The sequence below is a fragment of the Carassius gibelio genome, chromosome B11 (assembly GCF_023724105.1).
Source record: "Carassius gibelio isolate Cgi1373 ecotype wild population from Czech Republic chromosome B11, carGib1.2-hapl.c, whole genome shotgun sequence".
Lineage (NCBI taxonomy): Eukaryota > Metazoa > Chordata > Actinopteri > Cypriniformes > Cyprinidae > Carassius > Carassius gibelio.
The window spans coordinates 19,440,789-19,659,137 of record NC_068406.1 but is presented as its reverse complement, the minus strand read 5'-3'; the positions used below and the strand labels follow the sequence as shown (position 1 = coordinate 19,659,137).

Here is a 218,349-nt window from a genome sequence, read left to right as displayed (position 1 = left end):
TATTGGAATCGTTTCAATCCGCGGACATGAAAACAATCCGTGGCAAAATTGTTAAAGTAGCCGACTTGGCAACACTGAAAGAGAGGGACGTCAACGTCTGCAGAATCTTTAGTGGTGTTATACCGCCATCTAGCGGACTCAAAATACAAGTGCAAGTGATTTTGTGGTTATGTAGTACACATTTTCATGACTCCATCATATAATATCCCTCTTTATATAGTGGATATACATATTATATATTTTTAAAATATGGAAATATGTATGTTATGTTATTTCATTATATTTAAGTAACAACAATGGGATCTTAAAAATAATAAACTTTTATGTAATTTTTTTTGTGCAGCAGTGCAAAGTCATGGAAAGCCATTCTTTATTCTTTACAATTATGATAACGGCTAAATCTAGTGATCTGTAAATAAAGTTTTTGTATTTATCATTATTTGTCAATTTATGTGAGAATGATGATGCAACCACATATACAAAACTGCTTTAAATAGCTTTATTTCCGTTTACAAAACCATTCAAATACAAAACAAGAAAACTGTTTGAAGGGTCTGAGGATCTTAACACTGATCAGAAAATAGAGCGATACTGAACCAATATCTCAAGGAGTGCAACAGGACTGGAGTCATGAATCCCTTAACATAGTTTATTATGTACAAAATGACTATTTTCACTGAATATCAATTAAAAAGTAACCGACACTGTAATAAATATGAACCTGCTTTAATCTTCTTTGCCTTAAATGCATTAAAAAAGCAAAATAAAAAATAAAAACTGCTGTTTAAAGATGTCTTACAGCCTTTTAAATTATCTACTGATCTGGAATTGACTCCCTATATTGAAATTCAAACCTTTGCCTTTATGGGAAAAAAAGCTGCACTTGAATCAAGTTTAAAAATGTAGTCTCTTAAAAAAAGTCAACATATACTTCAGGAGAGGTATATTAGACCACACAAAATACATCACCAATATGTTTAAGTCCTTTAACAAGGCACTCAGCATCTACACGTGCAGAATGTAACAGCTTGAAGATCAGTAACAGCGCAGATGGTTTTGTTTTTTTGTTTTTCTGAATTGACAATATTTTCTCATATATTAGCCATGCGCTTTTTATTAGCACGGCTACATTCACAGAGAGCAGAGAGTTGGTAGGAGTGTTTTCATCTATTGCCTGGCCAGAGAGCACTGTGTTTTACAGGCTACAGTTCTTCTCGGACCTTTTTTGCACGCCATGCCGGGTGCCGGGTCACATGTTCAGCCGCTAGAAGGACTAACCGCATGAACTCCTCTACATCAAAAGTGTAGTTTGTAAACTTAGGATGTTCCCCAAGAGTAGGATGATGACCCTAATACAGGACAAAATATCAGTAAACAATATATAAGAACTTTATATATACACTACAAATCAAATTCAGATTTTAAAAAATGATCTTCTGCTGACCAAGCCTACATTCATTTGGTCCAAAATACAGCAATAGCAGTAATACTGTGAAATATGTTTACTGCTTAAAAATAACTGCTTTCCATTTTAAATATATTTTATGTTTTTTGTAATTTATTCCATTGATCAAAGCTAAATTTTCAGCATCATTATTCCAGTCTTCAGGGTCACGTGATCTTTCAGAAATCATTCTAATATGCTGATTTGCTGTAAAAGGAACATTTATTATTCTTATTATAATTATTATAAATATTTAAAACAGTTGAGTACATTTTTAGGATTCTTTGATACAGTATACACATACATCATAATTAATAAAAAGTAGATATCATTTTTTTTTTCAAATATTTAGGAAGTTATGCCACTAGTTTAAAAGTACTAACATGACTTTAACTGAATGTTACTGTATATAGCAATACAGGGATTAACTATATTAAACTGGAGTGAATCCAGGCAGCGGTGTGTGTGTGTGTGTGTGCTCCCCTCACCTTATCCTGGGGGAACACTTTGTCCCTTTTCTGCCAAGTCATGTAATGGACTCCTCTCAGTCGGGCCAGATCACGGTAGCAGCTCTCATCTTGACAGTTGTACCTGTGGAATACAGAAAGAGGGATGTTTTATGTTCCAAACTTAGCAGGCGGTGGCCCACAAAGCCTCCACAGACTCCGTTTGATGGATAACTGTTTAATTAGGCTGTATTTCACTGTCACACACATACAGACACAGTCAGTTGCTTCCCTCCTCCGTAACACACATAAAAAAGTACATCGTACAGCACAGAAGCTTGCCTGCATCCGCATGAGTATTGGGTGGATGTGTAACATGACGTGAGTGTCAGACGCTCAGATGAACACTGGGGAATATGTCTTAACACGTGCAGATAGGTGTCGAGGAAAAACAGCGCTCTGAAGCCAAGCCTGATGTATTCATCTATCAGTAGAGAAACAGAAAGACACTTTTCTAAAGTGCAAGGATGCAACCAAATGTTCACAACTGATGGCTGTCGGGGCGAGGGGAGGGGTCAAATGATAAAACTGTAAGAACCAGTCATTGGAAAACCTTCATTGATCGCCCACTTTGCTGTTTCTGCTGTTCTTTGAAGTGTCATTGGGAATAAATGTTTGGCATCAGTACGTTTTTTTCTTTCTTATTATTTGGCAAGGACACATTAAATTGATCAAAAGTAATAGTAAATGTTGTAATGTTGCAAACTATTTCCATTTTAAATAAATGCTGTTCTTTTGACTCTTCTATTTACCTGAGTTTTTTTTTTTACCGTTTTCAACATTAATAATAATATTAAGAAATGTGTGTTTAACAGAAGAACAGCAAATCAGCATATCAGAATGATTTCTGAAGGATCACGTGACACTGAAGACTGAAGTTATGATGCTGATGATATTTACCAACCCAACATTTTTAACAGTAGTGTAAGTATATAGTAAAAACTGTAGCAGGTATAGTACAATAATGGAGTCCTATAAGGCTGTGCATTATTATTGTTTTCGGTTGCTTTGTCGTGATCAAAACACAATTTTCTCAATATAATAAAAGTAATAAAACTGAATGATCTTGATTGCACTTTTTTTTTCTTGGTCTAAAGTTAACAAAATATGTAATGTTTATTCATTCCACTGCCTCATGGATAAGCAACTCCATTTTTCGTCTTAGGACTGAAGTCTATCATGCTAATGCTTCTCACATTTGTCATTTATAATGCAAAATAGATGTTTAAGATTCTATAAATAGTTTCTAACCTCAAAAACACCAGTTTGGTTGTGTTAATAAAAACGTTAACAAAACGTGTGGCTTCGGAAATGATATAAAAATTATTTAAACACTGTAAACCAGGGTTGCCAGGTTTTCAAAACAAAACCCACCCAACTTCGAGAACATACTCGTTTAGCCTCTCTATAACAACCGAGAGATAGTGAAAGCAACGTTACTTCATCATTTACCTCTGACAAGTGCGTACGAGCTACAAGATTGCAGCAAAACTCAGTGAGAGAGAGAGAAGAGCTTATCTAAATTGTTAAAACTATCGAAACTATTGTCCTAAAATGTATATATAACATCCTGAATACATTTTAGCAAACATTTTATCAAAGTTGCAGTTAGCATAAATGCGCGTGTAAGTGAATAAGACCAGGGTTGCCAGGTTTTCACAAGAAAACCCATCCAATCTCTACTCAAAACTAGCCCAAAACTAGCCCAATGGCGTTTCGAGGGGGGTTGCCCTGTAAAAATCGCATTCCAGGGTCTAAGTATCACGTCAAGGGGTCACTTCAAACCATGGACTTGGCAACACTGCTGTAAACTGTAACTAATAACTGTTTATATGAAAAAAGTGAAGAAGTATTTACATTCCTCAGACTGACAGTGGACGGTGTGGCTGCCAACACAAATCATATAGAAAGCAGAGAGATACAAAAGCCACGTACAATTCAAATATGACGGCCCAGTCGGGAAGAAAGAGGAGGTGGGTCAGTCCGGCTCCATGCATCCCAATGAAGATATCAGAGTTGTGTGTGATGTGGATCTGCTCCAGAAATGGCATCTCCCTGCGAATACACATCAGCTTTCAATCACGCAAGCACCAGACTCGACCTTCACCAAAGAAATCGATACATTTAAAACCAACGTAGACGGAATCACGCACTTGTATTTGTAATCCACCAGCTTGACCTCGAATAAAGGCACAGTCTTCAGGGCATTGATAAGCTGCACACACACACACACGCATACACACACAGCAGGAATTCAGAGGGTGATTAACGAGACCTCACACTCATGTGGACAGAGGCCAAGTAAATCAAGGCTTTTTACCAAGCAGGGCTTCTCCAGCAAATAAGAGTTTAAATGGGCAGTTACGGAAGCAGAGTGATAAATCAATGATGAGCAAAGCGAGAGAGAGCGCTCACCTCCTGCTGGTTTATTATCCTACGGTACTCAGTGCTTCTTGCCAACAGTGTGACACGGACTTGGCCCTCCTGACAGAGCAGAAGGACATCACAGATTTCATACATATTTCAACACACATTTGTATCTTACTATGAATATATAGGCTGTACATATATTATACCACCTATAATCCAGTTTCAGATACAGGAATGTATTATTTAAACCTTTAATTAGGAGGGAAAAGAGAAAGTAAATGTGGGGAAAGGAAGAACCGGGCCTTATTGACAAGCACAGACAATAAAATAATAAGTTGTCCAGCACCGCCATCTAGTGGCAGATAGTTTAATCATATCAAGAACTTAAAGTACATCATATAACTAAGCTATAATATATATGACATAAATCTAAACATTACTGCAAATCCACCTACTCAAAGGTCGGTGGCAAAGACTTTTAAAAGCATTCCTAAAATAATTAAAATATAATTTAATAATTATTTAAGTTATAACAATTTAAATGCACATTTAAAATGGAATAAAAACAATATATCATGTAATAATTAAATAAATTTATAAGAAGTACAGTTAATCTAATATAACGTACAAGTATAACTTTATTATTTATTTAAAAGAATAAGAGTTCAAATCTATTTAATATTTAAATGATAACAAATCATATAAACATGAAATTATAATTTAATAATTTATTTAAATTGACTAAATTAATTTAATATAAGATTAATGTATAAATAACAATACTAATAATAAAAATACATTTTAATTTAATAATTCTTTATTTAAAATGGTCAGAAATATAAAATACAACTATAATGCTTTTTTGTGAAGGTGAAATCAATATGTTTATGTCAGGAGGATGAGATGGTTGAGTTTATGAGTATAACAATTTAAAAATTAATACATCAAAGCAGTTCATATAAAGTATAAATTGTGTTTATATATTTTATTATTTCATTCAGAGAGTATGACCGTTTCTCAATGCTACTATGAGAATACAGGGATTAAATCATGATCTGTATTTGTGTGTGTGTGTGTGTGTGTGTGTGGATTCATGCATGTTTACCTTTGGTCCATCTTGTGAGACACCAAGTCGATAAAGTACATGCTGGGAAAATGCCTTGAACAGTCCTTCGCTGTGGCAGTCAGAGATCTATCAGATTACACACACACACACACATACACACACACACACACCTGTCAGTTAAATCTTCTCTATATGTCATTTGCACGCAGTGGGCAGACGCACACAATCATTAATATGAGGATGATTTGAGCGATAGCACCAGAAGAGTTCAGTCTCACACAAGGCAAATGTTCTATATCACACACACACACAGCATCCACCGATGTCACACAGAGATGCATTAACAGAGACAAATGACAGCAGGTGAACATGATGAGATGAAGAAATGCTAAATGGGGAAATAGTTAAGAAACTAACGAGAATCGTCTAAGATACATACAAGAGGAGTGTTGTAGAAAAGGCCATATCGCATTCTTGGAAGGAGTGAGAAAAACACGTCTCTGAAACACACCTGTGAACAACGCACTTTTAAATAAACACAAAAACACTCATATGCTGAGAAAAATGTCAAGTGATCAAATGAGCAAATGGCATTTACCCTTTTGGAGTCAAAGTTTTTGAGGTGAATGATGTCATAATCTGTAAAAGCCTGCCACGTTTCGCTGAACAGGTCGCCATATCCATAAAAACTCTGATAGACGAAACAACAAAATAAATGAGAGTTCAAACAGCTGATAAATATGCAGTGATCACAATAATCCCCAGGTGATCAACATGACTCAAGTCCATCTGTTAACATCTTGTGAAGTGAAAAGCTGTGCGTCTGTAAGAAAACAAATGTATCATTAAGGAGCCCATAATCAATAAAAACATTTCCTCCAGTATAAAAGTCCACCTCTTATGCCCTCTCACATCAAAATCTGCCAACAAATTTGCTTAAAATCATTTTGGACTGTTTCACTTGTGAACGCTGCTTGTGCATATTTCTCTCTTAAGTCAGACGAGGAACAGTTTGAAGTAAAAAAAAATTCTGAACGATGGATTTGTTTATTAAAAACCCACTATTTTTCACTTCACAAGATGATGGACTGGAGTCGTGTGGATTACTTGTTGATGTTTTTATTTTAGCTGTTTGGACTCTCATTCTGACGGCACCCATCTGCTGCAGAGGATCCATTGGTGAGCAAGTGACGCAATGCTACATTTCTCCAAATCTGTTCTGATGAACAAACAAACTAAAACTGTTGGCCTGTGGATGAGTGCATTTTCAGCATATTTTACTTTTTGGTTTAATTATTCCTATTTTTGGAATATATTTTTTATTAATTCTAATTCAAAATGTTAAATTCATTAGAAATTTATTTCAACAATCTTTTCTAAATAGAAAGTTTAAAAGAACAACTTTTATTTGAAATATAAATTGTATAAGTGTCTTTACCGTAACTTTTAAACAATTAAATTTCTCTTTATGGAAGGAATCTGTTTTTTTTTTCTTAAAAAACAAAATAGTAGTAGTAGAATATTTTTATTTAACGCCATGTTAGCATCTTAGGCTATTTTCACGCCAAAAAACAAGTAAAACAAATATAATAAAACCAGAAAACAAACAAAACAAAAGTTTTGAAAAACTAAATCTAACCACCCCCAAACTTCTGAACAGTACTTTATGATAGTTTTATGAAATCAAATCTCATCTCATTTTTGGGGGGCAATCTCATTTACATTTACATACAAAGTCTCCTTCTTTCTCCACACCCCTCCATTCTTCCTTCTCTTCCTCACCCTTGAAATAACAGCATGTGAACAATAGGCAGGATAAGGTTTTCTCATAAGTCACTTTATTTTCAGCCTACTGTTTCCTTTTTTATCTTTCTCTTTTAGGATCTGCACACCTACTGAAACTGTGGCAGTCGGTTTAAACAACAAACATTCTGTTACACAGTTTTCTAATCCTGACAAGTAAGAAACATCTGTTTGTAAGAAATGTTCTCTGGTTGATTTACTGGAGGACATATTGGAAGCAAACAAAGTTTGCGTGTTTAAGAGAAATGAACACTTACTGTGTCCCACATTACAAGGTTTATGTCACGGCTGAAGGAATTGTTGAGGTGCTGAGAGATGTAGAGGTTGACAAAGTCACAGAAATGATGGTACATGTTCACTCCTGTAAAAGACAAGCAAAACATGCCTTAGCTTTTGTGAAGATGAAACAAAAAACAAAAATGTAATAAAAAAATTCCACAAAAATATCACCTGCATCCAGCTTCATGAAGACGGTTGGTCTGTCGATTATAACATCACAATGGCCATCATCCAGAGGATGGAAGTCAAGCTCGGAGTATGTCTGCAGTTCAGCAAACCTGAGAGAGAGAAACAACACATATCCTACTTGAAATCTGTTTACTCACAAGTTTTATAGGCCACTTTCAAGGCACTTTTTTAGAAGTGGTAGCCAATGATTATGATCTGTTATAGAGTTGCATGAACATTCTTCAAAATATATTTTTTGGTAAACAACAAATGATTTTGGCTGAGCAAACCAAATATTAAAATTCCTGGGTTAAATATCAGGAATTATTAGCACATATACTCTACATTATTAAAATGTTTGCGGATGGTAATTTTTTATGTTTTTGAAAGAAGCCTGCTTTGCTCACCAAGACTGCATTTATTTAACCAGGAATACAGCAAAATTGTGAAATATTTTTATAATTTAAAAATAACTGTAAACTTAAATTTGAACATATCTTAAAATGTCATTTATTCTGGTGATGCAAAGCTGCATTTTCAGCATCATTACTCCAGTCTTCAATGTCACATGATCCTTCAGAAATCATTCTAAAATGCAGATTTGCTAATCAAGAAAAATGTCTTTTCATCATCAATGTTGAAAACATTTGTGCTGCTTAATATTTCTGTGGAAAACCATGGTTCATATTTTCAGGATACTTTGATAATAGGTAACTGAATGCTGAATAAAATTGTTAACGTATTTAAAAAATCTTACTGACCCCATTTTTCAAAGTTTGTATTAAAATATTATTAATCTACCTCAACAATTAATTCGATATATATAGTTTATTAATCTTAGTTCGTAAAAGTCTTGTGTAATACAGGTAATGTAAATATTAACAAAAACAACCATTAACCTTTTTATTTTTAATTATGCATATTTTTTGGACATAAGTTATCAAGTTACCAAGACTGAAGAGGACTCTTGTGTGTCCCTTCTGCGGCTAGTGCTTTACTATTAAGGCTGCAGTGACCGCCGATCTCGCCCTGTTCCAGGAAATCCTCTTTATACCTGCAGTGACAGAGGAAGAGAGATGGAGAGAGAGAGAGAGAAAGAAGACAGCTCATTTAGACAGGAAATTCTCACAGTTCTACAAAACAAAAAATAACATCAGAGTTTTGCATTTTCCTTGAACTCCAACAACCCTAGAGGGGGTCCACTTACCTCTCATGACCTCTGCGGGGACTCCTCAAGTCCAGGTATAGGTTTATGGCCCTGCAAAACCGCATATGACTGGTGCACTTCAGAGAGGAATCACCCTTAAAAAATATTTGTAACTTGTATTTGCATGTTTGTTTCCAGCACTGTTTAGACATGCTGAAGCAGTGATATTTAAAACAGTCCCTGGTCTTAAGCTTGCTCCTCATTGGCTCAGAAGTCTGGAGGTGGGCCAAGAACTTCAGCTTTGACATTTTAAAGACCGAGCAAATGAGATGAAAAAGAACACGGAGGGAGATGATGTAGGAGAAGGAAACTCACAGGACTCAACGGCTTGCACAATGTCTTCATCTCACTGAGACGCTCCCTCACATAACCAAAATCTGCCTGCTTCCAGAAGACTTCCTGTGCTGCCTGAATAGAGTTTGCCCTAAAGAAAGAAGACAAACACTAGCACTTTTTGTAGTAGCAAAAGACTCTCTGTATTGAAAGGAAAGTCCTAAGATCAAGTTTGTTATCAGTCCTTGAAGTGCTTGAGTGACAGTGGATCAATGTTCAAACGTGTTAGCTTGTATTAGTGTTAGATTAGATGGAACACAACAGAGTTTACAGAGCAAAATAAGGAAGTAAGTGTGTAAGACACAGGAGTAAAGAAAGTGAACTTCAACAACAGTTGAGAGAACTACAGCTCAAATGAGGCTTCAAACAGGGAAAGCAGCAATATACCTCCTCTGAAAAAATACAAAATATTCAACATGTTCTCTCGTTGGCGATTTTCCATTTCAATGAAGGTATGAGACAAGTTTTTGAAGATTTATTTTCTTGCGAGAAAACGGTCTACAGTCATTCATGTTGTCCTGACTCAGCATTTATTGTCTTATCACATCAGGATGCTTCTATCTCATCCAATCATAATGCATATTAAACATGTGTGTCCATTTAAGGTATCTAATTATATCCCCTTGATGAGTTTCTAAATATTTAATGCAAATCATCTTCTTAGAAGTGAGCATATATAGTCTCTAAAAATAATAGCTCTACACACACACATTCTGTTGTTCTTTTAGCACATCAGAATAACTCAAGCATTCTGGTGAAGCATTCAGAGAGTCTAAAGAGCTCTTTAGGAGAGCAAAGCAAATAATAATAAGAAACGTTGAGCATTAAATCAGCATATTAAATTTATTTCTGAAGGATAATGTGACATTGAAGACTAAAATTAAGCTTTGCCATCACAGAAATAAATTAATTTTTTTTATATATATTCGAATAGAAAACAGTTCTTTTAAATCATAAAAATGTTTCACACTATAACGGTTTTTGCTGTATATTTTTAGCAAATAAATGCAAGCATAATAAGAATAAGAGACATCATCATCTGAGGAATAGTGGATGCTATATCTGCAAATACTGCTTGGTATTCACACCAAAATATCATTTCTGTCATCCTTTAGTAACCTCAAGTGATTTCAACCATTTGTCTTCCACAAAAGAAGATATTTTGTCAAATGTTAATGCTCGACTTTTCAATTACAATAAAAATCAACAGTGATCATTGGCTACAATCTCCAAAAAGTGGCCCATATAAATTCTAATCACTTAAGGCTATTCAATAGCTCTGAGGTTGAGTGAACAGTAAGTCAATAGTGAGAAAATATAAAAGTGTTTAAAAAATAGACTTGAGTAGGTCAGCAAAGAAAAGCATACCATCCCAAATCAAGATTGGTGCACACAGGATAGCTGAACCTGTGCTCAGGGGAGCAGCCCTTTTCATAACCCCAGCAGGCCTTCTTGAGCAGCAGAGCATCCTGTCAGCCAACAGAGACACACAAAGCCATATATAAACATCTACGACGTATGCACAACACTAAATGTTAGTGAGAAAGTCACAAGCAACAGAGGCCAGAACGAACAGCCTCCATTGCCCCGTTTGAAAACTATTATAGTTGATGCAAGACAATGTCCTTGGAAAATATCCCACTGATTTTAAAACCAACTTCACCAGACATTCTATCAGAAACAAGAGAAAATAGCTTACTTTAAAAGGGCAAAGTGGGTCCTCCTTGCAGACTTTGGCCAGTCGTTTGTGGTTGTGCAGAAAGAAAGGAATATGTTGCTGAGGCAGCGCCAGGCTGCTGTAGTCCAGCTGTGGCGTGTGGCTGCTGTCCTGCTCGCTGTCTGCGGCCGAGACGGTGCAGACCAGGCACAGAGCGACCAGCAGCAGCATAGTCCCTCAAGCCACATGGAAGGAACCACACTGGCTCTCAGCACCTACAATCATTTATGAGAGAGGCAGAGAGCGAGAGAGAGACAGAGAGATAGAGAGAGTCAGAGCACAAGAGTGTTTAGAGAAAGAAAACGAACACCAAAGCTCTAGTGTGGGAACCTGCAAATGAACGGATCTTTCTCCATGTGGAACTCCTACCACAGAAATATTAGTGACCTTTTTCCTTCAATTGTTTAAGCAATAAGTCCAGGATCGAGTGAAAATAAGAGGGAAAAAAGTACACATGCTGCTCATAGCTGATGCACAAAGATGCTGGGAATTACAGACATATATAAGTTATGACAGAAATGATGTGCATGTAATATGTTCACTGAACTGGGGTAATTCTGAACCACAGCAGTGAGGATTTCTATATAAAATCATTATGAAATTCTAGTTTCTGACATATTTGATATATAAAAATGTTTTGCAAGGTCAATAACTTTTTTACGTATCCATAATGCCCAAACATTTTCTATTCAGTGTATCTGAACAGAATCATCCAAATTATATTGACTGCTCAGAATTGATTACAAATTTTAAAAAAAACATTATTAACTAACTTGTTATTTGTTGTATGTGGTTTTGTAACTTTCCAGCAATTAACATTAAATAAATATCAAATTAAATTAATTTAAATAAATAAATAAAAATAAAATTGAGCTGTAATTATCACTCATTATAGTTTGTAGTTATTGATAAACTTCTTTTTCTTTTATTTACAATCCAAAATGTGAAATGTGCCATTTACATATTTGTCAAACATTATAAATTAATATAGCCTACTGTTAGTAAATTAATAAAAACAAATACTTTATCTTTATAACTGATATTAAGTTTGAAGCTATGGTGATTTATTTTTTTATATTTGCAAGATAAAATTTACTACATTCTTTGTGTTGCCTTGTTTTTATGACAAAGTAATTACAAATTACAAAATAGTTAAAAGTTTTTTTTTTGGGGGGGGGGGTACAAATGCTACCAGAGAACTCCAAATGAACCAAATGAGCACTCTTTGCACGAATCACTATAGCAATCAAAGTTTACAATAAAACTTCTGTTATATAATTAACACTTTGACAGAAAGATTCTGACAAGCTTTTGGCAATCATTAAAAGAGATGCCTTGTTAATTATTTATGTTGTACAGTAGTAACAATAGCTGGGCTGTATGATTAGCACGCGATGTTGAGCTATTAGATTCGTCACTTGTAAATTCTGTCTAGACAGGGCAGATCAGTCAGATTAACAAAGACGCACTGTTTTCAGATCCCATATGGAGCAGCTCAATTAGAAATCCTGCAGAAGTGTAAATATACTGGATTTATGACCTCTGAATTTCTGTAAGTTACATACTACATTGTAAAAGTTGGTGATACCATAAGTTTTTTTCTTGGTCAAAAGAAGCAATCAAACTACAGAGCTGCTATAAGTTAGCCAATTGCACCGATACACAACGATGCCTAAATAACACATAACAAAAATAAAATTGTAAATTAAGTCGGGAACCGCAGTTACCACCAAATACTTGGCACGTTGCCAGGGTCAGGGGCTATCACAGCTGTCCCAGCATCAATAATACAAGCTGCCTTTTCTGTCGCAAAACACACATGCACTAATATTAATAATGGTCATCATCTGGCTGACTACGACTTGTATACATTTTTCTACAAATCCTGTCGTACGTGCACAAACTGACAGTCACCATTTATAAGCTATTTCTAAATATTGTAGAAATATAATTTTCTCTAAAGTTGCTTTGTAACGATTTGTCTTGTAAAAAGCGCTATACAAATAAACTTGAATTGAATTGAATTGACACATGCCCAAAATAATAAATTAATTTGTTCTGACTTTTAGTAATTCTGAAAAAAATCAGCGAAAAAAAAGTGCTATCAAAAAAAGTAATTACATGCTTACCTACTTGGAGAAGCTAAGATGTGGCGGGGCGTGCATTTAGGGATGCAGTCGCCATACTACCGGAAACTATCAACCGGCATGTGTTAGGAATCACAAGAGGGCGCAAGAGTAGATCCTAAATTTACACTGCGAGTGGGGAAAAATTACATTCTCGGCGATTGTTGTGTAGACGCGCAGTAAGTTCGAAAAAAGTGCAGTAAATTATTATAATAATAATAATAGTTACAACTAAAAAAAAAAAAAAAAAAAAAAAAAACTATGAAACTGGAACACACAGAAGAGCTTTAGAAAAATCATAATATATTTGTTACTATAAAAGAAAAAAATCTAGAATTTTTTAAGCAGGTTCGTTATACTATATTCATTGATATATAACAACTGTAATAATAAATTAATAATAGTAACAATAACATTCATTACAATATAAATGTAAAAAGAAATCTTTGCAAATATTATACATTAAAAACATAAAGCTAAAAAAAGATTAAAATAATATATTCCTTACCATGTAATAAAAAAATAACATTATTGTTAAACACTAAAAATAATAAAGCTGGAAAATTTAGAGACTAATAATAATAACAATAATTCATTTTAAATATCTTAGTAATTAATAAACATTAAACCATTAATAAAGCAGGAAAACAAATGGAGTCTGCCCAATACATATCTCTTACTTTATTTACATGTGTGCATAAAACTGACATCAGACAGTCTTGACTGTAATTTTTGATTTACAGAGATCATCTCTCAGAGAATATGACAGTTAACGATTTTCCTGGATCCCCACATCCCTCCTCGCTAAAACTCAATCAGCGTGAGATGAGATAAAAACAAGTGCAAAACTCGACTGGACTACTAAGGGTTTGTGGTACTCCACAGTTAACTGGAAAGCATATTTATTTGTCTACAATGAAAAGAGACAGCCAACAGCAAATCAAATGCTTACCAGTAAGATGCACAGTCCAGAGAATGAAGATCAGAAGAAAATATAGCCAGTCATTAATTCCGATTATAATTCAATTGTGTAAAGTCTGAACTAATAAAGTCTCACTTCATTGTGCAAATTCAAGAGTTATGAAACCAACATACCTGAACAGCCATACACAAATAGATAATAATAAAGTTTCTTAAACCAAACATGTTTATTAATTTTATATATATATATATATATATATATATATATATATATATATATATATATATAATTTCAAATAAAACTGAACAAACCATGAAAGGAATAACTAAATAACTTAACTATATCACTGATCCTTGAAATATGTTGAACAAACTCTTCTCTCAGAATTAAATACATTTAAATTAATTGGTCTTTTATTACCAACACTCTTGAAATGTGTAGTTCTGTTTACAGTCGGTGTGTGCCAGTCCATTTGCAGAGTCTATTATTTTTGATTTTTTAATAGTTCATCTATTTGAGTTTTGTACATGTTCTTCACATCCTGTAGATCCAGACGCAGCTCTTCTGCCTCCTCTGCCTTCTCTCCATACATCTGCAGAATTGTGTTGTGCCTCTGTTCTAGATCCTGTGATGGAGACAAACTTCTGATTAGTGTTTAACGTACAGAATTAAAAGTCCAATACCTAATAATGTGCTCATGAGCAAACTGCTCATCTAGCAGGCTCAATGAAGGAATGGTGAAATTGTTTAAACAGGATGGAAAAATCAATACATTTTGTCTATACTTGCAGAGGGTACACCATTTTAATAAACTATATTTCTAGAATCTAGACACTTAATAAGCATTAAAAAAAGCATTTAGCAATGACATATTAAATTGATTTAAAAGGTGACATTTTTAATGTTAAAAAAAAAACTTTCTTTTGAACTTTCTGTTTCTTTGTTAACTTTCTGAAGGATCATGTGACACTGAGGACTGGAGTAATGACTGCTGAAAATTCTATATTTTACAATATTTCTGTTTTTACTGTACTTTTTATCAAATAAATGGAGCCTGGATAAGTATTAAAAAAACATCAAGAATTATTTATATATTTTTTTATTATTAAACACAAACACAACCTTCATTTGCACTTTCATTCTAGGGATTTCCTTCACTTTACTCTCCATTTCTTCATTCTGATTGGTCAGTCGCACAAGTTCTTCTGCCATGACAGTGCGGCTTCTCTCTAGACTAGCAATCTCCATCTGGAGGATGACCACAAGAATTGAATACAAATTAGAACATAAATTCCACAACCAGTTATAAACCACAATCTGGTTATAAACATGGAAGATGCATGTTTACCTGCAGCTGGGCAATCTCGCCCTCTCTGAGTTTGAGCTGAGACTGCAGGCTCTCAATGACACTGGATCCGCCACCCAGTCGAGCCGCCTCATATAGGTTAGTCCCACTGATAGACATGGTCATACTGCTGAAAGAATGGTCGAGAGAATCCTCCTGCTAAAAAAACAACAACCACAGAAGCCAAGTGAGGCGATGACACAATCTGAGATATCTAAGAGGAGAAAAGATTCACCGCATTCAAGTAAGTGTGGACAGGCATGGGATGAATATACCTGTGAGAAAAGGGAGGAAGGTAAGCCGGCATGCTCAGCCCCACTGACAGAACTGGAACGGGACAGTGAAGGAGTGGAGGATGCTGGAGCATCAGTCACAGACAGACTTAGAGACTTCCTCTCCTAATGAAACAAACACAGAGACTAGCTGAATTTACTCTACTCAAAACATTTATCTTGTACTCTGTTTAAAATTGTTAAGTAACTTTAAGTAATTTCTGAGCAAAACACTATTAAGCAGATTCAGAATAGGTATTTTCGTGCAAAACCTTTTCTTTGAGGGCCTCTTGTGCAAGGTAACATTTCTTCTTCTCCTGCTCCACCTTCATTTTCTCCATTTCAAGTTGGTTGGTGAGAAGCAACTGAAGAGGACCAAACAATATAGACATTAAGAATAAATGTATGTATATTTTCTTATAGTGGTCAAGGTACAAACAATACCTTCTCCTTCTTGGCCTCCTCCGATACTCGAGCATGTTCTCCTTTAAGATTCTCCAGCTCTACACGCTCCCTACAGACACAGAAATCAGTACTGGTACCTAGAAAAGCAACTTCTTTTTCAATTTTATACACATCTCCTACCTGCTTAAGTCATCCTCAAATTTTTCCCGTCTCGTCCTCTCTGCATCCAGCTGCCCCTGCAGACGTCCCTTCTCTTGCCTCAACAGAGAAGCCTGAGACTCTAAAGATGATATCTGTGCTCGGATGGCTAGCAGCTCCTCTGTAGCCGAACGCTCTTTCTCTACGGAAACAGCCAGCTGGGCTTGGGCATCAGCTGAGAGGAGACATTTGGACAATGTCACATGTGATTTATTGGTTAAAATCATCAGATTTATGCAAATGACAGAAGCCTTTGATAATCAATCAAAATTAGCAAGTCTCACCTAAGCGGTCAGAGATGTTCTTCTCTAGTTTTTCCCATGATGCTGTCTGGGCCCCAAGCGTTGCCTGGAGGTTCTCTATCTGTCGAAGGAGAGGCCGTGTTGCAGATGTGACACTTTGACTTAGTTCCTGGTTTCTGGTCTCCGCTTCTTGTAACCTCTGTTGACATACAAAAATACAGCATAACCTTCACTGACACTATCATTCTGAAGGTTTGGGTCAGTAAGATTTTTTTAAATGTTTTTTTAAATAAGTATTTTTTTGCCCAGCAATCAGTACTACTATGAAATACTACAATTCAAAATAAAAAAATTTTTTATTGTAACAGCAGCCATTACTCCAGTCCACTGTGTCTTTCCGATCATCTTTCAGATCAGATGAACATGCATGATTTAATGCGCATAAAAAAAAAAAAACTAATAATGAACACCTTACACATCTGTCACTTTTGATTAGTTTAATGTGTCATAGCTAAATAAAAATCTTAATTTCTTTAAAAATAATTGAACAGTAATTTAATTTAATTATTTACATTTTATTTGTTTTTTAGAGAAGAGATAATAGAGAATTTAGAAACTAATTTAGAGAAATGTTCTCTCTAAAACAGAGGAACCATTCATTCAACAAACAAGCAATAGATATCAGCATAGTAGTTTGCCTTGAAAAGTCTAGGTTTCTACACAACAGCTGATATGAAATGAATAGTGCTATAATTCCTGTAAGCAGGAAGTAATGTGCTCTAGTTACCTGCTGTAACTCACTGATCTCCTCCCTCAGGTAATCTTCCTTCTTGGCCTGCTGCTGCTCAGCTCTCTGTAAAGCCAGCCTCAGATCTGCCACCTCAACATAAAAACAAACAAAGTAAAGATAGGCCCAAAAGCTAGCATTTGGAGATGAATTAGCCACTAAAAATAAATAAATGTGCAACTACAGCCAGATGAGTAATTCTAGAAAACAGTACACAACATTCCTCAAAACATGTAAACAAACGTTTAAATACAGTTAAAGCACAGGAAAATAAGTTATAATAATAAAAAAGTAAAATGATACGATAACATACGGTAAAAGTAAAATAAAAATAAAAATAAATGGGCTTACCTGATGAGCCAGTGCCTCTTGTTGCAAGCGGGACTCTTCTTGGGCTTTCTCCAAAGCCAGGCTCAGCTCTTCCTTCGCCTGTACCTCTCTGCTCAGAGCTAGCTCCTGGGCTTCACTATCCTTGGTGGCGTTGACCTTATGCAGCTCCGCAAGCTCTCTAGATTACAGAAAATGAACCAAAAATGAAAAAGCTGAAAAAGATCACCACCCAAATGGCAGTGATAATAGAACAGTGAATGAGTGTGTATTAGCATGAAGTAGAGTGTGTGGTGTTTATTTACTTGTAGGAGCTGTCGAGGGCTGCTTGCAAACTGCGGTTGTTTTCCTGAAGCTCCTCGCTGCAGGTCTGCAGTTTACTCAATTCTTTCTCCTGACGCTCTACCACAGCATTCAGCTTCTTGATGTTCTCTCTGTGTTGCTTTTCTACTTCCTCCTTACCATCCAAAACCTACAATCAACATTGAACAAACCCCAGCATTCATAAAAAAATGGAATAGTGCATCTAAAATTAGAAATTTGATTCACATTCAGGCCATCCAAGATATAGAGGAGTTTGTTTGTTCATAGGAACAGATTTGGAGAAATTTAACATTACATCTCTAACGCACCAATGGATTCTCTGCAGTGAATGGGTGCCGTCAGAATCTAAATGATTCCAGTCCAGTTAAAGTCAATTAACATCTTGAAGCAAAAAGCTTTGTGTTTGTAAAAAAACTAATCCATCATTGAGGTGTTTTCACTTTTAACCGGTGTTCCTGTTGTTTGAACTCTCATTCTGACAGTCAGTACCCATTCACTGCAGAGTATCCACTGACAGGCAAGTGATGTAATGGTACATTTCTCTAAAATGTTCCAATGAAGAAACAAAAATCTATATCTTAGATGACAGGAGGATGAGTACATTTTATTTTTTTGTGTAAACTAATCCTTGAACTCAACACTGAATGCACTTTACTACACTTAACACAGCTCTGAAGGCTGTGACGCTGACCTGCTGCAAGTGTTTCAGCTCTTCTTCCTGTTCCTTCAGTTTTTTGGTCTGTTTGGTGATCTGTGCATCACTCTCTCTCTCTTTCACACGCAATTTCTTTATGATGTTGGAGTGCTGCAACTGCTGCTTGGACAGTTTCTCACCTAATCAAAAGAAACAAGTAAACAAACCCACTCTTAACAATGACCCAGATTCTGCAAGGATGAAGCAATAAATGCTTTTATCTAATCAATGTGAATATTTTCCCACTTAAAACGTTAAACCGCCTCAAAGACTCACCTTCTTCAAGCAGCTCTCGGATCTGTTCCTCCTTCTCTCTTATCAGTTCCAAAGTCTCATTTGAATTCAATCTGCTCGCCAGCTCTTCTCTAAGGCCCTTAATTTCCTGTGACCAAGACAAATCATGCATTTCAAAACAAAATATGACTGGGGTTTTAAGAATAATATAAATTCTTAACAATAAAACATTTATACCTTTTTGGCGATGTCTCTTTCCTTGCAGGCAAATTGAGCTTTCCTCTCAGCTTCAGCTATACGCTGAGTGAACTCATCTTTTAAAGAGTGTACAGTAAAACTTTCTTCCTTCAAGCTGATCATCTCACTGTGAAACACAAGTACAGTTGACTAATTTAATAAGCATATAAGAAAGAAGAATCTAAAAGCACTATGGCATGAATATTCAGTGCAGTGAAACTTCTTTAATAGAAAGAAATTAACACCATAAACTTGCCAGACTACACAGAATCTGTACAATACCAAGTTATTTACATGCTGAAGGTCTGGAAGGTTTTTATTAGCTAATCTTTTTATCTGCAAACAGTATGTGAACATAGCATCCAGTTTTCCTCAAGCTGTGTAAATATTGTTGCCGTCTCCACCTGTTTGTATGGCCTAGTTAGTTATTACAGCCATTTGTCATTCAGGAAAACACAGCAGCAGATGGTTTTCTGGAACACAGGATCCTTAACTCACTCTTTGAGATTGTCACACTCCTCCTCTAGTCTGGCCTTGTCTTTACTGACCACAAGCAACTGTGATTCTCTCTTCTCCAGTCGACTAGAGAGCTCCTCGATAATCTGGTGAGATAAGAAAAATAATACTTTTATTAAGTGACAAAATTCAACTGATAAGATATCTATATATATATATATCATTTTACTAAAGCTCTAAATAAATGTTGTTCTTTAAAAGAATACTGAAAAATATTTTATCAAAATGTTTACAGATTTTCCACAAAGATATTAAGGAGCTGTGAACTGTTTTCAACATTGATAATAGAAGATGACGGAATGTTTCTTGAGCACCATGTGAGTATATGAAAAAAAAAAGCCTGGTGCACTGAAGCCTAGAGAGATATGGAATTATTTTTCTCAGTATTGCTGCTTTTTGCTCAAATAAATACAGTGAGCACTGGAAGAGACTTATTACCAACCTCCATTTTTGAACAGTAGGGCATATCTAGTAATTATATTATATTTCTTTTATACAAATATTTACGAAAAAGGCCAACCTTTTGGAGCTCAGAAATCTGACAGGGTGAATCTCCTTGTTTCTCCTCAGTACTCGGTGATATTACAGTTTCATTCATATCAGATTTTTGGCTAGTCAATGTGAGGTCAGTTTCGGGTCCCTGGTCCTGCAGCTCATCTGTCTGCTCACAGTTCACTGGCGTTGCACTGCGGCCACTTTCCTCCATCTCATTATCATCCAGAAACTGGTCATTTACTGACTCTGTCATAACCTCCTCTTCATTCTGACTGGTCTGTGGTGCTGTCTGAGCAGGAGGGGGCAAATCTCCAGCCGTGATGGAAGCTAAGGTGTGGTTGCCCGGGATCTCATCATCAGAATTCACTTCGCTGACACTACGGCTGTCCAACGACTGCATGCTAAACGAGTCTATCCGCTCAAAGGCATCAGACGATGAGCCGCTGCTTTCAGTGAGTTTTGGGTATTCATCCAAACGAGGGAAGTCGGCGCACGTTGAAGCAGAGAGCAGTTGGAAAGAGCCCTGCATTAGGTGGAGTCCAGCTTTAGCCTCTGCAGTCTCCTGTCTGGAGCTGGCCGAGCTCTCGCTTAGCACGCTCTCATGGTCCAAAACCTCTATGTCGCTGGTAGTGGAAGTACCAGAAGAGAAGGCACTAACAGGGGGAGACGGGGTGTTACTTTGTCTGTCCTCTGATTTAGCGTCTTTGGATTCTAAGATGATTTCTTTAGGAGGGACAGGCAAGGTTTTCACTGAATTTTTGGTCTCGGTGGTCAAAACTGCTTCAAACACTCCAGCAGATTCAACCTCAGAAGATGATAGAGGTACATTTGTGAGTGTGACATCTGAAGGTAAAACTAATCCATCGGTCTCAGTCTGGTCTTTGCCGATCTCGTGTTCAGCAGCTTGCTCTGGTGCAACAGACACAACAGGAACAACCAGTTCTGGTTGTGACTGCTCATCTGCCGAGAATGAATTTTGCTCCAGAAGCTCTGTCTCATTTGGCTTTATCTCAATAGTTTCCAGGCTGCTGCATTTACTGAGTTCTGTCTGACCCTGCGCATCACTGACTTCCAGCTCTTTCTCCTTGTCTGCTTTTTCCCGTAGTCTGCGGTTCGACTTGGCCGGTGGCACAGACACCACTTTAGTGTTGCTTACAGATTGTATTTCTCCATGGGGCAGAAAGGCACTGAAGAAATCCTCAGATTCGTCAACCACTGTCCGTGTGACAGGCTTAGTAATGGCCTCGGATGATGGAGGGACAGATTTGGTATGTTCCTCAGAGGGCGAGTTCCACTGGTTCATACCCCATCCTGTTGACACTGGCTTGCCTGGTGGATCTGGAAAAAAAAAGTCACTCAAAAGTTACTCTTTTGTATTCTTAAGTGGCTGTTTGTGGCATCCGGTTTCATCTTGGAAGCTTATTTGTACAGTGCTTGTTTCTAAGTAGCTTCACTTTACTATAAAGAAATATTATGTAATTGATGACCATAAGGAATTTAAATATAAGATATATAACTATAACCACAAATTATGGGGTTAGTCATGTATTTAGTTATGCTGAGCAGACACAATTATCGTGTTAAGCAATGATTATAGCCGCGGATGTAATGATTACAATAAAACTTTAACGATCATACTTGAAAGTTTTTTACATTGCAAAGAGATTTGCAAAAGAAAGACTTTCTTTGAAGAAGTTTCATGTTTACTTTGGTCTCTGATTCTGTGATTTTAAAGTTATGTGAGCTATCTGACGGGATATGAATCACGAAAAATGTATGTAGTCAACTGAAAATATATATGTGTACATTTGGGGACACATACATCATCATTATATCACAAATATTATACCGAAGCCCAGTAATCGTCACTGATGATGTCACCCTGCACTGTCAGTAACTAGTCTGTCTTCTTTCCACGTCAAGTTAAACCATTTAAAACTAAACTTACCAGTACAGGTCTGTACGGTCGAGTCCCCCCACTGGTCCTCTTCTTTGATGTCCAGAACTCTGTCGATGGATTTCTGAGCAGTTGTCAGCGCTTGTTTAGCAAAACTCGACAGATGTGACGCGTTGAACCAACTCATATTGCTTGACTTCCAGCTGGTTGCGTGACAGCTCAGTGAACGTCTACATAAAACCCAACAATACCAAAAGCATCCCAAATAAGAGCAGGTTTATTCCACACTAAGAGCCGAAGCAAGTGGGTTGTGTTTGTATGTTAGGCCGTTGTCCACATTAGCTTGGTGGCTAATTCTGCTCGCAAAACAACTGACAATTTGCTGGCAGTTGTCATAATCCAAGGCTAAAATGAAATTCGATGATATAAATAAATAGACGACGTACTGGGCGACATTTTATTTGCCTTCGCGTTACTCGGTTTCTAAACTGGACTTCTACGCATTGTTTGTTTAGGTTTCCTCCGGCACAGCGCGAGAACTACTTCCCATCCACGTAGCATCAACAAAGCTGTATCAACCTTTCCTGTACGTGACGTCAAGGGCTGCGTCACAAGTGTCTGCAGTACAATTTATTTTTTAAATTATATATTACACTAAAAGCCATAAAGTTATATACTACTGATACCTGTGAATTATTTTTATTTTAAAAAAAAATAAACGACCAAAGTGTCACTTTTCATTTGAAAATTCTGGAACATCGTAATTTTACTAAAATATGAAATGACCAAATAAAAGCAAACTCGAACGCAAATCCATTTCCTTTTTTCTCTTTTTTTTTTGTAAGTGCATGCAGCCACGACTTCTGTGTAAACCTCTGGTCAGACCTGAACAGGCGTTTATTTCTTTTGAAAGGGGGACACCATGCGCTCTCAAGGTCCAATCCACAAATGTTAGATTGTACTAAAAACGTTTAACAAATAAACATTTTCAATTAACGGAGTTAAAAATGGTTAACTAAAATGAAGTGAATATGTATAAAAATGTTTGCATTAATAGGATATTTCCCTACAATGAATATGAATCTAAATTAATATTTTACTTAAATATGAACTGAAGTTATTGCACTGTCTTATGATAGTTAAAAAAATATAATAGGATACTAAATATACCAACCAACAAACTCATAATTTCTCTATATCTTAATTAATTTCAATTTGTAGCTTGTCAACATTTGCAGTTTGATAAACTGTAGTAGGTGGTGCTGTGGATGAAAAAACAACACTTAAGTCACTAAGGTCAGTCTGACCCTGGGAATAAGTGCCTCCATTGTATTTCTACAAACATGTATTACATAACAATGCCACGTAAAACAAATCAAACAGTACAGTATACCTTATATCTCCTTCTTAGCATTACATTAACAATGCAAAATTCTTTATTTGCCTATATAATGTAAATTTTAATTCTAGAGAATTTATAATATTTTAATACCTTCAGTCTCTTTGAATATTTAATCAAATATATTTATTCACAAATTGAGTAAAAGTCAATTTATAGGAAAGCATTACCGAACTAGGACTTCAATACTTGTTTAAAATATGGTTTCCAAATTTAATTCAAAACATGAACCTTTTTTTCTACGGGACATTGAACAAGATACTGTGAATGCACAACAACAAAATAAATAGATAAACAGTTTGCATAAAAAAAAGAAATCCACCGAAATGACTCCTACGACTATAGCAGTGCATGACAACGAAAACAAAAGTCTCCTGTAAGTGTCTTTGATGGACAGAGTTGACCGTAAAATCTAAATACAAACTGCAGCGATTCCAGCCGAGCATGTACATGTGTTGTCTCTGCTGATATGTTGAGTTTCAAACTACATTTCCAAGGCTGCTTCATTTTTATGATGACTGCAATAACCACTTGAAACGGTCTATAAGAATTAAGCATTTTCCTTGGAGATGAAGTTGAGTTTAAAGAGCACAGTCTGAGGAGTGGTGACATCAGCCACTGCCAGTTCCTGTCCATCCACTAGTCCAAGCTCTGCAAGCATTTAAGACATTAAACAACATCAATATACTTTTGAAATACACTTATTAAATAGTTGCATGATATCACAATAGACTTTCAGTCACCTTTCAGTGTTTTATTAAGATTTGGTCGCGTTCTCTCTTCAATAGATGCTACGGTCTGAAAATAAAACCAAAGTTTTAAATGTATTAAAAATAAACAACTAAAGCATAAAAAGCATGTTCAGAAAATCCTAAACTAAATATGAAATGTCTGGAACATGTTGGAAATGTTCTAACCTGTAAATACAGAGTTTTGTTTTTTCCATCCAAAGTTGTCGTGATGGCAGGAGACTTCATTTGGCTAGTAGACAAAGGATTCAGTGTTTTCACAAACAGAAGTATATGACTATACAGTATGTGTGTATGGGTATGCATGTATATATCTTGTTTATGTATATTTTTTGTTGAGTTTTGTTATAGTAAAATTTATGGTAAATTAAATAAATAACAAACAAATATGATAAAAGATAACCATAGATGAACATGAAGGAACACTGTGACTCACAGAGAGGCATTCTCAGTCAAGAAGTCCAGAATCTCCTGTAGTTTAGCTGAAGGTGGGAACTGCAGGTCCTGTGGCACCTGACTGCAGGCAGAACAATTCTCCTACACAGAGGCATTTAGCATTAGGGGTGCACGATATAATCGGACGGATATCGGAATCTGATAATGGATTTAAATGTAAATATTGGATATTGGCCAAAATGGGTTGAAAATTATTGGCATATCAGACATCGGCAAAATCCAATATCGTGCATCCCTAATTAATGTCTTTTTTTAGTTATGTCCTTTCAAATCATTAACCTTTCTCTCAGCCTCAAAGGTGTACGTGTACAGCCCATCCACATCATTGAACACCAGGTAGTTGTTCAAGGGAACATAGGCGCTGTTCAGCAGAAGTAAAAGAATAAATCAGACATGTGAATGAACAATGAATTCAATGCTCTCTCCTGGAAAAATAATTTGTTATAACTTACCTCGTGGCAATTTTAAAAACCTCGGTGGAGCAAGCAGCTGAAATGTGAAAGAAAGGAAGAAGCTCTATTTCCATTTACAGCAAAAATCAAGCGTCATTAAATCAGAGAACACTTGCAATGTCAGCATACCAGCAATAACAGCATTTGTAGAAGCCACAGCAGGAATTATTCTCTTCACGACCCCTGAAACACAGGTGAGGTACAACATCAACAATACGAGCTTCTGAACAATAACTTATAATCGTACACATTGCAGTTTGTAAGAATTAACTTGATTTTGACATTTTCTAAATTAAATTACAATAGTGCTTGCATATGCATATGTATGCACCATGATGCTAGTGCGTTGTGGGTGGTTGCCAGGGCATTGGTATAGTATGCTGTTGCATACCGAGGGTTTTTATTTTGTTGTAATCAAATTGTTGTGGGTGGATGCTAACTGTCCTGAGTCAAAAGACCCCTGGAATGGAGCACCTAGAGGTTCCTCTAATATTCAGGGCTCTCAATATGGTTTGGGTTCCGGATCATTGAACCTATTGAAACTTGAAAAAAAAGTCTCACCAAGGCTGCATTTATTTGCTCAAAATAAAGTAAAAACTGTAATAGTGTGACATATTACTACAATTTAAAATAACTTTTTTCTATTTTTATATATTTTTAAAAGTGTAATACACCCCTGATGATGGCAAAGCTGAATTTTCAGCAGCCATCACTCCAGTCTTCATTGTCACAGAATCCTTCAGAAGGGGTTAATAAAGTCCCATTGTCAGGGCCTTCTCACTCACCCTGGGTGAGTCTGTAAGTCACCCCAGTGATGCTGAACTCGGCTGCTCTTTCCAGAGATTTTTGGTGCACCCACTGGATGTGCGTTGGGTCATCTCCATCTAGAGCTACACCGTCTGAGGAAAACACATTCAAATTAAATAATTGCAGACTACCTAGCAGCAACATAACCAAATATCCAAAGGTTGTTTAATGCTCTATGCAGATCCTGATAATTCAAGTACCTCCAAAAGGCTTTTCTTTGGGCCAAAGCAGTATGCGGACATATTCAACACAATGTTCTGGTAACCTTGGCATAGAGGCTATAGTGCACATCGGGAAGTTTATCTGCGTAGGGGACAAAAATGAGTATGACAAAAGGCTTTTGGAATTCAACTTAACACAAAATCCCACTGTGCACCTGTGGAGGGTAGAGCTCAAGGGTGCAATCGATGCAAGCTGTCATGCCTGGAAGAATGACTCGGGCATTGCCCTTGAAGCCCTCTGTGCCTCCATCTATTAATGGAATTATGGAACTGGGATCTAGGACACCATCTTCATAAATCAGCAGAGATAACTAAAAAAAGACAAAACAAGGTAATACTTTAATCATTAGGGAAAATTATATAATGTTTAACAAATGGTGAGTTAATATATATTCACATAGAAAAGTTTCAAGAAGTGCATGATCATATGAATTGAAAGTTTAATGACATTTGAAAGTATTTCAATTTACATTAAATAATGATCTGGTAATCATTTATAATGGTAATATATTACAATAGTAATGTTTAATAAGTACATTAGTAACCATTACAAGCACAATATCTCATATTTATAGCTATTTGAATATATATAGCTATAAGAATATATAGCTATGTGAATATATAAAACAAAATGCATAAACTATAACATAAGCACTTCTTACAGAATAAAAACACTTTATTTAAATGACATTGAGAGGAATTTAGGTCTATGCATTTAAACGGACAGATTGTTAGATGTTCAGGACAATAAACACATACCAGCATCCCATTCATCCATCTTCTGGCCACAACAGAGTCCAGGCCACAGACTACTATGTGAAATTCTAGACAGTTTAAACAAAAAATAATAATAAAACAGTTATATTACTCAGATTTCCAAGCAAAAGTGTCATAATATATAAAAAGTCTCACAATACAGAACAAAACTGTCACATATAATATTGGGTTAAGGAAACCCATTACATTTCAGACAAAAGAAAAACATCTATAAGGTATTTACGCCTGTAAAATGTCTCATCCAAGTCCTGGATTTTCTTAAAATGTCTGCATTGTTTATTAAGGTAAATACAAATATTTTGACATCCACTCCTCTTAGCAAAATATAGCAAAAAAAATGTAATATTTTGGAATATTATTAAAGTCGTTTTACATTTGCCTATATTAAAATGTGATTTATTCCTTTGATGGCAGAGCTGGTTTTCAGCTGCCATTCCTCAAGACTTCAGTATCACATGATCCTTAAGAAATCATTCTAATATGCTGATTTCTGTGCTCAAGAATTCTTATTATGATAAATGCTGAAAACTGCTGTGCTACTTAATAGTTTTGTGGAAATCTTACTGACCCCAAACTTTTGAACGCTACTGTATCAAATAGAAACATACAGCAGCATTTCAACATGCCCAAAAATGAAAATGTCCTGAGGGAATGTAGCTTCAGGCTACATTTAATACACTTTGAAGGATACGGGACAACATTGCAGCCTGGGACCCTGCCATTTACAAAGTCTGCTGCAACCTCTGCCTTTGGTCGGCCCACATCCTTTGGTCTGTAGATACAACAGTGATCAGTTTACATTAATAAAAAAAGAACAAGAAAAGGCTCAAAAAGACTAAGACTAACCTGAAGAGGAACTGTCTGTTGAGGTTAGAGACATCAATGGTGTCCATGTCCACCACATGAATGTGCCGAAAACCTGACAAGGCCTGGTTGATACAATTGTACCATGTATGAGCATGATAGGACAAAACACAGCAATTAGCCTCTTTGTAATTACAAGGTATAGAGTATTGCAGCTGTCATTAAACATCGAACAAATAAGAATCTGTCAACAACAAAAAAATATACAGCACAACAAAAACTGTACCAGATCTTTGAGCAGCTCACAACCGAGTCCACCGGCTCCAATAACAAGAATTCTGCATGTTTCCAGTAAAAACTGGAGAGACTAGAAGAAGATGTGCACATTTTATTAAAAGAGAAGAGAGTGGAGAAACATTCAGGTTTTACAACAACTCAACAGATCTCACGAAGCTTAAATAACTCAGAAATTATAGTCCTTTATGACAATGGTGGATTATTGTGATGTTTTTCTATGAGCTGTTTGAAAACTAATTCTCAAGATTAATATCTATCTATCTTTCTATCTATCTCTGTGTGTGTGTGTGTGTTTATATGTTTTGTTGTATTTTGATGCTGGATTAGTCATTTATCTTGTCATCTTATAAAAAGAGATAAACAGAAGAAAAATTGCTTCATGCACATAATCGTTTTCAGCATGAATCTTTATTTATTACAATAATGTAATAACTCCATGATAACCACTGTCTGAACACTGTCCTATGAGGCGTGGATATTTATAAGAAAAATGCCCTCGATGTAAACTTTTATTTATTTTTATGTAATTATTTAATTTGGTAAGAAGCAGAGTACAATAAATGCACAGTAAATAAATTACCCTGTCTCTTTATTTTTACCAGCCATTAAGTAATCTACGCAAAGAAAAATTAATTGAGAAAAATTAAATGAATTGTTCTGATAAAAAGTTTCCAAAGCTGAACTTTGTGAATGACAAACTTTGTGATCTCCCTTAACGTAGCCACAGATTAGCGTAAACTTTTTTAAAAGGGGTCTGGAATATTAAATTGAATTATATTATATTTTATATTTAGTAAAAGAGAGTGCATTAAGATTTATGTCATACCTCAGTGCTGGGTTCAAAATCCGGATGAGTGAAGGGTCCGGCTCTCTCTAAGAACTTTTTGAGATGGTCCCATCTTCCCTGCCAGTCTGTGTGATCCATACTCCCTCCATCCACAACCATACTGCGGAGAAATACAGATATTTACAAATACAGCACACTCACTACTCAGTTAATTTAGTAATTAAAAAACACACATTCACATATGTGACCCTGGACCACAAAAACAGTCAGAAGTCTGGTCTATAGTATATTTGTAGAAACATCCAAAAATACATTGTATGGGCCAAAATTATAGATTTTTCTTTTATGCCAAAAATCATTAGGATATTAAGTAAAAAATCATGTTCCAATAAGTTATTTTGTAAATGTCCTATCATAATATAGCAAATCTTATTTTTTTTATTAGTAATATGCATTGCCATGGACTTAGTTTTGACAACTTTACAAGCAATTTTCTCAATATTTATATATTTATTTTTTTATTTTTTGCACCATCAGATTCCAGATTTTCAAGTAGTTGTCTCTCTGCAAAATATTTTCCTATCCTAACAAACCATACACCAATGGAAATCTTATTTATTCAGCTTTCACATTAAGTATTAACGATTAATTTATGATTAAAACTGGCTTTGTGGTTCAGGGTCACATATAACATAACATTTTCATTTATGTGCAATAATAACTAAAGGCATGGCTTGAATGGTACTGAATTTAGGTAAATGTAATAATTATTCATAAGAATATGAAAGTGTTGTATATTAAATGTTATGAAAGAACATTAAGGCATGTGTGCAAACAGCAGTGTTTGGAGGTTTCGCTATCTTTCAGATAGATTACATTGTATTTTATGTAACGTACAGTGGGCCTATATGCGGAGAGCTGTTCAAAACAACGTCTGAACAATATCTGCAGTACAGATGTAGCTCATTATAAGAATTAACACCTCCCAAAGCAAACCTGCTGGCTGACACATCTAAATTGTTATCTTTAATTTCACTAACTTCTCATTCAGCTCCTCTATTCTCCTTCTTTTCTTCTCCCTAAAAAGAGAGAGTAAAAGAAGGTTCATTCATGCTCTGCTACCCGCAAGTTAACGTTCTTGCGTCCTGTTGATTGAACTACAAGCACTGTTACGAGGGATTTATGTGCAGTTTTGTATAAAATTTCACTTACGGCTCCTCTCCTTCCGCCATATCGTCATAAACACCCGAAGTGAAATGTGCAACCTTATGACAAGGCGTTCCGCCGGACGCACAATTTCCTTTTCAAAATAAAAGTCCTAAAATAGTCTGGAATTCTTCATAATAGACTTTCTGGTTTGAAACGAAACAGTCTGAGGAATCATTCACTTAACTGAATCCAACAGAGCGCAGTGATAATTAAATCAACATTTGCCTTACTGCACTGTGATACTGTACTGCACTGTAATAAGTTTAGTGATATCCGTATACCAAATGTCTGCGTTTCATTATCTTTTCGTCCCCAGAGAACTTGTATTTCAGTCGGATATGTGAACTGTTGTATTTTCATTTTTTATTAAAATTAATGTTATTTTATTAATTTAAAAAACTATTTAAAACATTTAAACTAGGGACAGGGGCAATTATAGTGTTATAATTTGTGTTATAATTATAGTGTTATATAATTTACTAGTGTGTGACACTTCATATGACTTTAACTAACGAGTAAAAAAATGTTCAGCAGCAGTTCACATAATGTTAAAACCGCCTCTCAAAATGTTCGTGAATAAAAAAAAAAAGTAGCCTACACTTCTTTCTTATAAAAAATACACAGCTATAGACATAGAAAAAATAAATCTGTGTGTTTATAAAATGGCAAGATGTCCCTCTGCTGAAGTTGATTATAATAAAATTACGTTACAAGATGCTTATCGAATGTCACTGTGTGTACTGAAATATTGTTTGGTAAACTAGGTAAAATGCTAAATATATATATAAAAAAAACATTAGCCTACGTTACTTCAAATGTAATATCTACACATTCAAAGACATTCATGTTGTTGTTTTTTGTTTTTTGCTGTAATGTTACATCTCAAATTTTATTCATTATTCATTTGGTGTGTGGAAAAAAAGCCCTTAACTTTTCCCAGAATGATGATATTGTCTGTTAAAATGTCTTATACAGTCTGATAAGCTCATGGAAACTGCCAGGGCATGACAGTTTCTGACAGATTCCTAACTGAAATCAAGCTCCTTTATAATAAAAATTAAAATTAAAAAAGATGTTATTGTTAACTACTTTCTAAAATAATCTCTATAAACAGTATTTAAAGAAATGCAAGAATTGCCGACTTTGTTTCTAAATAAATTGCTCTCTGAAGAGAAAAAAACACCTTTGGAGACATAGTATTACAGTCAGAATACAGTATTATTTATGTGTACTTCTTTTGATATTTAATTTTTTCCTTCTTCTGATCATAGTAGTATGTATGCAGAGTTTAAGCTCCATTCTTAGAGGAACAGAAAGATATAGAAACATTTTATTTTACTAAAATGAGAAGTATTTACAGATGTATATAAAAAAAACAAATGTACACAAAATAGTCCTTGCTTATTTGCACACCTACTCAGACATATATGGCTAGAATAAAAGTACCCATTATTCTGCCAGGGAGCAATATTTGCACATTTTGGCTAAATCACTTTTGACTCTGCAAAAAACGAACCCCCCCTGAAATTCACAAACATCCCCCCAAATGTCCTCACACCTGAAAGGGGTATTCTTGCAAGTACAGCATCAGTGGTCGTGGCAGTGGCAGCTGTGTATGGCAATCTGTATGTCTGTTTATAGTGAGGCGTGTGAGGTGTTGTAATGTTGGAAAGCCCTGAGGCCTGAACAGGGGCTTCCTGAGCTTCAGCAGGATGCCATTGTCCTTTGACACCATGTGATGTTCTTCTGCTATCCTCTCCTCCCCTTGACTCGTGGATATATAGTGCTGCACGAGACTAGGAAGAGTAGAAAAGGACAACAGGCTAGATCTGGCTGGAAAACTGGAATCGAGACGGAATCGGCCACTGTCGTATTCGATGCGGACATTAGTGGGACCTCTCCACGTCTGTACAGACAGGGTGAAGAGGTAGAGTGGATGGCTGCTGTCACGGACAAGGAAAGACCCTTCTGAAGCTCCAATTAGGGCATCCCTTGCCTCACTGGCTGTCATACCACCCCAGTACCATCCTAAAACATAAAGAAACTATATTAATATGACATACTGAGATCAGAACGATTTTTGTTTTTTTTAAAACAGAATATTTTATTTAACAAATATTTCACAGTATAATAGCTTTTAGTGTATTTTGAGTAAATAAGTGCAGCATTGGTGAGTTGAGACTTCTTTCAAAAACAACTAACTAACTAAACACAAACTTTTGAAAGGTATTTTAAATTATGATTATTCTAACTAATAATAATGATAATAAAAATGTTAATTTAGAAAACAAACATAATTAAATTATAAATATTAATAATTTATTTAATAATCATGAAATAATAATTAAATTGTTTGTCTTACGTATTAACAATTACATTTTTCAGCACAGAAATAAACTGTTGCTGTAGTCAATTTAGGACTCTGGTCAACATCTACTATTCATAAAACATAAAATACTTAAATATAAAAATATGACTTGAGACTTTGAATTATTTGTTTATAGAATCCAGAATTAGACATAATCTTCAGTGATTGTTCAGATGGACAGCGAGTCATTGACTTCCACTGGCTTTTTGCTTTTAATTAAACACGTTTGTACCAAATCTGATTAGGTTTTTATTGGTCAGTTATAATGGAGGGAAATTGACACTGGACAGATGCAATCATAAGCATAAGAAAGAAGTGCACATCAGTTCCTCAAATACTTAAATAATATATAGGCCACCTGAGGTATGTAGGTACTGAAAGGTGGTGGTGATGAAACGCAAGTCCTCAGCTGGGGCCCACGAGCAGGGAGCGGCTTGGGATCGCTGAATTTGTTGAACCTCTGATTCATCCCTCTCATTTTGGCCACTTGTATGGCTAGCAACCATTCCTGAAGGTGGCTCTGGCATGAGTGCCTTCTTATGAAAGAAAAAAAACACATTTATTGAGAATAATTACTGTTTTTTTTTCCTAAATCTAGAAAAGTATGTGAGTTGAGCAGAGAAGGAAAATCGCTGTGCTTTCTATATCATTGATTTGTCATTTTTAATTTCATTGAACTCAAAGAAAGAACAAACAAAGGAAGAGCAGTTTGCCGAGAACAAGAGAATGCACTCACATGGTATTTACACAATGTGGCAAGAATTTCAGTTGGAAATCAACAGGTTTAACAGATTTTACAAGACAACAAGTTACAAATATGTCATATCTAAAGCAGAATAAATAAGATCCATATTCTATTTGGAATGCTGTTTTTTTTTTTCAGTCTCAACCTCAATAAATCAGTATCTTTTTTCTCACATTATTAATCAATTATCATGATGGTTTAGACAGACTTGTTTTTGAGTCTATAAAATAAAATAAAAAAGATTGAAATGGAGCTGAACTACAATTGACATTTTCCAGTATTGAAAAAAACTCAGATGTATACAAAATAATACATTAAATTACGCCTTTACTCAACAGCTAGGCCTACATTATTTTAAAACTATCGCAACACATTAAACTTTTCATGATTGCTCAGACAGTAAGTTGGTCACAAAAGTTTGATTTGCATGTTTCGCTCCCTATTGCACAATGCAGAATAAAAAATCGCTTAAATGCGAACAAAATGTTCAATTTAAAAAAAATCCGCAACAGGAATCGGGAGTGGATTACGTTCAATCATAAAAGGACGACTCAGTCTATATGATATAACCACTGCAGTTCATTCTAAATGAGTCGAGTCAAGAGCAAACCCACCAAACAGGTAAAACCGCTTCACAGTTCCCATGAAACTAAAATGACTTTAGAAATAAAACACTTATATTTCTTACCTTTGTGGGAATAAAATCGTCACCTTCTGTACGTCACCAATGGGCAGCAGTTTGAAAAGACTGAAATTTACGCGAATCCTGCAAATTGCCAAAGCTACTGACATTGTTCCAGCAGTGCTATAATGGCGACAAAACGTCCACAAAGTGAGCGAATCTGTCAACAACTAAACATTTTACAACAGTAATATCTAATGCTGTCTAAACCGAACGAGCCTTCTCTGTCAAATACTCTCTAGGACATCGAAGGTAGCGAAATGAGGACGAAAATGACGCAAAACAGCAAAGAAACAGCTCAGTAGTATACTCAAATAAGAGTAATAGGTCGTTTGTCTCGGTGGATTGTTATTTTCCTGTAATGAGAGCAGTAAGAAACGCCTTTGCATCACGTTTGGTTGTTTTATGAGTTGACGCGCTTTCTAGGAATTTAATTCCAAGAAGAGCGATACATCTTTGCGCCCGCGACCTCATCATCGGTCCGCCTGGCGTTTCGTAGAACTGCGCTCTCGACCGTCGCTGCGTTTCTATTGGCTGCCGTGCGCCGCTGACGAAGCGCCCGTGCCGGTTTCAGAGGCGGATGACTTTCCCAGTAAAGAGCTTTCCAGGAATGCTGAAACAGTATCTGAAATTGACCTCTGCGCCAGCTGCATTAACTGAGAGATCTCTGGGCGACAAGCGAGGGCTGTGATGGGAGGTGAATGCAAGGTAAGCGTACTGCTCAGATGAGTCTAATTCCAGAAAATGTTTATTGCCAGAATGTTAGTTATATGGTTAATTACATCCCAACATCCTGGTAACTGATAGAGCTGGCCCTGGATCAGCACATGCTTTAACCCTTTAAGAGAAAACCCCAGAAAAAAACTATGGAATAACTGTTTATAATAAATCTAAAAATATATATAAAAATGCAATATTATTGTTTTTTTTTACATTTATGTTTTTAAAAACCTATCGCCAAACAACAACTAACAAGTATCCATTTAATATGAATTAAAATATAACTTCATTACTAGTAAGAAAATTATTATCCTATTGGATAATAATCAAACAATAAATTCTCTCTCTCTCTCTCTCTCTCTCTCTCTCTCTCGCTCTCTATAACACAGTACTGTGCAAAAGTCTTGGGCCATTAGTGGTTATTTTTCTTGTTTTTTTTTTGGTGAAAATTCTACTGTGTGTACTGTGTGTGTATATAAAGGCTTGTTAAAGTGTTAACTAAACATAATGTTTCTTCACGGTTAGAAAAAAAGGAGATTTAACAAGACAGATTAATGGATTTTATTTTATCTTTAACATAAAAATCATCATCTTAACAACACATTTATGTGGCCTTGAAAACCATGTGAGAATGTGTTTCAGAGTGAAAGAAGACTAGTTAAAAACTAACATAAAAAATAATAACCATAAAAAGTATAGCTAAGACAAGAAATAGGCTAGTGAAATTAAACAAGTGTATCAGATGTCATTTTACATGTTCTGATTGTATGATTCTAGCTCTCATCTCCATTCTCTCCCGCTCCTCTGATTAGATGGTTGTTCCCTCGTTTCACCTGTTGGGCCCTTTGGCTTGGTGAAGGCTTGTTTCAGAGCATGCTGCTTCGGGTAAACCCCTTCATACAGGAAATCCTCTGTCAGGCACTCTCCACTATCAATCTCCATCTACACACGACACATAAACAGATTTACTGAAATGGGAATAAATATGAGTATTTGAATGTCAAAATGTTGTGGATCATGAAGTTATTATTCAAAGATCTGAGTTTCGAAAGTTTCGATTTGTTTTTAAATGTATTGATACTTTTACCTGGCAACGATGGACTGAATTGATCAAAAGTGACAGTAAGCATATTAATAATAATGTTACAAATGATAACATGTCAAATAAATGCTGCTTTTTAAACTTTCTATTCATCAAAGAATCCTGAAAAAAAAAAAAACGTATCACAGTTTCCACAAAACAAATTAAGCGCCACCTCTGTTTTCAACACTGATAACCTAATGATAAGAAATGTTTCTTGAGCACCAAATCAGCATATTAGAATGATTTCTGAAGGAAGATGTGATGTGAAAATTCAGCTTGCCATCAAAGAAATAAATTACATTTTAAAATATAGAAACAAGTAGAAACAAAGTTATATGAAATTATAATCATATTTTTACTTTATTTTTGATCAAATAAATGCAGGAACATGTTATATTGTATATTAGTTCACTTCAAGGAACTGTGTTAAGTAAAACTATTTTACTTGTAAAACTGTTAAAACTATTAGTAAAACTATTTTACTTGTTAGTTCAATATATCACTTATTTTATGTCGTGTTTACCAGCAAAATATGCACTTTTTATTTTGGATGTCTACATGAAATTGTAAGATGTAAAATATGATTTTTTTTTTTTTTTTTCATTCGCATATCTGACATTCTTGTTCTCTTCTACTCAGGTCGAAGCTTGCTTGTTCCACAGCTATTAAAAAAACATACTGTACAGTATCAGGATCAACTGTTGCTGTTATTGTACCTTTTTGGTGATCTCTATGTGATAGTCTCTCTCTACCTCATCCAGAAGTCGATTCTTACAGCTGGAATACAGCATCCTTTCTTTGATGCTACAGCTATACCCAGGCATGGAGTAGATGAAAACTGGTCCACATATTCAAACACAAACATAACAAATATTAGCTTTGAAGAACAAATCTTATTACCAATACTGAAAAGCAAATTCCTCATTCTGTGATAGTAGCAGAATAGTTACAGTAATATTTTGGCACTAACCTACAGCTTCCAGTGCCTGTCCTTGATGGGCATGTTTGTACAGGAATAAGTGGTATCGTGGGGCATCAGTGGGGATTCTGCTCGGCAGATCTTTGGTCTCTGTAGGACTAGTGTGCACCAGCTCAATTGTCTCTCGTTTGGTGTCCAGCCGCTTAAAGATGATACAGTAAAACATGCTTTGTTATGGAGATTATGTGGAGTGCGCAGCAGGCATAATATGTGATCATGTCAAATTGTTTAACTCTTATTCAAAATGTTCAGTAGGGTCAATAAGATTTTTTTTTTAAAGAAATTAATAGGCTATTTTTATTCAGCAAGGATGCCTTTACAATGTTACCCAACAATTTTGTTTAAATAAATGTTTTTTTTTTTTTTTTTACTTTTTTGTTTACTTTTTGTCTTTTGTTTTTTACAAATACTCCTAAAAACAATATATCATGGTTTCCAGAGGAATTAAGCAGCACAACAATAAAACAAAATTCTAAAAAGAAGAAATAGTGAGCAGCAAATCAGCATATTAGAATGATTTCTGAAGAATCATGTGACACTAAAGACTGGAGTAATGGCTGCTTAATATTCATTCTTTGTTGTTACAGGAGTAAATAAAATTTTAAAATATATTCGAATAGAAACATTTTTAAAATTGCAATAATATTTGACAAGATAACTGTTTTACTGTATTTTTGCCATGGTGAGAATATTAGAACTTTTATATAACATATTGCATGTTATTGCATAATTAATATTTTAAAGTTGGGTGTTTTGTTGCTTATTCTGAAATGTAGTATTATGTAGAGAATCATGTTATAAAAAGCATGCAAAGTAAACAAGCCATACAACAGTATTATCAAAAGCATTTATTTGTATGTTTAAAGAAGGTAATTGTTATTGTATGTGCTTATTCAGTGCAGCCTGTTCTGTTAAATATGTGGCAGTCTGAACAAATCATTTTTTTGTATATGTGTATGTGGAACTTACTAGTTGAATGTAATTGATGCGTCTGAGTTTAAGCTGCTGTAAAGCATGTTTAGCCTCCTCTTGCAATGGGAACGCCAAACCCTGCAAAGTCGGATTTTTACTGTCCACGCTGATTTCTGTCTGTATCCGAAACACATAACAGAAAACAAGGATTTAATTTATATATATATATATATATATATATATATATATATATAAACCTTCAATCTGTTACATTAACATGTATTTAGTTAGCTGAGACTACCTTTGCTTGTCCACTTATGGTGGCAACTCGTCTTCTCTCGTCCTGAATATAAAAGTACAAAAGTTTTTTGGAAATCCCCTTACTTACACACTTGAAAACAAAATCAGTCATAGTACACATACCTGTGCCACTTTGTCCTGTCAGGTGCGTTATTAAGAAATACATTATTATATAGATATTTAGGTAGTCAAACTGTCAGATAATGTTTGAGATACTGTATGAAGATTTTTGACCTTCCTCACCTCTGTTATTTTAATCTGATGGAGCTGCTGCTCAGCAGTGGTGAGAGGAGCCAGACAGGAAGACGAGGTCAGGTGTCGTAGATAACCTTGGAAACAGACATCTTCCTGCAGATAAGAATAGTAAATATTGCTTAGTTGACAAATCATCACACCTTTAAACATGTGACCTAGAGAAACCTGAGCAAAGGTAAAGCAGAACAGTGCATCCTAGTGTGAAGAACACTTTAATATGAATAACTTTTTCCACCATGAAGAACCTTTTGTCCAGTGGAAAGTTTCCATGGATGTTAAAGGATGCCAATAAACCTTTTTAAGACATTCTATTCTGTTCTATTCTGAGTGGTTGACTGTGATTTCAGGCATCACATAATGTTGAATAATGAGCTCATATCTGGAATACTTGATTCTGATTGCTTAGAATATCTCAGAATATATGCAACCTGATTCACAAAAATGTATATCTTTTTATTTTTCTATTTGCTCACAAAACAAAAGAACAAAGGAAAACAGTTTGCCCCAAAACACCCATGCAGCAGGGTCATTTAAATAATAATTAAAAAATAAAATAAAACAAATGTTTTTTTTTTTTTTACATTGCTATGCATAAATGTAAATGCATATACTGTAATAATACAGTTATAAAATAATTTCAACTCCTCTGTATTTGATGTTGAAATAAACCCCTGCTACACACCTGGACTGTTCCAAACAGTTCATCTTTCAGGTGACTTCCTCCAAACTCTTTCTTCAGTGTGGCACGGGTTGCAGCGTACACCATCTTTAACCTCACCTGTGTAGTGTGGAATGAATTGGTATGGTCACATGGTCACATGGTAAATGACTTTCAGCCAAAGGGTTAAAGGGAACAGTATTTCAGTATTTATAGTGTATGAGGGTGAGAGTTTGTATTGAGCATACACATTCAACTTTATCATGTGTTTCCTACTTACTGGTGACTGGTCTGGCGACCAAGAGATAAACAGCCACTCATATCCCAGCTGGTTCTGTGAGTCGAGGCGATAAAGGATATAGCAGGGTTCCAGACCGTCCAGCATGGGCAGGACACATGCGTCATAGTCCTGATCCCAGCTCTGACACACCTCTCTGTACGCTCCCAACACCAGCTGTTCTAAAGCACACACAGACATATACACACATACACACCTCATAACACACACCCTGACTACTTGCAGTAGTCCCTGATAAATGCACTGACTATCACTCTGGGTCCAAAAACAGCACAGTGCCATGTTATCATCACTAGCACTGCATGGATAACATTCCACAGACCAATTTATCTCAACATTTACTTTACATTCTTAAGAGTCAACAAGTGACTGAAATATATTTGCTAAGGTAAACATTTGTAGCCTTACATGGCAAAACATCAAAACAAGTGTCAATTATTTTAAAAGATAGCAAAAGTACACTTTAAACAAAACATATATATGTTTGTTAGGTTTTAAATGATAAAACAACATCTAAATGAGGAACACCATGTGAACCTAAGTGGTACCCCTTTGATAAAGTACACTTAAATAAAATAACATTCTTTAATGTGAACGGAATGTACCGTTTCCGGACATTTAATTGCATGTTAATTACACTTAATGAAATTTATTATAATTTACATTTATATTACGTGCAATTAGTTGAACTTCAGAGTGCATTTTGAGTAGGACTAAGTACATAATTTTATGCAATTTCACAAATTAGATTTTTATTTTATTGTCCGCTACTTTTATTGCACTACAATTTAGTGTATGTAAAACAACACACTACATTTACATATTTAATTAAGTAGTCCTTTATGATGTTAGTCAACACTCAACACATCAAAATAAGGGTACTTACTGAAATCATTACAACTTTCAAGAGACTTTCAAGAGATACTTTTAATTTGACATTACATGCACTTTTTTAAAGAGTACTTAAGAGTATTACAAAACATGATATTAAAAGTGTACTCACTTTAAATACACTTAAGTGGCTATTTATTTAATTAATATTATGATTTTTAAAAACATCATTTTAAGATTAGAATTACACTAAAATTTACATCTAATACAATCAAGTGCAGCTCTTTTTTGACTCACAAATGTAATATTTAAGAATGACTTTTCTAAATGATCTGACCAATATGTGATCTTCTAAATAGTAGTTTAGAACTTAGTTTACTCTACAGTAGGTATTATTTTATTACAAAATAATGTGAGGCCTGATTTATTAATTGGAAAGCGTAAATAGCAGTAAACTAACCAAAAGCATAATCAAATATGTACTATGCTGTGGGTATTGAAATACTAATATTAAACTACATACACAAATGGTCTCACAAACAAATGCTTCTACTCACCGCTCCTTATAACAATCTTCACCACTCTGACAGTGCCCCTTCTCGCCTTCACGAGGAACTCTCTCAAGTCGGGAGTTGCTGGTTTCGGAAGAGAAGTATTTAACATATGAAAACAGAGACAGAGCCTAAGAATTAGTTTATGCCACAAACCTTTAGTCATCATAAGAATAACGAGAGACGACCCCATTACACAGGCCTGGTATTTCATGTTATAAATTCTAACAAGACCAAGAAAATTGACTGAAACAAAGGAAATTTTACACTGCGGCCTGTGCCTCATTCTTGGCCTCACCATGGTAACAGGGCATCAGGACTCATAAATGATGTAGGTGCAGGTGAGATGGATGAGGAACAGCGCTTCCGCCCCTAAAGCTTAAATTACCTCTCATCATCATTCACATAAAACACAGCATAATATTATCTCTCTATTTAAAGCCTATATAGACCACTATACTGTAGAACCATAATTGTGTTTGCTAAAATACAGATTTAAGCAGAGCTATCAACATTCCTTTTTTTTAATTGATAGTTCCCCTTGCCTGTAGTCGAACACATTTGCACATAGACTCCATGCGATTCTGAAAACGTTCAATGCCAGATTTGGATGCGAAAGGCTCTAATCTAGAGATTTTACAGGTTTATTCCAAAGTTCCTCTTTTTTTACTTTTTGCATATCTTCATAGTATCCATTACACTTCTGATTCAAAATGCATGGTTTCTTTCACTAAAAGGAGAGGATGAAGAATAAAATATAAAGTGATTTATTCAAAATTTTATAAATCTATATGGGCTGCAGTGTACTTACCATGAATTCCCGTCTGGTGCGACATCCCAAATCACCTCGATGGTCCAGCTCAGTCTGAATTCCTGTTGAAACTCCCAAGTTGTCCTCCTTGTCTTCAGTGGCACTGCTATCTGTGTCCAGAAGTGTGGTCCAACTCACTTCCGTACAATGACATCAACGCCCCTTAAGCATCTTACCTGGGGAATCCTGTTTGAAACTTGATCTGCGGAACTGAGGAAGATGTGTAGCCTAATATTACACCTGTCAAGGGATGGGTTCCAGCACAGCCCCTATCAAGTATTATTCGTCCGTCAACGGTGGCACTTATGGGGTATAAAGTGGATGACAACATCTGATATCTGTGATGAGCTGAATGATGAAGCTGTAGTGTAGAATAAAAGGAAGTACCAGACTGAAAATGAGAGTCTGGACATCATCTGTCTATCTCTGGTCTTCTACAAACAGTTATGCCACGCTCCATTTGTGAAAAGAAATAGCACATTATCACTCGCAAACATCGAAGACCTGATAGGAGCATATGAAGCAGTGGCCTGTGGGAGCTCAAATTCCACCGGGCTGTCATGAGATACCATGCAGGCGGCTGCTGACCCCCAACCAGCAGGACAGGCGGTTCATTTAGACAGCCTTGCCAGCTATCAAAAGACTATGTCAAACCGTAAGCTCACTCTCTTGACTACACTTGAGATCTTGCAGAAGGTTAATGAGATATGTTTCAGGGGAAATTATTGTGTTTCTAAAAAGTGTTTCAGGGCTTTTTATTTCATTAGAGCATTTAACAGACAAAAAGGTTTAAATCTGATATAATGTATCTGTATAAAGACTGGAAGAGAGAGAACATACCTGTACGTTTTCTAGTGCTGGCTTCATGTTTAATTCACTCAGCTGTGAGCACAAACCCAGCCATTATTCATTATTCACACACAGCCCTCCCTTCAAAGATGTATACACATTCTGCACACATAGATTCTCTTTCTTCTTCACACCACATATTTGTTATATGTCATACAGTACTACAGACTTGTCTGTATGCATTTCTAGACAATGTTTAGGAGGAATGTGCCCTATGTTTTCTCAGAACCCTTTAAGAAAGCATAAATTATAAACAATTTGCTGTTTTCTATATTGGCTACATTATCGCTGCATTATTTTAATGACTCGTGATGGTTTTTAGTGAATCAGAAACATATAATGTGCACATAGTCTATTTCTCTAACAAACTACTATTTTCGTGAATACTCTCATTCAAACCATTCTGGCAATGAAATAAGAGAACATATTTTTGTTTGTTTTGCATTTTTATATTGAATAGATTTATTTTATATCATTCTGCCCAATGCCTTTTATTTTAAATTGCACTCATGTCATCCATTAAAATGCATATTTTGGTGAAAAGAAATAGCTCAAAAGCTAAATTTAAAATTGTTTAATTTATTTATTTTATCTCGGTGACATTCATACATTTTCGCTCAAAGATACGTCTTAAAGTAGCTCATAGCCTATTTCTGACCAAACTCTCATATTCTGAATAATATTTTAGAATTTGGTATAATACGTTTTTTTTTTATAAAAAAAAATGATATGAGGGATGATTCATGAATTGAAAATGAATCGATTAATAAATCAAAAACGTACAGCATGAACAGTGTGAACACGCTGACCAATGACTTTTATTTTGAACTGATGTTTATTTTCACTATTAAGTATTGCTCAGCTGTTCATTTTACTTGTGTGTTTAATGTCTTCTTGTTTACTCGGCTTATCCCGTGATACTAGCTTTTCAATCGGACAGTGAGTAATGTAAGATCACAGGCTCGTATTTGAGTAAAAAGAGAGCTGACTTTGAACTATTCATCTGTGAAAATGCGACATGCACGTGGGGTGACATTCACCATGCTCGTCAGAGCGTGTTCCACCGCTTCAAAGACGGAGACCGTCGCCTCTAACGGGAAAGCAGGACTTAAAGCAGCAGATATCGCGAAAAGACTCCGGGGTGAACACGAAAAACAAACAAATGACAAAAAGGAGGTTAGCTACGTTTGTTTATGTGTGTAAATTGCGTTTTGACTAAAGTGACTTTATGTGCAACCATTTGGGTTCCGTGTTTTTTCGTTCCTCTCCAAAGGTTCCGGTGTCACCTCTTCAAAACAGAGTAAACGAACTCAAACAGTTCTCTCAGCAACTACAATCTGTTCATCCAAGTGTGCTCGTAAAAGCTCTTTACAGGGGCATGCTTTATCAAGACCAAAACATAATAGCAATAAATAAACCATATGGCGTGCCTCTCTATAGTAAGTATTTGACTTCTCTTTAATCCTCTCATATTTATTTATTTTTTGATCATTTAGGTTTATATAGTAAATACAACAAATAATTATAAGTTGCATATCATTCTGATAAAGTAAAAAAAAAAAAAAAAAAAAAATATATATATATATATATATATATATATATATATATATATATATATATATATATAATCAAAAGACCACCAAATTGGCTTAAGTCCATTTAAGTACATACCTGATAATACGAGTCTTACATGATCTCACAATAAAGGTCTTTGGATATACTAATGTACTTATCAATTTTCCTTGTTCAATTCTCATAGATGTAGATGGCATCAGAAACAGCATAGTAGAATGTCTGCCTTTGCTAGCAAAGTTAACTGATGGCATGCAGGCAGGAGCACAGCTGCACCTTTGTCATAGCCTGGAAAAAGAAAATACTGGAGTTCTGATCCTGGCTAAAACAGAAGAAGCTGCTGAACATGTCCAAACACTCATCAGATCACACAAAGTGGAAAGGAAATACTTGTAAGATTAACTTTAAAACCATTATTTGTTGCCTGTCTTCAGTTGGATGCAATTTAACTTAAACATAATCCCACTTATTTTGTTCAGGGCAGTCACTGTAGGTGTGCCCGTTCCATCCGAGGGAGTGATTGACATTCCCATTATAGAAAAGGAGGTCATGGGGCCTCAGCCACATTTTAAGGTAACATAGTATTGTTTTCATAAAAAAAAATTCTTATTTTAACCTGTTCTTAAAAACCATATGATGAGGAGATTTTAATTAAGATGCTCACCCTCAGGCCATCCAGGATGAGTTTTGTTTCTGATTTGGAGAAATGTATGCATTGCATTACTTGCTCACCAGTAGGTCCTCTTCAGTGAATGGGTGCCATCAGAATGCGAGTCCAGACAGCTGATTTAAAAAATCACAATTTTCCACAAGACTCCCATCCATCACTTAACATCTTGTAAAGGGAAAAGCTGCATGTTTGTAAGAAAGAAATCCATCATTGTGATGCTTTTAACTTCAAACAAGTGCATCACCGTATTTTATCCATTGAAAAACTTGTCTTCTCTGACTCAGGAGTGAAATATCGACAGATCAAATACTATTTTCCCGGGGAACCGTTATTATGGATCATAGACTTTTGACCAGAGGTGTCAGTTTTACATTCAAACAACGCAGCATTTCACATCACATAAGGTTGGGAAGGGAGTGATATGGATTATTGTGATGTTTTTATCAGCCGTTTGGACTCTCATTCTGACGGTGCCCGTTCACTGCAAAGGACCATTGGTGAGCATGAACTTGAAGTATAATGTATTTAAAAAACAGATTTTTAAGAATAGGATCTCCTCCAGTTTTCTTACTTTACTAGAATTGAAGTATTTATGTGTATTCTGCTCAGATGGGTCTGAGCCCGTTGTTCAAAGTGAGTGAGGAGGGAGATGGGGTGACCAGGGTAAGAGCTCATCGACAGGCACACAGCGCAGTCACACAGTATCGGGTTCTGGACAGCTACGGTGGCTGCAGCTTGGTGGAACTGCAGCCTGTCACAGGTAATGACTGACCATGACATGTTAAACCCATACCTGACTCCTAACTGTGCCCTGTATACACTAATTATCTTAAATGTTGCTAGGCTTACCCATATATAATGTAACATTGTGTTTTGATTTATGTAAAAAAGAAGACATTTAAGCATATGATGACCAGAACCAATGTGTTTTTTAGGTGTGAAAAACCAACTTCGTGTGCACATGGCTCTTGCTTTGACCTGCCCCATTCTTGGAGACCACAAATATGCTCACTGGGACAAACTAGCACCACAGGTATAATAAATACTAGTGTTGTAGCATTGGTTTCTTATATGAACCTATGCTACTATTCAAAAGATTTTTTTTTTTATGTTTTCGAAAAACAAAGAAATCTCTTATTCTCACCAAGGCTGCATTATTTGATTAAAAAAAAAAAAAATATATATATATATATATATATATATATATATATATATATATATATATATATATATATATATTATAATTGTGAAACATCATTGGAATTTAAGACTGAGGTTTTCTATTTGAATATATTTTAAAGTGTAATTTATTTTATGTACTGGCAAAGAAGAATTTTTAAGCATCATTACTAAAGTCTTCAGTGTCACATGATCCTTCAGAAATCATTCTGATATGCTGATTTGCTGTTCAGGAAACATTTCTTATTATTATCAATGTTGAAAACAGTTGTGCTGCTGAATCCATTTTTCATGATGCTTAAATGAATAGAATTTTCAGAAGAACATAATTAATTTGAAATTAATTAAATTAATTAAGATGAATAAGAAAATGTTTTTAATGTTACTTTTGATCAATTTAATATACAGTACAGACCAAAAGTTTGGACACCTTCTCATTCAAAGAGTTTTCTTTATTTTCATGACTATGAAAATTTTAGATTCACACTGAAGGCATCAAAACTATGAATTAACACATGTGGAATTATATATGGAATTATATACATAACAAAATGTGTGAAACAACTGAAATTATGTCATATTCTAGGTTCTTCAAAGTAGCCACCTTTTGCTTTGATTACTGCTTTGCACGCTCTTGATGAGCTTCAAGAGCTAGTCACCTGAAATGGTCTTCCAACAGTCTTGAAGGAGTTCCCTGAGAGATGCTTAGCACTTGTTGGCCCTTTTGCCTTCTGTCTGCGGTCCAGCTCACCCCTAAACCATCTCGATTGGGTTCAGGTCCGGAGACTGTGGAGGTCAGGTCTTCAGGCCTTCAGTGTGACTCTACAATTTTCATAGTCATGAAAATAAAGAAAACTCTTTGAATGAGAAGGTGTGTCCAAACTTTTGGTCTTTACTGTATCTCTTCCAAAGAAAAAAAATACTTGCGGATCCCAAACTTTTATACAGTATTGTATTTGATGATTAGAGGTGTTTTTAATGAGCACTTGCTTAACCCAAGATTTAGATACACAACCCATTCAAGTCTAAGTCCAGTTTTACTACAGTATTCAGTCTATTATCACAGTTAGTGTTGTGTTAATGAATAATCAAGAGGTGGTGTAGTGTTTTGAGACATGACTCATTGTCACGTTTGAAGACTGACCACACGAGGGTCTCACATTTCGATTACAGAAGCTGCCAGAGGGCGTACTGCGCCGGCTGGGCCTGGTGCAGAGTAAAACACGATACCTCCCTCTACACCTGCACTCCCGAAGGATCGTCCTGCCAGGAGTCAAAGGTCACAGTGACATCACAGTGTCCTGTCCCCTTCCTAAGTACTTCACCAACACGTTAAAGAGACTACAGATCCCACTACCAGGAAAAGAATGAGATGGATCACAGCTAGCAACCTTATTTGAAAACGTATTACATTTGTATTTAGAGAAGAAAGTGGGGTGGGTTTGATTATGACTGTAGAAAAGGTCATGTACAAAGCGGACTTTACATTGTTGTTTATTCGAAATGTTGTTGTTTTTTTGTCCAGACTTTGTAATAAAAGAACATTGAAAGTGTTTTATGAAGAAAAATTATATCTCTGCTTCACCTGTGAATTACATGATGAATGTCCATATTAGGGTTCCACAATATACATGTTATACATGTATCATGTAATTTATCAGCCAACATTAGAATTTTAAATAATCATTATTGGTTGATGTTGTTTATTTAATTGTGAATACACATTTGCCCTATTATTAAATTTATATCACTATCTTCTAAGACAAAATTTGAATGTCCTGATTTCAGACTTTTTATTATAATGTTGTGATACCTAAATTCACATGTAGCATCTAAAGCCGTGGTAATCTCAAACTTTTTGTTTCCAACAATAGAAGGCCCAGTGGCCTTTTCCAAAAGATTTAGGATAAGAATTTGAAATAATTCTTTAATTTCTAACCGATAAAAACAGGTCTAGAAATATTACTTTTAAAAAAATCTAAAATCTGGCTTCAAGGTTTTGGATAGTCAGAATTCAGCTTCTTCTAATATACTTCAGTGGTTTAATGAATGGTTTTGCCTTTTTAAATTAATGACTTGAAGGTTTGCTGGTTGAGGAACTTTATTTTATTTTTTCTTATTTAGGGGGCAAAATTAGTATAGCATTTTAATAACATGAACATTTTAACACCAGCATATCTCTTATGGAAATTCTTTACTAAATAATTGTTGCATTCACTAATGCATCTAATAATAGTTTTGTGAACTCCTTGTGCAGAAATGTATTCCGTTTCTGTCATGAGGCCCGCTTGTGCTTGTCTGACAGAACTGACCAGTGACTGCAGAAAGGGTCAAAGACGACACATACAGGTAATTCACTGTACAAAAAGGCATGTTTGAAAACACAGGCTTCAGTTCTCCAGCACCACTATCATAACAATACATATCAGGTTACCATAGATGCATGTATGTGTGTGTGTATATATATATAAAATAATAAAAACAGAACCAAAAAGTCTTCATATATATAATACACTCCTCAGGTATGTGAACTCTGCTACTGCAAGCTCCTGGGGGTGAGCGGGGTTGTGTTAAGTGTTATGGATGGATGAAGCCATGTTTTTAAATGTGTTTACACCTGACCATCACATGGTGTTCCAGTCCACTGCCAATAATCACAAACGTTTAGATTGCGGTCTTAAAAACCACCAGATCCTTACAGTTCTGCACTTAAAGAAAATAAACTGAGAGGACAGTGGGAAGAAAGATGGAGAGTAACATACATGGCAGAAAGAGAAAATGCACACATCAAGGGATCTGGGCAAATGCGTTTCAATGGTCATCAGAGGAACAAACAGAAATAGTTCCTGTATCTAAAACAAAAAAAAGGCTTGTATGCATGTCCAGTTCATTGAAAACCCCTCTTGAACCTCTTCGCTCTCCTTTTAATCATGGGTGAAATACAAGGAGACGCTGCAGAGGCTATTTGATTCAGTCTCTTGAAAAAGGAGAGGGTGGTGGCATGATGGAGCGCTGGAGAAAGCCTCTCTCTTATTCCATCTTGCTTGCTTTTGCTTGCCCTCTTATTTTCTCATTGTACGTTGGCCTGCGCAATGGAGATTATCTCCTGGATTTCCCGCACCATCATGATGCGTGTCAGCATGTGCTCCAGCTGCTCGCTCGTGATTGGCTGAGTGGAGTACCAAATAGGGCTGTTGGGTGCCACAACAGGCTCTGGTGTCAGGTAATAGGTATCATTACGACCCTTAGCAGTCTGAGGGCTGTGGACAGACAAAAAAAATTTGAGAGATACAGAAAAGGTACGTTTTATTTATAATGATAAACAATTGCACCAGCTATTGCATTAGCATATGATAAAATCAGTGGCTCACCATTTGAAGAGATAAAAGTCATAGAGCTTGATAGGACAACGCAACGGGTTCTCTGGGTCCTCCGCCTGCTCTGCGTACATGTCATCTGTCACTAGAACAATAACAGATGTGATTTATGACTTCCCACAGTTTTTGACTTTCTATAACTCTTCCATTCATTTGTTCAAGGAAATTATAAATCTCTCTCTCACACACAAAGGACTAGATTTTTATTTTTCTGTTGCAATAATATTTTGTGATTTAATTGAATATACAATGTAGTGTCTAATTTTCAAGATATATTATCAAGTTTCCAGTATTACATGCGGTTACTCTATATATAGCTTCCTAATCAGGGTATCTTCCGTCCATTCCAAATCCGTTTCAAATTAAAAAACAGAAAACGAAAAACTCAAGAGGATTCAAGTGAGAGAACATGAATTAAATAACGAGAAATCGAAAAATGGCTCGTTTATTCGTTATTCCATCTAGGTTAACAAACGGAAAATGAGTTTTTGACTTGATTTCTCATTTTGTCGTTTTGGGTTTAAAAAAGGGCTTATGGCTTCAATATTTCATTCGCACTTGTGGGCGGAGCTGAAACGCTCCTTTCATCTGATTGGTCGGATCGCTCCGCCTTCAACTCGATCTTACATTCTTTCAGAATAAGAGTCTTATAAGAGTAGTGTCTGAAACCACCGCTCACTGTTAATTAACATAATATTTGAGTCAGATGTTGCTGCGCACATAATTCGTGCTGCTGTGGCTTGCAAGTCACCCCTTTAAATTATTTCTAGGTTATAGTATTGTATGAATATTGTCCCACTGTAAATACAGTGCAAATAGTTTTGTCTCCTTGGATAAAAGTGAAGAGGAAATAAAAATCAATAATAGACTGAACATTTCCATGATAATATGTCTGTAACATTTACCACTCTCATCTTTTAAGTCAAAAGGCACTAGGTAGGTGTGTGCGACATTAATAATTAATTGGGAAAATTAATATAGTTAAATTTATTAAATAAATTAGTAATATTAGTTTTATTACATTCTAAATTTAATGATGTTTCTATTTTAGTCTTCTTTGTTGGCCTTGAGAAAGTCGACATATATTTGAACATGATTATCATTTATTATGAGAGTAATTGACAACGACTAAAATTTTAATGTTTCACCAAATTCAGCTCAGATCTTCAGCTCAGATCTTCAAATTCAGGTCAGACTTTTTCCTTCTCAAAAAATCCTAGTGAATTTCATTATCTGAGCAATGAAGGTCTAACACTTAATGTCCACTAGATTACATTTACGTAAGTTTAAATGACAAATAAATACATTAATTTCATGTGTACTACCATGAATATGCCATATCTGTGTACAAGAATAAACTTCACACTTCAAGCTGTACTTTAAAACTTCCCATTCTGGCTTTTTCAACCATACCTCCAAATTTATTTTAAGATTTATTTTTTATTCACACTGGTTTATGCATTTAACGTTTGTCCATCTGGAACTTTTAGATGTACTCGGTGTTGATAAATCACATGCAGTGAATGTAAAGAGCTAATGTCAGGACTCTCAGTCCTCATCCTAGATGGCCAGTGTCCTGCAAAGTTTAGCTACCCCAAATAAACACACCTAAGCTAAGCAAGGTCTTCAGGATCAGTAGCAATGTCCAAGCAAGTGTGTTGGAACTGTACTCTGCACAACATGGTTCTCCCGGTTCAGGACTGAGTTTTAAATCTATAAATGCATTTGTACAGTTGGGTGTCTGCATGCAGAGGTGTACTTCAGTAAGTACAATGTAAACTGTAATCTATAAAGACAAAATCTTCAGATCAGCATTTAGGCCACTGCCTTGAGGTCTCCATCCATTGGTCAAAACAGACCTCGCACCCCACCACACTCCTGCTAGCTGTCAACATTAACTGCCGCTGGTGCCAAATAAAAATTATTATGTATTCCTTGTGCATTGTTCAAATTCACTACCCTTTCGTTATGTTCGGGATGAAAACATCCACTCAATTAAACTGCTTATCAGATAAATATATTTTTTTTCAATATTTTCTTTTTTTGCATAAATCTATTAATCAACCTCAGTCCTGATCAAAACTACCAAATGTTTTTTTTAAAAATCCAATATTTTAACTCTTTAATTGCCAAGTTCATAAATGATGTCACTGATTTAGGGGGAAAATACTAACAAAATGACTTATTTTCAATATAAAAGTAATTGTGGCTGGATTTTCTTTTTATCACAGTCTTGGGCATGTCAAAGATTAGTAACAAGATTGGCTTTGATGCATTTTTAGTTTTTGTGCAGCATTAGATTTATTTATTTTTTTCCCTAATTTATTGTTGGTGGCTGTTTTTTGCTCCATTGACTTCCATTATAATGACACTTTTGACTGCAAAGCCGAGACACATAATCATGCATTCTTGATTGTTTGTGGTTTTCCCTTTTGGGAAGAGGTAAAATTTGTTATTTTTACAGTTGATCACTAGGTGGGACCATCAACCCTTTAGATAGGCCTGTGCAAAAAAAAAGCTTAGTTTCTGACTTGTATATGAAGCCTCATCCCGAAAATAACAAAAGGGTAGTGAATTTGCCCACAGTGTACTGTTGATTTTTGAAACTTTTCAAGCATTTTCCCAAAATATATGTCAAAATAAGATTTGTCACCAAAAATCATTCCATTAGCTGAAACACAGAGAAAGTTGTGGCCAAAATAAGGCTCAACTTCTAGTGGACGAAAACGTCCCCAACAACGCATATGGGGTATTATATAACAGCAAGTCATTTGTGCAAGTACATTTGACTTGCAGTTTTCCAAAACATAATCATTTTTATTTGGCACCAGCTGCAGTAGTTAATGTTGTTTTCTATTATACAGTTATCATTTGGCTAAGGTATACCCCCCTACCACACCATCTATCATTGAAGAACCTGTGTTACACAGATATGGCATATTCATGGTAATGTTTTTATTTGTCATTTAAACTTACTTAAATAGAATTCCTGTCTCCCCCTCTAGTGGACATTAAGTGTAAGACCTTCATTGCTCAGATAATGAAGGTCACTTGGATTTTTTTAGAAGGAAAAAGTCTGACCAGTTACAGCAACTAGTCAGGTGAGTCTGAAGATCTGAGCTGAATTTGGTGAAACATTAAAATTTTAGTTGATTTCAATTACTCTCATAATAGATAATAATAATTATGTTCAAATATATGTTGGCTTTCTCAAGGCCAACAAAGAAGACTAAAAGAGAAACATCGTTCAATTTAGTTTGTAATAAAATTAAAAATTCTAATTTATTTAATAAATTTAACTATATTAATTTTCCCAATTAATTATTAATGTCGCACACACCTACCTAGTGCCTTTTGACTTAAAAGATGAGAGTGGTAAATGTTACAGACATATTATCATGGAAATGTTCAGTCTATTATTGATTTTTATTTCCTCTTCACTTTTAAACCAAGGAGACAGAACTATTTGCACTGTATTTACAGTGGGACAATATTCATACAATACTATAACCTAGAAATAATTTAAAGGGGTGACTTGCAAGCCACAGCAGCACGAATTATGTGCGCAGCAACATCTGACTCAAATATTATGTTAATTAACAGTGAGCGGTGGTTTCAGACACTACTCTTTTAAGACTCTTATTCTGAAAGAATGTAAGATCGAGTTGAAGGCGGAGCGATTCGACCAATCAGATGAAAGGAGCGTTTCAGCTCCGCCCACAAGTGCGAATGAAATATTGAAGCCATAAGCCGTTTTTTAAACCCCAAACGACAAAATGAGAAATCAAATCAAAAACTCATTTTCCGTTTGTTTACCTAGATGGAATAACAAATAAACAAGCCATTTTTCCATTTCTCGTTATTGAATTAATGTTCTCTCACTTGAATCCTCTTGAGTCTTTCGTTTTCTGTTTTTTAATTTAAAACGGATTTGGAATGGACGGAAGATACCCTGATTCTTCCTCTATACATAGCTATTGCATTGGCTGAAATCCCATATTGGTTGATCACTGATAACTGTATAACTTCGGAAATGTTTCAACATCAAGCAGCTCAACATTTTTTAACACTGATAATACTTGTTACTGATTATTGAAAGATCATATTTCTATACATAAATGCGGCCCTGGAGAGCATAGTACACAAGGGTAAAATTTATATTTATCTTGTAACATTTGAAAACATCTTATTTTGTGGCTGCCTCCTAACCTTTCTGTCCAACATGGTGTGGCCCGACTCCTTTCAGGTAGCGGATGCTGGTGCTCTTGTCTTTAGGGTTGGTGGGATTCTTTTTGGTGTGTCTGAGCACTTTGGAGAAGGCCACTTTCATATGCTGCTCCACTGTGGTCAAGTGGAAGTACCTGTGCAGAGCAACAATATTATAACCCCTGAGCACTCATTGCCATCATTTCTGAAGAGAAGGAGACTGACTTGGTGTTGAAGTACATCAGTGTAGTGAGGAGAGTGGATGGAGAATGAGCTCCCAGCTGCTTACACTCCCACAGCATCTCCTCTGTCACGTGACTTGGGATAATGTAGCCTGGCAAATACAAAGGCAATTAACATGAATTTTCCAAAACACAAAGGACGTCACTTAAAAACACACACAAACATCTTACCAAGAGGGTGAATGCTGGGCCTCCACTCTTCAAGAATTGTGTGTAAACACTGACAAAACCGGCTGTAGTACTGATCAGAAAAGATATCGTCTACTCTGCCGTTCTCAAACATGTACTGTACAAAACAAAAAAAAGAGAAGGAAATCAGCTTATGCAAACTAATGATACAACATAATCATCAGAAATAAAAAATATGAAGACAACAGACATACTTTCTGTATGCATAAAAATACATAGTATAGTGAATCAGGTTCAAATGGCTCCCCCTCCAGCCCACGAGCCTCTTGGGTCATCAAAGACAGAGCCAAATTCAGCTCGCCCACTGAACTGGACACAAGATCATCCTGGAAGCGCAGCGGCTGTCGACCTGCAGACACAGACATTCATCTTGCTGCAAATAAACACCACTAGATGCTTAACAGAAACCGTTTTGACCATGCATTATATTTGGTAAAGAGATCTTTTAAGACCTACATAAAATTAAACATGTAAGCAATTTTGCAAAATAAATAAACCATATACACTACTGTTAGAAAGTTGTGTTTTTTTAAATAAGTCTCCTTTTCTCCCTAAAGGTTGCATTTATTTGATAAAAAATGTATTAAAACAGCAAAATTTTGAAATATTACAACTAAAAATAATTAGTTTTATTGTAATTTATTCTTCCTGATTATTCATTTCTTAAACTTTCTTTAAAAAACGGATCACAAAAAAAATAAAAAATAAAACAAAAATAAATAAAAAAACCTTTTGAAAGCATGTTTTCTACTACAGTTTTAGCTGAATAAATACATGAACTGCATTTTTTTTTTTACATGTGGCAAACAACACAAGTCTTCTATTTCTATACTATTCAAGATATTTAAAGAAAGAACTGTGTGACTGAACTACTGATAACAATAGTACCAACTACTGACCCAATTCTGTATCCAAGTGCTGAATGGTAGCTGCTTTAATGCTTGCATGTGTGCACACGATTACAAATGCATTACAGTTATTGCTTCATTAGTGACATGTTAAAGTGGATCTATTATAGAAAATTTACTTTTGTATTGTTTTTGAACATAAATGTGTGTCAGCAATGTGTGTACACAACCACCCCTAATGTGATGTTTGTGTGTTTTTGCAGATTTTAGAGTCTATACACCATAAGATGTGAAAGGGGACTCCCGTGACGTGCCATCTGACACTGTGCTCAGAAAACTCTATATCACAAGTTTAAACTTATATGGTTTTAAAACGTGTGCAAATAATACATTTAAATTATGTCAGAGCGTGAACATGATAAGATATGATAATCATGACCAAACAGTTGATTTGTATTGGCAGATTATGAAGGCAGTAGCTGTAAAGGCACAGCCGTGTTCTGGAAAAGTGGGCGGGGAGCAGCAGCTAATTTGCATTTAAAGATACATACACAAAAAGAGAATTTTTTTTCTTCCTGTTAAAAATGGTCTTTCTCAGCATGGAATGATAAATGATCTGTGGGCTATTTTGAGCTAAAACTTCAAAGACACATTGGACATCTTGTGAAAGGGGCATCATAATAGGTCCCTTTCAAATATTGCATTAAATCACTGCGTGTGTTCCAAAGCTGTGGTATCAAATATGGAATCAAGAATCATAAAATGACACTCATATTGCTATTGCCTACTAAAATTCAAATCTAGTAACAATTCTAAATTCAGCAGTGGTATAAAGACAGAGGTAGCGATGAAAACATTAACTCACGTCCTATAGGTGCCAGCTTATTTTGTTCATTCTTGTCAAGCTCAGCATTTTTGCGCTGAACCCACAGCCTCCACACTTCCAGCCCTTCCTCAGGCTTCAGTGTGTTGGGGAGGATCAGCTCTGGAGGAGGTTCCACCTGTGGTTCTGCCTCTGTCTGCGCCTGAAAACACAAAAAACCATCATTGCTAAATGACTTGAGACAGGCTGGGGGTTATGAATCCTTAAGCATGCCGTATTCCTCATAGAATGTGTTCACCTGCAGGTGGAGCTCTCCATCCTGTATGTGTTGCTGCTGTTGCTGCGGATCCCATATGTGCAAAGCCTGCGTCGTCCCAGAGTAAGCACCCCCTACAGTCTGCACTGCTACAGGGATGTGAATGTTTCCATTCATAAACTGCGCTGGGAACAGTGAATGTACAACCTCTTCCTGAGTGGTCACTCCTGAGCCAGACACTGGCACAGCCACCGCACCGGCAGCCTGAGATCCACCGATTACCATCTTGTCCTTGTCTTTATCAGTAGGTGAGGCCTGTACCTGTACGGTGCTGTAGGCCTCCTGAGGGATGGCGATGTGGGCCACACCTTGCTGCTGTGGGGTAGAGTACACAGGTATGGTCCAGGTCTCACCGGCTGGGCCTGTGATGGTACCAGTGGCGCTGTAGAGATGGGTGCTATCAACGGTCAGCAGGTCTGGTCGAAGTGACAAGTAGCCTTGCTGTTGGCCCTGTGGAATGGCCAATACAGTAGCCAGCTGCTGCCCTTGAGGAAGCGAGTAGGACACAACTGTTGGGACATCCACCTTGCGTTTCTTTGCAGGCTGTAGTACAGCAGGTGAGCCTCCAGGTCGCCGCTCTGCCTCCCTGGGGGAGCCTTGCTGCTGAGGAGGGGACAGAGCCTCCACAGTCTGGATCTGAATCTGCTGACCTCCAGCAACCGCTGCCACCAGTTGGGCTTGGAGCTGTGAATCAAATACACATTATGATTAGAATCTAAAATGCATAAATATAGAAGCCGATCATGTATTGGTTTGCATTACCTGTTGTTGTTGTTCCTCGGTGAGTTCTCCCTGTTGAACCAGCTGTGTAGTGGTAACTCCTTGTAGCTGCTGTTGGGTGGGAGAGGCCACCTGAAGTACCTGACCAACTGTCTGACCCTGCTCCCCCTGGATCTGCACCTGCCAATGAAGAGAAGGAGAGCTATTTAGATCAGCGCTCAATAAAAAGCACATCCTGCTAATCTGGAATAAGGCCTCAATCTTGTTTTGCCATGCATGTTTTCAGTCTCCTGGAAAAGTGTGTTTATGTATACGTAAAATTCAAAGGTTGGTATATATGGAAAACTTTGGGGCTGATTTAGTGTTCAATTAACATTTCTTAAAATCTGAAAGGATCCTCAAACGGAAACGGTGTGTATCGCTTCAAGAAAACAATCATAGATTTGCGTTTTGTTTTACTTTTATATTTACCTATTCTTCATTCATTCATCAATTCATTTATAATCGTTTAATCATTGTATTATTCCATTTAATCATATAATCAATTATACTAATTATTTTAACTGTTTACGGTATAAACTAATTTCATTAATTTATTCACTGATCAGTCTATTATTTATTCTATATTATTCTATTATTCTTCTTAGTTGATAGAAGGCTGCTAAAACAGTTTTGGGTGCCAGACAAGGCTGTTCACGGATTTTGGGTAGACAATTTGCTGATCTGGCGTCCGAGGCTAAATCTAACACATCAATGTTTGTTTGTTTTTTTCCCTAACATTTCTTTAAAAATATTAATTCTGAACTACTTAGTATTTATTTCTTCAGCAACAAAATATCTGACTTAAATTTGTTCCTTAAAGTTATACAAATACTTTAAATGTTATTTGTTTCCTATAAAAAAAAAAAAAAGACTTGGCAAGATGCTGCCAGTGAGTTCAAACTACATTCACACTGCATTTGAGATGCCTACAAATTCTACTATGATGCTTATAATGTAAGCAGCTCCAAAGCAATCATGAGGGCAACTAGCTTCACTACAAATTGATTTTGAAATATTTCCAGAGTTACTGATTTTTCTGTGGTGAACAGACATTCTATCTACAGGCTGTATAATAAACAACTGGTTGCACCAGCCATCATACCTGAAACTCATGATCTACGCTTTAACAAAATATCAAAGATGACATTTACACTCCCTTCAGCGGAAAAAAATCCCCCTGGTAGTTTGAAGCTTTTCATTATTCTCGTTAAGGACCTAGAAAACCCAATTCTTTAACCCAAATCTTGAATGTCTAAAGTGTCATATCATTCTAAACCTTACTGTTAAACACAATAGAAGATATTCTGAAAGAGTTTTTTTTCACATACTGGACATCAATAGTCACTAAAACTGCCTGGCTACCAAAATTCTTAAAAATAGCTTGTGTGTGTGTGTGTGTGTGTGTGTGTTCTTTAGAAGAAAGTTAATCATACAGCTTTGTAATTACATGAGGGTGAATAATGACAAGAATGACAATTTTCATTTTTGGCCAAACTATCCTTTTAACCCAACAACCACGGTAAATGTTGTATAACTGGCCTGCAGGTAAGACACACAAAAACAGAAACAAAAAAAATACAGATTCAAACCTGTACTTGGATCTGCTGCTCAGAAGCTTGATGCACAGCTGCAGCTAGCTGGGGGGAGATCTGTGTAGATGTCACCTGGACCTGTTCAGAGGTGAAGCAGAAACTGACTACAATTTTTTGCTTTTTAAATCACAACTAAAATGACAACTAAAAAGGGACTATTTTCGTACCGGACATGCCAGCTCCAACAAAGATCCCGCCACCTCTGTGCTGTCCGTGTAGATGCAGTTGGCCCCCTGCTGGTACACCATAGTGGTGGTGGTGCCGCTGGTCTGCTGACTGAACTCCTGCAGAACCTCCGGGCCTTTGGAGGCCAGCGACTCCAGAAACTCTTTCATGCGATGCTGAGGTATAGTGCGTGCCTTTTGCCGCACATACTCGTCGAACGAGATCGCACCGCCTTCAATGGGCTCATTCATGACAGGTCAATCCACCCTGCACAAGAGCCTGGAACACAAATGGCATGAACACAACACCAATCAAAATTTTATTTAAAAAATGAGAATATATAGAGAAAGACTGATTATGACGGTCAGAAGATAAACAGATGTCAAATTTGATTTCACTCAGTAAAACACAAGCAACAGCATTAACCAGATTTGAGGTAATGTCAAGGTAATATAACAAGAAGTATAATTTTTTTGTAGATTACATTTTTTTAATTATGTACGTGTATATGTAAGCTTGCTTTTTTTTACATAACAGTTAATACATGTGTAAACATGTAATTACAGTCTGTGAAACAAATATGGCATTATTATTCTATTAATGACAGGTAATTTATGTTTATATGAATTATTAGCATAGAATCAACCATATAGATGAACAGAACCAAAAGCTTAAAGGCACATGAGGATAGTGAGCCTGAAAAACAGTAATAAGATATTTTTCATCACTGCTATGTTTACATTGGCATATGAAGCATTCACTCTCTGCACAATGCAGCATCCCATTCAACAACAAACATATCAAATCTGCATGTATCCTTTTGCAGTTTAGATTAAATTGTATAAGCCGGGGGTTTAAGGTGTTTCGTATGATTTGGTAATGATGAAGAGCTCTGCGTTTAAAGCATTCAGACAGAAACAGCCTCTGCTCTTGCTGGACTTTGGACCCCTCGAGCAAAATAAATGAGTTGATTTGAGGTTGCTCTCAAATTACAAAGCCAACCTCATTCTGAATGATGAAATAGGTCATTTTTAATTAATACACATAAGCAATAATTATAATTGTATGTGACTGTAAGCCAGCTCTGCATATGGTCAATCACACACTGGACCACTCAATGCTTTTGCCTCGAAAACATGCTAGCATCAATGCTAACTCGCTAACCTTTGTAATATGAACCTTCATATTCCCCATAAAAAGGTGCAAGGACCTGCATTACGACACTAAATTAATGTATGACACGCCGCTATGAGATATTAGTCATTATTCCCGCATTAAATGTGGCAACGCGCGCGCAGCTGTGTAGCTAACGTGAGCTCGCGTGCTAATCGTCCCATGCTACCTTAAATAAAACCCAAAGCAATTTCCGCCAAAACACGCCGTTCAAAAAACTAAAACCCAGTAAAGCTGAACTAAAGCTGGCTGTGCACATGTAAAGTCCGTTTACATTGCTACAACTCGTTATTTTGCACTCAAATACATTTGTCATTATTTTAGTCATACGATTTATGTCGTGCCGTGTGCTTATTCTGCTACACATATAAATAAAACGGGTTAAACCCCGCCAAGGCCGGTTACAAACATGTCCTACCGTATTGAAAAATACAAAAACGCGCTGCTTGGACGGCTCGGATGGCTGAAAATGTTGTTTTTGAACAATAGTGTTTGCGATAGAGCTGACGGAAGTAGGCCTGGTGTGACAGCGCTAGACCCCGGGCTGTCCTGTAGCATGAAGCTCCCCCTTCCGGCTCCACCGCTACAGCAAGCACAGTCACAATGCCTTGGACGTGGAGCACAGGGTTGCCAGACTATGCTATATAAAATATAAAAAATGCATTATTAAAATCCAGGTTTGTAGTGTTAATGAGAGAAATACACAAGGTGTATTGATAGGGGACCCATATATGCTGGCCAATAATAAACTGAGAAATTGATAAATCAATTAATCAGTGACACAAGGGTAAAAAGAAAACAAAAAGAACAATTTAATTCAAACTGAAGAACAACGAAAATATCGTATAAAATTAAATTATAATAAACCATTAATAAATGGATAAAAAATGAAAATACAATATATAATTAAAAAATTTATAACACAGACATTACATTTACATTATATTTGACATTTAGTCATTTAGCAGATGCTTTTATCCAAAGCGACTTACTAAAGAACAACAAAAATAGTTTATAAATCACATTATAATAAACCATGAATAAATGGACAAATTGAAAATACAATATATAATTCAAAAATGTATAACACAGACATTACATTTACATTGTATTTCACATTTAGTCATTTAGCAGATGCTTTTATCCAAAGCGACTTACAAATGCAGACAACAGAAGCAATCAAAATCAACAAACAGCCTATGTAATAGCTGTGACAAGTCTCTTTAAGTCTAACACAGTATAAAGAGAGGTTTTTATTTAATAAATAAAAAGACAACAAGTCAAAGGAATAGAAAAAGAATAGAGAATGCTAGTGTTAGAGGGTCTTTTTAAAAAAAGAAAAATAATAAAACCAGTCAAAAGAATAGAAAAAGAATAGAGAATGCTAATGTTAGAGGGTATTTTTTTATAATAATAAGAAAAAAAAAAGGAGTTTAAATAGAAATAGAATAGATGTTGCAAGTGTTAGAGGGTCAGGTGTTGCTTTTTTATTTATTTATTTTTAGATATAAATAAAAAAGAAAACAAACAAATAAAATAGAATTAGGAAAGAGAGTGCTAGAGTTACTGGCATTATTAATATAAGAATATCCTTAAGAATTCTAAACTAAACTATTATATTGTTAGGTTTCAGTCTTTATTTATGGTTATCTTTAGATCATCAAATTGCTGACCATTTATTATTATTGAGTTGGTGATATTTCATAAATTCACTCAGTGGTTGGTCACTTTATCACCCTTTAGGGACAAAATGCCAACAGGCTCAAAAGTTATATGTTATTTGGAATACGTCCAAAAATACAAAAAGCTACATATGTCTAATCATTTTTTTTTAAGTCCGCTTATAATTAGCGGATATGGCAACACTGCACGGGTACGCGCACTCCTTATGTAGGCTATGTCATTTTACATTAAACGGTTTCACAGGAACAGAAAGAACATACCTGCTACGCTGTACCTTTTTTACTGCTGCTAAACTTATACATTAATATGTTGAAGCTCATTGTAAAAGACTGTTGGGTAGGCTACTTTAAAAAGAGGTCAATTAGATGCGACTTGCCCATGTATTTATTTTCCATACTCTTTGTGAAACAACTGCTTTTGATTTCAATGTAAAATAATTTATTTTTAATTAAAGTATGTTACTAAAGAAATATAGGCTATAGAAAATAATTACAGCAGAATCCTTTCGAACGTATTTTATGTATTTTAATTACGTTTCGTATCGTTATGTGCGTAACAGCGCGAGATAAAGTCATTCTGTATGTCAATTCGGCGTGCTTGTGCCTTTAAGCGGAGCTTTATTCGCTCCAGTCCGCCTTAAAGCGCTAAGCATGTGTCTGTGAGGGCCTCCCCCTGATCGCCCTGCAAAAGCCTGCCTGACTGAGCTCTTAAGGTGGACCGGGTGAGATATGCTGTATATCGCTTAATCATATGACTGTTATGAGTTCAGAAAGAGTTAATTCCCACGGTCTTTCTCTTACCCCAAGAATGACCCTGTTCCATAATTTGGATAAACATATAGGTCTTCACAAGCCGTTTAATAATTAGCAAAATAGGAGTCAAATTATGTCGGCAAATCACATTTGTAAATATCAGAAAATCTAAATATGTTATAAATATCTCATTAACGCAAATAGCAGCACATTAAGCTACTAATAACACAATCCAAGTAATAAACATTTTAAATTACGATTTAATGTTAAAGTAAAACATATTTGCACAGAACCTCTTTGGAGACATATAAAACAATAATACAACCAGAATATTTTTTTTTCAGTATATATTTTTCAATGCAATATTAAGTCAAATACTGTTCATGACATGTTTTGTACTTAACAATTTTTACTTTAAAATATAGTAACAATTATTATCATTTATTTGTTACATTTTTTTATTTATTTTTTTAAATGTCTGAAAGGTTAAACCTAATGTCTCTGGTTGGGTTTTTGTGTGTGGGAGCATATGACATACATTTAAATAAGATCTGTTTAAATCCATCAAATTGCCACTGCTGAGTAACTACCTATGTTAAGCCCCACAAGGCATGTTTGTATCAAGAATCACGCAAGCAGTAGATATTATTCCAACATGGTTTTGAAAAAGACAGAATTACTGTACTGAATCGGAAAATACATTTCTCACATTACATCTGCTGTGTGATTGGATTTTTCTTGTTCAATTATCTTTCAGTGTGTGGAACAGATGTGTTCACAGAACTAATGGTCTTAGTGAAATAATTTATAGTGAAGAGATTACCTTTACACATCTGTGATAGTAGAAAGGAACAGTTGCACAAAACTGAAAGAGTAAAGTATATATTTGCTGAAGACTACAAATTTTGTGACTCTGACTTGACATTAAATTTTACATTAACGTTTCAAAGCTCCTGGGGATTGTTAACTTTTTTTTTTTGGATTGTGGATCAAAACTCTGCTCAGGGATGCAAGTCCAGCACGACATCAACCAGATGGCAGAAAGATTACAGTTAAACGTCAGGTGGGCTGCAATCTAAGCATCAGCACAAAAATACAGTTTTCAGAAGACAGTAATTAATGACAACAGCACAAGCAGTTGTCCAAAAATTATTTATATTTGAGAAATACTCTAAGGAACTGTGATATTTAACGGCTGACCCTAGGAACTTCAGGTAAGTGTTCAAAGGGTTGACTGTGGAGTATTTGGGTTTCTGTTTAAAATCTAACAAAATCTTTGTAGTCACAAATGAGGGGTCAGCAGAGCCAGCAGAGCCTTGAGGTTATGCTGCCCTCTACTGGTCTTATGGAGATGGACATGTTAATTCCAGACAGATCAGAGAATCAAGATTTTGACATGCAAGATTTAGGCCCTCACACTGGCCCTCCAACTCCACTTAAACTAACCCAGCATATTAATGAAGATGATCAAGATATAAATTTATCTAATCATAACTCTGATCAAACTACTTTCACAATGGCTGTTCAATTGACTACACACATCCACACCCACATAAATAACAATGAGAGATTGAACAAAGACCAACCTTTGTTGACAACTATCAAACCAACTATAGAGACAAACAGTACAGGAAAGTCTATAGTCAATATGTATTTAGTGACATTTAATATAGACAAAGAGGTGAACAACAAAGACATGGAGGCTTCTCAATATATAGAGTACGTTGCATCCACACAGAATATAAATCCAACCACAAAGCCTGAAATGTTGGGAAACAATGGCACCCTTGTAACACAGTCCGGCTCCATCCAAGGGTTCCTTGATCTCACAGTGGGAGAGGAACGTTATGGCACCAACCATCCGCCTGCAGCCACTCCTCCATTACAGACTAGTAAGTATTTATCTAAGAGGTTTATTCTGTTAAACAGTGGTGATGTTTTTTGAATAACCACTGCAATGTCAGAAAAACAGAGCATGAATTCATGGCTTGTTTTTATTAATTTCAGGTAAGAAGAGACGTGAAGAGATTACATCTGATATACCTGTGTGGTCATCATCCACAACTCCATCTGTTTCACAGACAACAAATAGAGCCATAGATTATTCAAAAAAAGGTAATCAAGAAAATTGGCATTTTTTACTTGTAGACAACATTTATACTATATTAGTAGAGAGAAAACAACTAACTAAAATGTTCTTCACTTCCATTATAGATGACAAAAAGCCAAAATGGTTTGGAAGTTTTTTTGGACTACTAACAGCGCATGACCTGTGTGATGTCATAGATCCAGGCATACTAGGCCCATGTGTGGTCTCCAGTGGTGGCAATGTGACCCAGCTACAGTGGGTGGATTTAAAACGGACTCTAACCCTTGCTTGGGAGCAGGGGGTGGGACTGGGGGTAAAAACAGTACTGATTACCAGGGCCCCAAAGGAAGAGAGGGCCCTTGAAAATTCTGGAATATATATTTTCGGGGGGGGGGGGGGGGGGCAGTTACAGCAGCAGTTCTGACCATCACGCCTCTCCTCCGTGGACTAGTGGTGTGGAATGGCAAGAACACAAGTGCTTTCTTTCACTTATTGAGTTTAACCTTCACCCCCCTTCACCCATGAGCCTCCATCACAACACTTACAAGGCCCTCCATCATGCCCACTTGCTTGGTGTTAGTACCTTTTTCACCCCTTCAGCACCCTCCTGGACCCAAAATGAAGGATCAGGTGGATTACTCTTACTCAACATGTGAAAATGTTGTATCACCCTCCTCCCCAACTAACAAAGTCTATAGCTGGGCTTTAGATAATGACTTAAGTCTTAACTCCACTCAGCATCTTGGCACTGCAATACAACAGACTCAAGTGTCTGTGATTGAGCCCCTGGCTTCCTTAACTCCAGAGACTGTTAGAAAAGTGGGGGAATGATATACGGCCATGCCGTGTGGGCTTCACGAAAGAGACCAGAAGGTTGCCGCTTGACTCGCACACAGGGCTGCAATGCAAGATTTTCATAAAATAGCCTATAATAACTTGCCATTTCCGGTTGTTTTTCACCAAACCCACAGTATACCTTCAGAATGACGGGAATATATGCCACGAGATTCATAGGATTATTTTACGACAGAAAAAATATAGTCACCATTCTCTGCCATGAAATTGGCAAGTGCGAGCAGGACATTTTTGTGCGTTTTGAAAAAGTAATAGGCTAAGCCTTTAGAACAACATTAAGGTGAGAAGTTACTCTAGTTCATACAGTTCCGATAAATTTCAATTTAGTAAAATCCAATAAGAACACTACCTGACTACGATCAAGCGCAGACCATGAAATGTGCACTTCATGAAATAAGCATAAGTCATATTTAAATCCGTTTAAATTGAGCAGGCCTTTTGATTGATGTGCACTTGGAATAACTTGATACTTTGTCACTACCTGCCAACCCAGTTGCTCAGAAAAAAAGAAAGAAAAAGAGTTCTATTAAAATGAACAAACATTTACATAAAAATGTAAACATGAATGTATATATATATATATATATATATATTAATAATTATATGGTCTCATTGACTAGGACTGTTAAAATGCATTATGCAATACAAAATAAACAATTTATGTACATTACATGTTATTACAAATGCATAACGAGTGCCAAAGGCCTGATGCTGCTGTTACACTTACAGATGATCAAATATTGACAAAACATTAGGTTAATTCAAATGTCCACTTAATCTTTAATTTTTGGTCACCTTTTTAAGAAAATTATATGCTACAGCGCCTATAATTTGTTCAACTAAAACATGTGGACATCACAACCCTTACAGAAATTAAGCATGGTTTTATAATAGTAAAACGGCTTAATTTATTTTTGCCAGATTTTTGACAGAGGGGGCACAACAATACAATTCTGTTTAGGCCAACCATTTTGCCAACAGCTGCCCTGATCGTGATTTAAAAAAAAAATTATAAAGTGACTTTACAGTGTGGAAAATACGGCAGGCTACGCTATAGCAAATTATTTTGCGGACCCGCTATCACTTTATGAACCATTGGGTCTACACAGCATAAAGCCCTGTCTAGACTCTGCCCCAGTACGAGTTGTGCCGAGCTATTCATAAATCTGTTTGTTTGAAAAAAGAGGAAATGTAGTTAAGCTAAATGCATTAAGAATCCTGTTGACTGGAACTGTTGATCTTCAGCATTTAATTCCCGTTCCCGCCCACATGTAGAAATCGACCATCATGAAAGGAGTCATCAGTGCCTTTGTCTGAGAAGCCAGCCAGCTGTGGTTTTGAAGCAAGTACACTGGGATGTCTCTTGTCCCCCATCCCGGGGCTGTCATGTCAAACAACAGGTTAATGATGATAAAGGTGATAATTGCAGAGTACTGCTTCAACCATGTGATCCCTTGCATTAATTTATTTGAAGAAAATTATTTATCATCTTTCTCATCATATAACAAGGTGGAAGTTATATTGGGTCAGAGCAGATGATGCTGAAGTTCTATGCATGTCCCCTATTTTTTTTTTTGCATTCACTCAAAAGCTGAAAGGACCCTAAGCTTGACTAGTTTTCCGCTTTTAGTTGATGGATCATGTCAGCGTGTGCTTCTAATGTACACTCAATGCTCCTTCACATTGGAAATACTGATGGTTCAGTGGATGTCCATGCATCATTCACAGGAAGCTGTTGACTAAAGATGATAAAAGAAGTGCATTTGACAGGACTGTCATTCATAGTATGTCTAGTTGTACTGTGTTTACACTAACCGATATTCATGTCTTCCGCAGGACTCTTAAATGCATTCCCTTTGATGTATGGTGACCGGGAGGTCACTTTTTCCTGCCCTTTGACACGCCCAACAATGGCACCAACAATGCCTGCTGAACCCAGACATGCAACAGATGTTTGACTCTTTCCCTTTTGGAAGACCCTGGTGGTATCCTCCATATCCTGTGCAACCTACAACAATTACAACTATTCCTTTTCAATATCCTTTCCAGCAATATTGATTGAATCAGTCAATCTTTCGTTCGTTATCTGGCTCGGCTCAGCGTTCATCTTCAGTTCTCTCTTCACAGCAGTTCAGTCAGTGTTCTGTTTGAGTAAACAAATTACTCAAACCATTTCAAATGATTCAGTTTGATTTGGTGATTTGGTTCAAGAAGATCCGGTTACATCGAGTGATTCGTTTGCGAACCGGATAACACTAAACTGCAAACAATGCTGAATAAAGTCGTAGTTTTCGTTATTTTTGGACCAAAATGTATTTTCGATGCTTCAACAAATTCTAACTGACCCTCTGATGTCACATGGACTACTTTGATGTTTTTTATTACCTTTCCGGACATGGATAGTATACCGTACATACGTTTTCAATGGAGGGACAGAAAGCTCTCTGACTAAATCTAAAATATCTTAAACTGTGTTCCGTTTTTCCATTTTCCATTTTTCGGTGAACTAACCCTTCAAGGATATGAACGAGGGGAAAACCTTTTTGTAAAGTTAAGATCAACAATAGAGAAAAATCTATAAATACTTAAAAAATAAAAATACTGTTAATCTTTGTTATATAAACCCACTATGACCATTTGTCACTATGTGTTCCTGTAGTTCAAGTGGTAGAGCATTGTGTTAGCAAGCGCAAGGTTGGGGGTTCGAATCCCAGGGAACACATGTTAGGAGAAAATTGTTAGTCTGAATTCAATGTAAGTCGCTTTGGATAAAACAAAGTCAACATCTTGGGGTTAAGCAGATAAATATATAACAGAACTGCCAAATGCTAGAAATCTGAGGCAAATCGCTGCTTGTTCATGTGAGTAACAATCATGCAGTCTGAATTATTAAAGACATAATCTGAGAAAATCGCTGACCCCCGTGAGATATTCGCCACACTAAATATTTGGACCTGTCAGTGATTCAAAATCTGTGTGAAGAGTTCTGACTGAAAAATACACCAGTGATGACCTCCAGCCAATGAGAGAGCAAGAAACAGGGCAGCTGGAAGTTCAGACAGGAGTTAAATGAAACATAGTTTGTGAACCAGACAGAGTTGTCAGTGATTCTTCCTATACTGCAAAGTTATGCAGTGTGTAACCTTTTGCCGATCCATCGTATAATGTGAACACAGCAGCAATGCTACCCCAGATAGTCGTGCAGTGTGAAAACAACAGTGATCCGACGACTTTGAAAATCGTGCAGAGTGAACTCGGCATTGCTCAATAGAAAATTCAAGATAATAAGATGCAATCCCTTAAAAGGCTTGTCAGTAATCGGCCACTGTTATGATTGGCTATCATAATTACATAGGAAATAGTATCAACACCCTCGCTATTGCATGTGTGAGTTTTTTGACATGATAAAAAACATTCCTTAAGACAAAGCATAAAGAAATCCATTATCTACGGTTTGTGAGGCAGCTGCAGTCAGATCTCGTACCACTCCACCTTTCAACAAATGTTTCTTTGTGAACTCTACATGACACTGTGCCTCGTTTACAAAATGCTCTGAACAATCATGATCCAGGACGCCATTAAGGGTGCTTTCACACTTGGTTTGCTTGCCCGGTCTGAAACTGAGTTCGAAAGTGTGGCTGGCTGACCTGAATAATTTGAATCACCTGGATTAATAATAATACTAGCCTAATGATAATAATAATAAGAACAACATGAAAGAAAGAAAGAAATTATGGAGAGCTGCTCTTTACACCACTAATTAACCCTTTATTAAAATTATGAATGGATTAGTCTAAGCCAAATCTCACAAAGAGCACTCTCTTTATAAAATGCAATGATTTTCAGATCATCTCTCACAAAGTTCCTTTATGAACTATGAAACACATTTAATGTCTTATTTACGCCGTGTCTATTATTTGTTTGTAATAATGAAGTTGTGTGCGTGGATCTGCCAGTATGCTATTATTTTGCAGTTTTTACATTCCAGAAAATCTCCTGCTCCCAAATATTTCAATGCAATCAGGCTCCCACGGCAGGCCAGACGGTTAACCTTACTTTTAATGACTGATATTTTGTTTGACTCATTATTGTCTGGGTTTTGGTTTGAAGATGCTAATAAATTCATAATCCAAATGTTCCGTTAGTATAGATGGCTGTTTTATTAGTCTGTGGAGCTGCTAGTTGGAATCCGGGCAGACAGAGCCATCGCCCCCAAAAAAAATTAACCAATGTTAAACTACGGCACAACAGCAACGTCTTGTCCCTGGCCAAAAAAATAGTAGAGGTAGGATGGCACAAATCATTTAAAATTTGTAACAGAACATTTCCTAAAAATGCATTCATTTGGAACTATATTTTAAAAAATGTGTGTTGGAGGAACGTCTTTTCAACGGTAGATTGTTACATAATGCCAGTAGGTGGCGGCCAGTGACTGATAAAATTTATTTTATGTCCGAATCATTCAAGAGATTCGTTCAAAATCACTGGATGAAACAAGTCTTTATTCATTTATTTTTTAATAAATATTTTTAACTCATTTATAACATTAAAACATAGTCAAATTAGCATTTTCTTCATATTATCATACGATTCACCACAGCTTAAAAAATGCATAGGTATATATCTGGCATCTAATATTATTAGTATTCTACAGTTCGTCCCCCTTGTTTACACTGCATACGTCTCAGGCTAACATTACGGCAAACATTGTGTGTAACAGAAACTCACGTACAACAGGAGGATTTAGCCTATATTTGTTTGAACTATTCCTTTACGCGAAAGTGTGAGTGCGGCATTTTGACAACCACTAAATTCTGCTTTTGACACTGAATGTTGTCACAATGCACCGAAAGCTGGTCTGCCAACCGCAAATAAATCAAGAAGAAGACGAATGTTGACACCGTCATATCGTGCCACGCTCCCTCACGCGTTGTGAGCGCGCCGCTGACGTCACCGTGGGAGTGTTCCATCTGGAGAAATTAACGGACATCAGCAATTCTCTCTCAGCGCCAATGTAAGTTGTAACCGGTTGTAACCGCAGAACGCAAACGCTTTTGCCTTTTAGACAGATACAGCGTTAATTCGAAAACCCATATGTTGTAGTTCGAATTTTGGGGCTGGGCGCAGTCGTTCAGTATGTTGGCTGAGTTAGCGAGCTAGTCGGTTTAGCCTGTATTGCTGATGACGTTAGCAGCATAGCAGTGCACTGCTCGCCGCGAGATCAGGTGCAGCATGTCAGACGTCACCAAAACCTTACATTTATGCCAAACCATTTTATTGCTAACCGGTCCTAATCACACAGATCTAATACACGGAATGTACACTTTAAGTGTCATATGAATACAATACAAAATACAGTTCATAGTACAGATCATTGCATTGTAGCATACATTCCTATAAAAACAAACAACGGTGTTATCGGGGATTTGAAAATTCACTACTGCAGTAGCTTTATACACTTTCAGTTTATTATTGAAAAACCTAGATGAATTGAAAAATAAAATAAAAACTATCTTCTTTCGTTGTTGCTAATAATAAGTTTCATTTTGCTAATAAAATAAATTCTATTTGTTTTCGTAAGATGAAAATATCTTTCATATGCATAAAAACGTAATTTATCAAAGAGAGTTACAACCAAAAAGAGTTGTAAAGTGTTTTTCTTTGAAGTTGTAAATCTAAAAGTGTACCTGGAAGATAGTTTTGTTACCAGTTGTTATATTTAAATGAATGATTAAATTATTATTTATTGTGGAAATAGTTGATCTTCCACGTAAGGGGTGCTTGTTGGTAAAATAATAATTTAAATTTTCATTTCTTAATGGTTAAACCACAAATCAACAGGAATCTCAAGCTGCCCACATGCAGTTAAATGTGTCTTATGTATGCTGCCGATGCGTGGTGCCAGCCAAACAAGCTCATTGGCGTGATCAGATGCTGATGCTGTCTGTTTGTATGACTTTGAATTAGACAGTCTAGAAGCCGGGGTTGGTCGTCCTTCCTTCCGCTTGAGCGGTTTTAGCGCAATGTTTCCGATGTAGTTGTTTTTTATCAGTCTCTGCTGATGATCGTGTGCAGCGGTGCGTTAGATCGACCATCTAATAGTATTATCCTGGGTTGGGCGTAAACTGCCCATTTACCAGGCTAGCCGGACAGCTAACTCAGCTAGCGAACGTATCAACGGACAGTCCAGGAAAATGATCGGATTAATTCAACCTGCAGCCACAATCGCTTGTCTGATAAAGTGAAATGGGTGTGTATTGGTGTTTTAGCCTTCTGTGTTACATGTCATCGTGAAATCTGACAGTGACGGCTCGAATTATAATGGCACGACGAGAGCGTTAGCTTCATACACTTAGCCAATGTTTTTTTTTTTTTTTTTTGTAAAAATAACGTCAGTTTTTGACGTTATTTTAATCACTCTTGTTTTTGTTTTACGAGCATGTTTACCATCAGATGGACCGAATGTATCCTAAACTAACCCATCAAGTTGGTTATAATTAAGTAGTTAACAGTCATGTGTAATGTATTAACAGTCATGTTCAATATGTTGACTTGTATATGCTTGTTTTCTATATGCTTTCTGCGTGAAATTCTCACACATGGATGTTTGGCTGTAAAATGGTCTACTAGTTAAATATAAATTCCATAAAATGTTATTTATTTTTTGTCATATTTAACAAAATAGGATTTATATTCATGATATTAATGTTCTGTTGCCGGACAAGAGTTTCCTTCACATTTGTTTGGAGAAAAAGTCTACTTCTCTACATAACTGAATTATATAATTTTTTAAACTCTTTTTCAGCATGTGATAATCCTACATTTATGAGGGGCAAGTTGACTGAAGTGTCAAGAGGACAGAGTATTCATCACTGAGGGTCATTGTCTATGTGCAGTTTTGGATTTCCTCTAAGATTTATCCACAGTATCATATTTCTGTGTTGAGAAGAAGACTGAGCAGGATGATTAGAACTGAAGGTATGGAGTGCTGTTTATGCCATTCATCACACTGGTTTTTATTCAGGAAGGATTTTGCAAGAAATATTTTGCAAATTAAGTTATGCTGAATATACCAGCAGATAGACGCATGGAGAATTATAATGCCACTGTTGTTGGATGTGCCGAGTGTCCTGAATGTCTTGACTGTAGTGGAGTGTATTATTGCTTAAAGGCACACACACATACAGACAGTGATGTGACCTTGGGATGCTATGAGAATGGGACCGGGGGAGAGAGTGATGGAGAGAATAAGCTGACCCATTTCAGTCACAGAAAATACAGTGCTTTTGAAGGCGTAGGAGTGTAATAATTCATTTGTTTCCAAGATAGACTGGTTACAAATCCTGCAGATGCACTTCATCCATCTTGAAAATATGACTTTTAAATAATTAAGCCTCTATGATTCGTTCAAATGCTAGAATTTGCGATTTGTTAAAATTTCATACTGTATTTTAAAATATAGGGTGAAATACTAAGGTTGTTTATCTAGCAGGGCCTCGAGTTTAGATTTTCAGTGGCCCTGTGATAATGTTATAGCTAGTTTAGCTGTTGTTTACAACAAGCTTATATATCAGAAATGTTTTTAAAGTGAATCTACACAATATGAAACAACTCAATTTGCTCTTCTGCTGAATATCTGTTTTATAGGCACAAGGCTGCAGGCTAAATTCTTCATGTATTAGTTCATGAGTCAACTAGTTTTCTAACCAGACAAGTAATACTTGAAAGGGAATTAACCTAAAAAAAGTCATGCTATTGTAACGTTGGAACTATGGGCCGAGAGGCCATGTATTCCTGAATAAACTACTACTACTAGTAAAAAAAAATAAAAAACCTAAAAAAAGAAATGTGTCTTGAAATGTATCCTTTTTTAAAGCACTGCTTCGATAGCCATTCACATGTCTTCGGTGATGTGCCATGTTAAAATTAATCCATTTGTTAAATCCAATTACTTGTGCAATCAAACTGAATTGATAAAATTAGCTTTTGAATCAAAGCCAATGAATCCTAAATCAAATTGAGTTCCTGTAGCTCAGCTGCCTGGTAGAGCATGGCACTAGCAACAGTAAAGTCATTGATTGGAATTCAGGGAAACGCATACAAATTTATACCATGAAAGTCGAGTTGAATAAAACCATGTTAAATGGATGAATATAAAAATATTATTCTCTATCAACATAAAGAAATAAATGCATGGCCAGCTTTTGAAAGAAAGAGCTTTCACACAATGTAATATGAAAACATGCCCATGATACATATGCCACTATTGGCTTGTTGTGACCTTTTCTTTTGCAATTATATGATGAAGGAGAGTTAAATATCAACTATAAACTACTAGAACAGACTGGTGACAGGAATGTTGCTCACACACGTCTCTGAAGGTACCGGCATTACACTCATTTTTTGGTCTGCTAGAATTGGTGTGACAGCACCTCAGGGTGTTCTTGGGTGTGTGCAGGGTCTGTTAAACTGCTGTTGTGTTGAATATGATTGTGTTATAGAATAGCTGTGCCTGGCATGTGCGTCACTCTGTCACTCGTTCGTTTAATTATGCATGTAGGACACAGACACATCAACACTCTTCTCTGGGTAAAGCTTCACAGACACGACTGTTCATTCACTGCATGTGTCACCTTGCTGTCGTACCACTCCCACTTCTGGAGGATATTGTGTTTCTGAAATAATTAAGGTCTGGATTTGTTTACTGCTAAAATAGGTGTGGGTTTGTTTCCTGCTTAACTAGGTGTAGGACTTTAGGTTTGTCTGGATTGATGACATGTTTCTCATTTTCTGCTTGACCATTCATGGTTGATCTTGGTGTGGTTGGGATTTAGGTTCACAAGATAATTTTTGGCAGTGCACTGTTTTGCAAATGGTGAGAGGAATCATTTGTATATTTCCCAGAACACTCAAGATGGTGAGCTTGACATTCATGAAGTGCTGTAAACCACTGGTGCCATGTGCAGTGTAAGAATTTGGATTTGAAGTACTATTCATTTAAAATGGGAAAGTTTTTATGCATGTAATTTCATTTTGAAGTAAATTGGTTTGGAAAATATATTAGTAGTCTTTTAAAGTTCAACAGTCGGGTTCCAGAAGTAAAAATGCCATTGGTTTTCTCCATAGAGGAACTGAATCAAGTTCATGTAAGCATTTTCAAATTATAATGTGTCAGATTTCCATTAAAGCATTTCTACTAATAGTATTTTTAATTTGATTCTGTAATTTTGCCTTCACTGTGTAGATTTTACAGGCTAGTTTACTTTTAATATGGACCACAGAAAGACCGAGTATTTTGTGTATTTAGTTGGGTGTCATAATTAGGGATGCACAATGTTAGGTAACCAAAATTATTTGGCCAAAAATAGCAAAAAAAAAATATTTCGGTGTTAAACCGAATATGCGAAAAAGGCCGGATAATATGTACCAAACAATGACTAACGCGATAAAATAGAGGCACGCACTGATGCGGCAAACATGTCGGCAGTCTGTAAGTATTTAAAACTATCAGCGAAAGACGCAGAACTCATTACAAGCACAAAGCACCGACAGCGAGAGACAGTTTAGTGCTGCATCATATGTCTCCAATGAGAAGAAGAGGTGGCTGATGCTGTTGGTTAGGCTACTGTATGATAATTGAAATTGCGAAATGGGCTCAAATATTCTAATAGCACTGGACGAGATCACGGCACCAGGGTTTAAAGTCCAAAGCACAAGGAAAATCTGCGCTGAAACTGTTGCTCAGTAACATTTTCGTGATTTTTTTTTTTTAAAAGCATGTCAACCCTCTACAGACACCTTGGCAATTGAATCGTCATTGGCTAGTAAATTATTTTGTTTACTCGCCAGACATATACATATGTTTATGTTTTTAAAATAGCACAGGTTTTTAAATACCTGAAAGTACATTTTGTCATTTGTACAGATTGTTGTTTGCGCATTAGCTCCGCCCACTACTGGAAAACCCAGTAGTTTTTAAAAAGAAAAAACAATCCAAAGGACCTCCATTATTTTGACAGGAAAATACAACAAAAACATTTTTTACAAATAACACGTTAACTCTGCATGATATGTAAGACTCACTCTCTCTTTCTTACTTCACACATGTGAGAGAAAGCGACGCGAGTCGTGCTTCTTCAGACTAAAGTTTAAGGGACACCAAATACACAAACATAGGTACCGTATTTTTCGGACTATAAGTCGCACCTGAGTATAAGTCGCATCAGTCCAAAAATACGTCATGACGAGGACAAAAACTTATATAAGTCGCACCTGGACTATAAGTCACATTTATTTAGAACCAAGAATCAAGAGATAACATTAACGTCTACAGCCGCGAGAGGGTGCTCTATGCTGCTCAGTGTAGGCTACAGAAGCACTGAGCAGCATCTCTGGCAGCATAGAGCGCCCTCTCGCGGCTCTAGACGGTAATGTTTTCTCTTGGTTCATTTTCAAATTAATTTTGATAAATAAGTCGCACCTGACTATAAATCGCTGGACCAGCCAAACTATGAAAAAAAAAGTGTGACTTATAGTCCGGAAAATACGGTAAGCTGTGCAATCTATTGAGATAATAGATAATAATAATAAAAGAATAATAATAAAATAAATAAAACACGTTTATTATGTGACACGTTTATTATGTGGCATATATATATATTATTATTATTATTTTTTTTGTTTGTTATTATTTTTTTTTACTTAGTACTTTAAAACTATCAAAAAGTGCTTTCACAGATGAAAGACAAAAAAAGGAGACATTATGATCATTTATAATTGACCAATTACCTAAATCCTCAAAACAATCATATAACAATATTTGGACTCACGTCTGCTTTTAAAAACACAAATTTGCTTTCTGTTTCATGTACCAGGACTGGACTGACTTTTCCACTGTGTAGGTTTTGATATGCTTAATTGCTTTTATAATTCCCCATCGAAGACCTGTCTACTCCCAAGTGACAAAACGAAATAATAAAAGTCCTCATAAGTTATGGCAGTTCATTTCATCCTCCCACTGTGTTATACACCGCAGGTGTGGTAAATATTTACCATCACAGTGTTTAATAGTGTTCTGTGTGTGCTCCCACCACATCGCTCCTTGTGCTCCTTACCTGCCGGCAAGCAAAACAGAAGTTTAAAACATTATAATGAAGTACGTCATCATAATTACTTCCTTGTTGCAAAATAAGGTGGATAAACTTTTAAAGACAGGTGAGCTCCAAGGTTGTTAATGTTTTGTATCTTTTGTTACATTTTCAAATACTTCTGCTTCAAATCATAGTTTGTAATGCTGCAGTTCACTTTGTAGCTGGACATTTCATCAGTCATATTGCATTAACAAACATCATTAACTTTATCCCTATGGGGGAAATACATCCGGAACCAAGCATGCGGAAAAAGTACCTGGTCACTTTTCCACTCTATTGAGGAATTTATTGGAATCAAAATGGTAAATGAAACAAAGGCTGATGAAGAACTGGGCAGTAGCTGTTGAGCCTATTATGGAGCATTGTGGTAGTAAGAAAGAAGGTTCATGTGCATTATAGTAAACTGAATAAAGGGGATTACAGCTGGCTGTTATTCTCTCCATCAAGGTCCATCTTAAGCATGAACTTCACCATCACACTCAACACATCTTGATTCAACACACCTGAAGATTGGGCTTTTGTTTCATTTTAGACTTTGGAATGTTTTATGCAACACACACCATGTTTGTTTGTTTGTCCACGACAGCAAATTTGATCAAGAAAATTAAAAGGCTATTTACACCAGTTATACACTGTGTGATCTAATGATGCAATTCAAAATGTAATGTAAATGTTCCATGAAATGACAACAGCTGCCAAAATCATGCATCATAATCCAAACATGAACACACCCTGTTGTCACTGTGTGAGTCTGTACCATTGAAGTAAATGACTGTCATGTATAATTTGTTTGTCACAATAATTGAGTCCCATCTGAGAACCATTTCTCTCCACAGCCAACCCTGAACTGTGAGCCAGTGGAAGCCAGGCTGGACTAATGGTAGGAGACATCATTTATGTCATTGTTACTTTATATCATATGTGTCTTTTAAGATCAGATGTGATAATGTTCTGTATACAGTTCTATATCAGTCTAAACTAATTTGAGCATGTCCAAAACAAATAAACTGCACATTTAGATGGGTTGTGCTTGATGGACAAAAGATTACTTATTAGGCCACCTAGGTTTTGAAGTATTGCCTCGGCTGCACTGAGGTTTTGTCACCTTGCCTAAGTTCACTTTTGTGTTAAACAATGCCAAACCCATAACTCATCACCTCTACTCACCTATGTTTTATGTTAGGGCTGCACGATTAAATGAAATCACTTTTATGGCTTAGTGCGATTATCAAATAAATATAATTTAAAATAAATGCTCTGCATGTTTCAGATTGTGACACAAACTAAAAAACTGAGTTTTTTTCAATGAGAAGCACTTGGCAACAAAACAGCCATAAATATTAGTATTATAATTTTGTGTAAAGTGTAAAGGAGAAATCTATTATAATTTCTTTTTCTTAAATACAGTTTTTTATTTTATTTTACAGTGTATTATTTAAATAATAATAGCCAATTACTTATTTTGTTTTTATTTAGTGTTTCATATTTTTATGTAGTAGTAATACTAATAATAACAACAATGATAATTATTATTTTATAGCTAGCTATATTTATAAATTAATCACAAAATTTTTGCCAAGTTGTACAGTCTTACAAACAAGCACAGCTAACTAACTTTAATTTGCAACAGCAATTTGTTAATCAGAAAGATCACAATTCTTTTCACTCAAATTGTGCAGCCCTACTTAGCGTTCATGCTTCTGACCTTTTTCACAATGGAGTTTGATAATGATTTATTACGAAATTTCTGAAATGATTTCCATTAAAGGGTCTTAAATTGTATAAAATACTGCGTGATTATGTAGAAGTGCTCTAATATAATTTGACCCCGAGACCCTTCGAGCATTTCAGAAATTAGCACCCTTATGTTCTTTCTAGTTCTGTCACACCTCATTCGCTTGGCAACACCCATGGCTGTAGACTGCTAGTATTCTGTCAATAGTGATATTGCTAATGTAGTTTTAGTTGGTTGGCTCAGAACCTTCAAGGCGTGGTTTATTTAATCCATGACCTCTGCCATCACTCTCTGTAATAGATTGGTGAGACATGATTGTGAATGAACATGCAATTCATCTGCAACAGGCTTAAGCTGGAAAAAATGTCAGCTGCAACTTTTTGTCTCTGAGCCAACCAATGCAATGCTGCTGTTGTGATTTGAGTTCATTTATTTGTTGCTTGTGTTCCATCGCTCACAGCTGCATGACATAATCCATTTTATTTTCCTTTTGTGGTAGACAAGCATGACTTTGCGCCAAACCACAGGTGCATGTACGCTCTCAGAGTCCACCTGACTGCTGCCACCCTCTGCTTCCTGGCTTTTGAAACTACCTATCAGAGGGCTGGTGGAGGCGGGGCTTAGCTAGACCCCACCCCTTTGCTGACCCTCTGAGTGAGACTGGCGCCTCCTGATGGACCAGGGTGGCAGCGAGCAGCCTGGGGCGGAGGAGCCAGACTCTGGGGGTCGAGCAGAGCGGGAGGCGAGCAGGAGGGCATCCGAGCCTGATCATGGCCTGTCCAAAATTACCCAAAATGCCTTGGAGAACATGGGCGCGCTGGGCCATGGCCTGAAGCACTTCTTTCAACCTCAGCGCAGACGCTCGTCCGTCTCGCCGCACGACTACGCCTCTTCCTCCACAGGCCCCATCCCTGAGCCACCAGAAGTAGGGCCAGAGTTGGGGGAAGCGCCTGCCGTGGTGGTCGCCACCCCTAACTCTGACCCCCACGCTTCCGCCCCCCCTGCAGCTTTGAGCCGCGTGCTGCAGCAAATTCGAGGCCCCCCCATGATGAAGAGAGGGACCAGCCTACAGAGCCGCCGCAGCAAGGCAGGGGGGGGAGGGGAGGCCCCCCAGAAAGGCAGCCCCCAGATCCACAGGCGCAGTACCCAGGAGATTTTGCTGCAGGCAGGACGGCCACGCTCCTCCTCCACCACAGATACTCCCAGCAGCCCAGCTTTGGCAGACATTTTGCTGACCTCCGGGTACCACTCCACTGAGGAGGCTGATCGGGTAAGTGCAACATGAACAGCACAGGTTGGTCAAGGCGATTTCTTCCATTATTGTGCTGTGATGGTTGTTGTTGTTGGCCAAGCTACAGTTTCTGAAAGTTTCATGGACAGAAAAGTGATATTGGACAGAAAAAAATAAATAAATAAAGAACCTCTTTTAAATAACTTGTCAGTTACCTAAAATTACCTTGCTGGGTAACACTGATGAGGTTTTCTTTAAGAATGTGTTTAAAATTGCAAACCAATCAGTACTATTTTTTCCTAGAATTTGGATTCGGACATGCCTTGATGCCTTTACCGTACAAGACGGTAAAGACATCAAGGCATGTCTGAATCCAAATTCTGCTTCAAGTCCTGTCTCCGGAGGAACCTTCTGATCAAATCGATTGATTATCCCACAATCCTCCCAGTTCCATTCCATGATAGTTATGCTAAAAAAAAATAAAGTGGCGAAAGAAAGTTGCGTTTGGTTTCTTTGTAAATGTATAATTCTTTAGGATGCAACAATACCATTTTTACGATACTGATCCAATCCGATACTAGAGCTGTTTTTTTTTTTTTTTTAATCAATGTATAGAATATAGAGTATAGAATTTCTATACTTCTCTGTATTGACCTGATCATCACTCTTTTGTGTGTTAAACACAATATTCTACTTATAAAAAACTTCATTTTAATAAAAAAAATAACAAATGAAAAAATATATCATAATCTATGACAAAAAAACTATTAACTAGGTAAGTAAATAATTCAGCAGCAAAAGATACTCTAGATTATAGAACAATCACAGGTGCACAAATATGTTTTTAAAATCTAGTGAAATAAACAAAAATAAAATAAAAAAAAAGACAATAAAAGTGAATAAGTCTAAATTCTGGTAAAATTTAGACATTGCTCTTTGCATTGTTGTAAAATACATTAATGTAAAAACAAGTATATACATTTATATATTTATATAGAAATAAAAAAAGATGTTTCTTTTAAATGTATAGCACAGTAATAAAGGCAGCAACATATCATAGATAGGACAGAACAAGAAATCTTTGATTGCGCAGAAAAGTATTTTAATACTAAAGCCGCCAGAGCAGCACAGAGTGCTTATGCGCATCCCTTGCACAGAATGATGAGCATGAAACAACACGGAGGCACAGTGTGCAGGCTGCACAGCCCTCCGTGTCCACATAGAAAAGTTAGTACATCACACATGCTGCTGTGCTTGTGTTCATCTTCAGTTCTCTCCTTACAGCAGTTCAGTCAGTGTACTGCTTAGGTAAATGAATTATTCCAGGATATTGGTTAATTTCGACTCAGAGAGAGTGTCAGCCATGTTAAAAAAGTGAATAACTTAAGTCATTTGTGGATTAATGCTTATTGGAGAAGCGAACTGTTTCAAACGATTCAGTATGATTTGGTGAACTGGTTCAGCCGGTTCACTAAGAAGAACCAGTTAAATTGAACGATTCGTTTCCCACAGCCTTACACTCTATTTGTGGTGGCACTCCCCCGCCCCCATATACAGTATATGTATATGCAAATTAATTTTCTGCAAGCAGGAGGTGCTTTAATAGCAGGAGAGAGAGAGAGAGAGAGAGAGAGAGAGAGAGAGAGAGAGGCATCTCAGGTAATGGATGTAAAGCAGCACTGAGCTGAGATTGCAGATGCTGCTGTATCAGGCATTACATGCAAGATTAAATAAAAATGACATTAAACATTTTCTAAATACAGCTGGTTTCCTTCTGAAATATAGTGATATAAAAACACTCGCAACGGTTTTTGATGTTGAAACGTGCAGTTATTCAATGAAGTCAAAGCCTTTTGGGAAATCTATTTATGGCGGTCAGTTTTGATATTGTGGAGGCCCGTCACAAATAAATCAATTGCCAAGGGAAACGTGTTCAGTTTTCAATAGGCAGTGATAGTAAGTTGTTTGAAAGTGAAGGGAAATTAGATTTTAATTTTACAGCAATGTAGGCAGATGGCAATCTGTTGCCTGCTGCGTGTGTCTGAAAGAAGCCTACAGGATGGATGGACGAGTTGACAGCATTCACAGGTCAGGAAGCTTATGTGGCAGGTCACTATGTTCTTAAGCCCTACTATATTTAGCCAGGTCTTTGGATGCACTTCAGTTAAGGGCACTTCTATTGGCAGCATTGAGCATAATGTCAAAATCATAGCCTTTGTGCTTTTTTTCCAACCAGGATGTGGGATCAGGGTAACTGTTTGCTTTCCTGTATCCTCAAGGATACAGTCAAGGTCAAGTTAGCTCTTGCATGAGAGGTGCAGCAACTTTATTTAGAACTGCAGTTGCAAAACCAGTTACTCTTCTGGTTAGCCTTACCCCATTACTAGATGCTTTTTCCTGCTGCGCACTCAAAATACCATTTATTTACCCGGAGAAACGTTGTCCAAGACTACTGTATTAAGTCTCTCGAGGGAAATTATGCTTACATAGTACTATGCTTTTAAGCAAGCCTTTTTTAACAGCTAAGCATTTCTACCAGATAGACTAAAGGGTCTGGGTGACTGCCAAAGTGATTCGACTCACTTGTTGCTGGAGAACTTAGCGGCACCATCCAGAACGTTCCTCTCTCAGGGCAGGGGAATGTTCAAACATAAGCCCTCTTGTTTATTTCAGACCACTGTTTCAGACTGGCTTGCTCAGTAAATGGAGTTTACGATGATTTTAGCTGGGTATGGTGTGCTGTTTTTTTGTTTGTAAGTTGAAAAATACTGCAGTTTGTCTATCGGCTAGCCTCTATCTGTAATTTACAGTTTTGTTTTTACAGCTTAGTTTTGTTGTCAGTGAAACTTGAGTTCAACGTATTTTGTCACAGAGTTAGCTCAGCTCTGTAAGAGGCTTTAACACCTTGGTTTTGTTAATCAAACAAAATGTTCTTCTCAGATAAATGGGTAGAAAATCCTCTGATGAACAATTAAGTGTGAAAAAAGAATCAGAAGTCAGCTGTAATGTCTCTACAGGCATTGTCTGGGTCTTATTAAATTGGCTGTTGGCCACATGAGTAGTTAGTTTTCTTTGCATGCTTATCCACTGTCCACATCAACCCATATGTCTTATTGCAATAGGGGAACTTAGGATTTGCAGTAAACACCTGATCGTATTGACAGTAATCGTCAGACAGTGCTGGTGGGGCTTTTAGACAGTTTATAATGACTCTCATTGATGCTTAGATCATCCATAGCTCTTATCTACAGTCGGTGAAGTCTATATCACTGATAATCTGGTTTCGACTCGTCTGTCAGTGGGTGGAGGGACAGAGTTCATTGCATTGCAAGGTTGTGCTAAAGATTTAACAAGACCAGATCTTACTTATAAACAGTATATTAATCATGCAAAAACAAGCAGAAAGAATTTAGCAAATGTAACATTCTTTCTTTGATGTTGGTTCCCTTGTCATCTTTCTCAGTTGATGAAGTGGTGCAGTGTGACATTTTTTTTGTTATCAGTGAATGTTCTGCATTATCTTATATTTGAGGGCTATGTCATAGTACAGAGGTCCAAACTGTCAACGTCAGCGGAGACTAGTATAGTCACACAAACAGTTCAAATTTGGCATATCTTTCAAGATGGACTGCACTGAAAGTGAACCATCGTTAATGGTAATTCATTTCTATTTATTTCTATTGCTGTAGGAAAATAGTGCAAAATCAATTATTTAAATGTTCTATTATTTTATAATCCAAGTTAATAATTTATTTGCCACTAACCTTTCTAAGACTGGGTCACTGTTGCGATTGAATAAATTTCAGGCAGTAACAATAACATAATTGCATTGAATGAAACTTTGTGCCACTTTTGTCCAGTACAAGAAATGTGCTTATTTTGGTAACCTTTTTCTTTATAAGGCTGAAAATGCTGAAAACGCTAAAAACAAAACTCATTTTTAAATATATTTTTAAATATTACCTTTGCAATCATCTAGCATTCACTTTTTAAGTAAATAATGGGAGAAAAATAGGGAAATTAGTATGCAAAAATAAATTTCTAACAATGGCTGATAAATTACAAAAATCTTTAATATCGATAAAGGATATGACACTTATATATTGTGCATCCCTAGAAAAGATGTAAATCTAATCTTTTTTTCCCAAATCAAAGGTCATCACAGGCCAACTCTAGGCATATCTGTTCTAAATTCTTAATGCAGTGACATGAACTCTTACTATATGTTTTTATCTGCACAGCGCTAAATCTCACTCTTCTCTTTTCAGCAAGATCGTTTGGAGGGGTCAGGCCCTGCAGTGTCTCCCAATGCTCTGTCAACCAGCTCAGACGGCGGTCAGTACGGTGTGGATTCAGTGGATGGAACTCCAGACCCTCAGCGCACCAAGCAAGCCATCGCTCAGCTACAGCAGAAGATCCTCAAACTCACAGAGCAGATCAAAATCGAACAAACGGCAAGAGACGACAATGTAGCTGAATACCTGAAGCTGGCCAACAATGCAGACAAACAGCAGAGTGCTCGCATCAAGCAAGTGTTTGAGAAGAAGAACCAGAAGTCTGCGCAGACCATCCAGCAGCTGCAGAGGAAGCTAGAGCATTACCACCGCAAGCTCAGAGAGGTGGAACACAACGGAATACCACGCCAACCCAAAGATGTCCTGCGAGACATGCACCAGGGTTTGAAGGATGTAGGTGCCAAGGTAAAGACTGTTTACTTTCTTTACATTTTGGTACGTTGAAGGTTGTGTGTAGCTGGAGTAGTTGTGTGGTGATCTAAAATATTTTCAGTCAAATTGGAATATTAATCGTATGACAAATGCAGTGTAGACAAATCATGCACTTTGTCAACAAGGCATGTTTTGATCTTTACTGTGATTTGAATAAAATGTTGGATTTGACTTAAAATCATGATGTTTAATCACCAGCTCATACTGCCTACTGCAGACTGGAATCACTACAAGACTTTAGGCCAAATTTCTGCCCTGTTTTGCAGCCTGGGACAAGCCAACGCTAGTTGCTGAAAGCAAAAGTTAATCTGCAGATTTTGAGCAGTCAGATTTTACCGATTTCAAATAAAATTGGGTAGTTTATGATGGAACTCCAGACTCTGATTCCAGAGGAAGTCAAACATGTTTGATATTTTGAGCTGATTTTATAACATGTATTGTTTGTATTTCTCATGCGATGTGTATGCTAACAACAAGGCACATTTAATTTGAGAGTTTGTGGTGTTGGAACGATTTGAAAGTCTCGTAGTGTGTGATCCTCAGTGGTTAAGTGAATCATGCACAAAGTCACCAAGTGTATGATGCCTAGTGTTTTAAAATCTGTTCGGATTTGAAAAGTCCCGCCTCAAGGCAGTATCCTAACGTAAGTAAAACATTACTAGTTACTGATTTTAAAATGCTTTACATTAGTAGCAACTTCACATGCTAGGGCAGCCAACAAAAGTATGCATATTGTAAGGCTTCACATAAATGAATGATTTTAATTGTTCAATAACTCACAAAAGGACACTCCAGATAGCAGAGATTAGGCATGCTATTTTACTTTGGTGTGTATGCTCTCCAATGATGCATGCAAGGTTATCAACAAGCCATCTTGAAAAATAATGTAAAAAAAAAAGTAGCGACTATGTTGCTTCATTTTCGTGTGAAATTGCATTGGTCACATGTTTCTTCAGTATCTTGCATCCCTCGCATATGCCACACAAATCTCCATATAAAAACAATCAAATTATATTTAGTTTGTTATGTTAGGTTATGATATGTTAGTTTGTTGCTAATCCAACAACTTGATATTCTGATAAATATAAAACATGCCTTGCATGTACAAGTATTGGGAGAAATGTACTTTTTAAAAATTAGATTGAACTTTTTTAATTATATAAAACAGTCATTATGGATCCCTGTCTATGGCCTGAGACGCTAAGCTCCAGCATCCCTGTGAACATACATACTGCAGGGTGTGCAGTTTGGAAAAGTATGGATGGAGGATATTTTTATTGATAATTTATATTGAATGTCTATTCATGGTCCATCTTGACTGGATTTTCTCATGTCACATTACATTATGGTATTACTTTCTATGAGAAGAATTCAGTGTAGCCTTTTGTAATGTTGCTGCCTACCTTTTAGAACAGGCTGCATGTTGGAAACATGCCTAGGGTGCTTTAAAATGCTGTCTTTCTAGCTTTTGGAACAGAGCTTTAATATCACTCTTACCCTGTTAGGGATCTTTTGTTTTCAGGTAAATTTGACTGGATTTTAATCAGAAAATGGACGCAATTTTGCATATTTACTATTTATATTAACTATTTTTGTCTCTTTGTGTAACTTCGGCTGACAATGATTTTCATATCACTCTCCCACAAAACCCATCCAGATCAGAAGCTCACGACTTGGTGTCATTGCTAAATGTATTTCACTAAATAATTTGTCTCTCTCAGGTAACCGGTGGCCTCTCTAGTATCTCTCAGGCAACGCACTCTGCCGCGGGAGCAGTCGTGTCCAAACCTCGTGAGTTTGCCTCTCTCATCCGCAACAAGTTTGGAAGTGCAGACAACATCTCTGCTCTAAAAGACTCTCTGGATGAACAACAAGGGCCTGATGAGCCTGTAACAAGTACAAGGACAGCAAGCACTAGGACCTCAGGACCTGGGCAGCTGCAGTCCAGCCCAAAATATGGCAGTGAGGACGACTGCTCAAGCGCTACGTCAGGGTCAGCGGGAGCAAATAGCACCACGGGGGCTCCCGGAGGCCCCCCGAGCTCAAAGGGTAATACACTGGAGCATGGCCAGAGCTCTGGCTTTGATGCACTACTGCATGAGATACAGGAGCTGAAGGACAATCAGAGTCGACTAGAAGAATCCTTTGAAAACCTGAAGAGTCACTATCAGAGAGACTACACAGAAATCATGCAGGCCCTGCAAGAGGAGAGATACAGGTACATGTTACTATAGAAACTGATTCTGCTGGCACTGCTGTGTGGTCTGTGTAGGTTTGTATAGATATTGAAGGTTTCACAGTCAAAACCATGCATGTTGAGAAGGCGCTGGAGAGGATGATGGTATTGTTGTCTGTTCTTTTATTGTGCTGTTTTATCTCATTTTGTATGTGCATGTGTTAGGTGTGAACGTCTAGAGGAGCAGTTGAATGATTTAACAGAACTGCATCAAAATGAGATTCACAACTTGAAGCAAGAGCTGGCCAGCATGGAGGAGAAAATTGCTTACCAGTCTAATGAACGAGCCAGAGACATACAGGTGCTCATGTCCAACATTACTGTTATTTTGTTATCTTTTGGATACTATTTTCGTATATATTATATAATTTGAATTGGCTTTTTTTTTAATCATTTTAATTTGATAATTTTTAAAGAAGGACACAATTTATTTTCAGTGAGAGGGGTCAAATAATTTATGGCATAATCCCTTAAACCTGATAAGGGCCATTTATTTTATGCATTTTATTTACTGATTTTAAAAAGTCTTAAAGATTGTAATGGACCCTTTTCAAAAGACTGCAATGAACCGTTTAACGGTCATCAGAATAGTTAATCCTCTCAAGTCTTTTTTTATATATTTTGATAAAAAAAAAATGTGTACATTTATAACACTACACTTAGTATTATATCAGCAAATAACAAAAAGGCTAATGCGAGGGTGTTTCTAATGCAGTGTCTATGAGAGGGACGGTAAATTTAAAATTGTTCTCTCTTCAAACGGCCATTATCAGTCTCTTAATTTTTTTGTATTTTTTTAAAAGTCAGTATTTGTGGTACTCTCCCATTCACTGCTCTTGAAGTTAACCCAAATATGACAACTTCCGCAGCTGAGAAACCCGGAAATGTGGAAAAGGTCCATTATTCAAAGATATTTCAACATTTTTTTTAGCCAATCTTATTTTGGGTATATAAACTTTTAAGTGAAACAGGAGAATGTTAATGTTGAGTTTTCTGATGGGAAAGAACATTAGCTGTAATCATAAAGCTATTTTGTATCGATCTGATGGAAAACATTTAGTCTTCTAATTCAGTTTACATAATGTAATCCATATGCGACTCACTCAGAGTTCTCTTTGAGGGCTTATTCTTAATGATATGATGCAGCTAAAATGTACGTGTTCTACTCTGTTACCCTTTATTAGCATTCATGTCTTACATTATCTGAAATGGTAGTTTTAGTTCAGCTACATTTGCTTAATGTTGTTTTTCTCAAAGGGATAGTTTAGCTGTCAGTAGTAGCTGTCCCCCTTTGCTTAATTATTATGGTTAAATGAATAAATATAATGAATTTGTTAACACATCCACACAAAACAAATAACCACCAATACATCTAAAAAAAAAAACATTCTAGAGCTAATCGGAAACCTTCCGGAAACATTGCAAACAATTACGACACATTTATTCCATGTATAATTATTCTTAACTGCAGATTTGACAAAATTGCATTGTTTTGATTAGAATATATCTCAAAAGTTCAAGTATTTCACCACAATGATAGCTCTAATCAGATCCAAGAACTTTGCGTACTTGTATGATCGTAACTCCGTGTAGCTCCCATACTAATCTCCATTTCAAGTGTGTTTTTTCACCAGAGATTGTAAATAAAAAAGGCGGCCTTACTAGTAATATTTAATCTCTCTCTCTTCCTGTAGGAGGCGCTAGAAGCCTGTCAAACACGCATCTCTAAGATGGAGCTTCAACAGCAGCAACAGCAAGTGGTTCAGTTGGAAGGTTTGGAAAACGCCACAGCACGCACTTTACTCGGCAAACTCATCAACGTGCTGCTGGCCGTCATGGCGGTGCTCCTAGTATTCGTTTCGACGGTCGCAAACTGTGTAGTTCCGCTGATGAAAACACGTAGCCGTACGCTTTCCACATTGCTCCTTGTGGTTATGTTGGCTTTTCTGTGGCGGAATTGGGAAGCCATGTCGCAGTACCTGGACCGGTTTCTGCTGCACCCCAGATGACCTGCAGGGGTGCTGTGGTATTCGTTTCGTGAAGGGACTGCAGGGCGAGAACTTTGATTCAAAGATGGAGACTATAGCACTGCCTCAGTTGCACTTAGTATGAAGGGATGCGGCACGAGAGTGAAGGACACAGAAAAATCGTACAACCTCTTTCTCGTTTCTTTCACTGAAGGAGTGAATTTGTTTACATTTTGATCTTTTTCCGTCAACATAAGTTGTATTGCTGAGTTTCCTTTTATTTGTTGTTGGAAATGATGCAAGTCGTGTTGTTCATTGTTCTCGTAATTCTCGTTAGGATGTACATTTATGCAATTTCCTAAATGTTGCATTGCATTGAATTGACTGGAGTGGTTTTAACATGCACTTGATGGGAGATATATCTCCTCGTTTTTAATAACATAGCAACTGCTCTTTTCCTTCTTAACTTTATTTAATTTTTCTCATCTCTTCTACTGTTGTCTTACTCTTGCTCTTCCTCTAACTCGAGTCATTTCTTGTGCTCATTGCTTCACTTTACCCACTCGAAACCGTTTGCTGCTGTTTGGACTTCACTGCAGTTGTTGCTGAATGAAGGAAAAGATGGATTCGAGAGGAGGCATCTGGAGTTTGATCAGATGGGCCGAGGAACCCGAGTCGGCCCCATGCCCTCAAAGAGGCACAGTCCCCTAGTGTATGAACAGAACGAACATACTTGAAGAGCTAGAAATGCTCAAAGACTCTCAGTGCTTCCGTACTGTTTCTTATAGCAACAATAAAATAGTCCTTTTTAGTTTTATTTTTAAAAATGAAATGAATAAACACACTGGTTTAAAAATGCTAAATCGTGTGACCAAATATTTGTGCTTCAAAACCCAGAAGTCTGCAATTTTGTTGCCATCACTTAGAAGATCACAGTTTAACTTAAGTTTTATCACGCACATAATCTTATCACATAATCAGCCTGTTTTGGTTTTAGGAATATTTATTAAAAGGAGGTTCCCTTTTTGATATACAATGATGCTTTAGTTATAGAGCTGAAATGTGTATTTATTAATTTTCTTTTCAAGGCAGAAAGGTTCAGATGTCCAGTTCCAGAAAATATGAAACTACATTTTCATGTCGCACTTGCAGGGGTAGCTTCTTTAACCTTTTTTTAAAGATAGATTGAAAAGGCTTTTTGGTCTGTGATTATGCAGCAAGTAGTGTCATCTAGTTCATCTTTTTATAAATTATAGCTTAATCTTTAAATAGGAGGTCTGTTTCCATCTCTGTATTAATATGAGGCATCTGTTGAACAGGTAAAGTATGCTTTGTTTTTTGTATAAAAACTATACTGCAGATAGATATATTACAGTATTTGCAATTGAGCTCCAATAACAGTTCATATCAGTTTGATTCTTACTTAGTCAAGATTGATTTTGCAATTCGGACAGTTCAGTTTTGTTTGTTTTTTTAAGAAATTTAATTTAGGTAATTTATTGGTTGAATAATTTATAAACCTTAGATTATTATAGTTGTGTAGCATTCAGTGAATGTACAAAAGTTTGCGGGCATTCTGATATTTAAACAAATCTGTTAATCCTTGTGCAAGTAACTGCTGGGTAAATGACATAGATTACACAGCAGGAAGATTTTTATTTATCCAGGTCACAGCAAAATATCTGATAAATTAATTTACAGCTGGACTTTGTGTCTTTCATTTTGTTTTGTCACTTTATCAAATGATGGGAATCTCCCTAACAAAACACCATGCAACTTCATGCAGCTGTGGATTTGCTTTAATTGGTGATATCGAAATGGTCTTTTGGATGTAATGATTAAAAGCCATAGAATTTTAACCCAAACTTGACATGGAAATTTTGGATGACTACATCCTTCAATGAGCACCTATTTCCATTTGTACTCCACCCTCTTTTCTCAAATTTGCACAAGCAACAATTAATAATTAATATTTGTTCACATGGTTTGAAATGACAGACATTTCTATGCGGCATGACAGAGAGACCATACTTGGTGACTCATTTTTAGCAATGGAATTTTTTACAAGTGCAACATGTTTAGCAACAAAGAACAGTATAAAAAACATACACAAATACTTACAAATATGCGACATAAATACCCAAAGTAAAGTTGATTAATTCATGATGTAGATGCCAAAAGTGTACTCTATGTGCTCATGGACATACATTTAAAACCCAGAGTCCATTTGTCCATTCTGCACTCATTTGCCAAACACGCTTCCTGATGGAGGCTTGGGTTTCTCAAGCGCTGTCTCGCTTCCAGATCCTACTCCACTGAAAACAGATGGCGCCACCTTCCCCATGCGTTCTACACAACAGAAATAACACAACAGTCTGATTTTATGTTTTTTTTCTGTGGGGTGAGGTGAAAACTTTTTTCCCGTGTGAATTAGGTGTATTTTTTCTGAACACACTGGCAGAGATTTCTTCTTGTTTGAATCACAGATTGTTGAGGAAGGAACATGACTTTTTACAGCATGATCAAAAGGTAGAGTAAAATGTATTTCTATATTTTAGTTAAGCTATGTCATTACATTTACAAAACATTTACTTCTCTTTCATTTATTCCTTAATTTTCTTTACTTGGTTTTAAATTGACCTTCAAAAACCTACAGGAAGCCTGATAATCCATTATATACAACTAATGTATATAATAACTTTACTAGTATTATTGTATTCTACATTATTGAAGTATTACAACAATAAACCATAGAAGGTTTCTTAAGTCTTCTAATCTCTGTATTGCGATCAAAATATATGAAAACCTTTTAAAAGCTATTACATTCCTGTACATCATTTTCAAAAAGACAATCCCCTGTTCTTATCTAAACTATAATAGCTAATCTGTTGATTTACGGTCCAAATATGACAAACTTACCACACTCCGCCATGACCTCGTATGTTTTGCTCTTGACCTCTCCCTTCAACCCCAGTTTACTGCGGGCTCCTTTCAGGTCCTCCTCCTTTACAACTGGCCTCTTCTTCTTCTTAACCTCTTGCTAATAGAAATATAATTTTAAAAAAGAAATAGCTACAATATTTAGCACTTAAATCATTACACACACTTTAATTTCTAATCTGCTAACTGAATAGATATATGGTCATACCTGAGACATTCTGTATATTTGCGGGTCTGGTTTCTGGACAAGTTGGCGCCTCGTGTACTTTGTCTCCTTTTCATCCTGGCTCTTTTATACCCTTGTTACCAGCTCGGTGTAACCCCCATCCCCCCTCTGTCTCTTGTCATTATATATTATTAGCACTGCAGTCAGTGTCAGAAAGCCTCTTTCTGAGCATGACTACTATGAACAGCTGAACACATTACAGACAAACCACCCTCACATCCCTCACAGATCAATGACGTGTAGATATAAGAATCCATTTTGTTGCTACAGGTCAAAATTGTGACATTTTTGATACAGTATATATGATTGTCTGAAATCTATTTATTTAAACCAGATTTGTTTTACAACAATAACCAATATAATTCACTACTTGAATGCTGAATAAGTAAAATAATAAATAAACCTTGTTGGTTGTGACACGTGTGTAAAAATGGAGACGTTAACATGCCACACAGATTATATAACCAAATCACTACACACTTTTCTGTGCTGGTGAGTCAGCCTTTGTGAATGAGTTGGAACCGACATCATGCACCAATAAAAATATTCAGAAACAGTTTTAATGTTATCATTGTGGTTATACACTACAGCTCAATTGTTTGGGGCTGGTAAGATTTTCAATGTTTTTTTTTTTTTTTAAGATATCTCTCACCACAATTATTTCATCCAAAATTCAGTAAAATCAGTAATGTTTTACTAATATATATATATATGAAGAGTTCAGATGCAAAAGCCTCTAAATGCCATCTGAAATTTTCATCTAAAATTTGGATTTTTATCAGGCTCCTATATTTATGTTCAATTATTTTACTTTAATAGCCTGGAAAAGGACCTGCACATTGCCATTAAAGTAAAATGACTCAACCTAAGCATATGAGTTTGATAAAAATCCTAATTTCAGATGAAAATTTCAGATGGCACTTAGAGGCTTTTGCATCTGAACTCTTCATATATATATATATATATATATATATATATATATACACACACACACACACACACACACACACACACAGTATAGCTTTTATTCAATGCTATTTTCTTTGAAGCTGATCTGCTGTCTGCTAATGTTTATTGAACACAGAATCAAAGAGGATACAGCTCTGAGCATCAGGAGGTTAGGTCAACACAAGTTCACCTCAGATGCGTAATGTCAGCAATCTATTACTGTACAGCTTACTCAGCGTACTCTATTTAACCATAGAATGTTGAGTTGTTTTGTACAAACCATAACATTCCATTATACATATTTATTACACGCCTCTGTGGAATACTTGATTCTGATTGGTCAGTCGCGAGTCGACATCCCTAGATAACAACAAAGGCTCATCCGGGTAACCGCAGTTCCACTGCACACTTGCTTGAACAATTTTTCTTCTTGGTGGAAGCTTTGCGTTTTTTTAGCTAAAAAAAAATATTAAAACTTGATTCGAAATAGTGGACAGTTATTTAATTAAGTCATCCTGGTATCGCGAACTCGCTCTCCATTTCATTCAAATGCAGCTGCTGCCATTTTAAGCAGCTGCTGGTAAGGTTTTAACATTTTTTAGTCTTAATTATTTTGCCTTAATTATTTTGTGGTGAAATGTTGTGTAATAAACAGTGGTGTATAAAGTACTTGAAATTCATAATCAAGTAAAATACAGGTATCTTACCAGAAAAAAAAACATACACACACACACACGGAACAAAATATCGATGAATCATCCAGCACTACACAGGTTTTTATCCAATCAGATGCGCTCTGGAATGAGAATTTCCCTCCCACTAAATGATCGCTCTTCTCTACTCTAATCATGGTTCGTCGGTGTGTATTTGGTTGTTCTAACGCACGTACTTTATTTTGTTTCCCAACCACAAACTGGTTACGAAAAAAGTGGCTGGAGTTTATACATTTCGAAGAAGGGGCTATTTGCGCCAGCTCGCGGCTATGTGACAGGCACTTCTCTGACGAATCCTTCACCAATTTGGGGATGGTTACTGCTGGGATAACGTGCTACCTTACATTAGCAAACACGGCTGTTCCGACTCTTTACACTGTAGGCGCTTCCCCTCCCGCACGAGTAAGTATTGTTTTCTTCATAAGCTCCTTAGATGTTGCACTTCTTTCATCAAAATGTAATCACTAAGGTCTTCGCCTCAGAAACAACCTTTCATGTATGCTATGAGTGACGTGAGAGCGTCATTACGCAGGAATCATTTGAACCGGATCTTTAGAGCCGATTCTTTGAAATGAACAGTTAAATTTCGCTCCAGAATTCTTCACAAATTTACAGCAGTACGAAATGGGCTTCTATGACTTTCTTAGCTAGATAGATACGGCTGTTCCGACAATATACACCGGTGGTCCGGCACCGAGAGATAGAAGGTAAGTAGCGCCCATAGACAGTAAAACATTGCGATTTATTCTTTCGAAGAACTGCCCACTCTGACCGGAAGTATTCTTTGCTTACGTATAGAACAACCAGTCATGTTAGTGTTTTTGCATTTAAAGGGACAGTTCACCGTGAAATGAAAATTTCATTTTCTCACGTAACGCTACAAACGTGTATGACTTTTTGTTCTGTGGAAAACAATAGAATACAGTTTAAATAATGTTTGTACCAAACAACAACAAAACCAGTTACCACTGTATTTCATGTTATGTCTAAAAACACTGAAACATTTCTCACAATATCATTCATAGAAGAAAGAAAGTGGATAAGTCTAGAGTCTAGACTGTAGTTTCTGCAATAAGGTTTTACAGGTAACATTTTTAAATGTGTAGACTTTAAGGTCAAAATGTCTGTGGTTCATGGTTTTGTTGTTTTCTAACAACGGAACAGCTATAGAAAGAATACATTGCTTTATTTCTGTATTGCTGCATATTTCCAACAGCCAATAACACGCGAGGTGGGCTGCCAGTGTAATACTCCGCTTCTGAAGAGCGTTGCGGTCCAAGCAGTACGCACCCAAAAAAAGCCAAAACGGAGAAGTAAAGGTAACCCTTTTAGTTAAAAGTTCACTTGAGATTTAACAGTTTTGTTTTGGCTTCACTGGTTTGATTTTCATTTTTATGTGGTTTAATAACAGCCATTCAAGTGAGACCTCTTTTGAGTCATTGTGCTAGTGTGCCCTGCTCGGATGAGGATTTTTCAGTCAAATCTGAATCTTCATTAACATTAACACCAATTAAAAGGCCACGCATGGAGGATTCCCCTGAGAGGTCTACACACAGCTCAGAAGAACCAACAGATGACACCCACGTGCCTAATATAATTAAAGAAGATGACATAAAGTAAGTCTATCCATGTTTCATTTGGGAGGTTGTTCTGTAAACTCACAACCAGCTATATGTTGGTATTGAACACCCACTTTTCATGATTCAGTCAAATCCGGAATATACCTAAACTTAAGCTCACATCAAGAACAATAACAGTAACTTTATTGGGGTACATTCACACAGCGGGCAAATGTGGCCCAAATCTTATGACGCAGATCTTTTCTCATGATGGTGAACAGCACAAACCAAATGGAATCTGATATTTCAATTCTGATTTGTGCAACTTCCATGTTGGCACTAAATCCGATAAAGGTCAGATGTTTTGCAATGTGACTGCAGTCTAAACCATCATATTGTAATTCATGCGACTTTTGTCACTCCAGATGAACATTTGTCATGATTCTGCAAATTTATTTTGCTCATAAAATATGTAAAGAAAAAAAATCTGAGGAAGAGAAGTTATAGATCATGAAATAACATACAAATAGCCATTTTTATATGGTTTATTGAAAAAAGCATACATAAGTTCACAATTTGTCAGTAATTCCTAATCATCTAATATTGTTAAGTACTTAACACCCCTCTCCACATCCAATTGGTTTCATTTACCAACAGTAACCAAGATTGCTCTGTAATAATAGTCAGAATCATACCCCAAGAGGGAAAGGCGGTTATATTTCCATCTAGACGAAATCTTTATCAGTAACCTTGTTCATTCAGCAGGCCTGACCAGAGGGCCTGGTTTCAATTCATCCCTGTAAAACAAAAACACATAACGTGTGCAAAAAGTACTCCCACAAACTTGGTCCATTAAATATCAGTTGGACAATGAAAGTGATACAACAACTGGTCCTGTATTCCCAATTACATTTACTTCAACTCTATACCTACAGGCATTTTCCTCTTCACATTATATCCATCTTCAGAATAAAGATTACAAAAATGAATCCGACATAAGTGGTTTCAAGTTTAAAATATTTGCGGAGAATGCATGGTGCAAATGCATCATTCTTCAAGGATCTGTGCTTTAGTGTTGGAATAAAAATCAAATGCTCTATAGAGCAGAAATGTGTAAAGGTGGAAGAGAAAGCATTTGGAAGAAAGGCCTGCTGGTTTAGTCTTTAGAGTTTGACAGTGTCTTGAGAGTATAGAGGCAACAGGGAATGCTTAAAAACATAAAACTTGAAGGTTATACAACAAAGATACCACAACATAACACCAAACTGTGCAAAAAGTTACAGAAGCATTCGCACCACAACATCTACCCTGCAATAAGCAGCAAAACAGAAAGTTTAAAGACAGTTCACCCAAAAAAAAAACATGTACTACACTCTCATGTTGTTCAAAAACTGTGACTTTTGTTCTTCTGTGAGACACATTTAAAAAAAAAAAAAATGTATACAATGGAAGTCGGTGGGGTTCAATGTTCTTAACATTCTACAGAAGAATGAAAGACATACAGGTTTGGAATGACATGAGGTAGAGTACTTTTTTTTAATTGACATTTTTGAATGAACGGTCCTGTTATTAAGAGGCCATACAAACAACAACAAAACAACAAATAAATACAGGGAAAATTAGAACACAGCGGACACTGAATTGAGGCAGATACACTTTGAAAAGCCAAACAGTAAGACAAGCCATCCCAATCAGGGGTCTGAAACAACCATCCCTGGATTTACGTACCTTCTCAGAACGTCTGCTGCCAATTGGTTAAAAACACACATTGCAAGCAGACTGTACTAACTGTATTGTAATGCCATCTCATAACACTGCTGACCAGTGTTATTCTGTAACATTTATTAGTAGACTTTCCTCACAGTGGACACACACAAAACTTTCTGCAGCAGCTACACTCACAAACACGCTTTGGAGCCGACTTCGATTGACCTTGAATGTTCGTCCAAGTCAGTGTGATCAATCACGTGCATATGGTTAAAGGTACTTATTTCAGTGAAACAACATCAGTATGTTATTTGAATTGCTTTGTTGACTTTTAAAGGCTGGACAGATGAGAGGAGGAGATGTAGTGTGTTGTATATCCACTGGAGAATCACGTTCTTTAAGCATGACAAAGCAGCCGCAGTAAAGAATTATGAATGTGCACAAAAGACCTTGACAGACTGAAAATATTATGTTCTACCCTTTGACATAGGGTAGCAAAAATCTTTCTAGTGATGTCCGGAGGCTTCTCTCGTGTATGTCTACCAGAGTATGGGTCCTTTACCCCACAAATCATAGATCGAGTTAGTCTACATGCCCCTCACTTTCTGATCCATGTTCAGGTAAATGAGAGAGACCTCAAGTCTAAATTGATTTGAATTCAAACTGGAATACCCAGCCGGTGCTTCTTTTTCTTAACAGGCTTGAGCCCTGTGAGTCTTCGTACATCGTCGTCACCATCTGAATCCTCCATTTCGTCATCTGCAGAAAACAGAATCTGACCAGCACAGGAGGAAGAGGCCAAAGAGTAAGACTGTGTTCAACTTATCTTAAAAAAAAAAAAACTTATACTAAAAAGTGGAATACTTTGTACCTTTGCTACCTTGTAAACCTAAATTTTTAAGTAATGTTCTCCATTACATACTGACTAAGCTACTTATCTCTTTAAAAGTGAGAAAGATGTACTTCTGACATGTCTACAAATTCGTATTTGACATGGATAAAGCATGTGGATGGAAATGCCACACTCAAATGACATGCCTCGTCTCAAATCTAACACTATCACAGGAAATACATGTATTCAAGAGATGTTGTTGTGTCAAACATCATAAATAAAGAAATATTAGTAGCATGTAAGGAAACCACATACACTGTGTTCTATTTGGCCTAAAACAAAAACTGTCTTCCACTGAAAAGTCCATTAATGGATGTTTTGTTAATCGGAACATTCTGTGCAGCCTTTTCTTTAAGGCATACCTACTTTGTTAGATTGTAAACTCACTGACTTGTCATTGTTATAATCACTTCAGGTCTGGAGGGTTGGGAATGATTAAGGAGCTGTCTTGCACACAATGGGCCGGTATTTGTACAATGGAAAAAGGGAGATGTAAAAGGGGGATGTCCCATCTAGCACTTGGGTAGAGGGATGATTTTGAATTTAACATTGTAGGTCAAAGGAAAGCCCAAAATATAAATTCTGACATTTAAAAGATGTTTAAGGAGAAGCAAGAGTGTCTTGCCAAAACAAATCTGTTTCAGATCTCAAATGTTAATACATTTGTTGATTTGTTTTAATAAGTGTTTTATACATTCCATAAATAATGTTATTTATGAATTAAATGTATTATTTATGTCATCAGTCATTTTGTTTAATGGAAATACATTGTATTCTGTGGTTTAAACATGTAAATAATTTAATTTCCAATAAAAATGTTAACATTACAAGTGTTTCTTTCTCCTCCAGAGTGTGACCTGGGTCAAAGTGGTTTACTGAATCATTTAGACAAGAGCACCAGGTTTGAAATTATGTAATGATTATTACTCCCACTGAATGGGAGTCCATGGCAGCCCTATGAATGGAATGGGAAAGTGAGGAAATTTGGCACAACTGTAAAGATGGTAATGAATAGTGATTGGACCAATATTGGAGTCTGTAGAGTCAACTCTATGTCACCACCACCGGTTCAAATATAAATTAACTTTTCTAAAGCTTATAAATTTTGAGCCCTTTATTTTAGAAAAATGAAGCTTAGTTCATGTTAATAATTCCCTTATTTTGATCTTATTTAATAGCTTACATTAAGACTCCACCCATAACAGTAGTGGCTATTTAAAATAGTACAGTTTTGCTTTTTTCGTTAATACAAAATTTGCCCAATTCTTACAAAAATTGGCTCAGAGGATCTTTGGACCGGGTTACACGGAAATGACTGGGAATTTTTAAAAATATTTTGGTCAAAAGTTATGGTGTCATGAACTTAATTTCAACCCAAAATTGGTTCAAACTAAACTCCGTAGGCTGAGGGGACAGCCAAAGTTGGGAACAGTGCCACCTACGGGTCATGAGATGCCAAAGACTGACACCTTTGCTTATAACTTTAAAACCATTTGTCAGAAATCTTGATCTTTAAGTCCTGCCTAATCGAAGGATAATAATTTTGCCTGCACATCTGGTTTGGATTTTGTCCAAAATCTGATTGGTTTATCTTTGGACCCAGTTGCACAGAAATGACGAGACAGATTTTTGATAATTACTACCATTCCCAAGAAATACCTCTCCAAAGTTGACCGTGCCTGTGTTGATTTATGTTAGGTAGCTTAGCCGGCTAATTGTTTAACATACAAAACAACCAGTTGCCATTCTTTCTAATGTGACTCTTCAACTATAATGTTAACCATAAGCTACATTAGTAAAAAGTTAGTTTAGAATACTAATCTGGTCAAAATTTTAAGCAAAGTTTTTGTATGCTCATTCTCACACAGAAAGCTATCTGATGATTTTGCAGCACCTAAGTAGTGCACTCTGCTAAACCTTTCAGGTTTCGGGTTCTAATCCCTGTGGAATATTTCTGGACCCCAAGAGGTATTGTGGCAGAAAAAATTGCAGGAGTTGCTTCATTTCTAAAAATGATCTGATATATACACTGGGATAGTATATTTTTATGGGTCACATATTATGTGCAGTGTGAACACCGAACCAGATCTCCAAGTGCTCGTGTGTGAACCAAACTGAAAAATGTATGTGCACCTATGGATATACATATAGATAGATAGAAGGCAGAATATTGGATAGACAGATGCAGGCAGACACGAAGGTAGGTTGCGTAGCTGGCTTGGCACATATAACTGCTAACAGTTCTTGTTCAATTAAAATATTATTTAATTAACAGACACCGGAATAATCATTTTTCTTTTTTGTGGTCACATCAAATTGACTCAGAGTAACTTACTTCTGATTCAGAGTCGTCGTGTGACAATGCCCGTCTATAGCGCACTTTGCTGCTGCCACGAGGGTCATTTTCTGCTATCCTCTCCTCCAATTTGGCTTTTGTTCTGCCCTTCTTCATTAGGAAGTTGTCTACCACCCAGAACATCAAAGCCTGGATACGCACACAAACAGGGGCAGACATTCAGACACAAACAAATGTGTTGCAACAATGACAGAACCACCTTTCATATAGACTTATACAGAAGATTTAGAGCATGCAAGCCACATTTTCTCTATAGAAAAAACAATCAGTGAGAAATATTTATGTACAAATACATAGCAAAAATATATAAAAATCACAACATAAAAAATAGCAATCATAACATTTAAGTAATAGGATGCAATTACACTACCATTCAAATGTTTGAGTCCAGTAAGATTTATTTGAAAGTTATACAGCAAGAATGCATGATGGTAAATAATGTTACATAATTTATAATGTTAAAAATGATTTCTATTTTAAATAAAAGATTTTTTATGTTTTTACTCCATATCCTTTGAAGAACCCGGACATTTTTTTTTCATGATTTACAAAAAAAAAAAAAAAAAAGTCAGCACAATGTTTCCTAAACATATCTGCATTTAAAGCGTCATGTTACTCTGAGGACTACAGTAATGACAACTCAAAATGTATAAAATCACAGGAATAAGTTACATTGCATATTTTATTAAATTAGAAAACCATTATTTAAACTTATGTTTCATAATATTACAGTTTTTTACTGTATATTTGATCAAATAAATGCATCCCTGATTAGTATTAGACACTAAAAAAAAAGCATCACAGGCATAAAAAAAAAATAATGCTAAATCCAAACTTCTGAATGGTAACTATACATTAAAAGGGGTCTCACTTACGTTCACGAAAAACGGGACGATTAGCATGACAATAGCTAGCTCCAGACGAGGGTTTGTTATAGGGTTGAGTGTAGCCAGCTGTCCAACACACACAAATATCAGTCAAATACATCATAAACCAAATAATTAAAATAACCTTCATTTAATTAAAATTTTTGTGTGGAATATTTCCTTAACTGCAAGTTAGTCAAGCTACATGATGATAACTAATTTTCTCCAAGCATAACCGTTCAAAACATGAACCACAAACATCCATTAGTATTTGGACCATGACTGACCTTCTTCCACTGTGGGAGGAGGAGGACCAACATGATCATGACCTTCTCAAACATTATGATCAGGATGTAGAGAGCACATTGACCCACCCAGGCACTGCACTGAACCGGCTCACCTATGTGCAAACATTGGAAATACAACACTTCAAAACAGCGGTTCTTAACCAGGAAGACCAAGCAAACCTCCAAGAGGACCCCAAGATGACTTTAAAATAAGACAAAATAAGCATTACATTTTTACTTTTTTACATTTCTTGAACCCACCCCTCAACACACACTTGGAAATGGTGGATATATGAAGAAGCCTAGACCTGGAAAGTCATGTAAATATTAAAAGCATAATTATCTATCTTTGAGGATACTTATTTGGTAAAATCACATAAAAGATAAAATCACAGGGTCTTTTAATATTGTTATGGGGGGCTAGAGTGAAAAAGGTTAGGAATCACTACTTGAAAACATAATTTCCTGTTCATCAATTAACATAAATGTTTCCTTAAATGCCAATGAGATTCCACAACCCTGTATGTGCAGTTCAGTGGTTAACCGAAACATGAGACTGGTGTTAAAATCTAAATTAATTCAACATAATTGCATTACAGTGTCTTGAAAGATGGTCTGACTTCTTTCTTTTGGAGGGAACTTTTATACAAAAACACTGTTAAATCATTGATTAGACTTATTGTTTGGTTTCAGACAGGCATTGTAGTCCGTGAAGAACAAGAGATCTATCCTAATTTCAAATTAAATTGAATTCAGTTAACAAATCAAACAATCATACGGAATAAAAGCGCTTCAATTTCCCATTCATGAGTCTGAGGACTTGCCTCTTTATATGAGACCACATTCACATAAAGAAGCTCAGCGGAAGTGTCTAGTCCATGATTAACTCACGGTTCCCAAAAGATTTTAATACACTCCTAAAAATGTACGTTAAGGCTCATACCATACTCTCCAAAACGCAGCGAATCCCACTGTCTCCATTCAACCACAGCACTAACAGCCTTCACGCCGCCATAGATCACCAGCATGCCCAGTGTCGCATCCAAAAGGAAGTTGATCAAGTATCTGCGGAAAACAACACAGGGAGTCGGTAGCTGAGCACAGCTGATAACAAATATGTAAAAAGCACAGTCACAAACACTAAGGGAAGTACAACGATGTGTGGGAAACATTGAAACGACAACGCGCACACAGACTCACAGTGAACATGGGTCCTCCTCTGTGAGGTCAGACAGGTAGACATTGGCAAAGTGAATGAACAGCATCCCTATGGCCTGTTTGGAGGTGTCCAGAAACCTGAGAGAGGTGAAGGGGAGGAGGGGGCGGTGAGAGGGAGGAGACCTGGTTAAAACTCACCGTTATATAATGAGGGGAAAGGGGCTACAGAGGGCCGCTAGTCAGATCTCAGGTCAGTGGAGTGCAGCATTGACCGTGCATGTGTTAAAGTATCTGGGGCTTGCTAATGACACAAAATGGCAGTTTACCAGATTCTCCAGGGTCTCCGTTCGTGCTTGGGCTCCCTGAAGTGTTTCACTGTGGAGAGGAAACACAAGCTTTTATACTGGAAGCAGGAAAAATGGGGTGATCAATAATGTCTGCCAAATGGAGGTAGTGCTACTGATGCTAAAAAACTATTTCCTGGCTCTATCAGATACAGTGCTACGAAAACACAGAGGTCAATAAAAAATACATGAGTTTAACATTTCAAAAGAGGAAGAACTGAATGAGGAACTGTGTATCACAGGTTTAGACAGTTTTCTGCATTCACATGCAAAACCAAAACACAATGCGCAATTGTCAACAAAATAAATTTTCCCCAAGAAAAAAATGATTAAAAAAAACTGCAAAACCACCTACTTGATGTTTTATTTACATTCTTTTAATAAATGGCATTTTCTTTTTAAACAATATATTTTTTCCCTTTATATCCCCCAAAATATCTAAAAATATTTTAAAGCAGTGCACTGAATGCATAAACTGTATGCTTATGTTTTTATATACATTTTTAGATTCTGACAACAAAATCATTGTACACTGCATCGGATAGTAGAGTTATAAAGATAAAAACAAATGCAACTGATGGCATTGTTGCTTCAAAACAAGAAGTGAGAATTGCTGCTTTTTAGGCTGTGCAAACTGCTACTGCAGCCACCCTAGCTTCCAAACGTGACCCAATGGTTCACACAAATAAAGCACAGCCTGTTTCACACAATAGCTGTTTGTTTGTGTACAGCTATAAATGGTGTCCCCTGAACACAATCTCTTACTCTTTACAATTACAACTCACGCAACCACTGAGAGATGATGACACATATCTTACAATTTCACACATCTCCTATATTGCTCTGGATTACCCTGCTCTTTTGAACTGTTGTAGTGTTTTTTTATTATTATTTTTAACTCTATTGAGTTAAGAGACCTAAGAGTCAGGTGATCTCTGGGTCACTTGATGGGTCATAAAAACATTACATCTTGTAAAAATCTATCTTCAACTTTAAAACATGCTTTAAATAAAGTCTACTCTTCATTTTTGTGAGACGTTCTCTCATGCATTCAAATACAAAAGTATCTATTAGTTATTAGTCAATTAAATAAGAAAAAAAGTGAATTGAGAGGCTCAAAGTGGTCTCGATATCATTCCTCAGTGTCGTTGTAGTTTAACTCCACTATATTTAGTGATATTTGGAAACTTCACTGTTCTTGGTATTAACATCGCGACAGATTCTTTCACGTCAGTGAGACATGTAAGAAGTGTATGCAAATACACACATGCCCAAATATCAGGGGTCTTTAAATGACCTAAACAAGTTAAGAAGATCTGAGAGGGTGTGGCCAAGAAAAACAAATCCAATATTATGTAACTTTTAAATGTGCTTACAGTGTTTTTAATTAAAAGTACTGTGTCAGGTTGACATTGGGGAGCACGCAGGTACAGCACTGCACTGAACATGCCTTGACCTGCGCACTTCTAGGACCAAACCCTTAAGTCTTCAATGAGTCAACCTACATTGATCAAGCTCCATTAGATCTATTTATCCATGGCACCCATTCACTGGAGAGGATCTATTTGGTGAATAAGAAATGTTCTCCAAATAAGTTCCGATCAAGAAACAAACTCGGATTTTACATCTCGGATGGCCTGAGAGATTATCTACTCCTTTAATGAAGACAGTTATCCTATACTTACACATAAGGGTGCTGAAGGCCACGACCCCCAGCAGGCCCTGCAGGAAGATGCCAAAGGAGTCCATGAAGGCCCCGTTTGAGCAGCCCCGGGTTGGATCAGTGGGCGAGGAGTTGGAGGATGCAGACGGCAGCTGACCCCGCGGCTGCACGCTGACCCCAACACCCGCCATTGCGCAACACTTGGTGGATCACGAGTGTTTTTAAAAAGCCAGAGAATATCAGTCTCGAGAGGTGAAGATGATCGACAGGACGGTGACACAGCTATGGTACATAATGAAGGCTCTCCTGAGCCTCCAGTCACGGTTACTGAAGCGCAGATGTGTCGTGTTTCATACCGGACCTCGATGCGTCGTCATCCAGTTGTGAGCTACCTAATATCCGTCAGCAGGTTGTGCTGTATAAATATCTCCGTCAGCATCGAGTAAACATGCTACAGACTCGGATGTGTCACGGTAACTTGCGGTTGACGCTCTCATTACTACAATACACTCGTTGTCATGGAGACATTTATCGGCTAAATTATTGTACGGCGCGTGCGGTTAGCTGCTAGAATAAAATACTGTGGTTTTACGGTTAAATTAAAGCAGCTAAACGGTAACGGTTAAATTAACTCAGGAAATAAATCCTTTAAAACGTAACGTCCCGTTATAACGCGTTTTGAAAGCCAAATAATACGCGGCTGATTTGGTAGTTCTGCCGTTTTATAGCGAGAGTCCGGTCAGGCGCTAGAATCAGGAAAATCCCGCCACCGCTGCTTTCAAGAAAATAGTTGATTCTCAGTCTGCTCAGATTCAAGAAAGTCGGCGCCCAAACTAGTCACATACGTATCTGGAAAAGAGAAATATAATCCGTAAAGGCAGGACACTTCCTTTTCTAATGTATTTTTCTTCTTCTTCTTTTTGTTCAATGGCCGCACTCCTCTTAGGAGAATTACCGCCACCTACTGTATAACTTGCGCACATGGGTGATGAATCTGTATTGCTATCTATCTATCTATCTATCTATCTATCTATCTATCTATCTATCTATCTATCTATCCTTACGAAACAGCAAAACTTATGTATTTGTATTGTAAATGCTGTTCTTTAGAACTTTCTGTTAATCAAAGAACTCTGAAACCTTAACTAATAAGAAAGGTTTCCTGAGCATCAAATATAACAGAAGGATCACGTGACACTGAAGACTGGAGCAATGGCTGCTAAAAATTTAGCTTTGCCATCACAGAAACAAATACCTTTTTTTTTTTTAAATATATTAAACAATTATTGTAAATATTTCACAATATTTCTGTTTTTACAGTATTTCTAATCAAATAAATGCTGCTAGTGTTAGTTAGGATAAAATACTTCTTTCAAAAAATCTTCTTGACCCAAGACTTTTGAACAATAGTGTACACACAAGAGACCATATAATTAGAATGCAGAAACATCTACTTAAACATTATTATCTATGGTCTATAAATGTATATCCTAAGTACAAAAATTAATGCATTCATTTTTTTAATGCTATCATAGCCCCAACCACTTTCTTTTAAATTCACCCCCTGAAAAACAAAAGGCAAGATTCTGTTCATTTTATTTTTATTTTAAATAACAATTTCCACCAACATATAATTAAAAGTAAACCAATATTATTATTAACCAACAAACTTTGATCAAATGGATGAAAACCAACAAATGAACAAAACAGAATGTGGCAAGACAAGGTTTCAAAACCATCTTTCACCATTCCTCCACAAAATACTTAAAGAAGAAGTATCAAGGGAAATGGACTGCTAAATCAAAAAAAGGGAGACTGTTGCATATCTCATCATCAATTCAACTACAATCCATAGATAATAAATCAAACGATGCTATCTGGTTGGAAACAGGGCATAGCTTTGCAATTGCAAAACCAAACCAAACCAGTTATTTAGACCATTACATCATAGAGGCCCCTGAAATTATTTAATGCAGTATATGCATTTAAACACAGATGCTGCAATCTACTTCATATTAAAAATATTACGTTTACAAGCAGACACATTTGTAAGAGTACAAGACTCTTCAGTTTGGTGTTGTTGATAAACCCTGGATTTGCCATTATGATTATTATCCCTATCACAGTCACTGACATAACCTGAACTTTTTGTGTGCTTATGCCTTAACCATAACACTTCATCATGTGTTTTATTACTCTGCACTTTTATTTAATAATGCATCGTTAGGACAAGCAAATTATTAGTAGTATTTACACAAACCACAATGGCCTCATCTTTTACACTGTTGTGTTACAATGTAATTTCCAAGCTTTTTATAGAAAAACCAAACCGAAATGGGAGCATTAAATCAGTCCCACTAAAATTAACATCTGCTTATTTACAGTATTTACATTCACGCTTCTGTATGTACACGTTTGCATACCACTTACAGTACATGGGCAATTGTTTTTTTGTGCTTAAGGTAATTGCATTGTCATCCGCTCTACAGTTAATAAAGGTTTCAGAAACAAGAGCTTTGCTTATCGTTGCAGACACTGAATGGACTAGTTTCTCTGACTCAGGTCTAACCTTACCCTGAGCTGAACTAATCTTTAAAAAAAAAAAAAAATTAACAAACTTAACAGTAGTCCAGGCTTAATTTGACATGGAGAGCCCAGCTGTACAAGTACCAGATTCACCCTGTTGAAAACCACCCCTCCAGCAGTATCTAATGGTACGGCAGGCGTCTAAAGCGCTAAGTGATTTAAAGGTTCTATGATCCATAGAGCACAAGGAAGATCACAAACATTAGGAACGTCACCTAAAATGTCAAATGCCCTGCTCATCTCTGCAGAATGTCAACCTGAGCTGGCAAACTGTTGGTAAAATGCTAGCTTGACTCGTTCGATCTGATGGCACAGCTTGATGGCGGGGCCGAGCTTCAGGTCCATACATTCCTGGACAGTGGGAAGATTCAACAGAAGCAGCGCTTGACCGTCAATTTCCTGGAAGGTAAATGAATAAGAGAATAACCAGTAATAAGCATGTGAGCCAGGGAAATGAAGCTTAAATGAGTGTATGGAATGTATTGGGACCCAAAACTTTTTGCAATCAAATTACCATACTTTTCAGACTATAAGTCGCACCTAAGTATAAGTCGCATCAGTCCAAAAATACGTCATGACGAGGAAAAAAACATATGTAAGTCTCACTGGACTATAAGTCGCATTTATTTAGAACCAAGAACCAAGAGAAAACATTACCGTCTACAACCGCAAGAGGCGCTCTATGTTTTCACTGTAGGCTACAGGAGCACTGAGCAGCATAGAGCGCCCTCTCGCGGCTGTAGACGGTAATGTTTTCTCTTGGTTCATTTCTCTCGGTTCATGTCAAATTAATTTTGTTAAATAAGTCGCACCTGACTTATAGTCCAGAAAATATGGTAGTCAAATCTACAAAGCTGGCCACAAATGAAGAATACTCACAACAACGCATTCATTTGTTGCACTAATTTGTTCCCTCATTTTAGGTAAACTGTTCCCATGACTTACTAATAAGTTTTCTCATTTTAATGAAATCAATTGTTCGCGCTGTACTTATAATATGTTACTGCAGGTAATTGAAGACGCTTTAAAATCCAATCACCGGTGCTTGCAGAATACTACTACTAGTACTAGGTATAAATAGCAATATGACTGGATGTTCATGTACTGGAGCTGTGGATATATATTGCATGTATATTACTTGATCCATAAAGATGCGTGCCAGTGGAGCACAATCAGTGGTCCTGATAAAACGAACAACATCTGTGACGCTCCATTCCAGTGGACTGCTGTCCAGACACAGCTTCGGAGGAACTTCAGTACGTGGACTCTTCAGAAGAGACAGCATAACAGTCAGGACTGCATCATGTGTTATCATACACAAAACAGTACAAAATCTAGTTATGGAGTTACATTCCTAATTGTTAAAAGTATACTGCAAGTCAGCAGATCTCAAACTTTTTCACTTCAGAGCCTCTCAAAAATTAGATTTAAAGGGCCCTATGATGTTTGTAGTTTTTATGCTAAAAGCTGCTTTCCATTTTTCCACAGAAACTACTAAAAATAACTATGATGTAATCATACATATTGATTTTTAGTCTCTTTGTTTTAGCTTAAAGCATATTTATTCTTATTTTAAAACATTTTTAGCAATTTTACCACCTCTTGGAAGTGTGCTTATACCCCAAGTAGGCCCCAGCCCCATGATTATTAAATGTTATAAATTAAATATCACATTATTTTCTAATAAGCCCAGTGTTACCTTGGGTGAAGGCGGTCTGTTCTCATCATCTGAGCAGGATGGTGAGCGAGCTTTCCGGCGTCTGCGTGTGGGACGGGGGGTTTCTGGAGGGGAAGGGGAGGGGGTGGGGGGCTGTGACTTCTTCTCTGAATATTCAGAGTCATCCATCAGCTCGTCTTGCAGTTCAGAGCCCGTGTCTTCACTTAGAGAGTCATCCTCATCCAGATCTTCTTCATCACCACTGCCCTGTAAGACCAAACAGTGACATTAGTGGATTTGTAGATCCAGTTTAATGCTCATTCTGGTTAAACTTGCATATATTTTATAATAATGGCCAAGATGTTCATTTTGATGATAGACACATCTGAATTCTGCTCATGGGCTGCATCTAAATGGCAATGACATTAACTCTATGTGCAAATGTTTCACCAGATTGTGCATTTCACATTCTAATGACCACATTAAAACAGATGGTTTCTGAAGATGGTTGTTGTTGAGCAGTTATTCTGAATATATTTGAATTCTATTTAGTGTGGTCCAAACATCTGAAAATCTGGGTTCAAGAGTCTAATTAAGCCTTGAGATAATCTAAAAGTAAAGCGTTAGGATGTAAAAATAAAGCAAAAATGTTGGACTGAAGAATCTGGACTATTTAAATGTATATTAAATGCAAAATAGAAGCATTTTCACTAGAGATCTCAGACTTTTGCAGTCACATGTTGCTTATGTTACCTGAGGGGAACCTGCCGGAGTGTTGTCAACTGAAGCAGAAGAACGTCTCTTTTTGTGGACGAAGAGCTGCTTCCTCCTCTTCCTCCTCCTGCCTCGTCTCTTCACACCTCCCTCTAAGTTAGAGTGTCCGCCAGGAGGTCGGCCCACACGCTTGCTCTTTTTCTTCCCATAGTAATATGCTATAAAACAGGTACAGTCAGTTTTACAGAGCCATTCTGAACAGAAAGTAAAGGAAGGCACATCATACAACTTAAATAAATCATGGATGAATATATCAAGGTCATTTTTTTTCACATACAATAAAACAATCAGATTTTGGGGTTAAATGAGATTTTCCTACGTAAGACCTATATGTACTAGGGGTGTGAATCGGCACTGGTTTCACGATTCAATTCGATTACGACTATCATGTCGATGATTTGATTCGATATCACGATGCATCATGATTATATCGCATTTAGTTTGTGCATTTTTAATAAATTATATATGCAGGCTACTTTTTAAAACAATTATGTGAATTAATTAATACTATATTAATTAATATATAATGGATTAATTATTGTTAAGAATTAAGTAAATATAGCATTTAACACATACAAGCAAATATAAAGTAATGAAAGTAATAAAAAATAAAATTACAAGGGATAAACAAATAACTTTCATTAAGTGCTTTTTGTGTTTTAAGTATCCGAAAGTTTACAGATAGGCTAATCATAGTTATGGGTTTTTCTTTTTTTTGCCATTTGGTTATTACTGATGAGATCATAGACAGTGGCGGCTTTAATAGGCTGCATTCACACTAATGCACAGCTCTATTTCAACATATCAGATGTTTTGGCCTGCTCTGAAAACATCACTGATTTTTTACATCGATTTTGTATCATAAAAGTAAAAGCAAGTGCATTTAACTGCAGCCACGAGCTTCAGGACAAGCACAAAGCCCAAGTGAAAGTCTGTCAGTACTTGAGTTTCATGCATCTAATACATAGACTACTGCATTCCAAACGGCAGAGATAAAAGCACATCTAATGTAAAAGACTAAAATAACAACGAATGTAAGCACAATCAAGCAATACGCACGTGTCTCACAGCGCATATCCTGTGCAATGAAGCCCGCCGCAAACGATTAATTTAGACACCCCTATTATGTACTGATCAAGGCTGTCACTTTTTATTTCGATATTCGAATATGCATTCGAACATGATGTGAAATATCCGTAATCGAACTATAAATTAAATATCCGGTTTTTAAAATGCCATGTGTAGCGCATTTTTTACAGTCAATGTTTAGACCGTTTGTTTTTTATTTTATTCTTTGCCATCTTATCCAGTAGAGGGCACTCTAGACGTATTGTAACGTAGGCCCATGACCAAATCCAGCGAATAATAGCTAGCTTACGGTGTACATTTTAGGACATCCTCAGACCTCAGTCATTAAATGAAAAGGCGTCATGCCTCAGACTAAAAGGCTTCAGTCATCGGACAAAACGGCATTGCGCCTCGGGACTGAAAAGCTTCAGGTCTCAGGAAAAACACGTAGATATTCGAATATATTTGAATACATTGCATGATATTCGATATCCATTAGAATTTGATTTTTCTCAAAAGTGACAGCCCTAGTACTGATATTGATCAAATAGAGAAAAGAGGCTCACTGTATTTGGTTTTAGTGAGCACAGAGCAGTTCTCTGAGCAGCGCTCCAGCACCATTCGTGGACCGAACAGGTTGGGACAACACTCCAGCTTAATGCAGGTCTTCCGACAGAAATCAGCCACCTGGTCTGCAGTGCGAACAATCTCTACTGTCGCTCTGTAACTCTTCCCTTTGTACCTGTAAAGCACAAAAACTAGTCAGAAAGCTGAAAGCAAACGATTTATGTTAGAAGGTCTTGTTCCAACAACCTAGGTAACAGGTTTAGGGTTCAATGTGTAGGGCACCATACTCACTTTGCTTTAAGTGTCTCTCCATGACCCTGCCAGCGGCCCTCTTGGTCCAGCTGCAGCTCTCTCAGCACTCGACTGGGCTTATAGGCAGAATTTATCAGCAGTGTCAGCACCTGGACAGGCCCCAGGTCAGTAGGTTAGCATTACCAACACAGTCAAAACAGAACAGAATAGTTCAACTCCAGTTTCTAAGTCATGTTTAAAGTTATTACAAAATGCAGATAAAAGCATACACATATTGTTTCAAAGCAGCTTTTTAGAAAATGTATGTTTCTACATTTCAATTAAGATTGATCTGTTATCTGACTGATCCGTTAGTTAACAACACATATTCACTGTGACTGCCTATCTATATGATAGAAACCATAAACAAATAGGCTTTTATCTTACGAAATAATTGTTCAGATTTTTACATCGGGCTATAAAGTGGTTAAGATTATTATTTTTATTATGTACTACTATAAATGTATAAAAACAATTTGTAATGCTTTCGAAAAAAAAAAAGTATCTTAGGCTAACTAAAGCTGAATTTATTTGGTTGCAAATACAGTAAAATCAGTAATATTGTGAAATATTAGTTCAATTTAGAACCGTTTTCTATTTGAATAAATCAGAGTGCAATTTATTCCTGTAATGCAAAGCTGAATTTTCAGCATCATTACTCCAGTCTTCAGTGTCACATGATTCTTCAGAAAAAATTCTAATATGCTGATTTGCTATTCATGTTCCTGTTATTATCTATTCTCAGACACTTTGTGTCATGTCTTAGAACACATTTGATCCCTGTAAAAATCATCATTATACATTTTTGAACATTTCTATTCGAGTTTTATACAGCAGAATAGGAGGTTTTAAATACAATGAACAACATTTACTCATTACATTTTGTAATTTAGAAAGAACTAATTTAAATAATACTGCAAATTAGCAGTGTGTTATGGCTAACCTCCTTCAGCACCAGGACACAGTTCCCAGGTCCCACACACTGTGGCAGTTCTGCAATACGCCCCTTATTGAGGTAGGGCCCTGAAAAGCAGCGATGGTTAAAATAGATCTTGGGGCAACAGTACTTCCCATTCGCCTGCCCTGTTGGTGACACAGACAAGATTAAAATAGTACCATGTTAGAGAGCCACTGAGCTTTTATTAGAGTGTAAATGGCTGACAAGGATGTGAGGAAATGTTACCCATCTCAGCCTGACTGCTGTTAATCTGTTGTTTGGTAGTATCAGGTGAGGAGTCTTTGGATGGTACCCGGCTGTGATGAAAGAGATAAATGAGTGTTGTTCCATAATCATTAAAGTAATTCATTTCAAACACTTGTGTGTCTTTCTTACTGTTTCTCTGGCTGAACAACTGCAACCTTTCTCTGTTTCTCCACTGCAAAGAACACATAAAATATGAATTTATGTCTCTTAAAAAGCCAACCCTAGTTATATATTTTAAATATATGTTAAAGGATACAATCTGTTAACATTTACTGACATATAGCTTGAGACTTACTGATATAAAAATGATAATTTAACTTTATTTGGAGTACTACGTTTGCACAATGCACATTTCTTAATATTTAGCCAATGTGTTTTAATATTAGTACTGATGAGGACTATGATCTGAATAATATCGACCTTTAAATCCAAGATATTTAGAGTGTACCTGAGTTATATTTGCAATAGTTCCACTTTAGCACAACCAAATATACTTCAGTATATCTTTAGCTGGACTTCAGCACTAATTCTTAAAACTGACCTCTGGGCTTGCGGGGGTGTAGAAGAGGATAGCCATTGGTCTCACACCAGCTCACTGGAAAAATATCCATGGAGTCTGTATGAACTATGATCTCTGGGATGGCTTGCTTCGGACCTGAACAAAGAGCAGGAGGGAGAGATAAATCAGCCTACTGACCAGTTATCAGCCTATTGACCTTCTGTGTACATAAAGGGTTAAACCCAATCTTATTTTAGCCCATTAGTGGTCTTGCTATTTTTAATCAGGGTCTCTGTTTTTTTTTTTATTAGTTTCCTCTCAATCCAGTTCAAGACGACACTGCATAATTATTTTTGGTCATTCAGAGCTGCCATGCTAAAAAAAAAAAAAAGAAAAAAAAAAAAGAGTGTTGACACCACACCTTCCAAACGAATCCACATGTGTTGACCTTTGACCTTGGTAACAGTTGCTACGTGAATGTTTTCAGGGCAGAGTGGGTTAACAGCCTCCAGCATCATGGACTCTTTAATGCACTGATCAGAAGGGTCCTACAAGGAAATTGAAAAAGCAAGTCAAAGTCTTGCAATAAATTATAATCGTTTGGAATAAATAATTACTTTAAATAATTTATTAAAATGCATTAAATTGATCAAAAATGACATTACATTTTCAATGCTATAATATATTTTGAGCATTCTATGTATATATGTATGTATGTATGTATGTATATATATATATATATATATATATATATATACACACACAAAAAATATATTTATATATTAAGTCACAATTTACTGAGAATTTTTTTTGTCAAATGGTATGATAATTTCTTAAATTAACTAATAATATCAAAGTACTTCATGAGGTTTTTTTATTATTAAAATGAGTTGTAAATGTAAAACTTGCACAATATGAGGTATATTGAGGTATATAATTTATTTAACATTTGCATTTTTAATGCATCTGTAATGTGTTTAATGTATTTTTATAATGCCTTTGCCCCAAATATGCAGAATAAGAAACTCACAGGAGGAAAGCATTGCTGAGGGGCTGCTTCAGCTTCACACTGCTTTAGATAGTCTGCCCAGTCAAAGTCCTGACCTTGGAACCCTACACACACAAACACACACACACACACAGGTCAACAAGTGCACCTGAGACACTGTCAACTGCATGACTCATTACCTAATATACATACAGATTAGAAAAGAACTGACAACATTAGATGAAACAAGATTTAACTTTGAAGTAAATCACAAACAGAGCCCCAATGGCAATTGAAATGATGAATTAATCAATATGTTGATTGGCAATTAGCAGCATGTGAGGCGTAAAAGAGATCTGACAGTAATCACATTGATATGTGAATGATCACATCAACAAAGGTCCAAAGAGGTCAAATAGTGTCTCCCAAACTAAGACACAACAGCATTCTTCCATCTTAGAAACACTGCCAAGCTACAAAACATGTTACCTGTTTCTGATGCAGAAAAGCTAGTTCATGCATTCATGACCTCTAGACTGGACTATTGCAATGCACTTCTAGGTGGTTGTACTGCATCTTCAATAAACAAGCTACAGGTCCTTACCAAGTCAAGAAAATATGATCATATTACCCAAATTGTACAGTCTGTGCACTGGCTACGTATTAAGTTTCCTATCAGTTACAAAATATTATTACTTATCTATAAGGCCTTTAATGGTTTAGCTCCTGCGTACCTAACTATCCTTCTACCAGGCTACAATCCATCACGCTCCCTAAGGTCACAAAACGCTGGACTTTTGGTAGTACCTAGAATAGCAAAATCCACTTAAGGAGGTAGAGCTTTTTTGCATTTGACTCCCAAACTCTGAAATAGCCTTCCTGATACTGTTCGGGGTTCAGACACACTCTCGGTTTAAATCTAGATTAAAAACACATCTCTTTTGTTTATCTTGGGTTAAACAAATAGATTTTGCTTGTAACTAGGATTTACACAAGCTCCAGTCTGGATCCAGAACACCTGAGAAGAGATGATGCCAACCCTAACATAACATACAGAACTACCAAACGTTGCTATAAGTTTAATTGCATTATATACCAAGTGCTGTTAATAGTGCTCATTGTCTGTTTGATTACATCTCTAATTAATTTTTCCGTACATTTCAGCCATATGTACATTAACTGAGTCACCACTGATAAGCTACTACTAAATATTGTAGAAGCGTAATTTTCTGTAAAGTTGCTTTGGAACGAAAAGCGCTATACAAATATACTTGAATTGAATTGAATTAAATAATGGCATGTCCAGTCATCCCACACCAGCCATTAGGTCTAATGACTGCTCTGCTGGGCAGTATAACTGCCAACGAATGAAGCCATTTTTCAGGACAAAGAGCATCCTACAGTAAAGACTCTGCTCGCTCATGAATGCACATTACCAAAAAACAAATGTTTCATGGACAGCAGGATGAAGTGAAATGCTTGGTGGCATATTCAATCGCCAGATATTTTAGGCAAACTTTTCCTGCTCGAGAAAAAAAAAATGCAACTTTCCCTTAAAGACAGTTTAGGACTTGTAAGACAGCATTCCAAGAAAAGAAGCTGTTCTGAAAGAAAAGGGTGGACCTCCTTTCTGTTAGGTCCTTATTGAATAAATTGTTAGACATTTGTGTTATTTCACTTTCCTTACTGTATATGACAATTAAAAGCAGGCTAAATGTAAGGACCTGGAGGAGGGCTGAGCTTGACTCCGTTCTTCAGGCTCCACTGTGTAGGGAAGATTCCTGGACTGTCTCTGTGACATAGGAAAGAGCGTCCACCTCCCTCTTTCTGTGCCTCATTTCTCATATCATCCATTTGCACCAGAAAGAAATGGTCATTAAACACCTGTCACACACAGACAAACACGTAAATGAATAGAGCACACAGAGCTAAGAAGAAGGACACAGCTCTACAACTAGTTTAAATGTCCATCCTAAACTCAGGGATATAAACTCAGTTATCAGGAATACAACATGTTTATGGAAAACACTCATCCTTCAGTGTGAAATGTCTGACCTTCATGTGTGGTAATATTGAGGAGACTAATTCTCTTAAACCTTCTGAAGGCCTGTTTAAGCCAGCATCATTAATAACAGGCAAAGGTTGTGTTTGACAGAATACTAACTGAAAAATAGAGGTCATTTCTGCTTTATAACCCCAATTTAGCACTGCATTTGTTTAATACAAAGCTATATGTAATAGCACAGTATTAGTGTAACAGGTCCAAACTCCAACAGTTTACACAAATTGTGGCGGTGATAACTTTAGGGTCCATCCCGATACCTTCTTCACAGTGGCTGGACTGATGGTGAAGGGAGCTGCTGGGTCCACAGCTTCCAGCTTCATCCCTTCAGTAAAGCAGTGTGGATTGATGGCTGATCTGTCCTGAATACAGAAACAGGTTTATAGTCTGAATATGACTGAATCATTTAAAAACAAGCAGAATAAGTATTGTCATTGTTTCACACACCACAATATACACAGACAAAAAAAAAAAAAAAACACACATATGCATATATATGCATACTATTATGCCATATTTAGCCATATAGCCATATTTACTTACAGCTTGTGTCAGCACAAACCGTCTTTTGGCGTTAAAAAGTACTGTAAGGATTTACTAAAAAAGCGAAGTGAAGAATTAGCGCTGAAAAGGTGTGGACACTTATTTTTTTGCGCCCGATCTTATTGGATATCCATTTGTAGGAGTTTCCCTTTCAGATGCAAAATTTATGAGAGTAGAGTATTTAAAAGGAATCACGTAATGTGATTAATGTTTGCACTTGTTAAATTACTGCTATTTTTAATGCCCCCCAAAAAACATGTCTTAAAGCAAGTGCTAATTTGCACTGCTCTTGCTAGATTATGCTAGCCATTATGCAAATTATCTGGTTGCATCTGTGTTCTTTAATGTGCACATTGTCAGTAAATCACACAAAATTTCTCCCTACCATCTGTGCATTTATAGATATGCTCTCTAATGCTAATTTGCCCTGTTTAGTAAATCTGGCCCTAAAACTTAAATTCAAATTATGGGGATTAATTATTAAATATTGAGTTGAGACACTGAGGTAAAAAGCAATATAAATACTGTTCAGTTTCTTGCACAGACCGATAGTTTTGTGTCTTTACACATCAATGTATCGTCACAAGCCACAGGGTTTAATTTGGTTTTGTTTGTGTATGTTTTATGACTCACAAAGCCATGATTCCCATCCACCGACATTATACGACTTAAATACTACAAATTCGAGTTAAAAATCAAAAATGTTTGTGTTCTACTGTAGAACAAAGTCACCTACATCTTGGATGCCCCGGGGGTAAGCAGATAAACATCAAATTTTCATTTTTGGGTGAACTATCCCTTTAAGGGATATTTCACACAGAATGCCTTTTTTGGGGCAACACAAGGCATTAGAATGGGAAAAAGTTTCAAGAGATGTGTTTTTTTTTTCTCAAGTTGAGCTTCATTTAACTTGACGCAGTGTTCATGTGCACATGCTCTAAAAGATGCTACAGCAAGAGTCAAAGATATCCATCAAGTGCATGTTTACAAAGAAAGATCTGCAGTGGAACGCAAAAACTATTCTGTGTAATCAGCTCCCAAAAATGCCTCCATCCAAGATAACCTCTAGTTCGTTTCCTACATGGATGACCTTAGTGCAACCTGCAATTAAGCGCTTTGCTCAAGGTCACAAAGGTCACAGTGGATCTCCATAACTCTCCAGTTTATGGAGCGCACCAACAGGGTTAAAACAAGCAACCTCGGGGTCAAAGTCAAGTTCTACTAAACACTAGTAGTTAATCAGCCTTTACTGACCCTGTAAAACTCCTCGTTGATGCTGGAGTCCTGAACCTGTGAGGAGACGGTCTTCTTAACCTCCTCCCATTCAGCTTCAGTGCGCAGCGCAAGCAGAGCTACAAACAAACATACACAAAGACACGATCACCTCCCTGCTGACCACATCACATGTGTTTATCTTCTAAAAGCTAGTGGACTCTGTTCTAAGCCCCTGTAAACCCTTCCCCCATCCACCAATCCCTGCTATTGATTAGCTGAACTGTAATATGTGGGTCTCCTAGGGTAAAAGTTCTTTAGTAGCGCTTAGGAGCACAATACGGGCCACCTGCCTTTTTGTGCACGATCTAAACTTCCAGCATGGAACGGTTAAGTTGATTTGCACATTAATAGGTCAGGAAGAATCTACTGTGAATCCTGTTGGTCTGTTCATTCAATCATCTAGCCACAGCAACATGCAGCAGCAACAACCCTAAACATTCACATTTATTTCCAGTTTCTGCTTCTGTTTCCATGGTTTTAGCTGCTCTGACCACTTACATTTTTCAGAAGCTAGCTATTGCTTGATTTGGTTCAGCATTGAGCACATAAACATGAAAACTGGCCATGCTAGTAACAAAATCATACGCTGTTTAGTTCATCCTAATTATTTTTTAAAAATAATATGCTAAGGACTTTTAATTAGTGCTGTCAAACAATTAATTGCATCTAAAATAAACGTTTTTGTTTTACACAATGTGTGTGTGTGTGTACATATACATATATATATATACATACATGTATATATATATATACATATACATATATATATATACATGCATGTATATATATATATACACATATACATATATATATATATATATATATACACACACACACACACACACACACACACATATATACTGTATATACACACATACATGCATGTGTATATTTAAGAAAAATTGTTTATATTTTAAATATATTTATATATATAATATAAATTACATGACTATAAATATATACATGTAAATATTTTCAAAATATATACTGTATGTGTATTTATATAAACATAATAAATGTAGACAGTACACACATATTATATAACATGTACAGATTACATATAATATGTAAACAAAAACTTTTATTTTGGATGCAATTAATCCCGATTAATGGTTTGACAGCACTACTTTTAATTTGATTTCCGATATTTCAAGATACATATAACAAAGATCTTTAGAAATGATAAATCCCTCACCCCCTGGTGGTCTAAGGGTGCAGCTGTGCTCCTGTGCCCAGCCTGGCAAATGAAGCAGGGGGTCCAGGTAGAAGACCCATGTGATAGATTTGGTGTCAGGGAGCCCGTCTGTGCCGGCGTATCGAAGACGCAAGCGACCGGCTATGTTCTCCTCGATCACTGCAGACCAGACCACCTCAGCATCCTGACGGTCCACTAGCTCGACGTTAAGACCCGGACTTAACAGATCTATAGGATTACAGCCACGCTGAGCCTACAAACACAAAAGCAAAAGTTGCATGCATGGAGATAATGTAATATGTCATATCTTAGCAATAACTGTGAAAATTTAATTGTTGTGCTACAAACATAAATTTAAAAACCATAGCTATAACAATGGGTCATTAATTTATGATTGTAATTAATGTTTTTTTTTATAATGTTTGAGGCTATTAAGTTTCAAATAAAGAAAAAAATTATGTCTTTTCTACCTGCTTTTTTCCCTCCAAGTATTTGTATGATTTAAATCTTAATATTTTGCTTTTTACAGTTTAACAGCACTTTGGGTTGGTACAATGTTTTAATGTTTTTGAAAGAAATATCTTGTACTTGCCAAGGCAGCATTTCTTAAATACAGTAAGATACGGAAATATTGTGAAATATATATAAAAAAAATTAAAAGAACTGTTTTCTATTTTAATATTTTTTTTTAATGTATTTTATTTTTTCTGTTATGGCAAAAGCTGATATTTAGGCATCCTTCCTCCAGTCTTCAGGGTCGCGTGATCCTTCAGAAATCGTTGTAATATGCTGATTTGGTGCTCAAGAAATATTTCTTATTATATTATCAATGTTTAATTCAGTTTAATGTGTCCTTGCTAAATGAAAGCATTCATTTAAAAAAAAAGTAATAATAATAATAATAATAATAAAAAAATATATATTATTATAATAAATTGCATAAATACTGCATCTGTTTGAGTTTACATACTCAAAACACTGAGATACCGATTGCAGTAAACACGTCGTTTAGTTGACTTGAAATATTAATTTCAATATATCATGCTATCAGTTTATTTTGCAATAATGACCAGCTCTCTACACATTTTCTCCTACATTCATGGGAGACATCCCTTACCCCTTCCAGGAGACTAGCAGGTACACTGCACGATTCAGCCAGAGCTTTCTCCAGCAGCGCTTCCCAGTCCTGGTGCTTCTCACGGACACCTGAGCACAAATTCAGAGCATTTTAAAGACATAACAGATCTATATCCTGCTGACAGATTTATGCCATGCGCTTCTGACGGCTTCACCATTGACATGGTATTTTGGGCTATAAGCACAGCTGTCAATAAGGCACAGGCAGCCAGAAGCAAAATGCCAGCAACCATCTGGACTCCCCCACGTCTGTACCTACTGCACTCTACTGCAGGATTTTATTAATAAAAGAAGCTTTAAGTATTAAAACGGGTCTTTTAATAATTTCAGAGGAGTAAAGGCCATGCCCATCAGCAAGCTGCAAGCTAAATAAAAGCCCCAACACAAACACCCCTCCCCCATTTCCTGAATATGCCCACAAATCGACTGTGAACAACCACCTACAGGAATTAGCATTGCGCTGCAAGCAACACAGCATTTGAAGAATGTAAAGAAATATGCTAATTTGGCACTGTACGGACGATGCGCACCAAGCTTCTTTGAAATGAGAGCATAACCTCTGCAGAGCCTAAATTCAAATCATCTTTACCTAAAAAGTAATGTTCTCTTGAGTGAGTGACTAAATGAAACATTTAGGTTCTAATCATCATAAATTAGACAGCACAGTGAAGCTGCTAAGTCTCTGCTCACCCTCTGGAGGTCTCATCGGTCGACCCTGCTGCTTGCTCCATCCAATCGGGTGCAGGTCAGCGGTCATGATGTCACACCAAAAGTCGGCACGCCGGTCATCTTGATAACCCTCATATCGTAGCAACAGCAGCTGTCCGCAGGTGGTGATTATTGTGGCCACCCAGTATGCCGTTTCTGTTTCAGTACGCACACACACCTCCAGCTTCATACCTGGAGTCAGACCGGTCTCCAGGCCCTGGTCCACCTGCAAAGAAAAAAACACTGGTATGAGCAGGTGACAGAGCAGACACATGGCCAGGTGACACCTGGTGAGTAAACTGAATCTAACTTTGGTCTCACAGTATTTATAAACTACTGAAGTATTTATCAACACTTTAACTTTTTTTATTTTATATAATACGTTTTATTTTTTCTTTTGAATACATTCGTCAAGTGTTTGTGTCATTCTTAATTCATCTAATATTTTATTTACATTTTAAGCTTTAATTTATCCACTTGAAATTATTTTAATAGATTTAGTTTTAGTTAACAATAACAACACTGAAATGTATATATTTTCTGTTTTGCAACATGTTTTACAAACACTTCCTTGTCTGCCATTGGTCAAATACAGATAGTCGCGCTCTCAGCTACTTTTTGATTTCCTGTTTCTGTGCTGGGACTGTCAGGAGGCACAGACAATCTACCAATGCATCACTTATAGCTGTTTTTGCATATTAATTATTTCATGCAACTAAAAATGACAGACTTCAACATATGAGCACGCTGCATGCCATCCATTTATGTCAAACAATTCCAAAGAAATACATTTTAATATGAACAAATGGTTGCCAATATTATCAACCTCAAATACATTCAGTGACTATGACAATCTGACAGCTAGAGGTCATTCAGTGAACTCTGCAGACAATAAAATCCACACTAAACACTAATATTATAGCATATATACTATGATGAAAATCATCAACTTAGAGGACATTTTTTTTGTATACCTGGGGAATTTGGTCAGTGGTATATTCTTGTCTCATGCCCAGGTTAATTTCTGACCCAGCAAATAAATTCTTTAACATCTAAATGGTCACTTATTGGTCTTACAGATCCCATGAGAATAGGAATACATCACTAATGCACAGCGAGTAATCTAAATGTTGACTTGTTTTCTTACACGCTGGCTCTAGTGCACTCTCTCTACATTTCTGTTTTTGCCATCAGACGCAACAGAACGCAATGCCTCAAAAAGTTGGGTATTGGTGGATTCAAACCTAATTCTTTAAAAGATCCAGCTCAAAAGAGCAGTTCATCTATGAATCATTTAGGTAGCTCACATAGCTCCTGCAGCAATTGCAAGGTCATGGATAAAAGTTTCTTTCAAATGAATAAAAATCTACTTTTGCTGCTTGCATCAGTGTAATAGAAAAACATGTTTTTGTCACATCCGAATTTGATTAAAAGCTTTCAGCTTGGTAAAAAAAAAAAAAACGTATTTTCTTTAGATTCTAGGGATTCATTATAGTGGTGTAGCACAAACACAGGCTGGCCCGGTTTACTCACGTGTTTAAACGCATGATGAGGAACAGAAAGTGCTCCGGTTTCCTCCAGGTAGTCATCCCAGTTATACTCTGACACATCTTGACCAGAGTCTGCATCTGAAACATTGAACAACCAATAACTTAAACACTACAGAGTTCATTCAGCTCAGTCCACACACACAGCCTCATCACCTCACATCAAACCAAATCAACAGAGCGTGAAAGTGAGTGCTGATATAGAGATATATCTATATATATATGGTGATAATAGGCAGGTGCTCAGGTTGTACAGAAATGTCCACCACTCTCTGTCAAGGACAAACACTGTGCCAATACAATATATTTTCATATGTGCAATACAACCAGTGTTAATTTCGTTGACTAAATATTTTCGTCATTATTTTCGTCACGAATATATTTTTGCCGACGAAAACGAAACGAAAACTAAAATAGAAGGCACTGATGGAGACTAAAACTATGACTAAATTGATTGACATTATCGTCAACGAATAAAGGACGAGACGAAAATAGACTGTGACGAAAATCAAATCAGCAGACGGGAGAGATGCGAGGAATGAGCAAAAGAACCGGCAAAACAGAACAGACTGCATGAGAGAAGAGAACCAATCAGAGCCTGACTTATTGAGACGTGAAGCGAAGGTTTTCAGTTTTTATGAGCTCCCGGGAAGTCGGCATTCGAAGAGGTGATAGGGACTTTAAGCAACAGCCTCTGGTGGAACGGCAACGCCATTCTGGCGTTGTATTGCGCCTGCGCGAATTTAACTGCTACTTTGTGACGTTCTAATTTAACGGTCTACTACGGGAGAACAGCTGATTTGCCAGAGTCGCTACAACGTGAGAGGTTAGGTAAATAAATGTTATGTTTTTAGACTTATTTACATCATACAATATTAAAAACTCCTCTTCTGACAAAAGATTGTCATTTAACGCCAAAAGCAATCCTTCTCCTGCTTTTTTAAATTATATATTTTTTTGGATCTCAATAAATGAATTAATGCTGCGTTGCGCTGTTCTGTTTTACCGTTGCTTAGTGACTTTTACGTTCTTGGCTACAGCGGTGTGACGGCAAACTTCCGGTCGCTGTAGCCGTTCCATTCGCAGCTGTTGCTTAAAGTCCCTACTGTCTAAAAGAGCGACAAAATGTCCACAGCTCACTTCACGTTTGACGACGAACAAAACAAAACAAAGCGTAAAGCACGCAGAGCGCTCATTCGTGGCAAGAACACAACCAATTTGAAAAGACATTAACAGACGAGACACCCGGACATTTTCTCAAATGTAATTTTACAACGATGTTCTTTTGTTTATTGAGCTAAGCAAAATTGGAAGACTGCAGTGCGTAGATGTTGTAGCATTAAATATTACGAACTGAAAAGTACTGTAAAATAGCCCCTTCTTCAAATTAGATGCGAGCACAATACTAATACGTAATATCATGATAAATACATTTGATTAATACTAATGTTTAGTATATTTTATAATGTTCTACTTGTTGACAATATCACAAATATTTCTATATTAGTCATGTGAAACATGAATGTTCACATCCTATCATTATACATACTAATCTAGCAATAATGTAGTATTTAAAACATACAATATTGCTAGACAAATGAATACCTTATAAAATCTTGTTACTTTTTTTTATCCACCTAGCTGCCAACTTATTAAATATTTACTTTAAATGTATGCACTTATTGTTCAGCTCAGCTGTAAGCTTTAAGGTCCTGGACCTAACTTTATTTTTATTTTATTGATGGTCAATTGGCAGCTAGTTATTGTTTACATTATCATGACAGTGTTTGTTGCTGCATAAAAGCTTTTGAATCGAAATAAAGACACAGTTGTGTTGAAATAAAGTTGAATTTGTGTTTTATATATTTTGGTTAATTTTGTTTCCTATACCAGCTCTAAAAAATTCTCTAGTAAATCTGTTATTGATTTTAGTCTTATTTTAGTCGACTAAAATACCAAGCAATTTTAGTCGACTAAAATACCAAGCAATTTTAGTCGACTAAAATAAGACTAAAATTAAAACAAATCAGATGACTAAAACTTGACTAAAACTAAAAAGAATTATAGTCAAAAGACCAAGACTAAAACTAAATTAAAATTTCGTGTCAAAATTAACACTGAATACAACTCTCAATACTATAATTTTCAGGGTAAAAAAATTGGACTATAGTTTTGATTTTATTCAAATTATTTAGCAACAGTGCAGAAGAAAAGAAACTAAATAGCTTACCAGACTCCAGCGCCTCAAGGCTCATGTCTGAACCCCCGGAGGACAATCAAACCGTTTCTACATGAATAATAATGAAGGGGAAAAAAACAACAGATGAGAGAAAAACAAACACTGAAACAAAGAGAGATTAATTATGATATTAGAATAACAATTCATATAAAGAAATTCTGTAAAAGTATTTGCATGTGTGTGAGAGAGAATGCAGAAACATGAGGAGACTTGCACAAGCCACATTTCACACAGACTAGTTCATTTAAGTAAGTGGGAGGAGGAATCCTTAGAAAAAAGCCACTTCTGTCACTCAGACTCCCCACATCACCTTCACGAAGCAAAAATGCACCACAAACCCAATATAGCTTTGCAAAATGAAAAATTTGGGTAGATATAATATTGCCTAAACAGCTAAGACTCTAATAATGCAACATTTATGGACAAAGGGAACCCAAAATGACCATTTAAGTAGAAACTCTGAAAGTTCTGTTTCAAGCTCAACATGCAATCTGAAATGTCACTCTCAGAAATGCAAAAAGAAAGAAAATGGTTACCAAAGTTGCATTAACTCTGTCTATTCATCCAGAGCTGTCAAGCTGTCTTTGTGAAGGTTGACATCTCTATTAAAGAGAGTCAGACATTCTCCCTGACAGCCGTTGGTGGGCCACGACCCTCATGCTCTGCTGGGATCAACTCTTTCAGTCCACCCCCCTCCACACCAGCACTGTCCCAGAGCCCCGGAGCACAGCCCAGGCCACGGACACAATGTACTGGGGGTCATGGTGGTCTCCAATAGGGATTGAAAAGAGCAGCAAGGGCTGTTTAAAAAGCCATTTTGCTGTCCCTCAGTATGAAGATCAACTGAACTCTAAAGCATTATGTGAAGAAATTACCCTTAAAAATAAAAAGAAATACCCTGGTTTCCGCAACAAAAAAAAAAAAAAACAACAATAATAATTTAATGTTACTACAACAACTGTGGGAGCTTGTATAAGCCTGTTTGGGCATAAAATAAATAAACTGCACATATTGTAGAAACTGTACAGTACTTTGGCAGAAAGTTGTTGGTACTACCATAGTGAATTTTATTTATTTTTAAATCAGAAAGAAAATATACAGAGATGGTGGACAGTGTAACACTTTGACTCAATGTCTGCAACTCTAAAACACTTGGAAGTGTTTTTGTTTTAATGCATCTTAAAGGTTGATATAATATCTGTCTCTAAACAATGTAAAATAATGTCAAGTACAAAAAGCACTTACACTAATTTTGTGCCATGAATTAACTGTGGAAATTCTAATTCCTTTTTTAAATTCATTATTACTATCCTGTAACCATTTTCATTCAAAATGCCAAACAAATGGGAATTATGAATTTGAAAAGGCAAATAAATTAGCAATGTCTCTTTTTTTTAATATACAATTACATATTTATCTATTTAAAGTAAACTACATTTTCATTGTTACAGTAGTCTGGTTAAAGGAGAACTAGGGATGATGTAGTAACTATGGGAAATGGGCAGAAACTATGGTTGCCATGGTGATTTTTTTAAGTGAAAAGGAAGTCTTTGCTTTCATTGTTTGTATCTCAGCGTTTTTGTGCTCCATCCTAAACATAGATAATATTTTCATTCTTGTATGTGACAAAATAGTTTAGAAATCTACTAGTCCCAAACCTGTTAAATAACATCATGTGGAAAGAACACTAATCCACATTATGTTATTCTTTGTGTTATAAACAATTTTGAGAATTTACTGTGGTAATTAAACTTGGTCTCTTAACCACTCCTCCTGATTACCTTTTGATTTTTTTTATTATTATTTTTAAATGGCAAGCATATGGGGAACATTATTTTAAAAAGCAAATAAAAATACCAATGATGCCTAATTTTGTCAAATACAGAGAAAACCCTGAGAATTTGATGCAAACCCACTTTTTTTCATCCATTAATCAACATGAAGCCATGCTCTTTATATTTCGAACACAAAAACGTACCACTTCTATAGTGATGATGGTGCATGTAGTGCACGAGGAGACCCAGCGGAAATCTATTTCTGGTGTGTCTATGAACCCTCAGCACATTCCTGCCAAACTCTGCCGCTTCATCACTTCAAACTGAAGACAACTTCCCTCCATTGATCAAGGTACACACAAACACAAGCGAATTACGAGAGGAAGAACAGGACAAATGACGCAGTGACCGTTATCACGTGCACAAACGCGTCCAGAGACATTCTGGCGAGTTCTTCTTACACACTGTTGTGAAGAATGAGAGGACTTTCATAACAATAATATTATTCTTGTTTATACAAATTATAAGTTCAAAAGTCAAATACCCCCTTTTAAAATTTTTTTTGAATATCTAATAGTGAAAACGACATGCGAAACAATGTTTTCCTGTGTTTTTATGACCGAACGAAGCCAAACGGGAGCGCGAGTTCTTCACAATGGAGTGATGGTGACTTATAACACAACTTATCTTATGTAACACGGCCAGAGAATGAAACTGTCATCAATTTCTGAAAGCGCTTGAGGAAGCTCACCATTAAACTTTGCCTTTTAAACATGAACATCACTAAACCCCCACAAAACAACACGATCTCCTACAATCACAATAACGCACCATTGTTATGTATAACCACTGGCCAAATACACGCCATTAAGAAGGTAGCGATAAATAGAACCGATAACTGTTGTATAATTTGAGTCATTTAGTGAATGCAATTCATAGAAATCGCCCAACGAGGGATGATGATAGTTCGCTGGTGTGTTCGGCTAGCTACATATGACTGGATAATAGCATTTAATACATTCACGCCGATCAGGCAACTTTCATTCCGAGAGACACATCGCGCAATTCAACATTATTAAACACGAACAATTTTCTCGGCGCTGTTTGGCGAGGCTTTTTTTGTTGATGAGAGTGCGGCTGATTTCGTGCACATGCTAGAAACGCCTGTAACCAAGTCAAGTTACTGAAACGTCATAGCTTAAGCAATAGAGCCAGGCACTCATACGAGCGAGCACAAGTCACCTTTTTTTTGGAGACGGGAAAAAAGATGCAGGCAAAGCAAAATCGCTCATTAAAGCCAAGGTCGATTAGGGCAAAGGGTAAAATACGTAAATATTTGGGAATGCGTTTCGTTTCTTACCAGTGGGGAGTTTTTCAAGTCGGTTTTAGATGCCGTGTCTTTTTCCGCCTAGTCGTTCACGACCTCATTCCAATATGGCACAAAGTGCGAGTGCGCATGCGCCGTGTCTCGCGCGAGCCTCTCATCCACGAGCCCGGGGATTGATATTTGTTGGCTTTCAGCGATTAAAAAAGGCGAACTTGCCACATATTTGAACTGACCGTTTACAGTGTCCCACCAAAACAACACTGAAATAATGTTAACACAGCACTTTTGTCGATTATTAGAGTTTTAATTTGAAATGTGCATAAGCTGAACAATAAAAACGCTGGGCGCAATATTAAACGGTTGCTTACAACTGTCATAACCTGTTTAGGTCTTGGCTGCGCGGAGGTTAGCGGTTATTCTGGTTTCTATAAGTTAATGGGATGCATTCAATCAATAATGTTGTTTACAAGGTTTGCCGCCCTGCCTCTCCGTCGTTTTGTTCAGTAAAGTGTTTGTCCTATTGGCTAGAACGTACAGAATCTGTCTTTATCTATCACAACTGCGCCACGCTGAGCAACCTGCTCCTCCATGTAAATCATCTTTCTGGATCCTTCTGTGGAAACAAATGATTTCACATTTGAAATGTGATTGATTTATGTATAGCATACTGGAGATAAAATGATTGATACAAAAACTTTGAATCTCCATTTTCCTTTTGGTGTCTCTTAGGTCAACATAAAAAAAGAGAGAAAACAATCATTTAAAAAAAAAAAAGATTTCAAATAAATTAGGTTTGTTTACTAGGTCAAGAACTGACATTTGTCCCCATAAAGTATAGATTAAATAATTTATCCCATAAGAGAGGGCTTATCTCTTTGAAAGCAGAAACAGAAACTAAAAGGCTTTTAATAATTTACTTGATTTAAAACCTTTTGATAGTCTTGGTTTACTTTACACACTAATCTTTTGGCAATATAATGCACATTTTACTAAACTATATTCTAAGACCAATTATCTTTTAACAATTTTAACAACTTTTTTTTTTACTTTTTTTAGTGTTTCATCATGAAACAATATGCATCTTTTAAAATGTTTAATGAAAATAGTTGTGGAAATTAAAGTATGTATTATATTCCTGGTGTCAAATTATAACTATTGGGAACTACACAGAGCAAGATCAAGAACATTTGCAAACAAAAATGTAGAATATTTTTGTATTTCTATCAAGAAATTGTGCCTAAAAGGAATCAATAATCAAACAATAAACTCATATTTGTTACTTTTGAAATCTATAATTTTTCAATGTGACACAATCTGTCTTTTATTCAAAATGAGTTTCTCACTAGTCAAACATGTGACCACTTACATGTTTACACGTATTGTGAACATGATTTTTAGCCATTTTAATAATAATAATAGACCTTTAAAATATAAAATGCATCATATATGGTAGATACACCTCTATACTAACATGTTTTACGTGCTTCCTCTCATGTAGCTTTGACATAGACATCATCTTTCCAAGAGACAAACTGAAATTAAACAGCTCTGGTCATGTGACTGTTTACACCCGCCATGTAAAAATGTTCACATGAAATGAAGACAGTCTGCACTTTCATTTCTGGTTGGTACATCTGTGTAAAATACATTAACTACTTTTTTAAGGACCCATCAACAGCAAAAGTCAATTTTAGTGACGCATATTACCGGTGGATCTGAATTTGCTGTAATGCTCCGAGAAATGCTTCTTTAGGTCAAACGAGGCTTAACATGCAGTTTCATCCCAACTCCGCTAGATGGCACTACCTTCAATCTTTTTAAATTAGTTTAAGCGGCTGTGATGGACGGCGATGATGGCTCAGCACAAACTAGCTACACTGAATGAACGTCTTCCTGCCAGTTCCTTAGCACAATGATCAAAATAACCTACATTTCTGAACCTAAATAAATATGGGATCTCCATAAAGGCAGTGGTGGTATGGTATTTTGGTAGAAACTATGATTAGCCTTCTATAATAGGGCCATTCCACCGAATGGATGCCATTTGCCATAAAAAAAAAATGATATATATATATATATATATATGTTATGTTAAATATGTGTTATATGTTGTTAAAGACTGAATCTATTAATATAGATATTTAACTATTCAAAATCTGTATTGGTCTATCTCAGATTTCATTGATATAGTGGAAGTGTTGAACATTGGCTAGTGAGCTGATGTCACTGCTAAAAAAGGCCACCTCATGTTTCTATTTAAATCTAGTGGTCTGCAGAGGTTTGTGTTAGGGTTACGTTTAAGAGTTGAGGACGTATAAATAACAACAACAACAAAAATATAAATATTAAATTAATATTGATATTACAAATAATAAACTTAATATCTTTTCAGTTTTTCTGTGAATTATTGTTTTCTTGTGCAGCTCACAAACGCCATTCCATGAGTCTAATACATAATTGCCACTGAATGGAAATGTCTATTACATTTTCTGTCATACTTGGAGTAAAGTAATATAAAACACCAAAGCAGGACCAACCACAGGTTTTCTCTGGGCAAAAGCACTGTCTCAGTGTGGATAGAAGGCCAAAAATGTTGAGAAAAAGATGCATTTTCAAATATAGATGTAGCCTAATATTTAAATTGATAAACCTGATGACACTTCTCACTCCTGTTACTTTTACTCAGTTTCTGTATATAGGATAGTTTATGAGTAACAGGATCGAGATTTTAGGAACATTTTTCTAAATACATATAATCTAGCCACATTGAGTACATGCTAATATTATGAGAATACTCAGCAAATTATAACGAATCACCAAAGATTTTATTTTATTTTTTAAAATTAACAAGTAACATCTAAGAAATAATTTAGGTAACAGTACAGTATATTTATAATGACGCTTCCAGCCACTGTTAAAATATAATCAAATATATGTACACAGTAAAGAAAATAAGACAGCATGCTTTCGATCATTTCATTGCCTTCAGAAGATTCAGATGTTGCAATATTATGTTGAAAATGTGTTTTGCTGAATTTTCCCAGACAGAACTGAGTGAAAACCTGCGGACACGAATAAAAAGTGAATTTTATCCAAAATATTTTACATTTATTTTGAAATAAATGTATTTAAAGCACAGATGGGATATGGAGGGACACAACAATGCAAAAGTGTTTCCGAAGTATTTTAAACATTACTGGTATATTTATTTCATGTTAAAATTTAGTGTTAGCCACTGGGGGCATGTACAAATGCTTCAGTGTTTTAGTTAGTTTTTTTTTTAATTATAATTTTTACATTTGCAGTTAGATTAATGTGCAGGACACATTGCTTAATAATAAAACATATTTAATAGTTAATTTGTTTTGCATGTTTGTACCTATAATGTCCTGGGGACAGAAATGGCACCCATTCGAGGAATGGCACGACAGTAAAGCCAAAAGCCAAAATTAAAGTTAAAGAAACCTTTAATGGTGTTGAGTTCTGAGGAGTAAATTCAGTAAAAAAAAAGACAACATTATTACCTCCAGTATCAGCAACAGTTCAGAATAATATACATATATTGTTATATACAGTATTGTCATTAAAATACCGACATTAAATAATAGGACATATATTTATACTCTCACTTGCTTAGGAGATGTATATCCTCCACCCACCAATATAGTGTACCAATATACTACCTATTACAGTACCATAAAAGCAACCCTATATATAAACAATATGTCTGGCAAGACATTCATATTTGTAGGTTTTCATATTGAAGAGGTTTTAGGTTCACCTACGCTAGACCGCCATTATAGATCCATAGTGAAAAAAACAACACTATTCTGTGCACGCTCAGCTCACGCTGGCAATATCAGCATCTTATAATTACAACTCACACTGTAGAACAAAATCAACAAGAGAGGACAGATACAAAAAAATAACCACCAAATTATCCCACAAACAAACCTTAGCACGAGATTCTGTTTAACAATAAAATGTTGTATGAGGGAAAACAAAAAGGACTCGAGAGTGTTAAGAAGGCCACTATTCAATCAGATTGCAAAGTCCCAGCATATTATACAGACTAAAATATACATTCCCTTTCTTTGGGTTTCTAAAATCCCTTTTTGTCTTTCTGTTTGGATGTATGATAGTAAGGGTATCATTTAATCACATGAACATTCATTAGAGATATTACAAGAACAAATATAGTACATCATCAAATAAAGTTTTGATTTAAAGTTTTGATCAATTGATTAAAGAAGACATAAATACAGCATTATCTATTTGGACCATCCAGAAAGTATAACAAGTGTAACACTGGTTGAACTCCTGGCTCCTATGGGCCGTTTTGATTTGAGTTGGGCAGGTTTACAGGATCCTGGTGTGAATGTCTTATTTTTCCATAATGGTCTCCATTTTGGGGTTAATGAAAGAGAAGCCAGCAAAGGCAGACTGGTCCATGGAGTCTATCAGGTTCTTGTCACTTTGAGAGAGACGGGGCTTCTCACTGAGGAACTCCCGGTCAAAATTGCTACAGTCACTGGGGGATTTCTGCAAGTAGAGGAAGAGAGACATCAGAAAATATTCCTGAAGTCACTTTCGAGATTGTTGAAGGGGTCATATCCTTCATTTTTTGTCTGGTGTGACGTGAGTAGAAGTCTTCAGTGTCACATGATCTTTAAGAAATCATTCTAATATGCTAACTTGTTCCTCAAAAAAACATTTCGAATTATCATCCATGTTCAAAACATTGGTGCCCTTAAATATTTTTGACAACATTTAAAATGACAGATTTTTAGTGAGATATATATCTTTCCTATCACCTAATGAATAAAAGCATGAATTTCCTTCAACGCTTACTGAAAATTTCACGAACATTCACATATCACAATCACAAAACAATCAACACTTTAATGTGCTGCTCGAACTATTAATATTCCACTGTTAAAAAATACATTTGCTGCCACCTAATGCTGTGATTCTACTGAAGTATATGCAGAGCTGCAGGTGCTACACACAGTCGAAAAATACGTTTTGTAAGCAGTTACGGGAATACTAGTAAGAAGAAATAATAGGGAATAGTCAAGTTTCTGAATACCAAATAGGCACTGATGACGTATACTGTAAATGACATACTATATGCACAATAACTTTCTGAACTTTCTGGTTTCTGAAAGTTCCAGTATTTTTTTTCTGTTGTAAATCTCTTCTGTTGTAAAACTCTTATCTCAACAGATTAAGGAAAATTTGATTGCTCGTGACATGATCTCTTTAAAAGAGATTTCCTGTTATTTTAATGTCATTATTAGAGCATAGATAAGGCAAACATTATTGGTTTATCATTAACTTCTTCACAAGTTTTCAGCCATGAGCACTTCATTAGCTTAACAATTATGACAGATATTTTGCTACTGCCTTTTGTTTCAAAGTACAGCAATAAGCTTCACATTTTGTATATTTATATTGCGTAACTTTGAATCGTGCAATGAATTCAACTGTAAAATGAATCATGCATGTAAGTGAAACTTCTCTTAACACCATTCACAGCAGTGTTATTTTAGTATTATTAAAAATAAAAATAAAATTAAATAAAATTAATGCATTTAGCAGACACTTTTATCCAATGCGACTTACAGTGCATTCAGGCTAATTTTTACCTATCATGTGTTCCCGGGGAATCGAACCCCCAACCTTGCGCTTCATAGCGCAATGCTCTACCAACTGAGCTACAGTAATCCTATTAAAATTATTTATACACTTTTATACTAGTATATATATAACATTTTGAATTTTTTCATAATTTAGTTTTAATTAAAATTTTAAGCTTTCCATTTTTTTTTCTAATAACTTTAATGTATTTTCATTTCAACCCAGGAAGCATTTAAACATCTTCATCTAATATTTACATTTTATTCAAATTCAGCTGTATATCAATTAAGGAAAGCATTTTTTAATAGTAAAATAAATCATATCAGAATCGTACCACTTTTGGCTTGAACGGGGGAGACACCTCTCGTTTCTCCAGAGCAGGCCAGTTGATTGTCTTGAAGAAGGCGTGTCCGCGGATATTTCCCACAACACCTAGCCGTCGAGTTGGATCCCGTTCAAATAACTGAAAATGTAAAAGACACAGATTGAAGGACTCCATAAAGCATCAGTCCTGAAAGCATTCATTAAGATAAATCAATTGGTCAGACTCACTTTCTCCAGCAGGTCTTTGGCCTCTTTGGTAATCCACCGTGGGTAGTGAGGTACATCCATGCGGATCGACTCAAACAGCTCGTCCTCATCATCGCCCTGGAACGGCGACTGGCCAATCAGCATCTCGTAGACCAGCACGCCGAACGACCACCAATCCACAGAGAAACTGTATTTCTGTCCCAGCAGGATCTCGGGAGCAATATAATCTGGCGTGCCACAGAATGTGGTCGCTCTGTTTTCTCCAAGCATGTTCTCTTTGCACATCCCAAAGTCTGCAATCTTAATATGTCCATCCTTGTCCAGCATCACATTGTCCAACTTTAAATCTCTGATTAGAAAAACAAAACAAAAATTGTGCTTCATATGGACGTTAATTTGCATGGCAATTTTCACTGTATGAAAAAGAACAACTTTTTTCTAAATTACTTGTACATGATGATAAAAATAATTACAGACTTGAAATAGGAAATTGAAAACAGTAATATTGTAAAATATTATTATAATGTAATGAAATGTATCCCTGTGATGATAAAGCTGAATTTTCAGTATCATTACTCTAGTCTTAATTCTGATGAGTGATCTTTCAGAAATCCTTCTAATGTGTTGATACATTTTTATTATTATCAATGTTAAAAAACAGTTGTGCTGCTTAATAATATTGGGTAAATTGTGATACATTTTAGACATTAGATATAAGAGTGACCCTCAATCTCACAAAAAAAAAAAAAAAAGATTTCAAATAATCAAAATAAGAGTTTCTTCGGCAAGGAACACTCATTTTACCTGTATATAATTCCTTTAGAATGGAGGTACTGTAGTCCACAGATGATTTCAGCAGCATAAAACCTGTGACAAGAAACAGGTTTGACCAAAACACACAAAAAACCCCCATTATTTCTTGATAACGGAAGATAAACAATATAGTAGATATGCTACGGCAAAAAAAGATCATTAATTCAGAATGGATGACACTCACGTGGTTCTGTACAAATCAAAACGGCCCTTATCCTGAATGTGGAACATCAGATCTCCTCCATTCAGATACTCCATCACGAAAAATAAGTGCTCCTGTTGATAAACACACAGATCATCATCATTATTAAGTTACAAAATATTTTACTGGAAAAAATGACAAAAGCACATCACACTAATATTGTGTTATTCATATCAAAAATTTTCCGGACTGCAAAGACACATTGATAAGCTATTCCTAAAAAGCTGTATGTTCATGGTATAGCATGAGATCTCAAACAGAACCTTTTATTTTGTGTTTGCAACATTCCATGTCATTCTCATAATGCTTGATGTCAGACCTATTGTCCCTCACACATGCCAAGCAGGCTGACGTGCTGCTCAAATCCTGAAAGTCATGGAAACTTTGCATGTGTAACGGGGGGAACGAGTTCTGCAGCATACATCATGACAATGGTAACAAAACTTGGTTCCTGCAATTGCTTTACTGTAACCATAGCACTACGTAATTTGACTGGAAGATATTTCACTTTGCACAACCCCATTCCATATTCATCAGTCATTTTTAGCAGCACTAATATAGATGTTATACATACAATGCAGTCTTTTAGATAATCATTGCATTGCAATTTGTATAGATTACTAAAAGTTCGGGGTTGGCAAGATTTTTTTAAAGAATGTTGGAAAGAAGTCTTTTATGCTCACTAAAGCTGCATTTATTTGATCAAAAAGAAACAGTAATATTGTTGAAACATTACCGCAGAATTTGATGGCAAAGCTGGTTTTCCGATTTTGGTGCTTACTGTCAACGTTGAAAATATTTGGAAACCACACACTTTTTTCAGGATTCTTTGATGAACAGAACATTGAAAACAACATCTTTTGTAACATTACAAACATCTTTACTGTCACTTTTGACCAATTTAATACGTCCCTGCTGAATAAAAGAGATCCCAGACTTTTGAATGGTAGTGAATGTAACACGTTATTATATGGAAGGACGCTCACCTTCGACTGAAAGGTGCAGTAGAGGTGTGTGAGGAAAGGGTTTTCCCAGGCTAACGCTAACACTCTTTTTTCCACCATTGTGCACTCCACGTCATCGTCCATAAGCACCACATCCTTCTTCAGGGCCTTTACAGCAAAATATTCTCCCCTTCCTTTGAGCTCAGCGAGAATCACCTGACAGAACATGGGAATTGTTTAAAGAGAGGACTCCATAACAATACAATGCTGACATCTGTATACTGCGTGTCTCTTACCTTTCCAAAGCTGCCTTTGCCTAGTACTTTGTGGAAGACAAAGTTGTTTACGGAGACGCGAGATGTGATGGTGGTGCTGTGAGGGGCAGGGGTCATATCGTCCCACAGTTTTCCATACTGAGAGCCCTCCGCTAATATTTGGAAACACAAATATACATATACACCAATGGCCACATATTAATAAACACAAGACAAGGTTACAAATAGATAAAAATTTCTGGTATTTAAAATAAAAAAATGTTAATTGAAATAAAATAATATGTAAAAACCAGTATTATTTTAGCCAGTTGTCAGGGCAACTTTTTTTTTAACTTTGATTTAGTTTTACTTAAAGCTGCGGTAGGGAACTTTTGACGCTCTAGCGGTTAATAAACAGAACTGCTTGCGTCTTGCGGAAGAACATCGTAGCCGGAAATACTTCTCTCTGTTTATGTCAATTAAGAATCACAAAGGTACTGGGTTACTCCGCCGCGGTACCCCCGAAGCAATCTAAAATAGTTTGAATATAAACACTTATTATAGGTGCATCCTAGTGATTCAGGACAAGCTAAAAACACGGTTTGGAAAATGGATTCATGGTGTACTCGCTTATTATATACATTTTTCTACATTTTGAACACATAAAAAAAGTTACTGACCGCAGCTGTGATTGGTTAATTTCTTACCGGGAGCGGTCAGTAACTGCAAATGGCAATAGGACCACTGGGAGGAGCCAGAGGAGCTTGATTTTTTTCACAGATTATCTGTCTCATATTCTACTGTCAGGACATAATGACAGGTTTAATAAATATGTAAAAAATATTTTTTTACAAAAGTTCCCTACAGCACCTTTAATACTAAAATAACAAAAACTAAAAGTGAAATAAAAACAAATACAAACTTGGATATAGATATAAATAACATAAATGTAAATTATAAAATAAATGAAAAATTACACACAAAAAAAACACAAAATTACGAAAATGAAAACAGAAAATAAATATAAAAAAATAAATAATAATAATTGTTATTTAATTTAATTAGTTTAATTCTTTTTTTTTTTTTTTTTTTTGTAATTAAAGTTTTAAATGTGACATAATTGTTTGAATACATTTTGGGGCCACTTCATATTCAAATGAAATCAAAGCTAATCTAATATGAGGTACCAGAATTAAAGGAACCAATAATGCAGTAGGAAAAATGCAGTAATTCAAACTCACCACTAGGGTTCCCTGGCACGTTTTTATCTATGGCTTGATAGATTCCAATTTCTGACAGAGTGGGATCTGGACGCTTTGTGGAAGATTTCTAAACACAATAAGTGAAATAGCAAGCGTGTTAGATTTGATCAGCTTTATTTCTGAGCTTTTATTGCATACTGATGCGTACATATGAACCCATGAAAACCCCAAAATAATTTTACTGCAAATGTCTTGAAAAGAAGCCAAGGCTGATTGGTTGAATCATTTACCAGGCTAACTTGAGTCAAAGCCTCAGCCAGGAGCTTCTGGTTGATTCCGCAGAGGTTGGCAACCTTGCTCTGGCATTTATGATGAACGTTCATACTACATTCTGAACAGAAAGAGTAAGTTGCATTAGATATTAACAGAGAAGAAACCAAAAGACAATGAAAGGGAAAAACTGATGTAAGACAACCATCAATAAAACAACATCGTTCTTACCTTCACACTTGAGGCCTTGTCTGACCATTCCCCACAGCAGACTCCCACAGTGATCACAGAAGGTCGGGCTCATGTAGTTATGGGTCTTGAAGCGATGTGGCATGTCGATCTTAAAGCGCTCCTTCTGAAACTGCAGATGTACAAACAGGCCATCAGCACCAAGCACCACAGATGCAACACCTACAACACCTCATGGAGCCCTTTCTAGAAGAGGTCCTGCCTAGCCACATAGATCCCAGAGCTATCCGAGACTCTTTACAGAGAGGCTTTACAGTGTTTAGTTTAGTTACCCCAACATATTTTAGACACATTTCCAATATCATGGCCTTCTGTTGAGTACTGACAGACTCTGATCCTTGCTCAGTTTGCTATTAGTGTTGAAAACTGAAGGTTCAGCCATTTGGAACTTCAAGTGAATGTTTCTTCCTCTTATTTAGTCCTTGTTAAAATCTCACCCAAAACAGTTAAGACTGGCAGCAGAGATATAACAAATTAATGCATTTAGATTAGTGTTCCTGTAGCTCATTGGTAGAGCATTGCACTAAGTTTGGGGGTTCGATTCCCCCGGAACACATGATAAGTAAAAATTGATAGCCTGAATGTACTGTAAGTGGCATTGGATAAAAGCGTCTGCTAAATGCATAAATTAAAATTTTACATTTAGATACTTTGTTATGATATTCACAATGCAGAGTCATGACAATAGATTTATACACACACGCCAAGTCATAAGTCTCTTGCATCTCTTTATGCATTTATTTGATAAACGATACAGTAAAACCGTAATAATGTAATACTATTGTAATATATTTTTTAATGTAATTTATACTTGTGAAGACAAAGCTGAATTTTCAGCTCTAGACTTTGTCACATCATCCTTCAGAAATTATTCTGATAAGCTGATTTGGTGCTCAAGAAACATTTTTTTATTATTATCAGTATCATTTGATACACATTATTGTGTTACTATTTTTGTGGAAACCATGATACATTATATACACAATATACTGTATGTTAAATAAATTGACGTAATATTGTAAAAGTAAGTATTCTTTTACTTAATATTGTTTTCACAAATGCTTACCATTGTATCTCGACTGTTGGTTGCGGTTCCCGTGCATCTCCCTATGATCTTATCAATGCACTTCTTGTGAATAGCAGCATTGCATTCTGGAAAAGAGTAAGGTGTAATGTGTGCAAATTGCCTTTTAATTAATTTAATAGTACAAAAATATATTTTAAAAAATTGATTTCAAAGAACCCATTATATCAATTCCACAGGAAGATCATTTATGTGCCACGTAGAAAAAAATCAAGTCAAAATGTAACATTAAACAACAACAACTACTATAACGTGTGTGCTCTTACTGAAAACGTCTACAAAAGTTTGAGAAAACTGTGAAGATACTTACGCCTACATTTGTAGCCCTGCTTGTTGAGACCCCTGGAATGCAAAAAGAGTGTGTTTGAGTACTGATATTTGTACACAAACGGTGATAATGGACTGTTTACTTTTATTAGGGAGAATCTGAAGCACTGACTCTCTGCAACACATAACATTTATATACTGTATATAGTGTGAACAAGGCACTAAGGCATAGCAGTCTGTCTCACACTGCACAGGAAGAAGACAGCCTGAGGGACTCTGCTTAGCCAGCTGAAATATCAGAGGAAAACCCAAGTGCGCTTGCACACACAAACACAGATGCTCTCCAATGCTATGACTTACACACAAATCACACACTAAGATTGTTGCTGCTAGACTTCTGGCTGCTTGAGATTACTTCTAGTTATGCCTACGTGAGATGCAATTTTGAATCATTTTAGATGTCTGATAGTGATGAACTAATGTTTTCTTGTCTCCCTGGACTAACCTGTTATAGTACGCCAATTATGGACTATTCGTGACTTTGACTGAGAAGTACCTTGCTTAAGGGCACATCAGAGCTGCATTGTAATCTCAGTAAATTGTTAGTTTCTGGGTCATTCCAATTTGGTATTGAACCTGCAAGATTTTCTTTCACAGCCTAGGTCCCAAACCGTTATGATAACACTGTGCAAGCACTGCTGTTTCTAATACTTGGAGTTAAGGGTTTGAACAAGCAAACGCCCAAAATTCAAGTATTATGTGTATAACTTTGCCTACATTTTTTTTTTGCTGTGTATATACCTCTTCAATTTTTCAATGGTGGATTTAAAAATGTGAAAAAGTGCAAACAAGAACAAAAATGTATGTACAAGGTTTTAAGTCATATCTAGAGACCAGTGCGCAATGTCATATATAATATCATAAGACTTGGGTTCTTCTGGTCTAGAATCAGCCAAGCAATTTACTACCAAAGCCCTGGCAACCACACACAACAGCCCAGCATCATAACGGCAAAAGTGACACAATTCTTCTGAAATCAAAATCTGGTTATTATATGGCAGTTTTTACTGTTACTCTGTACAATTATATACTAGTATTTATATACTAACCACACAAACTCCCTGCAGACCGAGCAGAAGGTGGGCTGTTTGAAGAAGGTGGCTGTGAACTCGTGGTTCTTGATATAGTGAACTTTGGCCTGTTTGATGGCTCCTCTCCTCCTGTTTATTGTGAGAGCGCCGTCGTCCTCTTTCATATCCATTGAGGCCTTTGAATCTGCAACGCAGGTCAAAACAGGGTCTTTTGAAATACATTTCTTTTTACTGAATTAAAATTAACTTTACTTGCACATCAATATAAAATTATATTGCTTTATGATTTTTCCTCCTAAATTAAATATTGTCAGAATTTTTATTTCTGGAATAAATATGCCAGTGGGATATTTATTAGTTCCACTGGTTTTAAGATACTAAACATATTTATATGGTGCCTTCGGAATTTTTATAAATCACCATCAAGTCATTTCCTCCCAAGTGCAGCAGAAGTAGCAAAAAAAAAAAAAAACTCTCATGGGTTGAGATTGATGATTTTACCCTCTTTGTCTGTTGCCACAGAGTGTTTCACAATATTTGACACCAACTATTGTTGAGTTTAAAGACAAGTCTTGACAATATCCAATAAACATTCTTAAAGTAAACAGTTAGATTCAAAAAGCAAATCTGCTATGGTATTAAAAAATATATAAGATGCCAGAAAGAGGACAAGCATGAAAATATGAGTAAGATGGATGAGTAAGCAAAGACAGGGCAGATACCAGCTGACATTACCAAGCTGGTATCTGAGGGTGGTGAGATAATGGAAAAATAGAAGACTGGATTTAAAGAAACAGGGGAAAACCAGATTGGAACAAAGGCAAGCAAACGAGTAGACACTACTTAATAGAAATAGGCCTTCCATAGTTTTAAATTAATGTTTCAAAAATATTCGTTTTTGCAAATCAGGACATAACTTGGATCAGAAAAAGTTCTCTATTCATCTAGTCATCTATCAAAATAGATAAAAGCAAAAATGTTTTGGGAAAATCACCACCGTTATTACTTTTCAAAAGTTTGGGTTCAGTAAGATATTGATTTTTTTTTCTTATAGAAATGAATACTTTTATTCAGCAAGGATGCATTCAAATGAGCAAAGGTGACTGTTAACACAGTTATAAATGTTATAAGTATGTTAGAAAATATTTAGATTTCATATGATTTCTGAAGGATCATGTGATCCTGAAGACTGGAGGAATGGCTGCTGAAAATTCAGTTTTGTCATTTCAGGAATAGATTGCATTTTAAAATATTTTCAAACAGAAAACAGTTAGTTTAGAAAATTGTAATACTTTTTCAAAATATAACAGTTTTAAAAACTTTTTTTTATTATTATTATAACATTTCAAAATATTTTTTAAATAGAGTTTTTACAGTATTTTTGATCAAATAAACACAGCCATGATGAGCATAAGAGACTTCTTTCAAAACACTACAAAATCTTATTGACCCCAACTTTATACTTTTGAAATGTATATACGCTTGCATGTACTTACCTAGGTCTGAACCCTCTAAGAATAACTGGACAGACATCATCACCTTCCCAGAAGGCTGCAGGTCGACCCAAAACTCAGCACGGCCATTTCTTTTTTTGCAGCGCTCAGCAATGACAGAGACCCCAACCGTTGCCTCCGACAAAGACTCCTCTGCTGTTTTCATCAGGACCACCTGTATGACACGGCCTTCATAGATATGTGCGTCAAATGTGGATTTCCACGCAGGGTACATAGTAGGCTTCCTCTGGACCAGTGTCTTCCCCCGCTCTAGGTGGACAAAGAGAGGAAGAAATGCTATTTAAATGATGATGCTTCCTAAGTTACCCTTAAATTCTGAGGCAGCACCGCATACTGTTTATATTTTGCAGACAGTCACAAAAAGTGAATGTTACCTTCCTCTGTTTAAAAGCCTCACTGACCTGTGCTGAGGGATTCCTTCATCTTGATGGCACAGAACGGTTGCTCTGTCATAGTGGGAAGGTCTCCCAGTTGAAAATCATTGAAGGCAATCCGCAGGAACGGAGCCATGGTGAGATATCACTCTGCCTACATACAAGAGAAAAAAATGGATGAAGTTCATAGGTTGCTGGAGGTCGGCAGAAAAGTTTTGTCTCATAAATAGCAGAAACATCACTTGCTTTGACAAAACATTGTTTAGAGATATGCTGTGGTAGGCAAAGAATGTAATGCAATATTTAAAAAAGATGACCAAACTTGATATGTGTGATGTGTTCATTCTTATATAAAGAGAAGAAATTATGAAATGTACGTATTTTTCGTAATTTTATTATTATGCTAAGAATATAATTTGTAATAAAACAAATCCAAAATTAAAAACAGAAGGACATTTATTAGACTCGAACGTTTGAATATTTTGGATTTTACTCAAAAAAAAAAAAAAAAAAAAAAAGTTATGTTTTTTTGGAAATAGCAGGTTTGGGATTTTTATTTATTTGACCAAACATTTTGTAAGAGCAGTAACATTGTGAAAAATTAATCTAATTTCAAAAAACTTTTTCTATTTTAATACGTTTTTAAAAGTAATTGTATTGCTGTGATGGCGAGGCCGAACGGTATTGTACAAATAATATTTTCCATAACTTTTATAACAACTATTCATAAAACCCCTAAAGATTTGCTAAGGTTTCAGGATTATTGCTTCAGCTTCCTATATTGTGAAGGCCAATACTTGTGAAATCTACTTACATCACTTTCACTGCTGCTGACTAGCTAGTCTTATTTTCCTAATAGGCACAATTGCAGACTAAAAGCTAAATAATGTGTTATTTTTCATAGCCACATCATTTTCCAATCCCACCCCTCTCCTACTGGAATTACTGAACACACAATGGTTCAAAGAGCTTTGATGGGATTCTGGAGCACAATTGGCCAACTGCAGACCTTTACTTGGTTTCACAGTTTAATAACTGGGATTAAGAGCTCAGATACACACTTCACACACAATGGAAAATCAAATGAATGTAAAGCACAAACTCCAAGTGCAATTTTAGTAAATCTGTCACCAACTCATTACTTATTTAAATAATTTTAAAGAAATGTATGCAGCACTAACAAGATCAAATGCACTTCCAAAAATGGTTTGTTACTAAATAGGTTTCCTCAACACCCCACTCATCTGTCATAGGTCAGACAGACAGATAACTCCGCCCCATATTCAAACCAACATTTTGAAAGTACCACAGTGAAAGTAATCACACTTTATCTTAAAACTCTGATAAAGCAGCTTTGAGTATCTTTATCTCTGCCTCATGACTGATTGCTGAAAGACAAATTTAGAGCAAGTGAATTGGGACCGTTTGTGACACCACCATTGACGGCGTACTGACAGACTAATCGAGATGTATCCACTTGCTGATTTGCAAATTGCCACAGTTTTAGGCCAGTGGCTTCACACCAACAAAGGGTTGAAATCACTCAGATCAGTGACAATGACTGCAGAACAGGCCAACAGAAATGTAAGTCTGTGTAGGTTACAACATACATAGACAGAGGACATGTATGTGGGGATCTCAGTCAAGACAAATGAAAAAGAAAAGTTAATCCACAACCCAAAATACAGAAGCTTTCATTGGGAAAACCTGCAGTTTTGATATTATGCTCTCAAACACTTAGTGTTCCAAAGCGTTGAAACTGCATGCCCTAAAAATGGATGGTTTTGAACTAAATCGGTGTCAAACACAGCATTAAATACTGATACTGATACAGGGTAGATTTAGATCATTGCTGGAGGTTGTGACAGAGCAATCCTCCATGAATTATATAATCATAAAATGGTAAATTGAGATAATTGGAACCAGCTTTAAAAGCTCCCACACAAACTCTCAAATACAAAGCGGAAAAAAAATCTGCTGATATTTGTTTTTATCTTCTCTATTCTACATGGTGGTGACGTGTTGTGTATTCAAACATGTACATCAATAACAGAGAGAGAGTGAGAAAGATTAAGGATAATCTGGGACCACACACACATAATATGACGGAAAATGCATTCATATAAACTAATGAAACACTCAGTCAAACATAAACCTCTTACACTCAAATGCATATGACTGCAGAAAAAAAAAACGTTTCCCTGGAGAGAGTGGAAAAAATGAGCACATGCAGCAAGGGAGGGGAAGGAGAGAGAAAATGAGGAAAAACTAGAAAGGGGGAGGGCAGAAAGAATGCACTGAGAAACACACTGGAAGTTCAACATCCAGACTGTAAGGCTATTCAAATACAAGACTGACAGCCTTACTAATGTAGTGCATTCTTCACTCCATGTCTACAAATCATGTTTTAAGGTTATAGAAAAGACGTCATTGCTACAAGGTTTCATCATCTATTTTAATATGAAATGAATACGTGTGTACTGTGTGTGCATATCTTTTCAGTAGCCTCGGTTCCCTCAGCGGCCCATTAATTTGTCAAGAGAGGTCACCTCCCTCACACCCAGACCAGTTGCTGCTTAATTAACACACATCCCTCTGGTATGCCTATGTAGACGTGTGGTAATGTGTGCATGGCACTACATTTAACTCTTTTGATGTTAAAACTGGTAACCACCATACTTCTGTGCTAAACAAATGTAGCAATGTATTATGATCCGATTACACAAAAATGCATGCGATATCATGACCATGAGTTAGATATTTGCTTCACTTTATTGATTTGTTACCTTGGTTTAGGTGATGCTTTTTCATTCAAATAATGTGTTCGTAAAACGTGGCCACAAATGAATAAATTATGGCCACAATATCTATTATATATATCTATACAATATGTCATGTGTGGGGCTACATGTGAAGTAGTAATTTTTTCCATTTTAAATAATTTCTTCTATCCCACTTTAATGTGCAAAGATAACTCATGTTAGTGCAAAGTTACATTTATCTTTTTGCACACATTATAAACTTTACAACTTCACGTTTCATTGAGATAAAGGTAAACAAATTGGGCTTTCATTTGAGGCACTAGAAGCACTGTTACTGATCTCACTTTTAAAAGTTTATGATTCACAGATTTCACTGCTTAAATCTCCATTCTGATTGAAAGAATTAAATATCTAAATTTTCTGGCTTTATTCACTGGTTTTATCTGTTGGACGCATTCAGTTTTTCTTTCTGTGTGATATGAGTCTCAAGTCACACAGGCTGTGTCTGTTCTGGAGATCTGTCTCAGTGTGCGGGTGTTTGTGTTCGAGTAATTGGTGAGAATTACAGAGTGTAGTGCAAAAAAGACTCGCTCTGTTTGCTGTCCTGCACCAGACAGCTGCTCCGCTCGCTTTTTTTCTGAACTTCCTACACAGTCTCCAAACTGTTCTCGCTCAATACTGGGCTGAAAACATGCACATCATTTTCAGATGATCTCATTCTTTAACAGATCAAATGGAGATCAGGTTGAAACTTATGAATAGACTAGAACAGTGGTTTTCAACCTGTGGTCCGTGGTGGTATTGCAGGTGGGCCGCCAATTATTTTCTGTTCATTTCCAGTCCATTCTAGGGCTGTGCGATTAAAAGAAAACGTCCTAAAATCACGATTTGAGTGTGCGCATATGCCTAACTCCAGGTTCACACACTGTCTGTGATGTGCCTTTTTTCTGAGCCAATGTTGACGGATCAGAGCGTTCTCACTGCGGTAAAAGGCTAGAAATAAAAACGTGCGAAAATAATTCATGTCTAACACATGAGCATAGAGTGAATTTGTTAGTGAACAGGATGCAGTTTAAGTGAGAGGAGACACGTTTTAAGTGTGCACACTCTCTCCTCGCAAAGCAGCGTGTATCTGAGCAAGCACGACCGGTTTTGTGACAGAGCAAAAGAAATCTGCTGCGAACAGAGAGATTCGCACTCGTGCATTATTTTAATGTGCTTTCGCGTTATATTTATGCGCTCTCACTGCTGACCGCATACACATACTGTATACACACTGCAAACACCTGAGGCACCGCTACAATTAATGAGCTCTATGAACAATGCATGGCAAAAAAGAAAAAAAAGTCCCTGTATACAGGATTTTTATTTTATTTTATTTTTTTGCCACAAGTCTATACATTTTTTTACATCTTCACTATAGTGATAATTTTGACTTATGTCTGTTCTAGAGATGTTACAACTTTTTGATAAAGCTCTTATTGGTTTTCTTTTGGAAATATGTTTCAAATTAATCCTGAATACATTTATGACTGTAAAAGCACAATTGCAAAATTGATCAAAAAAATCGCGATAGTTTTTTTTTTTTTTTTTTCCATATCGCACAGCCCTAGTTTATTCAATAAACATAGTTTAAAATCTAGCTTCTGAGTACTAAGTTATTAACCCAACAATAGTGGGGTCAGTTAATTTTTTTGAAGTGGGCCGCGCAAACATATGTGTTTGGTTGTGTGGGCCGCGAGTTGAAAAAGGTTGGGAACCACTGGACTAGAAGAAAGGATTTTACCATTGAAAAAAAAAACACATTTCACCTTCAATGCAGAAACAATACAAGTCTAGAAAGTGAAACTTAAATTGAAGCATAAAATTATAATTGAAGTAAGTTATATCCCATATTATAGATCACTGGAGAAGATGTGTTGGTAAGAAAGACACATTTTGACTTGGTTACTGTTAGCTTAAAAAACAAAACAACTGAACTATTCTGAATAAGAGTGGCTTGAAAACATCTATATATTTCAATCTAGAGAATGATTTGTACTTATGATACATAACACAGCTGCTTTTCCCTAAATAAGACACTTGTAGAGTTAGAAAGTGCGTTGTACTGCAAGATCTTTCATTGCTATGGTTTTTATTTCGTGGTATTGTACTCATCTGCATAATTGGCATGAAAAAAGGGTAGACTGTCACTTTAAGAACAGAATGAAACAAACAAACAGGTTAAGTTGGAAAATGAGACTACGGTCATGCTATAGTGTAGAATGAACATATGGGGAATGAAATGTGCTACAAGTACAGGTATAGAAAAATGTTGACATGGTACAGAGAATCTGAAAGTTTATATAAGGACAGCCATGATTCAAATGCACATGGGAAAACCTGTTATTCCGGATGGTGCAGTTGCATTTGTCTATAACCACACTTGTGAATGTATATGTGTTCATGGAATTACACACAAACAGTTGAGTTTGTCAGAGTTAAAGGCACCATGCTGCTGTTTGTACTTTGCTAACATGAAGCAAAAATAATCCCCCAGCTTCCCAAAATCCCCCTCTGTGCATTGCAGCTAAACTATGCGAAATCCTCAGATTGAAGTCTGAACATTTTTATTAATATTATCAGTGTTAAACATGGTTAAATTTTTTTTTCATATTTGCAAAAATATATTAATATTCATCATATGTTGTTTTGCAGGGTTATTTGATGGATAGAAATTAAGCATTTATTAGATTTTTTTTTATAACATTATACAATTCTGCCACTTTAATCAATTTAATGAGTCTTTGCTGAATAAAACGATTAATTAATTTTTTTTTTTTTTTTATCTTTCTGATGCCAAACCTTTGTTCAGTTTTATTTTCAAGTAAAACAAGATTCACACTCTGCAAGGAAAAGGACTTCACTTTATCTTATCCATCTAATCAAGGTTAGAATAAGAAAATTAAATCTTAATTATTTATTTTTTTGCAATATCATTAACATACATTGACATTTCGGAGAAAGATTGTGTTACCTTGATTTAAGAAGCAGAATTTTTTTTTTTTTTTGAGATAATATGCATCAATAAATTATCCACAAAAAGACAAGGAAAGTCCATTAAAAAGGTAAATAGTGTTAACATGCTTATCCTGTTAAAATCTAGTCTTTTTAGCAAATACAAATAAAAATTTGCATTCCTCGTTTTGGGAGTGAGATCTAGAATTAACTATGAATGTCTGCAGGTGAGTTTAATCAGTTACCGATCATTGGATAAAAGAACAAAAATGTAATTGTGCTAGTGTTGCATAACACCCACACAAAACCATTACTTCTCTACACATATGTCAAAGGGTTAGTGGGTTAAAATAACACACATCAAGGAAGCATTTGTGTGCAGAGAGTGTGGCACGGTGAGGGAGAGAAACATGGAGAGCAAGAGATCAGTGACTTCAAGGTCAGATGAATGCTGAGTGCCATGTGACATTCGTTTTAGTGTAGCATTGATTTCTCACCCCTCTCTTCCCTTAGGCTAAGAAACAAGAGCCCCTATGCTTCTGTCTTTCTCGCTCTTGCCTATAACACACACACACACACAAAAGCACACAATGGTTGGTCAAGGTTAGTGTGGAAAAGCCAATTCCTCTCTGAAACAGGGCTTACTGTGTGACTGCCAGTTTGCTTACAAATGTGTGTGTGACATATTAGGGCTCAAATCCGTTCACTGCAGTGTTTTCGACAAGAATTCACACACACAGAAATATATACATGTGTGTGTATGTTGGTATGTCGAGCCAAAGCTGAAGCTGAGCTTGCCCCTGTCTGTCTGTGCAATAAGAGCGGTGTCCATTTCTGCCTTGTGCACACTTCACAAAAGCTACATTAATCCAAGACCAACAGAGAGCGGCCTGTGTGCTCGCTACCATAAAAGTACCTAACAGAAATGATACAACAAGACAAAATGAGCAAAGACATGCAAAATGTACAGAAAGTAAACAATACTGTTGGGTGTTGCACTCTGAGCCTCTATACAAAACTGACTTTGTGCTGTATTTGTGTTTGCCGGAGGCACTATGATGGAAAAAAACTCAAAACAAAGCCAGTGATAGGTTTAAACGCTCCTAATGGTGTCCGCTTGTCGTGCACATTACAGAAACAACACTGCTGTTGACAGGCATGTGGACGCTCACCATCATCGCTACATTCTTCTCCCCTGCAGTTTGGTAGATAAATAATTTAGAAGAGGTGCATGTTGTTGATTAAGAGCTTTACTAACATGTGCCTTCCGGCTGAGAACAGTGTGTAGATTTGGTTCACTGTACAGGTTGTGGACGTACAGTAGAGACTAATGACATACAAGCATTCATTATACAATGAAACAAAAGAGACAGACTACTTGAGTCTCTGGTTAATGTCAAGAACAAAACACCCAGTGAGAATGTGTGAAAGAGGAAAGAAAAAAAAAAGCATGGTGCAATATGGTGGCTTGTGTGTGTTTGTGCTTGAAAAGATAAAAAGATAAAAAATGATTAAGTCTGTGGTCAGTAAGAAAATGGTGCAATGCCGTGTAGCCAGTCAAAAAAGAGAAGCTCAGTTTCAGGGCATTTTAAGTGGGGATGTGCAATATATCTGCGATCATACTGGAACTGGAAAACTTTTTTAAATGATCAAAATTGAAATATTAGTTTTATTTATATTATTATTTTTCTTGGTCTGAAGTTGTCTTTGAAAATTTGGCTCAAAAATGTTTTATATGCCATACAAACTTTCAACTTTAAATTTGAACTTTTGATAGGGTACTCTTAAACTTTTACTATTCGTTTTTGAAGCTTGATGAATGCACAACAAATTGTATGGATGGGAGTATTATTAATAATTAACTGTATTGGTATTATCAGATGAATATTAAGTCCAGTAAAGTGTAAAAAGCAATCAACAAATCTTGAGGCAAGACGAAAACATTTAAAACAAATATAAGTTGATACACTACATTTGAAATACAGCTGTGTCAACACCGGACACATGTGCATGACACATCATAACTAATAAAGCTGGTTTAATATCAGCCATCATATTGGTTATTGGTCATGATATCAAAATAATTATTGCTGTCTATTTCAACTTTGGTGCATGCCTAAGTGTCAGGATGAAATAATCAAAAACAAAACATAAGCCATTTCTAACAGTTCTAACTACTCTGTAGATTTGAAAACCCCCATCAAAAGTACAGTAATACTCAACAGCCTGCAAGTGTTCCAAATATGGAAGTACACTTTAGTAGCCTATATCTAAGTCTACTCTAAATTAGAAACAAAAAACATGAAAACGACAAAGCATTGCCACCATCTCTCACATCGCAGATATTCCCCAGGCTCTGTTTGTTTTAAGGGTGGACGGACAGATCGTGCAGGAACAGTTGTCATACTGAATGCTTTGGTAAATAGTGTCACAGACAATAGTCTACGCTGCTCATTTTGTGGTGGCAGATAATGCTTTTGCATAAAATAAATAAACCAGCTTTAGAAAAATGGCACGGCTTTAATAACTAATAGGGTTGAGTCTGATCTTGGTAGGAAAATTAAATATATATATATGTTCACCTCTAGCCTCTGAAGAACATTGCAGTAACTATGGAAACCACGATTAAGACGCTTCTCAAGCGTTCGTGAAAGCGAATCCGACGCAGTTGATTGTATCTATTATTTTTAATTAAGCGAATAAGACATTGTCATTAAGACTAGTTAGTTTTGTATCTCCATTTCAAAGAACTTGAAAAACAAGACCGTAGACTAGGCCAACAGTTACTGTAATAATTGTGTATATTTTACAGTATGTAGGAGCCGGAGCTAAAAAGAGTTGGCAGTCTGCTCTTTCTATATGTGTTTACATAACTAAAGCAGCGCATTCTAAGAAACACTTTTCAAACAATCTACATACGCTTCCGCGTATCTGTACAGAGTAACTAAGCCGAATTAAAGAGAGAGAGAGAGAGAATAGCTTATATCAAGTTTCTTTTCCTGAACTTGAATGTGTGGGAACACACGATACTAAACATTTAAACGACTTCCTGTTAAAACAAAAAGCGTCTCTAATCTCTCGTACTAAATGTCTAGAACAGTTTCCACTGAATCCGCTGGTCATGTGTCGCTGGATGCTCGCGGCGACCGAGAGACAAACATCGAAACTGCGACGAAATCTATTGGTTGTTGGCGGACAACGTGGACGTTTCGTGTTATACATGTCTGTCATCTCTACGCTCCCGTGAGGCGGATTTGTAGGTACCCACAAATCGCACTAAAAGTGATAAGTTGGAAGCACAAAACTTACCAACGTCAAAGTCCGAGATGTCTCAGTAAATCGTCTCTTATTCTCCCTGCTGCTGTGTAAACTGAGAGAATGAGCAGCGCGCCGTGTTTGAGGAAGTATTTACCCGCTCACTGGATCTGTGTCTGGGGTTTGACAATACTGGAGGAGTGACGTCGACCAGGTAGAGAGGGAGAGGGAGCGAGAGAGAGAGCGAGAGAGAGAGAGAGAGAGAAGGGGGGGGGGGGGGGTCTATCTATCTGTCTTTTTGTCTGTCTGTCTGTCCATGCTTTAATCTGTTTATACAGTTTATTATTCAAATTGTTTTATTTTGTGTTCAAAAGAAGAAAGAAACTCAACTCATTTTTGGGTGAACTATCCCTTTAATATATCTATCTATCTATCTATCTATCTATCTATCTATCTATCTATCTATCTATCTATCTATCTATCTATCTATCTATCTATCTAGCTATCTATCTAGCTATCTAGCTATTTGTTTGTCTGTCTGTACATGCATTAATCTGTTTATACTGTTTATTTATTTACTAGTATTTACTATCTATCTATCTATCTATCTATCTATCTATCTATCTATCTATCTATCTAGCTATCTATCTAGCTATCTATCTAGCTATCTAGCTATTTGTTTGTCTGTCTGTACATGCATTAATCTGTTTATACTGTTTATTTATTTACTAGTATTTACTATCTATCTATCTATCTATCTATCTATCTATCTATCTATCTATCTATCTATCTATCTATCTATCTATCTATCTATCTATCTATCCTACTCATAGTTTGAGTTCAAAATGTCTGTGAGAGATATAGAAACTCTATGATGTCATAGAGATTTAACAGGTGAGCACACAATCGAGGTCATCATTTTCTATTGAAAAACACATACGCATGTATGTTTCTCATTTAACTGTACATTCCGCTACACCCCGGACTGGTTTATGAATTACCATTGTTGGTAGTTGACCTGGTGCTTTCATTTCCTGAAGGCAGGAGATTCCCGAAGGAAACCTTAGCTTTGGGAACTCCATAGTCCCGCCTCACACCAACACAAGGAATGGGCACAGACAAAACATTTATCGCATTCACACACACACACACACACACACACACACACAAAGAGGCAGCAGTCACATGATGCTGACTCTGAGACTGCTCCACCCATTCAATAGGTCTTTCAGTGGTGTATAAAGCTGTGAGTTTCAGTGTTTCTATATTAAGTATAATTTCTGTTTAAGCCACTATAACATTTAATGTGTAACAAATTAAGGTGTGTAAACTGCAATGCAATGGATACCATTATCATAGAAAGTTCTGAGGAATAGTGAGGACTCATTGCGTTGGTTTATGGTGTGTGGTTTCACTTCTCTTCTGTTTTATAGAACTGCTTCTTACCAGTTTTTTTTCTTCTCCTTTACTGACTCTCTTTCCTCCTTATTTTTCTCTCCTCTTCCTTTCTGTCTTATCCGATCCATTTTAATACAATTTATCAGTCTTGCCTAAGTTCTCTTTACTATTACTTCCCTCTTCTTTCCCTCTATCTTTAAAGTCTGCAATGAGTTTTAAATATGTTTGAGGTTTAGCAAAGTTGTGTTTCTACCTCACTGATCTGAAATCTTCATCTTCATCTGATCACATCTTCACCCAATCTCTCAGAAGGATTGGGTTTGAATATGAAGTAGCAACCCAACAAAATAACAACATTTATTACTGTACAAAAAATTCCCTTTAAAAGAATAATTCACCCAAAAATTACAATGTGATGTGTATCTTTCTTCAACGGAAAAGATTTGGAGAAATTTGCTCACTCATGGATCCTCTGTTGTCATCTCACAGCATATTTGTTTAGACTGTTTTTGCTTGTAAATGGTCCTTGGTCTGAACATCTTTTACACTGGAGAAAGCAATATAATGGATAGAGGAATAGTATTTAAGTTAGAATGTTCAAAACGGATTTTTTTCTTACAAACATGCAGCTTTTCACTTCACAGGACAATAATTGATGGCCTGAAGTAGTGTGTATTATTTGTGGACTATCATGATATTTGAACCGTCTGCTGTTTGAACTCTCGTTCTGACGTCACCCATTCACTACAGAGGATCTGGTGGCGAGCAAGTAATGAATTTATCCAAATCTGTTCAGGTTAAGAAACAAACTAATTTATCTGTTTTTTGGGTGAGCCATTCACCTTTAGCATGTGTCTTCTTGACCCAAAGATTTAAAACGATTCTTCACTGTCTCCATCGTAACAGACGTTAACAGGAAAGATGCTAATAGCTATGACTTCCCTGACTTTTCTGCCTAAACTAATAGGCTCTTGGTGAACTCACTCTCACTGTGTCAGTGAGGCTGATCACTGGGCAGAGTAATGATTGAACGAGGGCCGAGTCTGTGCCAGTTTCTACACAGAGCAAGCAGTCTGTGAGTAACGACAGGAACCCAGTAGGGAGGAAAGAAAGAGGAACCCCCCCAAAAAGAACAATTCGGCTGCTTAACGACTGCTATCTATTCCTCAATCTGTCTCACTCTGTTTCTGTCCCTTCTGATATCTTTCTGGTATAAAACTGACAATGAAGAAACAGTATGTATGTTGTAACAAACATGACTAAAAGGTAGAAACATAAAAATGAAGCTGTGGGAATCCATGCCAGAAGTGATTCAGAAGCATTCAGACCACCACTGCATTTTAATAACTGGTACCTAGTATATAAACTGGTTTGTGTATTCCGTGCCCTGTTGTATGTTGTTATACTGTTGTTCTCTTTTTAAAGAGAGGAATGTTAATGTCCAGGCTGTGTTCTCAAAAAGAAAGCTTAATAATGGTTGTGACCTCATGAATACAGCGATAGCTCTCTGGAACTCTGCCGTCCCACTGGAGATAAAGAGCTCATATGCATCATGGATGAGGGTGATGGAAAATCTGGAAATAAAGAGCAAAGGTGGTAATATCCTGGAATACATTAACCTGGTTGATGAGAGCAGTGCTAACAGAAGACTACATCTGTTTGTTTGGATAGAAAAGATGCTCATTTACCATTCAAATACATGCATTTCAAACAGGCAAATGGAAAAAGGACTCCAAACTCTGAAGTTCTCTAAGTTTTTGCCAGTAATGGAAGTGAAGCTCATTCATGAAACCACAAAAGCCAGGTACTGCTGAGCACAAGCTCATGTTTCCCAAACTCTAATGGATCTTGTGTGTGTTCTTATGCTCATTGTGCTTTAGGTCTTGAGGAACAGAGGAACACCTGTGTGTGGTCAACCTTTGTTTCAGTTTGAGGTTCACCTTTCTTGAATCATTATAAGTAACATTATCATGACTAAAATATGACCACTTTATATCCCAGCTCAATGAAATGTATAGCTATGATCTACAAACTGATATATACAGTATTGTTATTGTTAGTACAATGTGACTAACCAGAATAATCAAGGTTTTTCGTATATGTTTTTATTGCTACGTGGCAAACAAGTTACCAGTAGGTTCAGTAGATTGTCAGAAAACAAACAAGACCCAGCATTCATGATATGCACGCTCTTAAGGCTGTGCAATTGGGCAATTAGTTGAAAGGGGTGTGTTCAAAAAAATAGCAGTTTCTACCTTTGACTGTACAAACTCAAAAATATTTTGTACAAACATTTTTTTTGTCTGGGATTTAGCAATCCTGTGAATCACTAAACTAATATTTAGTTGTATGACCACAGTTTTTTAAAACTGCTTGACATCTGTGTGGCATGGAGTCAACCAACTTGTGGCACCTCTCAGCTGTTATTCCACTCCATGATTCTTTAACAACATTCCACAATTCATTCACATTTCTTGGTTTTGCTTCAGAAACAGCATTTTTGATATCACCCCACAAGTTCTCAATTGGATTAAGGTCTGGAGATTAGGCTGGCCACTCCATAACATTAATTTTGTTGGTTTGGAACCAAGACTTTGCCCGTTTACTAGTGTGTTTTGGGTCATTGTCTTGTTGAAACAACCATTTCAAGGGCATGTCCTCTTCAGCATAGGGCAACATGACCTCTTCAAGTATTTTAACATATGCAAACTGATCCATGATCCCTGGTATGCGATAAATAGGCCCAACACCATAGTAGGAGAAACATGCCCATATCATGATGCTTGCACCTCCATGCTTCACTGTCTTCACTGTGTACTGTGGCTTGAATTCAGAGTTTGGGGGTCGTCTCACAAACTGCCTGTGGCCCTTGGACCCAAAAAGAACAATTTTACTCTCATCAGTCCACAAAATGTTCCTCCATTTCTCTTTAGGCCAGTTGATGTGTTCTTTGGCAAATTGTAACCTCTTCTGCACATGCCTTTTTTTTAACAGAGGGACTTTGCGGGGGATTCTTGAAAATAGATTAGCTTCACACAGACGTCTTCTAACTGTCACAGTACTTACAGGTAACTCCAGACTGTCTTTGATCATCCTGGAGGTGATCATTGGCTGAGCCTTTGCCATTCTGGTTATTCTTCTATCCATTTTGATGGTTGTCTTCCGTTTTCTTCCACGTCTCTCTGGTTTTGCTCTCCATTTTAAGGCATTGGAGATCATTTTAGCTGAACAGCCTATCATTTTTTGCACCTCTTTATAGGTTTTCCCCTCTCTAATCAACTTTTTAATCAAAGTACGCTGTTCTTCTGAACAATGTCTTGAACGACCCATTTTCCTCAGCTTTCAAATGCATGTTCAACAAGTGTTGGCTTCATCCTTAAATAGGGGCCACCTGATTCACACCTGTTTCTTCACAAAATTGATGACCTCAGTGATTGAATGCCACACTGCTATTTTTTTGAACACACCCCTTTCAACTAATTCAACTAATTGCCCAATTGCACAGCCTTAAGAGCGTGCATATCATGAATGCTGGGTCTCATTTGTTTTCTGAGAATCTACTGAACCTACTGGTAACTTGTTTGCCACGTAGCAATAAAAAAATATACGAAAAACCTTGATTATTCTGGTTAGTCACATTGTACTGCTATTATTTTGAACAATACTGTAGATAGTATACTCTTTAAAAACATTTAAATATACATATATAAAAATCATAATCATGCTGTTTGTTCACATATCAACATGACCATGATTGCTTACACTGACTGCTAGCTTTTAAACAAAAATGTAATCAACAAGACAATAATATTGTGGAACTTACATTTTTAGACAATATTTTCAGTTATTTGTATATTTTTGCTGGTGAAGTCAAACAAGCATTACTGACATTTTTAGCTTCAATTTTTATCAGCTGTTTGAACTCTGAACCTGACAGCATCCATTCACCGCAGAGGAGCCATTAGTGAAAAAAAGTGATCTAAATTTCTCTTAATCTGTTACAATGAAGAAACAAACTCATACATCTCAGGAAGGCCTGAGGGGGAGTCAATTGTCAGCAAATATTCATTGAACTGTCCCTTTAAATGAAGCATAGGAATTGAATGTTCTAGTTTAATGGTCTTAGTACAGACACTTGAAGAGAGGAAGTGAAGTCATAAATCCTTCTTGTTCTCCATGTTGAACGTCTATATGTCTGAACTTGGTTATGAGCTCATTCTTCATTCACTTGTACACCTACTTCACCAAAACTGAAACGCTAACAAAAATACAGTCCCCAATCTAATGAAATTACATTTTAAGCAATTAAATGCTTCAAATTTATCAATTACTCTTTCATTAGTGGGTCAGGGGAACTCAAGGGAGTGTGGCAACTAGAACAGTCCCATTTCTATCTCCCTTTCCTTCTTTAACATCCTTTTTCTCTTTCTTGCCATATTGCCACACTATTGTTATATTCCCTGGATCCTCTTTTTCACTCTACGTTCCTATCCTTTGCTTTCTACTTTCTTTTTTATCCTTTATATCCTGTCCTCGATGACCTAGCTCGGTCTAATGAAGTCTACTTTAGTCTCGACAGCAGACTAGAAGCTGTTAATGAAATGTATGCTGATCTGACATCAGCATTGTGCCATTTTTCCTGACGTGAATAGGCTTTGTATTCAAGTTTGGAAAACTGATCCCAGATCAGTGTCAAAATAACAGTTTTCTGGGGACCTACAATAGCACAGTGGACCTCAGCATCATTAATATTTCAAAGGATGAAAAGAAATAGGGCGAAATGTTTTGTGCTGCCTCTTTTTTTCTATCATATCAATTATTTAGGAATTCTGCTGCTTAATCAACCTCTCTTTGGCTGTTGGCCGAAGTGCCACAGACCACTTTGATAAAGCTAATTATCTTAACCTAGTTATATCGCATTACTAGGCTGCAGTTTGATAATAGAGCTCACACGCGGGCAGATTATATTGCCATAATGGAGAGAGGGATACATATTTGACTCGAATAATCACCGTGCCATCACAGTTAGCCGTTTGTTGCTAGGTTTGAAGGCCCGTTTTCAATAAAGATAACAAAATATTGTAATGAAATACGCTTAATTATTAAACAAATATGCTAAATGCAGTAGGCTCATGGGGAAAGGTAACACAGCATCGAAATTTGATCAATTATTTCTATTCTAGCAAATATTTAACTAATCACTGACAAGAAGCGTGACTTGCTGCCCCTTCTTAAGTGTGTGTGTCGCCCCCTAGAGACTGTATTTCAGGGTTGCCAGGTTTTCACAACAAAACCCGTCCAATTGCTACTCAATACTAACCCAAAACTAGCCCAATGGCGTTTCAAGTGGGGTTCCACGGTAAAAATAGCATTTCAGGGGCAGAATACTGGAAATTATTTTTATACTCTAATATATGTAGCATATTGTACAATTAATATAAGCATATTTATCTCTTTCTAAACAGAAACACTCTGTCTATTATAATAGCAAATATCTAACCATGTGAAGCCAAACAATGGTATAATCAGTAATTTCTCATGAAACTGCTGCTTTAATGGGAACAACTTTAACTGTGAAATGAAACCAAAATGCATTGTTCCTATCTTGAAAATCCAGGTTTACATGACTTTTTATTCTATTATGCAGGGGCTTTGTTTAAATTGATTAACGCATTAAGGAAGAGGGATGATCTCCCTGGGAATAGGGGAATGTGCTAGGAAATATCAGATACAAAAAGCAGAGAATGAATACTGGGACTTTTTCTAGTTTCAGAACACATTTTTAAAATGTAACATTAAAAGACAAATTAAAAACAAACATGATATAAAAAGAAAAATGAATCCTACATGAGGCATTTTGAAAATACTGAACAGAAAAAGGCCCAGTTCACACAAACTGTTCTCTCTAGATTAATATATACAACAAAATTCACCTAAACCTTTGAAAATGCAGTAAAAAAAAAAAAAAGTAAACATATTTTTGGGAATAACATGGCTTTAGATGATGGCCTAAATAACAAAACAAAAAAAAAAACTGCTTAAGGCTAATACTGTAGATACATAAAGCTTATGACACTTCACTATTTTTAATGAAAGTTTCAACCGACACAGATGTTCACAATGTTTGCATACTGATTTACATTGAGGTTTTACCAAATGTGGCCTTCATAGGTATGCGCCGTTGTGCATACAACCATCCTTACGTTAAATTACCATAGTAACCATTGTTTCTGACCATATACCATAGCTATTAATATCAATGTAATTATACCAAATGCATATAGGGTTATAATTTTTTTTATATTTTTTGTAATGTTTTTGAAGTCAGTGGTGGAGACTAATATCAAATTAGCACAGCTTCACTGTAGTAACAATAACTGTACCGGTATTCTAGCAGAAACAATGTCACTTGGGGACCACAGTAAAATTACTACCAAATGTGCAGAGAAAAATGAATCACAGCAGATGATAGCAATATCTTAATACAGCTGCACATTAAATATATTACACTGAATTGTAAAATGTACAGATTTCTTCATTTAGGCTATACAATTCTGTATCAAATCCAAATGTAAATATATATATCACATGATGTAATTTGTATATAAAACATGGACTTTTTATGTCTGAGGTGGTAGGATATGCCATGCTAAACATTTAGGTGTTAAATTAAATGAACAATATATTGTCTATAACAAGCCTGTTTGGGCTTATTGTATTATTTCAAACTATAACAAATGCCTTAATTTATTTAAAATTTTACATTAATGTATAAAATGACAGCACTGCATATAGAAAGTCACAATAAAAAAAAAAAATCATTCTCCTTTATTTCGACACAGGTGAGTAGTTTCAGAGCAATCATGCACGACACCTGAGCTTCACTGAACTGCACTGTTTACACATGGCACTTTTTTCATGAGTCTGTGAAGCAGGTGAGGCATGGGACTCGTCCTGGGACAGCACAAACACTGAGCGTGACATGCCTTGTGTAAATCTGTCCATAAATTCAGCAGCCAAGAAGAAGATAGAGCTAAAAATGAAGGTATTAATGGTGTGATTCCGCTGGTTTCTCAGGCACAGGTGACTCTGATGTCAAAGGTTTAAGCCCATGATGGGTTCAGCTGTCTCGGGGACTCTTCCTAGAGTCCGGTTGTCATCTGGGCAGATAGCTGGATACTATAACACTGTGGCCTCTTCCATTGCATTTACCCACCTGCAAAATAACAGTTGATTTCTTTATCATAATTCTGAAGATTTCAAAGGGGAATGAACAATGCAGAGGTGAACAGGATGACTCTTGTGTGTCGTACCTGCGTGCAGTATGCTGGTCATCTGCCCTGAAGGTGTAGTACAGTGTTTTTTTATGGTACAGCTGGAAAACGTTGTCTTTGTCTTCCCCTTCTGATCGATCAGACAGCTTCACAGTAAAGCCCTGCAGAGGAAGACTTTCAGATGCCACTTTATCCTGCAGACACAGGAAACAAAGAAGAGGTTAAATGTGTGCAGGGTTTGTGCTTTATACTGTATATTATTTTCATTATATCAGTATTATCATTTTACGTATTTCAGCACCTGACCAAAAAAGACAGCACAGTTTAGCATTTCAGACAATGTGATGTAAACATCCTTTAATGAGATTAATTAAATGTGACATTATAATTATTTCATTATGTAATTTATCCGACATTCAGTAGTTTGGGGGATCTAATTTTAACACAGTTTTCAACATTTACAATAATCATAACACAAATCAGTATATTGCAATGAGTTCTGAAAGATCATGTGACACTGAAGACTGAAGAAATGGTGCTTAAAATAATTACTATATGTTTGAACAAACAAATGCAGCCTTGGTGAGACTTCTTTCAAAATCTTTAAAAAACCTTACAGACCCCAAACATTTAAGTAGTGGCATAAAAAAATTATTTATTGCCACGTTTACAAATTATTAACATTGACAGTCCTAATTATATTTCATCAATCACCCAAAGTGGTTTCTTTGTTACCTAAGCTATTGATTTAGTATTGATGTTAGGAAACAGAGGCTGATATTGTATCAAAATCAACATTTTGTATTGATCCAACACATTAAATGTAGTTTGTGCAAGTTATAATGTGCGTTTGTATGCATGAGTGTTTGTTTGTAGTGTCTGTGTTGGTGTGGGAGACTCTGGGTCCCCTCACCTCTCGTGCTTTAAAGGTGTAGAGCACCTTGTCTTTGAGCAGAAACCACAGCCTCTTCCACTTCCTTTTGCTCTTTTTGCGTCTTTGCAGACTGCCGCTCATAGTGGAGCCCTCTGCACCCACAGATACCTGCACACACCAATACTTTCTGAACTCTGAGTATAAAATACCTTCTTCATTCAGATGTGTACGTGAGTGTTGTGTGTGTACCTGTGTGAGAGGTGAGGTGCTCTTTCTGTTCCTCCACAGGCTGGGTGGCTGTAGGCTCTGGAACACAGCAGAGAGAGGCCTGCTGGCCCTGTTTGTGCGGGGACTGGTGCTCCCACATGACCCTGGAATACTACCACCTACACACACATCATACACTGACATTAACTATACAGCTATTGGGATCATTTCAATGTTCAGAATGGAAACAGTCTATTTTGTTTAAACAATCAACTGCAGATGAATACTGAAAAACAACAAACGTATATTATATTCTTGTTAATACTGTAAAAAATAATTTTAACTGTGATGGTGAGTATGAAAAGGTTCGAAATTGCATAGCTTTTTAAAGTCTGATTCTTTTTGGAGGCTGTTACCTCTCTTTCTTAGCTCAGCGTAGCAGTGGTCACAGACTTTAGCCATCCTGTCCTTCAGGTATTTTAGAGGATACCTGTTTCTCGAGCAGGAGCGACACACAACCTAACAACAGGACGAGACAGTTCAGATGAATAGTAAAAATGAGACGCAATGAGAGACGATAATAAAAATAAGAGAAACCAGGGTCACAATTGAATGCTGATATTCAGTATATATATACTACCGCTTAACACATTTTGGGTCAGTAAGATTTATTATTTAATTATGTATTTAAAGAAATTAATACTTTTATTCAGCTCAACTTTTTTCTTGAGCACCAACTGAGCATTAGAATGATTTGAAAGATGATGTGATGCAGAAAACTGGAGTAATAGTTGCTGACATTTTAGCTTTGCATCACAGAAATACATTACATTTTAAATATATATTTAAGCAGAACACATATTGAATTAACATAAAATCCCTGTAATCTACTTTGCACATTGTCTGCACAAAATTCACTTAAAATATTGCAAAACACTATAAAGTCACCATATTACCCTGAATGACAATGAACAGAACCCTTTCCTGCCACAAGGGGGAGCTGGCACTTCTGTTAAGTGCTGACTGACTGGCCTGTTTACTAGTCAATCGCTAATAACAAATTTATTCATAATATCACAGAACAAATGTGTTTATTTAATGGCAATAAATAATAATAATAATAATAATAAAAACTTTTTTGGTTGGAAACAAAACATATATTTGTAATATATACAATAATACAAGCTCATGTGGCTCAGTGGTAGAGGATTGTATTAACTGTACAAAAGGTAGTGGGTTCTATTCCCAGGGAACAGACATACTGGTAAAAAAAAAGTATTGCCTGAATGTACTTTAAGTCGCTTTAAAGTGTCTGTGCATGAATGTAAATCCATATAATTCTGTGAAATATCCGCTAATGTAATCCTGCTTCAATTTATTATTATTTAATGCAATGCTGTACATACATTTTTGAGTCTAAATGCTTATTAGGGTCACTGTAAGACCACCTATGAGTATTTTATTGTTAACTGCAACATATCAAAGAATATATGTCTTGAATTTAAAAGTATAGTAAAATTCCACCGCCCCCACATTATTTACTCATCCTCATGTCTTTCCAAAACCGTAGGATTCTTTGTTCATCTTCAGAACACAAATTAAGATATTTTGTTGAAATCTGAGAGCTTTCTGTCCCTCAAAAGACAGCAATGCAGCTATCTTGTTCAAGAAAGGTACTAAAGACAACATAAAAATAGTCCATGCGTCCATGACATCAGAGGTTCAGTCGTAATGTTATAAAGCAACGAGAATACTTTTTGTGCACAAATAAAATAAATTAACAACTTTATTTAACATTTTCTTCTCTTCCGTGTCAGTCTTCGACGCACGTTCACAAGAGTACAACAACAGTGTGTGATGCTGCAGGACCTGACATACACCCAGAAGCACTGAGAGGATGAAAAGTCTTACATATTTGAACGAGAATTTTCAGAAATGTATTAACGTAGCTTCATGAGATTACAGTTAAACCACTGATGTCACATGGACTATTTTAATGATGTCCTTACTACTTTTCTGGGCCATAAAATATTTCAGAATGAGTCAGAAAGCTCTCGGATTTCATCAAAAAAAAATCTTAATTTGTGTTCCGAAGAAAAATGTGTTCTGTTTACAGGTTTGAAACAACATGAGAGTGAGTAATTAATGACAGAATTTTCATTTGTGGGTGAACTATCCCTTTAAGACTATCAGACATTTCCCTACCTTTCCACATGCATTGCAGTGATGCCGTCGCAGTGTTAGCCTGAAGTCTGATGTGCAGTTCATGCACATCATCACATGTGAAACAGGAACGAGAACAGGAGCAGCCTCTCCCAGAGACATCCATAATTTCTCTCTTGCCTGGAAACATGGACAGTAATTTCATCATTTAGTTTCCTTGATACTGAATAGTAATGCTTTAAACAAAAACTTAACAATTATCTTTGTTTGATAACTAGCCATAGATATTTTTGTACAGAGGCTGTGTGAAATCTTTCCTCACACCTCACTAGAGCAGCTGAAGGTATTGAGGCCTGCGGCGTGATCCGCTATAGCCCGGCTCAGCGTGTGGAACCAGTCCTCTCTTTCACCTAAAGAACTGTCAGAGACAGAAAGAAGCCATGCTTGAAGTGATGGCATGACAGAAGATGTCAGTACAGACACATGCAAACCATTACCTCGCGGAGAGAGTGATTGTAACATCGCTGACTTCTATCCTGAGCGTGTGGAGCACATTGTCTATGACAGGTTTACTGACCTACAGACACATGAAAAACAAATACTGCTAAGTTCATTATAATACAATTCATATCACACTTAGTGTAATCTGTTTTGTTTCCTAGTAGTTTAGCGGTAATCAAAAAACTAAATGAATCTGCTGAGAGACTCTGGTGTCTTACCTTCATTCTACTTAGAGTCAGTGTGTTTTTCAGCCTGTATTTACCATCCTGCTGAGGGTAGGTGTACAGCATCACGTCATTCATCTGCAACACATGCACAAACATGATTACTATATAAATGGGGACTAGAAATTGTTTTATAGACAACTAATTATAAGTTATATAACCTAACCCTAACCAGCACTTTAAATGTTCTGCTTTTTTTCCAATAAAAAAAGAATTTTATTGTAATACCATTCTTACAAGGTGTTTTAATGTTAGCAAAAGTAATGACGCTTGCCTTCTTGTCTTTATTTCCACCACAAGGAGGCAGTAAAAGCTTTTAAGTCTGCACACGTCTGCTCTATCCCTTTCCAAGTTAAACATTTAGATTAGATTTACATTATTAAATAAGAATTATTAGTCTAGTTATTATTGCAGTATATTTCTATTCAAAAGGCTATCAAATTTTTAACCCCTAAATTTAAGTATGAGGAAAGTAATAGTGATGGTTGCTTTCTGTTATGTTTATATCTACCACAAGGAGGCAGCATAAGCTTTAAATCAGTGGTTATCAGCCTATTTGATTTCAAGTCCATCACACATTTTTAATATATATATATATATATATATATATATATATATATATATATATATATATATATATATATATATATATATATATATATATATATATATATTAGGAGTGTCCATAGATGAAAATAACGGTAACACTTTATTTTATAGTGTAAGTTAGAATTTATAATAGTAAATTCAGCACAATTACAAGAAGCTAAACCTAAAGTACATGATGTTAATTATTTTACTTATTTTTTAAGCTAATTTGAGGCCCCCTATAACTTTGCAGTGGCCCCTTAGTTGGCCCCGGACCCCTGCTTTAAATAGTTTTGACATGATCTAACTTCTTCCTCTCTGCTCAATGCTCATTCTTCCACAAGTGTAGCACGTTCAGTTCAGTACCCAAGAAAGCAATTCACACGTTCAATACAATAGGTTGTGCTTAAGAAAAGCAGTTTATGGGATATTTTCTGCTTTGCTTCATTCCTGACAATGAAGGAGTTGTGCTAAGAACACAGACTCACACACACAAACAGGCTAGCCCTGCACTTCAAACCATTGTGTTTGCTCGACATATATAGCTCCAAACAAAAGTGGTGATATCATGAGACATGCAGTGTGCGTGCCCCAAACATCCGCAGTTCACAGGCCGGGTCCAGGAATTCAGCCTGGACGCTCCTGAGAAAGCCATTTTGGGTGGAGGCAGCAGGACAGAGACAACAAAAACATCAACAACAACAGCCACAACAAGCCTCAAAAAGCTGAGAATAAATCAGTTCTCATGTAACTAGTGTGTGTGACGTTGGTGAAGAAAAATACAAGAGAAAACAACAAATAACTACGTATCCTTCGAATCCTACGTAAGACCTCCATAGGGATCTGATACCATTACAGTAGCCACAAAACAAAAAGTCCCTGATAACGTGTCATTACAACTCTACTTAACTAGTTTTGCCTGATATTTGTGACCATTTCCTATCCAGTTCAGCTCAGGTGAATAAACTTAACCACAATGATTATTGGATAATGATTTTTATAGGGATTTCTGGGACAAACTTTCTTTCTTGTGGTATTATATGTATACTTTTATAGCATTTATTAATTTTTTAAATTAACTTTTCATTTGATATTTTCAGTTTTCAATTTAAGTTTCTGTAATTTTGCAATGTGCTCATTTTTTATTTTTTCTATTTCATTAAGTATTACTATTTCTATTTAGCTTTACTTTTTTAACCTATTTTATTTCAATTAGTTCAAGGTAACATTCCTAATATTCATAATTTTTTTTTTATTTAACATTACATATATTTTAGTTTATTTCAGACTGATTAAATTAACATAAATTATTTTAAACATTTTAGTTTAAGTAAACAATAACAACATGGTGTAAATCACAGAATTTAAATTTCATGGCATGTTTTCCATGATCTTGGTAACCCTGTCTCAGTGATCAGAGATAGTCCTTCAAAGTTAACTGTGAAGTGGTAGATTTGTACAGGCAATGAAGGGTCGTTTTGACAGAGGAAATGGCCTTTGGGCATCAGTGTATGAGTGATAGTTGGTATACGGGATTTTTTGAGTGATTCACTTATTAATCCATAAATTAAATCCGTATCTTGAAGAATCATCTTTAGGGGACACTATGACATCATGTCACAACCAGTCAGTGCTGGACTCTATGACATCAGTCACAAGTTCTCATAGAAAAAACACCAAGCAGAGATTGATCGATTAAGGGATGGAAGAGAGCAGAAAGGAGAGGATGACAGAAGATGAAGAAAAACTCCAGTATCTGGGATCTTCAGAGCCAAGACTGTCTCAATATCCGAAAATAGCTTCCTGTATGTATACATTGTCCAAATTTACCATTTGTACCAGCTTTTCCAGTAACATGATGAAGAACTACAGCATATTACACTGTTTAAAGTGAACTGTACGAGCACGAGTCTGACCATCATCAAATCAAATGCGATAAAGAGAAAATGTGCCAGTGTGAAAAAGTTACTTATTTAGTACTCAGAAAAAAGGAGGAAAAAAAGATGGATAGTAATAAAGAAAATGATTTGTTTCCCCACCCAAAGGTCTGTATACACTAGGCTACTCTTCAAAAGTTAAGGGAAAAGTCTCATACTCACCAAAGCTACATTTATTTGACCAAAAATACAGTATCAACAGTAATGTTGTGAAACGTTAAATTTTTCTAACCATCGTAAAACAATCATACTGACCTAAACATTTTTGTGCAAGTTGACATTTTTTCTAAATCTCAGCAGAGCCCGCAGAGCCCATTCTTCTTAAAATCTTGTCATTAAGACATTCAGAAAACCACCCGAAGTAACAGAATAAATGTACTTCAGGTAAACAACTGAACTGACCACTCATGCAGTCTCATGTTTTTAGTGTTGTTTTTCAGTGTGCTGTTGATCTGTTGTTCTCTGGGCCTAGTCTTCAGTGTGCTGTCAGTAAAGTCCCAGCACAGGAAGTTGGCATCCAATGACCTACAGCAGACATCCTGAGAGGAAGTACGACCCTTGAAAACAAGAGAGCTATAAAGAGAGGTGGGGGTAGCCTTGTGCTACAGCTAATTTAGCCTCCAGTGTCTGCTGAAACCAGCTCACTTACTCTCTAGGAAACTGCCTGACTTTTGAATGACCAAATTTCAACAATACACATACCTGTCAATAACTGCTCAGTACCTAAGAGGGCAATATAGGCAACTTCATATTAAAATTAAATGTGTCAGGCAACTAGCTGACAGTTAACTAAATTTAATTATCTTTACAAGCAAGATTCCACTCAAGACTTTTCCATGCAATGACAGTTTTTGGATTTAGAGAAAACCAACTGTATAATAAAATGTTTTTTATACAGTTATAGCTTTAAGAATGCAACACCTACTTGCACTCAGACACAAGAAGCGATACACATCTAACTGAAAGACAATCTCTTAACAATCCCACACGGCCAATTGGTTTGAAAAATCATTTTCAGACACATGAACGGCTGTGAAGTCACTTGTTCTAAGGAAAATGCAGAAATACCATGCAAGAGTGCTTTTCTCCCCACTTAAGTACATCTTTAAAAGTAAGTTCAAAGTTCACTGTATATGAGATATGGTCAAAGTGCACTGATGAATGTAATGACAAGCATTTATGGTAAACTAAAATATTTAATGCCATTTCTATTGAAACTTGCATTTCATTCTATTTGTAATTGCACATTTCTAATGAAGTAGCAATTTAGTGGGTTTAAAATATATTAACTTTAAATGTAATATCAAATAACACATTAAAGTTACAAATTATAATGAAGTATTTTCTTATGACAAATGATTATTAAAATGTAATGATTTCAAACGTACTTTAACATAAAACTATAATTCTGACATTATTACAAATTGCACTTTTTAAAAGTGTACTTAAGTATGTAAAAAAAAAATCATGAACGTTTACTTGCTTTAAGTGCACTTAAGTGGCCTTTTTCATTTATGTTTAAATAATACTCTATTATCTGCAATATGTTTTTTTTATATATATATATATATATATATATATATATACCTGAAGGATTGAATTACACTTCAAGTGCACATTTAATGCAATTAAGCACACTGCAAGTTGAGAGAAGGATGACAAAATACCAGGAAGAGGTGTCTGGGCTGCCTGCTTTTCCGAGAGACCTTCATCAGAGTGCCCTCCTTGACAAAAACCTGCAAAACACGCAGGTGCACGAGACCAGGTGACTTATGGGTAAGGGTGTTATTCACTTAAACCTTTGATGTCTAATAACTGTTACTGATCTTTCAGGTTTTACTGCCAGTAAAAACAGTAATAAACTATAAACATGAAAGCATAAATACAGCCTATGAAGCTGAATGTACCCTTCCTGGTTGAAGAAGGTCTCTTTTTCCTCTCACGCTGTAGTCAATGTGGACCAAACGAAGCAGGTTCTCCTGTGATTGCAGTAGAAAGACATCAAAAAGTGAAAATGAGAAACAGAACTGATTTGTGAATGAGAAAAAAGAAGAGCTGTTCAGAAATGATTTAGGGTAGAAACAGAAGGTTTCTGTGTCTGTGACTGCGTGTATGTGTTTGGAGATGCCTCTGTGTCTGGCTGATTTCACATTACTCTCTTTGTTTCCCGACACCTGGTACAATATGATGACATCATATCCCCTCTCTACTTTTCATCATGTATTAACAATACAACACTCGCTCGCTCACACACAGAAACAACTCACCCCGTGTTTTAGATTGTCATTAACCTGGTCTGCGACCTCTGACACGATTACTAGCGCAGCTGTTGATAAAAAGTTGCAGTCATAAGCACAATTAATGTTTTCACAGTTCAAACATGGTCAGTGGTCATCATTGTGTGAGAGAGAGACCGAGACAACAATACCTTGTGTGTTTTCATACTCTTTTGAATCCGGAGAGAGGTTGTTTAAGTAGTCTGGAAAACATGAGATGAAAACCAAATGACGGATTAAGAGACAAAATAGCTTTTATTTCATCATCTCATACTCTTTTAAATACACTCAAACAGTCTTATGTTTTATGTACATGATTCAACATTCTGTACATTATTTACAGTTCATTTTTACCCCAATCCTCAAAGTCATTGGCAGCCTTTTTGTAGTGAAATGTAATTAAGTGACAAAATATGATTTATCAAAATGTGAATTCCAGGACTGCAAGTCAGCAACAAAAAACTACAATTGTATACCTACTGTAAGATTATGTCAATAAAGTGTTGAGCAAGTAGTTTTATTATTTAATTACTGTATCTTCTGTGAATTTTGATGCAGTTTGATAAATATAGACTGTTGATGCGTAAATGCACCTTTGTGCAGTATCTCTGTATGCAGTATTTATGCATATACCTGTACTTCCAACATTTACACTTGTAGAACACAATCATTGTGTTATTTTTGCATTATTCGTGTAATATAATATTTATTAACATTTTTAAATAAGCTTTTATTTGTATATTTTCAGTTTTTATTAAATTTTATTTTAAGTTTTAGTTGTTTTTCTATGTGATTTGTAATTTTTTTGTCATTTTTAAATAAATGTATTAAATATTTCTATTCATCTTTCATTTATTTCATTTTACATTTATATTATTTTAGCGCTGTCAAACCATTAATTGCGATTAATCACATCCAAAATAAAAGTTTTGTTTACATAACATATACGTGTGTACTGTGTATACTTATTATGAACATATAAATATATAAACATGCATGCATATATTTAATAAATTTTTTGTTTATATATGAAATACAGTTATAAATAATATAATTTGTATGAATATAAATTTATGCATGTAAATATTTTCAAAATATATACTGTATGTTGTGTGTATTTATATATTCATAATAAATATACACAGTACACACACATATATTAAGTAAACAAAAACATTTAATTAGGATGCGATTAATCATAATTAGTCAATTAACAGTTAGTTAGTTAGTTAGTTAGTTTTCAAAACATCAAGTTTAAACAAGGTTAAAACTGTAAATTTCTGTTTTATTTTTAATAAAATCTTCCAACAACTTTCAAATTTCAAAATGTTAGTTTTAGTTAACAATAACCAAACTGCACAAATGATTAAGTTAAAAATGAACTGAATACGATAAAGTATTAATATTGGAAAATATCATCTGGACTAAATATTTGGATCATGCAGTGTTCACCTGTGAGGATCATGCGGTACTGAAGAACACGCACAATGACCCGCAGCAGCTGGTGTTTCAGAGGAACATGAACTCCTTCTGCATTCTGTGTCTGGAATACAAACACACATGCATATGAGAAATGGCACATTAAACAATAAATAATGAATAATAAACACAGACATACAGAACTTGGACACACACACACACAAAAAATGTATGTCAAACAGAACTTGTTACTCCTCATGATAAAACTTTTTTAACTGTTGAAAAAGCTGCCCTTTTATTGTTTTTACATGATGTAACAAAGGGAAAGTAAGAGAAATCTAAATTTGTATCATGAGTTTAACAAAGTTTTTTTACTAGCCAAAAACACATAATTATGGTATTTACAATTATTATTTTATAGCATCTGCACATGCTGCACATAAATGTATAGACACAAACAAATCTCTATAAAAACAAAACAGTTTTTCCCTTAAAACTCACACATAAAGCTGATAGGACAACCATGCACAGAGTTAAATCCCACCTGTGCTCTCTCTTGACTCACAAGATACAGTATCATAGATCACAATGGCACTACTTAGAGAAGCCCATTTCAAGGTTATTCACTGACCTTCCATTTTTCCAGTTACACAAAACCCTGAGTACGCCTCATTCCAGCCAATTCCATCCCAATTATATCATTCACTGGGAGAAAATGTGAACAAGTGAATCAGTCAAACAAGTTGTGAGAAGAAATCAATCAAGGCCTAATTGACTTTGACACGTCATTGTTCATGCGAGCTCTGAGGAGCCAGGGGGGACGTGAGAGGTCAGTAAAGGGCAGATAAGGGCAAATAACTTCAGAGTTATGGACATCCAGAGACATGGGACAATGCTTGAGATCTTCAACAAGAAGAGGGAAAAAGGGATGCCGTTAATGACCTTGTGAGGAGCGTGAACGAAGGGAGTTGTGGTTTCAAGATAAAAGAACACAAGCCAGTATTCAGTTTGTCCAGTTAACATCATTCCCACAACACCTCTGAAAGACACTCTCTGGGTTTCATTATCTTTTTTTCACACCAGCTCTCTAACTGTATCATAACCTTACTGTCATCATCATCATCATCATCATCATCATAATTCACAGGTTTTATCCATCACATTTCTTATCTCTCTTTATTTTCTTCTACGTATGTTTACATTGCAGTTTATCCATGACATAATCAAATCTGTTATTTAGATGATAATGTGAACATAAATTACACACACACTCACATAAACACACACTGACAATTCAAGTAAAAAATATAACATATAGGCTACTGACTCATTTTCTATACTATGCTACCGTTAACACTTTATTTAAGGTGTCCCCAAGCCACACCGTAATTGTAACCCTAACCATGTAGTAAGTACATGTAGTTAATTAATATTACTCAGTACTTAAATGTATAATTACAATGTAACAAGGACTCCTTAAAATAAAGTGTAACCTGAAATTGAAATTCAATTTAATGTTTTATAAAATATTTATTTGAATGTGAGTGTGTTGATGTAGACATTTTCGTTTACATTCCCTATGTGTATATTAAAACTGAAAATATAAAAAAGTTAAGAACATATTTCATTAATTATTCAATTAATTAAAATTCAATTAATATGTAATATTTAAAACATTCAGTATATTGATGTATTAGATACATAGAAGCAATACAAATTAAATAGTTAATGTTTATGCATATTAGATTCCTAATTTCATATAAAAATATGCAATCATATAAATTAATCATAATATACATATAAATATATAGATATGTATATGTATACTTTTCAATATCAAAATCATTAAACAAAGATTACAGATATGTTTTATTTCAAACAATATATTATAAAATAGTAAATTGAAGTAAAAGTTAATATTAAATTAAATATTAAAACACTGCACCATTTCATAATGTATAAAATATTTTAATTATTCCGTTAAATTCACTATTAAGTATTACAAATATATATTGAAGCACTTCTATATTCTAAAAGAAATCTATATTACTAGCTATACTGATATATTATACAGTAACGATATTAGTTAAAAGGTCAATGTTAATGCACATTATTTCATGCAATATCAAAATATGCAATCAAATAATATTAGGAAATGTGTTTATGATGTTATGTTAAGGAGCATCAGACGACATTTTAAAGCATAAAATTAATCTAAATATTAATTAGACGAGTGTAAATTAGAATGTCTTTAATAGGCACTTTTAGGAGTGAACATAACCTTTCTCCTTCTTCAGCTCTTAATATCTTGCACCTGTCCTCCATTATCTAATTACTTCCTCTCTGTATCATTCCTTCACTGCAGTGAGCCTCATCCTGACCATAAAGCCTGTCAGATTCCAGTGTTTAAGCATAACATTGTCTCATTGTTAAAGGCAGCAGAACTAATGAACAGCCTCGTACTAAACACTTGCATCAAACTGCAGTCCAATGAAAAAGCGGCCAGTCTTTGTGTATGTGTGTAAGAGCAGACATTTAGTAGACTTGGGACACAGCCAGGAGAACGAATGGCGGCTCATGCAAGAGAACAGACAGGCTACACAAATCAGGCACTGGCCCGGCTGAAGCAGCGTCTGCGTGGACAGCTGATTTAATTGAGGGTTGTTTAAGAAGACTGCTTGGCTAATTAGCTTTTTTCCGCCTCATTGCCCAAATCCCAGATCTGTGTGTATGTGTGTCAGTGTCTTGTTCTGTCTTTATCTTGTCCTTTCCACCTGTAAAATTTAAGAGCAACACTGTTTACTAACATCTAGAGAAACACCAGGCCTGTTCATAGTGCATACATAACCTTTGAGATTCTGAATGCAAGAATAAATAAATAAATATTAATGAATGCATATTTATATAGACATATACTTTATATCATACCCTTTTAGTCTTAGGCTTCAGCTCAATTTAAATGTTTACTAATATATATATATATATATGTGTGTGTGTGTGTATGTGAGTGTGTTCTTCATCTCCCTCACTATCTTTCAGAGCAGCATACCATTGTCTCCTTCTTCCTTACACATTCTGCACACACACAGCCAGATACTTATAAATACACACGCACATGTTCGTGGTGAAAGCCCTCGTAAACAGTGTAGCTGAACAGGGTTTAATCCTATCGGACCACAGTGGTGATCAGATCAGCTACTGTAGATACTTCATCTCTGTCATCAACCCAGCACGCACACGCACGCACAAAATGAGATTACACAAGCTCGGCTCCAGAGAAGAGAATTCCTAATGCATCCTCGATCCTCAATGCATCTACTATCCTTCCTCAAAAAGCTCAAATGCTGCTGGTGTATTGCCAATACAAAATGCCACATCACTGAAACCCATGTGGTAAAATCCAAATTCATTTACACGTTTAAAGTAGAAGGTAAATATAACAAAAGCATGGACAGGTCACACTTCAACCTGCAAGTAAAAAAAAAAAAAAAGTAATAAATAATAAAACAGAATGTCATTAATACATGTAATTAATTGGGCTGGTAATTAACTGTGTTAATTACATTAATTTATTAAGGTGAAAAATAATTAACACACTTGCCCTGCCCCAAACCTACGTGGGTCATCTGACATTTCTTACAGTTGACCGATGACAAATATGAGGAAGGGAAACAACTCACTGCATGATGGAGCCTAGAGAACGTTGTGAGAATTAGGGCTGTGCAATTAATCGCATTCGATTGTCCTGCACATCTCCGGTATAGCCGGTCCTGTGATTAGTATTAAATCAACATCATGACAATTGAATGTGCTTAATTGCACAGCCCTAGTCAGAATGTCCCTAAAATTCAAGATATGGGGCAAAAATGCCCTTGTTTGAGTTTTTGTCTCATTTTTATATAATTTAATCACACGAGCAATAGGCCAAGTGCAATATCACACAAATGCAAATGTGATGCTGATCTTATACAACAGTTCATTAAGAAGTTAATATTGTTATTTTAGACACAATGTTTGTGTGTTTTGTTCAATTTTGCAAAGGAAAATATAAAGACAAAGTAGAACTGTTTGTCTCTGAGTAACATACAGCATTTAATTCCCTAATCCACATTTTGATCGAATTGGGTGAACCAGGCTCGTTGGATTGGAAGCAGCAATGCACAGAGCAATTGGTGTATGACATCAAAGTACCTCTAGAGCGATTCAAAAGCATAAGGAGTCGTAAGGATCTGCTCTCTTTCATGTCACACACCGATCGGTCTGATGGTGATGATCCACCTCAAGTAGAACAAGTCTAATGATTCAATGGACAATTCATAAAGAACCATTCACCTCACTCCTGAATGAATCAGCCATTTGAAAAAAAATTTAATGAATAAATGACTCAATCACTTAATCATAAAGACATTTACCACCACCTACTGTCAGTTTTAGTTCATTATTTAGATTGAAGAAATTATTTCATATTTCCACAGTAATAAAAAATAAATAAATAAAATAAATTACTATTTGTACTTCACCCACCCAAAAATTAAAATTCTGTCATAATTTACCCACCCTCATGGCCCAAAAGAGTATGTGTAATAAATGTTATCAAACAAAATATTTCTTGCTGAAGCTACTTTTTGTAAAAATCTGTTTTAAGCTTTACACAACAATGAATTTAAATTATCTTTTGGGAGTAATTTGAATAATTAATTCCCACATCATGTAGTTAATTAGATACAAAATTGTAATCACTTACCAGCCCTAGTAATTAATACATGTGAAAATAAATGTCAATAAATGCTACATTGTTAAAATGTTTTAAAATAATAATAATAATAAAATATTTTGAATACATTTAATATTTTTAGAAATTCCTATCCTTGGTATTTTGCATTTTTCTTTTTTTTTACAGATTTTTTTTTTCTAATTCAAATTACTTTACTGTCAATTAAACATATTCCCCCAAGTTCTTCTTACTATAATGCATCAGTTTTTTTTTTATTAATTAAATGTATTCTCGATGATTCTCATTAGACTACTGTAAAACTGCATACTTTTTTAAGTTGGTGCAACAAAATACTTCCATTACACATAAATACTTTAAAATGTAAAAATTAATCTTACATTATAGAATATGAAAACATGCTTAAATGTTATAATTCAATAAAATTGTATGGTCCTTAAACCAGGCATTTTTTTTTTTTAAATAATTAGTTTAAAGTGAAATATGACCCAGACATATTCTTGATGAAGTGATCCATTCGATATTTAATATTTCTACAGAGCTACAATGGTGGCATATACTGATAAAATCAAGAGGTTGTTTAAACTCCTGACTTGTCCACCTTCAGGCCCTGATCAATAAAACAACTGCATCTCCTCCCATTTAACGAGCTGAGAGAAGCATCACAGCACAGATTGGGTGAATAAAACAAGTCAGCGGTGAGTAGACAAATAGCTGGCAGGATGAGAGAAATGTAAGGAAAAGCCTGCCTCGTTGTTGACTTGTGTGTGTGTTTACATGGTGGTACACCATTGAGAGTCAGCTCTATTGGTTTCATTAGTGCGGAGTGACCAGAGGCAACCAGTGATGCTCAGTACATACTTCACCCAGTCAAAGCCTATAAGCGTTACTGCAGCCGATTGACCTGGACTCACTGAGAGCACTGAGTGAGCACATTTCACACCCACAAATGAATTACATTGTGTTGAAATGCTTTGTGAAGAATAATATGTGCTGTTATAAGCAGAAATTACATCTTAATCTTGTTTCATTACTCTGGAGTTATTTGGATCTTGAGCCTCTGCTATTGAAGCCACGGCAGGCTGTCACACATTATTAAAGATGCAGTCCTTGATCTAAAAAATATTAAAAAAGCATTCCTTAACTTATTTCACAAACCACTGATCATTTTACCAAGCATAATTCATGCATATAAGAGGAAATCTACCCACAGTTATACTTTTCAGTTTGAGCAGCTGACGACAATGCCACATTTAAAGGACATTTGGCTAAATCAGCCTTTCTTTCGCTCTTTCCTGATCTCTCCCTGCTATACATTGAGGGTCTAATTTTGAGTCTACCACCCACCGAGACTTCTCTGAATACAGATGCTCATGCATATTAATGAGCGAGGACAGCTGGCTTCTTGTCGTTGGTGATCCGATCACCACTGAAATGTGTGGTCTCCACCAACCATCCTCCAATTAAATGGATAGGGAATAGGGTTGGGTATCGTTTGAATTTGATCAATTCTGATTCCGATTCCAAATCTGCTCATCGGTTCCAAGTATTTTTGATTCCCAGTTTCGATTCCAGTGGGATTCAAAAATGATAACAAAAATTAATCTTGTCTCTTTTTGCAAACCATTTAGTCGCAGTTGAAAACCATTAACAAAAATTCTACAGACTACATAAAATGGACTATTTAAGAGCTGTTTGTCTGCAAAATAGAGCTGTATGAGTTTTTTTATTCATTACTTTCAAAGAGCCATTTTGATCGCGGCTCCCACAACATCAGAGTCTATGTCAGGACTATAAACTGTTGTCTTAATACTTACATTATTATTTAATATTTGGAACACAGAAATGTAGCCTGCTGTGTAGACTGTTTGTGAAGCTGTTTCAGACATAAAGTTTTACATGATGAGCGCTGCTCTCTCTGGATCAGCGGCTGCGCAAAAGTAGGTTTAAATATTATGATGTGTTTTCATATTCTTTTAGTTTCTGGCACAGAATAAAAAATAAAAAGGTATTTAAAAAGTCAATATTTTATCTATCAATTCAGATTTTTTTTTCATATCATCAAATCTTGATCAATTCCCAAAAAAAACACACATTTGCGTGACAGACCTCACCTCAAACTGTTTCACCACATCTTCGAAAGCTTTACTCTGTCTACAGCTCTCCTCCAACAGTGACATGCTTCGGTCATAGTCTGAGATGTAGGTTGCGAAGGATGACAACTCAGCCTGGCGCGTTAATATGACATCAACCACACTTGGACTGTCCTCCCTGAAGACGAATGAGAAACAACGGGAACTTTTCAGAGGGCATTCAAGGACACTCATGCTAGCATTATAATGGACTGTGCTGTAACATCATATGTACTGCTATGAAACAGATAAGAGTGTGTAATGTAATGTATTGTGGACAATGACACATCAGCTTGTTTATAGTAATATGTGGCTCAGTTGGGGAGATGCATTCAGTACAGTAGATGAGGAGTGCATGCATTAGCACCTTGTAAAGGATGCGCATGTTATATATAACATAAATAAGGATTTTTTATGGAATGACATGCTGTTAAATCTGTGCATAAGCATGTGTACATTTTGTATATTGATGTGCATTAGTGTAATGTGCTTCAGTATGTGTGTTCTCACCACTGTTTAATGCGGGTCTCCAGCTCACTGAGGATCTCATTGTGCAGGTGGTAGGCCTGAGGAAGAGTGCTCAAGATTTCGTCCAGCTTCCCGTTTTCTAACAGTGGTTCCTCATCATCTCCTGCTGCCTCCACTGCTGCTCTGAAATCCTGTAAGAAAGTGGACTGGCATGAGGAATCATTCAATTAATTATTCCTAAACAAAATTCGAAGGTGAATTAAAGGAAGAGTTCACCCAAAAATGTAAATTTGCTAACAATTTACTTTTCCTCAGGCCACTCAAAATGGTTTAAAATGGTTTGTTTCTTCATCAGAAGAGATGAAAAGAAATTAACATTACATGACTTGCACACCAATGGATCCTCTGAAGTGAATAGGTGCCGTCAAAATGAGAGTTCAAATAGCTGATAAAAACCATCCCAAATAATCATAATAATAACTATACCAGCTTCCTCGGGCTTCTGTGCGAATACATCAGATTATCTGTACTTGTCCTCTCCTGCCTGTGTATTAAACTCTGACCACATTCATCCCTCTGGATGAGCTTCCATGCAGACTTAAGCTACTGGATTGAACTAAAAGCAGCCTATGCACGAGCCTCAAGCTTTGACACAATCTTAGCCCACAATACCACCTGTCAGGGGAACATGTTATTAGTTTCTGCTGAATATATTTGTTTTGGCTGTAATAGACAGTTAAATTGAGTGGCCATGAGCTGGCCTGTTCGGGGACCACTAGCCTGATGGATCAGATCCAGAGAGGATTTACTTGACCTACTATATATACACGTCATGTCCCTTATGAATCGGGATAAAATCTGCTCTGAAATGTCTTCACAGGCAAAGCCGTCAGGGATTGTGTTACTGCTGTAAGAAATGTGATGACATAAAACAAAGTCAGACATATATGCGCACATAGACCTCTAAGCGGTTGTGCTGGGAGGTGTTATGCTGGAATTCCTTTCTGAGCTTCACACATTAATCAATGTGTATCGATCACAGCCGTGTCAGCATTTGTCAATTCTCTCATAAATAACTCAGAGCCGTTATACAGTCCTCCAAGGTAATATGAAACCTGTTTCCTCTGATAGCACCTCGATAGCTGAAACTCCCTGACAAATTTCCAAATGTTTTTTTACACTTGACTTCTTAAGTCTCTTTACACTTTTATTGCTTTCTTACAGTTAAGTTGCATAAACCACGACACAGGAATGAATCGGCTGGTGGGAGATACTTATATTCTTGTACCAGTTTATGCAACTGCATGTTTTCATTTGTTGCTCAAAAAAAAAAAAGCTGCAGATTCCCAAAAATCACATGCCTAGCAATCTGCACTACAATTAAAATCATAACTTCACATTAGGGACAGGTTCTGGAAATTATTTGTATTTTTGTGTTATTCAATAACAAACAATGGAACAATGGGCATATGTTCTGTCCTGTAGCATTCTGATGGAGCACTCTGTTCCTCTCAGAATACACAGAAAACAGAAAGAGAGACTGAGAGAAAAAAAGAGACAAAAAGATAAATAAAAATGGAGATAAGGAATGTCAAGCCAAGCAACCCAGGAAAATATTTTTATTCAGATTTTTCCTAAACTTTATATTAATGATTTCAAATACTGTAAATGCTGTTCTTTTGAACTTTTTAGGAAAAGTTTCCATTTGATCTGAATTTAATTTCACTGAGAGTAAATTTTTATTCAAAAACAAAATGCAGTGACAATATTTGCGCTATTTTGCTTTGTTTCTTCAACCTCTTCATCTCTAGGACCAAACAGTACTGTCAAGTACCAAGTGCCTTTAAGAAATGCTTATGCTAAACCTAAAAACTGCAAATCCCCAAGCAACAGTAGGGAAGGAAACACCCTCAAAGTCACTGTTGACAGCAGCTGAACACTGATTTAATGATGTCATAGTGGACAGAAAATCAAGGTGACTCAGATCCTCCAGCTCATTATCATTCAGCACAGCACAGCACAGCACAGTGATTAATGACATCTTTATCTTTTCCACATACCCACTAATTGTTAAATGCAGTATAAATATTTATAGCACATCAATATCAAACTAAACCTTCTCTCAAATGAAAGCTTTTCATGAAATACTACTGCAGCACTCGCTGTGATGTGCCTATTACTTTTGGCTCCATTCATGACCCCTCCTGTTATGCTGCTCAATGCAAATTTACAGCATTATGTATGAATAAGGGGAACTATAATTACAGTTCTACTATAATACAAGAGAGCATATGCATACAAGACACACAGGCATGTATATGATTAGCATTCTTTAGTCGGTAATAGGACAGCGATTCTATTGACTATGGCTTATTTTATTCAAATGAGGCAATTAATACGGTGAATATGAAGTATAGTAATTTACATGAGGTGCACCATATGAAGAACTAAAGTTCCCACTGGATTGTGTTAAATTGCTCCTTCAGCCCCGCCTCAACTTGATAACTGGGATACATATTGTATTAATCATGAAAACAAAAGTGCTAAATTTAGTTATGAGGTTACAGTCTAGAGGACGATGTTTAAAACAATAGGTTATAGTTTTTTTCTGGCTAATCTCATCACTCACATGGACCCTGCAAGCCATGCACACACATACACATAACACACACACACGCGCGCAGCCCTGGGGAACCAGGTACGAAGACACTTTGGCTGTCAGAGTAGAAGAGCTAATGAAAACAAATGATAACTTAAACTGGACACACTACATGACAAAGCAATATTAAGTACAGTGCAAAAAGCCAATGCATTCAGATACACAGTGAAACTCTCCTTCTACCAGGCATTCATTGAAGTCTTCACTACACTGAGATATAAGGAGTGAGTGCAACTAATGTCTAAATGTATAAAACATATATATACACACACATACAGGTGTGTGCACTTTGGATGGGTTAAATGCAGAACACGAATTATGAGTATGGGTCACCATACTTGGCTGTATGTCACTTTCACACTTCACACTTTCACACAAATCACTTTGAGGACTTAACTTGTAATATGTCTTGTCTTAAACTGATAGACTCTCTCTCAAAAACAGAGGGAATTAGAGTCACTTCACACACCTTGACAAGTTGTTCAGGCATGTTTTTATGTCTACCAGTGATGAGACTCATGAGAAGATTCCCAAACAAAAGCCTGGTGCGTAGGTATTGCGTCACTCACAGGCAGACTTTTTCAAGACAAGGTTGTCAAGGCCAGGAAGTCTCAGTTACTGAAACAACACTGATAAAGGTTTGTAAACCCCCACCTAAGTGTGTCTCTCAAGGTATGTGTAAAATTATGTGTATAAAGGTGCAGTGAATATTTGTACATTTGCAATTGGCTGCCGAGACAGAAGACACAGGTAGTGACAGCCTCAGTAAAAGACTAATTTAGGAGCCTTTTTACAGGACCTTTGCATTTCTCATGAAATCAAATCTAGCTGTTTTACACAAGTTATGTCATTTAAAATGCATTCATTCATTCATGAGTGTTACCCATGCAAAATTCACTGGAATTCTGATAGGGTAGGGTTTCATGGTGTTGCTATCTGGTTGCTTATGTATTTTAGATGGTTGCTAGAGTATTGCTTTGTCGCTAAAGTGTTCTTGTCCGCTTTCTTAAATAAGTAATAGCATACCTCTTCTTAACAACATGCATGACTTGAGGAACCATTCATGTTCCATTCATAAAACTAATAAACATAATTTCACTGGTCGCAGTGTAAGTCAGTATAATCAAGGGCAAAACAGATGAGCCACATACTGATTGGCTGAGGACTGTTTTAATGCCTGTCTGAGATGTATACATTGGTAGAATTGAGTGAGATGAGCTTATGGATTCAGTGGCTTTAATATGCTAGTAACTACCTCACAGAAGCATTAAGCCACAGAGGTCTTGGATACCAATACAATACAAGCACGTCTACACATTGCTAAACATAAACTTCTGTAATAAAGCCAGAGTGATTGTCAGTGTGGGAAAATTGACTAGCCATCATATTGCATAGATTTGTGCAAACCTACAAAAATGCTTAATTTATACTACTGTTTGGAGTCGGTAAGATGTTTAAATGTTTTCTCACAGAGGCTGCAATTATTTGATCACAAAAAAACTAAAATTGTAATATTGTGAAATATTATCATAATTGACTCCAGTCTTCTGTGCCACATGATTCATAAGAAATCATTCAAATATGCTGATTTTGTACTCAATAAACATTTCTTAATATTATCAATGATTAAAATGGTTGTCTTACTTAAAGGTGGGGTATGTATTATTTTAAAAACGCTTTAGAAAACGAACTTGTAGCCAATCGTCAGTAAGAGGTGTGTCTACTCATGATGTGAATGAGAGAGTGCTTAGGATGGACATTGGCCGAGCTGAACGATGGCAGAAAGATATGGCGGATAAAAATACAAAAGAGGAAAACATCAGCGGAACAAAAAAAGGCTTACGATTAGCATTCAAATACTGGAGAGAACTCAAGTAGCGGGGAGGCCTGCGATTGGACACCGAGATTTGAAATATCAACATTGGCTACCAGAAATCACTTACCCCACCTTTAATATTTTTCTTTACTCCATTTAAAATTATTTTCTCTAAGAGCCACTTTTGGTCAATTTAATGCATCCATGCTAAATGAAAATATTACTATCAATCAATATTAATAAGAAAAATCTCAAATGATAATACATGCAAAAATGTCACCTATAAATATTATGTATTAAAAAAAAAAGATTTTCATACCTCCTGAAGAATCTTCAAAGCCTTCACGTGTCTGTGGATTATTAAAAAGAGATGACATTTACTGTTAGTAGAAAAATAAAAACAAATAGACTTAGAACAAAAACAGCTGTTCAGTTCTGTCAAGCAGATATATTCCTGATCATCTAAGTCATGCCAACATATATACAGTTGATTAATGAAGCCAGTTGATACATAACAAATACATTTGAAGGGCTTATGGGGAAAAAGCAGGCTTGATTGGATAGTGGATCACATTTAATAAATCTTCACACTTAATAACTCATTGAGCCGCTGCTGAAATGCGGTATCTTTAGGCAGACAGTCCAGTAATAGGCTGTCAGTTTGAATATCAGAGGAGCTGTCGATTGAATAAGACTAGACAGTGATAAAGATGTGGACAGGGTCTGGATAAAGAAGATCCCTGAAGGACATCACATGAAAAACAACTGGACTGTATTTGGAATGTGCTTAAATCCAGACAGAGACAAACACTCACTCTCTTTCTGAGTCCACCAGGTCTTTGGCAACATAGTAGGCTCTGGATCGGCCATCAATCTGAATGTGACAGAAAATAAAGAGATGAGAGATAAGAGAAGTCATGAGAGATAAATGAAGAAACCTAGTGTTTAAAGAGTTCAAGTATACACAGTTCAGTCACAGAGCATGGTAAAAATAAATATATATATATTGCTAGACACATATGGAGACAGAGTGAGAGAGGAATGGATGTTCTGATCTAATTTCTCATACAATCCTGTCAAAAGAAGACTGATTATTTCATTAAAGCACAACATAAATGAGAAAGCTTTCCTGGACGTGCCGCTTTGAGCACAGATGCATTATGGATGAGACGCTGTGTTCATGGCAAGCACAAATCCACCATTGATTTGCAAGCTAATCACTGCTGTCTGAACACGAGTGTTACTACTGAATGGACATATTTAGGAGAACATGACTGCATGACTGGGACTTCACTGCTAGTACTGATGTATTACGTATCCATGTTTAGATTTTAATGAAGTCTTTCATATCTGTGCTAGGGTCACTTTTATGCACATATAAAAATCCATAATAAAGCTGGCTTGTTTCCAGCTTGTTGTTATGCTGGAATCAGGCTGGGATAGGTTACTCCCAGATATTCTTTTCTTTTTAAAGACGAAGAAAACAAGGAAGTAGGCGTCACAAGGCCGGGGCCTGGCTGATATTACAGTGGCAGAGGGAAGGGGTGGGGTCTGCCTCTCACGACAGCGCTAAACTGACTGCCAGGAGACGTATGAACCTGGATCTCACAAAAACTGCACACACAGGGAATTTCAGTTTAACAGGGAGGGTCCTTGTTTTTATCTACTTTAGCATGCAAAAATGTGATTACTTGGGTAACAGTAGAGGTAAAGGTTAGAAAAGGTACTACAGTAAAAGTGTATACATAGTCATAAATTGTAAGATTATAAAGACATTATTACTGTGTTATAACAGAGTGGTTTATAATATTGCGTTTTTGATATCAGGGACCCACAAAAAATTTTGTGCTTACCAAGGCTGCATTTATATTACAAATTTGAAAACAAATAATTATATTTTAATATATTTTAAAATATTATTTATTCCTGTGATGCAAAGCTGAATTTTCAGCAGCCATGGCTCTAGTCGTCACATAATCATTCAGGAATCATTGTAATATGCTGATTTTATTCTCAAAAATTGTATTCTTAAACAGTTAATCTGCTTAATCTTTTTCACGATTATTTGAATAATAGAAATTTTAAAATAACAGCATTTATTTAAAATAACATCTTTTATAACATTATTTATGCAATGCTTATTTTTTTTCAATAATTATTTTATTGACCCCAAACCTTTGAACCTTGATTTTTGTGTATGTAACACTATAGACTAGCAAGCTCTGACATCAGAATATTTGCAAGAGCTGACCTGTCGGTCATGACAGTGGTCTCCAGAACCGTCCTCTTCCTCAGATGTGTGTCCATGGTCTTCTTCATTGGACACAGTGGCAGACACAGAACAAACAGGGAATGGCTCAGTGTAGGCACTGTGAATAGATGAAACATGAAAGAGAGTTAAATGTACTATGATCACTATGGGTAAGGTACTGTAGGCTTTCACAAAACACTTAACCTATAGGATTTAGCATTTTGCATTATGGAAATTTTACACTTTTAATTTGAAAGGGACCATGTTTGGACCATTTTTATATGTTGGTTAATAAGTCTCTTCTTTAGAGATCATGCACATCATTCATTCACAGAAACTTTGATGTCAGCCTTTATCCTAGGCTAAAAATCCTAAATATAATGTGTAGATTTATTTTTAATCTTTACTGATACAAAATCTACTACCATAGGTGTGACTAACAGACCCCAGAAGAGAAACTAAACAGTTATCAGAACACTGCATGTGGCAAACATCACAAATCAGCCAGACTCTCCATATCAAAAACAACGGAACAAACCCTCTCAAAGCACAATGTTTTATATTAGAGGGCACTTTGGTGTCTAGCCGAGCAGAAATTACCCTTTGCCAAGGAGAAACAAATTCCCCCTCTTCATTTAAACAAGACCTGGTGAGAACAATTCATTTTTTTTTCTCCTGCTCCTCCTTACAGTAGTAACACGGATGGCTGGGGCCAGATTGCGAGGACATTTACGGTTGGGCATGAAGGGCTGGCTTGGTTATCCTGTGGTGAGCACTTAAAAAAAAAAAAGATAGCCCTGAGGATATGCAAATGTGCACATGAAGCTGCTTATATACTGTGGAGGATACATTCAACTGCACATTTAAGGGAGTGTGTTTGTGCTTACACTTATCTACAGGCATTAGCAACTCTTCTGTCTTTTGCATTAGTGGTGTCAAAAAATTGTTAAACAGAATCAAACTTCAAAATGATTAAAGTTAGTGTGTTTGCATATTGTCAATGTACAAAAGGTTTAGAGGTGCCCAGCTGGGTGTCATACTACTCAAGGACAATGTACGCTGCACATACACAATGTCTGCAGCTGGAAGTGGAAATTGCTCATCATTGCTCATAGCCAGCTGAACTGGGCGAGCAAAGGTGACAGTTCGTTTAGAGGCCCCAGGTGAAGCATGTAGGAGCCTTCTGGCAGGACGTCACTACAATCTTCAGCGATTTCACCAGCTGAGGACTCCATTTTCAGTGAAATTGGAATGATGGTTAGCATAAGACGAAACAAGCTTCTTCTTTCATCTGAAACAACTTTCAAATAAATTCAAACTGAAACTACCAATATGTAACTCCCCAGGATCAAACAAAGATGTGCTATTTTTTATGAACACATCTGGATTGTCACAACACAACAATAAAATAATACAACAAAATAATCTAATAAATAAAAATAGTCCAGTAAAACAAATGAATCAATATGAATATATACATGAGTATGTAATAAAATACTAATTTAACAAACAAAAAAGGAAATTTCAGAAAATCAATCCTACTGTACATAATCTCTCCATCTGCCAAAAGTGACAATTTACACAATGCTCCTGACACTTCAACATTACCATTTATGAGAAGCAATTATGGAGCAAAGTACTTCTCTAAGCTGTTTGCTTTAAGGTAGCCATGAGCTAAATTTACTACAGAAAATTACTGAGAGAGTGCAATGATTTCCTATAACAGACCTATATGTCCTACTGCCTGAAGCTTCCCCGAGGCTTGTTATATGTAATTCAATTGATTTAAACTCTTGATAATAAAATATACATTAGAAACCCCAGCCTTTCTCTGTCTGAATCTGTGTAATAGTGCTATTATAGAAGATAAGCATCGCTGAGATGACTCCATTACCAGACTTCATTTAACAAAACGTATTTGAATGCAGATGAGGAGAGAGTGAAGAAGAGCATGTGTGAACCGAGAGATGCATATTCTTATTTGGTTTTAGTTTGCTGGGATTCCGAACAGATCAAAAAGGGTCTAATTCATTTCTAAATGGGTTTTTTGTTTATCTAGTTATTATTTCAGAATCATTTAAGTTATCTTTAATGCCAGATATTGCTTTAAAAATGGTTACATTTAGTTCAGACGATCAGCCTTCTGACAAATGTGTACGTATTTACATTGTAAATTACATTGTAAATATTATTTTAGTCAAACACTGGCCCCTACTTTTACTGTAATATTAGAAAAGAGATGGAGAAAGCTGGGAACGATGACAACAACATCTTTGTGGTAGCCTTGCTTTCCTGACTGCCACACCTTGCCTTGTTGTTTGGGTCGCAGGGGAGTCTGGGAGATCGGTATTGCCTGTCTCCACCCCATCCCACTGACCCTGTCCCCTCGCCCTTGTCCTGCATTTCCTGTAAACAGCGGCATGGAGGCTCATTGGCTGGGTGCGTCCCCTCTTGGGATAACCTGGCAATGACCTGAAAGCCCTGGGCACCAGGCCCAATTGGGACCGGACCAGACCAGGCCAGATCCACACCCAGCTTTGTGAGCATCAAAATGCAGAAGGCACTATGAATGTATATGAAAATATATTCTTATTTTCAAAGTTATCTGGAAGTATATCTCAAACTCTTTTCCTCTTTTTTATGTTTGATTCTATGTTTGCTGTAATTTTCCTATTCTATAAATATTGCATAATAATAATATTATAAGTGCCATGAAAATGAAGAGCCAAAGTAATATATAATATAATATAATATAATATAATATAATATAATATAATAGAATAGAATAGAATAGAATAGAATAGAATAGAATAGAATAGAAAATTCTGATTATTTAATTCTATATGAGGGCCAAAGACATTTTAATCCGCATGTACAGAAATTTTACAAAAGTTATTTTACATACATAGAAAGCACATTAAATGCAAGTTTCAAATTAATAAAAATAATTTAGAATAAAAATAGAAAAAAATTCAACTGTGGGTGAAATAATGTTCCACTGTCATTTATGTAAAAATGTAAACAACATATTTATTCAGACCTGTGAATATTGAAATATAAATAAAATAATTTACCATACAAAATTTAAAATCTTGCTGCCAAATGGCCAAAATGGTATAGTAGCAAAGTTTGAGTAATAAGTTAAGTAGTTAGTAGTATTTGGGTAAAACTAATTAGTTTTTTAATATAATATAAACTGATTGTTGTGGAACATATGCCTGACAAGACACTTAATTACATTTACATTGTAAATCGTTGTAAAAACATTTAATTTTGTGCAGAAAAACTATTTACTTAAACAGGACAGTTTTAATGTATTGAACAACAATTCAGTGGCTGCTGCTATATCTGTTGTATGTTTGATGCAATTTTCCTTTTCTATAACTATTGAATAATATTAATATTATAAGTGCCATGAAAACGAAGAGCCAAAGTAATAATATAAAATAATATAATATAAAAAAGCTTCATTACACTTATTGTACTTTTTGTCTTTGACCCATAAATGATTTTCAAAATAATGATTATTCAGAATCTAAATAGACAAATATTTCATAATAAAGGGGGTTTCATAGTCAATATTAAACACACTAGTGATATTTATAACAACAACACTATTGTGCTGAAGGACTTTTACATCTTTCCTCAATCATTCTCTCACACTACCCAATGTCTTTTAGGATCAACAATGAGTAGAAGACATTCTTCTGATTGGCTTAGGCATGAAAAAATATTATTTTTTATGCATCTGCAATCAATCACCAAGAGTTTACTGTCATTGTGTCTCCATCCACCAAAGAGGCAATGTACATTTTTCTCTGCAAGCATTCAAAATATGACAAAAACAGACAGAACATCAAGCAGTGACGGAGGATTCTCTTGGGACACAGAGCGGCTAATGGTGCAGACACATAGACCCATTTGCAAACATGCAATGCTGTTAGATTGCACAGCAACACAATGAGTCAATAATGTCACCAGAAAAAGGTCTCTGGCTCCAGTATCATCCTCTGAATAATGGAGAATGTTTAAAGTTTTAAAGTTTAAAGACTATGGCCCAGGGTAACTTCCAAATGTTTCCATGGGGAAAAAATCACATGAACCTATATCAAGCTATTACTTTATTTAAATTAACATTAAACTAAACATTAACTTAGCATTAAAGCATGATATCTGTACTATCAGATGAGCTTTACGAATTTACATTCATAATGCTTAATATATGCATAATCTATACAATTTAAATCTAAAGAAAGTGAATATTTAATGTCAAGTGACATGTATTAGGATTTTCGTTTTTTTTTTAAAGTGTCAATAAAAAATAGTTTTTTTTCCCATTCTGAACAAAATTTTGAAAAATAGCTTTTTATGCAGAATGAGCAATAAACTTTGGAAATTTCCCTTGTGTTTGTCTGAAAATCGGATTAAAAGCTACCCAGAGGCCACTTGAAAAAGTCAGGGTCTTTGACTACACTGGAGGTAATCGAGCAGAGGTTTCTAATGGTTACTATAGGGTGGCAAATTGAGAGTAGAGAGGGTCATACAGTCAAAAGAAGGTCAGAAAGTCATCTGTCTTTAAACCTCTGTAAATCTCCCAAAAGCCCAATAAAAGAAACACACATGGGGAATTTGGTTTAATAACACTACATGCTACCAAAATGCTCACCCAGAGGACAGAAAGCTTTCCCTGGTTTTCTCATCTATTCCCCTCCACTCACCTGCATCGGGCTGTGAGAGCATTGCAATAAAGGTGAAAAATAGCCCTAACATTTAATCCACTTTCTTACCATACTATTTGTATCATTGAACAATTGCATCGTATCCTTTCTCACACAGATAGGGTACTCCAACAAATGTACCATCAAATCCTGCAAATGAGAATATCAGATAAGCTACCCTGCAAGCATAGTCCATCTTTCCAACCCATAAATCTCGACGCCACAGGCTGCTCCACTACTACATGTGCAACAAGGCACCGAAGTGTTAAGTCAGCTTGCATAATTATACACTACTTCAGACAACAGCTAGTAGCTTTCCAGCCATGTTGATCTTGCATTAGCTTTGTTTGCTACAATTTTTGATTGGAAAAACAACTGGGCCATAATTTGTCTAAAATGTTAAGTTGTTTATTATTATTATTATTATTATTGTTGTTGTTGTTATTAAGCAACATCACTTTCACAATCATGGTGGACAAAATCTTGTTGTAGCCTGTATACTGTATCTATAGCTCTCCAATATTTCATGATATATTCTAGAATATCTGTAATAAGTCTTGTTTACTCAGCCAGGAAGATTACAGAAAGTATTCTGAGATAGAGAGAGTCACAAGCTGAGCTATCAGAGTGACCAAACACTTGCCTAACTTCCTGTTAACATTGTTTTGGCCAGCACTTCCTCCAGACTTGTGTGATGGTATTGCCATTGTGTTGAGAGGAAGGATTTTCAGCATTCAAAATATAACTCTCTAGACAATCTTATGCTAGAGTTCAACGACTTACGCAGAAATACGTCTTCCTAATAAAGTTTGTTTCAGATCCCTTTTTTATCCTTTTTACGATTACCAATGTGAAAAAAGTTCATTTTAAGTACATAGTTGTATAAAATACCTTTCAGGGTCTTGCTCTTGAGTGGTGGGCTTGTATTCTATTCCTGCAAAGCTATTCATGTCCACATAGCCATCGTTCTCATTGGCAGGTGCTGATGTCCGATTGTGGTCATCGAAGAACTCTGTAATAGTGACTGCCCGAGTGGGTCGTCCATGTGGAATCTGTATATTCTCATAGTCTGAGTTCATTGCAGGAATATTTTCATAATCAGAAGTATCTGCACTTGGGAAGGAGATGGAGCGTGGTTTAGTGAGGGGAAGGGGCATGAAGGGGGGCCGAGAGCGGTCCTCAAAAGACTCCACTCTGGCTATACCCCTGTTGCTATAACTCTTGGGTGCACCTTGCCTTCTTTGCCTCTCTTTGTAAAGCAGAAAAGTGGTAGGTATTTCTGAATTACGTTGTGGCTTTCCCACATGAGACTGAAGCTGCGGGGAGCCACTTGTACTCCTTCGATCAAGCTCCAGCACTCGAATCGGCCCATGGTGGCTAGATTCAGATGATGACCTGGAGGAGCGGACACTGCCATCTCCACGTGCTTTGTTTTCTGATTTTTTCTTAAATTTTAAAGCCAAGAAACGTTTAAATGAAGACTTCTTCTTTTGGGGGTTGTCAGGAGATTCGTGTTGGATTAGAAGTGATGGAGAGCTTTTGGTTACAGGCCTCTTAGTTATGTAAGCTAACTCAAAGGGTGGTGGGATATCAACTAGAGATGTAGGTGTTGACACACCACTGGAGGACTGGTGACTTCTTTGAGAGAAGCTTCCAGAGGAAGTAATCACACAGGGCAAAGAAAGTGTGTCATCTTTTTTTTGCAATCTGCATTCCTCTCTTGGAGATTTCTCACCCTCAAAGTGCCCTGAAAACGGCAAATCTCTGCCCTCAACAGAAAGCGAACGAGGAGAAAGAAGAAAGCGCCTTGGCTTCAATGAGGGAATTACACAGTTTGCCTCTGTTTCATCTGAAAGCTTGGGATGTGGAACTCCATTCTGGTCCAAGGCCACAGTGTAGTAGTCGTGAGACTGGTACTCAGTGCCCGTCTCCTCAGGCACAGTCTCAGGAACATATCCAGGTACTTTCCCAGAGAGCGAGCGAGATCTCGTCACAACGCTCTTCCTGTCCAGTGAGATAAAATTCTCGCCCTCCGAGTCGAAGCCAGCCTCCTCGTAAATGTGTTCATCACTTTCTGTGTCCGAGTCCTCATAGAAAGGCACAATATGACAGTCCAGCTCTTCGATGTCCTCTTCAAATGCTTCTGTGGTGTGGGCAAAAACCACACGGTTTGTAAGTTCTGGAGTTCTGCCTACATCCAAGTCGGCAGGAACAGTAATGTTGCAAAGTCTGAGACGTGGCTGGCAGCTGTTCCTCTGACTCAAATCAGCTTGTGCCCTTCTGGCCGATCGTTCTCTTATACTTTTGCACTTGGTTTTTCTCTCCATGTTTACTGGCTCATCTTCATCCCCTATCTCGACGTAATCTTCAGACGACACACACTCCACCTGCTGATCGTCACCATCATTGTCTTTGATGTCAGCATAGTCATCCACTTCTTCATTTTTTTCCATCTCTTGACCCTCAGAAGCAGGTTGAGAATCACAGTTTTCTAATTTCTCCTGTTCCTCCTCTAACTCTGCCACATCGTCAGATGATACATAGTAAGGCTCTTGGTTTGACGTTCCCTCTGTTGCAATCTCAGAGTCTACTGGTTTCTCATTGCTGGACTCATCATCAGTGCATCTTGCTTCTGGATCAGAGGTACACGTCAAATCACTCGGCACAACCTCTATGACAGAGTAGGGCTCAAATGCATCCTCTGTCTCTGCAAACCTGAAACGTCCAGATGGGTCTTTGGTAGCACGTTCAGCCTGCCAAGTACTGTTGTCATCCAGTGTTCCAATGACATCATAAGGGTATTCCTCACATAGTGAGGGTTGACTGCAGTTTGTAGATTTTGAAGAAAGTCCAGTCTCATCTTGTTGTGGTGCCTCATGAACACATTTTGCACCTGTTTTATTGTCCTCTTCATGTTGATCATTGGCACAATAAAAACCGTCTGATGATGGGTCATCAATCTCCTCATACAGACTTTGAGATTCTACTGCAGGCTGATCTTTAATGAGTGTCTCATGCTCAGAAAATGCACAGGTGTCTTCAAGTACATTATAAGCTTCTTCTCCATTCTCAGCTGGTTTGGTATCATGAGTGTTTTTGCTGTGGTCCTCATTTGCTGAATCAAGACTTTCATCAACCACTTCCAATAGATCTGAAGAGGCTGAATGCATTATTTCAGTGGCTTGATGAACTTTACCATCATCCTCTCCCACTGTTTTATCCTCTGCCATTTGTAATCCTTCCTCTATTTCCTTATAGCAACTTGTGTCATGGTTAGTATCATAATTTACAGTAAACTCTTTGTCAGATAAGTCCACGTCATCATCCGTACAGTTTTCTCTGGATGCATCTGCTTCATCCTGTATGACTTCTGATTCATTATCTTGGTTCAGCTCCAGTCTATCAGAGGATGTCAAGTACCCATTGCCCACAATGCTCTGGCTCACCTCAGAGGCTTGCCTTGGTTTGGGTGCCACAGGAGGTTTAGGACCTCGGGTGGAGGGACAAGGCTTTGACATCAGGGTGGAACACTCAGTTATAGTCAAATGGTTTTGTCTTTGATTGATAAGTTTGGAATTGCTTCTAAAAATCTGCAAACAGAAAGAGAGACAAAAAGTACAGTTATTGAACTGGATATCCTTGACCTTGCAATAGAAATAAGTGAAATAAGTGACTAACAGTATGCCATTATAAAATCAGCTGATCCTTTAAAGTAGCATACTGATTGGTCTACATTGATCATTTGACTGATGAACTGCAACCTCTGAACTTATAACATAATTAAGTGATTATATGCCCACTCCATTCACACCAAACAGATTTCCACATTTATATATATATATATAAACAATGAAAATAAATAATAACAACCAATTAGATCCCATCCATTGATTTCCAAGTGCATCTTCTCAAAAAGGGTTAACCTGAAGGTCGTTTTTGGTGAAACACACCCTTTTTCTTAACAAAACTCATTTACTCCTTGTCTTTTCCTGTTATTTGCTACCTGCCTTGACGCACGTCCTATTAAACTCACCATGCACTTGGTGCTCACCCTGCTAAGATGTTTGCTGACATGACTTATTAACTATTCCAGCAGACTCTCCTGGAAGGACTGCGGACAGGAATTGCAAAGGGGAAGGATATTAACAGTGCACCATGTCTTCTCCATGAACCCCCTCCCCGTTTTTTCTACAAGAGCGCAGTTTTGCACAACACAAATACACTTCCTTCTCTTCAGACTTCCTATGATTCACTCTCCAGTGATAAATCCCACCCAGACAAAACCCCCCAGACTGGAGGCTAATTTTTTTTTTCTTTTGCTGAAAAGGTCGTTTCAGTGCGTTTAAAGAACAATAAAAAGAGAAACATCAACATCCCAACTAAGGTCCCCTTGGCAAAATAACAGGATATGAATTATGCAACAAGAATTCACTTAAAACAAGTGGCTAAACACAATGGGAGGAATAAAGGCAGAAATAAACTTCACTGTGCAAAGCCATCAGTAGCTACATAATCTCAGATACGGGCTGTAAAGTGCTTTGCTAATTTAGTCCTACCAGCTGAAAGCAAACAGGACAAATGAAATGAACATAAATGAAGAGCCTAGCTATATATATATATATATACACACACATATATAAAGAGTTTAGATGCAAAAGCCTATAAGTGCTGTTTGAATTTTTCTTCTAAAATGAGCATTTTCATCAGACTCCTATATTTTTGTTCAGATATTTCACTTTAATTGCATAGAAAATGACCTCTACATTGCCATTAGAGTAAAATTACTGAACCTAAACATACGAGCCTAAAAAAAATCTCATTAGAGCCTTTGCATCTGAATATATATATATATATATATATATATATATATATATATATATATATATATATATATATATATATATATATATATATATATATATATATATATATTCTTATGTCAGTTACTTCTTAATTCCATATACTTTTTTACAGTAACGTATAATGTATGCATTTATAAAATACCCCGCAAAACTGTGGACAGATCTGGCTGCTGACTATCCTTAAGTTTCACATTCTAAAAAGTCACATAATTTAACAATACTGAAAAGTTTACACAGGACTATTTTTTTTTCATACCGGCGTTCATTGTCGGATGTCATCCACCATGGCATCTGAAATATTTCCACATTATTCCTTGATATTCCGCCAAAGCAACAGTATGACCAGTAATATCCAGAGGTGAACTTATTCCAGTGGCATTTGTCATAAAGCATGAGAGGTAAACAGTGAACACTTCATCACTTATTCGACGGAGTGCTTCCAAAAAATATCAAATGTTGCAGCAGGTCTTTTCTGGACCGCGCGCTTCCCGCCTGAAGGAATGAGAGAGATGCGCTCGCGCTCCGGTCTGAGCGTGGAGACTGAAGGTGTTTTCCGCGCGCTTCCTGAGGAGGTACAGCGAGTCTCCCTCACGGGAATACAAGGATCGATGACCGAAACCTCAGAGAAAAACATCTAAAGCCAATAACCATCAGTGGCGTACAGCACTTTCACAAACAGCTGCTCTTTTGCTGTCACGAGACGGTATGTTTCAGTGTCCCTAATAGAGGATAGGCTATTTTAAACAATGTCTTGCTCTCACAGAAAAAAATACAATACAGTATAATAAAAAATTACTCGAAATTTCTAATCAAGGTGGGTTTGGATCACCACATTGTCATTTGATTTAGATTTACAGCATATAAAGGTGGCTTGAATCAGAATATTTAACATTACGTTAACTGTGCCCTGCTTTATTGTAGCTATAAAAATACTACGTAAAAACATAAAAATGCAGTAATTTTGTTGGTAGCCTATCAAAGATTTGGGCAAACAAATGTTCCTTAAAACAGGTTCTAAAACAGTTTACTCTAAATGCTTTTGGCCAGGCTTCCTTTTTTGCTCATCTGTTGCCTGATTGGAGGAAAGCAGCTCTTTAAAACCCTCTTTTCATAACAGGAAACTGCTATCCCTCTTTCCTGCACAACAGGCAATGCTTCCTTAGCAACAAATGAACAAAGGTGCTGCTGTTAACTCTACTGGGGAATTACTGCATTCAAGAATTAGACTATATTTTTCCTAATGGACCTACTGTACAGACTGATAGGAGACCACTAGTTCAATGAGTATTTTTAGACAAAAAGAGTTCTTATAAATAATCCAAACAGGGAACACCCAGAGGTAGTACCAAATAGGCTATTTGAGGTCCCACAAGTGATAGTCCTGACTCAGTTGGTGCCCCATCAAAGATAATACATTAATAAAAAAAAAAAAAAAAAAAAAAAAAAAAAAAAAAATATATATATATATATATATATATATATATATATATATATATATATATATATATATATTCTAGACTTTTCATCTGGCATGCAAGGTTACTGGGATTAAATCCTTATTTAACATATAATAATTCTGTTTTTTATAATAATTTTAATACACCAACCAAATTTCAACTGACAGCCAATGATCATCATACATTGTTATTAAAGCAAACTTTCTGCAAAAAGTAATTACTTAATTTTACTACACAAATTTTTGCACAAACCCTTTTTACCTTATAATCATGCAAATTAATGATTAAAAATCAACAATTCTGTGTGGACTTGTATATGGATGTTGCATTCAAAATTAATGATGTGGGCCTGACACTTCTGACTCAAAATCAGTGCAAACAATACAATGAAATCAGATTACATTCTGAAGAAGTAAAATGCCTGGAAGTCAACTGTAGTCTAATCATAATTCTAAACATATATTGTAAATATAATTCTGTTAATTCTATTTTCATACCTTCTCTTTTACACCAAGACATCCACGCAGACAGATCTTTGGCATATAGGCTATCCAACAAATCAGATATTGTTTGACAGACCCTTTGTTGAAGCCTAATGAACACAGAATTGTAAGACAAGATAACCCCCAGCTGAGCAGCTGCCGTGATGTTCAAGGGCAGACAACAGTCCTGAAACTCAGGAGAGAAAACTGTCAGCCACCCGGGGCTTCATGTTGACAGCTTATATCACAAGCCAAACCCTCAAACATTAGGTGGCAAATTCCATAGGAAGTATAATATATATTAATAATTCCACAGGACTCATTTCTTCATATCTCCATCTCTTTCGCTCTCTCTATATGTCTGCAAACTGAAGGTCAGATGAACACCATGAGTGGTAGGATAGCAGTGCTGAGATGCAGGAGTGTAGCATAGGGGAATAAAACATATGTTCAGAATGCTTCATAACTGCCAGCAGTGACTATTAATTAACAATTTGTTCTCTAGACCATGTCGACTTCTCAAATGGACATCAAACTGCCGTAAACCGCTTTCATTATGAGCTAGACAAGAGTAAACACCATAAAATAATTGTTTTTGTGGCCTTGACCCCTCTCAAGAGCAATATTTACAACAGCTACAGCATCACATGAGCTCTCACAGGAAACATTGTTATTCCTGTAAACTGTCGGACAGCTTAAATGACAACATTTAACAGAAATCTGCTTTCTTAAAAACAGTGTTCTCAAAAGGTTTCATAAATAACCTGATAAATCTTCAACATGCATACATTTTTTCAAGCTTTAGACTGAAAAGTACTAGTGGTTCGTTCCTAGCTACTGTGCCTCTTCTTTTGTTCTTTTAATGGCAAACCAAAGCCAAAGATAGCACATGGCTGGCATTTTGCTGTGCTAATTGTGTCCCTTACTGGAAAGTATACTATGGCACCAAATTTGACCTTTTTTGCGTTTTATCAGACAAATGTGTTTTCGTCTTTGGGGACGGGTGCAAAGCAGAGAGTGTTTACAGGCATTGTAATTGAAGGGGTGACTGAAAGAATAGCTCTGAGATAAATACCCTGCAGATGTGGTCTATATGCACAGGATAAAAACATGTTTTCTAGATTCTGTGAACAAATATTTCTGACCGAGCTGATCTGCGCCCCTCCACCTGGATGGCTGCATTATGCTACATGCTTAGAATAAGAGGAAAAACATGTCAGAAACCTTTTTTTTTTTACTCATAAACACACATATGTATTCACAGAACTGACCCAAACAGGAAACTGATTGGGAAAGAGGGTCAATGACTTTTTCCCAGAGCTCATATGAGTCTCTCATCACCCTTTACATAACACTTGCCTTTAAAAGAACACGCTGAATGTTTCTAAATTTTGACAAGCTGGGGAAAAAAGCGGATTATTATTGAACTGAAAAGGTACATTCGGACGGTGAAACCTGTTTTCACAGAAGAAAGTCTCAATGCATAATTGCATTTTACAGAAATCGGCGATTTTTAAAAACAATAATAATCTATATTGATTGATGTATTCACAGAATGAAGTCTCACTTATATGCATCAAAAATTATTGCCACATTCCAAGTTTATCTTAAGCAAGTATAATTAAGAAACGTAAGAGACGTAAAGCCTTTTAGAAATGACTTTTTAGCGCTAAATCTCCACTTCAATCTGGACTCTCCAGGTGACAGACAGTCATATTCCCCTAGAAGAGAACATGGAAGAAAAATGTCATCAGCACTCTTAGGCAACTCGAAAGCACAGCTACAGAAACAACACTCTCACCTTCCCCCAGTCCCTCGACCAATGCCACACTTCCAGAGAAAAACAGGTGAAGCCAGGAGTCAGCACTTCATCAAAAATAGCAAACAAAGACTACACTCCCTGTGGAGTCCAGGACCTCTCAAGCCAAATCAATACCACACTGCTGGCCATGCAGGGTTACAGAAGAATGCATATATGTAGTTAAAGATTATAGAGCAGTCTGTAACAGTCTGTCATGCAGTATTTTTTAACCTTGTGTTCATATGAATAATTAGAGTCAATAACTTGTTGTCTGGACATATTCCTTTTTTTCTATTTTTTTTTTTTTAAGCATAAAGCACAAATATCTGTACAAATGGAATTTTCCATTATTATTTCTCGGAAAGTATTTATATTATCCATATTAAGGATTAATATTGATACGATTTATTAACACATAACAATATTAAAAATAAAAAAATAAAAATAAAAAGTCCCCCTCAAAGTCAAAGCCATGTGGTGCAATCAATAAAATAATTGTGGTGCAATCAACATGCAGCAAAAAAAAGGAAAAAGAAATTAAAGAATGTATATGAAAAAAAGAAACATTAAAATATAAAAATATTTTTTGAAAATAATGAAGATACATTGATGTACTACTTTTTACTTGGCTGCACCATGTGACATTTTTAGAGTAATTTAATTTACAAATTTGATTATTAGTTTTAAAACCATATAAAACCAACATAAATGCAAATTGAAAGAACTTATTATAAAACATATCCTTTCATAAGTTGCATTTGCTTGTTTTCAAAAAATCAAGACTGCAGGTGATGCAATTACGTAACTGCTAGTGAGTGCTACTCATTTCAGGTCTTATTGTCAAGGAGGTTTACGGTTATTTTCAGATGCTGAGAGCAGGAAAATTAACTTAAGTAACTGCTCAGGGAGAGATAGATTGATTAGTGAGATGGTAAACAGGTGTGATATGCTAAGCAGGAGGGCAGGTCTTGATAACAAGTATCTTGTTTTGCCTCCATACCCCTCTCAGAAAGAAACAGTCCTCAGAGCTGCACTGTAATAACATCGATTTACCGGTCATGAATAAATGTCTCAAGAATCCTCATAAAAAGACGTGTGGCTTGGCCTTTAAAAGTGCTGCACAATGGGCCAGTCAAACACTAGCCTGTAGCCTTTAGCACAATAGATTTATGGACCCTGGAAAGCTTGATTTCTTTTGAAAAATTATGCAGAGTGCCTGGCTGCCCTTTTGCATCACATTCTTCTCACATTCTGTTTTGCTATACTAATGCAAACACAAACACATTCGCCTTACAGCTCCGCACAGTGCAGCGTGACAGAGACTCTCATTAGGTTGCAATGATATTTCTTCTGATCCAAGAGCTCGATGCCCTATCTCAGCCATTACTAAAACAAACACAGGTCTGTGCAAAAGAATAATTTCCAAGCTGATTAGTGAGACCAAGTTGCTGATCTTTCGTTCTGCAGGTCCTAAGGGGAACAATACCACTGTGAAAAAGTCCCCTAGTCTGGATTTACTTTTTCCTGTGACTGTTTTCACATCTTTCAGCCAAATGAGACTGAACGGATACAGATACTAAGTTTAAAAATATCTGTGTTTTCTAACCTCTTTTGGCCTTGGCTGTCAGCCGCTCCCATGTATCTAAACATCTTAAGCAAGGAAGGTGATAAATTAGAGCACATTCATGATGGCTTGCAAATTATGTTTCTCAATAAATTCTTGATGTGAATTTATTGAACTTAATGTGAAATGGGAATAAAATAAAGTAGCAATAGCATTCCACTTATGAAAAAAAAAAAAGTATGAGAAAAAACCCAAAGTTTTGACTTTCGCAGATTAGTCAGAAAGGAATGTTTTACCCAGCTCCCATTAAAAAAATAAAATAAAATAAAAAGTAAAAAAAACAAGCTCTGATACACTATAATGATGGTTTGCAGATTGTTAAGAAACAGATGGGTGATTGTCATAGGCTCGGTTTATTATTATTATTATTATTTTTATTTTTTTGACTCAGTAAATACTTTGGAATTCAAATTATTTTGGGACAAGACAAGAGCAAACAGTGTCAGAAAGGCATTATCATCAATGCATTTTGAGAAGAAGATATGACTTTTAAAGAGACAGAAGATAAATACCAAACTGATTTATTGATGAGCCAATAATCAATGATTCCACAACAATGGGCTGCAATTAGTGCCACAATCCAACCACTTTCACACCTGCCACTTTTTATGTACTTTTGCTAAATCAATGCAATAATCTGTACAATTCCTTTCTGCAAACCTCAGTTTGCCCATGATATTGAAACATAGATTATATGTCTGAGATGAGATTATTGGAACCTGATTAAGTCTAAGGTAAAGTAAGGTGACCCTCACCAGTGCCCTGCTTGGATTCCCTCAGGAGTCCATTCAATGAGATTTGCTGAGGTCATCTTTGCCTGTTTTATACACATTAAAACACACATAGACATTATTTTCCAGCCTGGACATACAGTCAAGGATGAACAGGCAATGACAGATCATCCTTTATGTGAACACTTGCACCACATCAGCAAGTTTCGCAGAATTCTTATTCATGTCTATGTCTTTTTCAGAGCCCTTAATAATGTAGTGATGCCGGACTGGTACAGATTGTGATTTCACTCTGTTACAGTTTTTGCAATACTTTTACAACATGTTAAAGTATATTTCACATCAATATTATGGGATGTCAACGGTCACCAAATATTGCACCAAATAAGGTGTATTCACGTTTACTTTTGATCTCTGAATTCTTGTGTGAAAATCTACTAATTTCAATAGGAATCCACTTGAATTTTATGCAAAGCCGAAAGATTTCCCCTCACCAATTTTCTATCTGGCTCAAGTATTGACAAACATAAAGCTGCTTGGTTTGAAAGTGACTTCTGTCTAAGCTTCATTCATCACTGACCATACACCTTTTTGAAGGCAAAATGTAGCCGGATTGTGTCTCAGTACACTCCCTTGTTCCCAGTAGAGTAAATCTGTATTATGGTGAATACATCTGGGCATTAGCCAGAACCTTTTATCCACTAAATTTCAAGACACTGATTACTAAATGGTTATGCATTAAAACGTCTCTGGTATTTGTTAAGAACATGCCAGTGTTGTACTGATATGATTAGCTTAGTTTATCTTATCTGCATTGTAGTGCAAATTCAGACAAAGATTCACTCTGATGAAAACATAACAGCATTTTCTATGAGCAAACATAGTAAGAAGGAAAAGTTTGTCGAAAAATGAAAATTCTGCCATCATTTAATCACCCTCATGTAATTCTAAACTTGTATAAAAAGCTGTTTACACCAAAAACTGCTGGTCTGCCACTTTAAATTATTTTTTATTTTAATTTTTTTATGACTTCTAAAAGATTTACAACAATATTGTTCCTCTGTTTTGCTATTTTTACAGTTACGGTGCAGACTCCACTATTCTCGTAGAGTCAGAGCGATTATTAAAACTTTATAGAGATCATTATAATTACCATCCTAGATTTGAATATGCCTTAACTTTACACACAAAGTGTCATGGGGAGCCAAAACAAAAACAGACCAATTGAAAGTAAGTAAATTATTTTATATTTTTGGTGAACTTCCCCTTTAACAACAAAAAAGACTTGCCATCCAAACTGCTTAAGTGTGATTTCATCATCCTCTTCTTCATTTTATAATGAGCTTCTTAACCTACATACCAATATGAGCGGCACTCAGTCACATGATGGATGTGTCTCACTGATGCTCCGCTGTGATGGCAACACAAGTCAAAAATCAGTCTGTATTGTACTCGGCCTTTACACGTCACCTCTGTGATGCGACTGTTTATTCGTTTACAAAGCTGAGACTAGGACCAATCGGTCAATCAGCTACAAAGACAAAGAAAAACTGACAGAGACCTAAAGGCATAAAGATGGCATAAAAAGAAAACTCCCCTTTATTATGTTGTTCATCTTGTCAAAAGATACACCACACCCAGGACCCCATACAATAAAGGTAAGATTAAAAACTAGTCCATGTCTCCTTTGCCACCCATTAAAGCATATATGTGCTGTGAGCTTTTGGTGGGAACAGTGGTTGCTGTGGGAGTTTATATGACAGTTTATACAGAGTTTGTGTGCACACATCAAGCTCCAAAGAGATTCTGCGCTGTTTTAATTTTGTATGTTTGTGTTTATGTGTGTGCTCAGGCGCACAAGCTTTTATACTGGATGTTTGTATGCTAGTGCCAGCTGGGATCACTACAGGAGCGGATGACTGTGTTCCCCTTTACTCTCTTCATTTATTACTTCATTTATAACCTCTCTACTGCTAATACATTTAGGCCCATGGGTGCTCTGTGAATACATTTAGACATTATCAAAAAGTGAGGGGAACTCTGCAAGAGGCAGCTTCACAAATTTGATCACGCGATGATGATTAGATGAGGATGGTCTAAACAAATGACCATGGGCTCATGAACTGCCTCCATAAAGCCATCTGACCATGACTGTCTCTGTGAGGGTCGCTCTATGTGGACTTTTTCCACCTGCCATCAACTCTTGCTGCGTTTACCCGAACTGACCTAGAGGACCTCAAAGAAACAATATAATAAATACAGTCATATATTAACTTTTACACATGGTAAATAATATACTTTTTTTTTAACCATCCAAAGTGCTGTGTTACCACCACAGGTCAATATATATATAATTATATACTAATTAGGTAAGAAAGAAAGAAAGATATAATCCCGTTGAATAGAATAACAATATAATATAGTAACACTGAATTAATTTCTGCTTCATTTTGTCTTATATGCTTGCTTAACAATAAACGGTTCACTGACAGGAAATCGAAATCTTTTATCAGCCAAGCATCCATAGCCTGTGAACTATAATAATGTCTATAATAATATCTGTAATGAGCTGTAAATATCCATCTGTTATAAAGTTTGGATGATGCTAATGAGCATACACAAAAATATATACCTCAATAATGATTCTGTTTATCATGAATAACTTTAAATCTGTGTAATATCGAGGCCACGCCTCCAAAAATTTAATAATACATTTTATTCACTGATTACATTACAGTCAAGCATTAATATATGCTCATGAGAGCAATCACATACTATAGATTTTCATAGGCACCGTAGTATGACCACTAATGTCTCTCAGAGCTATTTATATAAATATAGTACATGAAAGACTATTATTTACCTGCAGTTTATTGCACAAACCACAGGGGAAATGCTGAGCCAGCACTAGGAGCTCATTTCCCACGTTATACTGGGTTACTGAAACATCCTGAACCCCATTTTTTCCAACCTAAGATATGTCTGATTTGATTTATGTGGCAGCTTTTACACAGCTTACACTCACAGTAACCTCACACATGAACTAATCTCACGAGCTTGTATGTGTGCGCATGTGTTTATGTGTGTGCTTATGCTATGGACCGGTTCTAGACAGATTATATAGTTTATCCAGTTTAGGAAATATGGAATCATTTTATTACACAATGATATTATCAGTTCATATTCTGGAAATGGCTAATTGTGTAGGCTATCTGCACACAATCACTTTGATTCCTAAGAAAAGTTTGAGATGAAATAATAAAATTACTAACTGTAAATAAATGAAAACCAACAGTGAATTTAAACTTAGACTGAAAAAAAAGAATGAATCCTAAATAGTAATTAATAATAATAATAGTAATGACAAAAATACATAATAATAATTAAAGAAAATTAAAGAAAACTAAAAATATAAAATTTAAGCTAATTTAAAATATTAGTAATAGTATATAAACTATAATATTACTAGTAATATTACTAAAATAATACTGATTAAAGTAAATGGTGAATTAAAGTTTCAAGTGCAAAAGCACCATAAAAGCAGTCCATATGACATGTCATAATATCTTTAGTCATATCATAACTGTGAACAATAGCAAACTGAAAATCTTGGTATTCACTGAGCCCCAAAAAGAAGTGAAGTGAAGTGACATACGACCAAGTATGGTGACCCATACTCAGAATTCATGCTCTGCTTTTAAACCCATCCAAGGTGCACACACACACACACACTGTGAACACACACCCAGAGCAGTGGGCAGCCATTTTTTATGCTGCAGCACCCAGGGAGCTGTTGGGGGTTCAGTGCCTTGCTCAAGGGCACCTAAGTCATGGTATTGAAGGTGGAGAAAGCACTGTACATTCATTCCCCCCACCTAAAATTCCTGCCGGCCCAAGACTCGAACTCACAACCCTCCGATTGCAAATCAGACTCTCTAACCATTAGGCCACAGCTTACCTAGTCGAGCAGAGTGGAGTGTTGTTAAAGTATTAACCTAAGTTGATAAGTTGATTCAGTTCATAAAACCTTGAGTCGCAGAAATAAACAGTTGTTTGAAAATGAGCAACCAGTACAATTACAACGTAGTACAAATCAAATGACAATTAAAAGACAAAATAAAATAATACAATTCAGGCAAAAATTGAAGCAATGATCAAAATATAGAAAATATGAATTATCATTAAATACCTATAGCAATAAAAAGAACAACCATAGATAAACAACCTTCTATGTTCAAAAGAAAGTCAATCTTAAAACTAAGCAACTTGCCAAACTAAAATAAATACACACTTCTTATATTATGAGGGCCTTTACTTGACGAACTCATGTTTTATTTCCAATTCTTAGAACAGCTTGCAAGCCAGTTCAGGCTGGTTAAAACACTGTAGGGGTTCTAACAATATATAACAACAGCATGATTTTATGAGTCTCATAATGTTTTCTTTCTAATGCTGAAGGGGAGAAGAACCCATAAAAGCACACAAACCATCCTCAGGGCATGCTGTCCATTGAGCTGATACTGAACCTCCATTCTCACTTGCAGCTTGTGTTTATGCTGCCACATAAAACATTGTATTTCAAATGTTTTTTTTTTTTTCACATTTGGCAACATCTTCCCCTTTGGTGATGGAAAGGAATACCACGGCAGTACATTAGCACCCAAATGCATCTTTCATTATGCCGCTTCATGATGTTGGGGTTGGGTTTGGGGTCAAGACTGGGGAAATGAAGACAGATCTTCAGAACACCCACTCCAGCATCACAAGTACATATGGGAAAAGGCTTTTTTTCCCTTTAATGTATCAACAATGTCATAACACCATGGAGTGCACAAAAGGGAAATGAATGGCTTTCTTGCTGTGTGGCAGTACGTGGAGATGTCTCAGACAGATAGCGTGGTTTTAATTACCTGCTGAATGAAGCGACTGCCGTGGGCTGGAGAGTGTTTGTCTCAGCTTCCCTCTCTGCTGAGATCAATCGACTATGAGCCAAAGTGTGTTAGGATGCTGTGAGGTACACTTAAATATATTAAGCTGAAGAGACCATATAATCACCAAAGTGAAGTTAGAAAAATATAAAATAATATAAATACCAAAGCAAATATAGCTGTCTTGCCATCTTCCAAAATGTATATATATATATATATATATATATATATATATATATGTATGTATGTGTCACGGTTTTACGCTGCCTGAAGGAATACGGAGTCGAGGATAAACAGAATAAGGCTTTTAATATATCCAACACAGGGGATATCCAACATGGAGCACAGAGGTAGACACACGTAAGTAGCAAGTTGAGCACAAGTGTGCACAAGTGAGAAGACCCGACAAAACAGAACTGAAGGACAAGGCTTATGTACAACAGATAATTGGGGAAACACAGGTGGATGGAATCATTAAATTAACAGGGACATGGAACACATGAGGAAGATAGACACCTGGGAACTAATCAAACTAAACACGGAAGACAGAAACTGGGTCACGGGCAAAAACAAGCTAAATGAGTCCAGGTGTGTGACAGTACTCCCCCCTCCCGGTAGGTGCGTCCTCGCACCGTAGAAACAACAGAGGGAGGCATGGGTGGGAACCTGGGAGGAGGTTCCGGTGGAGGACGGACTCCCAGGAGGGGGCCAGCAGACAGGGACCACAGAAGGAGGAGCCAAGGAGGAGACGACGGAGGAAGGAGCCAGGGAGGAGACAGGAGCAGGAGGAGCCAGATGGTCCACCAGAGACCAGCCAGGACGGAGATCCAAGGTGGGGTCGACGGCGGGAGGAGCCATGGTGAAGGAAGGGTCGACGACACCAGGGGGCCGACAGGCGGAGACTGCACCGGTGGGTGAGGAGCCCAAGATGGAGCAGCACAGCCGCAGAGCCAGGGTGACGTCGAGGATCCGGAGGGCCTAGGTGGAGCTGAAGGCTCAGGCGACCAAGGCAGAGGCGGGGTCCTGGCAGACCGCTGTGGAGCCGGAGTGACCGAGGATGGAGGTGGAACTGGAGGGAAGGAGGAGCCTGACAGAGCCGGAGGGATGGAGTGACGAGGTGGAACCAGAGGAGAGGAGTCCCGAGGTGGCGGATGGTCGACGACTGACCAAGGTGGAGCCGGAGGGACGAGGGAGCCCGGTGGAGCAGGTGGGATGACAGGCCACGGTGGAGACGAGGGAGCTAAGAGCCAAGGCGGAGCCGCTGGGTCGAAGGACCGAGGAGGAGTCCAGGGCTCGGAGGCTGGAGGCGGAGACAGGGCCTTAACACGCCAAGGCGGAGCTGGAGACTGGCAGTCCAGCGGCGAACCACCGCGCCCCGATGGCGCGGACTGAGGGTGAGCTGCGGGACTGACTGGCACCAGCAGGGATGGCGAGGAACTGGCTGGTCTAGGAGGAGGAGAGAGGAGAAGGATGGGAGGAAGGACAGGAGGATCAGGACTGGACGGAACCAGCGAAAGAGGAGTAGAGGGACCAGCAGGTTTGGGAGGAGGCGGGAGAGGGAGGCTGGGAGGGAATACAGGAGACACAGAAGATTCAGGGCTGGGCGGAACCAGTGGTGAAACAGAAAAATCATGGCTGGGCGGAACCAGCGGAGACACAGAAAATTCAGAGCTGGGCAGAACCAGCGGAGACACAGAAGATTCAGAGCTGGGCGGAACCAGCGGAGACACAGAAGATTCAGAGCTGGGCGGAACCAGCGGAGACACAGAAGATTCAGAGCTGGGCGGAACCAGCGGAGAAACAGAAAACTCAGGGCTGGGCGGAACCAGCGGAGAAACAGAAGATTCAGGGCTGGGCGGAACCAGCGGAGAAACAGAAGATTCAGAGCTGGGCGGAACCAGCGGAGAAACAGAAGATTCAGAGCTGGGCGGAGCCAGCGGAGATACAGGAAACTCAGGGCTGGGCGGAACCAGCGGAGAAACAGAAAACTCAGGGCTGGGCGTAACCAGCGGAGAAACAGAAAACTCAGGGCTGGGCGTAACCAGCGGAGAAACAGAAAACTCAGGGCTGGGCGTAACCAGCGGAGAAACAGAAAACTCAGGGCTGGGCGTAACCAGCGGAGAAACAGAAAACTCAGGGCTGGGCGTAACCAGCGGAGAAACAGAAAACTCAGGGCTGGGCGGAACCAGCGGAGAAACAGAAAACTCAGGGCTGGGCGGAACCAGCGGAGAAACAGAAAACTCAGGGCTGGGCGGAACCAGCGGAAATGGAGCAGAGGAAATGACTGGAGGAGGTAGGAGTGGGAGACTGAGAGGGTATACAGGGGAATCAGGGCTGGACGGAACCAGCGGGGAAACAGGAATATTAGGGATTACCTCCGTAGACCAGTCCATCAGATCCAGAACTTGCTCCATATGACTTTCAGAGACTGTATACAGCTCACCCTCAGTCGCAGGAGTGTGGGCAGGGCTTTCCTCCACGCCCTCGATCTCCACGAGGACTCCCACGATGCACGGTGTTGTCGGCTCACACACCTGGTCAGTCGTGCTCTCGAGATCCTGTTCCCTGACAGTGGATGGCTCGGGCTCTGCGGCTGCGGTGGGCTCTGGCTCCGTGCGGCGTGATGGTGGCTGGCTGGTCTCTGGGTCGGGAGTGGGGCTGGCGAGGTCCTCTATGGGGCAGACGGTGAGAGGTGACCCATTTCTCGCCAGAGTCCACTCCACGTATGCGGCGAAATCCTCTCGAGGACCATCTTCGGACGACAACGCTCTGCATTTGGAGTTCAGGCTGGTGTTGTAGAAGGTGCAGAGCGCGCCGTCCGGGTAGCTGGTGGCATTAGCTAATAAGGAAAACCATCTGGTGTGGTCCTCGAGAGAGCGTTCTTCCTGCTTCAGCAGAAGGATGAGGAATTCGGGACGATAGAGGGGATCCATAGAAACACTAAGAAAAGAAAAGACTTTGAAAACACAAAAACAAAACGGAGGGAAGAACACGCAGTTTTCTATTTTCTCTTATTAGGTCGGGTCTTCTGTCACGGTTTTACGCTGCCTGAAGGAATACGGAGTCGAGGATAAACAGAATAAGGCTTTTAATATATCCAACACAGGGGATATCCAACATGGAGCACAGAGGTAGACACACGTAAGTAGCAAGTTGAGCACAAGTGTGCACAAGTGAGAAGACCCGACAAAACAGAACTGAAGGACAAGGCTTATGTACAACAGATAATTGGGGAAACACAGGTGGATGGAATCATTAAATTAACAGGGACATGGAACACATGAGGAAGATAGACACCTGGGAACTAATCAAACTAAACACGGAAGACAGAAACTGGGTCACGGGCAAAAACAAGCTAAATGAGTCCAGGTGTGTGACAGTATGTATGTATGTATGTATGTATGTATGTATTGTCACGGGAGGAGCACAAGACAGACACAGTGGGCGTGGCGTCAGGCCTCGGAGAGGCTTTTATTAACAGAAATCATAAAATAACAGGGAATAAAAGTGGCCAAAGGGGGAAAGTGTCCAAAATAACAGGGAATCTGGTGTCCTCGTCGTGCTGCGGGGTTTGTGTAGGTCGGGCAGTGTTCATGGAGGAAGGGTCCAGGTAAGGGGCGGAGTCCGGCGGCCGCACGCGCTCCCCTCCTTGGTCCGGGGCGCGAGGGGCGGCGGCTTCCTCTAGCGGCCGCATCTCTCTCGTCGGCCGCGGCGCTGGTAGGGGATGGACGGCCCGGCATCCTGGCCCGTCGGCCGTGTAAACGGGTGCGGTTCTCCTCCGGATCGCGGGTCCGGCTGCTCACGTCTCTTGTGGCGCGGGAGTCCCTCAACGCACCCTTCCTGGACCCACGAGGACACCAGCGTGCATGCACGGGGAAGAGACCGGACTCCCGAGGAGAGGCGCGTTGGGCTTTTAAACAGCGGCGGGGATGAGGCTCCATTCACATCAGGTGTGCCCCATCACACGCCGCCAGCCCTGACTCGTCCAGCGCCCCTCCTCTCACACACCCACTCCAGTCGGGAGCCTGGTGAAGGGCGGCGATTTAGGACGGGGTGCCGGTGACAATCAGGGAGGAGGCAGCTGACTCGTCACATTCCCCCTCCCAAGCGACATCCCCGTCCCCAGAGCGCCACCCACACGGGAGTGCTACCATCCTCAACCAGACTCCAAACGGTCGGAGTGGGCGGGGATTCCTCTCCGGGCGGTCCTCCCTCTCGCAGCGCACCAGAACAGGGACAGAGAAACCGGGTTTTAGTGACAGCCTCAACCAACCAAAGGGTAAAATGACAATGGAAAAGTCACTTACCCCTTGTGTGGCTGGGAGGCTGTCCCCAGTTTTCCTCCGTCCCAGTCTGGGTTCTCACGAACGTTTGCAAGCGAGAGGGAGTGACGTCACCAGACGTTTCCCAACTGCGCTGTCTAGGCTCCGCCTGCCCGCATTCTCCACCAGTGTCACGGGAGGAGCACAAGACAGACACAGTGGGCGTGGCGTCAGGCCTCGGAGAGGCTTTTATTAACAGAAATCATAAAATAACAGGGAATAAAAGTGGCCAAAGGGGGAAAGTGTCCAAAATAACAGGGAATCTGGTGTCCTCGTCGTGCTGCGGGGTTTGTGTAGGTCGGGCAGTGTTCATGGAGGAAGGGTCCAGGTAAGGGGCGGAGTCCGGCGGCCGCACGCGCTCCCCTCCTTGGTCCGGGGCGCGAGGGGCGGCGGCTTCCTCTAGCGGCCGCATCTCTCTCGTCGGCCGCGGCGCTGGTAGGGGATGGACGGCCCGGCATCCTGGCCCGTCGGCCGTGTAAACGGGTGCGGTTCTCCTCCGGATCGCGGGTCCGGCTGCTCACGTCTCTTGTGGCGCGGGAGTCCCTCAACGCACCCTTCCTGGACCCACGAGGACACCAGCGTGCATGCACGGGGAAGAGACCGGACTCCCGAGGAGAGGCGCGTTGGGCTTTTAAACAGCGGCGGGGATGAGGCTCCATTCACATCAGGTGTGCCCCATCACACGCCGCCAGCCCTGACTCGTCCAGCGCCCCTCCTCTCACACACCCACTCCAGTCGGGAGCCTGGTGAAGGGCGGCGATTTAGGACGGGGTGCCGGTGACAATCAGGGAGGAGGCAGCTGACTCGTCACAGTATGTATATATATATATATATATATATATATATATATATATATATATATATATAAAATAAAAATAATAATAATAATAATAATAATAATAATGATAATAATAATAATAAAATATATACAAAATACCATTAACTTTATTTAAAAAAAAATTGTAAAATAAAAAAAAACTATTTAATCTAATATGTAAATCATTATAATATATTACCCATTATATTTATGTGCATATATTTTATAATAATATATTATAATGTGTGCATAATAGTCACTTTGGCACTTACCATGTTTTTCTACATTAAAAATAAAAAAACTTCTAATACTAAATATACTAAAATACAAATATAATACAAAAAAAATCTATAATATAATAAACATAATTATGTTTTGTAAAATATATAATTATATCACTAGAAGCTAAAAACTTTGCTGGAGTTAATATATGGCTCCTTCAGCTTGATCTGCTGTAAACAAACTTTATCTTGATATAAGCACACTGTGAACCTTTACTCGATTCTTTTATAACCGTAAACATGCTTTCTGGACCTGCAATGATCAGAAGACCTTGCTTAAAAGCTTTTCTTAATAGCAACACGTTTTGATAAATTTCCCCACTATAACTGCCACTGATATGTCAAATAGACCCTCAATCTAGTATTAAAAGCTGTAGTGTACTACAGCTACACTGATTTACACACATATCATTGTCACCAGACCCTTAAAGTTGTATGTTTAGCAGATCTGTGGATGTTGTTCTTGGTGCATTATTGAAAAGCACTGTTCAGTAGAGAATTACAGGATTATGGTTGCATGACTGCTATTCCACACAGTGACACACATTTGAGGAAAAGTTAAAAAATATATTTATATATTCGAAGAAATGATTAGACAAAATTGGGATTTGCACAGAGGGATTTGCTCTGATTCAAACACTGACCTGTATTTCACCTCGATGTGAAAAAAAAAAATAAACAACTAAAATATGATTAAAATGTCCTGACTGTGTTTTAAGCCATCACCACACGCAAGCTCAAAATTCAGCATTTTCAGTTCCGTGCTAAATACTGAGAGGGTGTCTGGTGGGAATAATGATATAATGATTAAAGTGATTAATGACCATATCTGGCCATCCAGCTTATGATATTACCCATTTTAAGTGTCTTTAAGATGTTTTTGCTGAATATTGCATTACCCTTGCAGCCACTGTGTACATTAAAATCCATATACCATAATATGACTTTTTAAGTATTCTCATAAATGCTGCATTTTGATAGTTTCTGTGTGCATCTGCTCATAACTAGATGGCCAGTTTTCCTCTGTTGCACAAAATAATCTGGACTCTTTAACTCTGTTTTCATAATTTATTAATTTGTGTTTGAAATGGCAATCCGTTGTGACACCAGCAGTTTACTGAAGGGTAAATATGTCTGACATTCCTGACCCTGGAGCACAAAACCAGTCTTAAGTTGCTGGCGTGTATTTGTAGCAATAGCCAAAAATACATTGTATAGGTCAAAATTTTAGATTTGTTTTTATGACAAAAATTATTATGATATTAAGTAAAGATGATGTTCCATTGAAATATTTCATACATTTCCTACTGTAAATCTATCAAAACTTATTTTTTGATTAGTAATCTGCATCGCTAAGAACTTCATTTGGACAACTTTAAAGGTGATTTTCTTATATATATATATATATATATATATATATATATATATATATATATATATATATATATATATATATATATATATATATAATGTTGCACCCTCATATTACAGATTTTCAAATACTTCCATACATCAATGGAAAGCTTAACGCAAATACATGATTTGTGTCTGTCTGAACTGTTTAAATGTCAAAGCATACATAACTATAACAGAGAAAATAATGTTTCTTTACTAAAAAGATGCTCTTTCCTGCAGACGTTAATTTAATCGAATAAAATGGCCCACAGGTCAAGATTGCCGAATTAGCATAAGGATGTGTGACCAAGAAATATTTAGTATTATTTGTTAATAATAAAAGATAGAATTATTTGTTATTTACATTTTTAATATATCTAATTTGTATGTACATTAATGATTGTATTCTTAATTAAAAATATTTTTAATGCATTTTTTTAACTTGATGATAATTTTGTTGTTTATTGGTAGAATTTTGTAGAAAAGGAAATTATTAGAATGATCAGAGTTTAAACTGGGTGCAGACGTGTGCCCTATGGCAAAAACAATAATAATAGTAATAAAATAAAATAAATGAATGAATAAATAAATGAATACACAATAGAAGCATTTAGTTAAATACAAACCTTTCAAAAAATGTATGCATAAAAATAAAATAAACTGGCACATATAATATGTAGTGGTGGATGAACAAGGTTTTCTTTCCTTTCCCTGGGCATTTTCTGAAAGAAAAAAAACATAACCTCATGAGGGTCCAATCTAGCAAGCAGTTATAGATTTACAATAATTGCCACCTCTGACAGTGATCTATGATTATAGTCCAAAGTGTAATATTTCTAAATATTACAGAGATCAACTCTACTTTACAGCATTATTTTACAATAGCTTCTAACACTAGCCATTGCGGTTTTTATAGTTTCATACAGTGATCATAAAACTGACAGCAACAAATGTAGTATTCACAACTTGGCACTCAACACCTACACTATCCCAGACTCATATGAGCCTCCACATCCACGGCTGTGATGATTTAGTGGGTCGTGGTGATCACAGAGAAAGCCAAAGGCCTTTGGTCTTCATCAGAGTTGAACGTCAACAGTCATGACTCTGAACTGAGGAGAGACAGACGAAAGATAACTGTGGTGTTCAGTTATGATCCCTGCAAATGGAGTGTGAAGGCTTCTTTTTGGCAGCATCATTTCATGACAGGAAACTGTTCTGCGATAAGACACTTGATGCTCTCTCTAAAGCATTTCTGTCAAATGCATCAAAACACTGGAAACATTAACCAAATTTCACACTATTTCTTCTAGGGCCTGTGTGTGTGTTTTAATCATGCAAACCCTTACTAACAATAAACCCAAAGAGATGTTATAAAAAAAAAAAAAATGAAAAAAAAAAAAATATATATATTGAAGCTTGCATTTGGGATTTAGTGTTGATTATTTGTGACTGACCCAAAAATGATTTTTCTTAAATGACATCATTAAAGATAATCATCATTTCATGTAGTGTATAGTACAGTAGTCATATATTTATGAAACGCTGACAAAGACATTTGTCTAACAATTGAATTTAACGTCAACAGTAATTGCAGAAGCATTTTACTTCTGTAATGGGACATTTCCAAGTGAAACTGGAATCTCAAGAAATTTATCAAGAAAAACATACAGCGGGCTTTGATTTTAAGCTTCAGGAATTGATTGGATCACAGAACAATACAGAGAAATATACCTGAATGGAGTCGGAACAGATGTGCATTTGTTATAAAAAAAAAAGTGAAAGTGACGTGACATTCAGCCAAGTATGGTGACCCATACTCAGAATTCATGCTCTGCATTCAACCCATCCAAAGTGCACACACACAGAGCAGTGAACAAACACACACACACACAGAGCAGTGAACACACACACACACACACACACACACAGAGCAGTGAACACACACACACACACAGAGCAGTGGGCAGCCATTTATGCTGCGGTGCCCGGGGAGCAGTTGGGGGTTCGGTGGCTTGCTCAAGGACACCTCAGTCGTGGTATTGCAGGGATTCAAACCCACAACAATAGGGTTAGGAGTCAAGTTCTCAAACCACTAGCCCACGACATCCCAACATTTGAGTAGTCATTCTGGCTTTTAGTCTAAAATAATTTAAAACAGTTTAAAATTGTCTAAAGTTGTCCGAAATATAGTAACATATAACCCAAGAGTGATATTCCTTTTGACAACATTAAAGACACCTAAAATCATGAAACGCTATCAAAGATGTGTCTCTCATAGTTACGGTAATTGTTAAAGTCAAAGTTAAACGCAGTTTAAACCCATTTTACTTTTGTAATGTGACACAATCAAGTGAAAATGTATTTATCAAAAAAGAAAAAAATGCCAGAAATTGATTTATCGGGAACTGAATGATTAAATGGCTTATCAAGTGGCTTTTGGCATTATAACTGGAACAAATTAGTTTAATGTCTAAATAGCTTTTTGTTAACATTATTCAACAGTTATTGCATTTTGATTACAAAATTACAAAAAAACTTTTTTTTTTAAACCATTAACCAATGATCAGGACCACAAACATGCATTCATTTATCCAATTTGATTTCATGTTGACTCAAAAAATAACAATCACTTCTGAAAATGCCAATTATAAGTCAATCCCATATTCAAATTTAATAAGTGACGTGACATTCAGCCAAGTATGGTGACCCATACTCAGAATTTGTGCTCTGCATTTAACCCATCCAAAGTGCACACACAGAGAGCAGTGAACACACACACACACACACTGTGAGCACACACCCGGAGCAGTGGGCAGCCATTTATGCTGCAGCGCCCAGGAGCAGTTGGGGGTTCGATGCCTTGCTAAAGGGCACCTAAGTCGTGGTATTGAAGGTGGAGAGAGAACTGTACATGCACTCCCCCCACCCACAACTCCTGCTGGCCCGGGACTCGAACTCACAACCTTTCGAATGGGAGTCCAACTCTCTAACCATTAGGCCACGACTTTAATGTTTGTTTATTAGAACAAACATTATGCATGTGCACAAATTCAGATTACAACAGCCTACATCACAGTGTTAAATACTGCACAAACCACTGACTCAATAATACAAATCTGCATAAGTGCTTTCTTTTTTGTCTGAGGTAATATGAAATATCACTTTCTCAACCCACCCACTCAGTAGCACCGAGCCCTTGGATTTACTCTCCTTATAATCTCTGTGGAGCATTTAATTTCCTGGGCATTTAGGGCTGTTATTGCTGCAAGCATACGCATGTCAGAGTCGGCAATCACTCTGGGCAATGCAGCATGACAGTGACACACGGCGACATGGTTCAGTCATGAGAACGCTCGCTCTCATGCGTGCGTGCGTGCATGTGTGCGCATGCATTATTTTCCCTATGTACACCAGCTGCCATCCATCACTTCATTGATTAGTGTTGAGAAACACCTATGCTTGGGAAAAATGGTTCAAATGAAGTGTGTGCCATGGATAGGATTGATTTTAATCAAAGGTCCTCACAACTGTGCTATAATAAATATGTGGCAAACCACTGAGGAAATCCTGCACGCTGTCTGCTTTGAGCTCTCTAGGGGCCGAACTAATGATCTCTCTTTACTGTACTAATCATAGATAGAATAGGTTTCCCCCGTGTATAAACGTATGTCATCAAACCATTGCAAGTCAAATGCATTGGCTTGGCTCGTATCAGAAGATAAAAAAAAATATATATATATATATATATACACAGAATTTATCACACAGCATTCACAAAGAGCTTGTTTCACAGATACATATTTATCTCTCAGTGACATTCAAAGACCAGCGTGATTATAAACAATAACTCCAAAATTTTTAAGGATGTATTATCCAGAACGCGGACGTGAAGGAGAGCACACACGTCAGTGTTTAACCTGAGAAACAAAAATACATACAGATTTATATTAATGTCATGACAAATACTTGTAATCCTACTTACATATTGTTATAATAATATATTGTTATACATCTCCATGAACTTCAAGTGATAACACATTACAAAAGAAGCATAGATATAATGAAATGTAAACCCTTGAACAAACCCCAGAATATTAAATCTACCCATAATGCTTGTATCTAAATAAAACATTTTGGTGTGTTAAATAGAAAGTGCTCAATATCCCCATTCCAATCAGTGTTTGAGAACCCACAACCACCCTCCCCCATTCAACATGTCCTCAACTGGGAGGAAGGATATACCCTACTTCCCTGAGCTCCACACCCTAGCATGTGCATCGCACACGGGGAAAGAAGAGGAGAGAATTACATTTTGGCTTAAAGACTCCCAGAGGAATTAACCTGTGGGTGGGATCCCTCACAACAGGCAGTGTGCTGGATCTCTGGAAGCACACCGCATTCCTTTGTGAGCTCTGTGTGCTGGAACACATCTCCTGGTATTGTGTTGTGTGCTTTGTCAAGTCCGATCAATATGATTATTTATGCTTTCATTAATGGTTCATGAAAAACCTTCTTAGTTGCTTTAAAATGATGCAGTTAAGTCTACAGCCAAATTAAAGAAAAAGTTCACCCCAAAATGAAAAATTGCTGAAAATGTCCCCAGCCTCAGGCCCATCCATACGTTTGTTTCTTCACTGGAACAAGATCTACATCTTGGATGGCCTAAGGGTGAGTAAATTTTTTAGGTTAACTATTCCTTTAAAAACGTTAGTTATAGAGACTAATTCAGCACAACTGAAAATAATAATGCTTAGAAGACATGTTGATTCATTTTTTTCTTTCTAATTCATGTGTGGCTCACCCTAAACATCTTCTGGTTTGCACACAGGTGGGGCGGGACAGGAAGTAGACTGAGGGAGACAGGAAACAGGAAGCAGAGGCAGGAATAAATGAGAGCAGAAATAGAGAAGGGGGTAATTTCCCTGTTTCAGTGCAAGGCCTACTGCAAGAATGACAACAACTCTATCCTTAAAATCTAGATCCAGAGAGCGGTTTTATGTAGCATTCCTGCACGAATCATCAAAATAAAACTGCTGTCTGTCAACAAAAAATACGCTTTAAGGGCTCCCTGCCTTTTTCTGCCAAAATAAAAACTTTATGGTTTAACATTTGAAAAATGAAGACTCATTGAGCCATAAATATTAGCACTGTAATTTTACAGTTAGACTGAATTTTTTATTTTATTTTACATTGAAATAAGGGCCATAATATTCTTATTTTATTAAATATTTTAAATAAATAATAAGAATAGCAAATAATAAGAATTATTATTATTATTCATAATAATGCATTTTTTTTTACATTTAAATATGTAATAATTTATTATTTTATAGTCATATTGGTATATAATCACAATTTTCCCCCAAATCATGGAACTCTAAAACTTATATACTGTAAGTATGTATATATATATAAGCACAGTCCATACCATAAAACCCAATCAGACCTCAGTTAACATCTTCTGTTCCTCTATTACTTATGGTTCCTTTACCCCACTAGCCAGAGTACTGCAGTGTCCCCATCTTAGAATGGCTTAATGGGACAACCCAGCGGGAAAAACATGAGGCAAGGTCACAGTACACCCTCCACCCCTCTAAGCAGGAAGTGCCGAAGGGCCTGGCCCATCAGAGACAGGAAGCACAAAGTGCAAACCAGCATCCACAACCCACCCCTCCAACCAGGGAGTACACAGAAATCTCAACCTTGCTCGCATACCAGTAACAGACCTTTAGCATAGACCTTCACATGAGCCAGACATCTTATACTGAATAGGCCTATTTGGCCAATATGCTTTGAAGTGAATACAAATTTTGAAAATAAAAAGATTATTTCATGCTTTATGTCTTCATGAATCTCCTACTTTCACAATGAACAACCCTAGGGTTAGGAGTCAAACTCCCTAACCACTAGGCCACGACTTCCCTTCAAAAGTGATCCACCTGCTAAAATATAAAGGTATAAATAAACTTTGACATACAAAGACCCATTTATTCTATAAGAGAAAAATATGAATTAATTTGATTTGATACTGTCATTATACTAAAACAAAGGTGCATTACATTATATACACTGTAACAATTTTACCGTAAATTAATTTATCTCATAGTATATATATATATTATATAATTAAAATACAAATGAATTGTGTTTAATTCAAATATTATCTGGATGGTTTATCACGAACACACACACACAAACACTATTATTAAAACGTTTGGGATCAGTAAGCTGTTAATGTTTTTAAAGAAATCTCTTTTGCTCATTAAGGCTGCATTTATTGGATTTATTTTATTACAATTAAAATAATTTATTTTTTTATTTTAATATGTTCAAAATGTAATTTATTCCTGTCTTCTTCAGAAATCATTGCTGATTTATTATACATTTTGGAATATATATATATATATATATATATATATATATATATATATATATATATATATATATATATATATATATATATGTATATATATATATATATACATACAACATACAATGACAGATTTATTGTACAACCATTTAGAAAGCATGTATAAATATCTAGCATGCTTACATAATTATTAGAGCCTATAATAATAATTATTATTATACAATTATTTTATAATGGATCCCATTTTTATTTAATTTTCTGTGGACCCCAGTTTGAAACCCCTTATCTAGTTAACGCTGTTATTCAAAACAACACAAATTTATGCAGACTACAGAAATTATGAAACTGAGCTGAAGGAAAAGCCTAAGCAAGTGGACCAAACTGATGGTTGCTAAATGATTAGACTCTAGGCAACATCTGCTTAAAGTAAACACATCCATCAAGTATTAAATAACCTAATATGTGCAGGATGCATGGCAGGATGATTCCCATTTTAATATTAAGTGTCAGTAGACGAGAAAATATTTGAGACAACAGACTTTTATGCAAACACCTTGGCAGGCCATTGTTTGTGATATTTTTAGCATGCGATTCAATATACCTTGAGATTACACACACACTCACAATGTCACACACACATACTGTACATGGTGTAATGATGTTGTGAGTGGTGCAGATAAATCATGGACGCTTTAATCAAACCACAACGGTATAAGAGAATAATCAATCATTCAGTGCAACCCACCCCCCTCCCATCTCCCTGTCCTAAGCAGCATCTCTGCAGTGTTCATGTAATAAATGTGTCAGATCAATTCAAATGTGCTATTATTATTATTATTATTATTATTGTTTGTATTGCACATACTTCCATGTGCCTATTCAATGGAGGCCTGATGTCACAAATCAACAATTTAACTTTGAACTCACAAACAGAAGTGAATCAAAACATTTTTGCATTCAGTAAAATAATCTAACTGAATCTAAATTTGATTCACTAGTTTGCATGGGAGAAAATGGCCAAAGGGAGATCCTGCAAAGGCAGGCCAGAAAACCTGCAACCCTTTTTTTTCTGCAGCTGAATATCATCTTTATTCTCAACACGGGTGCAAGAACAAGACTAAGGCAAGAAAAATCATTAAGGAGCCCAGAACTCATACAAAAACTTATTTTCAATGCAACTTTAGGGTCAAGCATGGTGGTAGTAACTCCTCCTGAACCTTTTCAAAGCCATTCAGATCTTTAATGAGGGGTCTGTACAATACTCAACAGCAATGCATTGACACAAACCATAACAAAAACCCACAGTCACCTTCATAAACATACGCAAACACTCTATGGAACAGAGTAGGAACATCACTAATGCCATTCTGTTGTGTCCCCCAAACACCAGTATAAGGTCACCAGTAACCCACATAACCTTAAGATGATGAACAAATGTTGGATGGATGTCACTGTCTATTTCCATGTCACAGCACACTTCAGTTGTGTCTGATATATTTTGCTGGGTTTCTAGTACAATTACCATCTCATGCACACGGATAAAATATCAGACAGTTAGTGTGTGTAGGTTTCTATGTGAGACAAACCAAAAAAGCTTACAGCTCAACAGAATGATGGAGAGGTTCAGTAAAAAGA

General features: G+C 36.6%; 13 protein-coding genes, 1 long non-coding RNA gene and 1 pseudogene across 27 annotated transcripts; 4 read left to right on the top strand and 11 right to left on the bottom strand.

The window, feature by feature from the left end:
* Positions 1-485: 485 nt before the first annotated feature.
* On the bottom strand, positions 486-13,096 carry eogt (EGF domain-specific O-linked N-acetylglucosamine (GlcNAc) transferase). Of its 2 annotated transcripts, XM_052568567.1 has the most exons (16): positions 13,023-13,096; positions 10,876-11,108; positions 10,545-10,645; positions 9,159-9,267; positions 8,844-8,938; positions 8,586-8,690; positions 7,640-7,746; positions 7,447-7,550; positions 5,985-6,077; positions 5,826-5,897; positions 5,426-5,512; positions 4,366-4,434; positions 4,104-4,165; positions 3,886-4,005; positions 1,933-2,035; positions 486-1,349 (listed from the first exon to the last, which is right to left on the bottom strand). In XM_052568567.1, exons 2-16 carry the CDS (start codon positions 11,062-11,064, stop codon positions 1,203-1,205), a joined length of 1,563 nt encoding a protein of 520 aa, XP_052424527.1. In that variant the 5' UTR covers positions 11,065-11,108; positions 13,023-13,096; the 3' UTR covers positions 486-1,202. The 2 variants fall into 2 exon arrangements, with proteins under 2 accessions (XP_052424527.1, XP_052424528.1); XM_052568568.1 differs by lacking the exons at positions 486-1,349; positions 1,933-2,035 and adding an exon at positions 2,052-2,374.
* Positions 13,097-13,685: 589 nt separating this feature from the next.
* On the bottom strand, positions 13,686-22,513 carry tmf1 (TATA element modulatory factor 1). Its single transcript, XM_052569229.1, has 17 exons — positions 21,966-22,513; positions 20,043-21,355; positions 19,505-19,608; positions 19,007-19,133; positions 18,812-18,917; positions 18,533-18,675; positions 17,823-17,989; positions 17,542-17,698; positions 17,191-17,283; positions 16,446-16,602; positions 16,144-16,336; positions 16,003-16,072; positions 15,831-15,923; positions 15,562-15,684; positions 15,290-15,445; positions 15,064-15,189; positions 13,686-14,566 (listed from the first exon to the last, which is right to left on the bottom strand). Exons 1-17 carry the CDS (start codon positions 22,099-22,101, stop codon positions 14,426-14,428), a joined length of 3,405 nt encoding a protein of 1,134 aa, XP_052425189.1. The 5' UTR covers positions 22,102-22,513; the 3' UTR covers positions 13,686-14,425.
* Positions 19,140-22,560, top strand: LOC127968207 (uncharacterized). The gene is made up of 3 exons (XR_008155925.1): positions 19,140-19,611; positions 19,758-19,839; positions 22,430-22,560. It is a non-coding gene; the product is annotated as an uncharacterized LOC127968207 (long non-coding RNA).
* Positions 22,561-23,229: 669 nt separating this feature from the next.
* Positions 23,230-29,958, bottom strand: uba3 (ubiquitin-like modifier activating enzyme 3). 2 transcript variants are annotated; one of them, XM_052569230.1, is made up of 18 exons: positions 29,876-29,958; positions 29,704-29,742; positions 28,703-28,823; positions 27,866-27,946; positions 27,622-27,704; positions 27,467-27,547; positions 26,999-27,042; positions 26,758-26,822; positions 26,154-26,309; positions 25,978-26,080; positions 25,756-25,869; positions 25,100-25,153; positions 24,971-25,007; positions 24,798-24,879; positions 24,499-24,599; positions 24,231-24,294; positions 24,057-24,111; positions 23,230-23,964 (listed from the first exon to the last, which is right to left on the bottom strand). In XM_052569230.1, the coding sequence occupies exons 1-18, from the start codon at positions 29,893-29,895 to the stop codon at positions 23,864-23,866; spliced, it is 1,401 nt and encodes a 466-aa protein (XP_052425190.1). In that variant the 5' UTR covers positions 29,896-29,958; the 3' UTR covers positions 23,230-23,863. The 2 variants fall into 2 exon arrangements, with proteins under 2 accessions (XP_052425190.1, XP_052425191.1); XM_052569231.1 differs by lacking the exon at positions 29,704-29,742 and having other exon boundaries at positions 29,876-29,954.
* Positions 29,959-31,186: 1,228 nt separating this feature from the next.
* cishb (cytokine inducible SH2-containing protein b) lies at positions 31,187-34,043 on the bottom strand. 2 transcript variants are annotated; one of them, XM_052569056.1, is made up of 3 exons: positions 33,674-34,043; positions 32,599-32,776; positions 31,187-31,900 (listed from the first exon to the last, which is right to left on the bottom strand). In XM_052569056.1, exons 2-3 carry the CDS (start codon positions 32,765-32,767, stop codon positions 31,425-31,427), a joined length of 645 nt encoding a protein of 214 aa, XP_052425016.1. In that variant the 5' UTR covers positions 32,768-32,776; positions 33,674-34,043; the 3' UTR covers positions 31,187-31,424. The 2 variants fall into 2 exon arrangements, with proteins under 2 accessions (XP_052425016.1, XP_052425017.1); XM_052569057.1 differs by having other exon boundaries at positions 32,599-32,773.
* An 890-nt stretch (positions 34,044-34,933) lies between these two features.
* LOC127968139 (twinfilin-2-like) lies at positions 34,934-41,984 on the bottom strand (annotated as a pseudogene).
* Positions 41,985-42,734: 750 nt separating this feature from the next.
* Positions 42,735-46,889, top strand: rpusd4 (RNA pseudouridine synthase D4). The gene is made up of 7 exons (XM_052569055.1): positions 42,735-43,091; positions 43,189-43,354; positions 43,675-43,879; positions 43,967-44,060; positions 44,767-44,917; positions 45,093-45,190; positions 46,510-46,889. Exons 1-7 carry the CDS (start codon positions 42,927-42,929, stop codon positions 46,705-46,707), a joined length of 1,077 nt encoding a protein of 358 aa, XP_052425015.1. The 5' UTR covers positions 42,735-42,926; the 3' UTR covers positions 46,708-46,889.
* Positions 46,890-47,689: 800 nt separating this feature from the next.
* Positions 47,690-59,640, bottom strand: LOC127968138 (transcriptional regulator QRICH1). The gene is made up of 12 exons (XM_052569054.1): positions 59,448-59,640; positions 57,859-58,135; positions 57,689-57,769; positions 56,100-56,237; positions 55,320-56,021; positions 55,064-55,223; positions 53,545-53,699; positions 53,333-53,447; positions 53,145-53,253; positions 52,923-53,074; positions 48,708-48,798; positions 47,690-48,596 (listed from the first exon to the last, which is right to left on the bottom strand). Exons 2-12 carry the CDS (start codon positions 58,105-58,107, stop codon positions 48,407-48,409), a joined length of 2,142 nt encoding a protein of 713 aa, XP_052425014.1. The 5' UTR covers positions 58,108-58,135; positions 59,448-59,640; the 3' UTR covers positions 47,690-48,406.
* A 9,638-nt stretch (positions 59,641-69,278) lies between these two features.
* Positions 69,279-88,317, top strand: tmcc1b (transmembrane and coiled-coil domain family 1b). Of its 4 annotated transcripts, none has more exons than XM_052568618.1 (8): positions 69,279-69,422; positions 71,214-71,386; positions 76,395-76,438; positions 78,301-78,563; positions 82,793-83,224; positions 84,973-85,469; positions 85,653-85,788; positions 87,182-88,317. In XM_052568618.1, exons 4-8 carry the CDS (start codon positions 78,339-78,341, stop codon positions 87,494-87,496), a joined length of 1,605 nt encoding a protein of 534 aa, XP_052424578.1. In that variant the 5' UTR covers positions 69,279-69,422; positions 71,214-71,386; positions 76,395-76,438; positions 78,301-78,338; the 3' UTR covers positions 87,497-88,317. The 4 variants fall into 4 exon arrangements, with proteins under 4 accessions (XP_052424578.1, XP_052424575.1, XP_052424577.1 ...); XM_052568615.1 differs by having other exon boundaries at positions 77,793-78,563; XM_052568616.1 differs by lacking the exon at positions 69,279-69,422 and adding an exon at positions 70,330-70,658 and having other exon boundaries at positions 77,793-78,563.
* Positions 88,318-89,090: 773 nt separating this feature from the next.
* Positions 89,091-91,172, bottom strand: mustn1b (musculoskeletal, embryonic nuclear protein 1b). Its single transcript, XM_052568624.1, has 3 exons — positions 90,603-91,172; positions 90,374-90,494; positions 89,091-89,803 (listed from the first exon to the last, which is right to left on the bottom strand). The coding sequence occupies exons 1-3, from the start codon at positions 90,609-90,611 to the stop codon at positions 89,697-89,699; spliced, it is 237 nt and encodes a 78-aa protein (XP_052424584.1). The 5' UTR covers positions 90,612-91,172; the 3' UTR covers positions 89,091-89,696.
* A 477-nt stretch (positions 91,173-91,649) lies between these two features.
* On the top strand, positions 91,650-97,208 carry LOC127967864 (uncharacterized). 6 transcript variants are annotated; one of them, XR_008155840.1, is made up of 6 exons: positions 91,651-92,683; positions 93,498-93,600; positions 93,693-93,897; positions 96,038-96,167; positions 96,247-96,352; positions 96,497-97,208. XR_008155840.1 is itself a non-coding variant. In XM_052568622.1 (5 exons), exons 1-5 carry the CDS (start codon positions 92,417-92,419, stop codon positions 96,250-96,252), a joined length of 711 nt encoding a protein of 236 aa, XP_052424582.1. In that variant the 5' UTR covers positions 91,651-92,416; the 3' UTR covers positions 96,253-96,371. The 6 variants fall into 6 exon arrangements, 3 of the variants coding, with proteins under 3 accessions (XP_052424583.1, XP_052424582.1, XP_052424581.1); XR_008155842.1 differs by lacking the exon at positions 96,038-96,167 and having other exon boundaries at positions 91,650-92,683; positions 96,855-97,208; XR_008155841.1 differs by lacking the exon at positions 96,038-96,167 and having other exon boundaries at positions 91,650-92,683.
* On the bottom strand, positions 94,372-104,040 carry stimate (STIM activating enhance). 2 transcript variants are annotated; one of them, XM_052568619.1, is made up of 8 exons: positions 103,136-104,040; positions 101,433-101,481; positions 101,149-101,244; positions 100,892-101,013; positions 99,949-100,061; positions 99,671-99,748; positions 98,775-98,924; positions 94,372-96,322 (listed from the first exon to the last, which is right to left on the bottom strand). In XM_052568619.1, exons 1-8 carry the CDS (start codon positions 103,302-103,304, stop codon positions 96,206-96,208), a joined length of 894 nt encoding a protein of 297 aa, XP_052424579.1. In that variant the 5' UTR covers positions 103,305-104,040; the 3' UTR covers positions 94,372-96,205. The 2 variants fall into 2 exon arrangements, with proteins under 2 accessions (XP_052424579.1, XP_052424580.1); XM_052568620.1 differs by having other exon boundaries at positions 94,372-94,637; positions 103,136-104,037.
* A 652-nt stretch (positions 104,041-104,692) lies between these two features.
* On the bottom strand, positions 104,693-126,724 carry sfmbt1 (Scm like with four mbt domains 1). The gene is made up of 21 exons (XM_052569040.1): positions 126,589-126,724; positions 123,445-123,501; positions 121,201-121,295; positions 119,650-119,893; positions 118,940-119,028; positions 117,823-118,075; positions 116,607-116,704; positions 115,070-115,171; positions 114,472-114,631; positions 112,790-112,872; positions 112,181-112,307; positions 111,802-111,915; positions 111,390-111,432; positions 111,240-111,310; positions 111,000-111,139; positions 110,057-110,166; positions 109,765-109,940; positions 108,110-108,288; positions 107,399-107,623; positions 106,838-106,966; positions 104,693-106,098 (listed from the first exon to the last, which is right to left on the bottom strand). Exons 2-21 carry the CDS (start codon positions 123,467-123,469, stop codon positions 105,952-105,954), a joined length of 2,610 nt encoding a protein of 869 aa, XP_052425000.1. The 5' UTR covers positions 123,470-123,501; positions 126,589-126,724; the 3' UTR covers positions 104,693-105,951.
* Positions 126,725-130,004: 3,280 nt separating this feature from the next.
* LOC127968130 (protein kinase C delta type-like) lies at positions 130,005-150,224 on the bottom strand. Its single transcript, XM_052569041.1, has 16 exons — positions 150,059-150,224; positions 141,018-141,144; positions 140,599-140,865; positions 139,121-139,286; positions 138,055-138,086; positions 137,727-137,812; positions 136,643-136,772; positions 136,432-136,532; positions 136,181-136,268; positions 134,982-135,112; positions 134,728-134,901; positions 133,724-133,815; positions 133,531-133,593; positions 132,748-133,075; positions 132,530-132,658; positions 130,005-131,097 (listed from the first exon to the last, which is right to left on the bottom strand). Exons 2-16 carry the CDS (start codon positions 141,124-141,126, stop codon positions 130,939-130,941), a joined length of 2,055 nt encoding a protein of 684 aa, XP_052425001.1. The 5' UTR covers positions 141,127-141,144; positions 150,059-150,224; the 3' UTR covers positions 130,005-130,938.
* A 7,245-nt stretch (positions 150,225-157,469) lies between these two features.
* On the bottom strand, positions 157,470-193,584 carry fgd5a (FYVE, RhoGEF and PH domain containing 5a). Of its 2 annotated transcripts, none has more exons than XM_052568810.1 (21): positions 192,760-193,584; positions 188,533-191,231; positions 182,924-183,041; positions 181,488-181,546; positions 180,992-181,022; positions 176,240-176,388; positions 175,712-175,868; positions 168,899-168,989; positions 167,599-167,649; positions 167,438-167,496; positions 167,078-167,149; positions 166,838-166,906; positions 162,640-162,723; positions 162,418-162,497; positions 162,245-162,338; positions 161,963-162,100; positions 160,174-160,276; positions 159,800-159,936; positions 159,617-159,718; positions 158,716-158,870; positions 157,470-158,618 (listed from the first exon to the last, which is right to left on the bottom strand). In XM_052568810.1, the coding sequence occupies exons 2-21, from the start codon at positions 191,157-191,159 to the stop codon at positions 158,582-158,584; spliced, it is 4,413 nt and encodes a 1,470-aa protein (XP_052424770.1). In that variant the 5' UTR covers positions 191,160-191,231; positions 192,760-193,584; the 3' UTR covers positions 157,470-158,581. The 2 variants fall into 2 exon arrangements, with proteins under 2 accessions (XP_052424770.1, XP_052424769.1); XM_052568809.1 differs by having other exon boundaries at positions 159,590-159,718; positions 192,760-193,583.
* Between the last annotated feature and the right edge of the window lie 24,765 nt (positions 193,585-218,349).

Excerpts from the sequence above, each read along its gene's own strand:
- stimate (XM_052568619.1), bottom strand. The coding sequence starts at position 103,304 with ATGGCGGGTGTTGGGGTCAGCGTGCAGCCGCGGGGTCAGCTGCCGTCT. Across the intron at positions 101,482-103,135 it reads GGCCTTCAGCACCCTTATGT|TGAAACACTTCAGGGAGCCC; the intron begins GTAAGTATAGGA and ends TCCTCTCCACAG. Across the intron at positions 96,323-98,774 it reads ACGACGACTCTGAATCAGAA|ATTCTGTTTTCTGCAGATGA; the intron begins GTAAGTTACTCT and ends TGTGCTGGTCAG.
- LOC127967864 (XM_052568621.1), top strand. The coding sequence starts at position 92,417 with ATGGTTCGTCGGTGTGTATTTGGTTGTTCTAACGCACGTACTTTATTT. Across the intron at positions 93,601-93,692 it reads GCCAAAACGGAGAAGTAAAG|CCATTCAAGTGAGACCTCTT; the intron begins GTAACCCTTTTA and ends GTTTAATAACAG. Across the intron at positions 93,898-96,037 it reads ATTAAAGAAGATGACATAAA|GGTAGCAAAAATCTTTCTAG; the intron begins GTAAGTCTATCC and ends CCTTTGACATAG.
- sfmbt1 (XM_052569040.1), bottom strand. The coding sequence starts at position 123,469 with ATGAGCCTTGAGGCGCTGGAGTCTG. Across the intron at positions 118,076-118,939 it reads CTGCTAGTCTCCTGGAAGGG|GCTCAGCGTGGCTGTAATCC; the intron begins GTAAGGGATGTC and ends TTGTGTTTGTAG. Across the intron at positions 111,433-111,801 it reads ACACCCCCGCAAGCCCAGAG|TGGAGAAACAGAGAAAGGTT; the intron begins GTCAGTTTTAAG and ends TGTTCTTTGCAG.
- rpusd4 (XM_052569055.1), top strand. The coding sequence starts at position 42,927 with ATGCGACATGCACGTGGGGTGACATTCACCATGCTCGTCAGAGCGTGT. Across the intron at positions 43,355-43,674 it reads ATATGGCGTGCCTCTCTATA|ATGTAGATGGCATCAGAAAC; the intron begins GTAAGTATTTGA and ends CAATTCTCATAG. Across the intron at positions 44,918-45,092 it reads GGAACTGCAGCCTGTCACAG|GTGTGAAAAACCAACTTCGT; the intron begins GTAATGACTGAC and ends TGTGTTTTTTAG.
- cishb (XM_052569056.1), bottom strand. The coding sequence starts at position 32,767 with ATGCCAGAGCCACCTTCAGGAATGGTTGCTAGCCATACAAGTGGCCAA. Across the intron at positions 31,901-32,598 it reads TCAGTACCTACATACCTCAG|GATGGTACTGGGGTGGTATG; the intron begins GTGGCCTATATA and ends TTTATGTTTTAG.
- uba3 (XM_052569230.1), bottom strand. The coding sequence starts at position 29,895 with ATGGCGGAAGGAGAGGAGCC. Across the intron at positions 27,705-27,865 it reads GTGAGCTGCTCAAAGATCTG|GCCTTGTCAGGTTTTCGGCA; the intron begins GTACAGTTTTTG and ends TGTATCAACCAG. Across the intron at positions 24,600-24,797 it reads CCTTTGAGGCTGAGAGAAAG|GAGAATTGTTCTGCCTGCAG; the intron begins GTTAATGATTTG and ends GCCTCTGTGTAG.
- eogt (XM_052568567.1), bottom strand. The coding sequence starts at position 11,064 with ATGCTGCTGCTGGTCGCTCTGTGCCTGGTCTGCACCGTCTCGGCCGCA. Across the intron at positions 9,268-10,544 it reads ACCAATCTTGATTTGGGATG|GGCAAACTCTATTCAGGCAG; the intron begins GTATGCTTTTCT and ends TTCTTTCTTTAG. Across the intron at positions 5,898-5,984 it reads AAAACTTTGACTCCAAAAGG|GTGTGTTTCAGAGACGTGTT; the intron begins GTAAATGCCATT and ends CGTTGTTCACAG.
- LOC127968130 (XM_052569041.1), bottom strand. The coding sequence starts at position 141,126 with ATGGCTCCGTTCCTGCGGATTGCCTTCAATGATTTTCAACTGGGAGAC. Across the intron at positions 136,269-136,431 it reads CTTTGACTCAAGTTAGCCTG|AAATCTTCCACAAAGCGTCC; the intron begins GTAAATGATTCA and ends TATTGTGTTTAG. Across the intron at positions 132,659-132,747 it reads CCAAAGACCTGCTGGAGAAA|TTATTTGAACGGGATCCAAC; the intron begins GTGAGTCTGACC and ends TTACATTTTCAG.
- tmf1 (XM_052569229.1), bottom strand. The coding sequence starts at position 22,101 with ATGAGTTGGTTCAACGCGTCACATCTGTCGAGTTTTGCTAAACAAGCG. Across the intron at positions 17,284-17,541 it reads AAGAGGCACTGGCTCATCAG|GTGGCAGATCTGAGGCTGGC; the intron begins GTAAGCCCATTT and ends TTTTATGTTGAG. Across the intron at positions 15,685-15,830 it reads AAGAGGCCCTCAAAGAAAAG|GAGAGGAAGTCTCTAAGTCT; the intron begins GTTTTGCACGAA and ends TTGTTTCATTAG.
- LOC127968138 (XM_052569054.1), bottom strand. The coding sequence starts at position 58,107 with ATGAATGAGCCCATTGAAGGCGGTGCGATCTCGTTCGACGAGTATGTG. Across the intron at positions 56,238-57,688 it reads AGCAGCAGATCCAAGTACAG|GTGCAGATCCAGGGGGAGCA; the intron begins GTTTGAATCTGT and ends CTTCATTGGCAG. Across the intron at positions 48,597-48,707 it reads GACTTTTATCTCTTCAAATG|CCCTCAGACTGCTAAGGGTC; the intron begins GTGAGCCACTGA and ends GTCTGTCCACAG.
- fgd5a (XM_052568809.1), bottom strand. The coding sequence starts at position 191,159 with ATGTCAAAGCCTTGTCCCTCCACCCGAGGTCCTAAACCTCCTGTGGCA. Across the intron at positions 162,498-162,639 it reads TGACTCTAAGTAGAATGAAG|GTCAGTAAACCTGTCATAGA; the intron begins GTAAGACACCAG and ends ATGTGTCTGTAG. Across the intron at positions 158,871-159,589 it reads ACACCTTTAAAGCACGAGAG|GATAAAGTGGCATCTGAAAG; the intron begins GTGAGGGGACCC and ends CTGTGTCTGCAG.
- mustn1b (XM_052568624.1), bottom strand. Across the intron at positions 89,804-90,373 it reads CGAGGTCATGGCGGAGTGTG|AACGCATGGGGAAGGTGGCG; the intron begins GTAAGTTTGTCA and ends TCTGTTGTGTAG.
- tmcc1b (XM_052568615.1), top strand. The coding sequence starts at position 77,967 with ATGGACCAGGGTGGCAGCGAGCAGCCTGGGGCGGAGGAGCCAGACTCT. Across the intron at positions 78,564-82,792 it reads CCACTGAGGAGGCTGATCGG|CAAGATCGTTTGGAGGGGTC; the intron begins GTAAGTGCAACA and ends TTCTCTTTTCAG. Across the intron at positions 83,225-84,972 it reads TGAAGGATGTAGGTGCCAAG|GTAACCGGTGGCCTCTCTAG; the intron begins GTAAAGACTGTT and ends TGTCTCTCTCAG.